Raw genomic sequence first — 288358 nt, 5'->3', positions numbered from 1 at the left:
CACGCTCTGAGCTTCAGAGGAGGAAGTGCTGCCTGTGCTGTTCTGTTGTGGCTGTGGAACTTCAAAGCGGGGCGAAGCGTCAATCATCCCAGAGCAGGAGGTACAGAACCTGGTCAATGGCAGGGATTTGTCCACTAACAGCTCCTCTGGGGGAACGTGGGCCAGGTTCAATGGTGGTGAAAGTACAAGGGCTTTATATAGTAGGTAGGCCTGAGGTTAGGGTTGAATGGTGGTGAAAGTACTAGGGCTTTATATAGAAGGTAGGCCTGAGGTTAGGGTTGAATGGTGGTGAAGGTACTAGGGCTTTATATAGAAGGTAGGCCTGAGGTTAGGGTTGAATGGTGGTGAAAGTACTAGGGCTTTATATAGAAGGTAGGACTGAGGTTAGGGTTGAATGGTGGTGAAAGTACTAGGGCTTTATATAGAAGGTAGGCCTGAGGTTAGGGTTGAATGGTGGTGAAAGTACTAGGGCTTTATATAGAAGGTAGGCCTGAGGTTAGGGTTGAATGGTGGTGAAAGTACTAGGGCTTTATATAGAAGGTAGGCCTGAGGTTAGGGTTGAATGGTGGTGAAAGTACTAGGGCTTTATATAGTAGGTAGGCCTGAGGTTAGGGTTGAATGGTGGTGAAAGTACTAGGGCTTTATATAGTAGGTAGGCCTGAGGTTAGGGTTGAATGGTGGTGAAAGTACTAGGGCTTTATATAGAAGGTAGGCCTGAGGTTAGAGTTGAATGGTGGTGAAAGTACTAGGGCTTTATATAGTAGGTAGGCCTGAGGTTAGGGTTGAATGGTGGTGAAAGTACTAGGGCTTTATATAGAAGGTAGGCCTGAGGTTAGGGTTGAATGGTGGTGAAAGTACTAGGGCTTTATATAGTAGTAGGCCTGAGGTTAGGGTTGAATGGTGATGAAAGTACTAGGGATTTATATAGAAGGTAGGCCTGAGGTTAGGGTTGAATGGTGGTGAAGGAACTAGGGCTTTATATAGTAGGTAGGCCTGAGGTTAGGGTTGAATGGTGGTGAAAGTACTAGGGCTTTATATAGAAGGTAGGCCTGAGGTTAGGGTTGAATGGTGGAGAAACAATTAGGGCTTTATATAGAAGGTAGGCCTGAGGTTAGGGTTGAATGGTTGTGAAAGTACTAGGGCTTTATATAGAAGGTACAGTTGAAGTCGGATGTTTACATACACCTTAGCCAAATACATTTAAAATCAGTTTTTCACAATTTCTGACATTTAATCCAAGTAAAAATGCCCTGTCTTAGGTCAGTTAGGATCACCACTTTATTTTAAGAATGTGAAATGTCAGAATAATAGTAGAGAGAATTATTTATTTCAGCTTTTATTTCTTTCATCACATTCCCAGTGGGTCAGAAGTTTACATACACTCAATTAGTATTTGGTAGCATTGCCTTTAAATTGTTTAACTTGGGTCAACCGTTTCAGGTAGCCTTCCACAAGCTTCCCACAATAAGTTGGGTGAATTTTGGCCCATTCCTGCTGACAGAGCTGGTGTAACTGAGTCAGTTTTGTAGGCCTCTTTGCTCTCACACACTTTTTCAGTTCTGCCGACAAATTGTCTATGGGATTGAGGTCAGGGCTTTGTGATGGCCACTCCAGTACCTTGACTTTGTTGTCCTTAAGCCAATTTGCCACAACTTTGGAAGTATGCTTGGGGTCATTGTCCATTTGGAAGACCCATTTGCGACCAAGCTTTAACTTCCTGACTGATATCTTGAGATGTTGCTTCAATATATCCACATAATTTTCCTACCTCGTGAAGCCATCTATTTTGTGAAGTGCACCAGTCCCTCCTGCAGCAAAGCACCCCCACAACATGATGCTGCCACCCCTGTGCTTCACGGTTGGGATGGTGTTCTTCGGCTTGCAAGCCTCCCCCTTTTTCCTCCAAACATAACGATGGTCATTATGGTCAAACAGTTATATTTTTGTTTCATCAGACCAGAGGACATTTCTCCAAAAAGTACGATCTCTGTCCCCATGTGCAGTCAAATTATGTCAATTATCCTATAAGAAGCTTCTAAAGCCATGACAACATTTTCTTGAATTTTCCAAGCTGTTTAAAGGCGCAGTTAACAGTAAAACAGTAAAACGATATGTACACTTCTGACCTACTGGAATTGTGATGGAGTGAATTATAAGTGAAATAATCTGTCTGTAAACAATTGTTGGAAAAATTACTTGTGTCATGCACAAAGTAGATGTCCTAACAGACTTCCCAAAACGATGGTTTGTTAACAAGAAATTTGTGGAGTGGTTGAAAAACGAGTTTTAATGACACCAACCTAAGTGTATGTAAACTTCTGACTTCAACTGTAGGTCTGAGGTCCCCACACTAAGTTAAATGTTATAAGGATGTTAGGATGAAGTGGGTATATGGACTCTGATCAAGGGACTCTGATTCAGGACAATATTTAATTATTTATTTTGGGAGAAATAAGACACATTTTTCACCTGTTTTCTGTTTATTTAGCAATGATATTTTCAACAAAGCATGTTTGAATTAATATGCAATTCATTGTATTTTTGTTGCACTGTAACATTGTTTGGATTTAGTATATTTATTTGGAAACCAGTTGATTGAGTTTGTGTGAATAGAGTGCTTGGTGAAATGAAACAGTCTCTATGACAACTATATACGGTATCCTGGTTTGGACACTGTTACAGTAAATTTCCCAAGGCTTAATACAGCCCCCTGTTAACCTTTTACTGCAATGGGCTAAATCAGTGTCACACAGAGTGTTTCTTGGTAGCCTTAAACAAATCTACTTTGAAACAAAAGTATACACCTCACACACATGGTTATGGGTTTAAAAAAAGAAGACACCTGTACGATTTACATTTACATTTATGTCAGATATAGAGTTAAAATGTATTCAATTTTGAGTTTGCATCCCAATATTACACTTTATATACTACATCACAGACAACTGAAATATAACAAAACCGTTTGACATAGAAACACAGGATTTTCGGTGGATTTTCTGAAAGAATGTTTTTTAATGATGAAATGATATATATATATTTTATAACATTCCAGCCATGAGGCCACTAGAGAACGATTGGGTCATTTGCCTGCAGGAAAGGGGTTCACTTGCATATTGATCTTTTCCTCCTCTTGTCTCGCCATCAGCAATATATTTAATGGACTTATTCAGCAGGCGGAGGACAAATAGCAAGGTAAATATGTCAACAATAGAGCAGAAAGGTTTACCCGTCTAGGGTACAGCAGCTGGATTTTACAGGGTACGACCACATACACAACATCAAAGTGTAGTGGATAGTGACATTCATTTTGTCCTCTTCAGCCTGTTCAGATTTACAAACTGGACAAAATTTAGTCGGAGAATTTGAAAATGTCCGCTGCTTGTCAAGGGTCTATTGGGTAACTTGAGGGGGTTGTCAGTCATGACGTAGTTTATACTAAATGCTCCTTTAATAGCTTGATCCATTGTGATTGGAGTGGTTAATTGATGATCTGCTCATAAATCTGAGACTTATGGCTGTCTCTATTTTCCCTCATTCACCCCTCTCCCTCTCTCTCTCTCTCTCTCTCTCTCTCTCTCTCTTTCTCTCTCTCTCTCTCTCTCTCTCTCTCTCTCTCTCTCTCTCTCTCTCTCTCTCTCTCTCTCTCTCTCACTCCCTCTCTCTCTCTCTCTCTCTCTCACTCCCTCTCTCTCTCTCTCTCTCTCTCTCTCTCTCTCTCTCTCTCTCTCTCTCTCTCTCTCTCTCATTCCCTTTAAATGTTTCCTTCCTCTCCTTCTCACTCTCCCTTTCTCTTTTCTTCCTCCCTCTCTCTTCCTCCTATTTTCCTTTATCTCTTTCTCTCGCTTGCTCATTCAAGCATGTCTAATTGCAGATCCCGCCATACGGGAACTATTCTACACAACCATTTCAAAGCCTTGGCAATACAGTAGGTGTCACTGCAAGGTTAAGCCAACTTCAAAATGGAAACCCTGCTTCCATTCCCACTGATGAATTGATTGTGTGGCGGTGATTCCGTATCCTCCGATATGTAGGGCAAGAGAGGGAGAGTAGTAGTTTATTTAAAGGGACCATGCAATTAAAACAGTGAAATATGATGTTTGCACCAGAGTTAGCTAAGCACATCTTATTTTCATTCGCAGACACTAACTAAATATAACTAAATACATGAACATAGCTAAATACACATCACTCATACAGTAGTATAGTGTGATTTAACAGATTAAAACAAATTAAGGAAACATGAAATACAACAAATAGTACAATCAGTACAGGACACGTGAGACTTGAGTGCATTAAGAATTAGTCAATGTAAGAAGGATTGATATGCCTTGATCCACAGTTTGACCTCAATGGAGAAGGAGTTAAAGTCACTAGTGCTTCTTAAGGTAGAGGGGAGGGAATTCCATTTCCCAAGGCCTGAGGTGGAGAATGCTGACTGCCCAAAGGTGTTTTTACTTTTAGGAATGACACAGTCTTCTCTTGTGGAGGTCCGGGTGACTGCTGTTAAGTTAAGAGATTTAAATGGATAATCCAACCCGAACCACTAATTCCATTAAATAACAGTATTACATAGTGTTAAGTAACACTAATATGTGAAAGCAATCAATTTTGTGAACACATTTTTATTTTGTCATTAAAACAAGTTGGGTTTTTGGAAATCTGTTGCAGCTCAAGTACAAAACCCACAAAACGCACAATGCAATGCTCTCTCTCTTTTGGCTGGCAGGGTAGCTAGCTAGGTAGCAAGCCAGCTAGAAAACATATTTACACACAATAATACCAAAGTCAATATCAGCATGTGAAGTAGCAAGCTTGCTGTAATATTGCCTACACAAACTGCACTATCAATTTAGAAGTCTTACTCACCGAGTTCACTTTGCAAATTGTCTCTGCTACTTAGCTCTAAACGGCGTCTCTGCACCAGAGCAAGAGTAGAGTAACGTTGGTTTCCCACAGAGATACTTTTGAGGAGATCGGAAACTCCATTAGAATCGTTTTATCACCCATTGTGTACATTGCCCATAAGTTGTCAATGGGCCGCGCAGTGCATTCTAGGCGATTCTGGGACAATGAGAGCTCTCCTTCAAGGAGTGAATGTGAGTCAATTGGGCTCTAGCTCAAAAACCTAACATTAGCATGAATTAACTTCTCTAGGATAGGAGGCAGCATTTTCACGTTTGGATGAAAATCATACCCAAATTCAACTGCCAGATACTCATCCCCAGAAGATAAGATATGCATATTATAGTAGATTTGGATAGAAAACATTCGGAAGTTTCTAAAACTGTTTGAATCATGTCTGTGAGTATAACAGAACTTATTTAGCAGGCGAAACCCAGAGGACAAAACATTCAGATTTTTTTTTTGAGGTCACTCTCTTTTCAATGTGTTTTCATTGGGAATACAGATATCTAATTGACCTTTTTGCAGTTCCTACCGCTTCCACTGGATGTCAACAGTCTTTAGAAATTGTTTGAGGTTTTTTCCTTTGTGTAATGAAGAAGTACGGCCATCTTGAACGAGGGTCACTGAAAGTGTCCTGTTAGTTAGAGGCGCGTGACCAGAAAGCTAGCTACAGCTTGTTTTAATCCTGTATTGAACAAAGGGTTAGTAAAAAAATACCTAAAGTTGCATTACAAAAGTAGTTTGAAATGTTTTGGCAAAGTTTACAGGTAACTTTTGAGATATTTTGTAGTCACGTTTACAAGTTGGAACCAGTGTTTTCTGGATCAAACGCACCAAATAAATAAAATAAATAAATAAATAAAAATAAATAAATAAATAAATAAACATTTTGGATATATATCGACGGAATTAATCAAACAAAAGGACAATTTGTGATGTTTATGGGACATATTCTAATGCCAACAACAGAAGCTCGTCAAAGGTAAGGCATGAATTATATTTTTATTTCTGCATTTTGTGTCGCGCCTGCAGGGTTGAAATATGCTTCTCTCTCTTTGTTTACTATGGTGCTAACTCAGATAATGGCATCATTTTGCTTTCGCCGAAAAGCCTATTTGAATTCTGACACGTTGGCTGGATTCACAACCAATGTAGCTTTAATTTGGTATCTTTCCTGTGTGATTTAATGAAAGTTAGATTTTTATAGTAATTTATTTGAATTTTGGCGCTCTGCATTTTCTCTGGCTTTTGGCCAAGTGAGACAGTAGCGTCCCGCCTAAACTCAGATTTTTGGATATAAATATGAACTTTACCGAACAAAACATACATGTATTGTGTAACATGAAGTCCTATGAGTGTCATCTGATGAAGATCATCAAAGGTTAGTGATACATTTTATCTCTATTTCTGCTTTTTGTTACACCTCTCTTTGGCTGGAAAAATGGCTGTGTTTTTCTGTGGCTATGCACTGACCTAACATAATCTCAAGGTGTGCTTTCGCCGTAAATCCTTTTTGAAATCAGACATGTTGGCTGGATTCACAACAAGTGTAGCTTTAATTTGGTGTATTTCATGAAAGTTTGATTTTTATAGTAATTTATTTGAATTTGGCGCTCTGCATTTTTACTGGCTTCTGGCCAAGTGGGACGTTAGCGTCCCACATATCCCAGAGGAGTTATTAGTGAACAAGAAATACAACATTGCAAATATTTTCCAAGATGTGAGATAATTAACTTCTTCTCTGTAATATAGCTTTGGAATCATTACGTGCTTTTGAGGAAAATAGGCAGGTTCTCAATTTATACTCTGACTTTGAGAAGGGATTGCATGAGAATTGAGACAATGTGAGTTGGGTGGGGCGTTTCTCCATTGATTGCCCAAAGGGATTCCTTTCTCCTCCTTTCTTATCTCTGTTTCCTACAGACACAGGGCGCGTTGCGATATGATGCTTGAAGGAAAAACAGAGTTGAATAATTTGGTACACTGTTTAGATTGAACACATCTAAGCAAAATATATACTTTGTCATGACGATATAAATGGATGTATGTGTTCTAGACAAGTACGCCCATACCATCTGATTTGGCGATCTAGAGTGCAGGTAATTGTTTTAAAAGCATTATGAAATGTGACAGTGTGTTATCCCCTATCTCCAGTGATGAGAATTATATAGCTAAAACTAAACAAAACTATGAAAAAATGTTTCAATTTAACTAAGCAGGTCAGTTAAGAACAAATTCTTATTTTGAATGACGGCCAACCCTGGCCAAACCCAGACTACACTGGGTCAATTGTGCGCTGCCCTATGGGACTCCCAATCATGGCTAGATGTGATACAGCCTGGAATTGAACCAGGGACTGTAGTGACATCTCTTGCACTGAGATGCAGTGCCTTAGACCGCTGCGCCACTCGGGAGCTCCAAAATAACACATATGGAATCATGTAGTAACCAAAAAAGTGTTGAACAAATCAAAATGTATTTTATATTTGAGATTCTTCAAAGTAGCCACCCTTTGCCTCGATGAGTTTTGCACACTCTTGGCATTCTCTCAACCAGCTTCATGTTGTAGTCCCCTGGAATGCATTTCAATTAACAGGTGTGCTTTGTTAAAAGTTAATTTGTGGAATTTCTTTCCTTCTTATTTCGTTTGAGCCAATCAGTTGTGTTGTGACAAGGTAGGGTTGGTATACAGAAGATAGCCCTGCTCTGGACCCTGATCTTTCTTTTGACGAACATATCAAGAATATTTCAAGGACAGCATTTTTCCATCTTCGTAACATTGCAAAAATCAGAAACATGCAGTGTGGAAAAATCTGAAACTTTCTGTCCAAAAATTATGCAGAAAAGTTAATCCATGCTTTTGTCACTTCTAGATTAGACTACTGCAATGCTCTACTTTCCGGCTATAAAGCACTAAATAAACTTCAGTTAGTGCTAAACATGGCTGCTAGAATCTTGACAAGAACCAAAAATTAGATCATATTACTCAAGTGCTAGCCTCTCTACACTGGCTTCCTGTTAAGTTTGGGGCTGATTTCAAGGTTTTGCTGCTAACCTACAAAGCATTACATGGGCTTGCTCCTACCTATCTCTGATTCTCAAGACGCTGGCCTCCTTATTGTCCCTAGAATTTCTAAGCATATCGCTGGAGGCAGAGCTTTCTCCTATAGAGCTCAATTTTTATGGAATGGTCTCGACCTTTAAGTCTTTATTGAAAACTTGTCTCTTCAGTAGGTCCTATGATTGAGTATAGTCTGGCCCAGGGGGGTGAAGGGGAACAGAAAGGCACCGGAGCGACGAACCGCCCTTGCTGTATCTGCCTGGCCGGTTCCCCTCTCTCAAATGGGATTCTCTGCATCTAAAACCTATAACGGGGGCTGAGTCACAGGCTTACTGGTGCTCTTCAATGCCGTCTCTATAAGGGGTGCGTCACTTGAGTGGGTTGAGTCACTGACGTGATCTTCCTGTCCGGGTTGGAGCCCCCTCGGGAACGTGCCGTGGAGGAGATCTTCGTGGGCTATACTCAGCCTTGTCTCAGGGAACTATCCTGTCTTATCCTGTGTCCTGTGTGAATTTAAGTATGCTCCCTCTAATTCTCTCTCTCTCCCTCCCCCTTCCCTCTCGGAGGACCTAAGCCCTGGGACCTTGCCTCAGGATTACCTGGCCTTACGACTCCTTGCTGTCCCCAGTCCACCTGGTCGTGCTGGTACTCCAGTTTGCCTGGTCTGCCTGCAGCTATGGAACCCTGACCTGTTCACTGAATGTGCAACCTTGTCCAGTAGCTGCTGTTTTCGAATCTCTCTCTCTACGGCACCTGCTGTCACTAACTCTGAAAGCTCAGCTATGAAAAGCCAACTGAAATTTACTCCTGAGGCGCTGACCTGTTGCACCCTCTACAACCACTGTGATAATTATTATTTGACCCTGCTGGTCGTCTATGAACGTTCGAACATCTTGGCCATGTACTGTTATAATCTCCACCTGGCACAGCCAGAAGAGGACTGGCCACCCTTCAGAGCCTGGTTCCTCTCTTGGTTTCTTCCTAGGTTCCTGCCTTTCTAGGGAGTTTTTCCTAGCCACCGTGCTTCTACGTCTGCATTGCTTGCTTTTTGGGGCTTAGGCTGGGTTTCTGTATTGCCCTTTGTGATGTAACAAGGGCTTTATAAATAACATTTGATTGATGGATTGATTTGGTAAGACACCAAGTCCATATTATGGCAAGAACAACTCAAATAAGCAAACAGAAACGACAGTCCATCATTACTTTAAGGCACAAAGGTCAGGCAATACGGAACATTTCAAGAACTTTCAAAGTTTCTCAAGTGCTGTCGCAAAAATCATCAAGCTCTATGATGAAACTGGCTCTCATGAGGCCCACACAGGAAAGGAAGACACAGAGTTACCTCTGCTGCAGTGGATAAGTTCATTAGAGTTACCAGCCTCAGAAATTGCTGCCCAAATAAATGCTTCAGTAGATGTTCAAGTAACAGACACATCTCAACATCAACTGTTCAGAGGAGACTGCAAGAATCAGGCCTTCATGGTCAAATTTCTGCAAAGAAACCCCTACGAAAGGACACCAATAAGAAGAAGATATTTGCTTTGGCCAAGAAACACGAGCAATAGACATTAGATGGTGGAAATCTATCCTTTGGTCTGATGAGTACAAATTTGATACTTTTAGTTCCAACCGCTGTGTCTTTGTGAGACGCAGAGTAGGTGAATGGATGATCTCTGCATGTGTGGTTCCCACGTAAAGCATGGAGGAGGAAGTGTGATGATGTGTGGGTGCTTTGCTGGTGACACTGTCAGTGATTTTTTTAGAATTCAAGGCACAATTAACCAGCATGGCTACCACAGGATTCTGCAGTGATACGCCAACCAATCTGGTTTGCGCTTAGTGGGACTATTATTTGTTTTTCAACAGGACAATGACCCAACATTTTCCTGTTGGAGTGCTGCGTCAGATGACCTGGCCTCCACAATCACCCGACCTCAACCCAATTGAAATGGTTTGGGATGAGTTGGACCGCAGAGTGAAGGAAAAGCAGCCAACAAGTGCTCAGCATATGTGGGAACTCCTTCAAGTCTGTTGGAAAAGCATTCCAGGTGAAGCTGGTTGAGAGAATGCCAAGAGTGTGCAAAGCTGTCATCAAGGCAAAGGGTGGCTACTTTGAATAATTTACATTTGACATTTTAGTCATTTAGCAGACGCTCTTATCCAGAGCGACTTACAGTAGAGTGCATACATTTTATTACATTTTACATACTGAGACAAGGATATCCCTACCGGCCAAACCCTCCCTAACCCGGACGACGCTATGCTAATTGTGCGTCGCCCCACAGACAGAATAATCTCAAATATAAAATATATTTTGATTTGTTTAACACTTTATTGGTTACCATATGTGTTATTTCATAGTTGTGATGTTCTGACAATTATTCTACAATGTAGAAAATAGTAAAAATAAAGAAAAACCCTTGAATGAGTAGATTTGTCCAAACTTTTGACTGGTAATGTATATATTTTCTTTATTATAAAATTTTTCTTGTTTCAGGTCAACTTCATAAACAAATTGTACATATTGTCACGTTCCTGACCTATTTCTGTTAGTTTGTTGTATGTGTTAGTTGGTCAGGACGTGAGTTTGGGTGGGCATTCTATGTTTTCTGTTTCTATGTTGGTTTAGGGTTGCCTGGTATGGCTCTTAATTAGAGGCAGGTGTTTGGCGTTCCTCTAATTGAGAGTCATATTTAGGTAGGTTGTTTCACAGTGTTCGTTGTGGGTGGTTGTCTCCTGTGTCAGTGTTTGTCGCACCATACAGGACTGTTCGGTTTGTTTTGTACATCATCATTTTGTGTAGTCTATTTTTCCCTGTTCGTGCGTTCGTTGTGTTTATGTGAGTTCGTTGTCCAGGTCTGTCTACACCAGGGGTGGGCAAACTTTTTGACTCGCGGGCCACAATGGGTTCTAAAATTTGACAGAGGGGCCGGGCCAGGAGCATTTGGAGGGAGTGTTTGGGCCGGATATACTAAAGCATTAAATGTAGTGTGTGCAAACCTCATAGCACAGTAAGAACACTACAACCCAATTTATTAACTGTCTTTCAAATGTGAAAAATAGCCCTTATCAGTTAATAAATTTGTCTCAAGGAATATGCAAGATATGGCATTTACATACTATTTCGCAGATACCGGGATGAGGAAATGTAAATAGATTAAAATAACATACGCACTGTGATTTATCAAGATTGCGTCTGTTTTTAATAAGTTTCAATCGAAGGTGCAAAGTTAAAGAAATCAACATTTATTGAAAAATGGAATCACTTTCAACATTCAAAACATATTATTACACAACGAAATACTCAAGCTCAATAATATCTACTTGTGTTAAAGTCCGCAAAATCATGGATGGATTGTCCTGACCACGCGCTCTACAAACTCTCCACGGACGCCCTCGCCTTCACACGCAAACAGTACACGTGTATCGTTGCCAAGCACACAGACATAGGCTGTATTAAATATCCTACCTGCAGCTGAAAATTTAAATAAAAATTTAAATCTTCGTCAATCAGTTCCACGCGGCGAGTCACTGTCCTGCGTGCTAAACTGATTTTTTCAAACTTGGCTTTGCTCTCTGGACACAAGAGACCTGCTGTCTCTACCATGCACTCTTTCAAAAACTCGCCTTCGGAGAAAGGCTTGCTAGCCTTTGCTAATTTGAATGCCAGCAAATAACTTGCCTTGGTACTTGACTCTTGAATTGCAGTTTGTCGGTGAAAAAAGTTCTGTTGACTCTGTAAATTAGCTGCCAACCTCTGAGCAGTAGCCGCCCGTTCTTGTGTTGACTGCTTGCTAGCATAGTTTGCATGCTTCGTGGCAAAGTGACGGCTGATATTGTACTCTTTGAAAACCGCAACAGCTTCTTGGCATATCAGACATACAGCCGTTGATCGGACTTCAGTGAAGAAGTATTTTGTTGTCCACTCCTTATTAAACACTCGGCATTCGCTGTCCACTTTCCTTCTCTTTGGTCCGCTCATTTTCACAGAAGGGCTTAATGGTGACGTGAAACGAAGTGAAAATTAAAGTGAAATAAAGAGAAATACGCGCCACTCCAACAACGGTCAATGTGTTTTGAGTGCGCCATCTATTGGGGAAACGTGGGCATTGCAGGGAAAGGGGAAAAAAAGGAGGTTTTTACTATAATTTGGACAAGTTCGGCGGGCCGGATTAAAAAGCCTAACGGGCCGTATGTGGCCCGCGGGCCGTAGTTTGCCCATGTCTGGTCTACACCGTTTGTTGTTTTGTTAGTTTATAGTCGAGTTCGTGTTTTCGTGTTTTCTTTAAATAAATTATGTGTTCACAACCCGCTGCGCCTTGGTTCCATCACTACTCCTCCTTTTCGGTTGAAGAGGAGGAGGACCACCGTTACAGAACCACCCACCAAACCCGGATCAAGCAGCGGGTAAACGGACAGCGCACGAAACAGGATTTCTAGTCTTGGGAGGAAATCATAGAAGGAAAGGGACCATGGGCTAAAGTTGGAGTAAATCACCGCCCATGGGAACAGCTGGAGGCAGCTCGGAGAGCGGATGAAACCGGAGAGAGGAACCGGCGTTATGAGGGGACGAGTCTAGCACGGAAGCCCGAAAAGTCCGTGAGTACTGCCCAAAAATTTCTTGGGGGGGGGGGCTAAGAGGTAGTGGGCCAAGGGCAGGTAGGAGACCTGCGCCCACTTCCCAGGCTAACCGTGGTGAGCGGGAGTATGGGCAGACGCCGTGTTACGCAGTAGAGCGCACGGTGTCTCCTGTACGTGTGCATAGCCCAGTGCGGGTTATTCCACCTCCCTGCACTGGTAGGGCTAGATTGAGCATTGAGCCAAGTGCCATGAAGCCGGCTCTACATATCTGGCCACCAGTACGTCTCCTTGGGATGGCTTACATGGCACCAGCCTTACGCATGGTGTCCCCGGTTCGCCTACATAGCCCGGTGCGGGTTATTCCACCTCCCCGCACTGGTCTGGAGATGGGGAGCATTCAGCCAGGTAAGGTTGGGCAGGCTCAGTGTTCAAGGGAGCCAATACGCCTGCACGGTCCGGTATTTCCGGCGCTACCTCCCCGCCCCAGCCCAGTACCACCAGTGCCTACACCACGCACCAGGCTTCTAGTGCGTTTTCAGGGCCCTGTTCCTCCTCCACGCACTCTCCCTATGGTGCGTGTCTCCAGCCCAGTGCCTCCAGTTCCGGCACCACGCACTAAGCCACCTGTGCGTCTCCAGAGCCCTGTACACACTGTTCCTTCTCCCCGTACTCGTCCTGATGTGCGTGCACTCAGCCCGGTGCCACCAGTGCCGGTACCACGCACCAGGCATATAGTACGCTTTGAGAGTCCAGTGTGCCCTGTCCCTGCTCCCCGCACTAGGCTTGAAGTGCGTGTCTCCAGTCCGGTGCCTCCAGTTCCGGCACCACGCACCAGGCCTACAGTGCGTATCAGCCGGCCAGAGTCTGCCGTCTGCCCAACGGCGCCTGAACTGTCCGTCTGCCAAGCGCCGCATGAACTGCCCGTCTGCCATGAGCCTACAGAGCCTTCCGCCAGACAGGAGCAGCCAAAGCCTTCCGCCAGACAGGATCAGTCTGAGCCATCCGTCTCCACAGCGCTATCCGTCTCCGCAGCGCCATCTGAGCCATCCGTCTCCCCAGCGCCATCTGAGCCATCCGTCTCCCCAGCGCCGTCTGAGCCATCCGTCTCCCCAGCGCCGTCTGAGCCATCCGTCTCCCCAGCGCCGTCTGAGCCATCCGTCTCCCCAGCGCCGTCTGAGCCATCCGTCTGTCCCGAGCCATTAGAGCCGCCCGTCTGTCCCGAGCCGTCAGAGCCGTTAGTCAGTCAGGAGCCGCTAGAGCCATTCGTCAGTCAGGATCTGCCAGAGCCGCCAACCAGACAGGATCTGCCAGAGCCGCCAACCAGACAGGATCTGCCAGAGCCGCCAACCAGACAGGATCTGCCAGAGCCGCCAACCAGACAGGATCTGCCAGAGCCGTCAGCCAGCCATGAGCGTCCAGAGCCGTCAGCCAGCCATGAGCGTCCAGAGCCGTCAGCCAGCCATGAGCGTCCAGAGCCGTCAGCCAGCCATGAGCGTCCAGAGCCGTCAGCCAGCCATGAGCGTCCAGAGCCGTCAGCCAGCCATGAGCGTCCAGAAACGTCAGCCAGCCATGAGCGTCAAGAGTCGTCAGCCAGTCATGAGCTGTCCCTCGGCCCAGAGCGGCTATTTATCCAGAACTGCCCCTCAGTCCAGAGCTGTCTCTCTGTCCGGAGCTGCCTTTCAGTCCGGAGTTGCCCCTCTATCCTGAGCTACCTCTCTATCCTGAGCTACCTCTCTATCCTGAGCTATCCCTTTGTCCTGAGCTATCCCTCTGTCCTGAGCTATTCCTCTATCCCGGTGCTGCCCCTTGTGTCGATGTTACCCAAAAGATTAAGTGGGGGTAATATGAGGGTGGTCATTTGTAGGGGGAGATATAAGCTGGGATTGACTATGGTGGGGTGGGGACCTCGCCCTGAGCCTGAGCCACCACCGTGGTCAGCTGCCCACCCAGACCCTCCCCTAGACTTTGTGCTGGTGCGCCCGGAGTTCGAACCTTATGGGGGGGGGGTTATGTCACGTTCCTGACCTATTTCTGTTAGTTTGTTGTATGTGTTAGTTGGTCAGGACGTGAGTTTGGGTGGGCATTCTATGTTTTCTGTTTCTATGTTGGTTTAGGGTTGCCTGGTATGGCTCTTAATTAGAGGCAGGTGTTTGGCGTTCCTCTAATTGAGAGTCATATTTAGGTAGGTTGTTTCACAGTGTTCGTTGTGGGTGGTTGTCTCCTGTGTCAGTGTTTGTCGCACCATACGGGACTGTTCGGTTTGTTTTGTACATCATCATTTTGTGTAGTCTATTTTTCCCTGTTCGTGCGTTCGTCGTGTTTATGTGAGTTCGTCGTCCAGGTCTGTCTACACCGTTTGTTGTTTTGTTAGTTTATAGTCGAGTTCGTGTTTTCGTGTTTTCTTTAAATAAATTATGTGTTCACAACCCGCTGCGCCTTGGTTCCATCACTACTCCTCCTTTTCGGTTGAAGAGGAGGAGGACCACCGTTACATATATATTTAAGTAACAAATTTAACAAGGTAACATAAAACCAAAACAAAATATTTACAGTAAACAACAACATACAAAAGCAATAAGAAATATACATTCACGTTCAGTTCTCTGATTTCAATGGTTCATTATACCTATCCATTTTAATTTCCTTATATGCCTTTATTATTTTGACTGTTGCAAAATGTGTGGCTGTAGTATGTAAAATACAAAATACCCCTAACAGCTATACAACCAAATAATTATTTCATACAAGAAAGCGACCGTGGTCCAGTTGATCCATAGATTCATATTCATCTAAGCGTACATTCTTCTTTATTAAAGAACGAACACTGAACAAAACTAACTAAATAACACAACGAACCGTGAAGCTAATATGGCTAGTGCAGACAGGCAACTAAACATAGATCAAGAACCCACAAAACCAAAAGGGAAAATGGCAACCTAAATATGATCCCCAATCAGAGACAACGATAAACAGCTGCCTCTGATTGGGAACCAATTCAGGCCACCATAGACATACATATACCTAGGCTTACCAAAACCCATAGACATACAAAACCCCCTAGACAATACAAAACAAGCATACCCACCCTTGTCACACCCGGACCTAACCAAAATAATAAAGAAAACATAGATAACTAAGGTCAGGGCGTGACAGTACCCCCCCCCCCCCCCCCCAAAGGTGCGGACTCCCGACCGCAAACCGGAACTTATAGGGGAGGGTCCGGGTGGGCATCTACCCTCTGTGGCGGCTCTGGTTCTGGACGCCGCCCCCCCTCTTTACACTGATCCCTCCACCTTTGTAACCAGCCATGCTTCCAGAGAAATAAACACATTCTTTGCCCGCTTCGAGGATAACGCAGTGCCACCATCACGGCCCGCTACGAAGGACTGTGGACTCTCCTTCTCCGTGGCCAACGTGAGTAAGACATTTAAACATGTTAACCCTCGCAGGGCTGCCGGCTCGACGGCATCCCTAGCCACGTCCTTAGAGCATGCACAGACCAGCTGGCTGGTGTGTTTACGGACATTTTCAATCTCTCCCTGTCCTAGTCTGCTGTTCCCACATGCTTCAAGATGGCCATCATTGTTCCTGTACCCAAGAATGCAAAGGTAACTGAACCAAATTACTATTGCCCCGTAGCACTCACTTTTTTCACCATGAAGTGCTTTGAGAGACTAGTCAAGTGTATTCCCTGTTCACCCATGACTGCATGGCCATGCACGCCTCCTACTCAATCATCAAGTTTGCAGACGACACAACAGTAGTAGGCTTGATTACCAACAACGACGAGACAGCCTACAGGGAGGAGGTGAGGGCCCTTGGAGTGTGGTGTCAGGAAAATAACCTCTCATTCAACATCAGCAAAACAAAGGAGATGATTGTGGACTTCAGGAAACAGCAGAGGGAGCACTCTAGGTTCCTCAGCATACATATCACTGACAAACTGAAATGGTCCACCCACACAGACAGTGTGGTGAAGAAGGCGCAACAGCGCCTCTTCAACCTCAGGAGGCTGAAGAAATTTGGCTTGTCACCTAAAACCCTCACAAACCTTTACAGCTGCACAATTGAGAGCATCCTGTCGGGCTGTATCACCGCCTGGTACGGCAACTCCACCGCCCACAACCGCAGGGCTCTCCAGAGGGGGCAAGCTACCTGCCTTCCAGGACACCTACAGCACCCGATGTCACAGGAAGGCCAAAAAGATCATCAAGGACAACTACCATCTGTGCCACTGCCTGTTCACCCTGTTACCATTCAGAAGGCGGGGTCAGTACAGGTCCATCAAAGCTGGGACCAAGAGACTGAAAAGCAGCTTCTATCTCAAGACCATCAGAATGTTAAACAGCCATCACTAGCGCAGTGAGGATGCTGCCTTCATACAGACTTGTATTCACTGGCCACTTTAATAAATGGAACACTTGTCACTTTAATAATGCCACTTTAATAATGTTTACATATCTGGGATTACTCATCTCATATGTATATACTGTATTCTATACTATCTATTGCATCTTAGCCTGACATTGCTCATCCATATATTTATATTAATATATTCTTATTCCATTCCTTACTTAGATTTGTGTTCAATAGGAATGTGTTGTGGAATTGTTAGATATTACTTGTTATATATTGCTGCACTGTCAGTACTAGAAGCACAAGCATTTCGCTACACTCGCAATAACATCTCATAACCATGTGTATGTGACCAATAACATTTGATTTGATTTATTGTTGGTGGCTGGTCTCTTATTTTAATTTTAACTTTATTTATACAGGTTTTTCTCATTGAGATAACATCTCTTTTCCAAGAGAGACCTGGTCCAATAGCAGCAGAGGGAACAACGTTTCAGACAAAACAACTTACATACACTAACACAACATTAAACAAAACTATAAATACACATACAGTACAACAATTACATATATAACATCACTAAAATCTAAAACCGCCGGTACATCGTACCAGCTCCTTCCTGGCCTCCAAAGAAAAACAAGCCTTATGCCTGTAATAAAAACCTATTCTCAGCTTGAGCTTCCTTATCAAGTTCTCTACATGCACAGTGAAGCTCAGCTTATCATCAAACCCCACACCCAAATATTTGTACACTTTAACTTGCTCTATAGTATGTCCACCCGATGTAGCAATGACATGATAAGTAACATGCCTGGCATTTGAAAATACTATGCATTTTGTTTTACCCGAATTTAGAACCAGCTTTAAATCATACAGATTCTGTTGTATGATGTTAAATGCTCTTTGGGTATTTTCAAAAGCTAAAGATAAACTACTACCACTTGAATAAAGAACAGTGTCATCTGCATATAAATGAACATCCGCTGTTTCAATAAGATCCCCAATGTTGTTCATATACAAAATGAACAACAGAGGGCCCAAAATAGAACCTTGCGGAACTCCTGAGCACAACTCTATGGACTCAGATTTACAACCATCTGCCATTACACATTGTGTACAATGTGATAGATAATTTATAAACCAATCTAGACCATGGCCAGTAATTCCACAACATGTTAACCTTTGCACTAACACAGCATGGTCCACGGTGTCAAATGCCTTCGACAAATCAATAAAGACAGACACACAAAGTAACTTCTTGTCAAGAGCACAGTGGATGTAATTTAAAACCTTCAATGTTGCTGAAACAGTGTTGTGGCCAGACCTAAAACCTGATTGTATTCCATTTAAGATGTTGTTTTCTTGGAAGTAGGCCTTTAGCTGCCTACTAACTAAGGACTCCAGGACCTTTGACAGTACATACAATTTTGATATGTGTTGAGAGTTGTTAAGTAGTGAAGGATCTCCACATTTCAGGAGAGGCAGTACCAAAGCAGATTTCCATAACTTGGGGATTTCCTTAACATCAAGCGTGAGATAAAAAATACATGTTAAGGGGGAGCAATGATGTCTGCGGCTAGGTGTAGGAGGCGGGGGTCTAGTTCATCAGGGCCAGGGGATTTGTTCCCCATCAATTTCTTTCTGGGCTTTACACACTTCTGAAAGAGAAGGATGAAAAGGAGAACCTGGTGAAGGAGTGCACAGGGGTGTCAGGTAAATTTATAGGGGGCTCAATTATACCTTTGACCTTTTCAAAGAAACTGCCTACATCTAAAAAAATGCTGATTCAAGGCATTCAGAATGGAGGTTCTCTCAGTTACAATCTGTGTGTCTACCAACAATTGTTTTGGAAGCTGTGTATCTTTTCTGCACTCCAAACCTTTCACTACTTGCCAAAATTTGGATGGATTATTTAAATTATGTGTAGTAGATTTCAGGTAGTGGTCTGCTTTCAACACCCATATTTCGAAAGACCCATATTATCCAGTTAAGTAGTAAGCATTTGCGAGCCAGAAATATACATTTTTAAAGAAGATTGAGCTGTGCTAAGGTACTGTAAGTGAGGGCCTTAGCACCAAGTACAAATAGCCATGGGTCCATTCTTATAGAACATATGAAAAAAGAAAAGAAAATTGTATTTGTCACATGTGACAAATACAACAGGTTTAGACCTTACAGTGAAATGCATACTGACAAGCCCTTAAAACCTGTTGAGGACAGAGGGCGCTGTTTTCACTTTGGGGGAAAATCGTGCCCAATTTAAACGGCCTCGTACTCAATTCTTGCTCGTACAATATGCATATTATTATTACTATTGGATAGAAAACACTCTATAGTTTCTAAAACCGTTTGAATTATATCTGTGAGTAAAACAGAACTCATTTTGCAGCAAACTTCCTGACAGGAAGTGGAAAATCTGAAATCGATGCTCTGTTCTAGGGCCTGCCTATAAATGTCCTTGATATTTATTAGTATACATGCACTTCATTTGTCTTCCACTAGATGTCGACAGGCAGTGAGAGAAGAAATGGAGTGTATAACTTGATCTGGGGTCAAACAAAAGCTGCTTCGGTCCTATTTGTGACGGTAGCTGTGATGGTAGCTGCAATGTAAAACTGATTTATACCTCAAATATGCACATTTTTCGAACAAAACATAGATGTATTGTATAACATGTTATAAGACTGTCATCTGAGGAAGTTGTTTCTTGGTTAGTTTGGTTGGTTCTTGGTTAGTTAGGTTGGCTTTGTGCATGCTACCTGTGCTGTGAAAAATGTCTGTCCTTTTTTGTATTTGGTGGTGAGCTAACATAAATATATATGGTGTTTTCGCTGTAAAACATTTAAAAAATCGGACATGTTGACTGGATTCACAAGATGTGTATCTTTCATTTGCTGTATTGGACTTGTTAATGTGTGAAAGTTAAATATTTCTCAAAAATATTTTTTGAATTTCGCGCTCTGCCTTTTCAGTGGAATGTGGGAGGAGTTCCGCTAGCGGAACCCCGGTACCAGACAGGTTAAAAAATAATGCAATTTTAAGAAAAATAAGTGTTAAGAAAGTATTTACAAAAATAAACTGAAGTAAAAAATAAATAAAATAAAAAATAGAAAAATACCAAAAATTAAGCAGCAACAATAAAATAATAATAGCAAGGATATATACAGGGGGTACCGAGAGTCAATGTGCGGGGGCACAGGTTAGTTGAGGTAATTGAGGTAATATGAACATGTAGGTAGAGTTAAAGTGACTATGCACAGATAATAAACATAGAGTAGCAGCAGTGTAAAATAGGGGGGTACAATGCAAAAGGTCTAGGTAGCCATTTGATTAGCTGTTCAGGATTTTCATGGGTTGGGTGCATAAGCTGTTAAAAAGTATTTTGAACTTAGACTTGGCGCCCCGGTACCCCTTGCCGTGCGGTAGCAGAAAAAACAGTCTAAGACTAAGGCGGCTGGAGGCTTTGACAATTTGTAGGGCCTTCCTCTGACACCACCTGGTATAGAGGTCCTGGATGGCAGGAAACTTGGCCCCAGTGATGTACCGGGCTGTACGCACTACCCTCTGTAGTGTCTTGCGGTCAGAGGCCGAGCAGTTGCCATACCAGGCAGTGATGCAAGCAGTCAGGATGCTCTCGATGGTGCAGCTGTAGAACTTTTTGAGGATCTGAGGACCCATGCCAAATCTTTTCAGTCTCCTGAGGGGGAATAGGCTTCTTCACGATTGTCTTGGTGTGTTTGTGATGTGGACACCAAGGAACTTGAAGCTATCAACCTGCTCCACTACAGTCCCATTGGTGAGAATGTGTGCGTGCTCAGTCCTCCTTTTCCTGTAGTCCACAATCATCTCCTTTGTCTTGATCATGTTGAGGGAGAGGTTGTTGTCCTGGCACCACACAGCCAGGTCTCTGACATCCTCCCTATAGGCTGTCTCCTTGTTGTCAGTGATCAGGGCTACCACTGTTGTGTCATCGGTAAACGTTATGTTGTTGTTGGAGTCATGCCTGGCCATGCAGTCATGAGTGAACAGGGAGTACAGGAGGGGACTGAGCACATACCTCTGAGGGGCCCCCGTTTTGAGGATCAGATTGACGGATGTGTTGTTACCTACCCTTACCACCTGGGGACGGTCTGTCAAGAAGTCCAGGATCCAGTTCAAGAGGGAGGTGTTTAGTCCCAGGGTCTTTAGCTTAGTGATGAGCTTTGATGGCACTATGGTGTTGAACGCTGTGCTGTAGTAAATGAATAGCATTCTCACATAGGTGTTATTTTTGTCAGGTGGGAAAGGGCAGTGTGGAGTGCAATAGAGAGTGCACAATCTGTGGATCTGTTGGGGCAGTATGCAAATTGGAGTGGGTCTAGGGTTTCTGGGATAATGGTGTTGATGTGAGCCATGGCCAGCCTTTCAAAGCACTTCATAGCTATAGACTTAGTGCTACGGGTCTGTAGTCAATTAGGCAGGTTAACTTAGTGTTGGAACTGGAACTATGGTGGTCTGCTTGAAACATGTTGGTATTACAGACTCGGTCAGTGAGAGGTTGAAAATGTCATTGAAGACACTTGCCAGTTGGTCAGCGCATGCTCTGAGTACACGTCTTGGTAATCCGTCTGGCCCTGCAGCTTTGGGAATGTTGACCTGTTTAAAGGTCTTACTCACATCGGCTACAGAGAGCGTGATCACACAGTCGTCCGGACCAGCTGATGCTCTCATGAATGTTTCAGTGTTACTTGCCTCGAAGCAAGCATAGAAGTCATTTAGCTCGAATGGTAGGTTTGTGTCACTGGGCAGCTCGCGGCTGTGCTTCCCTTTGTAATAGTTTACAAGCCCTGCCACATCCGACGAGCATCGGAGCTGGTGTAGTACGATTCAATCTTAGTCCTGTATTGACGCTTTACCTTTTTGATGGTTCGTCGGAGGGCATAGAAAGATTTCTTATGAACTTCTGGGTTAGAGTCCTGCTCCTTGAAAGCGGCAGCTCTACAATTTAGCTCAGTGTGGATGTTGCCTGTAATCTATGTGTCACGTTCCTGACCTGTTTTCTGTTTTTTGATATGTGTTTAATTGGTCAGGGCGTGAGTTTTGGGTGGGTAGTCTATGTTATGTGTTTTCTATGTTGGGTTAATGGGTTGCCTGGTATGGCTCTCAATTAGAGGCAGGTGTTTGGCGTTTCCTCTGATTGAGAGTCATATTAAGGTAGGTTGTTTCACATTGTTTGTTGTGGGTGGTTGTCTTCCGTGTCTGTGTATGTTGCGCCACACGGGACTGTTTCGGTATGTTTGTTCGTTCGGTTTTTGTGTAGTCTGTTTTCCCTGTTCGTGCGTTCTTCGTGTTACATGTAAGTTCTTACGTTCAGGTCAGTCTACGTTGTTTTGTTATTTTGTAATCCTTCCAAGTGTTTGTTTTCGTGTTTCGTCGTTTGCTTTAATAAATCATTATGTATTCACAACCCGCTGCATTTTGGTCGAATCACTACTCCTCCTTTTCGGATGAAGAGGAGGAGGAATTCCGTTACACAATGGCTTTTGGTTGGGGTATGTATGTACGGTCACTGTGGGGACGACGTCATTGATGCACTTATTGATGAAGCCAGTGACTGATGTGGTCTACTCGTCCATGACACAGGAAGAATCCCGGAACATATTCCAGTCTGTGCTAACAAAACAGTCCTGTAGTTTAGCATCTGCTTCATCTGATGACTTTTTATTGACCCTGGTTTTATTGGCGTGGATCAGAATTCAATCTGGGATGGAATCGACTTCCTGTAATGAGTTGTCAATTAGCTAATGGGAATTGTTGATGCTAATTCAAGCCAGGCATGGGAATTGGTTACTTATAAATATTAAAGGAATTTTGTGCTGTTCTAAAAGTAGTGAAATATTAAGAGTCATTAATAACAACATATCATCAACAACAAAAATATGAAAAATTGCATTTCAAATAATTATGCAAGCTTATATATATGTATTTATATTCTCCTTTGTTGTTGTTCAATGCCGTGGACAACATTTAAAAAAAAATATTAATAAATGCGGAGGAGAGTTCTATTCGTCTGAAGATAAAAAACATTGATTTTACTGTTACACAATACATTTTTTCGTTTCCCAATGCCACAGTACAGACAACTTGACCCAGTAAGCTGAAATGCCTTTGAATGAGTCTGTGCTCTGCTGTGAAGAAGAGGGTCTTTGATTCAGTGGCCTCTCAGGAGCCGGGGCTGCTTCAACACAACAACAGCTGAATGAGCTGCCAGACGAGACGTCCTAATGGCCACGCCGATAAGACCAGGGGTGCATCCCCAATGGCACCCTATTCCCTATATAGTGCAGTACTTCTGGTCAAAAGTAGTACACTATATAGGGAATAGGGTGCCATTTTTGACGCAACCCCAGGACAACTAATCACCACAGAGTTTCTCTTGCCAGACCTGATTAATCTGAAGAAGCACATTGTTTGGGAACACAGAGCTCCCTGTCATATGTGTGGCATATGTTTCTGATCCGCTTCATGACTGCCACCTTCAGAAATGCTCACTTCCAGGGTTGACTAGGATCAGCACATACTGTAGGATACAATCGTATGTTGGCTAGGTAGTACCATGACTAGGATCAGTACATAGGATGCAATTGGCTAGGTAGTACCATGACTAGGATCAGAACATAGGATGTAACCGTGTATTGGCTAGGCATTAGCATTGCCCAGCGATATTCATCAGTCCTCTTAGCTGATTGCTAATCATTCAGTTGTTTATTAAGAGGCAAGACCTTGGTTAATCATCATATCTTATAGCTTATTAATGTGCTGTTAAATACTTTTATTCATGTTGGATACTTTCAGGAGTTGAGTTACATGGCAAGCCAGGATCCATATGAATGCAGTCATACATATCCATTTCTATCTTACTTCTAACTAAGCTGTGACTTTGTTGTTGTGAACAGGCTTTGTGTCTTTTGTGCCTCCATAGGTACTAGGTTGCTAGGTGTCTGCTCTTTTGTGCACTGTACAGTATGTAGACATGACTAAACTTAACAGCAGCTTCCCTTTCTCACGTGTGTGTGTGTGTGTGTGTGTAGGCTGTGTGTATGACTATGTGTGTGCTTGGTGCTTGTATTTTGAATGTTATTTTGGATGTACTTTTTTATGCGTGTATTAGGCTACAACTTCTGTCTGCCCCTGTTGTATATGTGTATGTAGTCCCATGCATTGCCTGAAGTCACCTGAGTAGAAGTCTAGTGCAGTCTAGTCCTAACTGCCTGGCATGTGTAGTAGTATGTGTGTGGCCAGCATTGACCTCATCTGTTTGTCATGTTAGCACTTAAGACTCCTGTCTCCCTCTCCCTCTCCCTCTCCCTCTCCCTCTCCCTCTCCCTCTCCCTCTCCCTCTCCCTCTCCTCCCTCTCCTTCTCCTCCCTCTCCCTCTCCTCGCTCCCTCCCTTTCCCTCTCGCTCTCTTAATTGCATTTGTTCATGAATCCATTTTCCGCCCACTTCTCCCTGTTGTTTGTGTTTGTGCTCCAATGGGCTTTTGCTCTGTCGCTGGACCTTTAACCCGGCAGACACTGACCTTTCAGTAGATGCCAAAAGATTCTGTAAGACAATGTCCCCCCTCCTCCCACCCCCCATGGTCCCTGAGTTCCCCGTCACGCCATCTCCCCCAGAGATCTTAATGGAGCTAGTGTAATGTCTGCACAGTGCCAGTCAGAAAACAGTTTTTGAGCTAAAGCTTTTGCAGAGACCACCACTCTACCTTGCCATGCAAAAAAGGCAGATGTTAGAAAGAGTGGGTGGAGAAGGGGGTGAGGTGGAGGGGAAAGCTGTGTAACTACAGCAACTGTAGACAATCTAATTGGTATTGACATCCTTGTGTCTGAAATTTGACATCTAAGGGCAAATCATTCTATTTAGTTGCCTGAATACTTTCTGAGGCGGATCGGTGCTACAATCGCTCAGCAGCACTATTCTGGCCACCACGCCCACGGCTGCTGTGATCGATCCTAATCCGATTCAGGAACGAGGAAGAGAAAAATGAAAATAAAATCAAAAGCACTGTTAGGGTATATATTAACAAGGAAGGCAGAATTGGGACAGTGGGCGTCACCCGTAATGCACTTCTGCTACAGTATTGCAATGTACAGAGCCACTGTAATCCCCTTCAGAGTAGGCTGCTGCCTCAAAGAAATCTGCTGCTCAAGCTAAAAAGAGTCTCTGGTCGCCAAACGGCCCTCATTCTTTTAGAACGTCCAACTCTGGCCCGATCTGAACGGGACACTCTGATTGTATTACCCTCACTCCCTGATAACTCATCTCATCTCTTCTGTTGTTGTTGCTGAGACCGTCAGAGAAAGAGTGGAGTGGTCTGTCCATCTGAAAAACGCACAGCGCATGATACACTCATTCTTCTTGGTCAAATAGGAGCAGTTGACTCATGCACCCTCTCTCTCTTTCTCGCTCTTTGTAAGTTTCAGCAGTGTACCATTTTTCAATGTGGATTGACTTTGGACGTCAATAGAGAGTTTAATGTATTGTTAGGGGCTCTCGTTCTAGGCTATGGTGGAAGGACATATGGCCTCATACAGTGCATATGAAGTGTACATGGCCTGGCTGACCTCATATACAGTGATCATGCTTCCTTGAGATGAACAGTATGTGAGTGAATGTGTTTCAGTCTTGGATTGTGGCTGAAAAAGTATTATTAGACCAAGACTGTAGTTAGACTGTAAGTGTTTGAAAATCTAACCTGTGTTAAATTTGATCGTGTACCTAGCACACACTAAACCTACAGACTTCGCAATGTAACAAGTGGTTCTTCAACTATGCCCTGCGTAGTTCTTTATATATGATTAGTGGTAGATGAGTGGTAAAACATTTAGGTAGATGAGTGGTAAAACATTTAGGTAGATGAGTGGTAAAACATTTAGGTAGATGAGTGGTAAAACATTTAGGTAGATGAGTGGTAAAACATTTAAGTAGATGAGTGGTAAAACAACTCAGATCTTGAGCGTTTTTACTTGAGGATAGAACTCTGATTTAAAGGGCTCTAATGTAGTCTTAGGCAAGGTAAAATGACATTTGTCGTGTTGTGTCCGTTTTGCACTCGTTATTTGACTTAAAAATAAACAAGAATGTCTGTCTGCTGATGACATAGACTCTGGTGTGCTATCAGACCTATCAGTAGAAGCCCTAGCTGTACCCCTGGGTTGCACTGACTGTTAGGCACGGCAGTTTACACACTAGTTATTCAGAAGATTTGATTTATGCCATCTGGCCTTTCCTGCTGTCCTGCTAGTCGGCTGTCCAGATGGGTGTGTGTTTGTGTGTGTTTGTGTGTGTGTGTGTGTGTGTGTGTGTGTGTGTGTGTGTGTGTGTGTGTGTGTGTGTGTGTGTGTGTGTGTGTGTGTGTGTGTGTGTGTGTGTGTGTGTGTGTGTGTGTGTGTGTGTGTGTGTGTGTGTACTATATGCTAAATCCACACTAACGAATCAAATCCAATTTCCATAAAAAAAAACATAAATTTCTACAAAGTTCACATCCCATGTACCATCACATGTACCATCACATGTACCAGAATGCTGCCATTGGCGAGGACATTCTCACCTTTACTGTTAAGGCGAGGCTGCAAGTTCTACCAACAAAATATAGTCTAGCACTCTGGTACCCTGCAAACCATGACCCATTTTGCATTCTACATGAGTCAAATGTAATGGAGTCCATTGCCCGTGTTGTGAATGGCTGCTGTTTTGTACATTGCTAGACATGACCGCCTTGTTGACCTGATAGCCAGCGAGGTGAGACAAGGGGTCTCACCAACAGCACACATGAATAAACATTGTTGTGTAAGGGGAAGCTGGTTTGATGTTGATGATGTTTTTTCCTGTGTGCCAAATATGTCAGATATTGTTGTTGTGTGTGTGTGTGTGTGGGGGGGGGGGGGGGGGGGAGCTCATTTTGGAAGTGGGGTGCTCATTGGACAGCTACATGGAGCAGGCCTTTTCTGACAAGCTGCTTCAGTACCAGCCCCTTGTGGTGCTGAGGCAGCCTGGGTGGAGGTACAAGCTGGTGGTGCTGATATTTGTCAGTCTCGGCCACGTACACAGGCTTGCAGTGCGTGGCCTCCAGATTGCGGGCCTGACAAAAACTAGGGCAAATCAATTGACTAGGTACTGCTCTGTTTCAGCTGTCATGGACAGCCTAGCTGTTTGGAGAAGCAGGTGCTTTCTGTACTCTTGAGTGTCATACATACAGGGACCTTTGAAATGTTTGGATCCTTTTTTTGTGCATGTGCTCGCGTGTGTGTGGTGGAGGGGGTAAAACAGGCCCGTGGCTCTGTATGCATGGTGCCAGATGTTATCTGGAAGAACAGTAGCAGCTCAGTGAGGAGACTAGACTACTGAGACATTCCTCCATCACTGGCCTGTGTCAAACAAACAGAAATATAGGGAACTGAACAGTCATGGGGGTAGCAGGGTTTGTGTAGTTTGTCGGGCCTAGAATAAAACAAATAAATGGGTCTCTCAGTGGAGCATAATGTTGTGTAATAATTATACTTTCAGACAGTGTTTTATTTTCATAAAAGCACAGAATTGTTATGAACTCTCAGAGAACTCTTAATATTGTGGACAAAGTAGAGAAAATTGTTGCTTTTATATTGATTGGGTTGTTTTGTTGTTAGGACTAATAGAGACCTGTTGCCTTATCAGTGACATTGGAGGGAACACAACTTTGTGTATGTGTGTGCATGTGTGTGTGTGTGAGTGAAAGAAAGGAGGGTGTGTGCAGAGGAGAGAACATTACTCTAGAGATAGTGAGAGAGCGTATGTGTGTGTGTGTGAGAGAGAGAGAGATGCAGACGTTGAGTAGAGGGCATGTGTTACATGTATGTCTTCATCTGCAGGACAACAGAGCAGACGGCCCCTGCCTGGTTCCTCTGGTTGGAGGCGCTAGGCTAGGCTAGCACCCAGAAGTGCCTTGATGCCAAAGAGGCCTCACAACAGAGGCTGTGTTCATCACTGGGTATCAGCACCTCTGGGCTCCAGTATGCCAGCAATTGTTCATGCCAAGATTAGTTATTGTATCCCGTTACAGACTTTATTTCCGTGGAGTCAAGTTCAGCAGTGCGCTGTAGGCTGGAGAGGTTGCTGAGAGCCAGGTGATTTATGTGTTGCTGAGTGAGAGCAGCAGGTTCAAGTAGGCGTTCAAGTCAGAGGTCTCCGGTCAGAGGAGGGGGGACTCAAAGCTCACAGCGGGGGGCTGATGTCAGTTTCACTTGGAGCTGCTCCACTGCTTGGATTATAGGCAGCCTGGCAGGCCATGCCCCTGTAAACAAATGTGTTCGGGTACGGGAGATGGGTTCCTCTATTTATGTGTTGGTCGACGAGTGGTTGGTCGTCGAGTGGCTATGATTTATGGTTTTCAGCCTGTGGACCAAATTTGATAGATTTTGTTAAAAACTAGGATGAAAGTTATTTCTTTGCACTATGCAGATTTTCTGTCATCATTTATAGAGGCCTGGAAACTCAATTTCCTTACTATGGGATATTGTATTTTGTATTTCACTGTCATGCACCATATCTTCAAATGAAAAAGGAAATCCTGTCATTTTCGTAGCCATATTGTTACAATACCACACATATACACTGACCTAAGCTGTTAAGGCTCCATTACTTAGACAATTATGAAGTCACATCCTGTCGGCTTTGTCTGGGCCATTTCCAGTCTCTTCAGAGCTCTTTGCTGCTTCACGGATTATGGTCTGCTGCCAATGGCAACAAACAAGGCGGCTAATTTCAGTAATGGTATCATAATGAAATAATGACCTCATGATTGCTCACTACCTCTCCATAGAGTCCTAATCTTGGACTTTGCAAACAGGAGCAGTCGGGAAGAGGAACGTTCCAATCTAGGTGAAGAGAAAAAGCTGTTCAAGTTTAAGTCGCAAACCATGAATCAATGAGCAGCGAATGCATGCAACCTCTGCCTATTTTCCCCAGCTTACAAATGGCTCATTCATCCCCTCTCCTCTTCCCTGTAACTATTCCCCAGGTTGTTGCTGTAAATGAGAATGTGTTCTCAGTCAACTTACCTGGTAAAATAAGGGTAAAATAAATTCTCTGTGCAGTGTGCACCCATAGGAACACCCATCCACACAGCAATATTCCTTTGATATATGATGTCTTAAAGATGGAATTATATTCTCTATAGCGATTTGCATCCCAAGACATTGCACAGTAGTAGCAGCTGTCAGAGTTCTGCTCAGCCAGCCAGCTCAGATGGACACAGAGAAGATGTTAATGCACTTCATGATGAGAAGAAGAATACACCTTTGACCTTCCTAGCCTTTGACCTCACTGAGCAGTATGCACTGACTGATGCTATGGGTTTCCTATAACTGGCATATGCTGGGCCAGTCAGATATGTTAAGAGACATTCCTCATTCAGACACTGTTTATTATACAGCCCCTGCTAGTTAGCGCTGGCTCGCGAAACTACGTCTAACTTCCTTTATATTGACACAGATACATAAAAATGGTATCCACAAGTTCACCACAAGTTCATAAATGGCCTCATTGCCAAAATTCCGAAGTATCCCTTTAAGAGATAGATATATGTCTTGGATTTCTATTTAAGGAGAGGGAAACCAATAGACAGGACTATAATATGTTATTTAGCATTGTTGATGCATACTGATAACTGTACTGTGAATTTGTGAGGATTTGTTGGCAACATTGCCAATTTCTGCCTGCCACGGGTAATACTTTTTTACAGTTGCAATAGTTTGTCAAATTTTATATGATTGTAGTAGAGGGGCTCACATGAAATTATTAAACACACTGTCCTTCCACAGAGCCTGTTAGATAATTCAGCTCTGACGAAACCAACTCTGCCGGAAGCGACTTAAACTGACCAGCATGGCATTTTTATGTACAGTTAAAATCCCCCTCGGCTCAAACCTACCCTGGAGCAACAGAGCCCAAGTTGCCAACCCTGGTTTGCGGTCGGACAGAGATTTAGTTACATATCTCAGGAGCGGGAGTCTACTGCCGACCCTATGTAAGGAGAGCCTGCAAGCCCTGGTTCCCCCAGGAATCGTGGCAGAATGTTGACGGATAGAAAAGGGTTAGAACTCCCTGTACTTTTCCCTGAATGTAACCCCCTGGTCGTGGCTTGCTCCTCAGGCTTCTCAGTGCACGGACATTTGTACAGCATTTCCCCAGGGCTCTGGCCTGGCCTGGCTGGGTTTAGCTTCCCATGTGTCAGGCGATGGTAGCACTAGCAGGCCTTGTCAATAGCAGCCTACGGGCAATGACAGATCACTTTTCCTCATCTGAGATTTAATTAGAAATCACAGCGCACGCGACCCTTGACCCTGGAACTTGTACCGCCCTTGTCGCACGGAGGAATTTCAAGTGTATTAATTGGTGAACTGGGCCCTGTGTAAATTTAGAATGCCGGAGGACATTTGTTATTATTAAATCTATGGGGAGCAGAGGTGGGTGAAATCAATCAATATTCTGTTCATCTTACGCAATTGAGTTAATGCAGAAAGATGTAGATGACTGTGGGAAAGTTATGAAAATGAACAAATATCAAAGAAGCTGTAAATCACAGATTTTCCACTGGAAATTTGAAAAATAAGAGTGGGTGCAAAACGAATGATGTCTAGATAAAGTATTGTAGCTAATTAGGTAATAAAACAATGAGGGATTGGCTCTATGTCAGTTGTATGTGCATAAGTATGCTCGCGCCCCCATTGATTGCATATGCACGTGTATGAGAAATGTGAGTGGAACAGAGAGGCGTAGCAGTCAATCATTGACTGGAGGAAGCCTCTTCATATCCTGTTGTACATCTCCTTCACCCCAACAGCAGCAGATCCAAGATTCATTTCCAGTCATCTGCCCAGCACAATTGACCTCATGACCATTGACCTCATGACCTTGGGATCCTGACCCCTGACCTCTGATGTTGACCTCTGGCCGGGGGCCTCTTATTTCCAGGGCCGGCGTCTCCATTGACTACCTGCCAGGCACCTGCTCAGAGAAATGAAACAGAGGGGAATGTCTCTCTGGGGAGCCCTTGGACCCTGCAGACAACGGCCCTGGCTCAAACCCTGCATGTGAATGGGCCTTGAGTGGGCCTGGTAAACCAATCTCCCTAATTATCTATTGAAAGAACATTCTTTTTCCTTTCAGAGTCATTACCCTGATTTCAATTGCTGAAAAGTAACATGGAGGGGTAAAGGAAGGGGAGGGAGAAAAACACTCAAAAGATAGTGTTCCCAATTTCATCAAGGTTAATTGCAGGGGGGAGCAGATGTCAAATATAAATCCTGGATAAAGGTGCAGGGGCCACGCATTGAAGAGGAATTAAAGATAAATATGAGCTTTTAGCTCCCCGTCAGTACAACACTGAGTGCTGTTAGGGCACATCATAGAACCATTTGACAAACTCCTCAGAGTATGGAGTCCTGTTTAGGATGCTGGCACAAAAGCAGTGAACATGCCTCCTTTATTGTATAAATGTATATATTATTTTTTGGAGTGGATTTTAATTTGAATTCAAGCATTCTTGTGGGTTGAAGTCTTATAGCCACTTAAAAGAGTGGCATTTAGGCAGCTAAAGCACTGCTTGTTGCAGAAAAAACTGAAAAGGTATTTATTTGAATAATTGCATTGCACTAACAGAGCTTCACCCTCTTTTTGTTTCCCCTTGTTACCTGTAGCCTTCCAGAATCATCAACAACATGTTTTCAGTTGTGCTAGTGCCAGGATGGAAAGCTGTAATAGGTTGATGACGGTGACCCCATGGAGCAGTGAGTATCCATTTGAGCTCACTACGGCTGCTGTTGCCGCTGCTTGTGGGTCAAGAGCACAGAGATAGGAGCTGAAGAGCAGGCTCTTGGGCGGTTCTCAGAAAGCACTTTAGACCCGTGCATGCCGCGAGGAGAGCAGCACTGTCAGGTGGAGAGATAAGAGGGGACAGAGGACTCTTTGAAACCAAAATAGACCCAGATAAACGATGACCAGGCCCTATCTCACACCTGCAGAGTATCCATTTTATGCAATCCACTCTTTAGGTCTTAAGCAGGTGTTGCACAGAGTGCGTGCATGTGTGTGTGTCTTGCCTGTGTGTATTTGTGGATATGTGTGGGCGGGTGATGGAGTGAGTGAGTCTATGTTTCTCTCCATCAGAAATGCTTTCAAGGTGTAGCATAAGCCATGGATACACTCTGATATAATATAACCAGTAACTAAACATTGTTTAGGCTAGTTGTTTTTGTTCCTTGCTGGAGTCAGTGTGTTAAACAAGAGGGTTCATTCATTTTTTACATTTTACATTTTAATCATTTAGCAGACGCTCTTATCCAATGTGACAGATTCAAACACCTAGTCAGCTCGGGGATTCTTTCGAACCAGCGACGTTTCGGTTACTGGCCCAACGCTCTTAACTGCTAGGCTACCTGCCGTCCAATTCTACAGTTCATTCTCAGACTAACAGACATACTTCCTACAGAGAATGTCCACATATCTCCCATCTCTCAGTGCGAGCCTGAGCTTTTGAACTCCTCTGTGTTCTCCACTTGCATCTTTGTGAGTGTGTTTTCCAACTAAGCATGACCTCTAAATCTCGCAGGCAGGCAGGTAGGTAACACTGGGAGCCGGAGCCCTGACTTTTGCCCTGATAACCCCTGTTCTCTGATGCTGCTGCCCCGGTAAAACCACTAAACCACCAGTGGTGGAAAAAGTACCCAATTTTCATACTTGAGTAAAAGTAAAGGTACCTTAATATAAGTTGACTCATGTAAAAGTGAAAGTCACCCAGTAAACTACTACTTGAGTAAAAGTCTTAAAGTATTTTGTTTTAAATATACATTACCAGTCAAAAGTTTTAAAACACCTACTAATTCAAGGGGTTTTCTTTATTTGTACTATTGTCTACAGTGTAGAATAATCCCTTCCCAATGATGCAGAGTTACAAAAAGAATAATACAAATAAAAATAGTAACACAAAGGAATCAAATCTACAAGAATGGTGTTATATACAGAGAGTACCAGTACCAGATCAATGAGGTAATTGAGGTAGATGTGTACAGGAAGACAGGGTAAAGTGACTAGGCATAAGATTAGATAATAATAAGAGTAAAATGAAGAACAGAGTAGCAGCAGCATATGATGAATGTAAAAGTGTGTATGTGTGTGTTTGTATGTGTGTGTGCATGCGTGTGCATTTCTTTTTTGTATCGATATCCGTGTGTGTGTGTGTGTGTGTGTGTGTGTGTGTGTGTGTGTGTGTGTGTGTGTGTGTGTGTGTGTGTGTGTATGTGTAGTGTATATGAATTTGTGTGGATTTGGGGTGAGTGTCAGCAGTGTCAGTGTAGTGAGAGTGAGTGAGTGTGTATATAGCATGCATATACAGTATAGTCTTGTGAGTGTGCTTAGAGTCAGGGCAAGATTGGGTCAGTGCAGATAGTCCGTGTAACCATTTAATTAACTATTTAGCAGTCTTATAGCTATTTAGCAGTCTTATGGCTATTTAGCAGTCTTATGGCTATTTAGCAGTCTGATGGCTTGGGTAAGCTGAAGCTCCGGTACCGTTTGCCGGACGGTAGCAGAGTGAACAGTCTATGACTAGGGTGGCTGGAGTCTTTGGCAATTTTTCGTGCATTCCTCTAACACCGCCTGATATAGAGGTCCTGAATGGCAGGGAGCTCGGCCCCAGTGATGTACTCGCACTGCTACAACGCTCGACCACTGCTACTCCCCCTTCCGGGATGCCTACAAGGCCCTCCCCCGTCCCTCCCTTCAGCAAATGACATCATGACTCTATTTTTCTCCTTCCTTCCTATAGGCAGAAACTCAAACAGGAAGTACCCGTGCTAAGGTCTATTCAATGCTGGTCTGACCAATCGGAATCCATGCTTCAAGATTGTTTTGATCGCGATAACTGGCATATGTTCCGGGTAGCCTCTGAGAATAACCTTAGCAAGGGAAAACCAGCCATGTCGCGGACACTGATGTCTTGCTCCCGGAGAAGCTAAACACCTTCTTCGCCCGCTTTGATGATAACACAGTGCCACCGACATGGCCCGGTAGCAAGGACTGTGGGCTCTCGTTCTCCGTGGCCGACGTAAGTAAGACATTTAAGCGTGTTAAACTTCGCAAGGCTGCCGGCCCAGGCGCATCCCGAGTCGCGTCCTCAGAGCATGCACATACCAGCTGGCTGGAGTGTGTAAATATTCAATCTCTCCCTATCCCAGTCTGCTATCCCCACTTGCTTCTAGATGTCCACCATTGTTTCTGTACCAATCAGGCACCCCAAAGAATGCAAAGACTATCGCCCCGTAGCACTCCCATCTTTCATCATGAAGTGCTTTGAGAGTCTAGTTAAGGATCATATCACCTCTACCTTACCTGATACCCAAGACCAGGGGTGGGCAACTCCAGTCCTCGGGGGCCTGATTGGTGTCACAGTTTTTCTCTATCCCTAGCAAACAACTGATTAATAAAATTGCATTCTAAAGTGAAGATCATGTTTCGGTGATTATTGAAGTCAGGTGTGTTAGTTGGGTCTGGGGCAAAACTGTGAAACCTATCAGGCCCCTGAGGACTGGAATTGCCCACCCCTGCTCTAGACCAACTTCAATTTGCGTAGCGCCCCAATTGATCCACAGATGATGCAATCGCCATTCCACTGCACACTGCCCTATCCCATCTGGACAAGAGGAATACCTATGTTCATTTACAATAGCTCAGCCTTAAATACCATAGTACCCTCCAAGCTCATCATTAAGCTCGTGGCCCTGCGTCTGAACCCCACCCTGTGCAACTGGTCCTGGACTTCCTGACGGGCCGCCCCCAAGTAGTGAAGGTAGGAAACAACACCTCCACTTCACTGATCCTCAACACATGGGCCCCACAAGGGTGCATGCTCAGCCCCATCTTAAAATCCCTGTTCACCCATGACTGCGTGGCCATGCACGCCTCCAACTCAATCATCAAGTTTGCAGGAGACACAACAGTAGTAGGCCTGATTACCAGCAATGATGAGACATCCTACAGGGAGGAGGTGAGGGCTCTGGCAGTGTGGTGCCAGGAAAATATTCTCTCCCTCAACGTTAACAAAATGAAGGAACTGATCGTGGACTTCAGGAAACAGCAGAGGGAGAACACCCCTATCCACATCGACAGGACCGCAGTGGAGAAGGTGGAAAGCTTCAAGTTCCTCGGCGTACACATAACTGACAATCTGAAATGGTCCACCCACATAGACAATGTGGTGAAAAAGGCACCTCAGGAGGCTGAAGAAATTCGGCTTGGCCCCTAAGACCATCACAAACTTTCACAGATGCACAATTTAGAGCATCCTGTCGGGCTGTATCACCGCCTGGTACGGTAACTGCACCGCCCTTAACCGCAGGACTCTCCAGAGGGCCATCAGACTGATAAATAGCCATCACTAGTCGGCTACCACTCGGTTACTCAACCCTGTACCTTAGAGGCTGCTGCCCTTTATACATAGACATGGAATCACTGGTCATTTTATTAATGGAACACTAGTCACTTTAATAATGTTTGCAAATTGCTTTACTCATTTCATAGGTATATCATGTATTTTATTCTACTGTATTTTTGTCAAACCCTCTCCGACATTGCTCGTTCTAATATTTATTCCAACTTTATTCCATTATTTTACTTTTAGATTTGTGTGTATTGTTGTGTATGGTTAGATGCTACTGCACTGTTGGAGCTAGTAACTCAAGCATTTAGCTACACCCGCAATAACATCTGCTAAATATGTGTATGTGACCAATAAAATGTGATTTGATTTGATTGGCCACTGCCAACTCCTTGACCTCCTCCCTGTAGGCTGTCTCATCACTGTATGGGGAGAACAGAAGGGCACTAACCAAACACCCCTGAGGGGCCCCCGTGTTGAGGGTCAGCGTGGCAGAGGGATTGTTGCCTACCTTCACCACCTGGGGGCGGCCCGTCAGGAAGTCCAGGATCCAGTTGCAGAGGAAGGTGTTCAGTCCCACGGTCCCCAGCTTAGTGATGAGCTTGCAGGGGAAGGGGACTATGTTGTTAAACGCTGAGCTGTAGTCAATGAACAACATTCTCACATAGTTATTTCCCTTCTTATCTAATGATTGATTGGATTCATTTCAGTGGATCAACAGCTTATCAATAAAACCAAACAAATCTCCAACAGACTTGATACGCTGGTAATGCCACCACAGACTGCTTTCTACTCTTTGACTGAAGAAGACAAGAAAAGCGCTGACAACAGCCCAGACACAGTGGTGGCTGTCCACTACACTAAATGTGTGTCGAACTATGAATCCCACAGCTAGTGTAACAGCCCCAGTGTGAAGGCTGTCAGGACCAATAAACTGTGGCCGTACGGTCCTCTCGCCACTGGCTGGACAGCTGCCCTGTCTGTCCTCCCAGCGTTGTTCTATCAGCTCTGCCTGTCCCCACGTGACAACTCTGTCACCCCCCCCCCGACACCAATCATCCAGGGCAAAGTCACGACGAGACCCCCAGCCTGGTACTGAGTCTTTCTACCCCCAATCTTCCCCCTTCTCCCCCTGCTCCCAACCCAAGTCCCCTCCATCCCTCTGAGAATGTTCTGGGGTGGTGGAATGCTTTGTGTGGGAGTGAAGGAGGAGGCCTGTATGGGCAGCAGCAGTCTAAAGCAGGTTAACTAACATGCTGCATGGCTGCTCCCCCCTGAACCCTTCCTCCAGGTTGTAGGCCTGTCCTCCAATAAGCCCCCTGTAGACAGAGGCTCAGCCGCCACCTCATTTGTCAGAGTGTGGTGCAGACCGGGCTGGGAGGCGATGTAACACTGGATGGGTGAATGGATGGATGGGAAATTGAGAAAAATGGGTGGAGAAAGGTATGTGTGACAGTTCCTTTTTCCTCTCCTTTACTGTATATCTATAACAATGGCAGTTCAGTACTAACAACAGCTTAAGATGCGCTCCATGTTTGGTCTAGTCTTCTGCCATCGCTGCTACTAGTACCACTGCTACTGTTCCTAGATTGAACAGAAGAAGATGTGTTTTGAATGTGTGGTGAACTAAGCTGTAATCCCCAGTTGTGTAGCACTGAACCGTCCCACTATTGAGGTTGTTGGGGATGGGTTGAGTGGGTAGCAGACACAAGGTCTGGTGATATACTAATTTGTCCTAATTGACGTTCATTGTCTCCCCCTAAAGGGGTGACAGGTTGAGGAGGGGGAGGTAGGTAGTCTGAGGGCCTGGTGGGGATGGGGGACTGAGGGATGGAGGAGAGGTGGAGCTAAGGGGTGAGTGATGACACCGGGCTGTAAGCCGTTCACATCTGTTTCCAATCATCGACATGAAAAAGCCAGTGGTCCAGACAGTTATTCCCGGCCGCGCAGGGAGGAATCTCGAGGAGACAAACTCGAACAGCCTCTCTGGTAACAAAGGTTCCAGCATCGCAATCAGCAGCACAACATGGGATGGAGACGGCAGAGATACAAAAGGGAAAGGTACCAGCGAGAAAAGTTCAGTTCAGTGGTCTCCTTGGCTTCAGTGCTTTCTGTGACAGGTGTGACAGAGGTTGTATTTTAGACACATTCTGCTTCAGGACCATTGAGTTTTTTCAGTTTAACCAGGCGTTTATGGAGAAGCAAGGTTTTAAGGTTAGTCTGCCAAGTTCTACGTCAATTCAAGATAAAAGAGCATTCTTCTATTTACTGTTGAAGTCGGAAGTTTACATACACTTTAGCCAAATACATTTAAACTCAGTTTTCACAATTCCTGACATTTAATCCTAGTAAAAATCCCTGTCTTAGGTCAGTTAGGATCAGCACTTTATTTTAAGAATGTCAAATGCCAGAATAATTGTAGAGAGAATGATTTATTTCAGCTTTTATTTATTTCATCACATTCCCAGTGGGTCAGACGTTTACATACACTCAATTAGTAGTTGGTAGCATTGCCTTTATATTCTTTAACTTGGATCTGTAAGGCCTGGGTGTCGGAGTGCGAAGTCAAGCGCATGGAAACAGCAGGTGCAATAACAAATGTTCTTTAATGAACACGGAGAAACTAGGCCACCCTACTAACACACTGGGTGTACTCCTCAAACAACCCCAGACACGGGGGAAACGAACACAGTCCAGTAAACACGTTGGACGAAACAAACACCACTCTTACTTGTCAGGTTTTGGCCAGGACTGTTCAGGTTTTGGTCACTAGATGTCCCCATTGCACCTTTTTTGTACCTTTTGTTTTTCCTTGCTCTAATTATTGTTTGCACCTGTGTGTCGTTCCCTTGTTAGTATTTAAACCCTGTGTGTTCCTCAGTTCCTTGCTCAGTGTTTGTATGTTAGCACCCAGCCCCAGCCCAAGCCTTGTTCTGAACATATGATTCTCTTATTGGATTTTCCAGAGGTTCTCTGGTTTAGTTCTTGTGTATTTTTGAGTAGTCTTTTGAGGTTTGTTTTTCCCTGCTGTTTTTACCACTTTGTGGAGTTTCTTTGTATTTTGGAGGATATCCATTTTGTGCTTCCTGACTTTATGTTTGGACATTGTGGATTTAGATTCTTTGCCTGAAGATTTTGTTCTTTAATTAAACCACCATCTCTAGTACTGCTGTGTCTGCCTCATCTTCTGGGTTCTGACGATTATTAGTGACTGTTTCTCGCACCGGGTCCTGACATTACTAACAAACAATCCCGCACAAAGAAACGTGCGGGCCGGCTGACTAATAAGCCCAACTAATTACACCCTAATACAAAACAGGTGAACCCAATAAACACATAGGGAGGGGGAGAAAAGGATCAGTGGCAGCTAATAGGCCGATGACGACGACCGCCGAGCGCCACCCGAACGGGAAGGAGAGCCTGCCTCGGTCGAAGTCGTGACAGTACCCCCCCCTCTGACGCGCGGCTCCCGCAGCGCGCCGACACCGGCCTCGAGGTCGACCCGGAGGACGAGGTGCAGGGCGATCCGGATGGAGGCGATGGAAATCCCTCAGCATAGACGGATCCAAAATGTCCCCCACCGGTACCCAGCACCTCTCCTCCGGACCGTACCCCTCCCAGTCCACGAGGTACTGCAGGCCCCTCACCTGGCGTCTCGAGTCCAGAATGGCCCGTATCGTGTACGCCGGGGACCTCCGGCACCTCACCGTCCTGCAGGGGACCAGCTATCACCGGCCTGAGGAGAGACACATGAAACGAGGGGTTAATGCGATAATAGGAAGGGAGTTGTAATCGATAACACACCTCGTTTATTCTCCTCAGGACTTTGAAGGGTCCTACACACTGCGGACCCAGCTTCCGGCAGGGCAAGCGGAGGCGCAGGTTTCGGGTCGAGAGCCAGACCCTGTCCCCCGGTACAAACACGAGGGCCTCACTGCGGTGGCGGTCAGCGCTCCTCTTCTGCCGTCCACTAGCTTGTTGGAGAGATTCCTGGACGGCCCTCCATGTCTCCTTGGAACACTGCACCCATTCCTCCACCGCAGGAGCCTCGGTCTGGCTCGGATGCCATGGTGCCAGGACCGGCTGGTACCCCAATACACACTGAAAGGGGGACACGTTAGTAGAGGAGTGGCGTAGTGAGTTCTGGGCCATTTCGGCCCCGGGAATGTATCTCGCCCACTCCTCTGGCCGGTCCTGGCAATACGACCGCAGAAACCTACCCACCTCCTGGTACATTCTCTCCACCTGCCCATTACTCTCAGGGTGATAACTGGAGGTCAGGCTGACCGAGACCCCCAAACGCTCCATGAACGCCCTCCATACTCGGGACGTGAATTGGGGGCCCCGATCAGAAACGATGTCCTCCGGAACCCCGTAGTGCCGGAAGATGTGGGTGAATAATGCCTCCGCAGTCTGTAGGGCTGTAGGAATACCGGGCAACGGGAGGAGACGACAGGACTTCGAGAACCGATCCACAATCACCAGTACCGTAGTGTTCCCCTGAGACGGGGGAAGATCGGTCAGAAAATCTACGGACAGATGCGACCAAGGCCGTTGTGGAACGGGGAGGGGTTGTAACTTCTCTCTAGGAAGGTGCCTAGGAGCCTTACTCTGGGCGCATACCAAACAGGAGGAAACATAAACCCTAACGTCTCTCGCCAAGGTAGGCCACCAATACCTCCCCCGAAGGCTCCCCACTGTCCTCTTCACCCCAGGGTGACCCGAGGAGGGTAGAACGTGAGCCCACCGAATCAATTTGTCCCGAACACCAAGCGGCACGTACTTCCGACCCACCGCACACTGAGGAGGAGCGGGTTCCGCCCGTAACGCCCACTCGATGTCCGAGTCCACTTCCCACACCACTGGTGCTATCAGCCTTGAGGCGGGAAGGATGGGAGTGGGTTCGGTGGGCCGATCGTCCGAGTCGTAAAAACAGGACAGTGCATCCGCCTTTACGTTCTGGGAGCCCGGTCTATACGTTAACGTAAACTGGAATCGGCTAAAGAACATGGCCCACCTTGCCTGACGTGGGTTCAGTCTCCTAGCTGCCCGAATATACTCCAGATTCTGGTGGTCGGTCCAGATGAGAAAAGGGTGCTTAGCCCCCTCAAGCCAGTGTCTCCACACCTTCAGGGCACTGACCACTGCTAACAACTCCCGGTCCCCCATATCATAGTTACGCTCCGCTGGGCTGAGTTTCTTCGAGGAGAAAGCACAGGGGTGGAGTTTTGGTGGCGTACCAGAGCGCTGTGATAGCACGGCACCTACCCCAGCCTCGGACGCGTCCACCTCCACTATGAATGCTAGAGAGGGATCCGGATGCGCCAACACGGGCGCATCCGTGAACAGCGCCTTCAACCTGTTGAAAGCTCCGTCCGCTTTTGCTGACCACTGCAACCGCACCGGACCCCCCTTCAGCAGTGAGGTAATGGGAGCTGCTACCTGGCCAAAACCCCGGATAAACCTCCGGTATTAGTTGGAAAACCCCCAAAACCGCTGCACCTCATTTACCGTGGTCGGAGTCGGCCAATTACGCACGGCCTTAATGCGGTCACTCCCTACCACCACCCCCGAGGTGGAAATGCGATAACCCAGAAAAGAGACGGCTCGTTTGGAGAACACACACTTCTCAGCCTTGACATATAGGTCATGCTCCAGCAGTCTACCAAGCACCTTGCGTACCAGAGACACATGCGCGGCGTGAGTGGCTGAGTAGATCAGAATGTCATCGATATAAACAACCACTCCCTGCCCGTGCAGGTCCCTGAGAATATTGTCTACAAAGGATTGGAAAACGGCTGGAGCATTCTTTAACCCATACGGCATGACGCAGTACTCATAATGGCCCGATGTGGTACTAAATGCGGTTTTCCACTCGTCTCCTTTCCGAATACGCACCAGACTATACGCGCTCCTGAGATCCAATTTTGTGAAGAACTGCGCTCCGTGAAATGATTCCATTGCCGTAGCAATGAGAGGTAGTGGGTAACTAAACCCCACAGTGATGGCATTTAGATCTCTATAATCAATACACGGACGCAAACCTCCCTCCTTTTTCTTCACAAAAAAGAAACTCGAGGAGGCGGGGGAGATGGAGGACCGAATGTACCCTTGTCCCAGAGACTCAGTGACATATGTCTCCATAGCCACCGTCTCCTCTTGGGACAATGGGTACACGTGACTCTTGGGAAGCGCAGCGTCTACCTGGAGATCTATCGCACAATCCCTTCCCGGTCGATGAGGTGGTAATTTAGTCGCTTTCTTTTTACTGAAAGCGATTGCCAAATCGGCATACTCGGGGGGAATGCACACCGTGGAACCCTGGTCTGGACTTTCCACCGACGTGGCACCGATGGAAACTCCCAAACACCTTCCAGAACACTCCTTTGACCACCCCTGGACAACCCCCTGTCTCCACGAAATTTTAGGATTGTGCCGGGCCAGCCAGGGAATCCCTAGCACCACTGGAAACGCAGGCGAATCAATAACATAAAAGCTGATACGCTCCTTATGCTTCCCATGCGTCACCATGTCCAGGGGGATCGTGGTCTCCCTGACCACCCCTGACCCTAATGGCCGGCTATCTAGGGAGTGCACGGGAAAAGGAGAATCTATCGGCACAAGCGGAACCCTTAACCTAAGAGCGAGTCCGCGATCCATAAAGTTCCCAGCTGCGCCTGAATCGACTAGCGCCCTATGCTGGGAAGAGGGAAAAAATGTAAGGAAAAAAATCAAGACAAACATGTGACTAACAGGGGGTTCTGGGTGAGTTTGGTGCTGACTCACCTGGGGTGATCGAGAAGCGTTCCGCCTGCCATCTCGACTCCCAGACGGACCCCCCAGCACTGATTGGCCGTGTGTCCTCTCCGACCACAGCTGGTGCAGGGAGAGCCTCCTCCTCCGGTACCCCTCGGCACAGCCCCTCCCAACTCCATCGGAATAGGAGCGGAGGTGCTGGGTGGTGGAACGTACAGGACCCTCTCAGAACGCCCGCGGGAAGCCAGCAGATTGTCCAGACGGATGGACATGTCAATCAGCTCATCCAGGGAAAGAGTGGTGTCCCGACATGCTAGCTCCCTGCGGACGTCCTCCCGGAGACTACACCGGTAGTGATCAATAAGGGCCCTGTCGTTCCACCCAGATCCTGCAGCCAGGGTCCGGAACTCCAGCGCGTAATCCTGGGTGCTCCTCTTCTCCTGCCTAAGGTGGAACAGTCATTCTCCCGCCGCTCGGCCCTCTGGAGGATGGTCAAATATGGTACGAAAACAGCGGGTGAACTCTGGGTAATACTCCTTCGCGTAGTCTGGGCCATTCCAGACTGCGTTCGCCCACTCCAGAGCACGACCAGTGAGGCAGGAGACGAGGACACTCACCCTCTCCTCTCCCGAGGGAGTGGGTCTTACAGTGGCAAGGTACAGTTCCAGTTGGAGTAGGAACCCCTGGCACCCCGCCGCCGATCCATCATAATCCCTCGGGAGTGTCAGACGGAGAGCGTTGGAGCCGAGGGATGGAGAGTCCTGAGCTGGAGGAGCCAAAGGTGGAGAGAGGCGACCACTCCTCTTCCATCGGTCCATTCGCTCCATCATCGAATTCATCGCTGATCCAATACGGTGGAGAACGGTGGTATGATGGAGCACCCGTTCCTCCATCGATGGGAGAGGGTTGGCCACTGCTCCTGCTGACTCCATTTGGTGGGTGCGGGATTCTGTAAGGCCTGGGTGTCGGAGTGCGAAGTCAAGCGCAGAGAAACAGCAGGTGCTATAACAAATGTTCTTTAATGAACACGGAGAAACTAGGCGACCCTACTAACACACTGGGTGTACTCCTCAAACAACCCCAGACACGGGGGAAACGAACACAGTCAAGTAAACACGTTGGACGAAACAAACACCACTCTTACTAACAAACAATCCCGCACAAAGAAACGTGCGGGCCGGCTGACTAATAAGCCCAACTAATTACACCCTAATACAAAACAGGTGCACCCAATAAACACATAGGGAGGGGGAGAAAAGGATCAGTGGCAGCTAATAGGCCGGTGACGACGACCGCCGAGCGCCACCCGAACAGGAAGGAGAGCCTGCCACGGTCGAAGTCGTGACAGGATCAAACGTTTCGGGTAGCCTTCCACAAGCTTCCCACAATAAGTTGGGTGAAATTTGGCCCATTCCACCTGACAGAGCTGGTGTTACTGAGTCAGGTTTGTAGGCCTCCTTGCTTGCACACGCTTTTACAGTTCTGCCCGCACATTTTCTATGGGATTGAGGTCAGGGCTTTGTGATGGCCACTCCAATACCTTGACTTTGTTGTCCTTAAGCCATTTTGCCATAACTATGGAAGTATGCTTGGGGTCATTGTCCATTTGGAAGACAGATTTGCGACCAAGCTTTAACTTCCTGACTGATGTCTTGAGATGTTGCTTCAATATATCCACATCATTTTCCTACCTCATGATGCCATCTATTTTGTGAAGTGCACGAGTCCCTCCTGCAGCAACGCATCCCCACAACATGATGCTGCCACCCCCGTGCTTCACGGTTGGGATGGTGTTCTTCGGCTTGCAATCATTTCCCCTCCAAACATAACGATGGTCATTATGGCCAAACAGTTCTATTTTTGTTTCATCAGACTAGAGGACATTTCTCCAAAAAGTACATGTGCAATTGCAACCCGTAGTCTGGCTTTTTATGGCGGTTTTAGAGCAGTGGCTTCTTCCTTGTTGAGCGGCCTTTCAGGTTATGTCAATATAGGACTCGTTTTACTGTGGATATAGATAGTTTAGTACCTGTTTCCTCCAGCATCTTCACAAGGTCCTTTGCTGTTGTTCTGGGATTAATTTACACTCTTAGCACCAAAGTACGTTCATCACTAGGAGACAGAACGCACCTCCTTCCTGAGCGGTATGATGGCTGCGTGGTGCCATGGTGTTTATACTTGCGTACTATTGTTTGTACAGATGAACGTGGTACCTTCAGACATTTGGAAATTGCTCCCAAGGATGAACCAGACTTGTGGAGGTCCACAATTTTTTTCTGAGGTCTTGGCTGATTTATTTTGATTTTCCCATGATGTCAAGCAAAGAGGCACTGAGTTTGAAGGTAGGCCTTGAAATACATACACAGGTACACCTCCAATTTACTCAAATTATGTCAATTAGCTTATCAGAAGCGTCATGTATGTGATCTTCTGACCCACTGGAATGATGATACAGTGAATTAGAAGTGAAATTATCTGTCTGTAAACAATTGTTGGAAAAATTACTTGAGTCATGCACAAAGTAGATGTCCTAACCGACTTGCCAAAACTATAGTTTGTTTACAAGAAATTTGTGGAGTGGTTGAAAAACTACTTTTAATGACTCTAACCTAAGTGTATGTCACGCCCTGACCGTAGATAGCTTTTTATGTCTCTATTTTGGTTTGGTCAGGGTGTGATTTGGGTGGGCATTCTATGTTCATTTTCTATGTTTTGTATTTCGTTGTTGTTTGGCCAGGTGTGGTTCTCAATCAGAGGCAGCTGTCTATCGTTGTCTCTGATTGAGAACCATACTTAGGTAGCTTTTTCCCACACGGTTTTTGTGGGTAGTTGTTTTCTGTTTTGTGTCTGCACCAGACAGAACTGTTTCATGTTGTTCATTTTTTTGGTTATTTTGTCTCAGTCTTCAGTTTTATTAAAGAAAGCATGAACACTTACTACGCTCCACTTTGGTCCACTCCCTCTTCAACAGACGATCGTTACAGTGTATGTAAACTTCCGACTTCAACCGTATGTATAGGAATCTTCATTGTGTGTAAACTATATCTCTTAGGAATACATAGTACCATGAATAATGTGTGACAGCATGGCAAAAGGTTATCAAAATGAGTTTAACTTGATAATTACAAGTGGGGAAAAAACCTGAGGTCTGGTTTATAACATCGTCAAACGCGAGAGGCGGAGGAAGGTGAACACAAGCACGAGACAGGAGGATTGTTCTCCAACAGGAGAGCAGATTACATACCAAGTGTAAAGGTATTTATTTTGCAATAATTTAGATAATTTGGTGCAGGAATAACATTGTAGTGAGAAAGAGAGCTAAGAAAGCTAAGAAGGTCAGCGGAATCTGGGCCCTGCGGTTGAAACATGACTGCAATTTGTTTTAACTGGCTGTAGAAATAAGCATGGCCGGGCTGTTACTCTGGGCAGCTGTTAATCTGCTACCGGTGGTAACCTACTCTCTCCCCTTCCTTCTAAGATTTCCTCCTGCTTACACATCCCAGGGTGCCTTCAGCCGGGGAAATTGACCTTTTCTTCCCTTTATTTGATATCCTCGACATGAGTATCACACACACACACACACACACACACACACACACACACACACACACACACACACACACACACACACACACACACACACACACACACACACACACACACACACACACACACACACACACACACACACACACACACACACACACACACACACATATACACAGACACACCTCCTTTTCTCCCCTCTGACCCATCTTCCAGGACCCCTCTCTCTAGGCATACGCGCAAACTGGGGGAGGACAAGGACACAACACAGAAACACATTAGAGAAAATCGCTTCCTCTACTCGGCAAACAATGGTTCTGGGAAGTAATGTAATTCTACCCTGCTCCATGCTCTCTGCTCTCTCTCTCGCTCTCTCGCTCTCTTTTTTTCTCTCTGCCTCTATCGCTCTCTTTCTTCATGGTTTGTTGTCACTATCTGAGGATGGAAGTGTTAACACAGAACTGACATCTATAGTAGTGATCTCATCATAACAAAATAAATTCATTGTTTACATAATATCATTAGAATGAAGGAAAGAAAGAACAAGAAAGAGACTGGACAAGGCAAAAAAAATAGTGAAAAAAATTTAAGTGCCAAGTCTGGGAATGGATCTTTCTTCTCACAGCTCCAGTTCAAGGCCATTGTGTTGTACACCTCCTGTCCTGTCCTCTCCTGTCCCTCTGCTGTATCCCTGCCCCCTACTCTCCTCTGCTCTGCTCTCCTCTCCCAGTTGAGGGGAGGCTGGACTTACAAGCCCTGAGCTCTCGTGTAGTACATTTACCAAAAGGTCTGGGTTAGTGTGACATTACAAAGAGCGCACAGCGCACTCTTCACTGTGGCTCAGCACACAGGTTTACACTGGGGGCAAGGGTGTTACGGCTACAGGCTTTAAAGAAGTACCAGATGTCTTCACTTCCCTCTAACAGGCACCCAGGGTAAAAATTGTAACCAATCTCCGAGAGTAGGTGAGAGTGTGTGTGTGTAGGAAATGAAGAGGGCCTATCTCTCTCATTGTGTATGCATCTGTGCATGCGAAAAGTTTATGTGTGTGTTAAAGACAAAGATTGGCTATGGCTTCCACTCTATTCCACCATGAAGTCCTTCTACACTCCTGAGGCCCAGCCCAGCCATGCTGTATAAGTGGTCAACACAGTCACTTTGGCTGGCATGATTACAGCACATGATGCACAGACACTCTTTCAATTGCATGAATATCCCAAGGTCATGATCAAGTCCCCTTATTCAATACCGGGATAGATAATATTTACTGATGACAGTAGAACTAATTAGCTGAATAGGATATAGTTGTCAATGGTGAATTGTTGGTGTTGATGTGACTAATTGATTAGTTCAGACTAATTGATTGATTGTGTGCACCTGTTGCTAACTACTTGGAAAACAGTGGGTGGATTTGGCTAGGGGAGCCTTTGTCTAGTTTGTTGGTATCACTGTTGATAACTTAATCTCATTTGTGAGTTGATGTACTGTAGCATGGATCTACTCTCTAATGACACGTTAGGTTAGTACTTTTGCTTCTGTTACTCAAATATCAAGTCCTGCATGTGGCAATGTATTTGTTACAGAGAACCAGGTTTAGGTCATACTAATGATACAAATAAAATCTAACCTTTGCCGAATTTGCAAAGGAATTCTGAGGAATAGCTATAAAAGGCCAAGCTAATATTGAATGTCATAAGGTTATGTGGAATGATTCCAAATAATTATGTCACCTTATATACAGAGTGCAATTATGTGTGCAAAGAGCCCTGAAATCAAAGTCCTGTGTTTATGAGGGAATATCTTTGATTAAACGTGCACAATACTGGAAATGACAACACATCACACTCCCTATGCAACAACCCATCCATGTTCAGGAGAGGGATACAGGTTTCACAGGCAGGCATCCGGACGGTTCAGGGAAATTCATGGAGAGACTCCATACAACTAGCGGAAGTAATGAAAATAAATGGTGGGTCTTATTCCCGCCGGAGCTGAGGAGGAACTTAATCATCAAGCTAATTTTATTCCTGTCTGGCCTAGAGACTCCAAACAAACGCTTGTCGTGGAGCTGGCCAATGATGGATAAGACTGCCTGATGGCCGGATGGCAGATGCTAGCCCTGTAACTCAAGCCCAAATACTCTGTGACCCCCTCACGCCCCATGCGCTCACGACCAGACCAAATATTTCTGCCCCGCTCACACCCACCACTGTCCTGTCCAGGAAGCAGTGTGCGTGATTGGAATAGATGATGACATAGGCCTGCAGAACATGGATTACACAATCAGAGCCTAGGTTGAATCAACCACCACTTACCAGTTCTGAAAAGAGATGTCTTGGAGGTTGTGGTGTAATTTTGTGACGTTTGTATGTATGGACTACGATTAAATTAGCCAATGTTCTGCCCATAGTGACTAATGGTGGATGGTTGAGTCATATGATGTTTATGATTATACTTCTGGTTTATAATGAAGATACTATGGCACTCAGTTGCAGTTATACAGATGGTACTACCAAAATGCAATTAACTCAGTACACAAGGTTTCTCTGCATGTACATACACTGCTAAAAAAAATAAAGGGAACACTTAAACAGAACAATGTAACTCCAAGTCAATCACACTTCTGTGAAATCAAACTGTCCACTTAGGAAGCAACACTGATTGACAATAAATTTCACATGCTGTTGTGCAAATGGAATAGACAAAAGGTGGAAATTATAGGCAATTAGCAAGACACCCCCCAAAACAGGAGTGATTCTGCAGGTGGTGACCACAGACCACTTCTCAGTTCCTATGCTTCCTGGCTGATGTTTTGGTCACGTTTGAATGCTGGCGGTGCTCTCACTCTAGTGGTAGCATGAGACGGAGTCTACAACCCACACAAGTGGCTCAGGTAGTGCAGTTCATCCAGGATGGCACATCAATGCGAACTGTGGCAAAAAGGTTTGCTGTGTCTGTCAGCGTAGTGTCCAGAGCATGGAGGCCTTACCAGGAGACAGGCCAGTACATCAGGAGACGTGGAGGAGGCCGTAGGGCAACAACCCAGCAGCAGGACCGGTACCTCCGCCTTAGTGCAAGGAGGTGCACTGCCAGAGCCCTGCAAAATGACCTCCAGCAGGCCACAAATGTGCATGTGTCAGCATATGGTCTCACAAGGGGTCTGAGGATCTCATCTCGGTACCTAATGGCAGTCAGGCTACCTCTGGCGAGCACATGGAGGGCTGTGCGGCCCCACAAAGAAATGCCACCCCACACCATGACTGACCCATTGCCAAACCGGTCATGCTGGAGGATGTTGCAGGCAGCAGAACGTTCTCCACGGCGTCTCCAGACTCTGTCACGTCTGTCACATGTGCTCACGTGCTCAGTGTCAACCTGCTTTCATCTGTGAAGAGCACAGGGCGCCAGTGGCGAATTTGCCAATCTTGGTGTTCTCTGGCAAATGCCAAACGTCCTGCACGGTGTTGGGCTGTAAGCACAACCCCCACCTGTGGACGTCGGGCCCTCATACCACCCTCATGGAGTCTGTTTCTGACCGTTTGAGCAGACACATGCACATTTGTGGCCTGCTGGAGGTCATTTGCAGGGCTCTGTCAGTGCACCTCCTTGCACTAAGGCGGAGGTACCGGTCCTGCTGCTGGGTTGTTGCCCTCCTACGGCCTCCTCCACGTCTCCTGATGTACTGGCCTGTCTCCTGGTAGGGCCTCCATGCTCTGGACACTACGCTGACAGACACAGCAAACCTTTTTGCCACAGTTCGCATTGATGTGCCATCCTGGATGAACTGCACTACCTGAGCCACTTGTGTGGGTTGTAGACTCCGTCTCATGCTACCACTAGAGTGAGAGCACCGCCAGCATTCAAAAGTGACCAAAACATCAGCCAGGAAGCATAGGAACTGAGAAGTGGTCTGTGGTCACCACCTGCAGAATCCCTCCTGTTTTGGGGGGTGTCTTGCTAATTGCCTATAATTTCCACCTTTTGTCTATTCCATTTGCACAACAGCATGTGAAATTTATTGTCAATCAGTGTTGCTACCTAAGTGGACAGTTTGATTTCACAGAAGTGTGATTGACTTGGAGTTACATTGTGTTGTTTAAGTGTTCCCTTTATTTTTTTGAGCAGTGTATATTAAAAATGAATGTTGAAAAGTAGGATTTTGCCCAAAGTTGGTGCATATAGTGGAAGTATTGTGGCCCAAGGGGGAAATTACATGTCACAAATGTCATATTTGTTCATAGGATCCTCCATCCTCATCACACCAGATTCCCTTCATGTGGCACGTACACAGATGGGACTGTTACACTTGGGACGCTGTATACGGCAGGCCAAATTGCTCCAGTTTTTACTTCGTATTTTACCATCCTGATTCCCTCATTCACCAGCTTACATTTATGGTTTATTCAGTGGCTACCCTTTTAGTCAGGGCCGTGGCCCAAACAGAGAAATGCTTATGCCCCTATTCTTGTTGATTTGTTTTTACGCAACAGCATCCAGTAGAGAAGGAAACATTAAAAAGCAATTAATACATGAGAATGCAGAGGGAAATGTGAGTGGGAGACCTCCGATGGGAATGCCCTTCTCCTCCTCGGCAACTTAGAATTACGGCAAACACGGAAAAGACGGCTTTTAGTGTGACTGTGGCTCGTCCCAGCAGACGGGTGACGGACAGGGGAACGGAGGAACAAACAAAGGCAGTTTACGACCAGCATAATCAATGTGACATTAGCACACACACATGATGCGCAGGGGGCCAGGCTCCTCTAGGCTCTGCTTAATACTATTCCAACTGGCAACTTGTTCCTCAGCGATTACCATTTCCGGACCCTTTTAGAGAGCTTTTCGCTGGCTCTTTTCGCTCTTCAAGAGAGACTTAACATGATGACAAGATATCAGTGGCACTCACTTTAAAAGCAATCAAGTACACATCTAAATTCTCCTGTGACCTCCTTAGTGCTTTATTGTCGGGAGAGCCTCCCTGATTCGCTTGGTGTTATCCACAATTAATCAGAAAGCAGGACAAGCTTGGACCAAGATTAAAGCTATCAGACGCCTTGAGTGGGACCAACATGAAACGGCAGATGAACTAGAATTATGTTAACTGTAAGACAGTTGAAAGTGGCCATACATTTATTGGTCAGATTGTTTTGTTGGTTTTTACTTTAGGCAAGCGCAACCTTTCACCAAATGCTCAATAGGCTCAGAACAAGAAAAGAAAGCTACACCGTGCCACAACTTTGTACTACATTTGAATATGGATTCATCCAGATATAGACATAAAGTACATTTACACTGAGTATACAAAACATTAGGAACACCTGCTCTTGCCAACAAGTACCCAGTGTAGGGTGACGTCTTTTGGACGGGACGTTAAACAGGTGTCCTGACTCTCTGTGGTCACTAAAGAGCCAATGGCACTTATCGTAAGAGTATGGGTGTTAACCCGGTGTCCTGGCTAAATTCCCAATCTGGCCTTCATGCCACCTAATCATCCCCAGCTTACAATTGGCTCATTTATCCCCCTCCTCTCCCCTGTAACTATTCCCCAGGTCATTGCAGTAAATGAGAATGTGTTCTCAGTCAACTTACATGGTAAAATAAGGGTAAAATAAAAAAAGGCATATGTGGGAACTCCTTCAAGACTGTTGGAAAAGTATTCCTCATGAAGCTGGTTGAGAGGATGCCAAGAGTGTGCAAAGCTGTCATCAAGGCAAAGCGTGGCTACTTTGAAGAATCTAAAATATATTTTGATTAGTTTATCACTTTTTGATTATGACATGGTTCCATATGTGTTATTTCATAGTTTTGATGTCTTCACTATTATTTTACAATGTAGAAAATAGTAAAAATAAAGAATGTGATAGTATGTCCAAACTTTTGACTGGTACTGTATATGTATAACTACCATTTCAGCATAACTATCACATAAACTATCATATAAATTCATAACTATCGTTGATGCACAACTGCCACACACACACACACACACATATTAAATTCATGAACATATTCTGTCTGTATGCTCCCCCTCCCCCCTCAGCTTGTCATTGAACTGTTCTCTCCTCTCCACACATGAGTTTTTTTATATTCTATACAAGCTCTTATGACACAAGTTTTTTGTCCTTCAGTCCTTTACCATTAATTTACCTCAAGGCTATTAGGAAAAGGCAGCACTTTCAAGATAAACCACTCACCTGTATTGTACATGTCTGACACAACAATTTAAAGGGAGAAATTAAATATATTTTGGTCGAGCCTCTTGAGAGGGCCAAGGCTTGGGAGGACAACCAAGGTAAATGTAAGCACTTTACCTTGGTAAGACACTCACAATTTAACCGCACACCCTTAGAGACATAGTTGCTAACCGTTGTGGAAAACCATAGTAACATGGCAGAGAAATTATAGTGACACAATGACAGAAAATACTGATTCAAGATGAAGTCATCATAGAAGACAGAGGCATCATCAATCTTTAAGACTTGCTGACAATACCAGCCACATTCTTTGGCTGTTTTTCTGTATTTCCCCCCTCCATGTGACACCTAACGACAGGGCAACTTGACACCTGGGCTCCAGACACATGACGACTCCTTCCTACAACGAAACGCTCCTTGGCCTCATCCATCCAAGCAAGGCCTTAGCCATGCAGTCATATTTTTATCTCTCCGTCTGTTTCACTTTGAAGCACTTGATCCTCCAACATGTCTGCTGTGGGGGGCTCATGGTGTCATGGAAGGGGTCACCGCGAGGGCACCGGCTGCACTCTCCCTTCCTCTCCCATCCCTCCCACATCCCAGGGATATGAGTCTCTCAGCAGCTTGGCTGGTGTGGGGTGAGAGAGAGAGAGAAGCCCCACTCTGACAGACAGCCAGCACCGAGCAGAGCTGAATCAATTAAGGCACATCAAATCAAGAATTCATGCACTCTGAAAGTGACAGATATTGGCTGGGACTGTCGAAGCCGTCAGGCCCCTTGACATAGCTCGGTCTCCCCCACTCCTTCTCTCTCTCTCTCTCTCTCTGCTCCCTCTCTCCCCGGTGAGCTGTATGTGTGTCTTCCAGCCATTACCCAGCCAAGTGGAACTGAGGTGTAGTGGTGTCAGAGAGAGACCAAGCTGTCTGTAACCCTGGTGATTGTCTCTGGCCTATCTTTGATATACGTTACACTCTCACTGGATAACCACGCTGTAGATCACCTTACTCAACGGTTTGTTGTTGTTAAGGCTGCCTTGCCTTTTACGGCTTGTCTTTCAGCCTGCTGACAGTTTTCATGTGTTTTCTTCAAATTCAGGACATTAAATGTGTAAATGTAATGTGGATGATGGAATAACACGAATGGTGACACATGATAGGAGATACTTGGAACTCTTAAACACACAGTATGTTTGATAACCACTCTACATGACCTATATTACAAAGGTCATGTTGATGATAGGGAGGGCAAGGTTTCCTTGACGTCTTTTCCGTCTCACCAGCCTGAGTGTTCATCAGTCTAACTAAGAACATATTATCTATCATATTAACTGTGCAGTTTGGGTTTGACCGGTGCGTCAGGTGAGAATTTTGTATGATCTCCTTATACACCACTTAGCCTAAGAATCAATTAAAGGATCAGCCCCCCCCTCCTCCTCCTTTCGGTCATCCCCCTGTCGTCAGTGAGCATATGGCCGCCTGCTCACTGCACCACACTGGCTCTGTTTAAAATCCATTCCCACTCCCAGCATCTCTGTCATTTCTCTCGGCCTTGCCACAAACACATAGCAGACACTTGATATGTTTGCATGGGGATTTAGGGATGAACATTATTGTGTTGTCAGACGGAACATCTGGTGAGGGGGAAAGGTTACAGTAGGGATCCTTCACAGAATTCCTACCATCAGATAAATCAGCAACAAGTCACTGTTAAATGGGGGGTGGTGAAGAGGAGGGGGGTTAAAGAGGGAAGGGGGTAGGGTGTGTGTGTAGGGAAGCCTAGTGTGTGCGTGTGTGTTTGTGTGTGTGTGTGTGTGTGAGACGTTAACTCAATCCTGGCTGAGCAGTCGGATGAGAACGGATGGCCCTCCTTCAAACGGCCTGCCAGGCCACTTAAAACCACACTGAGTACAGTGCATTAAGGAGGGAGGAGCCCAGCACAGTACATCCTTCTCTGCATTTCAAATGAAATACACGTCTTTATCCTACTTGTCTTTGTGGATGAGTCTACAGCTCTCTCTCTTACTCTCTTTCTCTATTTCCAGCCCATCTCACTCTCAACTGTATCGTTATTCCAGACACAGCAGTATGTTAGTATAACGTTCACAGTTGCTAAGGATGTTTCCTGTTCATCTTAAATGATCCTTGCAAGTCTGAACATCGCTGGAAATGACTCTGTACATCTCAGTTTCCTGTCCATCTCTCTCTGTGAGGTGCTGAGCTCTTTCTATACAGTATATTAGTCTACAACACGGTCTCTCATGACCATCTCTCCAGCAGTTTATAGGTGTATTAGAAGCACATTAGTTAATGTGGGATCATATTGCAAAACAGTTGAATGCAGCATATTTCCAGTCTTGAACGACCAGTGCTCCAGAGAGCAATAACGAATCCTTGCAGTGAAGCTGCTGGACAGGTCCTCCGAAGCGCTAATGCAGATGAACACTGGCCATCAGCACAGAGTACACACGCACGCACACATGCACGCACGCACGCACGCACGCACGCACGCACGCACGCACGCACGCACGCACGCACGCACGCACACACACACACACACACACACACACACACACACACACACACACACACACACACACACACACACACACACACACACACACACATAAACATACACAGACACACCTTGTTCTGTCATAATGAAGGAGCAGAGGCATGAGGCACCGATGACTCAGGCACGTCAGGAGATATAAACCTTCCACCTCACAGGCTGCTGTGCTGAACTGTCACACAAAATACTGTCACTACACTGCTGCCACAATATCAAGGACATCTCACTGTCTTCATCTGCTCTGCTTGTCTTCTCTTGCCTCCTCAGTTACGCGTACACTATTGCTATTGTCAGGCTCTGACATAAGTACACGAATCATAGGCACGGGTACGGTAAAGAGCTGGAGGCCTTGATTGTTGTGTGGTGGTTGTTGTGTGACGTTCTTCTGAAGGTTAGTGCGTAGAGAGGACAGACTAGAAGAGAACACAGAAGGGAGGTCAGGACAACAATGTTGTTCACACTCTTTCTTGTGGCCTGTAGTGATAGTATGGGAGGTTGCAGTGTGTGTGAGTGTGTGTGTGTACTGTATGTCCAGTATGTCCAGTATAAGCGTGTGTGTGTGTTTTGGAAGGGGACTCATGGGGTTGGCAGTCGTGGCGCCCCCCTCAACGAGACAGGAAGACAGGAAGTACTTGACAGCTCCCAGTGCCCTGGCTGACGCTAATTTCTCCACTTCCTGACTAGCTGATCAAGCATCAATCACCTTCCTACTTCTCTATGCTAGAAAAACAGATTTCCTTAATGCTGATTACACTGTAAACTCTCTCCTTCTCTTCTGTGTCTGTTTCTCCTTCTATTTAGCTCCCTCTCTCCATCTGCTTAACTTTCTACACTTCCTCTCAGCAGCACACAAAGGCCAAGTCCAAACAGTTTAAAGTGGTCCTCTCCTTTCTTAAACACTATTTCCCTGTCATCACTGATTTGAGGGGATTTGATTGGTGACAGCGTAATAGCGGAAAACTGTCTGTGGTCAAGGTTGATTTGTCGTTTCACCCATCCTTCCTATTGGAATAGAGCGGACATAAGAGAGGATGCTCCTCTAGTCTCATTGAAAATGTCTCTGAATTTGTTCATAATTGTTAACCAATTTACAGCTAAGTCCAATTCAGATTATTATTATTTTTATTTTTTAATGTTCAATTGGAGTTGGTCCTCATTGCGTAATGTCCGCTCTAGCATCTTACCATGTTGGGCGAGGGGGTGGGGTGGGGAAGGGGTGTGAGTGGCATCTGAGATGGCCGGAGTGTGAGGGGATCCTGGCTTCACGCTGAGGCATGAAAAATTCCCAGCGTGCTTCTTCTCAGGCCTCAGATCCTTCATCAACACAAGGGGACTGGAGCTATTTCTCACCTCCCATGAATCTGCACACCCAGCCCTGCTCCACAGGGTCAGTGATGGTGTGTGTGGGTTTATGTGTGCCTGTGTGTCTACGTGTGTGTGCGTGTCTGTGTGTGTGTGTGTGTGTGTGTTTTCGTCTGCTCTGTGATTCAGAGCCACGGATGGTGATGCCGCCAGACAGGGACAGACAGGATTCATTTCGGCATGGCGACACGAGGTCAAAGAGCAAACTTTATCAGGAAGTTAACAACATATTAAAACGGTTCCTTTATTTGTTCCAGTAGTCCCACTGTCATTGTCATGGGGATATTGTCAACACAGTGAAACAAAAGGAAGGCTCCTGCTCCTCATTTAAATGCTATTTCCATTTTGAAGTGATCTTGTATCGTAGAGGCCGTGAGAAGAGTTTCACGTTCGCCTATCAAGTCTCACCTCATCACTGTCATTCGAACCAATTATGGGATACAGTGCCAGAACTCCCTGTCGCCACACCCTTCGCATGCCAGACTCCATAACAGTATTCTGGGAGAATTAACACAACATATTCAATGGCAGTGTTATTATACTACCAATCAATTTATTAGCCATTTATGTTTCACTTTTATTATTTTACATGTCTGCTACATGTTTTCTTTTAAAGCAAATGTCCTATTAATCCATTTTAAGATAGTTTGCAACAATTTACAACAATTCATAATAATGATTTAATTCACGATTGAATTGAATAACCAAACCTAACAATACACAAGCACATAGATTGTATATACACATACATACTAGTATTTGGTGTGTGATAGATGTCCAGTGGGTCTCAGGGAAACCCTGTCTGTCTGTGTCTGTCTGTCTGTCTGTGTGTCCAGTGGCGGGCAGGCCTTTCCCAGTGGAGAGATGGATGAGGTGCTGTGGCCCTGCGCTCTGGCCTCCTGCAGAGAGTTATCCCTGTCCTGCTGAGTGGACGACAGGCTACCCCGGGGCATCCACACACAACACATCACTCAATCTGCACACTCACACACACACACACACACGCACGCACGCGCACACACACACACACACACAGACACACACACACACACACACACACACACACACACACACACACACACACACACACACACACACACACACACACACACACACACACACACACACACACACACACACACACACACACACACACACACACACACACACACACACACACACACACACACGCTCAGGAACCCCCCCCTGATGAAGAGAGGCCAGAGCTCAGGCCCTGGCCATAAGGCAGAGATGGCATTGAGGAAATGGAAGCTCCTCTTGTTATTCATTTACTCTCCTAATGGCTCATACAGGGGGTTCACATTTCTCATATACGCTTCAGGGCCCACCGCTTACATGGCTACATTATGTTCCTGTATGTGTGGCTCTGTGTAGGATAGGGCAGGGGGGCGATTTAAGGCACAGCAGGAGACTACTCCAACGCAAACACTGTAATGCTGACGCCTGGTGTGCCTTGCGGCTCCCAGACCCTGTGTTATGTACACTCCAGCACAGATGGAGCAATACTAGAATACTAGCCGTGTGTGTTGGGAATTGCAAGCGTAAATGGAGTAAATGGCAAGCGAGTCAGCACTGTATGTATGGAGGGAGAGAGGGTAGAGGGGGGAGAGAGGAAGGGGCACAAGTGCTGCGGGGTTGTGTGTCATGGCTGTCACAGGACTGATGGATGGACATTCCCCTGCCCAGAATCCCAGGCCTCCACCACCACAACCACTACTGCCATGTTTGGGTGCCCCCCGCTCTGGCGACACTGCCCAAAATGTCCCAGGGAGCCCTCCAACAGGCGGGGAGGGGGTCTGACAAATTACCCACATCCTCAGTACTCTGCTTTCCAGGGAGTGGGAAGAGAGGACAGAGGGTAGGGAGGGTTAGGGGGGTAGGTGGGTTAAAACATGCACTTTCCCTGAGCAGGGCCATTTATTTTAAGTCTCTTTATTCAATCAATCACCAAACCCGTGCTTGTTGGCGAACAGAGAGGGGGGAGTGGGGCGGTTCCAGACTGCAGAGAGGATTAAGAGTCTGGAATGCAAGACACTCCTTGACCCCTGGGCGACCTTTACTAAACCTCACCCCATATCTGTCCCTTATGGGTCATGATCTAATTGGTTGTCCAGGAACTTTGACCCCTCCGTGGTTCGTTGATTGTTTGAAATCGCCTGCAGCGACAGTCAGGTCACTACCAAGGACTTATTTCAAAAGCGCACCTCATGACCAAATAGGATAGGAACATTAGCTACTAAAGAGATATCAAGCTTGTTTCTTTTCTAGCGCCCATGTATACTGAAACATGAATGAAGGCTGCTTTTCCCCCTGGTTAGGGCCCTCACGGAGGGCTTACATTAGCGACAGTGTTGGAAATGAGTGACATTAATGGGGGAGAGGAGAGAAACTCTTCACAATGGCACCTGAGTGGCAGTGACAAGCAGCGGAGTTGGGTGGCAGCATCTCTGACTCAGTCCACTGGCTGATGCAACATGACTGAGTGGTGAAACTCAGGGCATATGGGCGCTGTGTTGCCTTTGCACAGGCCCTGAATAAAATATAATCCACTCTAATCAATTAATCATATATCTGCATGGAAAAATATACATGTTGTTGTTCCACGGCCAACTATTAAGATGCCTCCATTGTTGTTATTTTTTAAATTTGATTCTATTGTTTAAAATGTGATTCAAATGTGATTAAAATTATTATTTTATAATGGATATAAAACATATTCTTAACCTGTTCCACTGAAATATTGCAGAAGGTAGAAAACAGTTAGTCTGCTTGCTCTAGAGACTTCCCTCCCATTCTCTCAGGTAGTCTTGGTAGTGGTTAGACTGTGCCCCTCCACAGGCCAGTGTTGTTGACTGTTCTGTTATGGTTGGGAGGCGGTGAGGGGTCCCCATGGGCAGCTGTGTCTCTGCCCTTTTGGGCTCCCTCACTCATTGATTGACCTACTTCTGTTGCTGCTCTCTATCTTTCTTTCTTTCTTTCTTTCTTTCTTTCTTTCTTTCTCTCTCTCTCTCTCTCTCTCTCTCTCTCTCTCTCTCTCTCTCTCTCTCTCTCTCTCTCTCTCTCTCTCTCTCTCTCTCCTTCTCTCTCTCTGCCTTTATTATCTCTCTCTCTCTCTCTCTCTCTCGCTCTCTCTCTCCCTGCCTTTATTATCTCTCTCTCTCCTTCTCTGCATTTATTATCTCTCTCTCTCTCTCTCTCTCTCTCTCTCTCTGCCTTTATTATCTCTCTCTCTTACTCTCTCTCCTTCTCTCTCTCTGCCTTTATTATCTCTCTCTCTCTCTGCCTTTATTATCTCTCTCTCTTACTCTCTCTCCTCTCTCTCTCTCCTTCTCTCTCTCTCTGCCTTTATTATCTTTCTCTCTCTCTGTCTCTCTCTCCTTCTCTCTCTCTCTGCCTTTATTATCTCTCTCTCTTACTCTCTCTCCTTCTCTCTCTTCTCTCTCTACTTTCCATAAAACTATTTACCACTTGATCATCTAACTGCCAGTTATTTTACTTTGCTTGATATCTACTGTAGTTGGTCAATTAATTAAGTGATTCTCCATTTGCAGTTTGGCTTGGCCTGAACTCAAAGTATTTCAAATGGCTTAATTTGCTGCCTCATTGGACACAGCATTGTTTAAGGTAGTCTTTGAACTGTTAGCTCCAGATAGAGCACTAGGACCAACAGTGAGGTTACCATGTTTTATTATGCCTCAGATTTTGGCTTATCAATAAAAGGAAGGATATTTTTTATGTACAGCAACAGATTCTATTGTAAATATATAGTTTCCAGGCCTTATTTAGGAGTAGTGAGAAAGAGGATACTATGGTATAATGGGGTCATCAAGCAGTACTCTCCAGTACAGATGGTCTGGACGGTGATCACATGGTGGTGTAGTGGTAACACCGTGAGTAGTCTGATGCTCTGTCTCTGAGTGATGTTGGATTAATGAAGGTCCTCCATGGGGTGTTGAAGACGACGGGAACTGGAGACGCCCGGCTGGGCACCACAGAGACCAGGCACAGCTGGGGTTAAACTTCCAGACAAGTTAAATCAAGACGAAAAGTGATGAAGAAGAAGGGATTGAGGGAGGGGGGGTTGCATCAGGCGCCTGTCGTGGGAGTCGTGTGTGGGAAGGGGGTGAGGGGCGGTCAGACGGCTAGTCAATAGATAGGTCAATCATTTCTTCTGAAGTTATGGATCTAATATGTGCTAAAAGGTCGGAGAGAAATGAGGCTGGGCAGTGATCAAAGGCACATGGCCGTAGATGAGACTACTGGAAGAGAGGGAGGCTGAGGTTTTAGAAAGAGATTGGAATAGGGGGGGGGGGGGGGGGGGGGGGGGGGCAGAAAAGGTGTGGGAAACTCTTACATAATTCAGAATTGAATTTGTAATTGAATTTAATTAGCTCCAGTTATATAGGTAGACAGTCAGAGAAAAAAAGATAGATAGACAGATCACGAGTAGAGTAGTAAGTAGTAAGGAGTATAAGGAGGAGCAAGAACACAAAGCTTTGTTTGTGTGTTTGTATTTGTAACTGTCTCATGGTGTGTGTGTTGTCTCCTATGGATGGGGCCACTCTGTGCCGTCTGTCCATAGGAGGTAAAGGGGCATCACTGAGGAGCCTGGGAGGGGGCTCAACTCTGTCCTCACCTGTGTCACATCTGCCTGGCAGTGTTATCACTCTGCCTCCGTCCCTTGCTCTGGCATCTCCTTACCTGTGGCACAGCTCCCCACCTCTCTGCACGTAGACTGCACCCCCGCTCTCCCCTTTAGGTCCCCAAGGCACCTGTCAATCACCTGTCTACACATACAAACACGCCTGCACACACACATACACACACACAAACACATACACACAAACACATACACACACACCGGACACTCAGAGCCCCTCGGAGCTGAGAAGGCAGTGGAGCGCGAGCCAGCCATTGTGGCACAGTATGTCAACTTGGCTACTGTCTGTCTATGATGCATTCCTGAGGTGTTGACTGACAGGTCCATTTATGGAAATATTTTGGCAGATGTAGAAAATGTATTGCACATTCAGTGTGAAATGTGTGAATGAATTAAAAGTATAATTGCGTTGTTTGAAGCTCATGACAGGATAAATACTAAGATACAGTAGATACATAGCTGTAGGTGTCAGACTGAATTGTAGCACCCAGGCTTGTTGAATGTTGGTCTGGTGATATTAGTCTGACGCTGTAATGTATTTGACTGACAGCTCTGTCTCTAAGAGCTCTGTTGTGTAGCCTACGTATTTTGGGTGTAGTCATCGTTGCTGAACCAGTCACACCTAGTCAGACAACACGCCCAAACGTTCATATTTCTAATTGGTTGCATAGGGGGTCCATGATTAAGTCAACGTTTTATGTTTACAATCTGACACAAAAGAGTGAAGAAAGGATGTCCTTTGAATCAGATGAATCTAAATTGATATTTTGTTTACACTTGTTTACACTCTTAGAAAAAAGGTGAAATCTAGAAGAAAAAAGGGTTCTTCAGCTGTCTCCGTAGGAGAACTCTTTGAAGAACCCTTTTTCGTTCCAGGTAGAACCCTTTGGGGTCCATGTAGAACCCTTTCCACAGAGGGTTTGACATGGAACCCAAAAGGGTTCTACTATGGGGACAGCCGCAGAACACTTTTGGGAAAAAAAATTCTAAAAGTGTGCAAGCATTTAAATGTTTTATTACCATAACTGAAAACAGTGTTCAAGTCATATTGACTTCTGTGAGAAACTCATTATATACTGTATAACTGGGAATACATGAAAGTTGAACCTTCGACATCCAGAGCAGAGTATTTTATTTTAATCAGCAAATATCATTTTCTTAAAGAGGAAATATTTTCAGGAAAGAACACGGTATCTCAGTCAATTCTCCACCAAAAGGTAGAAATATCATGAGTACTGTGGTATCACTGCTTCCTGCATCCTAAATATCATGATTGCTGTCTAAAATATTGCGCAAATAACTATCAAAGGCGATCCCACTGTAGGCATGAACCATAAATCCCGCCTGGTGAGGCCAGACTGTGATTTTGTTTCACATTTCTGCCTGAGATACAAGCAGATGCAGAGTAAGAGAACAAAATACACCAAATGAGCCTCTGGCAGGAGCTTGAACTCTCTACATATCAGTTGGGCTTTGCTGCCACATGGCATATGGTACAAGACAAACTGTCAGCCATTTTCCTTCTGTCCCTGTCCTACTACAGAGATGACAGGAGCAAGAGCATGTTTGTGTCCCGGCCGGCAGCAGGCAGCAGGCATCAGGCAGCAGGCATCAGGCAGGCTTAACATTGATTTGGGGGGAAAAGGGGAGAAAGACAGCAGCGGAGGCAGGGACTCCAGCATGCAGGGAATCGTGCGCATGGCTTGGCGTGGGGGACTGGAGAGTAGCTGTGGGGGACAGGGTCGGCCAGCACTGGGAGGAAATGGCAAATTGATCAAATTGTGGAGGCAAGACTTTCGGACAATTATCTGGGTCATGTCAGTGTCTTTCTGGTCTCTGTTGGTCATGTGTGTGTGTGTTTTTTTGCAGTTTGTTGTCCTTTCTGGCAAACACATCTAACAAACACCAAAAACAAACAGGGTTCATTAGCACCAAAGCAACACTTCTCTTAGTTTAGTGCTTGAGGTGAACATAAGGGCAGATGCAACAAATGCTTTCATGACTATGTGAAGCATTACAGCTCTTTCAGTCTGCATACATCAGACAGACAAAGCTTAATATGAGATAAATACCCTACATACAGTACACTGATCTAACCTACTGTTAACTATACTGCTTCGTGTGATGTATTGTTGTCTCTACCTTCTTGCCCTTTTGTGCTGTTGTCTGTGCCCAATAATGTTTGTACCATGTTTTGTGCTGCTACCATGTTGTGCTGCTGCCATGTTGTGTTGCTACCATGCTGTGTTGTCATGTGTTGCTGCCATGCTATGTTGTTGTTTATATAGTGTTATGTTGTCTGTCTTGTCTTGATGTGTGTTTTGTTCTATATTTATATTTTTAATCCTCTCCTCCATCCCCGCAGAGACCTTTTGCCTTTTGGTAGTCCGTCATTGTAAATAAGAATTTGTTCTTAACTGACTCGCCTAGTTAAAAAAGGTTAAATAAATAAATAAAATAAATATACATGCATGTATCCTCCCCATACTGTCACGATCGTCTTGACGTGAATGAGAGGACCAAGGCGCAACATGACTTGAATACATCTTCTTTTATTTACAACGACGAAGATGAACACGTAACACTTATACACACTAACAAAAACAATAAACGATCGTGAAACTTAAAACGCAAGTGCACACACAAACTACTTACGTTCGACATATACAATGACCCACAAACAGCTAAAGCCTATGATCGCCTTAAATATGGTTCCCAATTAGAGACAACAGAAACCAGCTGTCTCTAATTGAGAACCCATTCAGGCAACCATAGACTTTCCTAGAAAACTCCACACAACCATAGACACAGCTAGATACATGCATACACTCAACACAAACCCATACACTACCACCATATAATACCCCAAACACACACATACCCCATGTCACACCCTGACCTAACTAAAATAATAAAGAAAACAAATAATACTAATGCCAGGGCGTGACACATACCTTGACCAGATAAGCCCTCCTCATGCTGATGGCCAATATGTGGAGATTGGGATGAAGGGTGATTGTGTGCGGGCTCCTCACCTCTCCTTGTTGCTGACACTGGTTTTCTGAGCCTCTCAGAGAGAGAGAGAGAGAGATGTCTGAGGGAAGGGAAGTGATGGTGGTGTCACTTGTCACCATGCTCCTGTCATGGTCTGTGTGGCTCCCAGGGGCTCCCGGGGCCCCTGTCAATCAGCCTGGGTTCTGCTGGTAGCTAGAGTCATGCTACCAGGGCTCTCTGACACAGAGCACCAATGGCACTGTGGAGTTAGTGGGCTGATCTCTACTAATACCAAGACTGACCAGTTCATTAAGTTCCTTTATTATCAGAAAGAATCGTACTTCTTTAAGTGTATTATACATATTTTAAAGGAAAGTATTTCATGTGTAATTTCATTTATTACTCTACAATACACTAGCACAATTCATTACACTACTCAATGCAGTACTACATCTGCACATTTTGGGATTTGTAGATTAATTTTTTCTACGCAAAGGTATAAACATTCTAGGAAAAATACTCTAAGTTACTAAATTGGGAACAAATCCATTGAAAGAGTGTGTGGTCAGAACAATTACTAAATCAGTCATGCTGCTATTAGCTGTTGATGGCTAAATGGCCATTATGGATTACCACCCTCAGACTCACCCTGACCTGTCTCCTCTGGAGGTGTGTGTGGCGATGTGACACACACACACACAAACACACACACACACAGCTCTCTGTGTGGGCCGTGTTATGCCTCAGCGCCACGTAGTAACAGGTCAGTCTCACACACGGTGATCAAACAGCAGCCACAGCTCTGTAGAGTTCACACACAACAGCCAAGTCTCTGACAGACGATGTAGAGTTGAGAATAAAAAGGAGAGCGAGTAGGTTCTCATCAGAGGCTTTGCTATCCTGGACCCTTTTCAGCAATGCACACAGCTTCTTGTTTTTTTAGATATTTCCCAAAGTATGAAAAATGAGTTCAAATCTCTCTCTCTCTCTCTCTCTCTCTCTCTCTCTCTCTCTCTCTCTCGTCTCTCTCCTCTCTCTCTCTCTCTCTCTCCTCTCTCTCCTCTCTCTCTCTCTCTCTCTCTCTCTCTCTCTCTCTTCTCTCCTCTCTCTCTCTCTCTCTCTCTCTCTCTCTCTCTGTCTCTCTCTCTCTGTCTGTCTCTCTCTCTTTCTGTCTCTCTCTCTGTCTCTCTCTCTCTCTCTCTCTCTCTCTCTCTCTCTCTCTCTCTCTCTCTCTCTCTCTCTCTCTCTCTCTCTCTCTCTCTCTCTCTCTCTCTCTCTCTCTCTCTCAATTCAATTCAATTTCAATTCAATTGACTTTAATGACATGGTAGGTTCGTTATTACTTACATTGTCAAAGTATACATATCGAAAAATAAAAATCAAATATATATGTATATATATACAAAATATATATATATTTATATATAAATAAATGGTGGGACCAACAGCAATAATAACAGTAGTAGTGGACATGGGATTACCATTAACAACAACTACAACAACAATATTAATCAGAACAACAATAAATTAAAGCAACAGTAGTAGACCAGTGTCAATATGACTTGAGAAGACATATGACCTGGTATGAAAGACAAAACAAAACTAAGCTAAATGGGAAATATTATCAACATTACTTTGCATTTTTCACTGGCTGTCCCTCAGGTTGTGGCAGGAGGACACATATTTGGCTGCCAAAACTGCACATTTTGGCTTTTCACCCAATAAATATTTGATTTTTTCTTCATCTTTTATAGTTTCAAATTCTTTGTATTGAGTTATAATTTTGGGAAAGAAATATGCTCTTAGGTCTGAGTATTTGTCACAGTGTAGTAGGAAATGCACCTCTGTCTCTACCTCTCCCCTGGAGCAGAGTGAGCACAGCCTGTCCTCTCTGGGCAGCCAGGTTTGTCTGTGACGACCGGTCTCTATAGCCAGACGGTGCTCACTGAGTCTGTACCTAGTCAATGTTTTCCTCAGTTTTCTATCAGTCACAGTGGTCAGATAGTCTGCCACCATGTACTGTCTGTTTAGAGCCAAATAGCATTGAAGTTTACTTTGATTTTTTGTGGTGTCTTTCCAATAGGTTATATATTTTTCTTTTTGTTTTGTGATGATTTGGTTGGGCCAGATTTTCTGAGGGCTGTCCCGAGGCTCTATGGGGTTGGTTTGGGTTGGTGAACTGAGCCTCAGAACCAGCTGGCTGAGGGGACTCTTCTCTGGTTTCATCTCTTGACATTGTAGAGCTGTGTGATGGAATGTTTTAGGGTCACTTGTTTTTAGATGGTTGTAAAATTTGATGGCTCTTTTTTCTATTCGAATGAGGAGGGGGTATTGGCCCAATTCTGCCCTACATGCGTTATTTGGAGTTTTTCTTTGTACTTGCAATACAGTCTTGCAAAACTCTGCATGCAATATTTCAGTTGGATGTTTGTCCCATTTAGTAAATTCATTATTAGAGAGTGGACCCCATACTTCACTGCCATATAGAGCAATTGGTTCTATAACTGATTGAAAAATTTTGAGCCAGATTCTAATTGGAATTTCAATTTTGATGTTCCTTTTAATGGCATAGAATGCTCTTCTTGCTTTGTCTCTCAGCTCATTCACAGCCATGTGAAAGCTACCTGTGTTGCTCATATTTAGTCCTAGATATGTGTAGTTTTTGGTGTGTTCTAATAGAACTGTGTCCAAATAGAATTTATATTTGTCATCCTTATTTCCCGACCTTTTTTGGAATATCATTATATTTGTTTTTTTTAGGTTAACGGTCAGAGCCCAGGTCTGACAGAACCTGTGAAGACGATCTAGGTGCTGCTGTAACCCCTCTTTAGTGGGAGACAGCAGCACCAGGTCATCTGCGTACAGCAGACACTTGATTTCAGTGTTGTGTAGGGTGATACCAGGTGCTGCCGATTCTTCTAATGTTTTTGCCAATTCATTAATGTAGATGTTAAATAATGTTGGACTTATTGGGCAGCCCTGTTTCACTCCCCGCCCCTGAGAGAAGAAGTCTGTTTGCTTGTTGCCAATTTTAACCGCACATTTGTTTTTAGTGTACATTGATTTAATAAAATCATATGTTTTCCCTCCAATACCACTTTCTATTAGTTTATAAAAAAGACCTTCGTGCCAAATTGAATCAAATGCTTTCTTGAAATCTACAAAACACGAGTAGATTTTGCCTTTGTTTTGGTTAACTTGTTTATCAATTAGAGTGTGGAGGGTGTAAATGTGGTCTGTTGTACGATAATTTTTTAGAAATCCAATCTGGCTTCTGCTCAGGACGTTGTGTTCGTCAAGGAAATGATGTAGTCTGCTATTTATAATACTGCAGAGAATTTTCCCCAAGTTGCTGTTAACGCAAATTCCTCTGTAATTATTTGGGTCAAATTTGTCTCCATTTTTATAGATTGGTGTGATCAATCCCTGGTTCCAAATATCGGGGAAAATACCTGCAGTGAGGATAATGTTGAAGAGTTTGAGTATAGCCAATTTGAATTTGTGGTCTGTATATTTGATCATTTCATTTAAAATACCATCAGCACCACAGGCCTTTTTGGGTTGGAGATTGCATAGTTTTTCCAATAATTCTTCTTCTGTAATTGGGGTATCTACAGGATTCTGATAGTCTTTGACTGCTAATTCAAGGATTTGTAATTTTTCTTGTATATCTTTTTGTTCTGGGCTCTTTGTTATATTGCTGTAGAGGTTTGCAAAGTGATTTCTCCACATATCCCCATTTTGGATAGCCAATTCCTCATGATGAGGTTTGTTTAATTTATTCCAATTCTCCCAGAAGTGGTTTGATTCTATGGATTCCTCAATTCCATCCAGCTGATTTCTAATGTGCTGTTCCTTTTTTGTTCTTAGGGTGCGTTTGTATTGCTTCAGTGTTTCCCCATATTGAAGGCGTATATTTTTGTTGTCTGGTTCTCTGTGTTTTTGATTAGATATATTTCTCAATGACTTTCTTAGATTTTTGCAATCATTATCAAACCATTTTTCATTATCTGTTATTTTTGGTTTGCTCTTATGCTTCTTTAGATTAGCCAAGGAGGCTAATTTGTCAAATATAAAGTTTATGTTTCTAACGGCCAAATTTACACCTTCATTGCTGAAGGAGAATGTTAAGGCTAAAAAGTTGTCCAGGAGAGATTGTATTTTTTGGCTACTAATTGCTTTTTGGTAGATGTCTGTACTGTTTGCACTCCATCTATAGGCTTGTTTAGTACCATGTAATTTATTGGGCCGTGATGCTTCATGGTTGGGTTCTGCTCTTCTCAGATACACTGTGATTTTACTGTGGTCTGAGAGAGGTGTTAGTGGGCTGACTGTGAAGGCTCTGAGAGACTCTGGGTTTAGGTCGGTGAGGAAGTAGTCTACAGTGCTGCTGCCAAGGGATGAGCTGTAGGTGTACTCTCTCTCTCTCTCTCTCTCCCAATATCCTTGATGCCATCTTGTCTGCGGCTGTAGTGGCTGTATAGGGACCATGTAGAGGCCAGTGTACTGTGGCTTTCAACTGCTGGGAGCCGGCCGGGCGCTACAGACAGAGCTGATTACAGCCTCTCAGTCAGTCAGCCCAAACCTGGGGGGTAAACGCCCATGCAGCTAGCCAGGAGATGCAGCGGGAGAGGGAGAGGGCCAATCTGGAGACGCATCAGGTGGTGACTCTGGCTTTGTGTTATGAGGCCTGAACTATGGTGCCAGTACTTCCCCACACACCTCGTGAAGTTACAGTGACTGGAACTAGTGAACGACTCCCCATAGATCCCTGGGTCTGGACCAGGGGATGCCCACACAGAGACACAGGCAGCCCAGTGGACAGTTATGCACAGCCCCAGGACCCCAGGGGAGGTGGAGGGGACAGAAAGCGCCACTCTCTCTGTGGCTCCTCTTAACAAAATGAGCCTCTCCCTTCTTCCCTGAATTGGAGAGGTGGAGATGTCTTATCTTCCCTGGTGCTTAGTGGTCCCAGGCTGCATCTCTCTCTGTCGTCTCTGTCCCGGTAAACACACATTAGTCCCCTGACCACCCTGAAGCAACTCGTTGGCTAACTCTTAAAAAGCCCAGGCAGCGCAATTATCTTTTACGATCTGTCAGGGAACACTGACTGTGGGCGGCCCAGGGCAGGACCTGCCTGCCCACGATGGGCCTTCCCTATTGCCTTTGTCCACAGGGCCACCTCCTCCAAGTGTGTCTAGAGCATCTTAAATGGTTCCTCTCTCTCTCTCTGTGGAAAACTCACTTTATCAGATGTGTTTCAAGGTCTTTTTGTCCCACCTTAATGTCAATGTTTTCATTGTTCAGCCATTTTGTGGGATTGGGCTGCGTGGCATCGGAGAGCACATAAAGGTTGTGAGGGATGGTGACAGACTGATCACTCTGGAAGAGTTGCTGTGAGGTTTCATTGCCTGTGGGAGGGGCGTCCCCTGCCTGATGGAAGGAGTGGCAGAACTCAGCACTGTAAATCTGCACTAGATGCAGTAGCCTGATCAATATATATGACCTGTACCTCCCTTAACTGTTGTGTCGGGGCAGGAGCAGGAGGGAACCGACACAGATTCCACCATCAATTCTTCAGGACAGGCTTCCCTGGTCATCTCATTAAAGGGGAGATGGATAGACCTGCTGGCTCCAGCTTTTACATCAGGAAGAGAGAGAGGGCAGGAAATCACAGGAAGTTAGAGCCCTTTTAGCTAGGTTGTACTGTTGGGAGTTTGGGTGTGTTTCATTTTTTTGCTAATTCTCCCTCTGTAGCGGCTGTCTTCGGGTGAAAGAGAGAAGGACCAAGATGCAGCGTGATGATAATCCATATTTTAATTAGGATATTTAAACGCCGAACAAAAATAACAAACTGACAGATGGAACCGAAAACGCTACAGTCCTGAACATGGGAACACAGAACAGATGAACACACGAACAGGAACAATCACCCACAAACAAACAGTGAAAACAGGCTACCTTAATATGGTTCCCAATCAGAGACAATGACAAACACCTGCCTCTGATTGAGAACCATATTAGGCCAAACAACAAACCCAACATAGAAACACAAAACATAGAATGCCCACCCAGCTCACGTCTTGACCAACTAAACAAAGACTTAACAAAGGAAATAAGGCCAGAAACGTGACACCCTCCTGTATTTTTTCTGTAATTTTTTTTGTTTCTGGTAGTTTCTTTCTTTGGGAAGGAAGTGTGGAAGGAAGGAAGTGTGGAAGGAAGGAAGTGTGGAAGGAAGGAAGTGTGGAAGGGAAAAGAGACATATCTTTTATTCCATTCTTTCCCTACTTTATTTTTTCCTCCCCTTTTCAGGATGTCACTCCAAGGTTTATATGTTCATTCTTCTTAGCGTCACTTAATATCTTGACCTTATCTGAGAAGGCAGAGCTGAGAAGGCAGAGTTTGGATACCCGGGTGCTGCTCATTCAATGGCTCTTTTCAATTAAGAGTTAAAGGTGACTCACAAATTGATGAGTGTGATCCTGTTTGATCCTGTTTTGTCTGTATGGCATTTATTCATGGATTAATTATGTAATTTTCTATCCTGTTCAAACACTAAGTCACAGTTTCTGTGTCAACAAAGCATGACAAATACAAGAAATGCCGAGATCACTTTAAGTAGGCGCCAGTGACGTGGACGTCGATTAAGGCAGCCCCCCTCACCTCTCGGAAGACACATTTCGGTTGAATGTGGTTGTGTAACTGATGAGGTATCCCCCTTTCCCTTTCCCAGTATGCTTTTTTCTTTCAGTCTCATAGAAATACACTCTCCTCCAGCCATTGGTCCATTGCCTCTGCTGTTGTTGAACCTGATGATGCTGATAGACAGAGTGAGGTATTCTTTCACCATATTGAACATGCACCTGTCTACTCAGCCAGCCTGCCTAGTGTACCCTGTCTAGTACCCTGCCTAGTGTACCCTGTATCAAGGATTTATCCACAGTATATTCCCACCTGAGTTAATTCTCCCCTTCGATTACACTGACGCTGACACACAATTACAAATGGATGAGCAACAACGTTATTTTCCAAAATAACAATGTTTTCCTGTGGTGCCTGTCTAATGTCACTCAGCAATGTAGTATTTACATTACCTAGAAATATACTTACAGTACCACTTACAATAATAAAGGCCTCTCCTATTCAGCCTTGTCCCATTTTTTGCCAGCCACCAACAAGGATCGTTCCAGACAATATTTCCAATATCTGAGAAGTCGAGGCCTTCAGTGAAACAGACTGATTGTAGTGAAGTGTGCATATGGAGACCGTAGGTCTATTGTATGGTACAGCCTCTCTCACAGTGAAGTCCATAGGTTAATTACTGATTCCCCCTGTGGAAGAGCAGGAGTGGGTCTCTGTTAGATGTGTCCCTAGGCACTACCCTGTGGAAGAGCAAGTCTCTGTTAGATGTGTCCCAAGGCACCACCCTGTGGAAGAGCAGGAGCGGGTCACTGTTAGATGTGTCCTCAGGCACCACCCTGTGGAAGAGCAGGAGCGGGTCTCTGTTAGATGTGTCCCTAGGCACCACCCTGTGGAAGAGCAGGAGCAGGTCACTGTTAGATGTGTCCCTAGGCACCACCCTGTGGAAGAGCAGGAGCAGGTCACTGTTAGATGTGTCCCCAGGCACCACCACCGCTACCAGGGTGCCTGCAGAAGCTGGTGCCTGTTTACAATCTTACTGGGGATCCTGTTCGTCGAGCCGCATCTGCACGGCGGACTAGAAACGTCTGGGGAGAATGGGCAAACAGGCTGTGAAGACAAGAATATGGAAGCTGACAGAAATGACTGTGGGTTGGGGGAGATGGTGCAGGGAGTAGACGGGGCTGAGAGGAGGAGAGAGGGAGCGGCGGGCCTCCCGCCTGCTGAAGTGATTGTGCTGGCATGGTGGCCAGAGGCCTTTCGGCTGGGTGGGCTGAGCTCCCCTACCTCTCCTTTCTGCAGTGTAGAGCCACACTGGTGTGTAGACACTGGGAGTGTGTGACACACACAGCCAGACGACGCTGTGGCCCAACTGCACTAATTTGCTATCTTCAACTGTGTGTGTGTATACAGGGGTTGCGGGGATGTGTGTGTGTGTGTGTGTGTGTGTGTGTTTGTGTGTCTCCGGCTGTGTGTGTAATAGTCTTGCATTGAGAACAGATCCCAGCATCAATCAACTGATGGGATGTCAGTCAGCCCCACAGCAGCAGCGGGTGTATACGTATATCACAGGGTATACTATGGCATCTATGGCGCCATGCTGCAGGATGCATCTCCTAGCGAACCCGGAGTCAGGTTGCTCATGCTGCAATAGGACCACAGACTGTTCTAATGAGGAGCTCCCCTGAGAGACAGATACGCTGGAGCTGTAGATCAAGAGAGTACAAGCACGAGGAAGGACAATATAGAATTACTGTATTACTGTACTGCTTCATTTGTTCATTCTGATGGGGAGTTTAAGGTCATGTTTAAACTCTTGTCCCAGTGTTGTAAAGTTTTAAGTGGCTTTTATCTCACCCATGCTTATTTAAGGTGATAGGTCATGCTACTAAAACACTAATTAAATGTCATCTTGAAGTTTGTTTTTGTGATTTGAAGTAAATGGAGCTGTACAAGGTAAAGCAAGGCAAACAAAGCCAAGATGAACTACTTCCTGGTGCTCTGGGACTGGAGAGCTTCTCCAGTAGCACAGACAATTCCCCAAGCATTTGCATTACGGCGCTTAAAGAGCTTCCTTTGTTGCACTCTTCCAACAGTTTCTCTCTCCATCTCTCTCTCTCTCTCTCTCTCTCTCTCTCTCTCTCTCTCTCTCTCTCTCTCTCTCTCACGGCCTACATCCTCACTCTGAAGACATTAAACTCACTGCCGCTTACAGAGAGGAAAGAACAAGGGAAGTAAGATGAGGAGTGTGGAGAGAGGGAGAGGGGGAGTGGTGGAGCGAGGGAGGGAAGGAGAGAAGGAGGATGATAGAGAGGGTGAGGGAAGCAGAGTGCTGAGATGTTGGCCTCCTAATGTTGGATTTCAGTTTGGTCGCCTCTCTCTCTCTCTGTTTTTCTCTCTCGCTCTCTTTCCTGGTTTGGGGGGGGGGAGCTATATGGAGCGGGGTGTGTTGTGTGAGCGGCACGGGGTGCTGGGGATGCAGTAAAGCGACTCTGATTTGTGCCCACAGCCATCAGCGTCACTTGGGTTGGCTTGTCAGACCGGGGGAACATCAAAGCGGCCGGTCCGGGAGTGCTGTCACTAATAGTAATAGATATCATTTCAAAATCAGGGCTTGCCATTGTGTCTGAGTGAGGGTCTGAGGACCACCTTGGACATGCATGAGTGGATGGGCCCGGTCCACATGCCCATACTGGGGTGACGGGTTCAACTGCCAGGTAAAAGTCCAATATTGGCTTTCTGGGTGAGTGGTTGTGTAAATGTGTGTATCCTCATGGAAATGTGTTGATATACTGTAGTGGTTGATATTGTGAGCTTGAGCGAATATATGTTGGAAATAACAAAACATTGCATAGTGAGTTCTAAACAACTTTTGTATTTTACAAAAATTCCTCGACTTCCTAATTCAGTGTAATAGACACAATATAATGTTTATGAAAAAGCACCGTATTTATAACCACCAGTTCAGCTCATTATATGCTACTCACGAGGACACCATAACACACCCACAGTGACATTGTTCTCCTCCACCAATCAGAGAAGAGCTGAAGCTCTAATGGCCATAAACCACCCAGCCTGTGGTGTGAAGAACTTGACATCTCAAACGTCACTCCACATTAACACCACCTCATTTCAACCCTTCCTCCAAGAGAAGCTCTCTGACACTGGGGTCTGAAGGGACGTGTGTGGGTGTGTGTGTGGTAGAGCTACCTGTCACATATTCAATGTATGCTGTACCACTGGTGTGAGGAGGGTCGAGCTTTGAATGCTGATTGGCTGAAAGTCGTGGTATATCAGACCGTATACCACGGGTATGACAAAACATGTATTTTTACTGTTCTAATTACATTTGTAACCAGTCTATAATAGCAAGAAGGCAAGATGGGGGTTTGTGGTATATGACCAACATACCACGGCTAAGGGATGTATCCAGGCATTCCGCACTGCGTCGTGCAAAGGAACAGCCCTTAGCCATGGTATATTGACCATACACCACACCCCCTCAGGCCTTAATGCTTAATTAGAAAGCACAGGCATCAATGACAATTATTGTTCAGCGGTTGCTGTTTCAATGTTGCAGCTTCTTGAAGGCTGCCTGCTGTAATAGGTCACTCAGTGAAGGAACAAAGAAAATGTCCACCATGACAAAACCAATGCCTTGGTGAAGCCCTCAACATTAAACAGCATCAACAACAACAGCAACACATAATGACATATGTTACAACAAGGTCATAAGGTACGCACTTAGACACAGTACCATAACAAGCTGTAGTAGTGAACCCTGCAGGCCACTAGTATTTCCCAGTCTCCCTCCAGAACCTCCGAGATATTCCAGGTGTGTGATGCTGTCTAATTGGGGTTTGGTGTGACGTGTCAGGGAGTGATGGCACTGAGAGGCTGTAATTGCCCTGGTTCTGGAAACACCCAGTGTAATTCGTGCTCCTGGCTGGTGAGGCGTTGTCTGCCATGGTGGTGATGAAGGCGACAAATCCACATGGTGATAATGACCTGCTACATGCCCCAGCTCTTTGATTTGCACCCGTCGTATTATTATTCTCCCCTAGGAAGCAGGAATGTGTCGCTGTGTTGGTGTGTGATGGGTGGAAGGGGTTGGTTCTGTGTGTGTGCGTGTGTGTGTTTTTGTGCTGGTACTGGTACAGGTGTTTGGTGCTGTGATCACACTTGATTTCCATCATACGGTGATGTCATTGGGACTACACTACTTTACAAGCACATATCTCAAGATAGAATTGAAGACAACTACACAACTATCTTTCAAAATATCCTCCAGATGTCTATTTCGCTTCACATCCCAGGTTGTTATTGTAACTGAGATTGTGTTCTCAACAACCTACCTGGTTAAATAGGAATAATCATGTAGTAATCAGTGGTACATGAGATTCAGAGGTCACTAACTTTGATGCTTCCAGTATTAGGATACTGCCAGTATTAGGATACTATAAAGCTGTTGTTATTGTGTACAGCCACAGAGCCAATGGGGTCCTGGGGTTGTGTCACTTCATTAGGAGTAAAGGAGACATGTTTTGCTCACTGACCCTAAGACAAAGACTCCCAAAAGAGGTCAGGGGAGGACAAAGGAGGGTCGGACGGACGAGAGATAGACAGTTGACAAAAGAGCTTACGACGCACTGCCACTTCTCCTCTCCTCTATCCTCCCTCCTTCCTCGCCTCTCTCTCCCTCTTGTATTTTCTCGTCAGCTAATTATCCAGAATTAGAATCTTCTTTCACACCAGTGGTGTCAATCCGCCTTAGCTTGATCCGTCGGTCCCCCCCATGACTGGGTGCTAAACTTACGACAGCTGATGAGCTAGAAGCCAGCGGAGATTAATTCCAAGTGAAAAGCTGACAGGTCTGACATTGCAGAATTAAAAGAGGAGAGGCCTCTTTGTCTGGGCGTTTGGAGATAGAGATGGAGGCAGAGGGAGAGAGAGGTCTTGTTTGTGTGGTGTGGGCCAGTAGGGTGGCATTGTGAATGGGTGCCAGCGCTGCAGATACTACAGATACTGTCAGTGTGGGAGGGAGGGATCGGGTCTCTCCGGAGGCGCCTAGCTCTAACCAGGCCACATGGAGGGAGGGATGGAGGGAGAAAAAGAGAGAGGGAGGGAAGGAGGGTAGGGTAAGCCAAGTGTGAGAGAACAGGTAGGTGTGATGAGGACAACAAATCCCTTGTTCCAGGGCATGTCGACTGACATCTCCCTCATCAGCACTCACAGCGTGTGACCACAGTCATAATGACATCAGTGCGTGTGTGTGTGTGAGTTTCTGTGTGTGTGTGTTAATGCTTGTGTGTGTGCGTGCTCAAGTGTGTGTGTTTATGTGTGTGTTGATACACGCTCAAGGTTTGAGGGGGTGGGGGTTGGCAGTAAGCCTGGTTTTTGCATGAGTGAAGGACCAGGTTAGGACCAGGTTAAATGCTTTCTTGCCAGCCCAAATTAGTACTGTGTGGACACACAGAGGGCGTTTTGAGGTGTGATGGGAGGTTGTATGGGAAGAAGCATTGGTCAGATCTCTCTCTACTTACAGCCGAAACAAAACAGGGACATTAGGCTTGTGTATGAAAGGCATAATAACATTTAATGGGCTCCTTGTACAAGCATTGATCAAAGCATGGACTCTCATAAAGACATGAACATCTTCAAAGGGCATGTTTTCCTCTATAGAAGATGATTGTACATTATTATGATTATCACCATTATCATTTGGGGTAGAATAAGTCGGAGAGACCTGCTATTATCAGTTTATGTCCTTGTTCAAAGGTTAACAGGCATTTTACTCTACCCAAGCTATCTCAATTCCTTGCAGGGCATAGTTCAACCTTCAGTCATTACACACATCCATCCCACTGGTCCTCCTATCAGCCACTTTAGGGTTCAGAACATATTCCCCCGGCCAGCCCGTATAGAGTAGCCCATCTCCAGCTGATGGCTTAGGGAAGTGCCAGGGAGAATAGCAGGGAGAGGAAGCTGTGTGGAGGGGAGTTGAGGGGATGCAAGGGGAGGCTCTACAGACCAGGGTCCACTGGCGTCATTACCGAGCACTAGCCAGGGAACCCAAAGCTCCCAGCGCCTTTGAGGGTGAATTGCAAATTATAGACATGTCCAATGGCCAGCTTTCCTCTATTCTTCTTTGCAGTGAAAGGAGAAAAAAAGAGCTTTAGACACTCGCTCCCTGGCGCCCCTCCTCCCCTCCCTCTCTTCCGGCCTCGAGCCACTTGTCGGTGGAAAAAAGCAAATTTCTGAAAAATTTGCTGGAGTGCTTGTTTTATCAACAAGAGGCCCCCATTGCCTTCAACCTCCCTTATTTGGGAGGGATTGGTCTGGGAGGAGAGGGAGGGAGGAAAACAAAACAACAAGAGGGAAACGGTAAGAAAGGAGAGGAAAAGAAAGAGGCTGGAGAGACAGCTGTTGGGGAGGTTAGTTGGAGATTTCCAGCCATTAACTTCAGTACTAAGCCGGCCCCCCACTTGAGCCCAACAAGGGCCAGAGCCGGCCAGGAGCAGACATGAAAGAGGCAGGCCGGTTCTGCTCTAGTGTGCCAAATGTTAAGAAGTGAGACAACAATGATACAGAAATGAGTGACAGTCAGAGAGAGAAGGGGAGAAAGAAAGAGAGGAAGAGAGCGAGGGAGAGAGAGAGAGGGAGAGAGAGACGTTTGAGTAGAGGGGAAATGGGCAGGCGGTAGTGGAGAGTGAAGGACCGTCGGGGTGAGAGGAGGAAGGAGGCGTGGGGGTCTCAACCTTTCAAAGGCAGGATAAACAAGGAAATTAGTCAGTAATCATTTCCAGAAATTGCCTTCCTTCTTCCTCTTCTCCTCTGCAGACTCTAAGTCTCCATTCATTAGGGATCCTGGGCTGATTAAAGCATTTCAGCATCAGAGGCAGGTTCCAGCCAGGCCCTAGTGGAGGAGAGGAGGAGGATGAGGGCAGGGAGAGAGATCGAGAAGGGGGAGGGTGCTCAAGCCCACTCCACCACCATGTCTATCACTACCCTCCTCACCACCACCTCCACCACTACCCTCCTCACCACCACCTCCACCACTACCCTCCTCACCACCACCTCCACCACCACCCTCCTCACCACCACCTCCACCACTACCCTCCTCACCACCACCTCCACCACTACCCTCCTCACCACCACCTCTACCACTACCCTCCGCACCACCACCTCCACCACTACCCTCCTCACCATCACCTCCACCACTACCCTCCTCACCACCACCTCCACCACCACCCTCCTCACCACCACCTCTACCACTACCCTCCTCACCACCACCTCCACCACTACCCTCCTCACCACCACCTCCACCACTACCCTCCTCACCACCATCTCTACCACTACCCTCCTCACCACCACCTCCACCACTACCCTCCTCACCACCACCTCCACCACTACTCTCCTCACCACCACCCTCCTCACCACCACCTCTACCACTACCCTCCTCACCACCACCTCCACCACTACCCTCCTCACCACCACCTCCACCACCACCCTCCTCACCACCACCTCCACCACTACCCTCCTCACCACCACCTCCACCACTACCCCCATCTCTACCCCCTCACCACTACCCTCCTCACCACCACCTCCACCACTACCCTCCTCACCACCACCTCCACCACCACCCTCCTCACCACCACTTCCACCACCACCCTCCTCACCACCACCTCTACCACTACCCTCCTCACCACCACCTCCACCACTACCCTCCTCACCACCACCTCCACCACTACCCTCCTCACCACCATCTCTACCACTACCCTCCTCACCACCACCTCCACCACTACCCTCCTCACCACCACCTCCACCACTACTCTCCTCACCACCACCCTCCTCACCACCACCTCCACCACTACCCTCCTCACCACCACCTCCACCACCACCCTCCTCACCACCACCTCCACCACTACCCTCCTCACCACCACCTCCACCACTACCCTCCTCACCACCACCTCTACCACTACCCTCCGCACCACCACCTCCACCACTACCCTCCTCACCATCACCTCCACCACTACCCTCCTCACCACCACCTCCACCACCACCCTCCTCACCACCACCTCTACCACTACCCTCCTCACCACCACCTCCACCACTACCCTCCTCACCACCACCTCCACCACTACCCTCCTCACCACCATCTCTACCACTACCCTCCTCACCACCACCTCCACCACTACCCTCCTCACCACCACCTCCACCACTACTCTCCTCACCACCACCCTCCTCACCACCACCTCTACCACTACCCTCCTCACCACCACCTCCACCACTACCCTCCTCACCACCACCTCCACCACCACCCTCCTCACCACCACCTCCACCACTACCCTCCTCACCACCACCTCCACCACTACCCCCATCTCTACCCCCTCACCACCACCATCATCTCCACCACTACCACTATCTCCACCCCCTCACCACCACCATCTCCACCACTATCTCCACCCCCCCACCACCTCCACCACTACCCTCCTCACCACCACCTCCACCACTACCACCATCTCCACCACCTCCACCACTACCCTCCTCACCACCACCTCCACCACTACCACCATCTCCACCACCTCCACCACGACCACCATCTCCACCCCCTCACCACCACCACCACCACCACTATCTCCACCCCCTCACCCCCACCACCTCCACCACTCCTACTATCTCCACCCCTTTTTCCACCTCCACCACTACCACTATCTTCACCCCCTCACCACCTCCACCACTACCACTATCTTCACCACATCCACTATCTTCACCCCCCTCACCACCTTCACCACTACCACTATCTTCACCCCCTTCACCACCACCACCTCTATCTCCACCCCCCTCACCACCTTCACCACCTCCAACACTACCACTATCTCTACCTCCCTCACCATTACCACCTCCACAACTACCATCCTCACCACCGAAACCTCCACCACTACCACTATCTCCACCCCCTCACCACCACCACCTCCACCATTATCTCCACCATTTACTCCATACTGCCAAGTCCAGTCACTCTCCCTGAGGCTTCAGGCCCTATTCAGACGGCAAAGGCAAACATGGAGGGATGATGATTGGGGAATACGCTATTTAAAAATATATATTTAACTTTAATTTAACTAGGCAAGTCAGTTAAGAACAAATTCTTATTTACAATGACGGCCTGCCCCGGCCAAACCCAGACGACGCTGGGCCAATTGTGCGCCCAGCGTCGTAGACTGACCAGGTGAATACAGACGAAGTGATCCCTTATTGATGTCACTTTTAAGCCTTGAGACAATTGAGAAATGGTTTGTGTAAAAGATGTACGTTTTTTTTTCAAATCAAAGTTTATTTGTCACGTGTGCCAAATACAACAGGCGTTCACCTTACAGTGAAATGGTTACTTACAGGCCCTAACCAACAGTGCATTTTTAAAGTAAAAAATAGGTATTAGGTGAACAATAGATAAGTAAAGAAATAAAAAACAACAGTAAAAAGACAGTGAAAAATAACAGTGACGAGGCTATATACAGTAGCGAGGCTATAACAGTAGCGAGGCTATATACAGTAGCGAGGCTATAACAGTAGCGAGGCTATATACAGTAGCGAGGCTATATAGAGTAGCGAGGCTATATAGAGTAGCGAGGCTATAACAGTAGCGAGGCTATATACAGTAGCGAGGCTATATAGAGTAGCGAGGCTATATAGAGTAGCGAGGCTATAACAGTAGCGAGGCTATATACAGTAGTGAGGCTATATAGAGTAGCGAGGCTATAACAGTAGCGAGGCTATATACAGTAGCGAGGCTATATAGAGTAACGAGGCTATATAGAGTAGCGAGGCTATAACAGCAGCGAGGCTATATACAGGCACTGGTTAGTCGGGCTAATTGAGGTAGTATGTACATGGTTATGGTATGGTTAAAGTGACTATGCATATATGATAAACAGAGAGTAGCAGTAGCGTAAAAGAGGAGTTGGCGGGTGGTGGGTGGTGGGACACAATTCAGATAGTCCGGGTAGCCAATGTGCGGGGGCACCGGTTAGTTGGGCTAACTGAGGTAGTATATACATGAATGTATTGTTAAAGTGACTATGCATATATGATAAACAGAGAGTAGCAGCAGCGTAAAAGAGGGGGAGGGGGCACAATGCAAATAGTCCGGGTAGCCATTTGATTACCTGTTCAGGAGTCTTATGGCGTGGGGGTAAAAGCTGTTGAGAAGCCTTTTGGTCCTAGACCATTCTTGATACACATGGATATGGTAGTAGGCGCCATGCGCCAGACGCACAGGTTTGTGTCAAGAACTGCAGCTCTGCTGGATATTTCATGCTCAACAGTTTCCCATGTGTATCAAGAATGGTCCACCAACCAAAGGACATCCAGCCAACTTGACACAACTCTGGGAAACATTGGAGTCAACATGGGCCAAGATCCCTGTGGAATGCTTTCGGCACCTTGGGAGTGCAACTCAATATTAGGAAGGTGTTCTTAATGTTTTGTACACTCAGTGTAAATGTTTGATTGTAGGTCACAGATGCTACATTTGAAAGGAATAGTAGGCCTATGTTAGTCTAGAATAGCATGTGATGAGTATTCAAAGATCCAATAATGTTTGGCACATCTGCGCTCAGATGTCAGCTGTATTCAGCATGCTCTTCTAGTTGTAAACACCCAACTAATGTATACAGTGGTGGATCTAAATTCCTTCTCTGGACTGGGCTACATAAGGATGTCAGGGTGTATGTATGTTTGGTTGCTAACAACATATTAGAGTTTTCTCCTAGTTGTTTTATTCTTTCAAACATTTTCCAACTTAACCAATTATCCATGTATCTTTCATTTTAAGTGTTCATACACTTTAAATATATACTAAAAACACAAGAAGCACAAAAATATTACAAGAATGTAAAACCTTACTGTACATGATCGGAAATAGGCACTTTAAAGGACCAATTGACATGCAACAGCGGGAAAATTAGATCATCACCCAGAAGCCTGTATTGTAATACAGTACAGTAAACCAGCATCATATCCTTTTTCCCTCTGTCGGACCAGTCGAAGAAAGCAATACTCTGCAGCCAGACAGCCATTCACATCAGAGAGAGGCCTTCTCCTCAACAGTACAAAGAAAGTTTTGGGCACTAATTGCAAATCCCCATGGGTAAATTAAAGAAGCTATTTGTTCTCTTCAACGTCCCTCTGGAGGAACACCTATTTATCACTAAGATTATTCCCCCCTTATTTTGTCTGAGACCCTGACAGAGGTTTTTGTTGTGGTTCTGTCTCTCTCTCTCTCTGTGTTTATGTGTGTGTGTGTGTGTGTGTGTGTGTGTGTGTGTGTGTGTGTGTGTGTGTGTGTGTGTGTGTGTGTGTGTGTGTGTGTGTGTGTGTGTGTTCTGGCGGGGCATAGGTCTAGTACAGACGCCTCATTATAGCCAGGCTCATCTTGCAGGCCCTCCATTTCCTTCCTGTGAGCTCATAATGTTGCAGCAGCAGCTCTGGCACTAGGTGCTGGAGTGATGGATGGCATCATCTCACCAGGCCTGGCCCACTGCACATTGTCAGACCAAATACCGCTACAAATGATACTGATGACGTATTGGAACCAGGTACTTCTCGATGAAGAGATTCTGATATTAACAAGGACAAACCTGTTGAAATGAATAGTGCATGAAGTGAATGATGTTTTGCTCAACTGTAATGCTGAGCTGTGTACTATTCAGTTTACATGTTATATGCTGCTTTATTGTAGCTCCCTTTATCTGATTAGCAGCTGTTGTCAATCACTTGTGGGTCTGAAAAGACGATTATTTTCCTTAATAGCATGCAGTGAATTTGTACTAGATGAAAAGTGGAAATTAGTATGACATCATGGCATATAAAGGAAACTGACTGATATATCCTCCGTTTCAAACCTCCTTTCAACCCTCCTTTCAATTTTCCTTTCATCCTCCTTTCAATTTTCCTTTCACACCTCCTTTCAATTTTCTTTTCACACCTCCTTTCAACCCCCATTTCAATCTTCCTTTCACACCTCCTTTCACACCTCCTTTCAACCCTCCTTTCAACCTCCCTTTCAACCCTCCTTTTCAACCCTCCATTCATCCTCCTCAAATTAGATATGCGTCTTGGAGGCATGCTTTGATGTGGGTGTCTCTTGTGTGTGTGTTCGCACGTTGGAAGCATCTGTACATTCACTCTGCCACAACAGTACACAGTTACAATCACTCACCCTTCTAGATCATTTGAAACAGTGTGCGACCGTGGCAAAATTGGTTTGACTTTAGATAGCTTATCTGTGGGGCTAGTTAGAGTCCGTCAATAATTTACACAATGTGAATGGGACAATTTTTTCATGTTGTTGCACACATTTGAGTTTTCTCATTAAATTGCTATCAATATTTGTATATGAATTTCTACAATTTATGTTTGGTTTGAGATTTTCAAGTCATTTAAATTTGAATCAATTGACATTTTAAAATGTTCTCCTATTGTGTCATTTACAGATGGTTCCTAACTAGCCCCATAGGGATATCCAAAGTCAAACCAAATTTATCATGGGCATTACAATTGTGCAGCTGCGCTCCGAATTGAGGATTACTTGGGTGCTGCCAGCTGTGCATATGAAAAAAAAACAACCCAAAGAAAACTGTGGTGTACCCTTCATCAAATCACATCAAATCAAAGATTATTGGTCACATACACATGGTTAGCATATGTTAATGCGAGTGTAGCGAAATGCTTGTGCTTCTAGTTCCGACCATGCAGTAATATCTAACAAGTAATCTAACAATTTCACAACAACTACCTTATACACACATGTGTAAAGGACTGAATAAGAATACGCACATATAAATATATGGAGCGATGGCCGAACGGCATAAGCAAGATGCAGTAGATGGTATAGAGTACAGTATATACATATGAGATGAGTAATGTAGGGTATGTAAACATTATGTAAAGTGGCATTGTTTAAAGTGACTAGTGATTTTTTAAAAAAAAATTATTTTTATTTTACCAGGTAAGTTGACTGAGAACACGTTCTCATTTGCAGCAACGACCTGGGGAATAGTTACAGGGGAGAGGAGGGGGATGAATGAGCCAATTGCAAACTGGGGATTATTAGGTGACCATGATGGTTTGAGGGCCAGATTGGGAATTTAGCCAGGACACCGGGGTTAACACCCCTACTCTTACGATAAGTGCCATGGGATCTTTAATGACCTCAGAGAGTCAGGACACCCGTTTAACGTCCCATCCGAAAGACGGCACCCTACACAGGGCAGTGTCTCCAATCACTGCCCTGGGGCATTGGGATATTTTTTAGACCAGAGGAAAGAGTGCCTCCTACTGGCCCTCCAACACCACTTCCAGCAGCATCTGGTCTCCCATCCAGGGACTGACCAGGACCAACCCTGCTTAGCTTCAGAAGCAAGCCGGCAGTGGTATGCAGGGTGGTTTATTCAATTTTTTATTATTAAAGTGGCTAGAGATGAGTCAGTATGTTGGCAGCAGCCACTCAATGTTAGTGATGGCTGTTTAACAGTTTGATAGCCTTGAGATAGAAGCTGTTTTTCAGTCTCTCGGTCCCAGCTTTGATGCACCTGTACTGACCTCGCCTTCTGGATGATAGCGGAGTGAAAGGCAGTGGCTCGGGTGGTTGTTGTCCTTGATGATATTTTTGGTCTTCCTGTGACATCGGGTGGTGTATGTGTCCTGGAGGGCAGGTAGTTTGCCCCTGGTGATGCGTTGTGCAGACCTCACTACCCTCTGGAGAGCCTTGTGGTTGTGGGCGGAGCAGTTGCCTTACCAGGCAGTGATACAGCCCGACAGGATGCACTCGATTGTGCATCTGTAAAAGTTTGAGTGTTTTTGGTGTTTTTGGTGACAAGCCAAACTTCTTCAGCCTCCTGAGGTTGAAGAGGCGCTGTTGCGCCTTCTTCACCACGCTGTCTGTGTGGGTGGACCATTTCAGTTCGTCCGTGATGTGTACGCTGAGGAACTTAAAACGTTCCACCTTTTCCACTACTGTCCCATCGATGTGGATAGGGGGGTGCTCCCTCTGCTGTTTCCTGAAGTCCACGATTATTTCCTTTGTTTTGTTGACGTTGAGTGTGAGGTTATTTTCCTGACACCACACTCTGAGGGCCCTCATCTCCTCCCTGTAGGCCGTCTCGTCGTTGTTGGTAATCAAGCCTACCACTGTAGTGTCGTCTGCAAACTTGACGATTGAGTTGGAGGCATGCATGGCCACGCAGTCATGGGTGAACAGGGAGTACAGGAGAGGGCTGAGAACACACCCTTTTGGGGCCCCAGTGTTGAGGATCAGCGGGGTGAAGATCTTGTTTCCTACCCTCACCACCTGGGGGCGGCCCGTCAGGAAGTCCAGGACCCAGTTGCACAGGGCGGGCTCGAGACCCAGGGTTCGAGCTTAATGACAAGTTTGGAGGGTACTATGGTGTTAAATGTTGAGCTGTAGTCAATGAACAGCATTCTTACATAGGTATTCCTCTTGTCCAGATGGGTTAGGGAAATGTGCAGTGTGATTGCGATTGCGTCATCTGTGGACCTATTTGGGCGGTAAGAAAATTGGAGTGGATCTAGGGTGTCAGGTAGTGTAGAGGTGATATGATCCTTGACTAGTCTCTCAAAGCACTTCATGATGACGGAAGTGAGTGCTACGGGGCAATAGTCATTTAGCTCAGTTACCTTAGCTTTCTTGGGAACAGGAACAATGGTGGCCCTCTTGAAGCATGTGGGAACAGCAGACTGGGATAGGGATTGATGGAATATGTCCGTAAACACATCAGCCAGCTGGTCTGTGCATGCTCTGAGGACGTGCCTAGGGATGCCGTCTGGGCTGGCAGCCTTGCGAGGGTTAACACGTTTAAATGTTTTACTCACGTTGGCTGCGGTGAAGGAGAGTCCGCAGGTTTTGGTAGCGGGCCGTGTCGGTGGCACTGTATTGTCCTCAAAGCGAGCAAAGAAGTTTTTTAGTTTGTCTGGGAGCAAGACATCGGGTCCGCAACGAGGCTGGTTTTCTTTTTGTAGTCCGTAATTGACTGTAGACCCTGCCACATACCTGTCATGTCTGAGCCGCTGAATTGCGACTCTACTTCGTCTCTATACTGGCGCTTAGCTGTTTGATTGTTTGATTGCTTTGCGGAGGGAATAGCTACACTGTTTTTATTCGGTCATGTTTCCGGTCACCTTGTCCTGATTAAAAGCAGTGATTCGAGCTTTCAGTTTTGCATGAATGTTGCCATCAATCCACGGTTTCTGGTTGGGGAAGGTTTTAATTGTCGCCCTGGGTACAACATCACCGATGCACTTGCTAATAAACTCTCTCACCGAATCAGCGTATACATCAATGTTGTTGTTCGATGGTATCCGGAACATATCCCAGTCCACGTGATCGAAGCAATCTTGAAGCGTGGAATCAGATTGGTCAGATTGACCAGCGTTGAACAGACCTGAGCACGGGCATTTCCTGTTTTAGTTTCTGTCTATTGGCTGGGAGCAACTAAATGGAGTCGTGGTCAGATTTGCAGAAAGGAGGGTGAGGGAGGGCTTTGTATGCGTCGCGGAAGTTAGAGTAACAATGATCCAGAATTTTTCCAGCCTAGGTCACGCATTCGATATGCTGATAAAATTTAGGGAGCCTTGTTTTCAGATTAGCCTTGTTAAAATCCCCAGCTACAATAAATGCAGCCCCAGGATATGTGGATTCCAGTTTACATAGAGTCCAATGAAGATCTTTCAGGGCCTTCGAGGTGTCTGCCTGGGGGAGTGTACACGACTGTGATTATAATCGAAGAGAATTCTCTTGGTAGATAATGCGGTCCGCATTTGATTGTAAGGAATTCTAGGTCAGGTGAACAAAAGGACTTGAGTTCCTGTATGTTGTTATGATCACACCACGACTCGTTAATCATAAGGCATACACCCCCACCCTTCTTCTTACCAGAGAGATGTGTTACGAATCCCGCCGAAGATGGGGCCTCTTCCCGTTCGGGCGGCGCTCGGCGGTCGTCGTCTCCGGCCTACTAGCTGCCACCAATCCCCTTTTCTGTTTCATTTAGTTTTGTCTGATTTGTTGCACCTGTTTTGTGTTTAGGTTTATTGTGGGCTATTTAAACCCAGTTGGCCCGCCGACTTTTATGCGGGCTTGTTTTTCTGTTTGTGGTGTCTGTTCCCTGTGGATTTTTGTCCTGTTTGTTTTGGACTGTACTTGACACGCCTTTGGATGTGTGGCGTAGCCGTCTCGTGTTATATCTTTCTGGAAATATTAAATCCACTTGCTACTCACTACACTGCTCTCTGCGCCTGACTCCTTTATCACCACTACTGGAATTGTGACAGAAGCCCGCACCAAAACATGGAGTCAGCAGGAGCAGCGACCACCCCTCTTCCATCGATGGAGGAGCGTGTCCTCCATCACACCGCCGTCCTACATAGGATCGGTTCGGCGATGGACCTGATGATGGAGAGGATGGAGCGATGGGAGAGGAGTGGTCTCCCGACATCTACCCCAGCTCCTCCACAGACGACGCAACCCACTCCTTCCACGTCGTCGTCTGGTTCTGGGTGCCAGGGGTTTTTGCTCCAGCTGGAGCTCTACCTGGCTACCGTTCATCCGACTCCCTCGGGCGAGGAGAGTGTTAGCCTCCTTATCTCCTGTCTGATGGGTAGAGCCCTAGAATGGGCCAACGCTGTATGGAACGGCCCAGACTCGGCTCGGGACCACTACCCAGAGTTCACCCGCCGCTTTCGGGCCGTATTTGACCACCCTCAGGAGGGCCGAGCGGTGGGTGAGCGACTGTTCCACCTCAGACAGGAGACGAGGAGTGCGCAAGACTTCGCCTTGGAGTTCCGGACCTTGGCTGCTGGAGCGGGGTGGAATGACAGGGCCCTGATGGACCACTATCGATGTAGCCTTCGGGAGGACGTCCGTCGGGAGCTAGCTTGTCGGGACACTACACTCTCCCTCGACGAGCTCATTGACATGTCGATACGACTGGACAACCTGCTAGCTGCCCGTGGGCGTTCAGAGGGGGTCCTGTCAGTTCCACCTCCCAGCCCTCCCGCTCCAACTCCGATGGAGTTGGGAGGAGCTGCATCTAGGGGGACCGGCGGAGGAGGCTCCTCCTGCACCTACTGCGGCCGGAGAGGACACACTTCGGACCGGTGCTGGAGGAGTCAGTCAGGGAGTCGAGATGGCAGGCGGAACACTTCTCGGCCACCCCAGGTGAGTAGGCACAAAACTCACCCAGAGCTCCCTGTTGGTCACATGTTTTTGTTTATTTTCTTCCCCGCGTTTTTCCCCTCTCTCCAGCATAAGGCGCTAGTCGATTCAGGCGCAGCTGGGAGTTTTATGGATCGCGGACTCGCCCGTAAGTTGGGTATTCCGTTAGTGCAGATAGACCCACCTTTCCCCGTGCACTCCTTAGATAGCCGACCGTTAGGGTCAGGGCTGGTCAGGGAGGCCACGATACCGTTGGACATGGTAACGCAGGGGAATCATAGGGAGCGGATCAGTTTCTACCTTATTGATTCACCTGCGTTTCCAGTGGTGTTGGAGATTCCCTGGTTGGCTAGTCACAATCCCCTCATTTCCTGGAGACAGGGGGCTCTTCAGGGGTGGTCAGAGGAGTGTTCAGGTAGGTGTATAGGAGTTTCCATCGGTGCCACGTCGGTGGAGAGTCCAGACCAGGTTTCCACTGTGCGCATCCCCCCAGAATATGCCGATTTGGCGTTCGCTTTTTGTAAAAAAAAGGCGACCAAATTACCACCCCATCGACGGGGGGATTGCGTGATAAACCTCCAGGAGAACGCTGCACTTCCCAGGAGTCACGTGTACCCACTGTCTCAGGAGGAGACGTTGGCTATGGAGACATATATCACGGAGACTCTGAGACAGGGGTTCATTCGGCCCTCCATGTCACCTGTCTCCTCAAGTTTCTTTTTTTTTAAGAAAAAGGAGGGAGGACTGCGTCCGTGCATTGATTATCGAGGTCTAAATTCGATCACAGTGGGATTTAGTTATCCGCTACCTCTCATCGCTACGGCGGTGGAATCATTCCACGGAGCGCGTTTTTCACAAAATTGGATCGAAAATTGAGATGAGTGGAAAACAGCGTTTAGTACCACATCAGGCCATTATGAGTACCTCGTCATGCTGTATGGGTTAAAGAATGCTCCAGCCGTTTTTCAATCCTTTGTCGATGAGATTCTCAGGGACCTGCACGGGCAGGGTGTGGTGGTATACATTGATGACATCTTGATTTATTCTGCCACAAACGCCGCGCATGTCTCCCTGGTGCGCAAGGTACTTGGGTGACTGCTGGAGCATGACCTATACGTCAAGGCTGAGAAATGTGTGTTCTCCAAACGAGCCGTTTCCTTCCTGGGTTATCGTATTTCCACCTCGGGGGTGGTGATGGAGTGTGACCGCGTTAACCTGTCTAGGATCAGCGTGGCGCTAGCGGCACACCCCCTCCCCCCCCCACTGAAAAACCAGTGCCGCGAAATTCCAAAAAAATATTTTTTTAAAATATTTAACTTTCACACATTAAAGTCCAATACAGCTAATGAAAGACACAGATCTTGTGAATCCAGTCAACATTTCCGATTTTTAAAATGTTTTACAGGGAAGACACAATATGTAAAGATGTACATCTATTACCTAAAAACACATTAGCATAATCCACCATCTTTTATTTGTCCACCAACACCAGTAGCCATCACCAATTCGGCTAAACTAAGATATTTATAGCCCCTAACCAACAAAAAAACTCATTAGATGACAGTCTGATAACATATTTATGGTATGGGATAGGTTTTGTTAGAAAAAAGTGCATATTTCAGGTATATGGCATAGTTTACAATTGCACCCACCGTCACAAATGGACTAGAATAATTACAATGAGCAACGTGTTTACCTAACTACTAATCATCAAACATTTCGTAAAAATACACAGCATACACGAATCGAAAGACACAGATCCTGTGAATACAGACAATATTTCAGATTTTCTAAGTGTCTTACAGCGAAAACACAATAAATCGTTATATTAGCTTAGCACATAGCAATTAGCAGCCCAGCATTGATTCTAGCCAAAGTGAGCGATAAAAGTCAACATCGCCAAAAGATATTAATTTTTTCACTAACCTTCTCAGAATTCTTCCGATGACACTCCTGTAACATCACATTACAACATGCATATACAGTTTGATCGAAAATGTTTATATTTAGCCACCAAAATCATGGTTAGACAATGTGAAATGTAGACAAGCTGGTAAAGAAAAAGTCCTTGCGCCACTTAGACAGTGATCTACTCTTATACATAAATACTCATAAACGTGACTAAAAAATATAGGGTGGACAGGGATTGATAGACAATTTAATTCTTAATACAATTGCGTTATTACATTTTTTAATTTATCCTTACTTTTCAATACAGTTTGCGCCAAGCGAAGCTACGTCAAAAAACATGGCGTCCTAAGCCACTAAAATGTTTCGACAGAAACACGATTTATCATAATAAAAATGTCCTACCTTGAGCTGTTCTTCCATCAGTATCTTGGGCAAAGGATCCTTTCTTGGGAGAAATCGTCTTTTGGTGGAAAGCTGTCCTCTTGCCATGTGGAAATGTCAACTGCGTTCGGGATGAACTGAAAAGCGTGCCCAACTTTTCACATCGTTGCAAAAATAAATGTCCCAAAATCGCACTAAACGGATATAAATTGCTATAAAACGCTTTAAATTAACTACCTTATGATGTTTTTAACTCCCATAACGAGTAGAAACATGACCCGAGTAATATTACCCCCTTCACTAATGCTTGGAAAAGGTGCGGGCCGGTGTCCTCTAGGCGCATGACGCAGCTCCAAAAGAATGACTAGCTTCAGGGTTTTTTCATTTGTGGGGCCTGTGAACGCGCAATCGACCCCATTGGAATCGTCATCACGTAAAGGCATCCAGGGGAAGACGTAAGAAGTGTCCGTATAGTCATAGCAACGACAGTGCCCTTTTAACTGACTTCAGAAGAGTGGCCAACATTTCTCAAATCTGACTCCATGTCAGGGAAATTGCTGTAGAATGGGCTCTGTTCCACTTAGAGACAAAATTTCAACTCCTATAGAAACCATAGACTGTTTTCTATCCAATAATAATAATAATATGCATATTGTACGATCAAGGATTTTGTGGGAAGCCGTTTCAAAAATTTGCCAAATTAGCATAAATAGTCTAAACAGCGCCCCCATCCCCAACAGGTTAACGCCGTGCGTAATTGGCCGACTCCGACCACGGTAAAGGAGGTGCAGCGGTTTTTAGGGTTTGCCAATTACTACCGGAGATTATTCGGGGTTTTGGCCAAGTGGCGTCGCCTATTACCTCACTGCTGAATGGGGGGCCGGTGCGTTTATGTTGGTCGGCTGAGGCAGATAGAGCTTTCAGCCAGCTGAAGGCTCTGTTTACTGACGCGCCCGTGTTGGCGCATCTGGACCCTTCGTTAGCATTCATAGTGGAGGTGGATGCATCCAAGGCTGGGGTTGGAGCCGTGCTGTCACAGCGCTCGGGTACGCCACCGAAGCTCCGCCCCTGCGCTTTCTTTTCTAAGAAGCTGGATCCGGCGGAGCGGAACTATGATGTGGGGGACCGGGAGTTGCTAGCTATGGTAAAAGCCCTGAAGGTGTGGAGACCCTGGCTTGAGGGGGCTAAACACCCTTTCCTCATCTGGACTGACCACCGCAATCTGGAGTATATCCGGGCGGCGAGGAGACTGAATCCGCGTCAGGCTAGGTGGGCCATGTTCTTTACCCGATTTAGATTTACCATCTCTTATCGACCAGGTTCTCTTAACACTAAGGCCGACGCGCTGTCCTGTCTCTATGACACTGAGGACCGGTCCATCAATCCAACTCCCATCCTTCCAGCTTCTAGGCTGGTGGCTCCGGTGGTATGGGAGGTGGACATCGAGCGGGCGTTGCGGTTGGAACCTGCGCCCTCACAGTGTCCGACCGGCCTCAGGTACGTGCCGCTTGGTGTTCGTGATCAATTGATTCGGTGGGCTCACACTCTTCCTTCTTCAGGTCATCCAGGGATTGCGAGGATGGTGCGTGGTCTTAGGGGTAAATACTGGTGGCCCACCTTAGCTAAGGACGTGAGGCTTTATGTCTCCTCCTGTTCGGTGTGCGCGCAGAGTAAGGCTCCTAGGCACCTGCCTAGAGGGAAGTTACAGCCCCTCCCTATTCCACAACGGCCCTGGTCTCATCTATCGGTGGACTTTGACTGATTTTCCCCCATCTCAGGGGAACACCACCATTCTGGTCGTTGTGGATCGGTTCTCTAAGTCCTGCCGTCTCCTCCCATTGCCTGGTCTCCCTACGGCCCTACAGACTGCGGAGGCTCTATTTACCCACGTCATCCGGCACTACGGGGTGCCGGAGGATATCGTAACTGATCGAGGTCCCCAGTTCACGCCCCGTGTTTGGAGGGCGTTTATGGAGCGTCTGGGGGTCTCGGTCAGCCTGACCTCTGGTTATCACCCCGAAAGTAATGGGCAGGTGGAAAGAGTAAACCAGGAAGTGGGTAGGTTTCTGAGCTCGTATTGCCAGGACCGGCCAGGAGAATGGGCGAGGTACGTCCCATGGGCGGAGTTGGCGCAGAACTCACTCCGTCACTCCTCCACGAACATATCGCCATTTCAATGCGTGCTGGGATACCAGCCGGTCCTGGCTCCGTGGCATCAGAGTCAGACCGAAGCTCCTGCGGTGGAGGAGTGGGTACAGCGCTCTAGGGAGACCTGGCGGGGGAGTACTGTTACGAATCCCGCCGACGATGGTGCCTCTTCCCGTTCGGGCCGCGCTCTGCGGTCGTCGTCTCCGGCCTACTGGCCACCGATCCCCTTTTCTGTTTCATTTAGTTTTGTCTGATTTTTTGCACCTGTTTTGTGTTTAGGTTTATTGTGGACTATTTAAACCCAGTTGGCCCGCCGACTTTAGTGCGGCTTGTTTTTCTGTTTGTGGTGTCTGTTCCCTGTGGATTTTTGTCCTGTTTGTCTTGGACTGTACTTGACGCGCCTTTGGATGTGTGGCGTAGCCGTCTCGTGTTATATCTTTTTGGAAATATTAAATCCACTTGCTACTCACTACCCTGCTCTCTGCGCCTGACTCCTTTATCACCACTACTGGAATTGTGACAAGATGTTTGTTTCTGCCGTGAAACAGAGAATGTTACAATCTCTGATGTCTCTCTGGAAGGCAATCCTTGCTCCGATTTCGTCTACCTTGTTGTCAAGAGACTGGACATTGGCTGGTAGTATACTGGGTGGTGGACCAAACAGAGAATCAGCTTCGGGAAAGTTGTATTCCTGGTCGTAATGTTGGTAAGTTGATGTTGCTCTTATATCTAATAGTTCCTCCCGACTGTATATAATAAGACTTAAGATTTCCTGGGGTAGCAGTGTAAGAAATAACACATAAAAACACGAAATACTTGTCACGGCCATCGAAATGAGTAGACCAAGGCGCAGCGTGCATAGAGTTCCACATGATTTATTCCGATGAAACTCACAAATAAAAATAAGAAAGTGCAACGAAACGTGAAGCTATGTAGTGCTCGCAGGCAACTAGACATAGACAAGATCCCACAATCAATACTGCATAGTTTCCAAAGAACGCGAAGTGAGGCGGCCATCTCTGTCGGCGCCGTGACATACCATTTTTTTCCTAATCATCTCGCAAATCTTCATTTTGGATGAGATTGACTTTTTGACCAAAATTATACTATTTACACTTTGTTATCAATTTTGACGCTACAATAAATGTTTCTGACTCTTATTGATGCCACATAGGTCGTTTTCTACGTTTTCGGTTCAGTTGCGGTTTAAAGCATACTAAATTTTCTACATTTTACATAATACAATTTTTTCTGATACCCAAACGGCCTACTATTTATGACGCAAATACAGTTATCCAGACATGGCCAATGTGACATATTTTGATAAGTATGTAATATACTGTATATAGTCATTGTGTGTTCCATGGTAAATTACTTTGATTCTGTATGAAATAGCTGTGGAGCTGTGGACATTTTTTACACGTTTATTAGAACCAAAGTATGACATTTCTCAATGAATTCTGACAATTCTCACATTTTAGAAGAATATTTGCTTTACACAAAACTTCCAGACTTTCTAACGACAGACAGTCACATTCTAAAAAGTCAAGCTACTGTGGGAACATGCAAAAGGTTATGTTCCTACAGTCAAGCTAATGAATCTAAAGGTCAAGTTAATGAAGCCATTATAATGTTACATTTTTGATTAATGTCTTACTGCTTATACCTAACCTATAGTATCAAATATAATTTGATTAATGCTACTGATAACAGTATCCATTCTTAATTTGAGATGCCATTTAACGTGAACTGGAATATGACACATTGCCTCGAATTCTCGCATCCATCAAAAACAACACCATCTGCGGTTGGTAGAAGTTATTATTGAGTAACAGAGACCGCTCAAACTTAGGGCACTGACGTTCAATGATGTAATCAAACCAAGCCCTGACGTAAAGAGCCCCCTAGCTGGGTCAGGCTGACTCACATGACAGGACACTAGACCCTGTTGTGTCAGGACTGGCCCCAGAACACAGCACCACTTCCACCTTATGTTGTTCCACCTCTGCTCTGCTGGAAGGACTTGACGAAGTAGATCCCTCCTTCTCAACTCCTCTATATAACACTGTCCTAAAGGTCTTTACTGCCCAGCCCTGCCCAGGCAGTCAAGTCTATAGTCCACTCATTTTGACCTTAATAATCACAGCTCACTATGAATCAGAACTAGCTTCCTGCTCCATGCATGCTGAAACAGAATCCTCCTCCTTCGCTCTGAATTCTGAGGTGTCTCTCTATTGAGGTACAGACTGTCGTGAGAGTAGCAGAGGAGGACAGAGAGAGAGAAAAAAGCCCATCCCAGGCCGTAGACAGTGAGTTGTGGCAGGTTAGGGGCCTTTCTCTGCCATTGAGGAAGTGTTTGAGTTTTATTGGTTTCAAATGACACGACAGGCCTTTTTTAAGACGTTGTAGACGTGGTGGTAAAAAAACAGTCTGCCCTCCCCAGCATTAAATGTCCCTGTGATCTTTCGCATATTTATAGGTGCTGTCTTGTGTCACATGGCTTCCATTTCTTCACTTGTTGGGACCCCTGTGGCTGTTTTTACAAGCAGAGGAATGAAGGGGTCAACGGATCTGCCATCAGACCCCGGCCCAGAGAGAGAGAGAGGATGGTCTATAGGGGAGGTGGGCCTGTTTTCGGGACTGGTTCACCCACTTTGAGTTCCAATGAGATAAGCCAGAAAGGTGAAAGGAAGAATTTGAGTTCCCAATGGCCATCTCAATAGCCGTAATATGATGTTATGTAATTTTTCACTGTTTGTGACGTTATGAGCCATTATATTTTACATTATATTTGTCACATATTACCATGCAAACGTACGTGATGATAATCAGGTACTGTACAACAAACTGTAACCACAGCACAACGCTGTCTTGATCACAGCTTAAAGTCCATACTTTATCTGTGATCATGGCACTAGTACAGCATAATGATACAGATATTTAAAATCTTGATATCACAGTTCTTTCACATCTCTAGGTACCATGGGTTGGTTTGATTACTGTCCTGTCTGACGATGTTACAGTTATCAGTATAATCTTAGGCCAATAAATGTGCAATGCCACCCTCAGTGTCACACGCTCAGGTTACATCCCCAAAACACCACAGCCCAAGTTTACAGCCTTTTGTATAACACCAAGTAAAAAGTTTCCAGAAAGCATTAGGTGTCACTGTCAGCAGGGTAAAGAACCAAAGGGCTGAGGTGGCCATTTTGAGTGAAGAGCACATCCTGTAGCAGAGATACCAGGAAGAACTTTCAAGACACTGAGGAGGATGATTTCAGGTCTCTCAGCATTTCTCCTGTCCTAGTGTTCTTGTCACTGTCTGTGTGTCTGAGAGAGAGAAGAAGGGCGCAGGCAGGAATGTCAGAGACCCGGGAGGGCATGGCGTTGCATGACAGGGAGCGAAGAGGCCCCCTCTCTCTCTCTCTCTCTCTCTCTCTCTCTCTCTCTCTCTCTCTCTCTCTCTCTCTCTCTCTCTCTCTCTCTCTCTCTCTCTCTCTCTCTCTCTCTCTCTCTCTGCCTGCCGAGAGCTGCTCTGTGTCTCCTCCTTTCCATGTGGTGCAGCAGCCCAGGTTTTAGTGGGCACTAAAAATACACTGTTAAACACAGTTTTAAAAGTTCCTAAAAGCATTTTTCCTCTCCAGGGTTGGCACTTTTAACTGTGATCAGGTTTCACATGCGACATGAGAGCACCTGGGGAGAGGAATGAAAGAGGCCGGGGAAAGCTCCCACACATCGTGGGCTCCTTGTAAAAACGTAGAGGGAAAACCAATCAGATTTATTGTTTTAATCAGTGCATGTGGTGTCTGTCTCTGTCTTTCTGTGGGATGACTCTGTGACCCAGACACTCTGGAGTAGAGTCCTCTCTTGTCCAGGTCAAAGGCATGGAGTATAATTTCACTCAGGACGTTCTACTGACTCATCTTAATAGCTGCTTCTCACGTGATGACACAATACCATCCACCTTTCCAGGAAATGCACTGTACGGTGTCCATATTAGGACAGCTTCAATCTCAGCAGGATGCTTTATTATAGCTGTTACATGAACAGGAAAGAGGTTCCAAAAAGACGAATGGCGGCATGTTACTGTTGTTGATAATCAAGTGAAACATGAATTAACCCCACAAGAGGAAAGATGAATATTTTTGATAACTAATCCCTTGACTGAAGTGAGTCAGCCTGACAGTCTGTCCGACCCCTGCAGTATTGAGTTGGTGGGACATGTCCTCTCCTCTGTGAAGTCCCAGCAGTGCTCAGGAGGGAGGGAGTATGCCGGGGTCAAGCTCAATGTAACAAGGCACATAGAGAGGAGGCCCTTCCCTCCTTCCATCTCGTAAAAATCATTTTTATTTGTGCTTTTTCCCTTTTATAGTCCTATTTGTGGCTGCAGGAAAGCATTTGAAAGCAGTAAGAAAAAAAATGTCTAAAGTCCTCTCTTCAGGGGATAGGGCCTGGTGGGTTTTAGGGGAAGATGAGGGTTTAAAGGGGGCTTGGAGCTTCGTAGGGTTCAGAGGTCACATTCAGAAGGGTGAAAGGTGAGCCGTTTGGTGTTTTAAGGAGTTATTTTATATAGTGTTTGGGATGAAAGGTATTAGTTAAGCATGAAGTAGGGTCGTCTTTTAAAAGTGGTGGTCTCAACAGACAGAAACACAGGGAAGTAGTGGTCTCAGAAGAACAGAAACACAGGGAAGTAGTGGTCTCAGAAGAACAGAAACACAGGGAAGTAGTGGTCTCAGAAGAACAGAAACACAGAGAAGTAGTGGTCTCAGAAGAACAGAAACACAGGGAAGTAGTGGTCTCAGAAGAACAGAAACACAGGGAAGTAGTGGTCTCAGAAGAACAGAAACACAGAGAAGTAGTGGTCTCAGAAGAACAGAAACACAGGGAAGTAGTGGTCTCAGAAGAACAGAAACACAGAGAAGTAGTGGTCTCAGAAGAACAGAAACACAGGGATGTAGTGGTCTCAGAAGAACAGAAACACAGGGAAGTAGTGGTCTCAGAAGAACAGAAACACAGGGAAGTAGCGGTCTCAGAAGAACAGAAACACAGAGAAGTAGTGGTCTCAGAAGAACAGAAACACAGGGAAGTAGTGGTCTCAGAAGAACAGAAACACAGAGAAGTAGTGGTCTCAGAAGAACAGAAACACAGGGAAGTAGTGGTCTCAGAAGAACAGAAACACAGGGAAGTAGTGGTCTCAGAAGAACAGAAACACAGGGAAGTAGTGGTCTCAGAAGACCAGAAACAAGAGCAGGTATGAAAACCCCAGTTATTGACATCCACGGTGCGGAACATACACCTCTATAGTTATGACTAGGAGAACACAGCCCAGAGAAAAGTAAGGTTTTATAGTGAGTAGGGCTGTGGAACACAGAAACGTCATATGCGTTTACACATAAGTGCATTGTGGGTATTTTGTGTTTTTCTTGGCCTGGGTGAATCAGTTATCCAAACACACAGATTACAGCTCATTCACCACTGCTTGTGGTATGTGGAGAGGAAATGAACAGCAGTAAGACAAACCCAACCTACAATTTGTGTTGCTCTTGTGGATGTTCCAAATGTTTCAACACAAGGCATGGCTCAAAAAGATCATGAACAAATCAGGCCAGTAACATTAGATCTCCAAATCACTGAGGGGAAATCCAATTTAACGTTTAAAAACCATCCAGACATGTTTGAAAGGATTAGATGTGTACCTAGCTAGTCAAGAGAAGCCTCTTATCGCTGCTAAATGTTAGTAAATCATAATCGTTGCCAATCCAATCAAAGCTACAAGCCATATCTCTGCTTATTAGACTGTTTGGTTGATTGTTTAAGCTTTTGGGTATGGTATGATCAGCTGGTCATGTATGTATGATAATATCATTCTGTATCTAGTAATCTGGTCTGATAGGATCTCAGAGGCAAAACTGGGGGCACTTCATCAGATGTTAAAGGGTTATAAGGGTTGTGGCCTAACACACTGTTCCATATCTGCACTGCTGCTGGTAGACTTATGTAAGCAGAATTAATGATATGTTTGTTTCTTTGCTCTGGAAATGATCTTTGTCTGGTCATCGCTGCAGGACATTGCTTTAAGATTAATGAGGTCTCTCTTAGCAAAGCTACAGAACGGCCTAGAAGTTGGAGTAACCAGAATGTTGCTGATTCCAATCTCAGGACTGTATATATAATGTGTTCTGGAGCACAGAACTTGTCTTGCTGCCTATGTAATGTATGCATGTTACTGGGGTAAGAATACATTTTTTTGTAATTCTTATTCATGTATTGTTAGTGGATGGCAGATTTTTGGCTGGTATAGAAAGGTTTGTTGGTTTCTGAATAGCATAGACTCATGGTGGACGGGGGGGATACTCCTTTTTCTCCATTTGCGAACGCAACATTTTACAGCGGGGTAAATTATTATCTAAAGAGTGATTAGAATAGGTTAGATTAGAGATTGTTTGGGGTTAAACACCCAATATCATCCCCTCGTGTAATCCTAGTGTCACTGTCTCCAGTCTAATCCATAAAAACGCTTGCTGAGGAGGCAGGCAGGCAGACAGGGGAGAGGAGAGGAGATGCTGATACATTGTAATCCCTGCTCTCCAGAGCTCACTCCATAGTGTCCCCTGGGATGTGTCAGATTAAGCACAGTGGGTGTCCAGATTCCCTCCTTATGGGATGACCCCCTCTGGGTCACCACCTGTCCTCAGCCCACCCCCACGACAAGGACAACAATCTGACCATTGATACATGATAGATATGCTGTATGAAGTGTATATTTCCAGAAGGTTTCAACAAACATTTATTTGTGTGACTCAAAAGGTTTGGTTGAGCATGAATTGGTCCACTGACATGCTTTCATCTGCTTCTTGGCAGGTTTGTTGTTGTTGATGACGATGTCATTCTTTGACGTTGAAAGGGTTTGTCCATGCTGCACAGAGGGCTCAGGAGGCAGTTTGGGATAGGGGGCAGCATTTTCACTTTTGGATGAAATGCGTGCCCAGAGTAAACTGCCTGCTACTCTGTCCCAGATGCTAATATATGCATATTATTAGTAGTATTAGATAGAAAACACTCTGAAGTTTCTAAAACTGTTTGAATTAAGTCTGTGAGTTTAACAGAACTCATATGGCAGGCGAAAACCTGAGAAAAATCCAACCAGGAAGTGGGAAATCTGAGGTTTGTAGTTTTACAAAGCTTGGCCTACCGAATACACAGTGTCTATGGGGTCAAGTTGCACTTCCTAAGGCTTCCACTAGATGTCAACTGTCTTTAGAAACTTGTTTCAGGCTACTGCTATAAAGGAGGGGGGAATGGGAGCTGAATGAGTCAGGTGTCTGGCAGAGTGTCTCAGGCTCGTGACGCGCGGTCCCGACAGAGTTAGCTCTCGTTCCCGTGCTTTTCTACAGACAATGGAATTCTCAGGTTGGAACATTATTGAAGGTTTATGTTAAAAACATCCTAAAGATTGATTCCATACATCGTTTGACATGTTTCTACGGCCTGTAACGGAACTTTGAGTTTTTGTCTGGACGTAGTGCTCGCGCCTCATGAAGATGGGCTGAACACGCTAATAACAAGTGGCTATTTGGACATAAATGATGGACTTTATGGAACTTTATTGAACAAATCAGTCATTCATTGTCAAACTGGGATTCATGGGAGTGCATTCTGATGAAGATCATCAAAGGGAAGCGAATATTTATAATGTTATTCCTAACTTTTGCTGACTCCAACATGGCGGATATTTCTTTGGCTGGATTGGGCTCTGAGCGCCGTACTCAAATTATGCTTTTTCCGTAAAGTTTTTTTGAAATCTGACACAGTGGTTGCATTAAGGAGAAGTCTATCTTTACTTCTGTGAATAACACTTGTATCTTTTATCAAAGTTTATCTTTCATTTGGTGTATTGCACTTGTTACTGTGTGAAAGTTACATACAGTGGGGAGAACAAGTATTTCATACACTGCCGATTTTGCAGGTTTTCCTACTTACAAAGCATGTAGAGGTCTGTAATTTTTATCATAGGTACACTTCACCTGTGAGAGACGGAATCTAAACAAAAATCCAGAAAATCGCGTTGTATGATTTTTAAGTAATTATTTTGCATTTTATTACATGACATAAGTTTTTGATACATCAGAAAGCAGAACTTAATATTTGGTACAGAAATCTTTGTTTGCAATTACAGAGATCATACGTTTCCTGCAGTTCTTGACCAGATTTGCACACACTGCAGCAGGGATTTTGGCCCACTTCTCCATAAAGACCTTCTCCAGATCCTTCAGGTTTCGGGGCTGTCGCTGGGCAATACGGACTTTCAGCTCCCTCCAAAGATTTTCTATTGGGTTCAGGTCTGGAGACTGGCTAGGCCACTCCAGGACCTTGAGATGCTTCTTACGGAGCCACTCCTTAGTTGCCCTGGCTGTGTGTTTCAGGTCGTTGTCATGCTGGAAGACCCAGCCACGACCCATCTTCAATGCTCTTACTGAGGGAAGGAGGTTGTTGGCCAAGATCTCGCGATACATGGCCCCATCCATCCTCCCCTCAATACGGTGCAGTCGGCCTGTCCCCTTTGCAGAAAAGCATCCCCAAAGAATGATGTTTCCACCTCCATGCTTCACGGTTGGGATGGTGTTCTTGGGGTTGTACTCGTCCTTTTTTTCTTCCAAACACGGCGAGTGGAGTTTAGACCAAAAAGCTCTATTTTTGTCTCATCAGACCACATGACCTTCTCCCATTCCTCCTCTGGATCATCCAGATGGTCATTGGCAAACTTCAGACGGGCCTGGACATGCGCTGGCTTGAGCAGGGGGACCTTGCGTGCGCTGCAGGATTTAAATCCATGACGGCGTAGTGTGTTACTAATGATTTTCTTTGAGACTGTGGTCCCAGCTCTCTTCAGGTCATTGACCAGGTCCTGCCGTGTAGTTCTGGGCTGATCCCTCACCTTCCTCATGATCATTGATGCCCCACGAGGTGAGATCTTGCATGGAGCCCCAGACCGAGGGTGATTGACCGTGATCTTCAACTTCTTCCATTTTCTAATAATTGCGCCAACAGTTGTTGCCTTCTCACCAAGCTGCTTGCCTATTGTCCTGTAGCCCATCCCAGCCTTGTGTAGGTCTACAATTTTATCCCTGATGTCCTTACACAGCTCTCTGGTCTTGGCCATTGTGGAGAGGTTGGGGTCTGTTTGATTGAGTGTGTGGACAGGTGTCTTTTATACAGGTAACGAGTTAAAACAGGTGCAGTTAATACAGGTAATGAGTGGAGAACAGGAGGGCTTCTTAAAGAAAAACTAACAGGTCTGTGAGAGCCGGAATTCTTACTGGTTGGTAGGTGATCAAATACTTATGTCATGCAATAAAATGCAAATTAATTACTTAAAAATCGTACAATGTGATTTTCTGGATTTTTGTTTTAGATTCTGTCTCTCACAGTTGAAGTGTACCTATGATAAACATTACAGACCTCTACATGCTTTGTAAGTAGGAAAACAAATACTTGTTCTCCCACTGTATTTCAAAAAAATATTTTTGAATTTCCCGCGCTGCCTTTTCAGCGGAATGTTGTCGAGGTGTTCCGCTAGGGAATGCCTGCGCTAGAAAGGTTAAGGAATTACAAATAAATCATATTTCATCGGCCAGAGAGCAGCAACTAACTTTATTTATATGACTTGAAAATCGGTGACCCAAAAGCTGTTGCATTACTTCTCAGTAGCTCTGTAAGTCTTTCCCACAAGGAGAAATTACATGTGTTGTCCAGCTGAATGAAAATGGCCGTCTCCCGTTCCCGTGGCACTGTAGCTCCAGCACACTCAGCCAATCAATTCCTGTATCCTCTATCAATCCATATCCTGAATGCATTGCCTCCTTCTGTGAATAAACTGAAGTGAGAGCCCGGCAGCAACCCAACACTTCATATCACTCTCTCAGAGATAGTAAACTGCTTCAAATACACAAGATTGACTCGATGCTGGCTTTCACTTGGGAACATGTCGACCTCACTTAAAAAGGAACTTGACCCAGAATAGTGTGGTGTATCTGTGGAAAGGAAATAATTGATGGTGGAGGTTGTGCATTATTTGGCAGCTCTGTGGATATTTTGAGATGCTATTGTCAGTTGCACTAACCAATCACATTTGTAAATACGAATATAGTGTGATTAATGTCCTATGCCACTCCATTGCCTGAGGCACTTACACTTACTTACCTGTAGAACTAGAAACAGTTTGTTGTCTACATGTTTTGTCTGTTGTTGTTTTGTCAGACAATCCCATGTCTTTCGTACCCCTGGACAGTGACGTATGTGGTCTCCATCAGCAGCAGAAACCTGAGTGGCTGTCGATTTCACCCTCCATGTGAAGCCAACAAAAATGACTTGTGTGACCGGCAAGTGTAATTACGAATGCGTCTGATCCCTGTGAGTGCTCCTGCCGGGGACTTTCTCCCCTGCGCCTCAGGCTTTGGCACGAGTGGCGGAGAGAGGGTCACTGTTTAATAACGAACAGGTCGAGCCTCCTGTAACGGATACATGCACCTGCTTTGTGCATCAGTCAATTACCTAATTAGAACTCTCCCTCAGGGGAAAGCCAATACCTGGGCCGGGAGCCGCTGCTGTCCCCCCGCCTCCTCTTCCATGTGAACGGACGTGTCGAGCCACCGGTCAGACAAACAGCTACCTGTGTGTGTGTGTGTGTGTGTGTGTGTGTGGGGGGGGGGGGGGGTGGGATGATTTTTGATACCGAGGGAACCGCTGATGTGAAATTGTGTGCAGCTTCTCTATGAGATTCTGATTAACTAGAAGAATGGCTAGAACCTCTCCTCCTCCTCCTGCACTGGCCTGAGAAAGTGATCCTTGAAAACAAGATCATGGGGTCTTCTCCCCTTCTCTCCACCTGCGCAGGTGATCGAGATGGTCGAGATGACGAGATGGTCAGCCATGATGTCCAGGGCTGGTCAGAGCTGGACACTGCTGCCCCTGCCTGGCCAAGTGGGCTGCAGTACAGGCCCAGGGACATTTAAGCCAATCAGGGGCAGCTCAGCGATGATTAAGCTGCTCACTTTGGTCTCTGGAGAGGGAAGATAGGGAAGAGTGATGGGGCTCTGGGCTGCTCAGGATCACTCTAATGTAGAGGCTGTACATCTTCGTCTCAACTCCCACATGCCTCCCGCACGCCACCACCTCCCCCGGTCTAATGTAGACGCTGTACATCTTCGTCTCAACTCCCACAAGCCTCCCGCATGCCCCCCCTCGCCTCCAGGCAAATACACCTCCCCTGCTAGTCCTGCTGCACAGCCAACCAACACCCACACAAGCATGGGATGTTTTACTACACAGCAAAATCAATTCCTACTTATTAATCACAACTATGGTGTAAATCACGGAGATGGGCGGAGGAAATCTGGAGAGAGGAAGAAAGGAGATTGAGATGGGACGGGCAGCCATGTTCCTAAAAATCAATTTTCACACATCAGAGCTATTAGGTTATTGAGAAGGGGATGACTGATTGGGGCTGAGCGGGAAAGGAGATGTGGAGATGAATTGCCCGTTAATGGGGCAGCAGGTAGCAGTGGGGTGGCAGGTAGCCTAGTGGTTAGAGCATTGGGCTGGTAACTGAAAGGTTGCTGGATCGAATCCCTGAGCTGACAAGGTAAAAAACTGTTGTTCTGCCCCTGAACTGCTCCAGTTAACCCACTGTTCTTAGACTGTCATTGTAAATAAGAATTTGTTCATAACTGACTTGCTAATATTAAAAATGTACAAAAATGCTACTGTGTGCATTGTAAAAGCACTGGGCTGGGTAGGGCTTCAGAAGAGCAACAGGGTTTCTGGGTTCATGTTTGACAAACACTCCAAACCAAGAGAGTGCCAATTATTTTTCTTTTTCAGTGGTTTGTTTGTGAATCTGCTTGTTTGTATCTTGTTTCTAAGGAAAGGAAAATATAACCTATTCAAAATGCATCATGTGTGCTGTTTGTTGATGATCACAGAAACATGCAGTAAGAAAAGCAATTACATTTTTGGGTTCTTTTCCATGTTCCTCTATCAAAGCATCATTATGCTAAGGCCTACAGATGGAGGTGAGCAGGTTACCAGGGGCATAGATCCCTTCCCCTGGAGAGAGAGAGAAATCTGTCCTGCCTCCTGCCTCAGCGAGAAATCTTAAAGTGCTTGCCGACTTCTAGCTGCTAATAAAGCTAATGCAGTAATGTAAGGGCAGGGCGATTAATGAGAGAGCTCTGCCTGTGACATCTCAGACACCCTAATGTTGGGAGAGACGCTCCCTCCCCGCGCTTTAATCCATCACCGGCCACCATAACCCAATTAAGGCCTGACGCTTTACTTTTATCTCCTCTAGTGGCGCGGCCATACAGACACTTAGGGAGAGAAGGGTCATGCAGGGACTCTGGTGCAGTCACAAAAACACTGGGGAGACTGGTGAGGAGACTCTGTCTAGAAGGAGAGAATGCCAAGACCCCTATGTAGACTTGGGGATTAATTGTATTTTGTAGCTATTGAAATGCATGCTGTAATACAGTAGGGATAGACAATGAGTGTACAAAACATTAAGAACGCCTGCTCTTTCCATGACATAGACTGACCAGGTGAACCCAGGTGAGAGCTATGATCCCTTATTGATGTCACTTGTTAAATCCACTTCAATCCGTGTAGATGAAAGGCAAGAGACAGGTTAACTTTTTGACGCACGGATCCCTTTAGCGGGATCATTTTCATCAACAACCGCTAAATTGCAGCGCGCCAAATAAAAAAAAAATTGCTATTTTTTTTTATTTTCATGAAATCACAAGTGCAATAAAGCAAAACACAGTTTAGCTTGTTGTTAATCCACCTGTCGTGTCAGATTTTGAAAATATGCTTTACAGTGAAAGCAATCCAAGCATTTGTGTGAGTTTATCGATCACTAGGCAAAATATTAAGAACACCTAGCAGCAGTGTAGATTGGTCACGAAAGCCAGAAAAGCAATAAAATGAATCGTGTACCTTTGATGATCTTCGGATGTTTGCACTCACGAGACTCCCAGTTACACAATAAATGTTCCTTTTGTTCGATAAAGATTATTTTTATATTCAAAAACCTCCATTTGTTTGGATGTCAAACGTTTTTAATAATCAATCCTCAGGTTGTTTTTAACATCAATAAACAATAATATTTCAACCGGACTGTAAACTATTCAATACTGGAGAGAAAGCAAACAGTGTCGAGCGCATCAACTAATGGAGGGACATCCGTGTATCCACTGACGCGTTTTGATAAATCTCGCTCATTTTTCAAAATAAAAGCTTGAAACTATGTCTAAAGACTGTTCACACCCTGAGGAAGCCACAGGAAAATGAGTCAGGTTTATATCCCTTTAAACGGAGGATAGGCAGGCAATGGAACAGGGATTTTTCAAAATCGAAGTCACTTCCGGTTTGGATTTTCTCAGGTTTTCGCCTGCAAAATCAGTTCTGTTATACTCACAGACAATATTTTGACAGTTTTGGAAACTTTAGAGTGTTTTCTATCCTACTCTGTCAATTATATGCATATTCTAGCATCTGGACCTGAGAAATAGGCAGCTTACAATGGGAACGTTATTTTTCCAAACATAAAAATTCTGCCCAGAGTTAAAGAAGGATTTACCAGGGGGTGCAACTCAATATTAGGATGTATGGTATACTTAGTGTATAGTAACACTACTTGTTACAGTAGCAAAGTTATGTTGGGGTAGTAAACAATGCTGCTTACAGTGCTGGCCACATCACTTCCATTAGCCAATCACAACGGCAAATTTACTTACAGTATATGTGCTCGGCTCAATAAAGTTCAAGACGATCATTTGCATGTCAATGTTTTCTCTCCTCTTTTCCCAAACATACAGCTGACTCATTCAAATTCTCATTCAAAGTCAAGAGTGCTGTATGTATTTTGTTGCACCCAAGCTGATTTGCTGGATGAGAAAGCAATGCTGACATATGTTTAAGGCTACCCGGACAATGGAAAATAAAATAGATGGTCATGTATATCCTACCAACGAGACATTAAAAACTGTAATATCTTATGTTTCACCGAATCGTGGCTGAACGATGACATGAATAAAATACAGCTGAAGGGTTTTACGCTTTTTCGGCAAGATAGAACAGAGGCCTTTGGTAAGACAAGAGGTCAATGTAAATTTGTAAACAACATATGGTGCACAAAATCCAAGGAAGTATCGAGGTTTTGCTCGCCTGAGGTAGAGTATTTCATGATAAGTTATAGGCCACACTATTCATCAAGAGAATTTTCATCTATATTCTTCGTAGCTGTCTACATACCACCACAAACTGATGCTGATACTAAGACTGCACTCAATGAGCTGTATACGGCCATAAGCAAACAGGAAAACGCTCATCCAGAGGCGGCGCTCTTAGTGGCCGGAGACTTTAATGCAGGGAAACTTAAATCCGTTTTACCTCATTTCTACCAGCATGTTAAATGTGCAACCAGAGGGGAAAAAATACTCTAGACAACCATCCACACACAGAGACGCGTACAAAGCTCTCCCTCGCCCTCCATTTGGCAAATCTACCATAATTCTATCGTCCTGATTCCTGCTTACAAGCAAAACTAAAGCAGGAAGCACCATTGACTCAGTCAATAAAAAAGTGGTCAGATGAAGCAGATGCTAAGCTACAGTACTGTTTTGCTAGCACAGATTGGAATATGTTCCGGGATTCTTCCCCATGGCATTGACAAGTAGACCACATCAGTCACTGGCTTTATCAATAAGTGCAATGATGATGTCGTCCCCACAGTGACCGTACGTACATACCCCATTCAGAAGCCATGGGGCTGCCGCTTTCAAGGAGCAGGACTCTAACCCAGAAGCTTATACAAAATCCCGCTATGCCCTCCGACGAACCATCAAACAGGCAAATCATCAATACGGGACTAAGATTGAATCGTACTATACCGGCTCCGACGCTCGTCGGATATGGCAGGGCGTGCAAACTATTACAGACTACAAAGGGAAGCACAGCCGCGAGCTGCCCAGTGACACAAGCCTACCAGACGAGTTGAATTACTTCCATGCTCGCTTCGAGACAAGTAACACTGAAACATGCATGAGAGCATCAGCTGTTCCGGGCAACTGTGTGATCACGTTCTCCATAGCCGATGCGAGTAAGGCCTTTTACCTCTCTTGGGTACGTGAGACGTTAGCGTCCCACCTCTTCAACAGCCAGTGAAACTGCTGGGCGCCAAATCCAAATACAGAAATACTCAGTATAAAAATTCAGAAAACAAAACATATTTTACATAGGTAAAGATTAACTACTTGTGAATCCAACCACGGTGTCAGATATAAAAAAATCTTTACGGCGAAAGCATACCTTACGATTATTTGAGAACATAGCCCACTAGACAAATCATTACAAACAGTAACCAGCCAAGTAGAACAGTTACACAAGTCAGAAATAGAGATAAAATGAATCCCTTACCTTTGATGATCTTCATATGGTTGCACTCAGCAGACATTAATTTACTCCTTCCTTCCTTTTGTTTGATAAAGTCTCTTTATATCCAAAAACCTCAGTTTTGTTCGCGGGTTTTCTTCAGTAATCCACAGGCTCAAACGCAGTCAAAACAGGAAGACAAAAAAATCCAAATTGTATCTGTAAAGTTCATAGAAACATGTCAAACGATGTTTATATTCAATCTTCAGGGTGTTTTTAGCCTAAATAATCGATAATATTTAAACCGGACAATAACGTCATCAATTTAGAAGGTAAACAAGAAAGGCACTCTCTCGGTCGTGCGCATGAAAAAGTTCTGTGGCACTTTAGGGTCCACTCATTCAGACTGCTCTTACTTCCTCATTTTTCAGGATACAAGCCGGAAACAATTTCTAAAGACAGTTGACATCTAGTGGAAGGCATAGAAACTGAAATTTGAGTCCTAAGTCAATGGATACTGTAATGGCATTGAATAGAAAACTACAAAAAAAAAAAAAAACTACTTCCTGAATGGATTTTTCTCAGGTTTTCGCCTGTCAAATCAGTTCTGTTATACTCACAGACACTATTTTAACAGTTTTGGAAACTTTAGAGTGTTCTCTATCCAAATCCACCAGTTATATGCATATCATATCTTCTGGGCCCAAAGAACAGGCAGTTTAATTTGTGCATGCATTTCATCCAAAATTCCGAATGCTGCCCCCTACCCTAGAGAAGTTAAACAGGTCAACATTCACAAGGCTGCAGGGCCAGATGGATTACCAAGACGTGTACTCAGAGCATGCGCTGACCAACTGGAAAGTGGCTTCAATGATATTTTAAACTTGTCCCTGACCGAGTCTGTAATACCAACGTGTTTCAAGCAGACCACCATAGTGCCTATGCCCAATAACACTAAGGTAACCTGCCTAAATGACTACCGACCTGTAGCACTCACGTCTGTAGCCATGAAGTGCTTTGAAAGGCTGGTCATGGCTCACATCAACACCATTATCCCAGAAACACTAGACCCACTCCAATGTGCATACTGCTCCAACAGATCCACAGATGATGCAATCTCTATTGCACTCAACACTGCCATTTCCCACCTGGACAAAAGGAACACCTATGTGAGAATGCTATTCATTGACTACTGCTCAGGATTCAACACCATAGTGCCCTCAAAGCTCATCACTTAGCTAAGGACCCTGGGACTAAACACCTCCCCCTGCAACTGGATCCTGGACTTCCTGACGGGCTGCCCCCAGGTGGTAACGGTAGGCAACAACACATCCACAACGCTGATCCTCAACACGGGGGCCCTCAGGGGTGCGTGCTCAGTTCCCTCCTGTACTCCCTGTTCACTCATGACTGCATGGCCAGGCACGACTTCAACACCATCATCAAGTTTGCCGATGACACAACAGCCTTATCACCGACAACGATGAGCCATGTGGTGCCAGGACAACAACCTCTCCCTCAACGTGATCAAGACAAAGGAGATGATCGTGGACTACAGGTAAAGGAGGACTGAGCACGCCCCTATTCTCATCAACGGGGCTGCAGTGGAGCAGGTTGAGAGCTCCAAGATCCTTGGTGTCCACATCACTAACAAAATAACATGGTCCAAGCCCACCAAGACAGTCGTGAAGAGGGCATGACAAAACATATTCCCCCTCAGGAGACTGAAAAGATTTGGCATTGGTCCTCAGATCCTGAAATGGTTCTACAGCTGCACCATCGAGATCATCCTGACTGGTTGCTTCATTGCCTGGTATGGCAACTGTTCGGCCTCCGACCGCAAGGCACTACAAAGGGTAGTGCGTACGGCTCAGTACATCACTGGGGCCAAGCCTCCTGCCATCCAGGACCTCCTTACCAGGCGGTGTCAAAGACTCCAACCACCCTAGTCATAGACTGTTCTCTCTGCTACCGCACAACAAGTGGTACAGGAGTGCCAAGTCTAGGTCCAAAAGGTTTCTTAACAGCTTCTACCCACAAGCCATAAGACTCATGAACAAATCAAATTGCTACCCAGACCACTCTTCTACACTGCTGCTACTCTCTGTTTATTATCTGTGCATAGTCGCTTTAACTCTACCTACATGTACATATTACCTCAATTACCTCGACTAACCGGTGCCCCCGGACATTGACTCTGTTCCGGTACCCCCTGTATATAGCCTCGCTATTGTTATTTTATTGCTGCTGTTTAATTATTTGTTACTTTTATTTTTTTAAATGTACTGATCAATTTTTTTTTACTTAACACTTATTTTTCTTAAAACTGCATTGTTGGTTAAGGGCTTGTAAGTAAGCATTTCACTGTAAGGTCTGTTGTATTCGGCGCCTGTGACAAATAACATTTGATTTGATTTGACATTGTGATTAAAAAGTATTTTACAGAGCAGTGATTTGATTTGCATTTTTGCAATTTCTTAAAAGTTTGATACTGTCAGATGCCATGTTGTTTGCCTAGTTATAAAACATTAGTCAATCATGCTCTAATTAGGAATGTTAATTCTGTTTCAAGGCCCCTGTTGTCTAAATTGCAAAAACCTTGTCTTCTTCTGCTTCTAATGGTAGAATGATACTACACAAACATGGATACGTCCCTGAGGTCCACCATCAGAGCCCTTCCAGTCAGGGGCGTGTAGGCAAGCCATGCAAGCCACGCATTCACTGCATTTTTCATGAGGTGGAACGAGCCTTCTGTGTGCAATATTAATGATCCACACTCATGAATTCAAAAACAGTACTTGACTTCTCACTGCAGGTCGCAAGGAGGGGTGGCAGCTGCCAGAGGCGGCCTGTAACTGGCCTGAGGAGGCCCCTCTTGCTCCAGGCTGCAGTGTGGAGCCGCTGCAGGTCATTGATGGGCTCCACAGATCCCTCTCTCTCTCTGCCTGATTGCTCCCCTGTTTATTATGTCACAGTGTAACAGTGCTGTCAATCAAGAGATCTATGAGATCACTTCCTCTAAATCAGGTAGATTGACTCCTTAAGAGTTATTGGAGGCCTCACTTCCATTAGCCAATCACAACTGCAAATTCACTTATACAGTATGTGCTTGGCTCAATAAAGTTCAAGAAATAATGCATGTTCTCTCTCCTCTTTTCCCAAACATACAGCTGACTCCTGCAAATTCTCATTCAAAGTCAAGAGTGCTGTATGTGTTTTGTTGCACCCGAGCTGATTAGCTGGTTGGAAAAGCAATGCTGACATATGTTTAAGGCTGATCTGAAACAAGAGACTTTAAGCTCACAATTTCTTAAACGCCCAGGTCTGCAATTGTTTGCTCTGATGATTGTAGTTTTGCCAGGAATACATTCCTGTGCAAAGAAAATATTTTGATTAGTTTTGCATTGCAGTCATTTTCAGTCATTACCATGCCACTTGTTACACTGTATCTGACTATCAATCAAAACCTTTCGCTCCAATGTAATATACAATCATTTACAGTTCAAAATTCCCGAAGAACAATGTGATCAAAACAAGCAGGAATTTGAGCCAATTTTCTACAGTCGGAAAACTATCTTGCAGCAACAAGAAATGTGAATTATTATGTGGATTATAATTAAAGGTCATTTTTGTAGGGGTTAAAACAAAGTCAGAATTTCCTAAGCCTTTTTAACCTAAAATACACTGCAAGTTTTACATTTCCTGCAACAGGGTGATCAAATTAAGATCCTACTTCTGTAAGGTAATTGAGCGTTTTGTATATTTAGTCTGTTAGTCATCAGAGCTATAGGCCGTGATGGTCCGCTCTGACAATCACTTACCACAGGAAGCATTAGTTAAGGATTACGTCAATATTATTGGTGGCTTTGTTAAGTCATCATGATTAATATTGTTATTCTTAATTCTTAAAAGTCAAAGCCATTGAGTGGGGTTGGGGGGGTTCTAAGCTGACATGCTGTATGGAATTATTTTTAGATGGTCATACTATGGATTATTTAGATATTTGATTTTGAATCAAATATATATACCTAAAGGGGTCCTAAAATTCAAAATCAAATGGGCCTATGGGTATGATTGACACATTTTTTACCTTTTGATCCATATTTATTTAGCTACTTGTCATCAGCGGCATGGATTATACAAATCCAAGGAAATTTAAATTACAGGAGGAACTAGCGGGGGCCATTTTGGAAATACCAGGGAGGAGGGATGTATTTGGAGCAGTGGCTTAAGTCTCATCTGATATTAAACACTCAAATCTACCTGAATACCTTACCTGACAGGAAGGGAGGGAGGCCTGGATGAAGGATGAGGCTAGTCTGGACAGACTGGGGAATCTGGTTAGGGGGGATCACAGTGGCTTGAACATGCCCCCCCCAAGTATCTATGTACAGTGCATTCGGAAAGTGTTCAGACCGCTTGACTTTTTGGACATTTTGTTAAGTTACAGCCTTATTTTTAAATGGATTAAATAAATAAAACATATTGTCAATTTACACACAATACCCCATAATGACAAAGGGAAAATATGTTTTTTTTAATATATATATAAATATTTTAAACAGATATACCTTATTTACATAAGAATTCAGACCCTTTGCTATTAATCTCGACATGAACTCAGGTGCATCCTGTTTCCATTGATCATCCTTGAGATGTTTCTACAACTTGATTGGAGTCCACTTGTGGTAAATTTAATTGTTTGGACATGATTTGGAAAGGCAGTTGACAGTGCATGTCAGAGCAAAACTAAGCCATGAGGTCAAAGGAATTGTCTGTAGAGCCCCGAAACAGGATTGTGTCGAGGCACAGATCTGGGGAAGTTTAGATACACATGTCTGCTGCATTGTAGGTCCCCAAGACCACAGTGGCCTCCATCATTCTTAAATGGAAGACATTTGTAACCACCAAGACTCTTCCTAGATCTGGTCACCCGGCCAAACTGAGTAATCAGGGGAGAAGGGCCTTGGTCAGGGAACCTGATGGTCACTCTGATAGAGCTCCAGAGTCCCTCTGTGGAGATGGGAGAACCTTGCAGAAGGAAAACCATCTCTGTAGCACTCCACCAATCAGGCCTTTATGGTAGAGTGGCCAGACGGAAGCCAAACCTCAGTAAAAGGCACATGAAAGCCCGCTTGGAGTTTGCCAAAGGCACCTAAAGACTCAGACCATGAGTAAAACGATTCTCTGGTCTGATGAAACCAAGATAGAACTCTTTGGCCTGAATGCCAAGCGTCACGTCTGGAGGAAACCTGGCACCACATGCTGTGGGGATGTTTTTCAGTGGCAGGACAAAGATGAACGGAGCAAAGTACCGAGAGATCCTTGATGAAAATCTGCTCCAGAGCGCTCTGGACCTCAGACTGGGGTGAAGGTTCACCTTTCAACAGGACAACGACCCAAAGCACACAGTCAAGACAATGCAGGAGTGGACAAGTCTCTGAATGTCATTGAGTGGCCCAGCCAGAACCTAGACTTGACCCTGATCGAACATCTCTGGAGAGAACTGAAAATAGCTGTGCAGCGACGCTCCCCATCCAACCTGACAGAGCTTGAGAGGATCTGCAGAGAAGAATGAGAGAAACTCCCCAAATACAGGTGTGCCAAGCTTGTAGCGTCATACCCAAGAAGACTCGAGGATGTAATCGCTGACAAAGGTGCTTCAACAAAGTACTGAGTAAAGGGTCTGAATAATTACGGAAATGTCATATTTCCGTTTTTTATTTGTTACAATAAAAAAAAAAAATGTTTTTACTTTGTCATTATGGGGTATTGTGTGTAGATTGATGAGGGAATATAACATTTTAATCCATTTTAGAATAAGGCTGTAACATAGCAAAATGTGGAAAAGTCAAGGGGTCTGAATACTTCCGAATGCACTGTATGTCAGGAATTTCTCTCTCTCATTCTCTATTTGACCTTTTGTCCCTTGTTCCTCTCTAGCAAATCATATACCTGTGCTGCTAAACCCACTGTGGCTATCCTGTTATCCTACTCAGCCCTCCAGCTAGTTTGTCAGACAGCTAGCCTGTTATCCTACTCAGCCCTCCAGCTAGTCTGTCAGCCAGCTAGCCTGTTATCCTACTCAGCCCTTTAGCTAGTCTGTCAGCCAGCTAGCCTGTTATCCTACTCAGCCCTCCAGCTAGTCTGTCATCCAGCTAGCCTGTTATCCTACTCAGCCCTCCAGCTAGTCTGTCATCCAGCTAGCCTGTTATCCTACTCAGCCCTCCAGCTAGTCTGTCAGCCAGCTAGCCTGTTATCCCCCCCAACCCCCCAGCTAGCCTGTTATCCCCCCCAGCCCCCCAGCTAGCCTGTTAGCCAGCAAGCCTGTTATCCCCCCCAACCCCCCAGCTAGTCTGTCAGCCAGCTAGCCTGTTATCCCCCCCAACCCCCCAGCTAGCCTGTTATCCCCCCCCAGCCCTCAAGCTAGTCTGTCAGCCAGCTAGCCTGTTATCCTACTCAGCCCTCCAGCTAGTCTGTCAGCCAGCTAGCCTGTTATCCCCCCCAACCCCCCAGCTAGCCTGTTATCCCCCCCAGCCCCCCAGCTAGCCTGTTAGCCAGCAAGCCTGTTATCCCCCCCAACCCCCCAGCTAGTCTGTCAGCCAGCTAGCCTGTTATCCCCCCCAACCCCCCAGCTAGCCTGTTATCCCCCCCAGCCCTCCAGCTAGTCTGTCAGCCAGCTAGCCTGTTATCCCCCCCAACCCCCCAGCTAGCCTGTTAGTCAGCAAGCCTGTTATCCCCCCCAACCCCCCAGCTAGCCTGTTAGTCAGCAAGCCTGTTATCCTACTCAGCCCTCCAGCTAGTCTGTTAGTCAGCTAGCCTGTTATCCCCCCCAACCCCCCAGCTAGCCTGTTAGCCAGCTAGCCTGTTATCCCCCCAACCCCCCAGCTAGCCTGTTAGTCAGCAAGCCTGTTATCCTACTCAGCCCTCCAGCTAGTCTGTTAGCCAGCTAGCCTGTTATCCTACTCAGCCCTCCAGCTAGTCTGTTAGCCAGCTAGCCTGTTATCCCCCCCAACCCCCCAGCTAGCCTGTTATCCCCCCCAGCCCCCCAGCTAGCCTGTTAGCCAGCAAGCCTGTTATCCCCCCCAACCCCCCAGCTAGTCTGTCAGCCAGCTAGCCTGTTATCCCCCCCAACCCCCCAGCTAGCCTGTTATCCCCCCTAGCCCTCCAGCTAGTCTGTCAGCCAGCTAGCCTGTTATCCCCCCCAACCCCCCAGCTAGCCTGTTAGTCAGCAAGCCTGTTATCCCCCCCAACCCCCCAGCTAGCCTGTTAGTCAGCAAGCCTGTTATCCTACTCAGCCCTCCAGCTAGTCTGTTAGTCAGCTAGCCTGTTATCCCCCCAACCCCCAGCTAGCCTGTTAGCCAGCTAGCCTGTTATCCCCCCCAACCCCCCAGCTAGCCTGTTAGTCAGCAAGCCTGTTATCCTACTCAGCCCTCCAGCTAGTCTGTTAGCCAGCTAGCCTGTTATCCCCCCCAACCCCCCAGCTAGCCTGTTAGTCAGCTAGCCTGTTATCCCCCCAACCCCCCAGCTAGCCTGTTAGTCAGCAAGCCTGTTATCCCCCCCAACCCCCCAGCTAGCCTGTTATCCCCCCCAGCCCCCCAGCTAGCCTGTTAGTCAGCAAGCCTGTTATCCCCCCCAACCCCCCAGCTAGCCTGTTAGTCAGCTAGCCTGTTATCCCCCCCCACCCCCCAGCTAGCCTGTTATCCCCCCAGCCCTCCAGCTAGTCTGTTAGTCAGCAAGCCTGTTATCCCCCCAACCCCCCAGCTAGCCTGTTAGTCAGCAAGCCTGTTATCCCCCCCAACCCCCCAGCTAGCCTGTTAGTCAGCAAGCCTGTTATCCCCCCCAACCCCCCAGCTAGCCTGTTAGTCAGTTAGCCTGTTATCCCTCCCAACCCCCCAGCTAGCCTGTTAGTCAGCTAGCCTGTTATCCCCCCCAACCCCCCAGCTAGCCTGTTAGTCAGCTAGCCTGTTATCCCCCCCAACCCCCCAGCTAGCCTGTTAGTCAGCTAGCCTGTTATCCCCCCCAACCCCCCAGCTAGCCTGTTAGTCAGCTAGCCTGTTATCCCCCCCAACCCCCCAGCTAGCCTGTTAGTCAGCTAGTCTGTTATCCCCCCCAACCCCCCAGCTAGCCTGTTATCCCCCCCAACCCCCCAGCTAGCCTGTTATCCCCCCCAACCCCCCAGCTAGCCTGTTAGTCAGCTAGCCTGTTCGCTTTCCCCACCGGACATGGGCTTCAGCAGCATCAGATGTCACCCACTAGAGACAACGTGAGTCAGACAAACCTACTTGCCAGAGCTCTGAGGAGGAGATCTCGCTGCACACTGAAGTGCTATAAGTGCCTGGGAGTCGTCTTACAAGAAACACTTATTGTATTTTGTATTGAGCATGATGTTATGAAAAATTCATGACGGTATTGTGAAGTTTTTTGCTGTGTGTGTGTGTGTGTGTGTGTGTGTATTTGAAACTGGCACCAGTCAGAGGAGAAAACAGTGAGCTTTGCATAATCATACACTGTATCACGGAGGTCTGCATCTCCTGAGGGTTGATGTGCACATTAAAGTACCCGATGAGTCGATGGCTGATACCCGGCCGCTGTATTGGCAATCGTTACTGCACAGTTCTCTCTCCATTTACTGCATTACATGTCTATATTCCCCTAGGTTAGTATGCATGTTGACTCCACTATTGGCAAAGCAATAGTGTAAAAATACTAGCAAAGGTGGACCAATATGTACACACAACAATACAGCAGAAAGCAAAGAAAGCCAAGCAGAGCAACATGCCACAATATTCAGGGTGATTGAAATTGAGCTTCTTTAGTTTTCATTGAACCATTGAGCAAAACATCCCTACACAGAGAAATATTTATTTTCTTATGCAGTTACTAAGCCCTTCTGATTTCAATCAATACTGTATTAGGACTGTATTAGGAATGTAATTCATGGCAGCAATTTGAGGACATTATAAGATATGGTCAGTTATTAGAAGAGAAGACATAGCCTCTGTAAGCCAAGAAATGTCTCAGCGTAATTGGAATATTTGTATTTATTTAGGAAATTAATAAGTAGACCCTGTATTGAGTAAAATATCATGGATTATTTTTGAAATGGCCTTACTAATGGGACATAGTTGCAAGTTATGATCATAAAGTAGTCTTGGATTACAACAATGGATAGAAACTATTACACAATAACCTATGTCAAAGGTCTTGAACATAAACACAGAGTTTTCTGATCAATGAAGGTCCTTTGAAATACAAAAGCAAAAGAAAACTCTTTGATTTTAATTCAAATTGTTCCTCTGACACACATGCTTTGAGTCAAACGGGAGAGGTGTCTCGGTCCTGTGCAACATGTTGATGCCGTAACAAAAGAAAATCTCATGCAAAATAGGTTCAAACGATAAAAAGCGACCATCGTTTTGGGTCACATACTCGTTAGATCATTCACAGCTGAGCTGGAATGGGAAACAGTGTTGGCCTGACCCCTGGGAACTAGGGTTCGCAACCCCTGACGTTGTGCACAGTCAATTGAAACACTGGCAGCCTGGTTCTGAATCAACAGGGTCAAGTGGAGGAAAGATCCAGGGCCAGCCAGCAGAAATCAGATCTGGCAAATCAGGCGGTAAATCTTCTGGCTGTTTCTGTTACAGCCAGGACCTGGTGCACTGCTGCTTCAGGAGGAGGGTCTCTCTCTCTCTTCCTGCCCCCCCCCCCCCCCCCCCCCCCCCCACCCGGCTGGACCCTGATAGATGGGCTGTGAACCCCTGACCCAATCAGATGCTCCCAGAACCCCTAGCCAAGTGAAACAGTTATGTGACACTGTTAACAACGTTGCTTAACACACTTTATCAAGTGCTCGGGGCACAATGTAGAGGATAGCCAGACGTGTGTGTAGGCGGAGGAGAGTCCAGACTAGACAGTCATCGATTCCCAGACAGGAAGTGAGGAGTCCCCCAAGGCTAGAGCTGCTGCTGATTGGGTCAGGGAAGAGGTCAGAGGAGTCCGCCTGGAACAGCCTACAACCATTATCAGAACAAACCGTCAGACTTACTTCACATGCATCAATGTGCATGAACAGACTGGCCAGCCAGAGCCCTTTAAGGGTGGTAGAGACATACCTCAATACACATGAAGCCAAATGCTCTGAGAGAAGAATGTGTAATTGAATTGAATTGGATTGTGACGTCAATGGTTTTGGGTGACCGGCTGTGACATGAGAGACGATGTCCTGAACATCGCATATATGATGCATCTAATGGTGAAACAGGACACAGTGGGCCTATTGGAGGGAATAATGAATGTATTGTATGCAGTGAGGTACTGAGACCAGGCTAAGAATGGATCAACTAGATTGGCTAATCTGAGCCCCGAGGTAAGATGTTGTGGAAATATTCTGTGTCATCCTCTGCAGTGTCGTTCCACGAAAAGAGTGCCTTTTGCTTCCCTTTGATATTATAAGTAAAAATTGTGCACCAATATTGCATTTTAAAAGCCTGTTATATTAAATGAACGACACATGGCTCTCGACCTTCAACTCTCCCGAGCCCATAGGGGAGTTGTAGCGATGGGACAAGACCGTAACTACCAATTGTGGGGTAAAAGTACAACGGCTACACAGCTGATGCTCCCTGGACTGTTTCAATAACACGGTATCTCATTTTGTTTACCTGTCGGCCCCAGCCTCGAACTCAGGTCCTGTATGTACCTAACTGACCCGCTCTGCCCATTCATCGCCATTTACCCGTTGCTGTCTTAGCTCTCCTGATCAACACCTGTGATTTCTTTATCCCCCTCTCTAATGTCAATACACCTTGTCTACTGCTGTCTTGGCTAGTTTTTACTGTTTTATTTCACTGTCGAGCCTTCAGTCCCGCTCAAAATGCCTTACATAGCTCTTCCGTCCCACCCCACACACGTGCGGAGACCTCACCTGGCTTAACTTGTCCCTCCAGAGACGAAACCTCTCTCATCATCACTCAACGCCTAGGTCACATCCTACCATACCCTTGTCTGTACATTACACCTTGAACTTGCAGCCCAAAGAAGTTAACTTCTTCTGGCTGCAAGCCCAAAGCCGGGCACAATATGACAACAGCCAGCTCAAGTGCAGGGCGCGAAATTCAAAATATATTTTTTTGAAATATTTAACTTTCACACATTAACAAGTCCAATACAGCATTTGAAAGATAAACATCTTGTGAATCCGGCCAACATGTCCGATTTATAAAATGTTTTACAGCGAAAACACCACGTATATTTATGTTAGCTCACCACCAAATACAAAAAAGGACAGACATTTTTCACAGCACAGGTAGCATGCACAAAACCAACCTAACTAACCAAGAACCAACCAAACTAACCAAGAAACTACTTCATCAGATGACAGTCTTATAACATGTTATTCAATAAATCTATGTTTTGTTCGAAAAATGTATATATTTGAGCTATAAATCAGTTTTACATTGCAGCTACCATCACAGCTACCGTCAGAAATGGCACCGAAGCAGCCAGAGTAATTACAGACACCAACGTCAAATACCTAAATACTCATCATAAAACATTTCTGAAAAATACATGGTGTACAGCAAATGAAAGACAGGCATCTTGTGATTCCAGCCAATATTTCCGATTTCTTAAGTGTTTTACAGCGAAAACACAATATAGCATTATATTAGCTTACCACAATAGCCAGAAACACAAGCCATTCCCCAGCAGCAAAAGTTAGCGATCATAACAAACCAGCAAAAGATATATAATTTTTGACTAACCTTGATAAGCTTCATCAGATGACAGTCCTATAACATCAGGTTATACATACACTTATGTTTTGTTTGAAAATGTGCATATTTAGAGCTGAAATCAGTGGTTATACATTGTGCTAACGTAGCATCTTTTTCCCACAACGTCCGGATATTTTTATGACACTCACATATTCTGACCAAATAACTATTCATAAACATAACTAAAATTATACATGTTGTATAGGAAATGATAGATACACTAGTTCTTAATGCAATCGCCGTGTTAGAATTCTAAAAATAACTTCATTACGATATGCAGTTTACGTTATGGCGAGAGCGTGCCCAAAACCTGGCCGCAAACTACTAGTTCACATGTACGACAGATATATGAAATAACATCATAAAATGGGTCCTACTTTTGCTGATCTTCCATCAGAATGTTGTACAAGGGGTCCTTTGTCCAGAACAATCGTTGTTTGGATTTAGAATGTCCTCTTCTCCAGTCAATTAGCACGGAAAGCTAGCAAAGTGGCGCGAAGCTCTCCTTCCTGAACATACGCAGACAAAGCAACACGCCTAACGTCCCCCAAAAAAATCAATAATCTAATAAAACTATATTGAAAAAACATACTTTACGATGATATTGTCACATGTATCAAATAAAATCAAAACCGGAGATATTAGTCGTCTATAACGACAGCTGTATAGAAGGCAAAACCAGGTCCCTTCACGCGCTCTCCAGAAAACAGGAAACTGGTGACACGTCATACAAAGAGCTTTTATTTGAGCCCAGATCAAGTTATACACTCCATTTCTTCTCTCACTGCCTGTCGACATCTAGTGGAAGACGTATGAAGTGCATGTATACTGATATATATCAAGGACATTTATAGGCAGGCCCTAGAACAGAGCATCGATTTCAGATTTTCCACTTCCTGTCAGGAAGTTTGCTGCAAAATGAGTTCCCTTTTACTCACAGATATAATTCAAACGGTTTTAGAAACTAGAGAGTGTTTTCTATCCAATAGTAATAATAATATGCATATTGTATGAGCAAGAATTGAGTAAGAGGCCGTTTGAAATGGGCACCTTTTATCCGGCTACTCAATACTGCCCCTGCAGCCCAAACAGGTTAACACCCCGGCCGTCCAACAATCTAAGTTAGATGCCCTCAATCTCACCCAAATTATCATGGAACCCACCAGGTACAACCCTAAATCCGTAAACACGGGCACCCTCAAAGATATCATCCTGACCAACCTACCCTCTAAATACACCTCTGCTGTCTTCAACCAGGATCTCAGCAATCACTGCCTCATTGCCTGCGTCCGTAATGGGTCCGCGGTCAAACGACCACAACTCATCACTGTCAAACACTCCCTAAAACACTTCAGTGAGCAATCCTTTCTAATCGACCTGGCCCGGGTATCCTGGAAGGATATTGACCCCATTTCATCAGTAGAAGATGCCTGGTTATTCTTTAAAAATGCTTTCCTCACCATCTTAATTAGGGATAAGCGTCCCGCTAGTGGAACACCAGCCGACAACATCCGGTGAAATTCGAGGGCACGCACTTCAAATAAATAATTATAATATTAAACATTCATGAACATACAAGTATCTTATATTGTTTAAAAGCTTAAATTATTGTTATTCTAACTGCGTTGTTCGATTTAAAATAGGCTTCACGGCGAAGCACAATGCGATTGTATGAGGACGGCGCACCACATCAACATATTTTTCAACCAGCACAGGCTTCATAAAAATCACAAATAGCGATTAAATAAATCACTTACTTTTGAAGGTCTTCCTCTGTTTGCAATCCCAAGCATCCCAACTACACATGGATGGTCATTTTGTTAGATAAAATCCTTCTTTATATCCCAAAAAGTCTGTTTAGTTGGTGCCATCGATTTCAGTAATCCACTCGTCCAACATGCAGACAAAGGAGTCCAAAAAGCAACCGCTAGACTTTGTCCAAACAAGTCAAACGCCGTTTATATTTAATCCTCAGGTACTCTAAAATGTAAACAAACTATAATATTTCATATGGAAAGTGTTTCATATGTTCAATAGGAAAGAAAAGTCAGTAAGTGCACGCTCTTTCCCTCATGCGCCGAAAGACTGATATTGTTCTGGTGCTCTTCTCACCAAAACTCCAAATTCTTGCTTGTTTTTCAAAAAACAAACCTGAAACCTTAATGACTGTTGACATCTATCTCCACTGAGGATAGGAAACTCTGTCACCACCGATAAATCCACTATAATTGAGAATTTCAATAAGCATTTTTCTACGGCTGGCCATGCTTTCCAACTGTCTACCCCTACCCCGGTCAACAGCACTGCACCCCCCACAGCAACTCTCCCAAGTCTTCCCCATTTCTCCTTCTCCCAAATCCAGTCAGCTGATGTTCTGAAAGAGCTGCAAAATCTGGACCCCTACAAATCAGCCGGGCTAGACAATCTGGACCCTTTCTTTCTTAAGGTCTTTGAAAGCCAAGGTAACAAACAGATTACCGACCATTTCGAATCCCATCGTACCTTCACTATGCAATCTGGTTTCAGAGCTGGTCATGGGTGCACCTCAGCCACTCTCAAGGTCCTAAATGATATCTTAACCTCCATCGATAAGAAACAATACAGTGCAGCCGTATTCATTGACCTGGCCAAGGCTTTTGACTCTGTCAATCACCACATCCTCATCAGCAGACTCAACAGACTTGGTTTCTCAAATGACTGCCTCGCCTGGTTCACCAACTCTTTCTCAAATAGAGTTCAGTGTGTCAAATCGGAGGGCCTGTTGTCCGAACCTCTGGCATTCTCTATGGGGGTACCACAGGGTTCAATTCTCAGTCCGACTCTTTTCTCTGTATACATCAATTATGTCGCTCTTGCTGCTGGTGATTCTCTGATCCAACTCTACGCAGACGACACCATTCTGCATACTTCTGGCCCTTCTTTGGACACTGTGTGAACAAACCTCCAGACGAGCTTCAATGCCATACAACCCTCCTTCCGTGGCCTCCAACTGCTCTTAAATGCAAGCAAAACGAAATGCATGCTTTTCAACCGATCGCTGCCCACACTTGCCCGCCCGCCCAGCATCACTACTCTGGACGGTTCTGACTTAGAATATGTGGACAACTACAAATACCTAGGTGTCCAATTAGACTGTAAACTCTCCTTCCAGACTCACATCAAACATCTCCATGTAACGCGTGGGTGCAGGAATCAGGCGCAGAGAGCAGAAGGTTAGGACAAACGTATTTAATATTGGTACTGACACGGTCACGCCAACACACTAGGCGCATAAAACCCAGATCGGCCCAAACCAGGACCCACGACAGTACAGCGTAAATACAACAAAATACAATCCACTACAACCTAACAGAAGGAACAAGCCCGCACAACAGCAAGCGGGCATTGCCAGCTTAAATAGCCCTAATTACAACCAAACAAGGAACAGGTGAAAACAATAAGACTCAACCAAACGAACAGGGAAAAAGGGATTGGTGGCAGCTAGTAGACCGGTGACGACGACCGCCGAGCACCGCCCGAACAGGAAGAGGAACCGCCTTCGGTGGGATTCGTGACACTCCAATCCAAAGTTAAATCTAGAATTGGCTTCCTCTTTTGCAACAAAGCATCCTTCACTCATGCTGCCAAACATACCCTCGTAAAACTGACCATCCAACGATCCTCGACTTCGGCGATGTCATTTACAAAATAGCCTCCAGCACCCACTCAACAAATTGGATGCAGTCTATCACAGTGCCATCCGTTTTGTCACCAAAGCCCCATATATTACCCACCACTGCGACCTGTACGCTCTCGTTGGCTGGCCCTCGCTTCATACTCGTCGTCAAACCCACTGGTTCCAGGTCATCTACAAGACCCTGCTAGGTAAAGCCCCGCCTTATCTCAGCTCGCTGGTCACCATAGCAGCACCCACCCGTAGCACGCGCTCCAGCAGGTATTTCACTGGCCACCCACAGGGCCAATTTCTCCTTTGGCCGCCTTTCTTTCCAGTTCTCTGCTGCCAATGACTGGAACGAACTACAAAAATCTCTGAAACTGGAAACACTTATCTCAACTCACCAGCTTTAAGCACCAGCTGTCAGAGCAGCTCACAGATCACTGCACCTGTACATAGCCCATCTATAAATAACCCAAACAATTACCTCATCCCCTACTGTATTTATTTATTTATTTTGCTCCCTTGCACCCCAGTATTTCTACTTTGCACATTCACCTACTGCAAATCTACAATTCCAGTGTTTTTAATTGCTATATTGTATTTACTTTGTATTGCCTTTACCTCCCTTATCTCACCTCATTTGCTCACATTGTATATAGACTTGTTTTTGTACTGTATTATTGACTGTATGTTTGTTTTACTCCATGTGTAACTCTGTGTTGTTGTATGTGTCGAACTGCTTTGCTTTATCTTGGCCAGGTCGCAGTTGTAAATGAGAACTTGTTCTCAACTGGCCTACCTGGTTAAATAAAGGTGAAATAAAATAAAATAAAAACCACAACAAAAAAGACATACAGTACATTTGGGAAATATTTACACCACTTGACTTTTTCCACATTTTGTTACATTACAGCCTTATTCTAAAATTGATTGAATGTTTTTTCCCCCCTCAATATCAATTTACACACAATACCCCATATAAGACAAAGCAAAAACAGGTTATTAGACATAAAATTAAATAAAAGAAACTGAAATAAGCTACAAGCTTGACACACCTGTATTTGGGGAGTTTCTCCCATTCTTCTCTGCAAGACCTCACAAGCTCTGTCAGATGGGATGGGGAGCGTTGCTGCACAGCTATTTTCAGGTCTCTCCAGAGATATTAGATCGGGTTCATGTCCGGGCTCTGGCTGGGCCACTCAAGGACATTCAGAGACTTGTCCCTAAGCCACTCCTGCATTGTCTTGGCTGTGTGCTTAGGGTCGATGTCCTGTTGGAAGGTGAACCTTCGCCCCAGTCTGAGGTCCAGAGTGCCCTGGAGCAGGTTTTCATTAAGGATCACTCTGTACTTTGGTCCGTTCATTGATCCCTGTCCTTGCTGCTCAAAAATATCCCCATAGGATAATAATGCCACCACCATGCTTCAACATCGGGATGGTGCCAGGTTTCCTCCAGCCGTGACGCTTGACATTCAGGCCAAAGAGTTAAATCTTGGTTTCATCAGACCAGAGAATCTTGTTTCTCATTGTCTGAGAGTCTTTAGGTGCCTTTTTGCAAACTCCAAGCGGGCTGACATGCCTTTTACTGAGGATTGGCTTCCGTCTGGCCACTCTACCATATAGGCCTGATTGGTGGAGTGCTGCAGAGATGGTTGTCCTTCTGGAAGGATCTCCCATCTCCACAGAGGATCTCTGGAGCTCTGTCAGAGTGACCATTGGGTTCTTGGTCACCTCTCACACTAAGACTCTTCTCACCCGATTGCTCAGTTGGGCCAGGCGTCCAGATATAGGAAGAGTCTTGGTGGTCCAAATTTCTTCCATTTAAGAATGATGGAGGCCACTCTGTTCTTGGGGACCTTCAATGCTGCAGACATTTTTTGGTAGCCTTCCCCAGTTTTGTGCCTCGACACAATCCTGTCTCGGAGGTCTACGAACAATTCCTTCGACCTAAATGCTTGGTTTTTGCTCTGACATCCACTGTCAACTGTGGGACCTTATATAGACAGGTGTGTGCCTTTCCAAATCATGTCTAATCAATTGCACAGGTGGACTCCAATCAAGTTGTAGAAACATCTCAAGGATGATCAATGGAAACAGGATGCACCTGAGCTCAATTTCGAGTCTCATAGTAATGGGTCTGAATACTTTCCGAATACAAAGTAAGCTATTTCTGTTTTTTCAACAACAATAAAAAATTTAACATCTGTTTTCGCTTTGTCATTATGGAGTATTGTGTGTAGATTATTTAATCCATTTTAGAGTAAGGCCATAGACGTAACTAAATGCGGAAAAAGGGAAGTGGTCTGAATACTATATATGGAAAAACATGAATACGTTTTCTTCTTTTTTTATTTCAAGTTATGTAGGTATGCAAAGATACAAACCCACTTAATCCAAACATTTTCACCATCATTGTAAAGCCCGAGTTATTTTGTTGCTTAACAAATTATTTTCTGAAGATTATTATTTATTTAATGTGATTGGTGATTCATTTACATCGGCCCCTCTTTTTAAGGCCAATCATGTCAAAACTACTACGTTTTAAATATTTTTTCTCCAAAAGAAAACATTGAACATCTAATAATCAAATCACAATTTAAAAGCAGGTGAGATGGTTCTACTCTTTTTGGCAAATTTTGTGTGTTTTGTGGTGGAAAACGGAGCAGGTTGAGAAGAATAGGTCAACCCTGTTACCCATAGATAAGCTAGAAAATTTGATCGATTTCGTATAAAAAAATGTAATCTTGAATTCTATTGCCACTCCCTGTTGCACACAGCAAGCTTCCATTCCCCCTGACAGGAGGGGATTGATGGAAGATCTGAGATGAAATCGTCAACCCAAATACACAGATGACTGATGATTGGCTGAGAGAAATTGATGATAAAAGATTGTGGGGGCTGTTTTGTTAGACTCCAGTGCGGCTTTTGACATTATCAATCATAGTCTGCTGCTGGCAAAACTTACGTGTTATGGCTTTACACCCCCTGCTATAATGTGGATAAGGATTTACCTGTCTAACAGAAAATAGAGGGTGTTCTTTAATGGAAGCCTCTCTGTTTTCGACTCTCTCTCTCTACCGCACCTGCTGCCTCTAACTCTGAAAGCTCAGCTCTGAAAAGCCAACTGACATTACCTTCTGAGGTGATGACCTTTTGCACCCTCCACAACCACTGTGATTATTATTATTTGACCCTGCTGGTCATCTATGAACGTTTGAACATCTTGGCCATATACTGTTATAATCTCCACCCGGCACAGCCAGAAGAGGACTGGCCACCCCTCAGAGTGGGCTTCCTCTCCAGGTTTCTTCCTAGGTTCCTGCCTTTCATGGGAGTTTTTCTTAGCCACCGTGCTTCTGCATCTGCATTGCTTGCTGTTTGGGGTTTTAGGCTGGGTTTCTGTACAGCACTTTGTGACATTGGCTGATTTAAAAAGGGCTTCATAAATTTGATTGATTGAACATAATCCAGGTAGAATCAAGAATTCACCAAGGCAGCTGTCTAGGCCCATTACTTTTTTCAATCTTTACTAATGAATTGCCACTGGCTTTGAATAAAGCCAGAGTGTCTATGTATGCGGATGACTCAACACTATATATGTCAGCTACTACAGCCACTGAAATGACTGCAATTGTAACGAACGTCGTCGGGAGAAGGAGAAGAGGACCAAGGTGCCGCGTGGTAAGTATTCATAATACATTATTTTAATAAATATGAACATTCTAACAAAACAACAACACGACAAACTAACATTTCTGTAAGATGACAAAAAACACTACACAGAAAATAATCACCCACAACTCAAAGTGGGAAAACAGGCTACCTAAATATGGTTCTCAATCAGAGACAACGATAGACAACTGCCTCTGATTGAGAACCACACACGGCCAAACACAAAGAAATAGACAACATAGAACACCAGACATAGAATGCCCACCCAAACTCACACCCTGACCAACCAAAATAGAGACATTAAAAGGATCTCTACGGGCAGGGCGTGACAGCAATGCTTAATACAGAAATACAGAGTTGTAAACTGTCATGGTCAAAACATATTGATACAACAGTAGCTAAGATGGGGAGGAGTATGTCCATAAAAAAGCGCTGCTCTACCTTCTTAACGGCACTATAAACAAGGCAGGTCCTACAGGCCTTTATTTTGTCGCACCTGGTCTACTGTTCAGTCATGTGGTCAGGTGCCACAAAAAGGACTTAGGAAAATTGCAATTGGTTCAGAACAGGGCAGCATGGCTGGCCCTTGGATGTACACAGAGTGCTAATATTAATAATATGCATGTCAATCTCTGCTGGCTCAAAGTGGAGGAGAGATTGACTCCATCACTACTTGTATTCATGATAGGTATTGTCAGGTTGAATGCACCGAGCTGTCTGTTTGAACTACTGGCGCACAGCTCGGACACCCATGCATACCCCACAAGACATGCCACCAGAGGTCTCTTCACAGTCCCCAAGTCCTGAACAGACTATGGGAGGCGCACAGTACTACATTGAGCCATGACTACATGGAACTCTATTCAACGTCAAGTAACTAATGCAAGCAGTAAAATTAGATTTGAAAAGAATGATTAAAAAACATGGTATGGAACAGCGGGGACTGTGAAGCAACACAATTATAAGCACAGACACATGCATACACACACACGCGATAACGTACGCACTATACACAGACATACACATGGATTTTGTACTGTAGACATGTGGTAGTTGTGGAGTAGGGGCCTGAGGGCACACAGTTGTGAAATCTGTGAATGTATTGTAATGTTTTTAAAATTGTATAAAGTGCCTTAATTATGCTGGACCCCAGGAAGAGTAGCTGCTGCCTTGGCAACAGCTAATGGGGATCCATAATAAATACAAATACAAACCCTGTTACAGTCAACTCTGTTACTTTATTTGCCAATTTATAGGCACTTACTGCAGTCCTTTTTAATTTATACCTCTTAAGATGGGAAAACATGTTTTTAATGAATTTGAACATGTGCTCTTTATGACAGAAGGTTAGAATTTGTTGATCTCTAAAGTTTTTTTTTACCACTTCTCAAAAGGCACCAAATAGGTGGAACAACCCTCCAACCACCACTAATGCACACAGTTAAATGCTTAGATAAGCTACACTTAGTTTATGGTGTGATGTTTCTCCTGAGCCTCCTTATCTTTCCCAATCATGATCAGTGCAGTATGACCAAGGGCTCCAGGTGTCTGCTCTTCCTCCACCGCAATAAACGTAATGGGCCTCTCAGCCCCGCCCGGACGGGCGGCCTAGCTTACTTCCACCACAGCGGAGACGGCTGCAGTCTTTAACCCCCCTTCCCCTTCCTCACTCCCCTCCAAACCCCTTGTAAGGCCTCCCTGAGGGCCCCCAGGACCCACACGAGTCTCCCTCTCCTCTCCTATCCTCCTTCTGGCGATGGAGGGACACAGACACTGCTCTCTTCTACAGCCTACATAACCTTTAAGTGTTAGTAGAATGTGGAGTGATAGCACAAATGAGCGTGTTGTTGTCGTTTTGTGTTGTGTGGCTGTGGCTGTAGCAGTGCTGCCTGCACAGAGTTAGTCATCTCAGGGGATTGTCTCTGAACCAAAGTGATGAGCAGATGGTGGGGACGGTGGAGGAGAGAAGCGTTCGCTAAACATCGAGGTATGAACGGAGAGGAGAGGGGCAACACAGAGGAAGGGGACAGATCATGTCTAAGAAGGAGAGTTCAGGAGACATATCCTTGGGTTTTTAACCTTTTACTGCAGTGGGCTAAATCAGGGTCTTGGTAGGGTTTCTTGGTAGTATTAAACAAATCTACTTTGAAACAAAAGTATGCACCTCACACACATGGTTATGGGCTTAAAAAACAAGACATCTTTCCCAATGTCAGACATAAAGTTGAAATTTATACAATTTTGAGTTTGCATCCCAATATTACACTTTATATACATCACTGAAGACTGAAATATAAGAAACTGTTTGAAATAGATAAAGCACATTTTCTGCATTTAAAAAACAGTAATGTTTATTAGTTATGAAATTTAAAAAAATATGAATAACATTCCACCTACGAGGCCACTAGAGGGCGATTTGGTCATTTGACTGCAGGAAAGGGATACAGCCCTGTTGGCCATAGGGATAGGACACAGAGGCTGCTTGACTGTGTTAGGGTGTGGTGGAAGTTGTTATCTCAAAAACATACAATGAATGCTAATCAACAACCTCTAATAGGTATGCACGTTTCTACAGTCCAGATACTGTTCCTTGCACACAATCATACATATGAAAAGAAAGGAAGTACATGTTTCCCTCCTATATTACCTCCAATGCTTAAAAAAAAAATATATATATATTTGTATGTTTTATGGATAATTGATATTTCTATCTCCTCTCTCAAACTCCCACTCTCCCCCTACCTCCCCTCCTCAGCCTAGGTCCTTAATGTTCATAGTGTGAATCTGTATGTATAAAGGTGTTTTTGTAGTCTTAGGGCTGGATTCAATCTGTATTGTTCCCCCGTTTGCGGAGACTGCATTCATGGTGCATTTGTAAGAAATGACCTCTAAATGTATATTGTGCAATCTGTATCTATTCAGCGATACAGATTGAATAGAGCCCTTAATGTTTTTGTCCTCCATCAGAAGTAAGAGAGTTATGGCTGCCTTAAGAGGTTGTGGATTGAAAAGATGCTCTTTATTATCTAATCCCCTGAGCTAGACAATAGACTTGGAGGAGTCAACATAATGACAGAGCCAAGACAGATTCAACCCTCTTTAAGGTTGATACTCACTAAGATGATTTGCATTAATGAAAGCACAAAATGGCTTCCAAAAAATTATCTGAAACTAAAGTGTAAGAGTTGTAGCGGTCAGATAAAGTGTCAGGGGAGCATGTCTTCTCCATTTCTCCTCTCTACTTTGTCTCTGCCTTCTCCTCTCCTTCTCTGACCAGCAGCCTCTGTTGGGTCTCAACTTTTAAGCCACACAGCTGGCATCTCCCAATAATTTACACAATCAGAACATGCTGTAGGACAGCGGCCCTGTGCGTCCATGTCACAGTGTGTTTGAGGCCTCTCCTCTCCTGTCGGCTGTCAATCACACATAAACTGTTCATCAGTCATTGACACGGCGTGGACGAGACAAGACGGGTGGAGACAGATGCATCGCTGTCATATCGTCTTGTTATTTGATCACCCCATCTGTCCCCCTGCACGGCGGTGATTAGAGACCGTTCAGGAAGTTTCACACACAGCCGTGATGTGTGAAAGAGTGACAGCAACGTCTACCCACCCGCCGTTTGTTCTCGCTCCGGCTGCCCCCTCTGCTCTACCAGGGCCCAAACACTAGCCACCACCCATAGCACCTAACTGATAGCACAGACCAGACCCACTGTTCGGAGACTGGGGGGTGTTGATGTTGTATGTCTTAGACTTGTAGTATATAGATGAAACATCATCATAGATATGACAGTATTGACTAATGCCGATGTTTGGTTGCAATGATTAGTGATCAAAATAGTAGTATACAACGTTGATTCACTTAAGCTTGAACCAAGGAGATGTGGTAGCCTAGTCAAAACTATGCATTATTTGCTCTATCTAAGAATGTCTACCACTGACTCCAACAACGTGACTAAGTAAACAGCAACAGGGAATCCTCCAGGGCAGGGCTTTGCACAACACACCTCTGGATATGTCACAAAATTAGCCCTTGCACATTTAAAAAGCAGGTTGTTAATGGTTAGGCCTCTGACAGGGGGTGTTGGAGGGGGGGGGGGGGCAGAGACTCCCTGCAGGCATGGCTGCCGTAATGATTTACTAAATGTCAAATGAACAGCAGCGAGAAGTAAACACCAGACATCTTGGCTGGGAGCTTTTTGAGCATTTCACGCCCTGATTGTGAGATTCACTCCTATGTTGGCCACCCTTCATCACAGCATGTCCTGAGAAGCCGTGTGGGGAGAGAAATGGCCAGTGTTCACACGTGCACACGTACACACAGATACACACCCAACAACATTTATATTTCAAGCTACTATCCCCATTAAAGTGGCCACTCACTTCACTCTGTTGATGAACACTTGTGCACGGGCTTGGGCAGAGTCTGATTTTTGGGATTAACTTGCCTTTTTGGTAACATGATACCCTCACAGGTCCATGCATTCCTAGACCCCCGAATACTAAGATCCACAAGGGAACGATAGCAGAGACTTTATTGTCTTCCTTTGCTAGCTGGCTAAAAAGAGTAGCCTGGCTGGCAAGTTAGCTTGCCTTTGAGCTTCCCAAATCTCCATGTGAAATAATCAGAGAAATAATAAAATAATATGCCCTGGCAAATATTATTATACAGGTAACTGCCAAAATAAAGGAAACACCAACATATGGTGTCTTAAAACTTCTTATGGCTGAGATCCCGCTAACGGGATCGATATGACAACAGCCAGTGAAAGTGCAGGGCGCCAAATTCAAACAGAAATCTCATAATTAAAATTCCTCAGACATACAAGTATTTCACACCATTTTAAAGATAAACTTCTTGTTAATCCCACCACAGTGACCCATTTCAAATAGGCTTTACGGCGAAAGCACCACAAACGATTATGTTAGGTGAGTGCCAAGTCACAGAAAAACACAGCCATTTTTCCAGCCAAAGAGAGGAGTCACAAAAATCAGAAATAGAGATAGAATTATTCACTAACCTTTGATGATCTTCATCAGATGACACTCATAGGACTTCATGTTACACAATACATGTATGTTTTGTTCGATAAAGTTCATATTTATATAAAACAATCTCAGTATATAATGGCGCGTTATGTTCAGTAGTTCCAAAAACATCCGGAGATTTTGCATAGAGCCACATCAATTTACAGAAATACTAATTATAAATGTTGATGAAAATACAAGTATTACACATGGAACTTTAGATACACTTCTCCTTAACCTGTCTAGGATGAGGGTGCCGCTAGCGGCACTCCCCCCCCACCCCCACTGAAAAACCAGTGCCGCGAAATTCAAAAAAAAATTTTTTTTTAAATATTTAACTTTCACACATTAAAGTCCAATACAGCTAACGAAAGACACAGATCTTGTGAATCCAGCCAACATGTCCGATTTTTAAAATGTTTTACAGGGAAGACACAATATGTAAAGATGTACATCTATTACCTAAAAACACATTAGCATAATCCACCATCTTTTATTTGTCCACCAACACCAGTAGCTATCACCAATTCGGCTAAACTAAGATATTTATAGCCCCTAACCAAGAAAAAAACTCATCAGATGACAGTCTGATAACATATTTATGGTATGGGATAGGTTTTGTTAGAAAAAAGTGCATATTTCAGGTAGATGGCATAGGTTACAATTGCACCCACCGTCACAAATGGACTAGAAAAACTACATAGAGCAACGTGTTTACCTACTTACTAATCATCAAACATTTCGTAAAAATACACAGCATACACTAATCGAAAGACACAGATCCTGTGAATACAGACAATATTTCAGATTTTCTAAGTGTCTTACAGCGAAAACACAATAAATCGTTATATTAGCATAGCACATAGCACATAGCAGCCCAGCATTGATTCTAGCCAAAGTGAGCGATAACGTCAACATCGCCAAAATATATAAATTTTTTCACTAACCTTCTCAGAATTCTTCAGATGACACTCCTGTAACATCATATTACACAATCCATATAGAGTTTGATCGAAAATGTTTATATTTAGCCACCAAAATCATGGTTAGACAATGTGAAATGTAGCCCAGCTGGTGAGAAAATGTCCGTGCGCCATATTAGACAGTGATCTACTCTTATACATAAATACTCATAAACGTGACTAAAAAATATAGGGTGGACAGGGATTGATAGACAATTTAATTCTTAATACAATCGCGGAATTACATTTTTTAAATTATCCTTACTTTTCAATACAGTTTGCGCCAAGCGAAGCTACGTCAAAAAACATGGCGTCCTAAGCCACTAACATTTTTCGACAGAAACACGATTTATCATAATAAAAATGTCCTACTTTGAGCTGTTCTTCCATCAGTATCTTGGGCAAAGGATCCTTTCTTGGGTCTAATCGTCTTTTGGTGGAAAGCTGTCCTCTTGCCATGTGGAAATGCCAACTGCGTTCGGGATGAACTGGAAGCGTGCCCAGCAATTCACAGCGTTTCAGAAATAAATGTCCCAAAATCGCACTAAACGGATATAAATTGCTATAAAACGCTTTAAAATAACTACCTTATGATGTTTTTAACTCCCATAACGAGTAGAAACATGACCAGAGTAATATTACTCCCTCCACTAATGCTTGGAACAAGTGCGGGTCGATGTCCTCCAGGCGCATTATGCAGCAAGAAAAGAGTTCCTAGCTACAGGGTTTTTTAATTTGTAGTGCCTGTGAACGCGCAATCGACCCCATTCCAAATCGTCATCACGTAAAGGCATCCAGGGGAAGACGTAAGCAGTGTCCGTATACTCATAGCAATAACTGCGGCCTTTTAACTGACTCCAGATCAGGGGCCAAAATTTCTGAAATCTGACTCCATGTCAGGGAAATTGCTGTAGAATGACTTCTGTTCCACTTAGAGACAAAATTTCAACTCCTATAGAAACTATAGACTGTTTTCTATCCAATAATAATAATAATATGCATATTGTACGATCAAGAATTTTGTGGGAAGCCGTTTCAAAAATTACACGATTAGCATAAATAGTGACAACAGCGCCCCATCCTCAACAGGTTAATGTAACCGCTGTATCAGATTTCAAAAAAGCTATACGGAAAAAGCAAACCATGCAATAATCTGAGTACGGCGCTCAGAGCCCAAACAAGCCAAAAAGACATCCGCCATATTGTGCAGTCAACAGAAGTCAGAAATAACATTATAAATATTCACTTACCTTTGATGATCTTCATCAGAATGCACTCCCAGGAATCCCAGTTCCACAATAAATGTTTGTTTTGTTCGATAATGTCCATCATTTATGTCCAAATTCCTCCTTGTTGTTAGCGCGTTCAGCCCAGTAATCCAACTTCATTACGCACGAACAGACAAAAGTCCAAAAGTTCCGTTACAGTCTGTAGAAACATGTCAAACGAAGTATAGAATCAATCTTTAGGATGTTTTAAACATAAATCTTCAATAATGTTCCAACCGGAAAATTCCTTTGTCTGTCGAATTCTGCCAGACCTCTGACTCATTCGGCCCAACTTCACAGTAGAAGCATCAAACAAGGTTCTAAAGACTGTTGACATCTAGCGGAAGCCTTAGGAAGTGCAACATGACCAATATCCCACTGTATCTTCAATAGGGAATGAGTTGAAAAATGACCAACCTCAGATTTCCCACTTCCTGGTTGGATTTTCTTTCAGGTTTTTGCCTGCCATATGAGTTCTGTTATACTCACAGATATCATTCAAACAGTTTTAGAAACTTCAGAGTGGTTTCTATCCAAATGTACTAATACTATGCATATATTAGCAACTGGGACTGAGTAGCAGGCAGTTTACTCTGGACACCTTATTCATCCAAGCTACTCAATACTACCCCCAGCCATAAGAAGTTGGGCGTTGGGCCACAACGAGACAGAACAGCTTCAATGCACCTTGGCATATATTCTACAAGTGTCTGGAACACTATTGGGACGCGACACCATTCTTCCATGAGAAATTCCATAATTTAGTGTTTTTTTGATGGTGGTGGAAAATGCTGTCTCAGGCGTAGCTCCAGAACCTCCCATAAGTGTTCAACTGGGTTGAGATCTGGTGACTGAGACAACCATGACATGTGGTTTTCATTGTTTTCATGCTCAACAAACCATTCAGTGACCACTCGTGCCCTGTTGATGGGGGCATTGTCATCCTATGGGGGCATTGTCATCCATTTTTATACATAATAATGATAATAATAATGGCCTGCCCAGCATTTTTATACATGACCCTAACCATGATGGGATGTTAATTGCTTAATTAACTCAGGAACCACCCATGCCCACCTGCTTTCAATATACATTGTATCCCTCATTTATTCAAGTGTTTACATTATTTTGGCAGTTACAGTATCTGTACTTGTCAGCTTAACCAACAACATTATCCAATCAATCAATCAATCAATTCTATTTTATATAGCCCTTCGTACATCAGATAATATCTCGAAGTGCTGTACAGAAACCCAGCCTAAAACCCCAAACAGCTAGAATGCAGGTGTAGAAGCACGGTGGCTAGGAAAAACTCCCTAGAAAGGCCAAAACCTAGGAAGAAACCTAGAGAGGAACCAGGCTATGAGGGGTGGCCAGTCCTCTTCTGGCTGTGCCGGGTGGAGTTTGATATGCTGTTTGAATGCATCTAAAAATAGAATGTCCTAATTTTTCCTCCTGGAAAAAGGAGTAGGCTACAGCTGCTTCAAAATAGCCTCGAATAACATAAATCTTAATTCTAAATAAAATATTTTTTTTGTGGATTCTGATAATAGATGTAGAGTTGATTCTTTTGTGAAACAACTTTGTTCCAAAATATTTTTTTCCTGGTTCCATTTCAACCAAGCAAATTTGGTGGTTAAATACAGCTTCATTGTCTACACTGACCCCACAGCAGCACAAGGAATGATCTGTTCCATCTCAAAATAACGACACTCTGGTAGTCCGTTGAGTTCCGTTGCGTCAAGCTTTTTTTTCTCTTCTGCTTGCAAAGTACACTGACTGCAGACTTCCTTAGATTATTTTTCATGGCTTTTTACAATTACATTTTCTACAGTAGCTTCCGAACACCAAACCCTGAGCTGACAGTTTTTGAGGAGGAAAGAGCATAAAACATCTGTGGCAATAATAGCTTGTCTGAGTGTGTTCTTGTGGTGTATCCAGACAACATGGAGGTCTCTGGGGTGGCCGTCACAGCTCCTACATCCTGATGTGGGCTGAGAGGATGCCATGTCTGCCACTGGGTGAGCCTCATCTCTCAGTTCCTAGGAGACCTGGGGGAAGAGCCACCACTCTCTACATCGCCACCGCGCTCCCATTGCCTAATCACTCTCAACCTCTCCCCTCTCTATCAGCCCCCTCGCGTTCACACTCTGTCCCTTCACCATTATTTATTTATTAATCTCTTCTTCATGTGTTTTTCCCTGGACTTTGAATCACCCCTTTCCCAATGACAGACCCAGATGTCCCTTTTAAGGCCCAGAGTAACCCATAGGCACATACATGAAGAAGACAAGATGGCTTCCTATCTACTGACGTCACTGCTCACTGCTAGTCAATGACCACATCTCATCTAACTCCTCTAGCTCCACAATGAAATAGGGTGCAGGCCAGGCAGCAGGCTGTTAGCCAACCTGCCAGCTATGCCACTAGCATAGTCAGTATAGTCAGCTCAGCTATCCCCATTGAGACTGTGTCTGTGCCTCGACCTAGGTTGGGCAAAACTAAACATGGCGGTGTTCGCCTTAGCAATCTCACTAGGATAAAGACCTCCTCCATTCCTGCCATTATTGAAAGAGATCGTGATACCTCACATCTCAAAATAGGGCTACTTAATGTTAGATCCCTCACTTCAAAGGCAGTTATAGTCAATGAACTAATCACTGATCATAATCTTGATGTGATTGGCCTGACTGAAACATGGCTTTAGCCTGATGAATTTACTGTGTTAAGGCAAGGGCTGATTTCAAGGTTTTACTGTTAACCTACAAAGCGTTACATGGGCTTGCTCCTACCTATCTTTCCGAGTTGGTCCTGCCGTTCAAACCTACACGTACGCTACGGTCATAAGACGCAGGCCTTGTGTCACTGGCTTACTGGTGCTATTTCATGCCGTCCCTTGGAGGGGTGCGTCACTTGAGTGGGTTGAGTCACTGGCGTGATCTTCCTCTCTGGGTTGGCGTTCCCCCTTGGGTTGTGCCGTGGCGGAGATCTTTGTGGGCTATACTCGGCCTTGTCTCAGGATGGTAAGTTGGTGGTTGAAGATATCCCTCTAGTGGTGTGGGGGCTGTGCCTTGGCAAAGTGGGTGGGGTTATATCCTTCCTGTTTGGCCCTGTCCAGGGGTATCATCGGATGGGGCCACAGTGTCTCCTGACCCCTCCTGTCTCAGCCTCCAGTATTTATGCTGCAGTAGTTAATGTGTCCGGGGGCTAGGGTCAGTTTGTTATATCTGGAGTACTTCTCCTGTCTTATCCGGTGTCCTGTGTGAATTTAAGTATGCTCTCTCTAATTCTCTCTTTCTCTCTTTCTTTCTCTCTCTCGGAGGACCTGAGCCCTAGAACCATGCCTCAGGACGACCTGACATGATGACTCCTTGCTGTCCCCAGTCCACCTGGCCGTGCTGCTGCTCCAGTTTCAACTGTTCTGCCTGCGGCTATGGAACCCTGACCTGTTCACTGGACGTGCTACCTAACCCCCTGACCTACTGTTTTCAACTCTCTAGAGACCGCAGGAGCGGTAGAGATACTCTTAATGATCGGCTTTGAGAAGCCAACTGACATTTACTCCTGAGGTGCTGCACCCTCGACAACTACTGTGATTATTAGTATTTGACCATGCTGGTCATTTATGAACATTTGAACATCTTGGCCATGTTCTGTTATAATCTCCACCCGGCACAGCCAGAAGAGGACTGGCCACCCCTCATAGCCTGGTTCCTCTCTAGGTTTCTTCCTAGGTTTTGGCCTTTCTAGGGAGTTTTTCCTAGCCACCGTGCTTCTACACCTGCATTGCTTGCTGTTAGGGGTTTTAGGCTGGGTTTCTGTACAGCACTTTGAGATATCAGCTAATGTACGAAGGGCTATATAAATACATTTGATTTGATTTGATCTTCTAGTGCACATACATTCTCATCAGACTCACCTGTGCTGTGTTGACCCCAATGCTAAGAAAAGGGGTGATGAGGGGTGAGGAGTGAAGAGGGGCGAGGGTGAAGAGGTGTGAGAGGTTATGAGGGGTTATTGGTGATGAGTGGTAAGGGGTGATGAGAGGTGATGAGGGGTAAATGGTGATGAGGGGTGAAGGGTGATGGGGTGAGGGGTGATGAGGGATGATGAAGGGTGATGTGGGGTAGTGAGGGGTATGGGTTGATGAGGGGTGAAGGGTGATGAAAGTAATGAGAGGTGAGGGGTGATGAGGGGTGAGGGGGGTCCCAAGTGAACCTGGCATGTCAGCAGTCTTGGGAGCAGCTAGCCCCATGCCAGGCTCCAGCCTCAGCACTTTCACTGCCGCCACCCTGCATCGGGTGAGCAGATCTGGGCCGTGTCTCCCTTAAATACGCTGTCACTTACAGTCCCTCAGGGCCCGCACTGATTGGGTGGCGTCGCCGAGTCAACGGCTGGCGTGTGAGCCACCAGACTGTCTTGAAACCTCCATGCCCCCCCACCCCCTATCCTTGTCCACACACACACACACACACACACACACACACACACACACACACACACACACACACACACACACACACACACACACACACACACACACACACACACACACACACACACACACACACACACACACATACACACACACTACTATAACAGTGCTGTGAAATACGAGGCTGGCAAAAGAGGAAGAAGAATGGCATGTGTTTCCTTTTGGGAAGTTACCTTCTGAATGTGGTGAGCTACAACAAAATCCCCCCCTAAAAAAGTTTAGGAATCAATTAGTCAAAACTCACAGATCAGACTGATATAGGTTGGATTCACTGCCATCAGTTTGTAAAATCCACCCTCTTCCAATCAGGCCCTCTGACAAAATGGACCTTTAGAATATCAAAAAGGTTTGTTGACATCATACATACACTACCGTTCAAAAGTTTGGGGTCAACGAGAAATGTCCCTGTTTTTTAACAGAAATACAGTGTAGACATTGTTAATGTTGTAAATTACTATTGTAGCTGGAAACGGTAGATTTTTTATGGAATATCTACATAGGTGTACAAGGCCCATTATCAGCAACCATCACTCCTGTGTTCCAATGGCACGTTGTGTTAGCTAATCCAAGGTTATCATTTTAAAAGGCTAATTGATCATTAGAAAACCCTTTTGAAATTAAGCTAGTACAGCTGAAAACTGTTGTCCTGATTAAAGAAGCAATACAACTGGCCTTCTTTAGACTAGTTCAGTATCTGGAGCATCACCATTTGTGGGTTTTATTACAGGCTCAAAATGGCCAGAAACAAAGAACTTTCTTCTGAAACTTGTCAGTCTATTCTTCTTCTGAGAAATGAAGGCTACACCATGCCAGAATTTGCCAAGAAACTGAATATCTCGTACAACGCTGTGTACTACTCCCTTCACAGAACAGCGCAAACTGGCCCTAACCAGAATAGAAAGAGGAGTGGGAGAACCCGGTGCACAACTGAGCAAGAGGACAAGTACATTAGAGTGTCTAGTTTGAGAAACAGATGCTCACAAGTCCCCAACTGGCAGCTTCATTAAATAGTACCCGCAAAACACCAGTCTCAACATCAACAATGAAGAGGTGACCCCTGGGATGCTGGCTATTTATTACTGAAGCTGCCAGTTGAGGACTTGTGAGGCGTCTGTTTCTCAAAACTAGACACTCTAATGTACTTGTCCTCTTGTTCATTTGTGCACCGGGTTCTCCCACTCCTCTTTCTATTCTGGTTAGAGCCAGTTTGCGCTGTTCTGTGAAGGGAGTAATACACAGCATTTTACAAGAACTTCAGTTTCTTGGCAATTTTTCGCATGGACTAGCATTCGGTTCTCAAAACAAGAATAGACTGACGAGGTTCAGGAGAAAGTTCTTTGTTTCTGGCCATTTTGAACCTGTAAATCGGAATCACAAATGCTGATGCTCCAGATACTGAACTAGTCCAAAGAAGGCCTGTTTTTCTGCTTCTTTAATCAGGACAACAGTTTTCAGTTGTGCTAACATAATTGAAAAAGGGTTTTCTAATGATTAATTAGCCTTTTAAAATGATAAACTTGGATTAGCTAACACAACGTGCCATTGGAACACAGGAGTGATGGTTGCTGATAATGGGCCTTTGTATACCTATGTAGACATTAAAAATCAGTTGTTTCCAGCTACAATAGTCATTTACAACATTAACATTAACAATGTCTACACTGTATTTCTGATCAATTTGATGTTATTTTAATGGACAAAAAAAAAGCTTTTCTTTCAAAAACAGGGACATTTCTACGTGACCCCAAACTTTTGAACGGTAGGCTACATATGAGTTTCAACATGGTATTTTTATATCTTGAGATAGTGATAATAGATGTACACATTCTCAAGTCCGATGGCTCTGAAACACAGACCATATGTACTGTTGCACAGCTCACTGTAAAATAATCAGGAACACGGGCAATCTTATCTTGATTTCAGTTCAGAGTTATAGACAGGTGTTTGCCATTAGGGTGTTTTTCAGCAAGTTGTTGGTGGGAGGAGGGGTTAGATAATAATGCCCCTAAACAACTGTAACAGAGAAACAGAGCCACTGTCCAGAGCTAGGGCTGTGCTCGCACAGGGAGTTAGATTTCACCCAGATATGGGCAGAGATGGAGGAGGGCCAAACATATGTTCAGAGGGCCAAGAACAAAAGCAGTGACACGTTAGCCTTTTCACAGAGATGACCTTTCCGCAGCTCCTACCCAGTGTTGCCTGCCGCTGTCCTTTTGTCTGCCAGCTAGCCCCGGGCCTAGCTCAACCAAAGCGCTAGAATTTCTACTCATCTCCCCAAATCTCCCTTGACTAAATGTCAGGATTACATATTTCTCTGCTCGCACTGAAGGCTTTAATTAGCACTAGTGTGTGTGTGTGTGTGTGTGTGTGCGTGCGTGCGTGCGTGCGTGCGTGCGTGCATGCGTGTGAGAGAGAGAGAGAGAGAGATAGGGTTTAATTAGCACTAGTGTGCATGCGTGCGTGTATGGAAGTGTGTGTGTGCGCATGTGTGTGTGTGTGTGTGTGTGTGTGTGTGTGTGTGTGTGTGTGTGTGTGTGTGTGTGTGTGTGTGTGTGTGTGTGTGTGTGTGTGTGTGTGTGTGTGCGTGTGATTGTGTGTGTGTGTGCGTGTGATTGTGTGTGTGAATGTAAGCATTTCCTCTCTGTTTACCCTTGTCCCCAGCACATTTCTCTACTCAATGTCCCTTTCAGTCTTAGCAAAATAAAGGGTTGACAGCAAGAGGAAGCACATGAGGGGGGTGAGAGGGAAAAGAAAAGGTGAGAAGACAGAGAATCACCCTTAACAGTGGCAGCCGATCTGCTAATGTGCAAAATAGCTGACGTGCCCACACACCACCGGGTCGCATTGAGACCGCTTAGGCCACCAGGGGGGAATTTATACAGATGTCATCATTAATCACATCCTCCAAGGCTTTTCAAACAACACACCCAGCACAATGGAGTTTGTTAAGTCTGCTCATTAGTCAAAGGTCCCACAGCTCTCCTACTGTACCTCTGACATGACAGCTGTTATTGTGTGGTCCTTTGTAACTGAGCAGCTTAGTCCAGTCTATACTTACCTGTATGCTATTCTCCTTCTAAAGCTTACCACATATGCTTCCCAGTCTAAACAGGTTGTGCAAATATTATGACTATGTTTTGTGACATTTTTGTCCGTTTTGGTGATCGGCAGTGTTCGGAAGGTGTTTTCTTTGACTGTTTGAGCACACAACATTTTTTCTTGAAGAAAGCCGAAGTTTGGTAGCCGGCGGTGGTGATTGATAAACAGTAGGGATTCTTCAATGAAGTGTTTGTTGTCATTCAGCAACAGACGTCTAGTTTTCATGCAAATTTGTTCACTTGAGAAATACTATACAGCTTAGTTAGATGTCAAATTCCACGTCTAAGACCTCGACAATAACGTAAAAACTAATGACAGATTTCTTGATTTATCTTAGTTTGATTCTGACTTATTTGAGGAAGTGTTACTGTATGTTGTTGCCATGGCGTTTCAAGAGGGACAAACCATAATATTGCCTATTTTTTCTATTTTTTCAAGCGAATATGAGGAACAGATGTTCGAATTATGCTGGGAGCAAACCGAACCAAGTACACGGACACTTTAACTCCAATCCATGTGCTGTGACTGCAACATGCGGCAGTCCTTTGACAAACTCAAGACCTTGGTCAAACTGCATGCTTTCAGGGACTCCATAGCCACATCACATTGACTCCATGTTTCACAGTAGCGATACATTCTCTATTGAAGGCCTACTTAGTCCCCTCCTGTACTCCCTGTTCACTCACGACTACATGGCCAAATACGACTCCAACACCATACGTTTGCTGACGACACAGTGGTGGTAGACTTGATCACCGACAACGATGAGACAGCCTATAGGGAGGAGGTGGAACGGGTGTCGTCGTCTGAAGAGGAAGAATCGGACCAAAGCGCAGCGTGGTAAGTGTTCATGACTTTTATTTAAACTGAACACTAGAACAAAAATAACAAAGTGCAAAACGAAACCGAAACAGTCCTGTCAGGTGCAGAAAACACTAAACAGAAAATACAACTACCCACAAAACATAGGTGGGAAAAAGCTACCTAAGTATGGTTCCCAATCAGAGACAATGATAGACAGCTGTCCCTGATTGAGAACCATACCCGGCCAAAACAAAGAAATACAAAACATAGAAAAATTAACATAGAAGGCCCACCCCAAATCACACCCTGACCAAAACCAAAATAGAGGCATAAAAAGCTCTCTAAGGTCAGGGTGTGACAGGAGGTCAGAGAACTGGCAGTGTTGTGCCAGGACAACAACATCTCCCTCAATGTGAGCAAGACATAGGAGCTGATCGTGGACTACAGGAAAAGGCGGGCCGAACAGGCCCCCATTAACATCAACGGGGCTGTAGCGGAGTGGGATGAGAGTTTTAAGTTCCTTGGGGTCCACATCACCAACAATCTATCATGGTCCAAACACACCAAGACAGTCGTGAAGAGGGCACGACAAAACCTTTTTGGCACGGGTCCCCAGATCCTCAAAACGTTCCACAGCTGCACCATCGAGAGCATCCTGACGGTTGCATTGCCGCCTGGTATGGCAACTGCTCGGCATCTGACCATAAGGTGCTACAGAGGGCAGTGCATGCGGCCCAGTACATCACTGGGGCCAAGCTTCCTGCCATCCAGGACCTCTATAATAGGCGGTGTCAGAGGAAAGCCAATAAAAGACTCCAGTCACCAAGTCATAGACTGTTTTCTCTGCTACCGCACGGCAAGCAGTATCGGAGCGCCAAGTCTAGGACCAAAAGCCTCCTTAACAGCTTCTACCTCCCAGCCATAAGACTGCTTAACAATTAATCAAATGGCCACTGGACTATTTACATTGACCCACCCACCCCCTCCATTTGTTTTGTACACTGCTGCTACTCACTGTTTATTATCTATGCAGAATCACTTCACCCCTACCTACATGTTCAAATTACCTTTAACCTGTACCCCTGCACACTGACTTGGTACCGGTACACCTTGTATATAGCCTCGTTACTGTTATGTTATTGTGTTACTTTTTATTATTTTTTACTTTAGTTTATTTGGTAAATATTTTCTTAACTCTTCTTGAACTGCACTGTTTGTTAAGGGCTTGTAAGTAAGCTTTTCACGGTAAGGTCTACACTTGTTGTATTCGGCGCACGTGACAAATAAAGTTTGATTTGATTTGATATGCCTGTTTCAGCTGTAAGCCCAGTGTAGGTGATGATAAACCAGCCATCTGTAGCTAAACCTATAGCCACTGTCTCAAAAGAGCATTATGCCACATTAAATGTAAAAGCAGCTACAACCCACAAGGTCTTGTGGTCCAAAAGCCTTGGGATCATTATCATTTGGCACCATCAACTCAAACACTATACACCCCTCAGACCACCCCACATCCACTCCATGTGTCTCTAATGGTTCACTCCAGGGAAGTAAGGGTATTCCCATACTCCATCATGGGCATCCACAACCACCACACTCCAGTCATACACTCATACCATACACTTGTTTTATGGTTGGACTCATAAATCTGTCATAGTCTCACACTGTAAGTGTATCATTATCTTCTGCTATTGATTGAAGGACAAGGATGGCATAGTTCACACTCCTTACTGCCACCAGGTTATGACCTTAGCTTTGTACACACTAAAACCCCCACATCATCCCCAAAGTGAATGTGACAAAGGTGCATCACACAGACATGGAAAGGAGTATTTTCCACACCAAGCTTGTCCTCAGTAAAAACTCCCTCTCAACATCTAACAAAGACTTAACGACGGGCAAGGGAGCAGGGGCAAAAGTAACCCTGTCTCGGGCTGCGGGGGCGACACGGCACACTGTCAAGTCAACCAGTCCCTGGCCATTGCTCCACTACTCGTCAGAGCTGGCAGTCACCCAGTCCAACATGACCGAGGGCGCTGGACTGGTTTTGAACTGGTTTCCTCACTCCAGGGTAGTCTGTAACAAAACCCTGCGTCGCCTCTAATTAAGGCAGGCGCCTGGGTGCGGGCATAACGAGCTGATGAATAATTAGAATTGGAGGAAATTGTGCAGCCAGGGTGGCAAATCTGGAGGGACAAGTGCTGAAAACGAGGCAAGCGGCATTAAGTCCACAGTCACTCAAATCTGTGAACTTGGCCAGAGGCGTTAACACTAGGCCTGTGTGAAAAGGAAAAAAACTCCAAGGACTGGTGGTGGGCCGGGGCCTTTGTGGCCCTGTAGGGCAGATTAAAAATAAATAAATTATTCCCTCGTCTTTGGTTTGGAGAATCATGTGTAGGTTGGGTCCAGACCTCTGTGAGGATAGTCGGATAGATGGAAGGGGAAGACATTCTCAGCTGCAAGTCAGTGGCCGTTCACCATGGATTGACAGTTTGGCAGTGAGCTAAATAAAATTCATTGAGAAATATGCAGCTGTACCCTTTGTTTTAGCTTCACAGACTGTAGACCATAGTACTTACTGTAAGAAACCACTGCTTTTCAATTATGATTTCCTGAAGTGTCAGCTTCACCATGTGGCTTCTGGCTTTAATATACATTTTAGGCTAACATTTTAATTTCCTGGTTGAGATGTATTGGTCTCGTATTGGTCATGGGATTTACTGTGTATAATACTCCATATAGTGAGCCATGTACCTTTTGTAACATGTGAGTAACGAAAAGGAACAATGTGATTCATCGGCGTAGCATTACGAGGTGGCTGTAATGATGCTGAGGAGGTGTTAGCATGTTAGCATCTCAGTGACCCACTTTTGGTCAGTCAACACATAACAATTGTTAATTATCATGAGGGTTCTTGGGGTTGGGAGGAAGGGGGCTAACAACTCTCCTGGGGGGTGTGGGTTGGTTTGGGATGGTGGAAGGGGGTGGCAAGGATGACCCGGCAGTGTCCATGGGAGTACCAGGCCGCTAAGATCCCCCTGGCAGCCAAAATGGAGGACCTCTAATTAGTCCTGGCCTTCCCGAGTCACCAAGGTTGTTCACTTCCCTGGGTAATTTAACACTGTGCCCGCTCTTGCTCTTTTCTCTGCCAGCTGTGGCACTTTGTCTGGCAGAGTGGCAACACGCCTCGTACAGGCATGAAGAAAAAACCAACAGCGTGACTTCCAGGTTTTCACCGTATCGTTTGGTGGCCTGTTTGTTTGGTTGTATCGCATTTATGTCACTGTTGACATATGTGTCATCATGAAAGAGCTAGACTCTATGTATAATATGCTTTTGGCCTCTCTTTCAGAGGTGCATAATGTAATGCTTTCAGACTGGTCTTATTTCAGACTGCTCTCACTGCAATTCTCTCTGCCCTTGATAGTGGCTCTCTCATCTCAACTGTACTAGGTAAAAAATGCAAGCTGTTGGCAGGGAAATGGCGCATAATAAAAGCAGTCATGTGAAATACGTTTTAAAATATACGAGGGAATTCATTCCCACGGAAAAAAAGATATAACAAAGGCTAAAATGATCAATCTCTCAGAGACAAGGTTGCATTCAAGGAAACATTCATATAATGAACCTTCATCACAAAGATGATAAGGCGGCCTGTAAACAAGGTCAGGAGAGGAAAACGACAGTTTACGGTCAGCTCTGTATGTCTTAAAAACAATTCCATGTCTTCTTTCTTCAAGAGAATCATCTTTGTTTTCTTGCTCCCTATGCTTCTTTCCCTATTATTTCCTCTAAATTTCCCAAAGCTTTTATCAATGTACATCCCAATAAGGATGGCCTACTTGTCTAAGATCATGCTCTTATTACACAATTACAGAAATACAAAACATGCGGTTAAAATAATAAGCAGTCCTTGTGCAATGTGATGCAGAAAACTGGAACAAATCATGCAATGATAAATATGACTTTTTCCCTTCCAAATCTTCCAACTCATTAGAACTTAATGCTGCATTCATCATTTTGATAAGCATCCGCTTGAGGTCAATATGGGCTGGAATGCAGCAGGACGAGGCAGAAGCTCGTTAGGCCACCTATTAGAACATTTAGACAGTGTTCTTAATGGAAACATGCCTCACAGCTGATCGCTGCTTTGAAAAGGGGAGCGCTTGATTTCGTGAGGCACGTCATATCATTAACCGCACGAGGAGGAGTGCAGAGTGTCTCACTCCCTAGATCCCGTCCTTTTCCACATACATTAGTGTCCCCATGTCACGCTTCATGTGAAGCGAAAGGGAAAACGTGTTGGTTTCCTAGCAGAATGCGGGCTAAGGGTAAAAACGCGGTGCCTTGGGCCATCAGAACAACGCAGAGCCGTGGCATTAATGTTGATGAGTACTGATCACAGACTCTGGTCATTAGACTAATAAGAGTGTATTCAAATTAAGCAGGGATGTTTTCCCGTTCTCTTTTTTAACCTCCATCCTTTCTCTTCTGGTAAATGCATGGGAAAACAGGGAGTTGTATTTCGGTCAGAGGGCCTCTGCGTTATTCCGTTAACGATGGAACTAATTAAATGAGGCGCTCCCTTGTGATGTATAATTATTTATCCTTTGTCAAGCAGAAGAATCTGTGTTTGTGTGCTCTACATGTTAACCTTTTTTACCCAAATTGTCATTATTGTATTTACTGATTATATCAAGGCAGGAGGATTATGTGTATTTTAAATGGCAAACTGCTATTTGAACCTTAAAACAAAACAAAATAAAACATGGTACTCCGAGGGCATATGCTCAAATTTTGTAAAGCATTTGTGATTTTATTCTTTGTATCATTGAGAAAAAAATTGTTTGGTTAGCCCTGAAGGTCTCATAATTTATTTTTGCTTGATCTTTTCTCTGTTCTCCTCTCTTCTTTTTGCCATCTGTCCTGGTACAGAGCAATTTTAAGACACACTAAGTCAAATTTACTACAGACGCAAGTTGTAAAAAGTAATGGTGTCTTGCATACCACAATGACTCTTAAATGTGTACATCCTAATAGATTACTCTGTCTATGGTTTCACCGCTTCATTCAGCAGCTACTTCTCTATCACTCAATCAATTTGTTTGTTGTTTAGAGTTGTTTAGAGTCTCCAGACATTGGATAATGGATGCATATGACAAGAGACCATTCTCTGCTCATTTAGCTGGTAAGAGGGCTACTTAAGGCATGTGTCAAACACTTCCCATACCATTAGGCTGATCTGCAGTACAGTCTATTGTTCTGTATTCTATACAATACAAATGGAGGATGTTTGGAACTCATGCACTTACTGCACAAATGTGTAAAGAAGTTTAAGGAACAGTGTTGATCTGGAATACAGTGAGAGCTGTATCAGTTTTACTGTGTGTGTCTGAGGACTACAGTGAGTCAACTACTACCTACTACAGTATAGCAAACACTCCCTATCATACTACTATCAAAGAGACGGCTTGTGAGATTATCACTATATTTTTCGCAACCCATCGGTCCTTATTGTCACTTAGAATGTCACCATATGATGTTTTTCTCCAGAAGGAAGGCAGTGGAAAGGTCTCCGTGGTCTCTCTGTGTTTAGGACATGGCTGCCCTACACAACTAGTGATCATCACAGACAGCAGCTCTGGTAACACAACAATCAACAGGGTGCCTGCAGTGATAGAGCTCATGTCCATGTAAATGGCACTCTATTCCACTTTCAGACTTAATCTGCTTATTTTCTCTCTCCTAGGCTGTGAGTTGCTGCGGCTCACCCGCCTGACCGGCCCCCCGGGCCCTGGTGGGATTTCTTCAACTGACAGTGACCCTGCCAGGCCTGACTGTGGACCCAGCAATGGGGGAAGCGGAGCGGCTCTCTCCCCTCCTGACCTTGCTGGCATGTCCTGCCCACTGGGGGACAGGGGAAGGGGAAGTGGTGGGTCGTGACCCCTGCGGTGCGTGGCGGCGGTCCACAGATGCTAACGTGGCCTGACGAGGGACTATTGGAAACATATTCTCCAGGCCTGTGCCACTTACTGCTGCCTCCCATGACCTGATGCAGCTGAACAGGAGTGGATGACCTTTTCCTGATGCAACATGGGATCACTGTTTACTCACCCTGGGCCCAGCCTCCAGGGAGGAGAGAGGATAGAGGCCTACTTAGACCAGAGTGGTACGGACACATTGGGCTCTCTCAGAACAAACTGTCTCACTGGACTCTCTCTCTACCTCTGTTGTATTAGATAACTTTTAATCTAGTACTGACCACAGTTGTGAGGAGTGGAGAGAACCAGTTTATTAGCCACCAACCACAAAATCAAAGTATAGGAAATAAACTGTTTTAACTACACTATACTACCAAGTGTATTGAATCAGTCAGTAGTCTGGAGAAAATCAGACATAAAACATTTGATGTGTCTATGCTTGAAATCCTTTTCATATTGAGAGTTGTCCAGTAGAGGACATATACATTCTGTCCAACTTGTATTTGAGGGAATGTCCTTTCTATAACCTACATGTATGGTCATTTGTACTTTTGTTTATTTGTTTAAAGGTTAGTCTGTTTTCATGTGAGGACAAGGAAGCTCTTCGTCAAAGGGGAGGGATGCTCTGTGGGATGAACCACAGCCCTGTATTCTCCCATCTGGAGACTGTAAATCAGTCCTCAACTCCACACACAGACAGATTTACACTGCTTCAGCTTGTGTTTCCAGGCTCAGGAGCAAAAAATGTTAACTTTTTGAAACAATTTATCACAGGAATCCCGTAATTTCAAAGACCAAAATGATAACCTTTTAGAAAGAGGAATCGGGGCCTGTGTGTTCTAGATTTATCTTCATTGTAAACTATACTCCTGATGCATGTGTATTCCATAACTCCTAGCTGTTGTTTTAACTAACTCCTGTTGCGTAAGACAATCGTATCATCTGGTGACACCTACTGTAGGCGTTGTCGGTTTGTTGACGGTTTGTTGACGGTTCACACTCTTTCATAGTCCTCTGCGTCTGCAATGTATCTACGTCTCTCCTCATCTGTTGTCGTGCCCAAGGCAATTGCCTGGAACATTTGCAGGTGTTGCAACCAGCAGAACAGGCCTTTCCATTATTCTACAGAGACTCTCCTCACCATTCTCCTCCACATGTTTGATGGAAGATGTAAGTGGTCCCCCTTCGAGTTGGTCCACGACTGTTTTCCTTTCTATTCCCTGGGTAAAGTTCTAGGTCATGACTTAATGGTCCTCAGCGCTCCATGCGCTGGGTCAGGACCTGAGTGTGGTGGTTTGTAGATTGACCCGTGGCGGCAGGGGAACAGACATCTAACATGCAGCTTAAGTGACAGGGAGTGCACAATAAGGTCAGCATCACCGTGTCACCCTTCCAGACCTCTCAGGAGGTAAAGCGCCAGAACAGACACATTTCAACTGTTTGCAGATGTGTCCGGCTCAATATTTCACTGACAAACAACAGGCACGTGCTGCGCTTGATAGAGCAACCGGTCACTTCTAATCTGCCTCTCCCCACCAGGGAGTTTCACAACACTCCCCAGTGGAAGTTCGTACTGCATGGAATGTTGAATAGATGTCATTGTAATATGTAGGCCTATCATCTGCTAAGGGAAAGGGTAGACTTAAAGATTGTTTTATCTATATACTGTGTTAGTTGTAGTAAATTGTAACATTTAACCATGCTACTTCTGCATATGCTAGTTATCAAACATAACAACATTCCTTTACAATTTTTATGAAACACAAATATATAATTTTTCTGCCGTAGCCTCTGAGTATCATTGTATCCACCTCTCGTGAGCTCTACCAGGCACAAAGTCTGTTCTGAGTAGTTTCTCTATCATGTAGATGACAACACAATGAAAGAGGGCTTGATTCCAGGGCGGAAACTCTCACCTGCCCCCCCTCCTCTGCCCCCTCCTCTCCCCTTCCTTTCCCCCTTCTTTGCCCCCTCCTCTCCCTGCAATTATCTCCAACAAGTAATTCTACCTGACCTAAAGTAGCCGTTGAAATGGGTCTGAAGGTCCAGGAATCTGAGCTTGCTCCTCTTAGCCAGGGAGGTGGCAGATCTTCGCCGGGCCATTACAACGTGTCACTCCAGACTGTCAGGGCTTGGCCTCCCCAGGCATCGTCAAACTGCGCCGCACCCTCAGATGTCTGAGAGGTGTTGGAGGAGAGTAGGGCCCTGTCTGACAAAATAATACAATGCCTGGGCTCTGAGTGAAAATAGGAGGAGAGGCCATCCAATCTCGTACTAGTCCCTGCCTATGAATGCCACAATTGCAAGCACAATAGCATGCTCTCGCGCACTCTCTCACACACACACACACACACACACACACACACACACACACACACACACACACACACACACACACACACACACACACACACACACACACACACACACACACACACACACACACACACACACACACACACACACACACACACATACACACAGAGGTCAAACTGTTTCCCTGGGCTGGTGAACGCATTAGATAGAGTATTGATGATTTTTTTCTGGAGCAGCTTCGGTGCACTTTAGACAGTGAGGCCTGCAATCTGGAAAGAGCAGCAGGAGAGTAGAGAGAGAAGAAAGAAGGCCGAATGAAGGGTGGGGAGGAGCTAGCCTGAACACTCATTGGTGAGTCAATGCAACGTGAAAAAAACTGTCAATATAAAGTATATATACAGTTCCTTGAGAAAGTATTCAGACCCCCTTGACTTTTTCCACATTTTGATAGGTTACAACCTTATTCTAAAATGGATTAAATTGTATTTTTTCCTCATCAATCTACACATGATCCCCCATAATGACAAAGCAAAAACTTTTTTTTAATACATTTTTGCAAAAAAAAAAAAAAAAAATGAAATATCCCATTTACATAAGTATTCAGACACTTTACTCAGTACTTTGTTGACGCACCTTTGGCAGCGATTACAGCCTTGAGTCTTCTTGGGTAGGACGCTACAAAGTTGGCACACCTGTGTTTGGGGAGTTTCTCCCAATCTTCTCTGCAGTGCCTCTCAAACTCTGTCAGGTTGGATGGGAAGTGTTGCTGCACAGCTATTTCCAGGTCTCTCCAGAGATGTTCGGCTCTGGCTGGGCCACTCAAGGACATTCAGAGACTTGTCCCGAAGCCAATCCTGTGTTGTCATGGCTGTGTGCTTTGGGTCATTATCCTGTTGGAAGGTGAACCTTTGTCCCAGTTTGAGGTCTTCTGTACTTTGCTCTGTTCATCTTTGCCTTGATCCTGACTAGTCTCCCAGTCCCTGTCGCTGAAAAACATCCCCACAGCATGATGCTGCCACCACCATGCTTTACCGTAGGAATGGTGACAGGTTTCCTCCAGACGTGGCACTTGGCATTCAGGTCAAAGAGTTAAATCTTGGTTTCATCAGACCAGAGAATCTTGTTTCTCATGGTCTGAGAGTCTTTAGGTGCCTTTTGGCAAACTACAAGCTGGTTGTCATATGCCTTTTACTGAGGAGTGGCTTCCGTCTGGCCACTCTACCATAAAGGCCTGATTGGTGGAGTGCTGCAGAGATGGTTGTCCTTCTGGAAGGTTCTCCCATCTCCACAGAGGAACTCTAGAGCTCTGTCAGAGTGACCATCGGGTTCCTGGTCACCTCCCTGACCAAGACCCTTGGTGGCCAGTTCTAGGGAGAGTCTTGGTGGTTCTAAACTTCTTCCATTTAAGAATGATGGAGGCCACTGTGTTCTTGGGGACCTTCAATGCTGCAGACATGTTTTGGTACCCTTCCCCAGATTTGTGCCTCGACACTATCCTGTCTCGGAGCGCTACTGACAATTCCTTCGACATCATGTCTGGGTTTTTGCACTGACATGCACTGTCAACTGTGGGACCTTATATAGACAGGTGTGCGCCTTTCCAAATCATGTCCAATCAATTGAATTTACCACAGGTGGACTCCAAGCTAAAACTAAAAACCTGTTTTCGCTTTGTCATTATGGGGTATTGTGTGTAGATTGCTGAGGATTTCATTTAATTTAATCTATTTTGGAATAAGGTTGTAACGTAACAACATGTGGAAAAAGTCAAGGGGTCTAAATACCTTCCGAAGGCACTGAAAATTGTATTTGTATAATATTTTTTACCTCCACCGACATCACGTCTTATCTTGCCCGATTTCTATGTGATTGTGTACACTTATTGATTGACAACTGGCTCCAGAGCCACTCAGGCCTCTTAAAATACCAGGCCAGGGCTTCAGGTTTCAGCCACAGGCCTCAGGCCCCCCTATTGTCTGTCTCTCCCCGGCTGGCTCCAGCACGGCCCGCCTCTCCATTCACTTTCACTGCATTGTGTTGCTCCTCCAGCACCTAGCCAGCCCAGCCACTCCTACAGGCCCCAGCATGGTGGGGCTCACAGTGTCATCCTGACAGGAACATGGCTGCCTAAACATACTGGTAGGCGAGGCTCTCATCATGCTAGCCATTCTCAAGCGTCTTCCCTTTCTCCACGCTCTTTGGTCTTTGTTATCACTCGTGGTGTTTGCAATCTCTCCCAGTCATTATCATTTCACCTTTTAAACATGTTTCTCTGCTGTTATATTTGTGTAGGGTACAGTTATCACGCTAGGTGTGTGAAAGGCCAACGTTATGTTACCTATCGCTCCAATACAACAATCCAAATCCTGTTTGTTTGTATTATAGATATACATGTTTTGTTAGCAGCTGTTTCATTTTTGTAAATTAATGTGCTACAAATGTTTTATACATCTTCAAATATTTGTTTTTCTAACATCTTTGAGAAAATGGAACAGCAAAAGTGAGCAATGGATCTAAAATGTTTGACCCATGTCAGACCATCATACTGTATCTCCCTCCCCTGTGGAAATGCCCTAACCCCCCCGCTCGCACATAATGTTCTGACAACCATGTTTCTTACATCTTGGTGCAGGAAAGGTGCCAGATAGTTGCTTGGCTTTGGAACATTCTCAGCACATTTAAGGAACTTAATTTTGGTGGTATTTAATTACTTTAAAGGTCCAATGCAGCTGTTTTTATCTCAATATCAAACATTTCTGGGTAACAATTAAATTCCTTACTGTGATTGTTTTCAATGAAAATGGTAAAAAAATTAACCAAATTAGCATCTTAGCAAATATGCATTTCTCAAGCAGGAATTTCGCTAAGACTATCTGGGAGTGGTCTGAGTGTGTTGATGTCACCAAGCAGGCCAAAACACCATCCCACCAAAACAGACTGAAATTTTAAATATTTTCAAACAGCTCTTACACTAAAAGGGCATTATCATAATTTTCACAGTTTCACAGTATTATTCCAACCTCATAGTGTGTAAATATTTAATCCTGATTGCTGATTGGTTAAAACCTCATTTCAGTCATTCCAGCTATTCCACAAGTTACCACCTGCTAAATTTATGATGTTAAAATGCCTATTTACTCTGTTCCATCTGACTGCTCAATCCACAGGCACATCAGACCAGCCAGGCAATTTATAAACTTGACCTCAAGTATAAAAAGCATCTAGACATTATCTCACATTTTGTTTAGACTAACATTTGTTTTCAACAGCAGAGGTTTGTATAAACAACATTTACAACATTGTTGCAATATTCAATCTCCAGCTGTCGCATTGTAATGAATGAGTCGGGAGTCTGGATAAGACATACAGGCAGGTAGCTTTTCTCAGTCAGTTGAAATCATGAACCAGCATATTTTCTATGGATATATACAAAGAAATGTCAATAGAAAACACGTCAAACTGAATGAGTTTTCAGTCTTTCCAGCTTCAGTTTGAAGGGATTATGTTAGCTGTGTTGTTGGCTAGTTCCTCTGAACAACAGTGAGAGCACATTTCCTATGCCAGGTAAAATTGTGCATCATTAGCTCATTGTTATGGATGTATCCAAATAAATGTCACTAGACAACAGTGTAAACAAATGAAAATGCAGCGACTTTGTTGTTATTCGCTTCACTGTTTGACGTGACTGTAAGTTAGCCGTAATTGGCTAGCTAGCAAGCAAGGGATAGGAACGTTGCTAGCCAGTATGGCAATAGAACATTCAGAACGAATGACTGGGTCGCGTCCATAGATACAGAACAAAAATACTTAATGACTGGTTTACGTCTCTGGCAACTGAACCGATAGAACGAATGACCAGCCGGCTTGGGTAGCAACCTAAATTTTTTGTCGGGACTATATCCCTAAAATATAGCAGCTTTATTGCTTTATTGAATTTTAAACCCCCAAATATATTTTGCATGAAGAAACAACTTGTCATTCATCACAAACTGTGAATATCTGGTTTTCCCTCTTTACAATGCAGAAATACATTTAATCAGTATTACAACACACCTGTCATAATTGTTTCTTTACTAAAGTCGAGGTTTATTATTATTATTATTATTGCTAATGGTACTGCAGAGGTGTAAACAAGAGATAGCTCTTGTATAGCCTAAGAAAGTAGCAGAAATGTGAAGAACGTAGTTTCAATGCATTTTATTGAAGGGAAACAATAACAGTCTTGAACTTTTTTGGCAACATAGTAATATGTTCTTATATACAGTACAATGAGGAATTACACTACAAACACTAGTCTTCTCCCATTTTTTAACCATTGCCCCCACCCACAAGGTGTATAAACAACAATAATAAATAAGAATAAAATAAGATAATAGATACAAAACAAAAACGTGAAGAACATAAATCAATCAACTCTAATTAGCACATGTAGGACAGTATGCAAGTGTGTGTGCATGGACTTTGCAGATGTATTTCTCACATGTGCAGAACATAGTATTTGTTTTACAGTCCTTCTTTGGGGGGCAGAATTGGCATCTCCTCCACTTGCCTGCCCCAGCTACAGCCTCAGGTGGATCAGGACAAGATTCAGCCCCCTGAACAGCTTTCACAAGCGCTGCAGAGGCTGCTGTTCCGCTTATCAGGCTTCCAGGTAGGGTTGATCTTGTTCCAAATCACCAAGGCTTTGTATGAGGACACATCAATGATGTTATGGAAGATGACCAGGGGCCAGCGGGAAGTGATCCTCCTGCAGCTGTAAGTTCCAATCACCTTGTCCAGGTTGTCCACGCCCCCTTTGTTGTGGTTGTAGTCCAGTATGATGGCTGGCTTCCTGTCCTCACGATCACTGATCTCAGCTGTTTTGTGCAGTGTGCTCAGGAGGACCACATTCTTGTTCCTCTTTGGGAGGTAAGAAACTAGAGTGGTGGTGGGGGTGAAGGCAAACTTTGATGAGACGGCCTCTCTCCCCCTTGTTGCGAGGAGTGCGGGTGGAGCTCAGGCTTGTTCTTTCTAACTGTGCCAACCATGGTGATCTTCCTCTTCAGGAGCTGCTGGCTGAGTTCAATCAGTGTCTTTGTGGTTTTTGTGGTGTGTATGATGGGACCAGAGTTGATATATCCAGATAACATGATTTTAAAACAACTCCTGGAAATACTCCTGGTCTTGGGGAGGATGAAACCACTAGCAAACTTGATCCCATTCGCATTTTCTCACAAACAAATGGGCTATCAATGCACAACGTTACGTTAGTCGGCTAGCTAGACTCACTGAAAAACAATCTCTTTCCATGCAATACTGCATGTCAGATCGATAATGTTTGGGTGTATAGGCTGCTACATTTACGTAGAGTTTTTGCTTGTGTTTGTCGGGAGTGATGTGCTATCACTAGGGATGCACAATATATCAGTGGACATATCAGAATCGGCCGATATTAGCTAAAACAGCCAACATCAGTATCGGCCCGATGTCTATTTTAACGCCGATGTTAAAAACCGATGTCAAAGCTACCATGCATACCTATATAACGTAGGCTCATGACGTAATGACTCCATATAAAATAAAATGTTTCGCTACACGTGCAACACAGCATTCCTAACCTAGCCCACACAATGTTTGCTCTGTGGATCGAGCAGTCAACAAGTCGAGCAGTCATTTGAAAGAGTAAGAAAATTTCAACTCAAAGGCGAAATCCATTAAAGCCAAGATAATGGAATTCATTGCCCTTGACAATTAACCGTTCTCTGTCGTGGGTGATGTTGGCTTTTGTCCACTGGTCAAGCACCAGTACACACTACCAAGTGTGCCATTTTTCAGATGTTGCCCTAGCGGAGTTGCACAGTAAGCTTCACGACATACATACTACGGAACACCGTTTGGGTCAGCGTGACAGTAGCACTGTCGAAGGTGTACTAAAAAGTCTGCAAACAAGCAAACACCAGCCACGAACAATGTGTTTACGATACCGCGTTGGTAATAAAGCATCATTTGTTCGTGCGCAACTTCTGGGGTAGTTAGCTTTAGCTTGGTATCTAGCTAGCACCAATACAACCAGCCTGAAAACAATGACCAGTAGAAACTGCAGTCATTTTCATTATTCTTAGCAATGAATTTGGAATCCTTGTGAGTAAGTATTAGCTAGGTTGCCACTTGTTGTTCGCCTATTGAAATTGAACTTCAGTTCATGAAAATAAATAGCTAGCCAGCTACTTAACCCTGTTGCCCAAAGCTAACGTTATAAGCTGCCAGCTAGCTTCATCTGGCTAGTGATGCTCGACCGGACTAGGTTATGTGTTGTGAAGCTAGCCACAATAAGGAATAGGCACAATAGTGGAATTTGCGGTTTGCCTTCAAAATGAAAGTATGTCATTGACAGTGATGCAAATGAAAATAAATAGTAGAATTATGCAATACATTTATTTTAAAGGCTAACCGCAAAGTCCGCTATTGTGGCGAATCCTTATTGTGGCTAGCTTCACATAGATGGGTTCAACCACTATTAATCAAATAAGAACTGTCTTATAAATTAGGGTTATTTTAGATGATGACACCTAGCTATATAGTTAACTAGCTAACAATAGCTACTGAAACAGATGTTGTTTTGCTATGTTTTTGGGGAATAGCATTGTTTGCATCCATTTTTTATGACCAGCACTGTAGGTGCGTGCGCGAGACAACTTTACCAGCATCATAGTATACGTATCGAGGAATCGTTGTGACATATGAAATACGAGTGATAGTGTAATCAATGTGTAATAACTACGTAAAACATTTATGAACGCGTTAAATTATTATGTGACGTGCAGTCATATTCAGTAGTGTTATTTGACACGTTAAAAAGTATTATTTGACGTGTATCTTTTTTGACACACAAAGACCCAAATGGCGTTCCATAGAAATCCTGGTTGAGAATGAAACGACTGAACAAACAGCACAGCATATTAAGTGAAAGAAATAGGTTTTGATTATGTTTTACTGGTAATGGGGACATACGTAAATACCCACAAAATAACTTTTGTGGCATTATGTGGGATGCAGGCAGGGGTTGGAAAGATGATGGTGTAGTGTGTGTGTGTGTGTGTGTGTGTGTGTGTGTGTGTGTGTGTGTGTGTGTGTGTGTGTGTGTGTGTGTGTGTGTAACCATTATTTAACTAGGCAGCAAGTCAGTTAAGAACAAATTCTTATTTACAATGACGGTCCGAATGACGCTGGGCCAATTGTGCGCCGCCCTATGGGACTCCCAATCACGGCCGGATGTGATACAGGCTGGATTCAAACCAGGGACTGTAGTTACGCCTCTTGCACTGAGATGCAGTGCCTTAGACCGCTGTGTCCATGTGTGTGTGTGTTAACTATTTAACTGTACTAGAATGCTTAAAAGGCCACAACATTTTTTTATATCGGTTATCGGTATCGGTATCGTTTTTTTTTTTGGCAAGGAAAATATCTGATATCGGTATTGGCCAAAAATGTCATATCGGTGCATCACTAGTTATCACTTGTGCTAAATAAATATTGTAAGAAAATGGAGAGAGCGTTTTGAGCTTTGTGCAGCAGCACTCCAATGTGAAGTACAGAGAAATTGTGAGCGAGTTTACAAATCATGAGGCAAATAGTGGTAAAAACAGCACTTTGCCCCTCTTTTTAACTATTTGGTCTGTATATTTTATTAAACTAAATCAAAAGTGGTGTGATGATTAGTCAATGGGAATTATCAATATACTCTTAGGAAAAATACAGATTTTTAGGTCAATATTGGTAGAAATGTTACAAATAGGGAGGTTCAAGAACAAAAACAACAATGTTATTGGTGAATACATTTTAACCCCTATAGAGCTCAAACCAGTACTGTCATGATCCTGAATTGTTGAGAAAGGGTAATAGCAAAATTGTATTGTACTGGGAAAGGTGGTTTAATCTGTGGACATTGGAGGGTTGGAGTTAAGATCAGAAGGAATGGTGGATTGTCCGCTGGTGGTGAAAATCCAGCACTTACAGAAAGAGGAAATTAGAAATATATGAATAATTATTTAACTACAGTACATGCACCATACAGTACATGTGAGATAAAATAGCTGTTAGTAGAAGTACTGTTTTCTGTTAGTTTACTCCAACTAGGGGAGGGGTGGTATGGTTCGGGAATAAATAAATAAATAAAATGAGGGGGATTGGAAATTATGCAAAATGTTTAATTGATAGAACCCAAAACCATCTGTAATATTGAAGCTGACTAACAGTGAAATGCTTATTTTACATATAGGTATGGGAAAAGTCACTAAGCAACAGGAAATATAATACACAGTAGCAGCAACGTATGTGATGAATCAAAAGAGTTAGTGCAAAAAGTGTCAGTACAGATAGTCCAGGAAGCTGGTTAACTATTTAGCAGTCCTATGGCTTGGAAGCAGAAGCTGTCCAGGGTTCTGTTGGTTCCAGACTTGGTGCATCGGTACCGCTTGCTGTGCAGCAGCAGAGAGAACAGTCTATGACATGGGTGGCTGGGGACAAAGCACGCACCCCTGAGGGGCCCCCGTGTTGAGGGTCAGCATGGCGGATGTGTTGTTGCCTACCTGGGGCGGCCCGTCATGAGGTCCAGGATCCAGTTACAGAGGGAGGTGTTCAGTCCCAGGGTCCTGAGTGTCGTGATGAGCTTGGAGGGGTAGAACGCTGAGCTGTTCAACATCATATTCATTCTACACATTAACATCAATAAGCTCTAAATTGTGTTCTCAAAACATGAAGAAAACTTTTCATAAAAAACAAGAAAACTTAAGTAACGTTCAAAAAACGTCCTGTGAATGTTATTTAAAAACATATACATCCCGTTCTCAGCGTCAGCAAAACTCTCTCTATCCTCTATCTTGTTAAAGATGCAGTCCGGGATCTTAAGCACGTAACATATCATATGAATTGCAATTTAATTTACTTTAAAATGTTTGTAGGATGTAATAATTCATACAAAATGGATGACGTAGTACACAATTGGGGACCCGTTTTGGCTTGTGAGCACTACTTTCTAAACTACTGGCTGAAATTATACTAAAGCTCTGAAGCATCAATTTAAGTCTGTTCAGGTGTGTTGGCCACGCCTACTAATTGTCAAACCTGATCTTAAAGGGTGCTTGTTTCCTTTGTTTCATTTGGCCTGTTTGAATAGACAAAAATGAACAGCTTTGTATGCGTAAAAAAACATGCCATGCTAGCTCTATCCTGTTGGCGCAGTGGACAAAGGACTCTATTCAATCCGTAGCCTTGAAGATCAGCTTGTAGCTCCATTGACAATTAAAAGCGATGTTCCCATGGTCACGGAGAATGCATTCACTGTAAAAAAAAAAAAATGTACAAGGAGCTTCCTCGATACTTCAGCGATACAGATTGAATCCAGCCCTAATCCAAATGTAATTGTGGCGGCAGGTAGCCTAGTGGTTAGAGCGTTGGGCCGCTAACTGAAAGGTTGCAGGATCAAATCCCCAAGCTGATAAGGGTCAAATCTGTCATTCTACCCCTGAACGAGGTAGTTACCCCACTGTTCCTAAGCTGTCATTGAAAATAGAAATTTGTTCTTAACTGACTTGCCTAGTTAAATAAATAAATAATTACAGGGATAGAGGTTAAAATCTCACTGATATCATGTTTGCATGATCAATGAATTTCCATGTGTCCTACTGTATCTCTGCTTGGAGTTGAAAAAAGTGTATGTAAAATAAGCTAGCAGTGCTATTAAAAGTCTTATTGAAACATTCAGTGAAAGTTTTAAGGAAGTCATTGAAAAACCTCCAAATAACCCGAACATTTCGTTCTTAGTGTTAAGAAAACTTTCCATAATAACCATAACAAAACTTTTACAACATTTATTAAATGCTCTCAGAATGTTATTTAATTAACTTCAAATAATCTATAATTTCCATTCTCAGGAGCGTAAATAAAACCTTCTAGGAAAACATTAAAAAAACCAGAGTAAAACATTCTCAGAACCTCACTGCAACCTTAAAATAAACATTCCCAGAAGAGACTATATTTTCAATTCTGTTGTCAGAACGTTTAAAAAATGTTCTGTTTTACTGGTCAGGAAACGTATGGCTTCTTTCCCACAACCAATGTGAAACCTAAAGCACATGTTCCCGCAACTTCCAAGGATCCAAATGTGCTAGCCACATCCCACCATCATGTTTCATCTAGAGAAGGCATGTAATGAAATTTGCCCTAAATCACAGACATCAGGCCAGGGGTTGAGAGGTTAAAAAGAGCACGAGGTCAGGCCCATATAACCCTCCCAGAGCAGAATGAAAAGGAAAGCCCACTTTTGTCCCTGCAGTCCCAGAGGTCGAGGGTTAGGGTTAGGGTCAGGAGGTCAGTGTCACTGGGAAGCCAAGGCCCCTCTGGCCTTATTTATTATGGCAGCGAAATCGAAGGACCCAAACAATTAGTGTTTTTTTTATGCCAGGGTTCAGGAGAGGGCAAGGCGACATTATTCGCTGCCCCGTAATTGGGGGAAAAGGAAGTCTGAGGCAGCGTACGCACACCTCAGGGGTCAGAGAACAACAACGGGCACCTGTGACCTGACGGTGGTGTGTGAGAGTGAGCGTGAGGTTGAAGGTGCGGCGGCGAGCAGGAAAAAAGCATTGAGTGGACAAATTGGATTCCTTGCCTGAGCATCTGCTTATACGTATTCATAAATATGACAGATGCTCTCATAGGCGGGGTGAGTAGATTTGTACGTTAACAGAGTTAAGTGCTATTTGCTCACCATGCTATTATTCTAAATGGCATTATGTGGGATGCAGGCAGGGGTTGGAAAGATGATGGTGTGTGTGTGTGTGTGTGTGTGTGTGTGTGTGTGTGTGTGTGTGTGTGTGTGTGTGTGTGTGTGTGTGTGTGTGTGTGTGTGTGTGTGTGTGTGTGTGTGTGTGTGTGTGTGTGTGTGTGTGTGCGTGGCTCTGAGGTAGTGGCTGTTGGTTTCAATATTGAATGTGTATTGATGTCTGGATGGTAACAGAGTTGATTGGGATGGATGGCATTGCGTCCTGAGGTCTGAACAATAGCAAAGTAATAGGTTGAAAGCACTTTGGATTAAAACTGCATAAGGCCTTGTGTTGACTGTATGGACAGTAGTACTGTAGTGTCTGGAACAGAATCATAGGACTTATGGTTATGAGATCATCACAGTACGGTACGAGTAAGGGTACAGTAGTTTGTGAGACTCAAAATTAGGTCCCTAATAGATACAAATGACTAGAAGGATCGTGTCCTATTGTGGGGCCTAAATAGGTGAAAAAGACCACAGATTGACTGTCCAGTTGTTAAGCTTCAGGGCTGAAAATCTGACATCTACAGTCCTAACTCAAGACAGGACTGTCTCCATTCTCTCCCGTCACCTCAGGCCCGGGGACAGCCCTCTCTCTCCGTTTATCTCCAACCCTGCCTCTATATGACTGCCCACCTCAAACAGCCATGGGTCCTCGCAGGCGTCACTCAGGCAATAGCATGGGCCATCCATAAATCACTAGCAGGGCCCACAACACATCAATGAGTGGCATATCTAACATCTAAGCAAAGTTTAACAACTCTCATAAAGGTTAATGAGTATTCCTCTCCATGGAAAACGGGACTGTCTCTATGCTATCTGTCTCTAAAGATACTTATCAATGGCCCTTATCATGCACATTGCAGGAGAGAGATATTGTCTGGAGCTGTCTGCTGTAATGGGGCTAATAATGACTCTGCTCCGGTCACCTGAATGCTTGGACCCATGTACCCTATTGGACGAGATATTGAGCTCCATGATATCTGTATCTGTCTCGGTTCGATCTCTACCTAGAAATGCTTGTATCTATAGGGGGAAGTGCTCTTTGATAAGAAACCAAACGAGGTGTGAATATTGTTTTTAAACATGGTGACCTCAATACAAGTCAAACGTTGAATGTGGGAGTCTGGTCAGATCGATTGTTGTATGAGGGAGTCTGGTCAGATCGATCGTTGTATGAGGGAGTCTGGTCAGATCGATTGTTGTATGAGGGAGTCTGGTCAGATCGATTGTTGTATGAGGGAGTCTGGTCAGATCGATCGTTGTATGAGGGAGTCTGGTCAGATCGATTGTTGTATGAGGGAGTCTGGTCAGATCGATCGTTGTATGTGGGAGTCTGGTCAGATCGATCGTTGTATGAGGGAGTCTGGTCAGATCGATTGTTGTATGAGGGAGTCTGGTCAGATCGATCGTTGTATGAGGGAGTCTGGTCAGATCGATTGTTGTATGAGGGAGTCTGGTCAGATCGATTGTTGTATGAGGGAGTCTGGTCAGATCGATCGTTGTATGAGGGAGTCTGGTCAGATCGATCGTTGTATGTGGGAGTCTGGTCAGATCGATTGTTGTATGAGGGAGTCTGGTCAGATCGATTGTTGTATGTGGGAGTCTGGTCAGATCGATTGTTGTATGTGGGAGTCTGGTCAGATCGATTGTTGTATGTGGGAGTCTGGTCAGATCGATTGTTGTATGAGGGAGTCTGGTCAGATCGATTGTTGTATGTGGGAGTCTGGTCAGATCGATTGTTGTATGAGGGAGTCTGGTCAGATCGATTGTTGTATGTGGGAGTCTGGTCAGATCGATTGTTGTATGTGGGAGTCTGGTCAGATAGATTGTTGTATGAGGGAGTCTGGTCAGATCAATCGTTGTATGAGGGAGTCTGGTCAGATCAATCGTTGTATGAGGGAGTCTGGTCAGATCGATCGTTGTATGTGGGAGTCTGGTCAGATCAATCGTTGTATGTGGGAGTCTGGTCAGATCGATTGTGGCATAGAAAAATCACAGAGTACACTTTGTCCACCACCACTCCCACTTTGCAAACACTTCAAATAGATAATAGAAAAGTGTATAATGATCTGTTGAGTGGAACTCTTAATGTGGTAAGACTGCTCTACTTACCACCTTTATCAACATGTCAATCTCTTTATAAGCATTAAAACATCACATTAAATAATTGAATAAAAATGTCACCTCTAGTCATTGGGCTTTGTTTTACTTTGAAAGACAGTGATCTGGGGAGCCACCTAACCTATTGTCTCGTCTCTATTCACCACTGTCATGCTTCCAGACGTTGTGGTCTACAGGGTCCAGACGCTAAGCAGGTAAGCCTCCCTCAGGCCCTCTGCCTCTGGGTGGTAGAGCAGATGGGGGGGTGGGGGGCACTGGGGACTGGGACTGCGGACTGGCGTCAGGCTAATTAGGCCGTCAACACTGAGCAGCATGGTGTGATAAGAAGCAGACAGATGACAGGAGGTGTACGAGGCCAGCTGGAGACAGTCTTATCTACAGGGTGGAGCAAGGCAGCGACCGTCCAGCTTCCTCACGCAACACTCCCCCACCCCGAGGAGGGAGAGAGCAAGGGAGGGAGGGGAGGAGGGAGCTGATCACCTGTGAGTCACCGCTCCTGCCCCCGCGATACACTCACAAACACACAAACACACACATACACACAAACGCACACATACACACCCTCTCTCACACACGCATACACACACATGCCCACCTACGCACTCTCTCAAACACTCGCAAACACAGACATGCTGGGTGTCAAAGGCTCCCTTTGTCACCATGAGGTCTCAGTGCCACCTTGTGTATGGAGTGGTTTCTCTACCTCCACTAGTGAAGAAATGTGTGTGTGTGTGGCTGTGTGTGGGAGTGTGTGTGTGTGTGGCTGTGCGAGGGGTGTGTGTGTGTGTGTGTACACCTCTATGTTGTTTTGCAGCAGTGTCACACTTCACCTGTCTCGAGTGCTGAATGGCCCTGAACTCCTGACACCAGCTGCATTTATGTTAAAATGGATGATCTGAAAGATCATCATGATGTACAGAAAGAGGATAATATTGAGATAATGATTATGAACAAAAACCTCTTCAGTCGTCTTGCATGGATTTTCTTCTCAATAGAGAAAACACTAGAGCAAATACCCTGTCTGGTTAAACATTAAAATGCATTGGAGGGAATTTAATTTTACCTTTATTTAACTAGGCAAGTCAGTTAAGAACATATTCTTATTTTCAATGACGGACTAGGAACAGTGGGTTAACTGCCTTTTTCAGGGGCAGAACAACAGATGTTTACCTTGTCAGCTCAGGGATTTGATCTAGCAACCTTTCACTCCAAGTCCAAAACTCTAACCACTAGGCTACCTGCCACCCCATAGAAGAAGAAAAACGTAGAGAGAGATCGCTCTCCTGTGTCCATGGTACTCTATCTGTTTTGATTCATTCTAAGAGGATGAGCCGGGGGTAAACTGATGACCATCTATTTCTGTTTGTGTACGGGACATTTATGGGCATATTAGGCCCTGGAGTGAGACATCAGGAAAAGAAAAGAAAAAATCCATCCGCTGCCGTGCCGGGGTGCATATCAGAGAGCTCTCTTCCTGAGGGCTGTCTCTGAATGAGAGCGACTCTGGCTCCTGGCTGTCTGCGCCTCTCTCCCCGCGCTCACTGCACACCACATTATTTTTAACCCACTGCCTCCAAAAGGAAGCTGCAGACGTTTGGCCTCTGAAGTCCAGCACAATGAGCCTACACCCCCAGCCTCCCCCTTCCCTCAACCCCTTCTGTTGCCTTCACAAACAAACACACAGACTCACACAAACGTAAACGCACGGACACACACACACACGCAAACCCTTTGCTTAGAATCCTTCCTCCTCTCGCCAGCCCCAGTTCTGTCTGTGGGAGTAGTGGTGCTAGTTGTTTCGTGTGATGTCAGAGCTATCTTTCCGAGTTGGTCCTGCCGTACATACCTACACGTATGCTACGGTCACAAGATGCAGGCCTCCTAATTGTCCCTAGAATTTCTAAGCAAACAGCTGGAGGCAGGGCTTTCTCCTATAGATCTCCATTTTTATGGAATGGTCTGCATACCCATGTGAGAGACGCACTCGGTCTCAACCTTTAAGTTTTTACTGAAGACTTATCTCTTCAGTGGGTCATATGATTGAGTGTAGTCTGGCCCAGGAATGTGAATGTGAACGGAAATGCTGTGGAGCAACGAACGCCCTTGCTGTCTCTGCCTGGCCGGTTCCCCTCTCTCCACTGGGATTCTCTGCCTCTAACCCTATTACAGGGGCTGAGTCACTGGCTTACTGGTGCTCTTTCATGCCGTCCCTAGGAGGGGTGCGTCACTTGAGTGGGTTGAGTCACTGACGTGATCTTCCTGTCTGGGTTGGCGCCCCCCCCCCCCCCCCCCCCCTTGTCTCAGGATGGTAAGTTGGTGGTTGAAGTTTTCCCTCTAGTGGTGTGGGGGCTGTGCTTTGGCAAAGTGGGTGGGGTTATATCCTTCCTGTTTGGCCCTGTCCGGGGGTATCATCGGATGGGGCCACAGTGTCTCCTGACCCCTCCTGTCTCAGCCTCTAGTATTTATGCTGCCGTAGTTTATGTGTCGGGGGGCTAGGGTCAGTTTGTTATGTCTGGAATACTTCTCCTGTCTTATTCGGTGTCCTGTGTGAATTTAAGTATGCACTCTCTTTCTCTTTTTAATTCTCTCTTTCTCTCTTTCTTTCTCTCTCTCGGAGGACCTGAGCCCTAGGACCATGCGTCAAGACTACCTGGCATGATGACTCCTTGCTGTCCCCAGTCCACCTGGCCTTGCTGCTGCTCCAGTTTCAACTGTTCTGCCTGCGGCTATGGAACCCTGACCTGTTCACCGGACGTGCTACCTGTCCCAGACCTGCTGTTTTCAACTCTCTAGAGACCGCAGAAGCGGTAGAGATACTCTTAATGATCGGCTATGAAAAGCCAACTGACATTTACTCCTGAGGTGCTGACTTGCTACACCCTTGATAACTACTGTGATTATTATTATTTGACCTTGCTGGTCATTTATGAACATTTGAACATCTTGGCCATGTTCTGTTATAATCTCCACCCAGCACAGCCAGAAGAGGACTGGCCACCCCTCATAGCCTGGTTCCTCTCTAGGTTTCTTCCTAGGTTTTGGCCTTTCTAGGGAGTTTTTCCTAGCCACCGTGCTTCTACACCTGCATTGCTTGCTGTTTGGGGTTGTAGGCTGGGTTTCTGTACAGCACTTTGAGATATCAGCTGATGTACGAAGGGCTATATAAATACATTTGATTTGATTTGATCACGGACTGTGTGTATACGTAAGTAAGATGGCCTAATCCATTTTCTCCACTTCCTTCTATGGAACACCTCGTTATGCATCACCTAGGTGATTGCTGTTTTGTTTCTGGGTCTTGAACATGAAAGTGGAGTTAATGAACACCATAATAGTTGTTGAAGTTGATCCTCATTCTTAGGCTATATTTTGTTACCTTATATGTACAAAACATTAAGAACATTTGCTCTTTCCATGACATAGACTGACCAGGTGAATCCAGGTGAAAGCTAGGATTCTTTATTGATTACACTTATTAAATCCACTTCAATCAGTGTAGATGAAGGGGAGGAGTTAAAGAAGGATTTTTAAGACTTGAGACAATTGATAAATGGATGTGTGTGTGTGCCATTCAGAGGGTGAATGGGCAAGACAAAATATTTAAGTGCCTTTGAACAGGGTATAGTAGTAGGTACACTGCTTTGTGTCAAGAACAGCAACGCTGCTGGGTTTTTCACACTCAACAGTTTCTCGTGTGGTCCACCAAGAATGGTCCACCACCCAAAGGACATCCAGCCAACATGACACAACTGTGGGAAGCATTGGAAGTCAACATGGACCAGCATCCCTGTGAAATGCTTTCGACACCTTGTAGAGTCCATGCCTCGACGAATTGAGGCTGTTCTGAGGGCAAAAGGGGGTGAACTCAATATTAGGAAGGTGTTCCTAATGTTTTGTACACTCTGTGTATTTCTCTAGTGTAAACGAAACATCACCTGTCGATTGGGCCTCATCTCTGATGAATCCCCCAGTGTTGTCTGGCACGACTCCACGCTGTCTGATAGACTGAGCCGCCTCTCTATCTCGTCCAGCCCTCCCATGATGCCTCAGAAGGTGATCAGCTGTCTGACTGAGCGGGGTCTCCTGGGTAATTAACAGAGACCCTGTGCAATGGTAGAAGCACCCCCCCCCCCCCCCCCCCCCCCTCAAATGAATAATTCACTGAGAGACAGAAATCTGATTGACTCAACCTCTAAAGACATGGCTATTGAAATCAGATTACCGATGGCAGAGTCCTGATTTGCTAGCGCCACATTAACCACAAACGGTTTGGCCTTGAAAACTTACTCCTCTTCTCTGATGGAGAGAAGGAAGGGGAGAGAAAGATGATCAACTGGGGGAGAACTGGAGAGTGGCGGCTGGGGGAAAATTGAAGGTAATTAACTCCAGTTCTTCTTGTCTGAATCGATGAGATGAGGGGTCACAGGTCACAAGCTGACATTGCACACACTCTCTTGTATACACAGTCTTTCTCTTCCGCACGGGGTCGGTATCACGCTCCCTCTCTCTCTCTCTCACTCTCTCTCTCATGCTCTCGCTCTCTGTCCCTCTCTCACTCTCTAACAGAGCGACAGCTCGATGCCATGTCACAGGCACTAATAGAGGGGAGAGAGCTGTATACTATTCTGGTAGATAGGCAGTACATTGAGGCTTCTCTTTTCATTTGCTACTGCAGTTTTAGTTTTTGTTAGTCTTTAGCAAACATTATTTCCCCAAATTGTATCATTCATTTTGTGTACTAAATTGTATCGGTCCCCAGTTGTCCAATGAAGAACAGTTTTTGACATCCTGCTTCGCAATCTATCCACCAGCGAACAGTGTTTGTCAAACCACCCCGAAAGTGCCTGGTCAATTGTTCTTGTACTTGAAAGTCTGCTATGCTTTGTCAGGCTTGTCGCTGATAGCCTTTATCTTCTTCACACGCTGCCCAGTATTTTTAGCCACAGTCACAGTTGCCTGTTCCGGTGATTCTTGAGAGAACTCTATCTAAAAGGCCCCCCTATTGTATTTTTAGACAAGGTGAAACATGGCTGCATCATTTAAAGGATCTTACCCATGTAGGGCATCCTGAGGAGGGAGAGGTGAGATGGTCTTAGTGTCTGGGCTGGCTAAGTTTGCCTGGTTCCGGTTAAGCCATGAAGGCTGGGTGGTGCCTATTTTGCACACTGTATCACTGTGAAGGAACCTGTGGTGCTGGGATGAACAATGAGTTAGCACTGCTGGGCTGCTGAGCTGCTGAATGAGGATCCGATACTATTTATAATGGCCACAGGTCAACATCCCCTGGGCAGAGGCAGATGCAGAGGCCTGCTCATTTCAAAAGAGGGAAGAATTCCAGGAAGCAGCCAGAGAGGATATACTCTCTCCCTCTTCCCTCTGGAGTCAGCAGCCACAGCCAAGATGGAAGGGGTGTGTGTGTGCTCTCAAGTGACTGTGTGTCTATGTGTGTGTGTGTGTGTGTGCGTGCAATATGTGTGTGCGTACGTGTGTGTCTGCTAGACAGCACAAATGTGATCACATTTTTGTGAGTCATAGACATAGTAAATTCATCCATATCAAAACATACAGGTAAACCATCAATGGTAAACCATCAACCCAAATACTTTTTCAGTAAGAGGTCATTCACCTGAAATGAAGCTGAAGATGCAAACTGCATTAATACATTGGGCCTCAAAACACCAATGTCTCCTCATGGAGCCTAAGGAGCCAGGAAACATGAGTCAAATGTTTCCACAGCTGTGCCTTAGGGCAGAACTGGCCCAAGCTATTTCTCAAAAACAATCACTCCCATAAGGAAGTGAATAGAAATAATCTGGCTCAGATGCCGTCCAATTAGTGATTCGACAATGACGAAACACTTGAGCAGAAGATGCCGTGTGGTCTTGAGATCCCTCTTGAGCAGGGCAGCCCTTCACATCCCCCCACGCTCTATCAGATGAGGGGCCATGATGGAGCCTTATGCCAGGGTCTCTGTCTTTCTGTGTGTGTGTGTGTGTGTGTGTGTGTGTGTGTGTGTGTGTGTGTGTGTGTGTGTGTGTGTGTGTGTGTGTGTGTGTGTGTGTGTGTGTGTGTGTGCGTGTGCGTGTGTGTGTGTGTGTGTGTGTGTGTGTGTGTGTGTGTGTATCCACATTGGGGAGGGGGTTCAGGTTCTCGGCTAGCCAAGTAACAGATACAGCGGACATTCCACAGAGAGAATTCCATTCAGACCCTTAATGAGGTTTTTCTAGTTAGTTCTGAGTAGGAGTCGGGACTAGAAGGTGGGGGGGGTCAATTTTTGTAGAGGGGAAAAACAGCCGAGTCCTCCACTCCAAACCATGTTCGGCGGCCGTGTTTCATTTCCTGGAGCCTGTAGTGGTTCCTCTTAAATAGCATGACCTGTTGAAGCCAGTTAAATCACCAGCGTCCTGATTAGAGAGAGCCGGGACCCAGGGCTTGTGCACAAGTACGACTATACTTTAATTCAATTTATCTTTATAAACATACACATCTGCGACTGATTTACCAGAAATTTTCGAGATATCTTTTACTACTTTGACAGAAAGTTTGGCTCCATTTACCTTCGGTTAAACCTTTTTCTTCCAAAACACTCTGTAGCTGGATATTGATCACTTACCTCAGTCTTGGGGTTAGAGTTGTAAGTGGGTTATAAACCAGTACATAAATTAGCGGTAATAATGGTGTATTAATGGCAATGATCAAAAGAGATTTATATCAAGATTGTTACTCTACATTTCTTGTGTCATTTTTTGGGGATTTATTTTTTTCAAATCATCAAACTATCAGCGTTTTGTGTGATGATGTAGGTTAATCTTTATAGTTGCTGCCAATGGGCGAGTTAATTTTGCATCGCTTGGTGCCAAAGTTATGCCATATATGCTAATATACCGTGGCGAGAGTAAATAGCAGCATGTAACTCAGCAGCTAAAAATAACATGGAATCACTAGACTTCCTGTTTGAGTCGTGCTTATGTTTGCAACACTGACAACCATTTTTGTACGAACGTGTCGATAATGTATTTTGTGTATTTTTCTGTATTTTCTACTCCTCTCCTGAAAAAAGAACATGAAATTGCGCTTATGCTTACTAAGGCATGGAATGCAATACTTTGAATAGTTTTGTGTATAACATAAAGTTTGTAGGCTACACCGGTGACCAGACAAAGGCGATCAAGGAGGGGGAACAGCAGCGGATCACACAGCAGCTATATTGGCAGTGGAGTGGGAACTCAGCTACGGAAGAAAAATCCTGCACATGCGCAGAAATATCCATATATTTGGCCTGGGCTAATTGGGATACAGTAGACTCCTCCTCCAGTTTTCAAAATGAACATTGTTATACAGATTCAACTAAATTTGACCCACACTGTAACATGCTTATTTCAGTCCATTGGCCTTCATACAACAGTGGCAGCCACAATATCATTATGAAATGTGAAACGATGCGTATCCTGTAGGCTTCTGTAGGATCTTCTCTACAGTCTTATGGGATCCAGCTCTACGTCCAGCCCATCATCAGCTCGACTCCTGGAGGAGGGTGCAGTGTAGTGGTAACATAACAGATGGCTGCTTCTAGAGGGTTGGCCGTCACTTGTGGCCTGTTTAGAGGTCACTGCACTGGGCATTGTCACAATCAGACAAAGCCCCCGCCAGTTCCAGGTCATGTTCTGGAACCAGGGGTCAGCAGAGGTCATTCCCCCAGAGTCCACATTCTGATTTGACCGTGTCATTACAGCCTGGCTGCTGCAGTGGAGGGTGGAGGGGACAGACACAGCTTTATGTGTCTGTCTCCCCGGACATGGGTTCCGATACAGGGGCCAAGAGCCACCTTTGTCACCCACTGACCCCTCAGACAATGGAGCAATCATCAGATAATAACATTTAGAGAAGGAGGAGAAGAGGAGAAGAGGAGGAGGGCGGGTTGATCTAACAGACAAACATAGAGGCATCATAGAGGACATTAGGGCGTTGGGTAGGTTAATCTTGTAATGTATCGGAGGGGAGATAAAGAAGTGTAACAAATCCTGCCGGAGAGAGGATGATAAGCATCACTTATCACAGTGAGAGCCGGGCCATTAGCAGTCACTATACCACTGCATTAGCACTATCAGTAGTTATGATGAGAATGCCCAGCATCCTGGATGTTTGTGTAGGAAATCATTAAACATCACAGCCAGTGTGTGAGTGACACAGCTTTTGTACTAATCTATAGTAAACAACCTAATTTCATGTCATCTAGGGTCATCCTGGACAGGAATACAATGAAACATAGTTCAGCCGAAAGATGTTGGATAAAGGTTTAGTACACTATGATTTTTTGAAATTCAAACCACTTCAGAGGCATTTCCTTATACCTCAAACTGAAGTGCCCTCCCTTTAATAACTGTGTATGTTAAGACCCTCCCCTTCAAGTAGACAGCCTGCCCATTGGTAAAGTCACTTGTCAGGATCCCTGTCTCTACTTCTGCCTATTCCTCTGCCTCTTCCTCTGTCTATGCCTCTTCCTCTGTCTCTGCCTCATCCTCTGAGTCTTCTCCTATGTCTTCCTCTGTCTGCCTCTTCCTCTTCCTCTGTCTCTTCCTCTGTCTCTGCCTCTTCCTCTGTTTCTTCCTCTGTTTCTGTCTCTGCCTCTTCCTCTGTCTCTGCCTCTTTCTCTGCCTCTTCCTCTTCATCTGCCTCTTCCTCTTCATCTGCCTCTTCATCTGGTTCTGCCTCTTCCTCTGACTCTTCCTCTGTCTCTTCCTCTTCCACTTCCTCTGCCTCTTCCTCTGTCTCTGCCTATTCCTCTTCCTCTGTCTCTTCATCTGTCTCTGCCTCTTCCTCTGCCTCTTCCTCTGTCTCTGCCTCTTCCTGTCTCTTCCCCTGTCTCTGCCTCTTCCCCTGCCTACTCTCGTGTCCTGAAGCTCGAGTGGATTAGGCCTTAAGGGGGAGCAGGTCCAGCATTAATTACAGTCTGTCTCTTCCTCTGTCTCTGCCTCTTCCTCTGACTCTGCCTCTTCCTCTGTCTCTTCCTCTGCCTCTGCCTCTGTCTCTTTCTCTGTTTTTGCCTCTGTCTCTTTCTCTGTTTTTGCCTCTGTCTCTTTCTCTGTTTTTGCCTCTGTCTCTGCCTCTTCCTCTCTCTATGCATCTTCCTCTGTCTCTGGCTCTTCCTCTGCCTCTTCCGCTGTCTCTGCCTCTTCCTCTGTCTCTGCATCTTCCTCTGTCTCTGCATCTTCCTCTGTCTCTGCCTCTTCCTCTGTCTCTGCCTCTTCCTCTGTATCTGCCTCTTCCTCTGTATCTGCCTCTTCATCTGTCTCTGCCTCTTCTGTCTCTGCCCCTTCCTCTGCCTCTTCCTTTGCCCCTTCCTCTGTCTCTGCCTCTTCCTCTGTATCTGCCTCTTCTGCCTCTGCCTCTTCCTCTGTCTCTGCCTCTTCCTCTGTCTCTGCCTCTGTCTCTGCCTCTGTCTCTGCCTCTGCCTCTGTCTCTGCCTCTTCCTCTGTATCTGCCTCTTCTGTCTCTGCCCCTTCCTCTGTCTCTGTCTCTGCCTCTTCCTCTGTCTCTGCCTCTGTCTCTGCCTCTGTCTCTGCCTACTCTCGTGTCCTGAAGCTGACGTGGATTAGGCCTTAAAGGGGAGGAGGTCCAGCATTAATTACAGTCTGACCCCTGCACTCTGCACTGGGCTAGGACACTGTGGAGGGTCCCCAGTCTTAATGAAGAGGGTGGGGCACAGGGGGACCGGGGGAATGGACTGGTGTTTGTATGGGGGGGATGTCTGGGTATAGGAAGAGCAAGAGCTTCAGGCTGAGGATCATGATAGCTATGGTCAGTGGGGCTCATTGTCCTTGACGCCCCCTACCCCTCTGCCCCTCTGCCCCCCATCCCCTAACCTCCGTCATTATAACATACCCCACCACCACCACTTCCAAGCACACACACACACACACATCACCATCCAACCCACACCGCGCTGCTCTCCTCCTGATCGGATGACATTATTAACAATCATTACTTGGACACCAGGAAGTGGAGAGATCTCCGGCTGGGGCTGGAGCAAGATCAGGTTAGCCTGACATTTGTAAATTAAATGAAAGCTGGGACGGCCTTACACAGCCTCTGCTTTTCATTATCATTACCAGGGCAGAAAATAACTTCAGGCCTGTGTGCAGTGTGCTGTTATACTGACAATCTACCACTTAACATTAATGCTGTACATTAGCTGGAAAAGACACATACAGATTATTTTATTTTACCTTCAAGACCAATGGTTTGCACTGTGACATCTCCTGAAGGCATCAAGATGACAACAACGGTCCTAATCAATTATTAAAGGCCATACATTAACATTACACCACCACCCTATATTACATTTAGGGTTCTGATGGTGAATATTTCATGACCGAGACGATGTACACTGGGGGTGATCCTTGTTTTCTAGCAGACCTCTTTGAACTCTGATACCGGCCTTTTCATTTTGTGGCCTTGGCTTGTGATTTATGAGTGCGTGTGCGTAAGCGTGTGTGTGTGTTTGAGGTTTGGGTTGTGGTGTGGTGTGTGTCTGAGCTGTGGTGTTCAAGGTGAAAGGCTTTCACTTTCAGGCTGGGGGAAAGCTGACACCCAGGAGTCAGTCAATCAGTCAGTTAAATGCCTGGTCTGGTCTGGTCCATGGATGCCTCAGTAACTGTTGTTCTTGTATGACACTAACCACAACTACCGCAAGACTGCTGCTGCTGTTGTCACTGAGCATGTTGCTGTGCAGAGAGAGCTTTCTGAGAGCTCCTGTCAAGTGTAATCAGTCAGACATAAAGGTGTGTGTGCCTACCTGCCTGCCTGTCTGCCTCACTGCCTACCTGCCTGCCTGTCTGCCTCACTGCCTACCTGTCTGCCTGTCTGCCTCACTGCATGTCTGCCTACCTGCCTGTCTTCCTACCTGCCTGCCTGTCTGCCTCACTGCATCTGCCTCACTGCAAACCATCATGGTCACCTAATAATCCCCAGTTTACAATTGGCTCATTCATCCCCCTCCTCTCCTCTGTAACTATTCCCCAGGTCGTTGCTGCAAATGAGAACGTGTTCTCAGTCAACTTACCTGGTAAAATAACGGTAAAATAAATAAAAAATGTCTGCCTACCTGCCTGCCTGTCTGCCTCACTGCATGTCTGCCTACCTGCCTGCCCGTCTGCCTCACTGCATGTCTGCCTACCTGCCTGTCTTCCTACCTGCCTGTCTGCCTATCTGCCTGGCTGCCTCCCTGCATACCTGCCTGTCTGCTTGTCTTCCTACCGGCATGTCTGCCTACCTGACTCTCTTCCTACCTGCCTGTCTTCCTACCTGCCTGTCTGCCTACCTGACTCTCTTCCTACCTGCCTGTCTTCCTACCTGCCTGTCTGCCTACCTGACTCTCTTCCTACCTGCCTGTCTTCCTACCTGCCTGTCTGCCTACCTGCCTGTCTGCCTACCTGCCTGTCTTCCTACCTGCCTGTTTGCCTACCTGCCTATCCGCCTACCTGCCTGTCTTTCTACCTGCCTGCCTACCTGCCTGTCTTCCTACCTGCCTGTCTGCCTCCATGCCTGCCTACCTGCTTGTGCATGTGCATGTGTTTAATAGCATACTGAAAACATTTCTAAATACATCAAGCAGTGTGTGACTTCCCGGCATTTGAGATGCAAGATGAGGCTCATACATAGAGGGTAGGGTATATCTAGACTGTCCATAGAGCTGAGTGCTCTCTGAAAGAAGAGGGGGGTGACACCTACTGTAAGAGTGAGGCCAGTCTAGTGCAAAGGACACTAACTTCCTGACCATACTGTATGCAATGGCCCAGGATTAGCTGCTACATTAGATCACAGACTGTATATTGGTAGTCAGTATACTGTGTTAAATACATGACGTCCTGTATGATACAGAAATATATTGTCAAGCCTTACATTACATCAAATGTATGCTAGCTATTTATTCTATGTACCACATGGGAGTTGTGGTGGATATTACAGGTAACTGCAGTTGATGTTACTTACTAGCAATGTCTGTTGTGTTAAAATCACTACCGGTACACTGTATGCTCAAAAATTGCATTGTGTACAGGATCATATTTCAGTATGGTAGAATTATTTGACAGAGGGTTGTCCTCATTGATGAATAGGCGCCAGGACTTGATTGGGGAAGGCTGTGCTGCTCAGCCCTTTGAAAACAGCAACAAAGGCTTCTCAGCAATGATGCAGCCATCTCCAGAGACCAGGCCTGGGTGTGCTGAGCCTTTTAAACAATCAGCTCACTTTACAATTCAAACCCTGCCCTGCCCTCGCTGCCATACTATTCAATGGAACTGTCGCAGCTGCACGGCATCACACTCAGGTGTCAACCGATCTAATGTTGCTTTAAAATTGCAATAACAGTATTAGCTCATGTTTATGTCTCCCCTGTGTCTTTTGTTTGTGCTGTCGTACTGAGGTCTCTCTGGCATCCTCCTAATTGACCGAGTGTGTCTCTGGAAGGGGTTCAAGCTAACCTGTGCTTCTTCAATCTGTGTGACTCGGCTTGCCTTACAATGGAGACTGACTGGCTGAGGCATTACATGAGTCTTTGTTCTCCCTCAGGTGTTGAGTGGGGTGGGGGTGCTCTTCGTTCGTCGTCTTGGCCCCCAGACAGGGTGAGGTGTGTGTGTGTGTGTGTCCTCACTCAGCACACATTTTGATTCATTGTATAGACTTTATTTACCGTTGCTGAACTTACGGGCTCTTGGATCTTCAACCAAAGGACAATGTTACGTTCAGTAATGTATCTCAGTTCTTTTTCCGAGCAAGCACAAGGCTATTCATTTCCCATAACACTGTCAGACGGAAAACAGCAACAGCATGTAGCCAAAATCCTTCAGTGTGGTCTAAATAATAACAGTTAGAGCAGATTATTTATCACTTCTTTATCACTCTTAAATAGATGATTAAATTATGTTCATATGTTTAATATATAATAATAATAGCAAAGCAGATGTGACAAAAACAAACCAGCCCCAATATGATGTTTGCAAACTCAGGATATTGTTTTTACAGACATTTTTTGTTTTGTTTATAATACAATTATTTCAAATGCTGAAATGTTAAAATATATGTCAAGTCATTTATTGGTATTACAGTTATTTCAATATCTTGAAAGAGGCTGTACATCTTCAGAAGGAAACCATGATTCCTTTGGGATTTAATAAGTACATGAGTTTTTAATCTCTCCTAAATCTGAAAAAACAAGATTACTGCTAATCTATTGCATCAGAGACATAGAATCCCTTTTCTAATATCGAATCTTAACACAGGATTAAAACAACTTACTCTCACTATACAGGTCAGAGATAGCACTGGGAGGAACATTTCAGATTTCCAGCAAGTGAGAAAAAACTCATGTTGGTTTGTTTTGGCTGTCAAACTTCCTCCTCCCTCATATGTCAATTATTAAAATCTTCATTAATTGACTGTATTGTATTAATATTTTAAATGTATAGCAAATAATTATTTCAGACTAATTGAGGCTAAGACTGAAATGACTCGAGCTGAACTAACAACTCACCTCTCTCACACATACATGTGAACTCATAACGAATAGATTGATTTTACAATTTTTATTTTCAAAAAGCATTTACAATGTCACATTTCAAAGTTGACTAGAGCAACAAAGCAACCAGCCTCAAGCAGTAGCGGTGTGTGGATAAAATCACAGCAGAAGCCAAGCCAGTAAAAAATCCATATTACAACCTATCTTGTGATATTTGCGTTGTTTGCTCTATAACCCATTCGTTCATGCACCACCGTGATATACAATAAGGCCGTGACAACAAAAAGACAACAGTCACTCAGTGGCGGAATAAATTCAACTACACATTTGTTTGTTTCAACACAAAACTGGAGAGCAACATCTGTCCTGTGAAGTCCACAAAGCAAATATTGCATGTAACAAACAGTTATATGACCTGCAGCAAGGTCAAGCAAGTTAATGTTTTCTATAGTTTACTAAACAACTAGTAATTTAGAACCACAGAGTTACTGCAAATTAGCACAAAGACAACAGGAGCACTACCTCCACTATTCCTGCACCATTTCAGCTTAAACATTTAAACATCAAATCAACAAGGCTATATATGCTTTAATACACTGAAAATGAACTTATTATACCAAAAACAATTTAGTCCAATGTTGCTAAATATCATGTGGCTGCCCATGGTACTGACTTCTGTCTGTGTGTGCCTCTGTGTGCCTCTCTCTCAGTCTTGTCCCATCGCTGCAACTCCCATGCGGACTCCGGAGAGGCGAAGGTCGAGAGCCATGCCTCCTCCGAAACACGACCCCGCCAAGCCGCACAGCTTCTTGACACAATGCTCGCTTCACCCGGAAGCCTGCCGCACCAATGTGTCAGAAGAAACACTGTACAGCTGGAGACCGAAGCCAGCGTGCATGCGCCCGGCTGCCACAAGGAGTCGCTAGAGCGCGAAGGGACAAGGACATCCCAGCTGGCCATACCCTCCCCTAACCCGGACGACACTGGGTAAATTGTACGCCGCCTCATGGGTCTCCCGGTCGCAGCCGGCTGCGACACAGCCCAGGATCGAACCCGGGTCTGTAGTGATGTCTCTAGCGCTGATCAGTGCATTTGACCACTGCGCAACTCAGGAGGCCTATGCTTTTAGTTTTTGTTGTCATTTGTCACCTAGTTAAAAGGCTTACGCCTAACTTCCTCGCATGGGCAACAATGAACTAACTAAGTTAGCATGCTTGTTAACATGAGCCTACTAGGCTACATCTAGGCTACATATTGAACTTCAATCGTCTCAGACCAGTGGCACAGTATATGAGTTCATGGTTAGATCAGAAACGCCATCATAGTCATTGGCCTGTACAGAGAATTAAGTAAAAACCACAAGTCAAAATCCACCACAAGTCAAAAACCACACCCATTCCAAGGCTTAGGAATTGGCTGATTTAGCCAGCTAGCTACTGCAGGACATCAACAAAAGCAGACCAGAAAGTGTTTCTGAAAATGACATTTTGCTTTGGATGTGATTTGATTGGTGTGAAGTTAAGTTCAAACTGGCCTCCCTTGGGGGGGTGTTTTGCTGCACCAGGACAACCCACAGTTGAGCTTATCTCTGATTGGCTAATTATTTTATACTTTTTTATTAAGAAAGGCCAACTGCTTTCTGGTATTAATCAAATGCTATGGCGACAACATTTTGGTCCAGACAACATCAGATCAGTGGCTGTCACGACTTCTGCCGAAGTCGTTGCCTCTCCTTGTCCGGGCGGTGTTCGGCGGTCGACTTCACCGGCCTTCTAGCCATCATCGATCCATTTTTCATTTTCCATTGGTTTTGTCTTGTCTTCCCACACACCTGTTGTCAATCCCATTCATTACCTGTTGTGTATTTACCCTCTGTTTCCCTTCATGTGTTTGTCAGAGATTGTTTTTATGTCAAGTGTTGTTTGTTTGGTGTATAGGTGCGCGACGGGTCCTCGTACCCATTGTTATTTAATGTATATATATTTCGCGTGTGTGGAGCATGTCATGGTGATTTATTAAAAGTCTCCATCTACACTTCATTAACTCTCCTGCGTCTGACTTCCCTGCCACCTATACACACGACGTTAACAGAATCTCTGACCCATAAAAATGAAGTCAGCAGGAGGAGGCACTTCACTAATGGAGGTTGAGGAACGCGTCATGGAACAAGCGGAGGAGATTGACAGTCTGTGCGCTGCCATGGATCGCATTCCTATACTCCCAGAGTCGTGTTTGGTGGCGCCAGTAGTGTGGGAGCTGGACGCGGACATTGAGCGGGCGTCACGTGCAGAGCCCTCTCCTCCTGAGTGTCCAGCTGGTCGTCTGTACGTTCCGTCTGCTGTCCGCGACCGATTGATTTATTGGGCTCACACATCACCCTCCTCTGGTCATCCTGGGATAGGTCGGACGATGCGCTGTCTTGATGGGAGGTACTGGTGGCCCACTTTAGCTAAGGACGTGAGGATTTATGTTTCCTCCTGTTCGGTGTGCGCCCAGTGCAAGGCTCCTAGACACCTGTCTAGAGGTAAGCTTTTACCTTTACCCGTTCCTCAACGGCCGTGGTCGCACCTGTCAGTGGATTTTTTGACTGATCTTCCACCTTCACAGGGTTACACCACGATCCTTGTCGTTGTGGATCGGTTCTCTAAGTCCTGTCGTCTTCTCCCTTTGCCCGGTCTCCCTACGGACTTACAAACTGCGGAGGCCCTGTTTACACATGTTTTCCGGCATTATGGGGTGCCTGAGGATATAGTGTCTGATCGGGGTCCCCAGTTCACGTCAAGGGTCTGGAAGGCGTTCATGGAACGTCTCGGGATCTCGGTTAGTCTTACCTCAGGTTTTCACCCCGAGAGTAATGGGCAGGTGGAGAGAGTTAACCAGGATGTGGGCAGGTTTCTGCGGTCCTATTGCCAGGACCGGCCGGGGGAGTGGGCGAAGTTCGTGCCCTGGGCAGAGATGGCCCAGAACTCGCTACGTCACTCCTCCACTAACCTTACCCCTTTTCAATGTGTATTAGGGTATCAGCCGGTTCTGGCTCCTTGGCATCAGAGTCAGACCGAAGCTCCTGCGGTGGACAATTGGTTTCGGCACGCTGAGGAAACTTGGGAGGCAGCCCACGTCCACCTTCAGCGTGCCATAAGGCGCCAGAAAATTGGCGCAGACCGTCGCCACAGTGAGGCCCCGGTGTTCGTACCAGGGGACAGGGTCTGGCTCTCGACCCGAAACCTGCCCCTCCGCCTGCTCTGCCGGAAGCTGTGTCCGCAGTTTGTGGGGCCGTTTAAAGTCCTGAGGAGAGTGAACGAGGTATGTTATAGATTACAACTGCCCACTAATTACCGTATTAACCCCTCGTTCCATGTGTCTCTCCTCAGGCCGGTGGTGGCTGGCCCGCTCCAGGAGGCTGAAGTGCGTGAAGTTCCTCCGCCGCCTCTAGACATTGAGGGGGTCCCGGCGTACTCTGTTCGATCCATTTTGGATTCGAGACGTCGGGCGAGGGGCCTTCAGTACCTCGTGGACTGGGAGGGGTACGGGCCGGAGGAGAGATGCTGGGTTCCGGTGGAGGACGTTTTAGATCCTTCCATGTTAAAAGAATTCCACCGCCTCCATCCGGATCGCCCTGCACCTCGCCCTCCGGGTCGTCCCCGAGGCCGGTGTCGACGCGCGGCTGGAGCCGCGCGTCAGGGGGGGGGTAATGTCACGACTTCTGCCGAAGTCGTTGCCTCTCCTTGTCCTGGCGGTGTTCGGCGGTCGACTTCATCGGCCTTCTAGCCATCATCGATCCATTTTTCATTTTCGCGTGTGTGGAGCATGTCATGGTGATTTATTAAAAGTCTCCATCTACACTTCATTTACTCTCCTGCGTCTGACTTCCCTGCCACCTATACACACGACGTTGACAGTGGCAGTCGGTGCCGTTTAAAATGAGGGAGGACATTTTGTTTTTCATGAGCATGGCCTTATTTCTATTACAGCATATTGAGTGACTCTCTAACTCTGATCCTTTGATTGGGTGGACAACATGTCAGTTCATTCTGCAAGAAGTCTGATAGGCTGGAGGACGTCCTCTGGAAGTTGTCATAATTACTGTTTAAGTCTATGGAAGGTGGTAAGAACCATGAGCCAACCTAGGTTTTGTATTGAAGTCAATGTACCCAGAAGGGGATGGAAGCCATCTGTCCTCCGGCTACACCATGGTGCTATCCTACAGAGTGCTGTTGAGGCTATTGTAGACCTTTGCAAAATAGTGTGATTTAGTCAATTATTTGGTGACATGATTATATTTAGTATAGTTTTATCTAAAAAAGATAACTTTTTAAATGTTTAAAAATATATATTTTTATGAAATTCACTGAGGAGCCTCCACTGCATTAGATACATGGCCTACACATAATGAGACAGAGGGGTGCTGTTTCCATCGCTCTGATGATTTCTCCATTGAGATTCAGCCACTTACGAATTGAAGGGAATTTTATCATAATTTAAAAATATATATATTGGACAAATATTTGGGGATGCCTGACTTCCCTTAGCATCCATCAATACACACCACTGGCCTCAAGTTAATGTATGTCTTGTCTTGTCACATTGAAGGAACAGGTGCTTGAAGCCACACAGATTAGGTTCAATCCAGGATTAAACATGTGTTGCAGGGATTGTGAACAGAGCTGAGAATCAGAACAATAGGACACAAGATTACAAATATGGATTAAGAACAGAAATAAGACGCGAACAGTGCTACATTTTTGAGATAATCCGTCAGTGTGCCGCAAAATAAATATCCTGGATGTGAAAACAGATTTAAGCCAAATGGGACTCAAAGGATCTGAGGCAGGGCAGGATAATAAAGAGTTTCATGACTGGTCTGTATCTAAAACTGCACTGTGTACAGTATGTGTATGTTTCTCATATTCCCCATACAGTAAGTGCTGTATGGATTTTTCCAATACAGTACGAGCAGCCTGGTCAAGTTAATGGGCTCAGTGTGGTAGTGTATATACAACAGTGAGAGCCTCAGAGGTGAATGGTTTGGAGAGAATTCATTAGTGTGTAGACAGGTGGCTAGTGTTACACTCCTCAAGTGAAAGTCCGCAGCTCGGCCCCTGTCCAAGTCTCTCCCAAGCCCAGCCCAGCTCAGTAAGCAATACTGCAGGATGACATTTCCAAAGACAGCAGGCTACTGATTAGAAAAATGGTCTGCGCTGAAACAACAGCCCCCGATCTTTATCAAAGTTTAAAAATCTCTCTCTCTCTTCTTCCCTTGTTGTTATCTATTCATTTCAGAGACCTGTCTCTCCTAGGAGACTACTATAAGTACTCCATCAAGCAAACCGCATTAGTGTAATTTTGTCCCAGGAAATTAGCAGAGCAGAGCGGCGCCAATTAGAAGTCAATAACTGGCTTTATTAATCAAGCTAGCCATCGCACTTATTAGATTAGGATGTGGTGGGCTGTGTGTACGTCTGTGTGTGTGCGAGTGTGTGAGCGTGCATGTGTGTGTGTGTGGACAGAGAAAAACAGGTGCTGCTGCTGACTTGCTGATCCTGTCTCATTGCTGCCTGTCTGCGGGTCTGTCTGTCAGAGCTCAGTAATATGTCCCTGTCTGCGGGTCTGTCTGTCAGAGCTCAGTAATATGTCCCTGTCTGCGGGTCTGTCTGTCAGAGCTCAGTAATATGTCCCTGTCTGTGGGTCTGTCTGTCAGAGCTCAGTAATATGTTCCTGTCTGCGGGTCTGTCTGTCAGAGCTCAGTAATATGTTCCTGTCTGCAGGTCTGTCTGTCAGAGCTCAGTAATATGTCCCTGTCTGCGGGTCTGTCTGTCAGAGCTCAGTAATATGTCCCTGTCTGCGGGTCTGTCTGTCAGAGCTCAGTAATATGTTCCTGTCTGCAGGTCTGTCTGTCAGAGCTCAGTAATATGTCCCTGTCTGCGGGTCTGTCTGTCAGAGCTCAGTAATATGTTCCTGTCTGCAGGTCTGTCTGTCAGAGCTCAGTAATATGTTCCTGTCTGCGGGTCTGTCTGTCAGAGCTCAGTAATATGTTCCTGTCTGCGGGTCTGTCTGTCAGAGCTCAGTAATATGTTCCTGTCTGCGGGTCTGTCTGTCAGAGCTCAGTAATATGTTGATATTGACCTCTCTGACTGGAGGCACTTTGCAGAGACTGCAGAGAGGGTGAGAGTTAGCCTTGTTATCTGCAGACAAATACACTGATTGATCACCACTGCCTGATTCTGGTCTGCATGGTATTTGCAGTAAAAGATTGCAAACAATGTATATTGGACTAGAAGAGAAATAGTAGAAAATGTGGGTCCGATACTGAAATCAGTTGCATTCTTCTCTCACACCACTGTAAATGATTTACGTGTCAGAAATGTTTTGCTGCAGTGAATGTGTACTGATAGAGCTGACAAAAGCTTGACTCAAAGGTCAGTGGATTGAACAGCTTGGATCAGTGAATACACCCACATACCCCACCACCAGATTAACGTACACATAACGTCTTCTATGCATGGATTAAATAAGGAATTTTCTGCTTCCTCTATGTTATTCTAGTTTTTGATCCATATGCGTAATCTGGATATCTTAACTCTGTTTACAATTCTCCAAAACCTGTCTTAATCTGGGATCTGAGAAGCATCCTGCTGCACCTGTTCTACAAGAAGGGAATGGAGTGAGAGGATTGAAGGTGATGGCAGGGAATGAAGGTCATGATGCCTCTCTATCTCAGTCTCTGTGTGGACATAAGGACAAACATGCTGAAATAGATACACACAGGCTGTTGACAAGATTGTATTACAAAGAACATACTGTACAAAGGGTTTTAATATTACAGTTCTCTCTCAGATTTGGTCTTTTGGATCTAAATATTTTTTTAAATCCCCATCAAGTTCCAATACCACTAAGTACAGGCCCTTCCGTATTGAGTATCTCTTAGAGAAAGCTATTTGAAATCATAGTCCCCTGGGTCTCCCTAAAACATGGTGTTGAAGAACCACAACAGGGTCAACACAGAACCACCACAGGGTCAACACAACCCGCCAGTTCTGAACCAGAGAAACCCGACTCACTCTGGAATAGAAACACACTCAGGAACATCTCCAGCAAGTCTCCCTCCCTTTGCAACCCAACACTGGGGCGCCATGAGAATGAAAACACAGTTGTACGTCAGGGTGAGAATTCTCAGAGAAACCTGTTAGGGAACATGTTGGAGCTGGTCTTTTAACACCATTCATCCAGCCATCCAGCCACCAGTGTAGCGGAAGCCCCAGACGGCACCGGCAGTCTTTATTGGGCTCCACTGGCCCAGAAAGGACAGCTCCCCCTGGGCCTCATCCACAGGCTAGTGGCTAAGCCGCTATGACAGCTACATGCTTTAACAGTTGCATTTCCCATTCGCAATCCGCCCAGGCCCAGCACAGTGAGAGGGACTCTGGAGGGACAGAGGTCTAAGCACTGCTGGGGAACCCAGTGAACAACACTTGCTGCTGGGAAAATATTGTCCACTGTGATGGGTCTCAAATACAGGATGGCTGCCTGCTGACCTTAGTGACAACTGGGCTAGTTGTCGGGATAATGTTGTTGGGGAGCGAGGCGTTTAGTGAAGTTTATATAGCCTAGCATGGGACCCGGGGGGGGGGGGGGGGGGGGGGGGGGGGGCTTTACACATGGAAGTAGTGGAGAGTGTTTTTATATGACTGTTATTTAACATCCCTGGATAGAAATGCTAAACAACATTTTATAATTTGGATGTATTTATTATTTGGAGTCTAAAGCATATTTCAGTACGTTTCAATACATTTAGATTGAACAAATAATTAATGAACACATATGAGTCAAGTGATACAGCAAAGCCTTCCATTTTAAACATGGAGAGTGAACTTTGATTTGGTAATGTGCAACTTTTCTCTTCATATTCTAGAAGTTGCTAGAGTGAACTAGAAGGCTAACCCCCATAAGCACAACATCTATATAAATCATTGCTACTGTTTCAATACATGTGCCACAATATCTCTCTGTGCACTTCTGATTCAGAAGTAGTGAGTTGAATTAAGTAATGCAAATAGTAATACTATAAAGCCTTTTAGCAATGCTTGATAAAAATCTATTAAAGGATTTACAGCTTTAGGACTTTGTTGATTACTTTAATATGACTCCATTGTTTCCAACTCCACTCGGTGCTTTGCAAATAAATCAAATGTTCTACATGCAATGTCATTGAGCACAATGGCCCAGTGCACTCGGCCAGCTGGACGGCTATACAACTGTAGCCTGTGTTGTCTACTGTAGTGCTGTAGCCTGCCAAGGTTCATTATTTCTCATGGCCAGTAACCTTACACCCAATCAAAAGATCAGGTGACACTGCACTTACAACCAAAAATCGAATCATCGGACAACAATGCAAGCGTAGGAAAACTAAACAAGGCACATTTCATATCTATTTCCCCTTCGCCCAGTACTCCAGCCCAAAGTGCGCCAGAAAACAAGGTAGGACAGGCTTTTGTGGAGAGTTTAAATGTCATTGATGTCAATGTCTGAAACCAATCATTTGCTACTACGTACAGTGGCTTGCAAAAGTATTCACCCCCTTTGGAATTTTTCCTATTTTGTTGCCTTACAACCTGGAATTAAAATTGATTGGGGAGGGGGGGGGGGGGTTGTATCATTCGATTTACACAACATGTCTACCACTTTGAAGATGCAAAATATTTTGTTATTGTGAAACAAACAAGAAATAAAACATCTAGCCACTGGGATTTTTGCCCATTCTTCAAGGCAAAACTGCTCCAGCTCCTTCAAGTTGGATGGGTTCTGCTGGTGTACAGCAATCCACATATTCACAATTGGATTGAGGTCTGGGCTTTGACTAGGCCATTCCAAGACATTTAAATGTTTCCCCTTAAACCACTCGAGTGTTGCTTTAGCAGTATGCTTAGGGTCATTGTCCTGCTGGAAGGTAAACCTCCGTCCCAGTCTCAAATCTCTGGAAGACTGAAACAGGTTTCTTTCAAGAATTTACCTGTATTTAGTGCGATCTATCATTCCTTCAGTTCTGACCAGTTTCCCAGTCCCTGCCGATGAAAAACATGGGATGATGTTCTCTGGCGGATGATAGGTGTTGGGTTTGCGCCAGACATAGCATTTTCCTTGATGGCCAAAAAGCTACATTTTTGTCTCATCTGACCAGAGCACCTTCTTCCATATGTTTGGGAGTCTCCCACATGCCTTTTGGTGAACACCAAACGTATTTGCTTATTTTTTTCTTCAAGCAATGGCTTTTTATCTGGCCACTCTTCCGTAAAGCTCAGCTCTGTGGAGTGTATGGCTTAAAGTGGTCCTATGGACAAATACTCCAATCTCCGCTGTGGAGCTTTACAGCTCCTTCAGGGTTATCTTTGGTCTCTTTGTTGTCTCTCTGACTAATGCCCTCCTTGCCTGGTCCATGAGTTCTGGTGGGTGGCCCTCTCTTGGCAGGTTTGTTGTGGTGCCATATTCTTTCAAAAAAAATTATAATGGATTTAATAGTGCTCCGTGGGATGTTCAAAGTTTCTGATATTTTTTTATAACTCAAACCCTGATCTGTACTTCTCCACAGCTCTGTCCCTGAGCTGTTTGGAGAGCTCCTTGTTCTTCATGGTGCCGCTTGCTTGGTGGTGCCCCTTACTTAGTGGTGTTGCACTCTGGGGCCTTTCAGAAAAGGTGTTTATATACTAAGATCATGTGACACTTAGATTGCAGACATGTGGACTTCATTTAACTAATTAATTGAATTTTGAAGGTAATTGGTTGCACCAGATCTTAGTTAGGGGCTTCATAGCAAATACATATGCACTTACCACTTTTCAGTTTTTGAATTTTTTGAATTTTTTGAAACAAGTTATTTTTTGAATTTCACTTCACCAATTTGGAATATTTTGTGTATGTCCATTACATGAAATCCAAATAAAAATCAATTTCAATTTCAGGTTGTAATGCAACAAAATAAGAAAAACACCAAGGGGGATGAATACTTTTGCAATGGCATGAAACCTTTATTTAACAAGGCAAGTCATTTAAGAACAAATTATTATTTACAATGACAGCCTACACCGGCCAAACACGGACGACGCTGGGCCAATTGTGCACCGCCCTATGGGACTCCCAATCCTGACCGGTTGTGATACAGCCTGGATTCAAACCAGGGTGTCTGTAGTGATGCCTCAAGCACTGAGATGCAGTGCCTTAAAACGCTGTGCCACTTGGGAGCCCAGTGAAAAGTGGAAATGAATAGTTGAGGAGTTTCCTCTAATGAGTATGCTTTACTTCCTGTGCTTTAATATTCATTCTGGGCATTAGTGTGTCGGCAATAAAACACTACAGCTTTGTGTATGCGTTTCTAAATTATGAAATAGTTTATGCTTCAATAAATTCATATCTTCTCACCCTACATTCAAAATAAAATAAAAACACATCCCCCAAAAGCCCTACCCCTGACCCATTCCAACAATGACCACTATTCACTTTGGGGAAAGCATGTGAGACATACCATCAGTTAAAACAAGGACATGGCCAACTCCTAACCCCTGTTATGTTGACTCCCATGTGCCTGGAGACACGTAGAACGTAAATTAATAAAACACAGTGGAAACAAACAAAGCCATAATCCTGGGTTTTAAACATGACACATGCTGAGTTGTGGATCTTCATAATGCTGGCTCTGTATGTGTACACTAATGCTGGCTCTGTATATGTACACTGTATATAAATCAACCAGTCATTTAAGACATGTAAACACACAAGGAAAGAAAATATGTGGTCAAAAGATAGGAATCTTTGGGTGACCTCAATGTTTAAAAGTAATCTAAACGCAAGTGAAAAACATCTACCACCAACATCACTGTCAAAGTATAGGCCTACAATTCAGGGGCCAGGAAGGGAGGGAGAGATATTTTCTGAGACGTTATACTTGACTGTTCCCCTATTCCCCCTTCCAGTAACTGTCCTGTTCAGTCACAAAAAAAAGTCTGTCCTTTGTGTTTGGAGTGGATTGTTTTTTGAGCGTCTCCAAGCCCATATGTATTTTTCCCATCAGCAATGCCACTTCTTCTCAAACAAATGTTACGGTGTGTGATTGTGGACTACAGGAAAAAGAGGACCGAGCACGCCCCCGTTCTCATCGACGGGGCTGCAGTGGAGCAGGTTGAGAGCTTCAAGTTCCTTGGTGTCCACATCACCAACAACTGACATGGTCCAAGCACACCAAGACAGTCGTGAAGAGCGCACGACAAAACCTATTCCCCCTCAGGAGACTGAAAAGACTTGGCATGGGTCCTCAGATCCTCAAAAGGTTCTACAGCTGCACCATCGAGAGCATTCTGACTGGTTGCATCACTGCCTGGTATGGCAACTGATTGGCCTCCGACCACAAGGCACTACAGAGGGTAGTGCAAACGACACAGTACATCACTGGGCCCAAGCTTCCTGCCATCCAGGACCTCTATACCAGGCGGTGTCAGAGGAAGGCCCTAAAAATTGTCAAAGACTCCAGCCACCCTAGTCATAGACTGTTCTCTCTGCTACCGCATGGCAAGTGGTACTGGAGAGCCAAGTCTAGGTCCAAGAGGCTTCGAAACAGCTTCTACCCCCAAGGCATAAAACTCCTGAACATCTAGTCAAATGGCTACCCAGACTATTTGCATTGGCCCCCCTTTACACCTCTGCTACGCTCTGTTGTCATCTATGCATAGTCACTTTAGTAACTCTACCTACATGTGCATACTACCTCAACTAACCGGTGCCCCGCACATTAACTCTGTATCGGTACCCCACTGTATATAGTCTCACTATTGTTATTTTACTGCTGCTCTTTAATTACTTGTTACTTTTATCTCCTAATTGTATCCGTAGTTTTTTTTAAACTCCATTGCTGGTTAGGGGCTCATAAGTAAGCATTTCACTGTAAGGTCTACACCTATTGTATTTGGCCCATGTCAGTCGAGGATTACTGGCTATTCTTTAAAAGTGCCTTCCTCACCATCTTAAAATAAGCATGCCCCATTCAAAAAATGTAGAACCAGGAACAGATATAGCCCTTGGTTCACTCCAGACCTGACTGCCCTTGACCAGCACAAAAACATAATGTGGCGTAGTGCATTAGCATCAAATAGCCCCCATGATATGCAACTTTTCAGGGGAGTTAGGAACCAATATATACAGGCAGTTAGGAAAGCTAAGGCTAGCTTTTTCAAACAGAAATTTTCATCCTGTAGCACAAACTCCTGGGACACTGTAAAGTCCATGGAGAAAAAGAGCACCTCCTCCCAGCTGCCTACTGCACTGAGGCTAGGAAACACTGTCACCACCAATAAATCCACTATAATTGAGAATTTCAATAAGCATTTTTCTACGGCTGGCCATGCTTTCCACCTGGCTACCCCTACCCCGGTAAACTGCGTTGCACCCCCCACAGCAATTCGCCGAAGCCTCCCCCATTTCTCCTTCACTCTAATCCAGATAGCTGATGCTCGAAAAGAGCTGCAAAATCTGGACCCCTACAAATCTGGCTAGACAATCGGGACCCTCTCTTTCTAAAATGATCTGCCGAAATTGTTGCAACCCCTATTACTAGCCTGTTCAACCTCTCTTTCGTTATCGTCTGAGATTCCCAAAGATTGGAAAGCTGCCCCTCATCAAAGGGGGAGATACTCTAGACCCAAACTGCTACAGACATATATCTATCCTACCCTACCTTTCTAAGGTCTTCGAAAGCCAACTTAACAAACCTCCAGACGAGCTTCAATGCCATATAACTATCCTTCCATGGCCTCCAACTGCTCTTAAATGCAAGCAAAACTAAATGCATGCTCTTCAACCGATCGCTGCCCGCACCTGCCTGTCCGTCCAGCATCACTACTCTGGACGGTTCTGACTTAGAATATGTGGACAACTACAAATACCTAGGTGTCTGGCTAGACTGTAAACTCTCCTTCCAGATTCACATTAAGCATCTCCAATCCAAAACTAAATCTATAATCGGCTTCCTATTTTGCAACAAAGCCTCCTTCACTCATGCTGCCAAACATACCCCGGTAAAACTGACCATTCTACAATCCTCGACTTCGGTGATGTTATTTACAAAATAGCCTCCAACACTCTACTCAACAAATTGGATGCAGTCTATCACAGTGCCATCCATTTTGTCACCAAAGCCCCATATACTACCCACCACTGCGACCTGTACGCTCTCGTTGGCTGGCCCTCGCTTCATACTCGTCGCCAAACCCACTGGCTCCAGGTCATCTACAAGTCTTTGCTAGGTAAAGCCCCGCCTTTTCTCAGCTCACTGGTCACCATAGCAGCACCCACCCGTAGCACACGCTCCAGCAGGTATATCTCACTGGTCACCCCCAAAGCCAATTCCTCCTTTGGCCACCTTTCCTTCCAGTTCTCTGCTGCCAATGACTGGAACGAACTGCAAAAATCACTGAAGCTGGAGACTCATATCTCCCTCACTAGCTTTAAGCACCAGCTGTCAGAGCAGCTCACAGATCACTGCACCTGTACATAGCTCATCTGTAAATAGCCCATCCAACTACCTCATCCCCTACTGTATTTATTTATTTATTTTGCTCCTTTGCACCCCAGTATCTCTACTTGCACATTCATCTTCTGCACATCTATCACTCCAGTGTATAATTGGTATATTGTAATTACTTTGCCACCATGTCCTATTTATTGCCTTACCTCCCTTATAATACCTAATTTGCACACACTGTATATATACTTTTTCTACTGTATTATTGACTGTATGGTTGTTTATTCCATGTGTAACTGTGTTGTTGTATGTGTTGAACTGCTTTGCTTTATCTTGGCCAGGTCGCAGTTGTAAATGAGAACTTATTCTCAACTAGCCTACCTGGATAAATAAAGGTGAAATTAAATTTGAAAAATAAAATAAAAATGTGACTAACATAATTTGATTTGATTTGAAGAGTTGGTGTGTGTAGAGTCGGGCTAGTCGTCCTGCCTTATCTGTTAACATGTAGTCTGTCTGCTGTCTGCGGGAGGCTTAACCCCCTCACCCTCAATACACATAGCTGCTGTTAAAGTAGGGGAGTACAACAGGGGTCAGCCATTAGATGAACCTGATTGAGCTGGTTGGAGGTTCCACACAAAGACATTCTAGAAGGCCTCTAGCCTCCAGTTTTAATGGCCAGACCGACACACTTCCTACTCCACCAATTAACAGGTAGTTTAGGAGGTGAGGTCATAATTGGTTAGGATTACCAGGGGATTATTCTACCAATAGAAACAATAAAACATACAGTTTGTACCAGGTTAGGGAGTTTAGGGAGGTGTAATTAATCCCCGAGCAGGTACTGTATTCTATAGCAGTGAAGAACCTGAGAGCGGTGAGAGGGAAATTTCCCTCAGTGTCCCCCGGAGTGGGCCATTCTGAGGCTGTAAATCATGTGATGGGGGTGAAGTGTGCATTGGAATGTGAGTGCGTGACAGTGATGGAAGCGAGCTGCCAGATGGGCGGCGGTTAAGCTGACATGTAGAGCTGCGGCCCTGTGACACGGGGAGAGCGAGTCCGCTAGCGAGTTGGAAAGTCAAAGAGGTTATGAAGTCAGGCAGAACAGCGTGGGAGTGACAGGAACCAGGAGCTGACAGAGGAAGTAAAAGACGTCACGTCGTCAACACGGGCACCGCCCCTTTGATGTATTCCCAGACGGCTCAGGACAACCACAGCCTATGATTCATCTGATGTACGACTTGTGTATTCGCTACATTTACACACAACAGAAGACTCGAACTCATTGATGTTCAGTAATCTCTACAGACACAACCGGTTTGGGCATTTCCAATAGACTGCACTTTTGTTGCCGTTTTAATATGACAATTTCTCCACGTTGTTATTTGCTGTTTTCACTTGTTGGTTAATTCAAGCACATTGAAGAAAGACACTGTATTATGCTATGAGAGCATGCCCAGGCCAGGCAGCGTACTAAGTGTAAAGCCTGGGTACGGTAGTTGGCAGCAAGTTGTTGATCCTGTCACCTCCTCTGACAGTCTATGGCCATGCCTGAGGTACCCATTGACCTGAATAGATTGGTGGTTAATCATCATTCATGCTGATTAGCAGATTGTTTTAGCTGTCCAGGGGAACAGGCAGGCGGTTGTAAATGGCTCACAGTGTGCTAGCTGGTTCTGCTCTGGAAAATGTGTTTCTTATAAGAGCTTCTCATGACAGTGGGCAATTGCGAAAGATGCCTTTGTTACGTGTCTTCTCATTTCAAAGGGGGGCATTGAAATCCTTTGTTTAGATACCCCGGGGATATTGGCTTACCAGAAACCTATCATGGTTCAAATCATTTTTTGTCTTTCATTGGAAATGGCAGGACAGTACATTTCTGTTATTGTGTGTTCTGTTGGGAGATGATTAGGGTTTTCATTATGAGCTGAGGTCTGGTTAGGGACTGGAGGGAGATAAATGACAGCTGTTGGTCTTAGGACGCACTCATTATTAATGACATAATAAAAATAATAATAATAATAATACTGGTGAGTTTTAATATTGTTTAGATTAGGACAAATATATAAGTCTTACATCATGTCGCGTCATCTTGACGATCACATGTTACTTACGAGATTATTAAAAGTAGGTGAATATATTTTCAGTATCATAATGATTAAAGACGGGTCATTGACTTCTCTGACCTATTCAGTGGTGGAAAAAGTACCCAACTATCATACTTGAATAAAAGTAAAGATACCTTAATAGAAAATACTCAAGTAAAATTAAAAGTCAGCCAGTAAAATTCTACTTGAGTAAAAGTATAAAGTATTTGGTTTAAAATATACTTAATCATCAAACGTAAAAGTATAAATCATTTCAAATTCCTTATATTAAGCAAACCAGACGACACAATTGTCTTGGTTTTTTATTTACGGAAAGCCACGGGGCACACTCCAACATTCAGACATCATTTACAAACGAAGCATGTGTGTTTAGTGAGTCTGCCAAATCAGAGGTAGTAGGGATGTGTGGTTGATGAATGCGTGAATTTGACTATTTTCGTGTCCTGTTACAGTAAGCATTCAAAATGTAACGGGTACTTTTGGGTGTCAAGGAAAATGTATGGAATAAAAAGTACAATAATTTATTAAGGAATAGGTATAGGTTATATCCTGCCTGTTTGGCCCTGTCCGGGGGTATCGTCGGACAGGGCCACACTGTTTCCCGCCCCCTCCTCTCTCAGCCTCCAGTATTTATGCTGCAATAGTTTGTGTCGGGGGGCAATGGTCAGTCTGTTATATCTGGAGTATTTCTCCTGTCTCATCCGGTATCCTGTGTGAATTTATGCTCCCTCTAATTCTCTCTCTTTATTTTTCTCTTTCTCTCTCCTTCTCTCTCTCCTTCTCTCTCTTTCTCTCTCTCCTTCTCTCGGAGGACCTGAGCCCCAGGACCATGCGTCAGGACTACCTGGTCTGACGACTCCTTGCTGTCCCCAGTCCACCTAGTCATGCTGCTGCTCCAGTTTCAACTGTTCTGCCTGCAGCTATGGAACCCTGACCTGTTCAGTGAACGTGCTACCTTGTCCCGGACCTGTTGTTTTGGACTCTCTCTCTACCGCACCTGCTGTCTCTAACTCTGAATGATCAGCTATGAAAAGCCAACTGACATTTACTCCTGAGGTGCTGACCTGTTGCACCCTCTACAAGCACTGTGATTATTATTATCTGACCCTACTGGTCATCTATTAACGTTTGAACATCTTGGCCATGTTCTGTTATAATCTCCACCGGCACAGCCATACGAGGGTTAGCCACCACTCAGAGCCTTGTTCCTCTCTATGTTTCTTCCTAGGTTCTGGATTTTCTAGGGAGGTTTTCCTAGCCCGCGTGCTTCTACATCTGCATTGCCTGCTATTTGGAGTTTTAGGCTGGGTTTCTGTACAGCACTTTGTGACATCAGCTGATGTAAAACAGGGCTTCATAAATCAATTTGATTTTATTTGACTTGATTTAGTGAAGTAAAAGTAAAAGTAGTCAAAAAATATAAATAGTAAAGTAAAGTACAGATACCCCAAAAAACGACTTAAGTAATACTTTAAAGTATTTTTACTTAAGTAATTTACACCACTGGACCTATTCACCATTACTGTAGAGCAGCGGTTCCCAAACGCTTTATAGTTCCGTACGCCTTCAAACATTCATCCTGCAGCTGCGTACCCTTTCTAGCACCAGGGTCAGTGCACGCTCAAATTGTCACGGCTGTTGAAAGGAGAGGACCAAGGTGCAGAGTGGTAAGCGTACATTTTCTTTATTAAATCAAAGTGACGATAAACACTACAAAAACAAACCGTGAAGCTCAAAGGCTATGTGCCCTAAACAAAGTCAACTTCCCACAAACACAGGTGGAAAAAAGAGCTACCTAAGTATGGTTCCCAATCAGAGACAACGATAGACAGCTGTCCCTGATTGAGAACCATGCCTGGCCAAAACATAGAAATAGAAATAGAAAATCATAGAAACACAAAAAATAGAATGCCCACCCCAACTCACGCCCTGACCAACCAAAATAGAGACAGAAAAAGGATCTCTACGGTCAGGGCGTGACAGTACCCCCCCCCCCCCCCCCAAAGGTGCGGACTCCGGCCGCAAAACCTGAACCTATAGGGGAGGGTCTGGGTGGGCATTTCACCGCTCTGGAGCGGGGACCCTTACCGCCGACCCCGGACCGGGGACCCTCGCAGCGGGCCCCGGACAGGAGGGCGGACAGGCGGGAGGCTCTGGCAGCGCCGGACAGGCGGGAGGCTCTGGCAGCGCCGGACAGGAGGGAGGCTCTGGCAGCGCCGGACAGGAGGGAGGCTCTGGCAGCGCCGGACAGGAGGGAGACTCTGGCTTCTCCGGACAGGAGGGAGACTCTGGCTGCTCCGGACAGGAGGGAGACTCTGGCTGCTCCAGACAGGAGGGAGACTCTGGCTGCTCCGGACAGGAGGGCGACGCTGGAGGCTCCGGACTAGAGGGCGACGCTGGAGGCTCCGGACTAGAGGGTGTCGCTGGAGGCCTTGTGCCATATCTCCTCACTGGAGGCTTCGTGCCATGGATCTTCACTGGAGGCTTCGTGCCATGGATCACCACTGGAGGCTTCTTGCCATGGATCATCACTGGAGGCTTCGTGCCATGGATCATCACTGGAGGCTTCGTGCTATGGATCATCACTGGAGGCTTCGTGCCATGGATTATCACTGGAGGCTTCGTGCCATGGATCATCCCTGGAGGCTTCTTGCCATGGATTATCACTGGAGGCTTCGTGCCATGGATTATCACTGGAGGCTTCGTGCCATGGATTATCACTGGAGGCTTCTTGCCATGGATCATCACTGGAGGCTTCGTGCCATGGATTATCACTGGAATGGAGAGACACACAGGAGTTCTGGCTCTGGGAGAAGGCACAGGACTCACCAGACTGGAGAGACATGCAGGAGGGTTAGAGCTTATCACAGGCACAGGACTCACCAGGCTGGGGAGACATGCAGGAGGCCTTGTCCTTGGCCGAGGTACCGGATACACTGAGCCGTGGAGGCGCACTGAAGGTCTCGAGAAAAAAGCCTGCACAACCCGTCCTGGCTGTATGGTGACTTTGGCCCTGCACCTGCGGGGCGCAGGCACATGACGCACTGGGCTGTGCAGACGCACTGGAGACGCAGTGCGCAAAGCTGGCGAAGGATAACCCGGGCCGAGGAGACGCACTGGAGACCAGATGCGCTGAGCCGGCATCATCCCGCCTGGCTCGATGCCCACTCTAGCCCGGCAGATGCGAGAAGCAGCGATGTAGCGCACCGGGCTATGAACACGTACTGGAGACACCGTGTGCTCCACCGCATAGCACGGTGCCTGACCAGTACGACGCTCGCCACGGTAAGCACGGGGAGTTAGCTCAGGTTTCCTACCTGACTCCGCCAATCTCCCCGTGTGCCCCCCCCAAACAAAATTCTGGGGCTGCCTTCTTGTGCACTTCTCCTCGAGCCAACTCCTCATAGCGTCGCCGCTCCGCTTTTGCTGCCTTCAGCTCCTTTTTCGGATGGCGATACTCTCCGGGCTGTGCCCATGGTCCTTTGCCGTCCAAAATGTCCTCCCATGTCCAGGAGTCCATTTTCCCACGCTGCTTGGTCCTTTGTTGGTGGGTGGTTCTGTAACGGATCTCCTCTTCGTCTGAGGAGGAGTAGGAAGGATCGGACCAATGTGCAGCGTGGTAAGTGTTCGTCATTTTATTAAAATGCACTGAACACTAAAATACAAAATAAACAAACAAAGAACAACCGAAACAGTTCCGTCTGGTAACTAATACAAAGACAGAAAACAACCACCCACAAACACAGGTGGGAACAGGCTACCTAAGTATGATTCTCAGAGAGAGCGTGCTATGGAGTAGACGTGCTTTGCTAGAGCTCCGCTCAATTTTGAAACAAATTAGTATTTATCTTAACCTCTCACAACCTATAACTTCAAACAAATATGACAAAGGGAAAAGGCCCTAAAAAAGGGTGCGCTAAACAAGATAATTGGAATGAGATAGACAACGAACCAATTTCAACGTCGCCGACCCACGAGGAGCTAGCTGAAGAGGCTAGCTTCCAAGAGTTCCCCACAGATCCTACTCAAAGTGACATACTGGCTGCCATAAACGCACTAAGCAAGAAGGTGGACACAAGGTTGGCTGATATCTCAAAGAGTATTGGGACTTTGGCCGAAACTGTGAAGGCAACTAAGGGAAGGGTGCACGAGGTTGAGCAGACGACAGTCGATCACGAGGCCAGACTACAGGACAAAGAGAAACAGTGCGCAACGTTCAAAAATGACAACAAAACCCTGAAGGCCCGACTGGAAATGCTCGAGTCGCATTCAAGACGCCAGAAATCCGAATATGTGGGATCCAGGAGGACACTGAGAATGGGAAACCCACTGAATTTGTCTCGGAGCTGATACCGGCATTGCTGGGGAGTGAACACTTCAAAACGGCCATCCTGATCGACCGCGCACACAGATCACAGGCAACGAAGCCGGCCAAGGGCGGGCCACCAAGGCCATTCATTGTAAGGCTGCACTATCCCCACACCAGGGATCTCATTCTCAAGCTGGCTAGTGGATGGAACTAAAAGTTCCCCCTTAACTACAACGGAGCCAGGGTGTCTTTCTACCCAGATCTTACCTTGGAGGTGAGGAACCAACGGAAAGAGTATGATGAGGTACGCAACAAATGCAGACTCCAAACTAATTTCAGCAGCTGAGTCGGTTACCTATCACCCCATTCTAATTATTGACCACTCTCCTCTGTCCATGGTGCTGAAACTCGACAATATGTCGACAGGTCGGCGACCGTGGCGCTTAGACGCATACCTGTTGAAAGATGAGGCTTTTTGTCAGTATTTGAAGGAGCAGATTGCCTTTTTCCTCAGAACTAACGACACGGGGGATGTTGACGACTCCACCCTTTGGGAATCTCTAAAGGCTGTGATTAGAGGTTATATTATTTCTTATACATCAGAGAGGAAGAAACGTGCCAATACTAGGTTGAGAGAAATTGAAAGAGAGTTAGGGGAACAAGAGAACGTTTTTAGGACAAATTCCTCATATACAGTCCTTGAGAAGATCACAAAGTTAAAGTATGAATACAATACCATCCTTTCGAAACGGGTGGGCTCTTTACTTGCTAGAACGCAACAAAGTTATTTTGAACTGGGGGACAAACCACATAAATTATTAGCAAGACAGCTAAGGCATGTACAGGCATCTAGAGCTATTCACAAAATAAAAGACAAGAAGGGTAAAATAGTAACAGATCCGCAGGACATTAATAAATGCTTTGCGCAGTTTTACTCAGAGCTATACCAATCAAAATGCGATGCTACTGATCCACAAACTATGGAACGCCTTCACGCTGAATGTGAACTTCCTAAACTAGACAGGGGGGCAGCTGCTGCACTCGATGCAGGGATAACCTTAGAGGAAATTAACACAGCGATAGCACCATTTCCAAACAGCAAGGCCCCTGGGCCCGATGGATATGTAATAGAATTCTATAAGAAGTACTGCGCTAGTCTATCTCCACTTATGTTGCGAATGTTTAAACAATCCAAAGAAAATGCCAAACTCCCGCAAACACTGTATGAGGCTACAATAGCCCTGATCTTGAAAAAAGATAGAGATTCCATGGAGATGTCGTCGTATCGCCCCGTGTCGTTACTCCCTATAGAAAACAAGGTGTTGACAAAGATATTGGCAAACCGATTGAAAAAATATATTTCTGACATCATACACCCTGACCAGACAGGTTTTATCCCGGGCCGACATATATACTACAATTTGAGACGCCTTTTCAACGTAATGTATCATAATCATAAGGTTGAGGCAGTGGTAATAGCTCTTGATGCAGAGAAGGCGTTTGATCGGATTGAGTGGAAGTATATGATGTCGGTTCTGGAGCATTTCGGGTTTGGAAAGGAATTTATTAATTGGATAAGAATTATTTATGCACACCCAATGGCGTCCGTGGTGACCAATCAGGAAATGTCGCAGTCATTCCGCCTGTTCAAGGGCTGCCGACAGGGGTGCTGTCACGTTCCTGACCTGTTTTTCCTTTTTCTTGTATTTATTTGGTTGGTCGGGGCGTGAGTTGGGGTGGGTTGTCCATGTGTTATTTTTCTATGTCGGGTTGTTTGTGGGTGGTTGTATCTCGTGTCTGTATTCGTGCCACACGGGACTGTTTGTCGGTTCGTTTCTCTTTTGTCATTTTGTTTCATTAGTGTTCCGTTTATTTTGTTAATAAATAATCATGGACACAAACCACTCCGCATATTGGTCTGATCCTTCTCGCCTCTCCTCCTCGTCCGAGGAGGAGGATTACGACGACCGTTACAGAACCACCCACCACCAATCTAGGACCAAGCGGAGTGTAAACGGGCAGCGACAGCAGCAACAGAGGACACAGGACTCGTGGACTTGGGAAGAGATCCTGGACGGTAAAGGACCCTGGGTTCAGCCAGGAGAATATCGCCGTCCCAAGGCGGAGTTGAAGGCAGAGAGGCGCTGGTATGAGGAGGCAGCACGGCGACGCGGTTGGGAGCCCGAGTGTCAGACCCCAAAATTTCTTGGGGGGGGGGCACACGCGGAGTGTGGCAAAGCCGGGTAGGAAACCTGAGCCAACTCCCCGTGCTTACCGTGGAGTGAGAGGGCGTCGTACTGGTCAGACACCGTGTTATGCGGTAAAGCGCACGGTGTCCCCAGTACGCGTGCTTAGTCCAGTGCGGGCTATTCCACCTTGCCGCACTGGTCGGGCTAGGGTGGGCATCGAGCCGGGTGTCATGAAGCCGGCCCAACATATCTGGCCTCTAGTACGTCTCCTCGGGCCGGCGTACATGGCACCAGCCTTACAGATGGTGTCCCCGGTTCGCCAGCATAGCCCAGTGCGGGCTATTCCACCTCGCCGCACTTGCAGGGCTACGGGGACCATTCAACCTGGTAGGGTTGGGGAGGCTCGGTGCTCAAGAGCGCGTGTCCTCCTTCACGGTCCGGTATACCCGGTGCCACCTCCACGTACCAGTCCTCCGGTGGCAGCCCCCCGCACCAGGCTGGCTCTCCGGGTTCTCTCTCCAGCTGCTCCCACCTGTCCAGCGCTGTCAGAGCCTTCCTCCTCTCCAGCGCAGCCAGTGTCTGAGCTGTCTGCCTGCCCAGCGCTGTCTGAAATGTCTGCCTGCCCAGCGCTGTCTGAGCTGCCTGCCTGCACAGCACCGTCAGAGCTGTCCATCTGTCCCGAGCCGCCAGAGCCGTCCAGCCAGGACCAGCCAGAGCCGTCCAGCCAGGACCAGCCAGAGCCGTCCAGCCAGGACCAGCCAGAGCCGTCCCGCCAGGACCAGCCAGAGCCAGCCAGGATCCGCCAGAGCCAGCCAGCCAGGATCCGCCAGGGCCGCCAGCCAGCCAGGATCCGCCAGGGCCGCCAGCCAGCCAGGATCCGCCAGGGCCGCCAGCCAGCCACGATCCGCCAGGGCCGCCAGCCAGCCAGGATCCGCCAGGATCCGCCAGAGCCAGCCAGCCAGGATCCGCCAGAGCCAGCCAGCCAGGATCCGCCCCTCATTCCGGTGTTGCCCCTCATTCCGGTGTTGCCCCTCATTCCGGTGCTGCCCCTTAATCTAATGGGGGTTATATGGAGGGTGGTCATTGGGAGGAGGCCAAGGAAGTGGGGTTTGACTATGGTGGGGTGGGGACCACGACCAGCGCCAGAGCCGCCACCGTGGACAGACACCCACCCAGACCCTCCCCTAGACTTTATACTGGTGCGCCCGGAGTTCGCACCTTAAGGGGGGGGATATGTCACGTTCCTGACCTGTTTTTTCTTTTTCTTGTATTTATTTGGTTGGTCAGGGCGTGAGTTGGGGTGGGTTGTCCATGTGTTATTTTTCTATGTCGGGTTGTTTGTGTTCGGCCGGGTATGATTCTCAACCAGAGGCAGCTGTAAATCGTTGTCCCTGATTGAGAATCATACTTAGGCAGCCGGGGTTCACGTGTGTGTTTGTGGGTGGTTGTATCTCGTGTCTGTATTCGTGCCACACGGGACTGTTTGTCGGTTCGTTTCTCTTTTGTCATTTTGTTTCGTTAGTGTTCCGTTTATTTTGTTAATAAATAATCGTGGACACAAACCACTCCGCATATTGGTCTGATCCTTCTCCTCGTCCGAGGAGGAGGATTACGACGACCATTACAGGTGCCCTATTTCGCCTGCTCTCTTCGCTATAGCCATGGAACCCCTTGCTACTCGCATTCGGGCATGTGCCGATATAGCTTCTGTTAAAATAAAAGACACACAGCACAAAATTTCCCTATATGCAGACGATGTTCTTTTGTTTTTGTCCAAGCCTAAAACTTATATTCCCCCCTTACTTAAAACTTGATAAACACATTCGGCTCCTTCTCTGGCTACAAGATAAACTGGCAAAAAAGTGAGTTGATGCCAATATCACGGCCTGTGGACATGCAATTTCTGCAATCTACCCCGTTTAGAACAGTGTTTCTGACCGTTTGAGCAGACACATGCACATTTGTGGCCTGCTGGAGGTCATTTTGCAGGGCTCTGGCAGTGCACCTCCTTGCACAAAGGTGGAGGTAGCGGTCCTGCTGCTGGGTTGTTGCCCTCCTACGGCCTCCTCCACGTCTCCTGATGTACTGGCCTGTCTCCTGGTAGCGCCTCCATGCTCTGGACACTACGCTGACAGACACAGCAAACCTTTCTGCCACAGCTCGCATTGATGTGCCATCCTGGATGAACTGCATTACCTGAGCCACTTGTGTGGGTTGTAGACTCCGTCTCATGCTACCACTAGAGTGAGAGCACCGCCAGCATTCAAAAGTGACCAAAACATCAGCCAGGAAGCATAGGAACTGAGAAGTTGTCTGTGGTCACCACCTGCAGAATCACTCCTTTTTTGGGGGTGTCTTGCTAATTGCCTATAATTTCCACCTTTAGTCTATTCCATTTGCACAACAGCATGTGAAATTTATTGTCAATCAGTGTTGCTTCCTAAGTGGACAGTTTGATTTCATAGAAGTGTGATTGACTTGGAGTTACATTGTGTTGTTTAAGTGTTCCCTTAATTTTTTTGAGCAGTGTATTACTGTGTTGCCAAAAAAGTTCAAGACTGTTATTGTTTCCCTTCAATAAAATGCATTCAGAACTACTTTCTGCACATTTCTTCTACTTTCTTAGGCTATACAAGAGCTATCTCTTGCTAAAAAAAGTATGTTTACACCTTCGCAGTACCTTCAGCAGTAATAATAATAATAATAATAAACCTCTACTTTAGTAAAGAAAACAATTATGTTTGATCTGAATCTAGGATTACAGGGATTCTCCGCAACATTTGAAATTGTCCGTAAGCTTGAGTTCATTTGCACACAAAAAAATCATACAATGATTGAAAGACCTGTGTGTTGTTAATGCAGACAGAGAAGAACTCCAACTTCTTCATCATAGCCTCAACTGTGTCCCGCACATTGAATATAGTTGCGGAGAGTCCCTGTAATCCTAGATTCAGATCATTCATGTGAGAAAAAACATCACCCAGATAGGCCAGTCCTGTAACTTTAAGCTCGTCTCTCAGTTAAAAAAAACGTGTCAATACTTTGCCCCTTGATAACCAGCGCACTTCTGATTGTTGTAAAAGCGTTACATGGTCGCTGCCCATATCATTGCATAGTGCAGAAAATAAACAGGTGTTCAGTAGCCTTGCTTTAACAAAATTAACCATTTTCACTGCAGTGTCCAAAACGTCTTTCAAGCTGTGATGCATTCCCTTGGCAGCAGGAGCCTCTCGGTGGACGCTGCAGTGTACCCAAGTGGCGTTGGGAGCAACTACTTGCCACTCCACTATGTCTCCCGCTCATGACTTTTGCGCCATCAGTACAGATACCAACACATCTTGACCACCAAGTCCATTTCACAAAGCTGTCCAGTACTTTAAAATGATCCTCTCCTGTTGTCCTGGTTTCCAGTGATTTGCAGAAGAGGATGTCTTCCTTAATTGACCCACCCATAAACGTAACAGGAAGAATTAAGTCCTCCACAATAGTATGGGGCTTGCCTGTCCTAGCCATTCGGTAGCTCACCATATAAGACGCTCCTAGCCCTTCTTATTAATGGTCAATGCTTTTATGTCTTACTACTCGAAAGTCGTCTTAATTCTCGCACAAAAAACTCCTGTGGTTTAATTTTAAAATTGCCATGTTTTGTTTCTAAATGTCTGCGCAAGAGTGAAGGTTTCATTGAGTTGTGAGATAGTACTTTTGCACATATAAAACACTGTGGCTGAGGAAAGGCACTACTCCCAATGTAAATGAACTCCAAATCAATGTAGTGCTCATCATATTTGCTCCTCTTTGATGGTCCAACGTCCCTGTCTGTTATTCGGTACTTTCCCGGGTAAGGGGGCAGTAGCTCTTCGGCTGCATCAGATTCACAACTGTCAGTGTTCATGCTAGCTGGGCTAACAACAAATGTAGAATTACTGATGCTAGAATTGGATGTGCTCGTGGAAGCAGAACAACTTGTGTCGTCAACAGGTGCAGGTGTAGTACTGCTGGTAGTAGCAGTACTACCAGTAGAGCTGGTATGTGTCTCTATGGATGCGGGCCTTACTTTTTTTTTAACCATTTATCAATTTTCAAGCAAACGGAATGAGCAGCAGCTACGTTTGGCTACATATGGACCGTTAATGGAATTCCCGCGAGAGAGTAATGTGATTGGATGTTAATTATTTGACTAGGCTACCTGTATTTGACATTGTGTTGTTATTTTGTTGAACACTAGATGGCTTCATTTTATTTTTGGCAGTGAAACGAGGCTACTCAGGTGAGAAAAAAACCTCACCCAAATGTATAGCCCCATTGGAAAATATAAATAGACTGTTTGAAAATGTGATGAAAAAATATATAAAATATTTAAAAAAAATGTTTTTAATTTTGTTAAATGTGAATTGGAGTACCGCCGACAGCATTGTGCGTGCCTCTGGGGGTAGCTGAGGTAAAGGTAAAGCTTCACGCCTCAAGTGTCAGAAAGTCATGTAAGGTGTGTTCAGTGAGCTTTCTGCCTCAAACCAGGCAACAGTAGAGAAAGACAAGCCGTGCAATCAGGAACATCTGTTGGACACTCTCCAGAGGCTGGAACAGTCTCTCAATTGATCATGTCCCCACAGTGCCCTCCCTTTCTAACACACAGATACGCAAGCATTCACACAAGCACACACACACACACACACACACACACACACACAGACAAATACAGGCAAACACACACACAAACCCACACAGCCCCCCTCATCCTTTCCCGTCTCCGTGCATTACTATTTATCTAAATCTCCATCCCTGGTTTAATTGCAGCCTTTGTTGGTGGCTGAGAAGTTTAATGATAGCTGCAGGCCTGATGCATTTGTATCCGTCACTGGAAGACATTCCTCTCAAGCTGAGAGTCTTCCCCATCCTGGCACGTAGGGGAGAAGGGTTGAAGTTACGGTCAAGTCCCAAACGGGGCTGTAGTTGGTGTGTTTCGACAAATCACAACGTCTCGTTCGCCAAGAAAAATGTCAGGTCAGATGACACAGAGGGATGACACTGCGCACGCTCAAACACAGACACATACAGACTGCACTGTACGCATGTACTGTACATGAACATGTTACGCAATATAGCATCCTGTCATGTGTACCAGGTATCAAGTTTCACATTTGTCTAAGTGCTGACAGCTTACCATGTACTGTGACCCCAATACAAATGCTGAAGGCTTCCCTATATGTGTTCATCAAGTAGCAGATACTGGCTGTACTGTTAACATACAGTAAGCATTCTGTACCTTTAGCCATAAGCAGTAGCAGAAGTTCAATCGAGTGCAGGTGTAACTGAATGAACAACAGAGACACAATGCAATATGGAATTGTATTAAATAGTTTGGGGTATGGCCTTGTCTCAGAGGAATGCTCTTCGGAGCGGGATGCTGAGGACTTTTGCTGGGCAGCTGGCATTGAAACCCCCTCGCTGGGGGAAAGGAGTTCCAATAATGATAATAATTTAAACCCCCTCGCTGGGGGAAAGGAGTTCCAATACTGGGCCTAAAGGTTATTATAGCTGGTGGTGAGGAGGTGGATGGTTGTTGAAGACGGTTGCTGAAAAAGATCAAGTGAGAGAACATGAGTAAGTTGACATATAAATACATCCCAAGAGTTACACCCATTGGTTGAGAGAGAGGGTAGTAATAAATACAAGAGTTACACCCATTGGTTGAGAGAGAGGGTAGTAATAATTACAAGAGTTACACCCATTGGTTGAGAGAGAGGGTAGTAATAATTACAAGAGTTACACCCATTGGTTGAGAGAGAGGGTAGTAATAATTACAAGAGTTACACCCATTGGTTGAGAGAGAGGGTAGTAATAATTACAAGAGTGAAACAGAGTGTCTCAGGGGGAGTTGGGATATGCAAAAAAACACATTTCCATTTCACACCTAACACGTGTACAGGTTACACACTTGTACAGGTTACACACGTGTACAGGTTACACACTTGTACAGGTTACACACTTGTACAGGTTACACACTTGTACAGGTTACACACTTGTACAGGTTACACACGTGTACAGGTTACACACTTGTACAGGTTACACACTTGTACAGGTTACACACGTGTACAGGTTACACACGTGTACAGGTTACACACGTGTACAGGTTACACACGTGTACAGGTTACACACTTGTACAGGTTACACACGTGTACAGATGACACACTTGTACAGGTTACACACTTGTACAGGTTACACACTTGTACAGGTTACACACTTGTACAGGTTACACACGTGTACAGGTTACACACGTGTACAGATGACACACTTGTACAGGTTACACACGTGTACAGGTTACACACTTGTACAGGTTACACACGTGTACAGGTTACACACTTGTACAGGTTACACACGTGTACAGATGACACACTTGTACAGGTTACACACTTGTACAGGTTACACACTTGTACAGGTTACACACTTGTACAGGTTACACACGTGTACAGGTTACACACTTGTACAGGTTACACACGTGTACAGATGACACACTTGTACAGGTTACACACTTGTACAGGTTACACACTTGTACAGGTTACACACGTGTACAGATGACACACTTGTACAGGTTACACACTTGTACAGGTTACACACTTGTACAGGTTACACACTTGTACAGGTTACACACGTGTACAGGTTACACACGTGTACAGATGACACACTTGTACAGGTTACACACGTGTACAGGTTACACACTTGTACAGGTTACACACGTGTACAGGTTACACACTTGTACAGGTTACACACTTGTACAGGTTACACACTTGTACAGGTTGCACACTTGTACAGGTTACACACTTGTACAGGTTGCACACGTGTACAGGTTACACACTTGTACAGGTTACACACGTGTACAGGTTACACACGTGTACAGGTTACACACTTGTACAGGTTACACACTTGTACAGGTTACACACGTGTACAGGTTACACACTTGTACAGGTTGCACACTTGTACAGGTTACACACTTGTACAGGTTACACACTTGTACAGGTTGCACACTTGTACAGGTTACACACTTGTACAGGTTGCACACGTGTACAGGTTACACACTTGTACAGGTTACACACGTGTACAGGTTACACACGTGTACAGGTTACACACTTGTACAGGTTACACACTTGTACAGGTTACACACGTGTACAGGTTACACACTTGTACAGGTTACACACGTGTACAGGTTACACACGTGTACAGGTTACACACGTGTACAGATGACACACTTGTACAGGTTACACACGTGTACAGGTTACACACGTGTACAGGTTACACACGTGTACAGGTTACACACTTGTACAGGTTACACACTTGTACAGGTTACACACTTGTACAGGTTGCACACGTGTACAGGTTACACACTTGTACAGGACAAACATAAACAGCCCCTATATGACCTTTAATTTAAATAGGTGAATGACATTCCGCACATGGCTAATAGGAAAGAGGAGAAGAATGAGATGCTATGCTGATGATGATACGTTTGTATTAATTCCCATTATGCCAGTCGAATAGGAAACAGAGTCAATTATCTGATGCTTACTGGATGAAGTTAAATGAGCATTCAGACCAGCCTTCCTGATTGAACTTTCGCAAACTACATTTACCATCTCCTGAGACTGCCTTATGAACCCTACTCTGAACCTCTCGAATATGATTCAACTCTCTGACTTTGACCACATATCAACTGTCCTTAGTGATGGTAAACTCTGTCAGAGGAATAACCACAACCCAAGAATAGGGTGATGGAAAAGGGAAGAAACCAGAAAAAGAGATGACTGACTGAGTGAGTAGGAGAGTGCACGTCAAGACGTCATGCAGTCAGAGCCTGATCCAGGGGAAGATCAATATTGACTGGGGCACTTTGCTTCAGACAGACAGACAGACACCATTCATCCAAAACGAACAAATCATCCTCCTACAACACAACAGATCATGTCTTGGTGCCACCACACAGGCACACTGCTGTGGCCCAACCCCAGATAAAGGTGCAGGTATCTAACTAACTGTTGATCTAAAGTCACAGGAACCATTGCCTTTACGCGCCCAGCCATTATCGTGTTATAGATCTAACCCTGCGAGGTAAGTGCCCTGCTAAAAGCATATGTACACAAACATTCCTGAGTGGAAGGTGGTGCAAGGCCTTTATCTCAAGTGAATCACCCACCTGATTTGTGACTGTCGTCATGCGTTTGACAACTACTACTAAATCTGCCCTCCCCAAGAACAACTGTCTGACGATGATGGATATGTGTCAAACCAATAGATAGATAGAAAGAGAATGGACTAAATAGAACACATAAGTTAAGGTTGCCAGTTTAGAGGGAAATTGGCCACTCTTTTCAACAGACCAAGGTGCTGCTCAATGGTAAAATGCTCTGAGACACAAATATCTGAGGAAATGCGTTTTGAGTGGTTGAGTATATGGCGGACAGCTGTGGATGGTGGTGGCTTCGAAGTCCCATTCCCTTGATGGCTGGCTGGGCTGGGTGGTGCTGGGCTGGGTGGTGCTGGGCTGGGGCTGGGGCTGGGGTGGGACTGAGCTGAGGTAGGGCTGGGCTGGGGTGGGGCTGGGTGGTGCTGGGCTGGGTGGTGCTGGGTTGGGGTGGGACGGGGGTGAAAATGAAGAAAGCAGAGGGGAGAAAGGTAACATTAGCCAGTGTGAATGGAGTCATTGTTTCTGCAGCTTAATTAGGCGTGACAAGCGAGGCGTGAACAGATTCCCATCATTAGGGCCCTAAAAAGTCCATTAGAATCAATGCCACGCTCCGGTCAGACTCACTGTCTGCCATAGCAGCCCGGGCCAACCAGGCCACTGGATACAGTTACAGCAGCATGGCTAAAACAAGGCAACTCTATAGCCACACTAACACCCGAGGTAATGCAATTGACGCCACATTCTGGAAAAGAGATGAGAGGTGGGTTGGGGTGAAGGGTATGTGCAAGTGTGAGTGTATGTGAGTGCGGCGGGGTGGTGTGTGTGTGTGTGTGTGCGTATGTATGCGTGCGCGCGTGTGTGTGCGTGTGTGTGTGTAGATAGATTCTGGATTGCAGCTGGCAGGGTCCTGCGGCTGATAAACTGCTGGGATTAATGGGCACTTCTGGAGCCCAAGTGGCTCTGTCAATAGAGGGAAGAGCTGCCCAACCGGCCCATTGATCTGTTGTCTTGCTGGGTGCTGGGTGTAATTCCTGCACCCTAGGCCTGAGTGTTCCACAGAGGGAAGGGGCTGCAGGAGACTGGACTAATGGTGGCGCCATCCATAGACTCTCCTGGATTTGAGTACTCAGCGCTTACTGCCTCCTCTGCTGTATGGAAAGTAACAGAGTATAAGTTCAGCCCATATATGTATGTAAGCTACAGTACAGTAAAGCCTGATCAAATTACAGCACATAGAGTTATGGAATTCATATCAATTAATACCAGCTAAACCTACCCATGAAGGTGATATCCTTTGGGGTACAGAGGTATAGCTGGCCATAAAGAAAGGTGCATTTCCTATACATTAAAGTATGTACACAGTACATTTGTTGAAGTCTTAAGGATGAGTCTATACAATTCTGTCTGTCTGTTTCTATATATTAACTATAACAGTATTTTGTGTGAGATTTAACTAACAACACCAATGGCACTTGTCTTATAACAACAGTAGCACTTCTCTAATCCCACTTGTCAGAGCTAAAGCTCATACCCCTCTACAGTCCTTCAGTAAAATTATCCTTTTAAGTTCCATGGCGAATGCAGTCATGCACAGATACGCTTCACAGACAACAAGGGGGGGATGGAGAGAGGGAGAGAAATGGAGAGAGGGAGGGAGAGGAGGGGAGGGGTGAGAGAGAGGGAGGGAGAGATTGGGAGAGGAAATGAGAGAGGAGAGAGGGGGAAGAGAGAGAGAGAGAGAGAGAGAGAGAGAGAGAGAGAGAGAGAGAGAGAGAGAGAGAGAGAGAGAGAGAGAGAGAGAGAGAGAGAGAGAGAGAGAGAGAGAGAGAGAGAGAGAGAGAGAGAGGAGGGGGATAGGCACAGTGTGGCTGCAGGGCAGAGTGCGTAACAGCATGCTGCCTTTATCTGCTCACCTCAGGCTGTTGTTTTTACTTCGCAATGGCAGTCTGTGGCAGAGGGATCTCACACACGCTGCTACACATACACTTGAGCACACACACACACACACACAAACACAGAAAAGCATCTCTCTTCATGAGGCCATGCCCTGAAGCAACACAGAGAGAAAGAGAGTGAAAGAGAGAGGGAGGAACAAAAAGAAAGAGAGAAAGAGTGAGAGGTGGGGATTGAGATGGATACAGATATGTAAAAAGAGAGAGAGAAAGAGAACAAAAAATATTGAGACTGACAGTCAGAGAGGAACGAGAGAAACAAATTGGCCAACAGAGGAAGAGAGAGATGAAGAGTGTGAGAAAGAAAGAAGGAGAGAGAGAGAGAGAGAGAGAGAGAGAGAGAGAGAGAGAGAGAGAGAGAGAGAGAGAAAGAGAGACAGAGACAGAGACAGAGACAGAGACACGGAGGTACAGTAGAAAGACTTGTTTGGTGCTGTCACTCGGGCCAGCACCCCCGGTGCAGGAGATAAGGGCCTGCTGAATATTTCATGTCTCTGACTGACAGCTCCTCAGGGTTTTAGGAGAGCCATGGCGTCGACTTTACAGCCCAGAGGAATCTCCTAGACAACTCAACACACATCATGTGACAACACACATACAGGCAGACATGCACGCACACACACATGACAGACACACACACACGCACATACATGTATGAGGACACACATACACATGGGTCTTTCTATAAATAATGGCGCCAATGTGTGACATTGGGATAAATATTTCAACAAGGAATCAAAATTTGGTTTGCAACAACAACAAAAAATATTTTTATTCAGTTCCACATGTGTACTAAGAAGAATAAAAGTGAATACATGCAAATTGAGCCACAACTACATCTACAGTATACCACAACATAGGACTAGAACTATACATCCTTTATTAAGCAGGGTTCATACACACATTGGTAAGTCAAATGCAAGGGCTTTCAGAGACTTTTTCCAAGCTCTTCATTGTAATTTTGAAGGACCTCAATTTTATACAATTGTGTAATTTATATAATTGTACATATAAGTCCTATTATAGAACCCCCCCCCCCCCCCCAAAAAAAAGAAGCATGCAAAAAGTTTAACAAATATATAATGGAAAAGTAGGCCATTAGCACTTTCAGAGTAATGTTGTTGCTGTTTGGTCTTGATACTCAACTTACATTCTGTGAGAATAATGTGGACATTGCCTGACTAAATAGACTGGATGCATGAAGATTGTTCTGTGGCCGATGCAGGGACACATAAAGCCATGACTAGCTGTAGCATTCATCTCACCATTTGAAATTCACCATTGCTGTTTTTATAATGAGAAAGTGACTAAAACCCAGGTTCCTTTTTGAATTGGTATGGAAAGCCAAGTTGAAGCCAACATTAGATGTCGTCCTCATAATAACTGTACATGGTTTTACCGCAACAGAGTAGCGCAACACCCTTCCATTGAAGCGGCGGGAAACAAACGAAAGTGGCCACATCTCTCACAAAAATGTATAAATTGGATACAATAATTACAAGGATTTTCAAGCACCAAATTCAGGAAATGTCTGATTTTCAAGGTAGGGCTATTCCACGATTTGAATTGTTTTATCTCCAAATTCAAGTTCAAGTAGGGTACTTCAAACCCCTTGTATTGTTTAAAATTGCACATTTATTTGTCATGTTATTTCATTACCTGATCATATTGTGAATAAGCCCACTGGGCTACAGTATATCATTTGTTGTCCTTATATCCAAAATAATTAATATTAAGAGCGTTTAGTGTTGCATAATGGTACCTACACACACCGGCTTATATTAGTCAGAATTAGGCGGCAGATGGCGGCAGATTGAAGAGGACGGCATTTTCTGAGCTAAACTGACCAAGACGCACCCCCAACAACAACAAATAAAACCTCACATAATTATGCCCCAAAAAGTTCAATTTATTATCTCCACCAATGTTCCATCAAAAAAAATATCAAACATAAATCATGTAGCGGATATAGGATATGGTAGAAATAGTATGAGGCCTTTAATGTAGCTTACAGGCTGGAGATAAAAATGTATGACAATGTATTGAGATGGACACGTTTTACATCATGCAGGTTTCTCTGATCAAATAGTCTAACCTAAATGGTGCTCAATCAAATAGAAAATGAACTGTCATGTTAACAAACAACATTTCCTAAAAACAGGACAGGTAAATGTCAAATGGACTATATGGAATGGACAGTCACAACTGTTGTCCAGGAATTTCACCCCATTGTCATGATCAGTGGTTTGTAGCTGATCATAGCGAAAAAAAAATACTTCTGCATTTCTTGCTGTGTAAACGTTGCAAATAGGCTAGTAATAAACTCCTGATAAAGGTGGGTAGCTGATATTCAGAGCTTAAAACTTCATAGGGATAGGGGGCAGCATTTCGACTTTGAACAAATTGCGTGCCCAAACGAAATTTCCTCCTACTCTGTCCCAGAAGGTAATACATGCATATTATTATTACTATTGTATAGAAAACACTCTGAAGTTTCTAAAACGGTTTGAATTATTTCTGTAAGTATAACAGAACTCATTTGGCAGACAAAAACCTGAGAAGAGGTCAAAACAGGAAATGAGAAGTCGATTTTCAAAACAGTGTCAAATGAGACCCATTGAAGATATGGCTGAACAAACACTCAAATATTTTTGAATTTCGCGCGCCGCCGCTAGCGGAACCCCAGTCCTAGACAGGTTAAATAGCCAAATTGATTAGTCACAGGAATCAGGACTAATAAAGCCATTGCAATGGCCTGTTTTACAAACCGTGGGCCTACCACATGGATGAGCATTCATAAAATTCCATTGTGGGCTGACATGGTAGGCTACACCCCAGTAACCATGAGCCAACGTCTTGTGGACGTCTTTTTTTGGTCCAGTCCGGACGTTGTTTTTTGGTGTTTTACAAACGGTAGGCTTACCACATAGATGGGCATTCAGGCAACACTGTAGACTACACCTCAGTAAGCAAGGACCGACGGAGATGCCTTTTGGATGTGTTTTTTTGGTGGAGTTCCGGACCGGCCTTTATTTCCACATCGGTTTTTTATTTCCACATGGGTTTTCTGTCCAGTCCGGACCAAATCTTAACCAATCATAGATGTCTATGTTTGGTTCAAATTTGGTGCGATCCAGTCCAGTCTTGATTTCAACATCCCCCAACGTAGATTACTGGTCCGATTTGGCCCAAACATAGATGTCTATAAATAACTTTTTTTCAACTTTCATTCAGAACAAAAAATTTGCCTAATTTCAACATCCGGAAAATATGTACTTTGAACTTTCATTCAGAATCGAAAATTAAATTGATTTCAACATCCGGAAAATACGAATTTTTCAGCCTACGGAAAAGATGCCTTTTCAACATCCTGGAAAATATGTATTTTAAACATACAGAAAATATCTTTTCACCTTTCATTCAGAACCAACAGATGATCAAATCAATTCGCTAGGGAAATTAGATCCAATGTGGATCGAGGCACAACTGTCTTCACTGGCATAACAAATGAGACACCAAAATATTCTGGACATTCCTCACAAACACCTTTTTTTCCAGCACTCGGGCTGTTGTTGCATTGCATGCTCTATCACAACACCTGTTCATCACTTGGCTTTCATTCGGAAAATTCTTTCTTGAGTCAGATGATGATGTGTGAAAATATCACGGCATAATTTAACAGCTCCACACCAAATGCGCATTCAACAAGTATTATGCATAATTATTGAAGAACCACATTAATGACACGATCGATTTAGGTTTTAAGTACCAAGATTAGGTGACTCTCGGTTAGAAGCTTAGATTTTTCAATTGCATTTATTGATTTGGATTTGTGTGGCCATGACAACTGTTTCCATCACTTAACATAAGGAAACACAAAATGTTATGTAGTTAACATAGGTTGTATTGAATGTAGCTATGATCTTCCCTTATATCTTATTGTATTTACATTAAGAAAAATTGGCAAATTATTATCAATGACTTATCAACAGCTGTAACAAGTTGTCCAGTGTAGGAAGTCCTCACTGGTACCCTACTGTAGTTTATAGATGGACCCACATACTCAATTATCTCCAGGCCCTATCGCCCCTCCCCTATGTCTGTGACTTAGGTGTGCTGGTGGTCGTCACCTTCCAGGTATGTTTGGCATCACATGACTTTCAAATGCTCTTGTTTTTAACAACAGCAAATCCTTTCTGGCTTGAATTTGTGCCACTCATTATAATACATCTAGGTAATGAACGCATGACTAATGCATGGTAGAATATATTATTTTGTTGACTGTAAGTCATTTGCTTGTTCTCTTTGTCTCTAGCATAAACTATAAGCATGTGTCTTCATCCCCTATTACCCAAAGAACCTCTTCAACATGTGCTGTAGTTTTCCTTCTAAACCAGGCCTTCTCAACATTGCCCTACACTACAGTACGCTACCTATCGTTTTTCACTTCTCCCATTGAAGTAAATCATCTCAAAACACCTTCTCACCTTAAAATTCTTTCCATCGGTTTCCTCTTGAGTTTTTCAGAGGAGAATGAAATTCCTATTTGATTAAAGTTTGACCAGGAGTGACAGTATTGTCTTATATAATCGTGGTGAGAGTGATCATGTGGACTTTTGAAGGGCTAGCCATGCTATAATAATGTGTTGGAGTGAAATTACACTTGGCAGCCATGTCACATTTCACAAAAAGCTGTGATTCTCTGACAAAAAGTGTGCTCCTGAGAAATTAGATCCTTTTCCTTCTTCCTCATTCTTAATTATTAAGAGGAAGCTCCGGTCAACGTAATTCTCTGACAGAACTGGCAGCATTACTCTCTAGCAGGGAATCTGCAGTAAATCAAGGAGAAATCCCTCCTAACTCTCCATCTCCCAGGAGCTATCTTTTCTCCCATTAGAATGTATGGCGAGGCTCCCGAACCTTCTAAATCCTAAGAAATCGCTGCCCTGCCCCGCCTTGCTGTCACTTTTGACCATTCTACCCCAGATGAGATCATCCTCTGCAGTTTGCTTCCCTGTGAGGCCCCTTCGCACCCGCCTGTGTGTGATGTGTGCTGCGCCTGGGGTCCAGGCAGGCGGCTCCTCACCCTGCCTCGGCCCCCACCGCCCCACCTTGGCCCAACCTGCCCAGGTAACTCCAAACACACTGTCCTCTTCCATCCTTCGCCCGATTGATCTGACTGACGGATCAGCGACTCAGGGGCCACAAACAGCCGCATGTGCCAAAGGAATTAGTTCCCACCGAGATCACACCCAGAGGTCAGGTAAAATTGGTAAAGCTGAGAGGTGGTCATCCTGTGCCATACACCTCCATACAACCCCCCTTCCCTCCTCTCCCATCATCCCTTCTTTACAGGAGGAGGAAGTCAGGGGTCTAGCCTGAACAAACTCAGGATGCTAAGAAGCGTGGGGCTTCAGAGCTTTGCTTCCACTGAGTGTCAAGTCACTCCTGATGATGTTCTGTAGTTAGGGAGTTGGGTTTCACTCTGAAGTGGATCCATATTGAGCAGATAATCCCAAAGGGAAGGAGGACGACTCTGCACTGCAACACACTGCACTAACACTTGAGGAATTTTACATACATTTTCTGTAATCATTTTGTGAGAAAATAATTCAAATACTGTATATGCTAGAAAGCTAACAGATAATGACTGCCCCGAATGTTTAAGTTCAGTACCGCTTAAATATTTCCCCTGGAGATCTGTTTAGCAGACTCAAGGCAACATCAGTCACATTACACACAAACTCTCCCTTTGATGTAATACCAGTTGAGCTCATTGCTCTTCTGAAACGCTACAGCTGCTCTGCCTTCATGGCTTAATGGTATAGCCTCTTGTGTGCCTCTTAAGTTACTGTATATATTTGTACTCTGTAGCCTATATTCTAAAAAGATATAAAGGCCAACTAGTTATGCTCATTAAACTGCTAAATCATCACCCTGCTAAAGTGCTAAATCATCACTCCTGCCCAAAAATAAATGTTATTTTCAGTAGAAGTCAGTGAACTTTGTTTTTCGCAGCGTAAATCATTTTGTAATTGAAATGCCTGACAAGTGAGGTGACTCCGCCACTAGAAATATTTGATTGGCTGCTCAGGGCTTCCCCTGTCTTCCCCTCTATCATTCCTGGCCTCTGTGTTCTGTCTGTTGGAGACGATACTGATGGAGAATGATGTATTGTTTGTTTTAGTTTGGAGCAAGAACATATTTCATACTGTGAAGGTGACAGGCCATGGTGAGTTATGTGTCGTGAGGGGAGGAAATGTGGGCCTTTAAACCTTTTTAAGTGATTCCCTCAGTGTGCTGCTGGCCTCAGGCAAGGCTTGTTTGAACACACCATACAGGGGCAGAGGAAAGACATGGAAATGAAGTGATTTGTGTATGTGGTGTATGGGGCCATGTTGCCGTACCTTAACTTGCACAAACAAATTGAATTGAACCAAACACTTAGCATGTAGTTATAGTGCATTGCAGTCAAGCGAAGACATGTATCCACTATCATGCATTTTATCTGGGAATTTATAATAAAACAATTTTTTTGAAAGATTTCCTCACATATCTTAATGTTATATTGTCAGTAATTGCTCGTTCACGGTAATAACCCAAATAAACCCACATATGTTAAAGTAATTATACAATCATTTATAGTCACATTATCAAGTCACCTGGTACAACCTGACCATATTGTGAGAGCTGCCTGGAGATATGAGTCTGGGTTAAACTAGCAGATGTCAGTTGCGTAACAGCGTAACAACAATAGCTTATTTCATGTGAATACACTAGCTTATTTACTAATTGAACACACCGTCTGGTGAATAAGCCCATTGTGCTTCCTCTGTTTCACAGTTCACATTGGGGACATGACCTCAGAGGTAAATCGCGTGCACCCGCTCCTCTGAGACAAAAGCTAATGATGCAGTAAACAGACCAGGGACTTTCCTGTCCAGGAGCCTGAGTATCTCCCAACGCCGTGGCTCATTGGACGGCCTGGTAAAAAAAATGATCATCCATCATGCACATGGGACTGGGAGACAGAGTAATGTGATGCTAGAGGATTCGGAACAATTGTGTGCAGTATGGGCTCTCATGCACTCCCAGAGCCAGGCTGTGCTGTCTGCTGGCTGAGGATCTTGTGCCTGTCTTGGAGCCTCTCCAGAAAGGCCTGCGGGAAGAAGAGCCCCATTGATTACAGCGGGAGCCATGAGGAGTCATTCTCACTTGTGGCTTATCAGCTCTGGAATACTCTACCTGAACATGTGAAGGAGGCAGCTTCAATTTCCTCATTTAAAAAACAACTAAAGACCTATCCTACTCAAACTAGCTTAATGTTTGCATTGTAGATGAAGCTACACTATATACAGTGGGGAGAACAAGTATTTGATACACTGCCGATTTTGCAGGTTTTCCTGCATACAAAGCATGTAGAGGTCTGTAATTTTTATCATAGGTACACTTCAACTGTGAGAGACGGAATCTAAAACAAAATTCCAGAAAATCACATTGTATGATTTTTAAGTAATTAATTTGCATTTTATTGCATGACATAAGTATTTGAAACACCTACCAACCAGTAAGAATTCCGGCTCTCACAGACCTGTTAGTTTTTCTTTAAGAAGCCCCCTGTTCTCCACTCATTACCTGTATTAACTGCACCTGTTTGAACTCGTTACCTGTATAAAAGACACCTGTCCACACACTCAATTAAACAGACTCCAACCTCTCCACAATGGCCAAGACCAGAGAGCTGTGTAAGGACATCAGGGATAAAATTGTAGACCTGCACAAGGCTGGGATGGGCTACAGGACAATAGGCAAGAAGCTTGGTGAGAAGGCAACAACTGTTGGCGCAATTATTAGAAAATGGAAGAAGTTTAAGATGACGGTCAATCACCCTCGGTCTGGGGCTCCATGCAAGATCTCACCTCATGGGGCATCAATGATCATGAGGAAGGTGAGGGATCAGCCCAGAACTACATGGCAGGACCTGGTCAATGACCTGAAGAGAGCTGGGACCACAGTCTCAAAGAAAACCATTAGTAACACACTACGCCGTCATGGATTAAAATCCTGCAGCGCACGCAAGGTCCCCCTGCTCAAGCCAGCGCATGTCCAGGCCCATCTGAAGTTTGCCAATGACCATCTGGATGATCCAGAGGAATGGGAGAAGGTCATGTGGTCTGATGAGACAAAAATAGAGCTTTTTGGTCTAAACTCCACTCGCCGTGTTTGGAGGAAGAAGAAGGATGAGTACAACCCCAAGAACACCATCCCAACTGTGAAGCATGGAGGTGGAAACATCATTCTTTGGGGATGCTTTTCTGCAAAGGGGACAGGACGACTGCACCGTATTGAGGGGAGGATGGATGGGGCCATGTATCGCGAGATCTTGGCCAACAACCTCCTTCCCTCAGTAAGAGCATTGAAGATGGGTCGTGGCTGGGTCTTCCAGCATGATAACGACCCGAAACACACAGCCAGGGCAACTAAGGAGTGGCTCCGTAAGAAGCATCTCAAGGTCCTGGAGTGGCCTAGCCAGTCTCCAGACCTGAACCCAGTAGAAAATCTTTGGAGGGAGCTGAAAGTCCGTATTGCCCAGCGACAGCCCCGAAACCTGAAGGATCTGGAGAAGGTCTGTATGGAGGAGTGGGCCAAAATCCCTGCTGCAGTGTGTGCAAACCTGGTCAAGAACTACAGGAAACGTATGATCTCTGTAATTGCAAACAAAGGTTTCTGTACCAAATATTAAGTTCTGCTTTTCTGACGTATCAAATACTTATGTCATGCAATAAAATGCAAATTAATTACTTAAAAATCATACAATGTGATTTTCTGGATTTTTGTTTTAGATTCCGTCTCTCACAGTTGAAGTGTACCTATGATAAAAATTACAGACCTCTACATGCTTTGTAAGCAGGAAAACCTGCAACATCGGCAGTGTATCAAATACTTGTTCTCCCCACTGTATAAACAACTATGTGGATACCCCTTCAAATTACTGGATTAATCACACCCGTTGCTGAAACGTGTTTCATGAAATGGGTTTCCATGGCAGAGCAGCTGCACACAAGCCTAAGATCACCATGCGCAATGCCAAGCTTCGTCTGGAGTGGTGTAAAACTCGTCGCCATTGGACTCTAGAGCAGTGGAGTGATGAATCACACTTCACCATCTGGCAGTCCGATGGACAAATCTGGGTTTGCGGATGCTAGGAGAACGCTACCTGCCAGAATGCATAGTGCCAACTATAAAGCTTGGTGGAGGAGGAATAATGGTCTGGGGCTGTTTTGCATGGTTCAGCCTAGGCCCCTTAGTTCCAGTGAAGGGAAATCTTAACTCTACAGCATACAATGACATTCTAGACGATTCTGTGCTTCCAACTTTGTGGTAACAGTTTGGGGGAGGCCCTTTCCTGTTTCAGCATGACAATGACCCCGTGCACAAAGCAAGGTCCATACGGAAATAGTTTTTTCGAGATCTATGCGGAAGAACTTGACTGGCCTGCACAGATCCCTGACCTCAACCCCACCGAACACCTTTGGGATGAATTGGAACGCCAACTGCGAGCCAGGCCTAATTGCCCACCATCAGTCCCCGAGCTCACTAATGCTCTTGTGGATGAATGGAAGCAAGTCCCTGCAGACATGTTCCACCATCTAGTGAAAAGCCTTCCCAGAAGAGTGGATGCGGTTACAGCAACAAAGGGTAGACCAACTCCACATCAATGCCCATGCTTTTAGAATGAGATGTTTGATGAGAAAGCTTCAACATACTTTTCGTCATGTAGTGTAGTACACAAGTATTTCTCTTCACCTTTTATACCTGCTGTAAATTGTGTATGTGATTAATATAACTGTATTTGATTTATTAATCTGCTTAAAGTCTATATTTTACATTAGAAGTTACAAGTTATGTTTTGATCAAATTAAATATTATTATTAACATTACTATAGTCATCTCCCAACCATGTCAGACAGTGCCATCACACCAAAAAAACAAACAGGAAACATACATCACCCCTTAGCTTCTCACACCCTCTCCTTTGGAACATTTAGAAGCCCTGTGGTCTTGGCGTGGGGAGATGGGCCTGGAAGTGAGTATGTGGATATGAAAGTACTGTGTGCTCTGTCTCTCTGTGTACCGTGGAGTGAGCCACGTGAGTGAGCCAGCCGTTCTTCAGCACGATTCTCCCCTCCTCTCCTCTAGCCTCCTCTGGCCCGTGCTCTGCTCTCTGTCTCCTTCACCTCATCACCCCTCTCTCTCATCGGTACCACCACGTGGAGGGAAGGAAGCGTAGGGAGCATCGCAGCTTGCTTTATTTAGAGGACAGAGGTTCAGAGGTGAAAGGGAAGTGGGTGTGCGGTGGGGGAAGAGGAGGGAGGAGGGGTAATGTGTGAGCAGGGGAGTGTGTGGTGTGGCCTGGCATAGAGGGATGGGACCATATATCTTTAATAGCACGTTATGTTTGACATGGGGGCTGGCTGTTGTAGGAGGAGGAACTTTGGCTGACACACACACACACACACATATCCCCCTGAAGTGTGCCCCTGCGTGTCAGCCGAGTGGCGCTGTGCTTTGATCTCAGCTCCACGGGTCAGGCTCCGAGCTGGTTCGAAAAATGGCACCCCCTCTCTCCCCCCTCCCCATCTCTCTCTCTCAGTCTGTCTCTCTCTCTCTCTCTCTTGTATTTTTTTTCTCTCTCTTTTTCTCTCTCACTCCTTCTTTCTCTTTCTCTCTATCTCTCTCTCTCTCTCCAGCGGTATGCCTCTCAGGGTGTTTAGGTTCTGGAGGGATCCCAATTTCCTCTACTAATCATGACATCATCCTGCCTGAATAGGTTAAAGATGTTGCCAGAATATTCCTCTCTTCCTCACTCCAGCAGGGCCCAAATTAGACACATTACATGCAGCCCCGGTGTGAGATAACATTAACCACATTTACTTGCTGAAAAACAATAATAGTGGTGTAAATGTGGCAGGAATGCATGTTCATGTTGTTTGGAGAAGAGAGAGAGAGAGAGTGTGTGTGTGTGTGTGTGTGTGTGTGTGTGTGTGTGTGTGTGTGTGTGTGTGTGTGTGTGTGTGTGTGTGTGTGTGTGTGTGTGTGTGTGTGTGTGTGTGTGTGTGTGTGTGTGTGTGTGTGTGTGTGTGTGTGTGTGTGTGTATGTGTGTGTGTGTGTGTGTGTGTGTGGACATGTGTAACTATTCTTGCAGGGACCAGAAGTCCCTACAAGAGAGTAAATTAACAAAAATTTGACAACTGGGGACATTTTGTTAGTCCCCATAATGTCAAATGCTATTTCTTGGGGGTTTATTAGGGTTAAGGTTAGAATTAGTTTTAGGGTTAGAATTGAGTTAAATATTAAGGTTAGGAGCTAGGGTTAGTTGTAGGGTTAGGGTTAGGAGCTAGGGTTAGGTTTAGGGTTAGGATAAAGTTTAGGTTTTTGGGTTAGGGTTAGGGTTAGGGTAAGAGTACGGGTTAGGATTAGGGTTAGGTTTAGGGTTAGGGGTTAAGGAAAATAGGATTTTGAATGGGACTGAATTGTTTGTCCCCACAAGGTTAGCTGTACAAGACTGTGTGTGTGTGTTTGTACGTGCTTGTGCACATGTGTACGCCTGTGTGTCGTGTGTAGCCACCCACCAGTATGCGCCATATGGTGGGATCAGAACGTGAGGTAATTCAACAGTGGAGAATAAATTGAGTTGAGCAGCCCCCCCATCACAGACATGATTAAAGACTTTGACTGATTAGACGTGAAGAGTGGTCATGGCCTCCTCGGCTTGTCAATAACAGTTAGACTCACCTCCATGCTGCTCCGATCAGCCTGTTTCTCTCTGTCCCCAACACCCACTAACCATTCTCCAGCTAAAACAAAAGGCCTCGCTGTCATTCATTTGACAGTTTATAGTTATTATGCATATCAATATTTTATATTTTACACTCTGGTGAAAACGTACAAATTCAATGCATTTGAAGGCAGGAAATTATCAAAAAAAATCTTAACATTCATAAACAGTCACTGACATTTAGCTAATACTGTATTTTCCATGACTTTGACATGTGTCTGCAGTCAGAACTTCTCACTCCAGCTTGTCTGGCGTGCGTTCAAATCTAGTGGCTTTGTTTCCATCTCTCCAGTGTATTAGGTGAGTAATGAGAGAAATCCAGATTAGAATCCAAACTCTTTCTTTTTATTTTTTGTGCCCGGCCATCAACTAAACTCCAACAACAATTGTATTTATATCATTCACGTCCCGAGAAATGTGTCTGTGTTGCGATCATGAGGGTGATTCAAGTAGTAAAAATGCCACAAGATAAGACTATGTCTGTAACGGGTGTCGTCGTCGGATGAGGAATAATCGGACCAATGCGCAGCGTGGTAAGTGTTCATGCTTTTTATTTAAACTGAACACTAGAACAAAATAACAAAGAGAATGAACGAAACCGAAACAGTCCTGTCAGGTGCAGAAACACAAAACAGAAAATAACTACCCACAAAGCATCGGTGGGGAAAAGCTACCTAAGAATGGTTCCCAATCAGAGACAACGATAGTCAGCTGTCCCTGATTGAGAACCATACCCTGCCAAAACAAAGAAATACAAAAACATAGAAAAAAGAACATAGAATGCCCAAGCAAATCACACCCTGACCAAACCAAAATAGAGACATAAAAAGCTCTCTACAGTCAGGGCGTGACAATGTCTTACATCCCTGATACAGATACAGTTGACTCCTGAAACAAAAAAGGTCTCTTGTCATAAATGCCTGTACGAAACCGGAGCATGCAGTTATCCAGAGCAAGTAAAACGTACATGATATACTGTATTTGATTTAGAACTGTTGGTCTGTACTTGCATAACAAAGACATGATGACAAGATAAAGAAATACTTATAAATGATACATACCAATCGTCATAACATACGTGGACTCGACTTGTCCTTCTACTATTTTATGAAAAGTTATATGTGTATGTATGGAGGACTGAGGAGTGGGACGAATAAAGTTGCATCCATAAAACAGACATTCTCAGCTCAAAGAACCATGTGTTTTCCATAAAATCATAATTTTTATGATATGGTTGTTGCTTCGAGATCTCTGAGGCAGTATCTGTATTTCCTCCCTGAACACACATGATCCCCCAGGCCTGAAAAGACAGCATGACATAGCTACAGTAGTCTCGAAAACCCTTGACAACAGAGTGTATAGGGTCTGGTTTCAATGATGGCCTCTTTTGGCATAGAGGAACTACCTCACTGCCCTCATCACTACTTTATCAGCATGAATAAAATGCGAAATACCCAGCTAGCACATTTGGTTCCTTGGAAGTTGTGGGAATGTACATTTTTGGTTTCCCATTGGTTCTGGGAACAAAGCCGTAAGTTTCCTGACAGAAGTGAACATTTTTCCTGTTCTGGGAACATTACATTTTAGGTTGCAGGGAGGTTCTGAGAACGTTTTACTATGGTTCCCTGAAAGTTTTCCTGGAAGGTTTTATTAACGTTCTGAGAACATAAATTATATATTAATTGAAGGTAATTAAATAACAGTCTGACAACATGTTTCAATTAGACTTTTAATAACACTGCTAGTTTAGGTTAAAGGTTTTTAACTCCAAGTACAGACAGGACAAATGGAAATGAATTTGCTTAGGCATTAAACATGCAAAAACATGTATTTTGTGTTGTGGCACAGCATCAGTGAGATTAAAACCTATGATCTTCGGTTGTCTATCCATGGAATTAGCCCACTGTGTCATCAGAACAGAGCTAGTGTTTCATGTTTTTATAAGCTGTCCATTTTAGTCTATTCGAACAGATCCCATTTCAAAGGTCATTAGGACAACACACCTGAACATACTTAACAAGATAGAGGATAGAGAGAGTTTTGTTGATGCTGAGAACGGAATATATATGTATTTAAATATCATTCTTAGAACGTTATTTGAATGTTAGGAATATTTTCTTGTGATTTTTATGGAAAGTTTTCTTAGTGTTCTGACTTGAAATAGAACCATGAGGAAACCTAAAGAAAACGTTATGCTGAAGTACTGAAATTCCCACAGAATAACATTGTTTCTTAACATTCTCTGAATGTTCTGAGAACATGACTTGAAATAGAACCATGAGGACACCTGTAGGAATCGTTATGCTGAAGTACTGAAATTCCCACCTAAGAAACATGTGGTTGTCACAACGTTATGTTCTATCTGAGTATCCAGCACCAATCTCAGAACATGGTGGGAAAGCTGAATGCCAAATAACCATAGGACAACCCCTCTCTCACCAAGCTCTAAGCAACATATAGTTCTCAGAGTGTTATGTGCTAGCTGGGTGGAGATCACAGAGGTTGTTTTTAATGAGTGCATTTCATAAGTGGCTAGTTTGAATGAACTACCTTAACTAAAACCTCTGCAAAGGTTTAGCCTGCAAAACTTTGGTTTTGAAGAGCAACGTTCTGGCATGGCTGCTTCATGATTTGTTGGGAGAGTCCCCATATTTTCTTTCTTATCGACATCGACAGTGTAGTTCCTCTATGACAAAGGAGTCCATCATTGAGACCAGACCCTAGTTACTATGTTGCCTGGGGTCGGGTTTTCAAGGCTATAGCAGAAGCAGCTAAAGAGAGGAAAGTTCAGGCTTGTTCTGCCAAACTACATGGGGAGAATACAGTCCAGTTCCTTTTTGTAGTTCTGATGTTTTGTGTGAGGCGAAAGCATGTTTGACAACAGGAATGAATGAATTGAACAGAATTGGAACTAAATGAAAGCGTAATTATATTTGAACATTTGTGGTTGTGGTTTGTTTGATATTGAGTACTAGTCGATCCCAATGCAGGACCATGAGTTGTGGGACTTGGTAATATGTTATTTCACAAAATGCCAATGTTTTGCTTCTTGCGGTATAATTATGGACAGCATTTAGAATGCAGATCAAGTTCATATACTATATTCCCTCTTGGGCTAAAGATGTTCTCGTACACTGTCATAGACTAGTCGAATTAGATTTACTTGCATGCGTGTCTTTTGCCTGACAGCATTGAGAATAATCTCTACAAATATATACCGTCACATTTTTAACTTGATCCATTTATGCTGGAAACATATTATCTGGAATTTAGTCATGTCACATAAATAGCAGAAGAGGCTCATTCATAATATGAAATTAGACTTGAGCAGGAGAGATTCAGAAAAGCAGATAGAAGCTTGAATAGCATTTAGCATGTACAGTACAGAACCTTGAAATGATGTTTCTTATGAGGAAATAGGAGAATAAGAGTGTGCATGTACTCGGCATGTACTAACCTTTATCGGGGGACAACAGAGAGATAGATTGAACATACAGCCGTTTCACATTCTCTTACCTTAATCTTTCACTAACCACTGATCCTCTGGAGTTTACACTACTTCTACTTTAGGAAATTCTGTAGATAGTCCCAAGATAACATCCTAAATGGCAAACTGCTAGTAAGACCAGCTTGTTGAGCTAGTTAATATGATTCAACTATGCTAATAAGCCATTGGAACCTGCTACACATTACTTTTTTAAATGGCATCTTCTAGAATCTGTCACATATAGCAAACAAACCATTTATTTTGTTCCACTATCTGTTTGCGTGTTTACGTTTGACTATCGTGTGTACTCTTTGAGTAAAGGAAGAGAGAAAAGGTCGAAGAGAATTTAATTATTTATAGCCTGCTGTTCCCAGTCTCTATCGCGTAGACAGCTGGGCGCCCTGTACAGTTAAGATCACAGGCCTTGATAACCTGGTCCTTGATTTATGGACAGCATGGGCTTTTGCAATCACCTAATGAGGGAAGCTAGAGTGTTTACATGTTTATTAAATACCCAGAACCAGCTGGGACTGGTCGAGCAGACAGCATCTATCACAATATTTCTGTTTCCGTCACAGCCCACCTTAACCCCATGCTGGACTGTTTGGACTCACTCAGTCATATGTCTTTGAGTACGACGAGCAAGCGAGGCTGTTTGGCTGTAAGCTGTATAGACTGGACTGAGAGTGGCGGGTTGATTTGGAGAAAACCTCACAGTCAATGTGGCACCATGAGTAATTGAGTGATGGAGTGGCTACTTTGGCGCTGTTAATAGCTGTTTCCCTGTTTCACAGTTGTGGTTATTATAGCAGCTACAATGTAGCTATTGAAGTCAACATTACGAAGAGGTACTTCTGTTCACAACTTTCATCTAATTGGAGGGCTTTGCATCAACAATGACCTCAGTGTATTATAAATAGCATCGCAAAGAGTTTGCGTGTAATTTGTTTACTATTTTTGTTCCAAGTAACCTTGCAGTGTTGTGTTAAAGGCTGTACCCCCTTGTGTTCCTGCCAAAGGTACTGTAAGAAAAGGCTCATGGTTCTAGGAACAACAATAATACCAGTTATTCTCAGTTATTATTCAGTTATTCTCAACCAGATTTTCCTGAAAACACAATTCCCTTTGTTGGATTAGCATGGAAAAAAGAACATCACAGATCTGTTGGGGTGGCAGGTAGCCTAGAGGTTAGAGAGTTGGGCCTGTAACCAAAATGGTTGTTAGATCAAATCCCTGAGCTGACAAGGTAGAAATCTGTAGTTAACCCACTGTTCCTAGGCTGTCATTGTAAATAAGAATTTGTTCTTAACTAACTTGGCTAGTTAAAAAATAAATCAATATTTTCATAGATTTTTGGAAAAAAAATGTAAAAGTACATAACAATAGCGAGAAAAAGAACACAAACCTACAGTACATATTTGTTTTCTTCCTCCTTTTTTTACGATGTCCAACAGCCCTGTTGTCTGTTTCCCCCCCTGAATGAAATACTTTGCCGTTGACATTACAGGAGGTCATGCAAAGTTTTCTCAGTAGGGGCCTGTCTACCCTGAGGCTGTTCTCAGCCAGAGAAGACTGGAACTCACATGGTACTGTACTTACAGCCAGCCCTTAGCTTCAGTTACTGGGACTTAAATGTTTAACAGCTCTCAGTCGACCAACATAAACACGCTACTTTTTTGGTCCGCGTAAAGACAATTTCAGGAACAGTGCTCGCTGGAAATTAGATCTTGTAATCCCTGCTATTCGTGCCTCTCTTAAAAATGCAAGAAGGGACAAGTGGGGGTAATTGTTTTTACTGCAGTGGCGACAGGGGGGCTTTAGCTGCGCTCATATCACCCCTCTCCCTCTCCCTCTCTCCCTCTCTTTATCTCGCTGTCTCTTGCCTTCGTCTGTTCCCCTGTTCCGCCGAGAGGGAGGCGAGAACAGCCCCACACCCTAACCCTCCACCTCACCTACCTTACCCACCACCCCCTACCTCCTCCTGGCCCTTCCCATCACAGTCTCTGGAATACCTCAGCACCTGATAAAGATTCCCTGCAATCCAAAAAAGTTTGGGCACAACAGACGTCCTTTCTCCGTTTGGCCTTGTAAAACCTTTGCATACCAATTCTTCTTTCCATCAGAGCGATGTAATTGTCAGTTTTCTTTAAAGAAACAGAGAGCACCCAGCGAACATAGCCCTATGTGGGTATTTGGTGGGCAAGGTGGGCAGAGGCTAGCCCACACCAAGCCCACACCAGCAAACACAGGCTAGGCCAGCACAGGCTTTCCCACAGCAATCCCACATCAGCCCAACACAGACTAGCCCAGCACGATCTAGTCTACATCAGCCTAACACAGGCTAGCCAACAACAAGCCCACTTCAGACCAACACAGGCTTGCCAACAACAAGCCCAAATCAGCCCAACACGGGCTAGCCTACATTAGCCCAACACTGGCTAGGCAACAACAAGCCCAACATGGGCCAGCCCACACCAAGACCAGCACAAGCTAGCACACTAGAGATGTCCAGTTCACAAACAATTTGTTATTTTTGAACGACTCCTTTTACTGACTCGATAGTCATGATTCGTTTTCTGAGTTACTCATTCATTTTGTTGTTTGTTTGACCTGCTGGTAGCAATGACTACAGCAGGTTTAATATCATATTAATATTCCCTCAAGACCCATTCAAATTACGAGTGCCACACAGGGAGAGAGATATGCATGCCCATTCATTGTACAATATTCTTAATGCAGTCGCAGGACAACACACCTTCGAAAGCAGTATTGATGGCCACTGTTAAAAGAGGAGGATCACAGTGCTTTCTAGTGTCAGTAGGCTACACTTATTTCTCAAATCCAAGAAATGAGTCAGACTAAAATGCATAATTTTAGAACTAGAGTTCAAAAACCTTGGTTGGCTGAGTGCCAGTGGAACGTTTTTTGGGGGACTAGCAACAATATTTAGACTTTGTGATCTGGCTAATGCAGATGGGCAACCATCAACCTATTTATGTAAAGCCAATATTCTGCATCAGGTGATAATGCTTATTGCTAAATAGCACACCTGCCTGATAATATGGACCAATATGTTATTAGGCTCATTTCCGGAGGGGCAAATTATATTTTAGATGTCAATGTAACCGATGTGAAATGGCTAGCTAGTTAGCAGGGTGCGCGCTAATAGCGTTTCAATCAGTGACATCACTCACTCTGAGTACCTTGAAGTAGTTGTTCCCCTTGCTCTGCAAGGGGCGCGGCTTTTGTGGAGTGATGGGTAACGATGCTTCGAGGGTGGCTGTTGTTGATGTGTGCAGAGGGTCCCTGGTTCAAGCCCAGGTAGGGTCGAGGAGAGGGAAGGAAGGAAGCAATACCGTTGCATCAGCATCATTTTATTTTCATTCATTTTAGAGTAGAATGTCCTTTTAAAAAGTCACCAGAACTGAGCTTCTCACAGTCATTCTCCCTCCAAAAAATGTTAGTCCCTCCGCTACCTGTAGTATGCTGAGATATGTGGTTTTGTCAGTATTATATTGTTTAGGCTAGTAAATTATATATATTTCTAGGACATTTAAGGTATGACCCAGATGCAGACAATGTCGACAAAACAAAAGTCTATTCCTAAAACAGGGGTAGGCAAACGACAGGTCAATGGCAGGCAGGGGTCAATAATCCAGAGATGGTGCAAAGGGTTCAGAACGGTAGGCAGTCTCAGGGGCAGGGGTCAATACTGGGAAGGACTAGAAAACAGGAGCAAAAATCAGGCAGGAGCAGGGGAACAAACGCTGGTAGGTTTCACAAACAAAACGAACTGGCAACAAACAGAGAACACAGGTATAAATACACAGGGGAAGATGGGCGACACCTAGAGGGGGGTGAAGACAAGCACAAAGACAGGTGAAACAGATCAGGGTGTGACATATTTCAACCAGCCAGAACCACTACCCAGTCCACTGCCAGTGTAGCAGTAGTGGTGAACAACACTGGCTCTGGGATGGTTATGTAAAGGCGTCAGCATGCTTTAGTTCGGCTGGCATCTTGCCAAACTCGGCTAGGCGAACAGAACGATTGTGCTTGCATACTACCTTAAAATACCTTGGAAAATGCAAAAGAATTGTCAATAGAACTGTTTGTCCATTTTGAGATGCCGTAGCCAGTATATGCTTCCTCAAAATAGTAAAATCAGGAAAATATATTGATAAAAGTCAGCATGTCCTAGAGAGATTTTTCACGTTTATCAAAACGTCACGCCAGAGTAGGCCTACACGAAACACAGCCCTTATTTTAAGTGTTTCTAAAATCCCCAAATGGGAAAAATGAATGGTGGAAAAACGATTGGAACCATTTCCTTCTTTGACTGCTAGGTTTTATGGGTATTGTGACTCATACTGTGGTACTCTAGGCATGGCCCTGAACATGGGAGTTCAAGATTGCCATTGATTTGACAACGTTATTTTGTATTTCTTTGTACACAGCATACACCTTCACACCTTAACGATTACAAGCATACCCATAACTTAATGCAGACACCACTACGCTTGAAAATATGGAGAGTGGTACTTAGTAATGTATAGTATTGGATTTGCCCCAAATATAACACTTTGTATTCAGGACAAAAAGTGAATTGCTTTGCCACATGTTTTGCAGAGTTACTTTAGTGCTTTGTTGCAAACTGGATGCATGTTTTGGAATATTTGTATTCTGTACAGGCTTTCTTTTTTCACTCTGTCAATTAGGTTAGTATTCTGGAGTAACTGCAATGTTGTGGATCAATCCTCAGTTTTCTCCAAACACAGCCATTCAACTCTGTCACTTTTTTTAAGTCACCATTGGCCTCATGGTGAAATCCCTGAGCGGTTTCCTTCCTCTCCAGCAACTGAGTTAGAAAGGACGCTTGTATCTTTGTAGTGACTGGGTGTATTGATACACCATCTAGTGTAATTAAGCCATGCTCAAAGGGATATTCAATGTCTGCTTTTTTTTACCCATCTATCAATGAAAAGCCTCCCTGGTCTTTGTGGTTGAATATGTGTTTGAAATTCACTGCTCGGCTGAGGGACCTTAATTGTATGTGTGGGGTACAGAGATGGGGTAGTTATTCAAAAATCATGTTAAACACTATTATCGCACACAGTGAGTCCATGCAACTTATTATGTGACTTGTTTAAGCACATTTTTACTCCTGAACTTATTTAGGCTTGCCATAACAAAGGGACTGCACACGTCTTGACTCAAGACTTTTCAGCTTTTCATTTTTTATTAATTTGTCAAAATTTAAAAAAAGATCATTCCACTTTGACAGTATAGGGTATTGTGTGTAGGCCAGTGACACAACATCTCAATTGAATACATTTTAAATTCAGGCTGTAACAAAATAAAATGTGGAAAAAGTCAAGGGGTGTGAATACTTTCTGAAGGCACTGTGTGTGTATTGTCTCAGATTCTCACCGTCCTGCTGTGTTTTGGGTAGCCCTTTCCCTGTTACGAATTAGCACTGAGAGCTACAGGCACATTTATGTCTCATCCAATCACCAACGGCGCTTAATAAATCCAGACCTTAGGTGTACTGAAACCAGAAGCACACTCCCTCTATGGATCTGACACTAATAGTTCCTACAAACCCCCACCCCTTGTGCATATACACACATACACACAGAGCGCGGGTGCACACACCGGGACGTATGGAAGCGCACACACACAGAGACAGGTATGCGTACACACACACACAGCAGCCGCGGCAGCAGATTAACACAGCCTTTGTTCACGGCGGTGCGACCTTGCCAGACCTCGTCTCCAGCTACTCCCTCTGAGGTGGCGTGGAAAGGCAGACGGCGCTCCCAACAAGTCTCTGCCCCAGCAAATCACTCATTTTCTTACAATTACCTCCTTTCCTGCGCATGGCTGGGTGCGAGTGTCGCCCGTCTGCCTGCCATTGTGTGCTAATTTAAGGCCCATTATTTGAAGTAACAAATGTACACCAGGCAGAGTCACTTTCACATTAATACTTTGCACCCAAGGGGAAGTCTTCCCACAGCTATGGATCAAAGGTCCTCTCTATTGTATGCAACTTCCTGTTTCCCTTTTTAGCTCCAGATTGTTGTTTTTTCACGCCCTGCTCCTCCTGTTGGTTCACAGCCCACGGCACTAGATCTCCTCAGACTGGACGCCATGATGGACAAGCGTGAGAATCTGACCTTGCACCCCTCTGTGGCGTGAACAGGTAATTTGTGGGAAGAAGAAAAGGAAGTGACTAGTGAGAGGAGAGATCATGCTCCTCACGTATATCTCGGGTCGCAGGGTAAAATCTGTCATGTATTATCTTACTCTCAGTGGAGGAGGTCATTAATGGCAAGACACCTCATCATACTGTATATCTGTGGTTCATTGGCTGGCCGTAGACATTTGTGTTAGATGATTTAAGGCAAAGTTGCCTTGGCCTTATGCCAAAGTATTTTCCAATTAAATTTAATCTCATGAATTGAACAATACACTGTATGTTAGATTTACTTCTCAATTAGTAAAACAATTTTGTATGATCATGTGTATCATTTGTGAAGCAGTATAGTTAGGGCACTGGCAATGATATTGACAGGGCCACAATATCTTGTACATGTAATATTGACCTATTATCTTGCCATCAAACTGAGCTATAGAATTTATTTCTCCTTGTCCTCAGAAACCTTTATTTTACCATCTGTCCTTACCTACTGTATTCCACCACATATACACGCTATTCTCCAGTGTCATTCACTTGGGCCTTAGGCCATGGGCCTCGGAGTTTGTGGGCAACAAAGAGCGATGGAGAAATTTACAGCTGCGCAGAGAGAAGTCTCACTCCCACTGGCATCACAGAGTGACCATCATGCCATTGTGCTTTAATGAAACACCCCCTAAGCCTGTGAAACCGGGGACATTGTGTGTCTTACCAGGCACAGTTTATGACCACTTCCTGAACTCTTTGATGAGGGCTTATACTGGGGACGTTTGTGACGGATTATACAAATGTCTTGTTTTGCATTGAGGCAATACCGCTGCAATGTTGCCACTTATAAATGTCTTTATAGTTTCCTCTGTGTAGTCAGCACAGCATGCTGACTGAATTAGCAACAGAGAAACACTGATAAGTACTAAAGGAACATTTGGTAAGTCAGCCTTATGTCACAGAATGTTTTTTGTTGTTGTCATCATCCATTGATAAACAATGGGCTCATATCTTGTCTCGAAACCTGAGCTTTCCTGAACATTTAATAAGGGTAAATTAGACCGTTATGCCTAAAAGTTATTGGTCTAATGAGGAAAGAGGCTTAATAGCGGGAAAAACATCGTGATCTGTTTAGAGCAGCCCTTTCAAGTGGTTCCCCTGTCCCTCATTTAGGCTTTTGTTCTCCAACGACAGAGCATAAACATGGGAGTATAAACCTGGTTAATGAGTGATGTCACGAAAGCCCTGTTCCGAATGCCAGTTCACCAGATCCTGAACAACAGCCTTTGAGTAACCTCCCATCACAAACAGGGGTCACACACACATGCACACACGCACATACACACACACATATACACACACACACATATGCACACACACTTACACCCATATACACACACGTATACACACACACACAGTCACGCTGTCTGAGTCAGAGGTAAACAAAACTCAGGATATGAGAGCGGTGGCGCGGTGGCACGGGGGCCTGTAACGTAATGGCCAAAGAGCTTGTCTCCAGGCCCTGCTTCAGTAATTAGGCTACACACTGAAGGTGAAAGGGACTCTCGTCCTAGCTTCTCATTAAAGAGAGGACAGAGCAGCAGAACCTCGGAGGGGGTGGGGGTGGAGGAGGGAGAGGCCAGTAGTGCTTTGATGCTAGCATGTCATCTCGCTCCAGGTGGAGACTCTATTTATGTTAATGTGTAATGGCTCCTGTAGGCCTCTATCAAGGCCCTGTGGACTCATATGATGGGGGAATTGCATTGCTCATGAAACTTTAGGTCAAACACTCCACTTCCAGGTCTCACGAGCGTCTGTGTGTCGCAAGCGTAGTGTGGATGGTCACAGAGGAATACAGGGTTTTTAAAGACTGTTTACGGTGAAACACTTAATTCCTTTCCTTCTTGCTATAGTAATGTATTATCTATTGTAGTTGTGCAGTGATGTATCCAAAGGCGAGAGCAGGTTAGATTTATGATCAATTCAAGAACCAACAAACCATCTTCATTTTGATAAGAAGAGAAAGCTATGGATTTATGTTAGGCACAAAGAACAAATTACTGTTACCTAATAAGATTTAACGACCAAACAAATATCATTTGAGATAGCAAAATGGATTGATTCAAGTTGGCACGCTTGTAACGGATTTTTTCCTGAAAAGTGCATTGCTTCATTGAAGCCTTGTAACATAAAGTACACACCTAAAACTAACAACACATAAAATATGTACATTTTTGCCACCATTAATGGATTTAACTATTGTAATGTATTTCCAGTAGGGGGGATGGATAGCAACCAAGCGATGGTTCACCCAAGGTTTGTCAAGTTCTCTGCTGGACCCTGCAAGACCAGACTCTGTTCTGAGGAACAGACACATTTACTTCATCCTCTTCTTCTAAAGTTCAGAGGCCTGACACACATAGAGGCACAATGTCTTTGAGCATGTGCGTGTCTCGGAGGGGCTTAAGGGGGCATGGGATGAGAGGGAGGGTGGAGTGGTGAATTGGGTGGTTACCACGGGGCAGGGAGGTGGGGGGGGGGGGGGGGGGGGGGTCACAGTGCCCCAGGGCCCAAGCTCTGTGTTGGGCCACAGAGGCCAGTGTTGGGGATGGGGGCTCTGGGAGTTAATTGCTAGTTTGGAGGATGATGCTAAGTGGTAGTGACAGTGTATGTGGCTGGAGCCAGTGAGCTCCTGCTGCATATTCACTCTGTCTAAGAGCATCGCAGCATCTGTCAGCGGTGTGCAAGGGACAGGACGGCCAGGGTCCTACACAGTACAGCAGGGAGAGATAATCTGCTGGGATGGACTGGGTAACAGGCATGGGGAGGGACAGGGGAACAGGCATGGAGAGGGACAGGGGAACAGGCATGGGGAGAGACAGGGTAACAGGCATGGGGAGGGACAGGGTAACAGGCATGGGGAGGGACAGGGTAACAGGCATGGGGAGGGACTGGGTAACAGGCATGGGGAGAGACAGGGGAACAGGCATGGAGAGGGACAGGGGAACAGGCATGGGGAGAGACAGGGTAACAGGCATGGGGAGGGACAGGGGAACAGGCATGGGGAGGGACAGGGGACCAGACATGGGGAGAGACAGGGGAACAGGCATGGAGAGGGACAGGGTAACAGGCATGGGGAGAGACAGGGTAACAGGCATGGAGAGGGACAGGGGAACAGGCATGGGGAGGGACAGGGGACCAGACATGGGGAGAGACAGGGGAACTGGCATGGGGAGGGACAGGGGACCAGACATGGGGAGGGACATGGGGGCTCAATAACACTGGATGAGCTCATAGATGGGGGGGGGGGGGCAGAGGTACATTTGACAGAAACGTATGTCAGAAATAAAAGAGAGAGAAAAGCCACAACAGCTCTGCAACACCCTTAGAGACATTTAGGTGATGGAAGCTGTACTAAAAAGATCTGAGATGAACATATACATAAACAGGATGTTAGCATACCTGGGCAGTGGGTGCGCAAACCACGGTGCATCTGTAAGGTGGTGTAATTAAAGCAAGAACAGAAAAATACAGAAGTAGAAATGAGCAGGGTTAGGTTACAACCTGCTGCATTTGTTGCAAGGAAAACTGTCTTTGAATCTTTTGGAACAGACAAAGACTTTTATCAAAACCCTTCTCCTTGAATTAAGTCAAAGGGGATTCCAGTTCCGGTAACATGCATTGAAATGCGTTGCTTTCTCGTGGTTTTCTTTAGCAAAATAACTATGAATTAACAGACCTTTTTTTTAAAAACAGGCTATGAGGTTCAAGGATTTGCCCGTAGAGTTCTGAGACAGGATTGTATCGAGGCACAGATCTGGGTACCCAAAAAATTGTGCAGCATTGAAGGTCCCCAAGAACGTGGACACCTCCATCATTCTTGAATGGAAGAAGTTTGAAGACTCTTCCTAGAGCTGGCCGCCCGGACAAACTGAACAATCGGGGGAGAAGGGCCTTGGTCAGGGAGGTGACCAAGAACCCGATGGTCACTCTGACAGAGCTCCAAAGTTCCTCTGTGGAAATGGGAGAACCTTCCAATCAGGCCTTTTTGGTAGAGTGGCCAGACGGAAACTACTCCTCAGTAAAAGTCACATGACATCCCAGAAACAAAATTATCCTGTCTGATGAAACCAAGATTGAACTCTTTGGCCATCTGGAGGAAACCTGGTCATGCCTGGAGCAAACCTGGCATCATCCCTACGGTGAAGCAAGGTGGTGGCAGCATCATGCTGAGGGGATGTTTTTCAGCGGCAGGGACTGAGAGACTAGTCAGGATCGATGTAAAGACGACTGGAGCAAAGTACAGAGAGATCCTTGATGAAAACCTGCTCCAGAGCTCTCAGGACCTCAGACTGGGTCAAAGGTTCACTTTCCAACAAGACAATGACCATAAGCGCACAGCCAAGACTATTCTGGAGTGGCTTTATGACAAGTTTCTGAATGTCCTTAAGTGGCCCAGCCAGAGTCTGGACTTGAACCCGATCAAACATCTCTGGAAAGACCTGAAAATAACTGTGCAGCGACGCTCCCATCCAACCTGACAGAGCTTGAGAGGATCTGCAGAGAAGAATGGGAGAAAATCCCCAAATACAGGTGTGCCAAGCTTATAGCATTATACCCAATAAGACTCGAGGCTGTAATCGCTGCCAAAGGTCCTACAACAAAGTAATGAGTACTTACATAAATTCAGTATTTTTTATTGTTGTTGTTTTTTCTGAAAATCCGAAAAACATGTTTTTGCTTGGTCATTATGGGGCTTTGTTTGTAGATTGATGAGGGGAAAAAACAATGGAATCAATTTTAGAATAAGGCTGTAACGTAACAAAATGTGGGGAAAAATTCAAGGTGTCTGAATACTTTCCGAATGCACTGTATAACATCCCTATAATGTGTGGGACACTAACTGTATTATAAGGAACAATAACAGGTCTTTTTCACTCCAGCTGCTGGCATATTCTGGCCGTTCACAATTGACCTGAGGGAACATGATGGCTCTCAACACCCGACAACAGAAAGAGTTGGACACTGCCATCCAAACAATTGTTGGAGAGGATATTACAATGCCCTCAACCTTGCAATTAAAACCGATAAATTAACCTCTTGCGCTGCTCTCTTCTAAAGTAGATACCTACTCAACTAAAGCGGACTGTTTGGAGACAGCTGCCAGTGTGACAGAGGGACGACTCCATGACCTGGAAACTAGAAGGGGAAATCAATCTTGTAGCTCCCTCCAGTAACCACGAGCACAACCGTTCCTTGATTTTAACTGCCGGCTTTATTCTGTATATTTAGTCAAAATTATCACCTTCCGTGAGAACTATAAAGTAAATGAAAAATACAGCTAAGCACACTCTTACAACCTTATCTTACGAGTGACTTATTAGCTTGGTATAACTCTGAAGTGCTTACATACATAAACAGTTTAGCCGGCGCTATAACAGTATTAGATTAAACACATGAATAAAGGAAAAATACCTCATTGGCTGCTTATTAAAGAAGGGAGGAAATCAAACTTCACACTTATTATTCCTGGCATGAATTCACGCTTCATCCTTAATTATTATAACGTTACCATCCTAACATTAAACGCTTCAAACTTTATGAACTACACCCGATGACATGAAAACTTAGCTAACACAGCGCGGGATTGCCTTCCCTCCAAAAGTGTGTTGCTACAATAAGGATCCCCGTTACAACAGTTATTAGCTACGTAGTTCCGCTTGTCTTATCATTTCCCCCACAGCGGACACGTAAACAATTCAAACACAAAACAACGACATAACCTGTAAGTCTAACTGTCAGTTACACAATTCAAACACAAAACAACGACATAACCTGTAAGTCTAACTGTCAGTTACAAATCTCCTAAAAAAGAAAACAGAATCACTTAAAAATCCTTCCCAGAAATCCTGCTGAAACAGAGGGTCACCTCCAACGAGGTGAGATCCCAGCTATGCAAGCTAAACTTGACATGTGGCTTCATCCACCCGGCAAAAATCATCTTGACCTTCCAGAACATAACACACACGTTTTCCACTACCAAGGAGGCTCAAGACATATTGGAGAAGAACATTCAAACCCAACACACAACACACAATACGCACAGTCACGCAGCCATGGCTGTGATGCTGCCCTCAGCATAAGTCAATGATGAGGAAATCCCCTCAATTGGGTAAAAGGAACACTATTATTATTATTGCTGAACATTGGAAATCGTTATTATTATATTCTCTATGGCCCAGGACATTTAGACAATGATGACCACGCCGATTAATGAACAATGGACAACATATTGAAGTGTCATACAGACAGGGCTACAGCGCATTGCATCACTATGGACTAAACTGTTTAGGATAGATGGTCAGTCCCATATGGGCTACCACACAATTCCTTTTGATCTTCCTGTTGATGCCAGTCCCCCTCAAGTTATGCTGCTGAATTTATCTCTCAGGGAGGACTTGGCCTATAGGCCATGATTCATTATTGTGAAGATCTAAATTAAAGACAGCATTTCTTACACGGACATTGTAATTTTTTCCTTTATTTTTTTGTACATACTATAGAGCACATACACTGAGTGTACAAAACATTAATCTATTTCCATGGCATAGATTGACCAGGTAGATCAAGGTGGAAGCTATGATCCCTTATTGATGTCACTGTTAAATCCACTTTAATCAGTGTAGATGAAGGGGAGGAGACAGGTTAAAACCTCTTAAATGTAAAGGCAAAAATGTAGATTTCCGCCTAAATAGAGCAGTTATATAAATAAGGACATGTGTCCTTAAATGTGGGATTATTGGAAAGAAAATACCTGGGAGATTATAAGAAAATGGTCATAACATAGATAGGACTGGCACAGTTCAGATCACACAAGATCAAGCACACAGAAAGTAGCCGTTCTTTTATTTATTGTATTTTGAAAGTCGTTTTTCATGGACAAGCTATAAGTCAATTATTGATGAAAAGAGCTGGAAACACATCAGTTCGCTTCCACAACAAGCCAAGCCAAACACTTCTGGGGGGGGGGGGGGGGGGGGTTGGGATTGATAGACACAACAGTTAGAAATTTGTAGATGTTTTAGTAAGGGGTGTCAGGTGCGGTCAAGGGTCAACTCCAAGTGTCCCCTCAACCTCTCCAAAGTGTTGTATGTATGTAAATGAGCCTATTCCACTGCTATTACACATTGAATAAGCCTAAAAGCCTAAAAGTGATTGGTTCCTTTAAAAACACAATTTCTACAATATCAGCCCCTCTCAAACAGTGTCAGGGGACATCCAGGGGACATCCAAGTGTCCTTTCAACCTCTCTAACGTGTCCGAATGGGGTAATTCCACTGCTATTACACACTGAATAAGCCTAAAAGATAATCCGGCTTGACTCTTGCGAAATGATCATACCCTGCGCTCCCCTTCTTCTTGTCATTCCCCTCATACTTTTGTGGGTTGCTCATGTGAAGAGTACAGTTGATAGCCAAGAAACAGTTTTCTTCACATGAGGCAGGGAACTTGATACCTTCCCCAGTCCCATGTATATCACCAGGGAAATGTACGAGAGCATGTCACCCTTGGTGATATGTTTCCAGTGCATCTTCTTCCCTCTCTGCTGCTTCTTGTCCCCACACGTGTTGCTATTGGATACTAGTGTCCCCAGCACAGAGGTGGTTAAGTACAGCTGAAACAGCTGGAAGGGGGTGTATGTTTGAGTACTATCCAACTGTGGGTCTGAACCTGGGTGGTATTGGCTCCACAATCTATAATGACTGTATGCCATCTGTGCTCAGGTTCATCTCCCTCTGTTGTAGTGGTTCCGGTGCTGTTTCCAGTGGTCCGAGCTCTGTTCCTCCCTCTTCTCTGAGAAGCCTAGGTGTTCTCCCTGCCCCCGCAGTTCTGCCCCCGCAGTTCTAGATTAACTGGCTGAGAGGGGCGTGGAGCCAGGGCCTGCCGTGGGGGTAGTGGAAGAAAGGGAAAGAGAAAGGGAAAGGGGGATACCTAGTCAGTTGTCCAACTGAATGTATTAAACTGAAATGTGTCTTCCGCATTTAACCCAAACCCTCTGAATCAGAAAGGTGCGGGGGGGGCTGCCTTAATCGACATCCACGTCTTCGGCACCAAGGGAACACTGGGTTAAATGCCTTTCTCAGGGGCAGAAAGACAAATGTTTACCTTGTCAGCATGGGGATCCAATCCAGCAACCTTGGGGATCCGATCCAGGGGTTGTGGATCTGGCAGAGGAGGGTGAAGACCGGCGGGTGCACTTGCTGGGGGTGGTTTGCTCCCAAACATCATCATCTTCTCTGTGGGGAATACAACGAAGGAAAATAAAGGGTAAATATTGCTGTAAGATACACATCATTACAGTTGACTCATTTTACAATAATACATTACTGTAATGTAAAAGCAAACTTTGTTACAAATTCCTTGCTAGTGACTTTTAGCACACCATGTTACAGCCCTCTCTTAGAGACAAGCACTGTACATTTCTAACTCCTTCAGTAGGCTCCCCTCCCCCACTAGACAAAGCAGGCCAGGGGGATTGTAAACTGGCCCTTCACAACTGAACAAGTTAGAGAGAGCAGCAAGCTCACCTCTGTCCACAAAGCACCTCAGAGTATGAGTTCGGATCCTTCCGGACTCTACCTCAACACGGCTAGAATCCACCACTCCGCCAAATCCTTGCCGTAAGCTCTGGACCTGTGCATCGGATCATCGCTGCTCCCGAGTGGCTATAGTGGCTAATGCCCCTGCCCCGAAGCTAGCACCAGTTAGCCACGAGCCAGGCGCATCTCCCGGCTAGCAAACTAAATTACTACAACTACAATTACCTCTTTCGCCATCTGGTCTGGACCCTTTGTCCACACGGCGCCCCGCCGTACCACCATGACTGGTCTGCCGCCTTAACTCCATCCGCTGTGCTCTCAATTGCCCTTCGCCGGACGTGGAGCAGACGCTTCTACTTACCCCGGCCTGCTAACTTTAAACGGTGTGTCTACCGAGCGCTAGCGTAGTAACGACTCCCCCGCGTTTTCCCTGTTCCATATATTGCTGTTCACTGGACCCTATGATCACTTGACTATATAGCTGATGCCTGCTGGACTGTTCATTAATCACGGTACTCCATTTTGTTTATTTTTTTGTTTATCTGTCGGCCCCAACTCAGGCCCTGTGTGTAGTTAACCGACCCTCTTTGCCCATTCATCGCCATTTTACCTGTTGTTGTTGTCTTAGCTGATTAACTGTTGTTGTCTTACCCGTTGGTGCCTTAGCTAGCTCTCCCAATCAACACCTGTGATTGCTTTATGCCTCGCTTTATGTCTCTCTCAAATGTCAATATGCCTTGTACACTGTTGTTTAGGATAGTTATTATTGTCTTAGTTTACTGCAGAGTCCCTAGTCACACTCAACATGCCTCAGATACCTCCTTTGTCCCACCTCCCACACATGTGGTGACCTCACCCAGCATAACTAGTCCGTCCAGAGATGCAACTTCTCTTATCATCACTCGGTGCCTGGGTTTACCTCCACTGTACCCGCACCCCACCGTCTGTACATTATGCCCTGAATCTATTCTACCACACCCAGAAATCTGTTCCTTTTATTCTCTGTCCCCAACACACTAGACGACCAGTTTTGATAGCCTTTAGCCGTACCCTCATCCTACTCCTCCTCTGTTCCTCGGGTGATGTGGAGATTTACCCATGATCTGCGTGTCCCCAGGTACTCTCATTTGTTGACTTCTGTAACCAAAAAACCCTTGGTTTCATGCATGTTAACATCAGAAGCCTCCTCCCTAAGTTTGTTTTACTCACTGCTTTAGCACACTCCGCCAACCCTGATGTCCTTACCGTCTCTGAATCCTGGCTAAGGAAGGCCACCAAAAGTTCCCCAACTACAACATTTTCCGTCAAGATAGAACTGCCAAAGGGGGAAGAGTTGCAATCTACTGCAGAGATAGCCTGCAAAGTTCTGTAATACTTTCCAGGTCTATGCCCAAACAGTTCGAGCTCCTAATTTTAAAAAGGAATCTCTCCAGAAATAAGTCTCTCACTGTTGCCGCCTGTTATAGACCCCCCTCAGCTCCCAGCTGTGCCCTGGACACCATATGTGAAATGATTGCACCCAATATCTCTTCAGAGTTTGTTCTGCTAGGTGACCTAAACTGGGATATGCTTAACACCCCGGCAGTCCTACAATCTAAGCTAGATGCCCTCAATCTCACACAAGTTATCAAGGAACCCACCAGGTACAACCCTAAATCCGTAAACATCGGCACCCTCATAGATAGTATCCTGACCAACTTGCCCTCCAAATACACCTCTGCTGTTTTCAATAAGGATCTCAGCGATCACTGCCTCATTGCATGTATCCGCTATGGGTCCGCGGTCAAACGACCACCCCTCATCACTGTCAAACGCTCCCTAAAATACTTCTGCAAGCAGGTCTTTCTAATAGACCTGGCCCGGGTATCCTGGAAGGATATTGACCTCATCCCATCAGTCGAGGATGCCTGGTCGTTCTTTAAAAGTAATTTCCTCATGCATGCCCCTTTAAAAAAAATGTGAAATAAGAACTGATATAGCCCTTGCTCCACTCCAGACCTGACTACCCTCGACCAGCACAAAAACATCCTGTGGCGGACTGCACTAGCATTGAATAGTCCCCGCGATATGCAACTTTTCAGGGAAATCATGAACCAATACACGCAGTCAGTCAGGAAAGCAAAGGCTAGCTTTTTCAAACAGAAATTTGCATCCTGTAGCTCTAACTCCAAAAGGTTTTGGGACACTGTAAAGTCCATGTAGAATAATAGTACTTCCTCCCAGCTGCCCACTGCACTGAGGCTAGGTAACACTGTCACCACCGATAAATCCATGATAATCGAGAATTTCAATAAGCGTTTCTCTACGGCTGGCCATGCTTTCCTCCTGGCTACCACTACCCCGGCCAACAGCCCCGCACCCCCCGCAGCTACTTGCCCAAGCCTCCCCAGCTTCTCCTTCACCCAAATCCAGATAGCAGATGTTTTGAAAGAGCTGCAAAACCTGGACCTGTACAAATCAGCTGGGCAAGACAATCTGGACCCTCTCTTTCTAAAATGATCTGCCGCCATTGTTGCAACCCCTATTACCAGTCTGTTCAACCTCTCTTTCGTATCGTCCGAGATCCCTAAAGATTGGAAAGCTGCCGCGGTCATCCCCCTCTTAAAAGGGGGTGACACTCTAGACCCAAACTGTTACAGACCTATATCCATCCTGCCCTGCCTTTCTAAAGTCTTCGAAAGCCAAGTTAATAAACAGATCACTGACCATTTCGGTTTCCGAGCTGGTCACGGGTGCACCTCAGCCACGCTCAAACTAAACAATATCATAACCACCATCGATAAAAGACAGTACTGTGCAGCCGTCTTCATCGACCTGGCCAAGGCTTTCCACTCTGTCAATCACCACATCCTTATCGGCAGACTCAACAGCCTTGGTTTCTCAAATGACTGCCTCGCCTGGTTCACCAACTACTTCTCAGACAGAGTTCAGTGTGTCAAAATGGAGGGCCTGTTGTCCGGACCTCTGGCAGTCTCTATGGGGGTACAACAGGGTTCAATTCTCGGGCCGACTCTCTTCTCTGTATATATCAACGATGTCGTTCTTGCTGTGGGTGATTCCCTGATCCACCTTTACGCAAACAACACAATTGTGTATACATCTGGCCCTTCTTTGGACACTGTGTTAACTAACCTCCAAACGAGCTTTAATGCCGTACAACACTCCTTCCGTTGCCTCCAACTGCTCTTAAACGCTAGTAAAACCAAATGCATGCTTTTCAACCGTTTGCTGCCCGCACCCGCCAGCCCAACTAGCATCACCACTCTGGACGGTTCTGACTTAGAATATGTGGACAACTACAAATACTTAAGTATCTGGCTAGACTGTAAACTCTCCTTCCAGACTCATATTAAACCTCTCCAATCCAAAATTAAATCTAGAATCGGCTTCCTATTTCACAGCAAAGCCTCCTTCACTCACACTGCCAAACATACCCTCGTAAAACTGACTATCCTACCGATCCTCAACTTCGGCGATGTCATTTACAAAATAGCTTCCAATACTCTACTCAGCAAACTGGATGCAGTCTATCACAGTGCCATCCGTTTTGTCACCAAAGCCCCTTATACCACCCACCGCTGCAACCTGTATGCTCTAGTCGGCTGGCCCTCGCTACATATTCGTCGTCAGACCCACTGGCTCCAGGTCATCTATAAGTCTATGCTAGGTAAAGCTCCACCTTATCTCAGCTCACTGGTCACGATAACAACACCCACCTGTAGCACGCACTTCAGTAGGAATATCTCACTGGTCGTCCCCAAAGCCAACACCTCCTTTTGCCGCCTTTCCTTCCAGTTCTCTGCTGCCAATGACTGGAAGGAATTGCAAAAATCGCTGAAGCTGGAGACTTATATTTCCCTCACTAACTTTAAACATCAGCTGTCTGAGCAGCTAACCCATCGCTGCAACTGTACATAGCCCATCTGTAAATAACCCACCCAATCTACCTACCTCATCCCCATATTGTTTTAATTTACTTTTCTGCTCTTTTGCACACCAGTATTTCTACTTGCACATCATCATCTGCTCATCTATCACTCCAGTGTTCATTTGCTAAACTGTAATTACTTCGCTACTATGGCCTATTTATTGCCTTACCTCCTCACACCATTTGCACACACCGTATATACACGTTCTTTTTTTCTATTGTGTTATTGACTGTACGCTTGTTTATTCCATGTGTAACTCTGTGTTGTTGTTTGTGTCGCCCTGCTTTGCTTTGTCTTGGCCAGGTCACAGTTGTAAATGAGAACTTGTTCTCAACTAGCTTACCTGGTTTTAAATAAAGGTGAAACAAAAAATAAATAAATAGGAGCAGTTTTGCTTTTAGATCATAATGAATAAGATTATTCGGACACTATCTGGAGAGTGCCTCACTAATAAACCATCACAGCCATCTTGAAATGAGCTCGTGGGTATGACCTGCCCTTTTATGACCATATGCTCATATATGGTACTTAGTCACACCAAAGATTGTATGGTACTGCTGGAAAAAGTGCACTTGAACGGGGTACGGTAGTAGGTGCCAAGTGTACCGGTTTGTGTCCAAAACTGCAACACTGCTGGGTTTTTCACGCTCAACAGTTTCCCATGTGTATCAAGAATGGTCCACCACCCAAAGGACATCTAGCCAACTTAACACAACTGTGGGAAGCATCGGAGTCAACATGGCTGAGCATCCCCGTTGAATGCTTTCAACACCTTGTATAGTCCATGCCCGACGAATTGAGGCTGCTCTGAGGGCAAAGGGGGTAAGGTGTTCCTAATAGTTGGTATACTCAGTGAACATGCTTAATAAAAATTGAGGGTACATTATGTTTAAGGTAATTTAGACCATATTTCTAATAATAGTGAGGATAATGTATAAAGAGCTAGCTATTGCTCCGACAGCCATCGTATTTGATTGCTTTTCTTTTGTTTGATTTAGATGATTTATTTTTGTTCATTACCCACCCTAACTCATCAAGTCTGCAAACTTCAACGTAAAGGTCTGAAGGGGGAAATGTTACTTATTTTATGTTATACTGTATTTCTTTCTCAATACCTTAAGACCCCAAAATATGCTGCTTTAGAGATGTCAGATATAAGGCTGCCACTGACTGTTATGCTGCCACCCTGTAATGATAGTGCAGGACAGGAGCAACCGGGGAGGGAGTGCACAGGGCCAGTGAGGGGGGATTATAGAAGGGGGTTGGTGGCTTTGGAGGGCTAGGGGAAGGGGAGCTGGGAGGGGGAGGAAAGGGGGGAATGGTTAACAGGGGCCGGTTTGCTGAGTTGGGAACGACCAATGGATGGGTTTCGCTGTGGGTCCTGCTTTTTGTTTTATATCCATGGGCTAATTAACACTAAAGATAACAATAACATACTTAATAACACATTCTCTTTTTTTACAATGGCAACGCAAGCTATTGAATTGAAAGGCCTAAACTGTCCTATTAAACGTTCCAGCTGTCTTGATATCCTAGTCAGAAACCATGTTGATATACAGTACCTTCAGAAAGTATTCACACCCCTTGAATTTTTCCACACATTGTTGTGTTACGAAGTGGGATTAAAATAGTTTTAATTGTCATTTTTTTGTCGATATTCTACACAAAATACTCTGTAAAGTGCAAGAAAATGTTTTACATTTGTAAAAATAAAAAAAAGATATGAAAATGAAAATACTAATATATCTTGATTAGTTAAGTATTCAGCACCCTGAGTCATTACATGTTAGGATCACCTTTGGAGCTGTAACGGAATTCCTCCTCCTCTTCATCTGAAAAGGAGGAGTAGTGATTCGACCAAAATGCAGCGGGTTGTGAATACATAATGATTTAACCTGTTGAGGCTGGGGGCGCTGTTGTCACTATTTATGCTAATCGTGTAATTTTTGAAACGGCTTCCCACAAAATTCTTGATCGTACAATATGCATATTATTATTATTATTGGATAGAAAACAGTCTATAGTTTCTATAGGAGTTGAAATTTTGTCTCTAAGTGGAACAGAACCCATTCTACAGCAATTTCCCTGACATGGAGTCAGATTTCAGAAATGTTGGCCCCTGATCTGGAGTCAGTTAAAAGGCCACAGTTATTGCTATGAGTATACGGACACTGCTTACGTCTTCCCCTGGATGCCTTTACGTGATGACGATTTGAATGGGGTTGATTGCGCGTTCACAGGCACTACAAATTAAAAAACCCTGAGGCTAGTCACTCTTTTGGAGCTGCGTCATGCGCCTAGAGGACACCGACCCGCACCTGTTCCAAGCATTAGTGGAGGGAGTAATATTACTCTGGTCATGTTTCTACTCGTTATAGGAGTTAAAAACATCATAAGGTAGTTAATTTAAAGCGTTTTATAGCAATTTATATCCGTTTAGTGCGATTTTGGGACATTTATTTCTGAAACGCTGTGAATGGCTGGGCACGCTTCCAGTTCATCCCGAACGCAGTTGGCATTTCCACATGGCAAGAGGACAGCTTTCCACCAAAAGACGATTAGACCCAAGAAAGGATCCTTTGCCCAAGATACTGATGGAAGAACAGCTCAAAGTAGGAAATTTTTATTATGATAAATCGTGTTTCTGTCGAAAAATGTTAGTGGCTTAGGACGCCATGTTTTTTGACGTAGCTTCGCTTGGCGCAAACTGTATTGAAAAGTAAGGATAATTTAAAAAATGTAATTCCGCGATTGTATTAAGAATTAAATTGTCTATCAATCCCTGTCCACCCTATATTTTTTAGTCACGTTTATGAGTATTTATGTATAAGAGTAGATCACTGTCTAATATGGCGCACGGACATTTTCTCACCAGCTGGGCTACATTTCACATTGTCTAACCATGATTTTGGTGGCTAAATATAAACATTTTCGAACAAACTGTATATGTATGTTGTAATGTGATGTTACAGGGGTGTCATCTGAAGAATTCTGAGAAGGTTAGTGAAAAAAATAATATATTTTGGCGATGTTGACGTTATCGCTCACTTTGGCTAGAATCAATGCTGGGCTGCTATGTGCTATGTGCTATGCTAATATAACGATTTATTGTGTTTTCGCTGTAAGACACTTAGAAAATCTGAAATATTGTCTGTATTCACAGGATCTGTGTCTTTCGATTAGTGTATGCTGTGTATTTTTACGAAATGTTTGATGATTAGTAAGTAGGTAAACACGTTGCTCTATGTAGTTATTCTAGTCCATTTGTGACGGTGGGTGCAATTGTAACCTATGCCATCTACCTGAAATATGCACACTTTTCTAACAAAACCTATCCCATACCATAAATATGTTATCAGACTGTCATCTGATGAGTTTTTTTGTTGGTTAGGGGCTATAAATATCTTAGTTTAGCCGAATTGGTGATGGCTACTGGTGTTGGTGGACAAATAAAAGATGGTGGATTATGCTAATGTGTTTTTAGGTAATAGATGTACATCTTTACATATTGTGTCTTCCCTGTAAAACATTTTAAAAATCGGACATGTTGACTGGATTCACAAGATCTGTGTCTTTCATTAGCTGTATTGGACTTTAATGTGTGAAAGTTAAATATTTTAAAAAAATATTTTTTTTGAATTTCGCGGCTCTGCCTTTTCAGTGGGGGTGGGGGGGGGAGTGCCGCTAGCGGCACCCTCATCCTAGACAGGTTAACTTCTTGGAACTATAGGGGGTGCTGTTCCGCATTAGCATATTTGTGTCTCCAAATTAAACTGCCTCGTGCTAAATTCTTGATCGTACAATATGCATATTATTGTTATTATTGGATAGAAAACACCTTCTAGTTTCTATAGAAGTTGGAATTTTGTCTCTGAGTGGTACAGAACAATTTCTACAGCACTTTTCATGACAGGGTTCAGATTTCAGAAATTTTTACCTCTGATCTGGGGTCTGTTTTTAAGGCGACAGTGAATGCTATGAAGAAACCGACACTGCCTACGTCTTCCTCTGGGTGTCTGTACGTCATCACGTTTTCAATGGAATCGATGGGACATTCACAGCCATTATAAAAGACCAAAATGTATAGAGACCGCCCTTTCTCGTCGTGCGCCTGAAGCGTGAAGGACATCGGACCTGCCTCGTTCCAAATCGTTTTCTAACCAGCAATATTTCTCCGGTCATGTTTTTACTCGTTATAGGTGTTAAAAACATCATAATGTAGTTAATTTGAACCGTTTTATAGCAATTTATATCCGTTTAGTGCGATTTTGAGGAATTTATTTGTTGTGCACTCTGAAACTTTGGACACGTTTTGGGGTGTCGGTCGTTGGTGGTGGACATTTCGAAGGACAGAGGACATCTATCGACCAAAAGACGTTTATAACATAGAAAGGATACATTGCCCAAGAATCTGATGGAAGAACAGCTCAAAGTAAGCAATATTTAATATGATAAATCGTGTTTCTGTCGAAATATTTTAAACGCATATTTCGCCATTTTGTTTGGTATAGCTTCACTTGGCGAACCCTGTATTGAAAAGTAAGGATAATTTTAAAAATGTAAATCAGCGGTTGCATTAAGAACTAATTTGTCTTTCGATTCCTGTAAACCCTGTATTTTTTAGTCAAGTATATGATTAGCTATTAATTAAACTAGATCACTCTGAAAGATGGCGACCGACATTTTCAGGCTTGTTTTGCTACTATTTTCATTGTGTAACCACGGTTTTGTATGGCTAAATATGCACCTTTTCGAACAAACTGTATATGTATATTGTAAAATGATGTTACAGGAGTGTCATCGGAAGAATTCTGAGAAGGTTAGTGAAAAAATTAATATCTTTTGGCGATGTTGACTTTTATCGCTCACTTTGGCTAGAATCAATGCTGGGCTGCTATGTGCTATGTGCTATGCTAATATAACGATTTATTGTGTTTTCGCTGTAAGACACTTAGAAAATCTGAAATATTGTCTGTATTCACAGGATCTGTGTCTTTCGATTAGTGTATGCTGTGTATTTTTACGAAATGTTTGATGATTAGTAGTTAGGTAAACACGTTGCTCATTGTAATTATTCTAGTCCATTTGTGACGGTGGGTGCAATTGTAAACTATGTCAGCTACCTGAAATATGCACATTTTTCTAACAAAACCTATCCCATACCATAAATATGTTATCAGACTGTCATCTGATGAGTTTTTTTCTTGGTTAGGGGCTATAAATATCTTAGTTTAGCCGAATTGGTGATAGCTACTGGTGTTGGTGGACAAATAAAAGATGGTGGATTATGCTAATGTGTTTTTAGCTAATAGATTTACATCTTTACATATTGTGTCTTCCCTGTAAAACATTTTAAAAATCTGAAATGGTGGCTTTATTCACAAGATCTGTATCTTTCATCTGGTGTCTTGGACTTGTGATTTAATGATATTTAGATGCTACTATCTACTTGTGAAGCTATGCTAGCTATGCTAAACAGTGTGTGGGGGGTGGGGGGTGCTCCCGGATCCGGGTTTCTGAGGCAGTAGAGGTTAATAAAGCAAACAACGAAACACGAAAACAAACACTTGGAAGGATTTACAAAATAACAAAACAACGTAGACTGACCTGAACGTAAGCACTTACATGTAACACGAAGAACGCACGAACAGGGAAAACAGACTACACAAAAACCGAACGAACAAACATACCGAAACAGTCCCGTGTGGCGCAACATACACAGACACTGAAGACAACCACCCACAACAAACAATGTGAAACAACCTACCTTAATATGACTCTCAATTAGAGGAAACGCCAAACACCTGCCTCTAATTGAGTGCCATACCAGGTAACCCATTAACCCAACATAGAAAACACATAACATAGACTACCCACCCAAAACTCACGCCCTGACCAATTAAACACATACCACACAACAGAAAACAGGTCAGGAACGTGACACAACCCCCCCCTCAAGGTGCGAACTCCGGGCGCACCCCTACAACTCAAGGAGAGGGTCTGGGTGGGCATCTGTCCGCGGTGGCCGCTCCGGCGGTGGACGAGGACACCACTCCACCACTGTCTTTGTCCCTCTCCTTCGCGTCCTTGAGTGGCGACCCTCGCCCCCGACCATGGTCCAGGAACCTTCACTGAGGCCCCTCCTACATAGAGGAGACAGCTCAGGACAGAGAGGTAGCTCAGGACAGAGAGGTAGCTCAGGACAGAGAGGTAGCTCAGGACAGAGAGGTAGCTCAGGACAGAGAGGTAGCTCCGGACAGAGAGGTAGCTCCGGACAGAGAGGTAGCTCCGGACAGAGAGGTAGCTTAGGACAGAGGGACAACTCTGTACTAATGGCAGCTCCGGACTGGGTGGCAGCTCCGGACTGGGTGGCAGCTCCGGACTGGGTGGCAGCTCCGGACTGAGTGGCAGCTCCAGACTGAGTAGCAGCTGCGAACTGGAGGGCAGCTCATGACTGGAGGGCAGCTCATGACTGGAGGGCAGCTCATGAATGGAGGGCAGCTCATGACTGTAGGGCAGCTCATGTAGGGCAGCTCATGACTGTAGGGCAGCTCATGACTGTAGGGCAGCTCATGACTGTAGGGCAGCTCATGACTGTAGGGCAGCTCATGACTGTAGGGCAGCTCATGACTGTAAGGCAGCTCCTGACTGTCTTGCGGCTCTGGCAGCTCCTGACTGTCTGGCGGCTCTGGCAGCTCCTGACTGGCTGGCGGCTCTGGCAGCTCCTGACTGGCTGGCGGCTCTGGCAGCTCCTGACTGGCTGGCGGTTCTGGCAGCTCCTGACTGGCTGGCGGCTCTGGCAGCTCCTGACTGGCTGGCGGCTCTGGCAGCTCCTGACTGTCTGGCGGCTCTGGCAGCTCCTGACTGGCTGGCGGCTCTGGCAGCTCCTGACTGGATGGCGGCTCTGGCAGCTCCTGACTGGATGGCGGCTCTGGCATCTCCTGACTGGATGGCGGCTCTGGCAGCTCCTGACTGGACGGCGGCTCTGGCAGCTCCTGACTGGACGGCGGCTCTGGCAGCTCCTGACTGGACGGCGGCTCTGGCAGCTTCTGACTGGACGGCGGCTCTGGCAGCTCCTGACTGGCTGGCGGCTCTGGCAGCTCCTGACTGACGGACGGCTCTAGCGGCTCCTGACTGACGGACGGCTCTAATGGCTCGGGACAGACAGGCGGCTCTAATGGCTCGTGGCAGACGGATGGCTCAGAAAGCGCTGGGCAGACGGATGGCTCAGAAGGCGCTGGGCAGACGGATGGCTCAGAAGGCGCTGGGCAGACGGATGGCTCAGACGGCGCTGGGCAGACGGATGGCTCAGACGGCGCTGGGCAGACGGATGGCTCAGACGGCGCTGGGCAGATGGATGGCTCAGACGGCGCTGGGCAGACGGATGGCTCAGACGGCGCTGGGCAGACAGATGGCTCAGACGGTGCTGGGCAGACGAGCAGTGCAGGCGGCGTTGGGCAGACAGCCGACTCTGACCTGCTGAGGCGCACAGTAGGCCTGGTGCGTGGTGCCGGAACTGGTGGTACCGGACTGGAGACACGCACCTCAAGGCTAGTGCGGGGAGCAGGAAAAGGGCACACTGGACTCTCGATGCGCACTATAGGACCGGTGCGTGGTACCGGAACTGGAGGTACCGGGCTGAGGGCACGCACCTCAGGGCGAGTGCGGGGAGAAGGAACAGTGCGTACAGGGCTCTGGAGACGCACAGGAGGCTTGGTGCGTGGTGCCGGAACTGGAGGCACTGGGCTGGAGACACGCACCATAGGGAGAGTGCGTGGAGGAGGAACAGGGCTCTGGAGACGCACTGGAAGCCTGGTGCGTGGTGTAGGCACTGGTGGTACTGAGCTGGGGCGGGAAGGTGGCGCCGGATATACCGGACCGTGTAGGCGTACTGGCTACCTTGAGCACTGAGCCTGCCCAACCTTACCTGGTTGTATGCTCCCCGTCGCCTGACCAGTGCGGGGAGGTGGAATAACCCGCACCGGGCTATGTAGGCGAACCGGGGACACCATGCGTAAGGCTGGTGCCATGTAAGCCGGCCCAAGGAGACGTACTGGTGGCCAGATATGTAGAGCCTGCTTCATGGCACTTGGCTCAATGCTCAATCTAGCCCTACCAGTGCGGGGAGGTGGAATAACCCGCACCGGGCTATGCACACGTACAGGAGACACCGTGCGCTCTACTGCGTAACACGGTGTCTGCCCGTACTCCCGCTCTCCACGGTAAGCCCGGGAAGTTGGCGCAGGTCTCCTACCTGACTTCGCCACACTACCCTTTAGCCCCCCCCCCCCAAGACATTTTTGGGTTGTACTTGCGGGCTTCCAGCCTTGCTTCCGTGCTGCCTCCTCATATCGTCGCCTCTCCGCTTTAGATGCCTCCAGCTCCGCCTTGGAACGGCGACACTCCTCTGGCTCTGCCCAGGGTCCTTCTCCGTCCAGAATCTCTTCCCATGTCCAATCCTCCTTGACCCACTGCTGCTGTCGTTGCTGTCCGTTAACCCGCTGCTTGATCTGGGTTTGGTGGGTGGTTCTGTAACGGAATTCCACCTCCTCTTCATCCGAAAAGGAGGAGTAGTGATTCGACCAAAATGCAGCGGGTTGTGAATACATAATGATTTAACCTGTCTAGGATCAGCGTGCCGCTAGCGGCACCCCCCCCCCCCCCCCCCCACTGAAAAACCAGTGCCGCGAAATTCAAAAAAAATATTTTTTTAAAATATTTAACTTTCACACATTAAAGTCCAATACAGCTAATGAAAGACACAGATCTTGTGAATCCAGTCAACATGTCCGACTTTTAAAATGTTTTACAGGGAAGACACAATATGTAAAGATGTACATCTATTACCTAAAAACACATTAGCATAATCCACCATCTTTTATTTGTCCACCAACACCAGTAGCCATCACCAATTCGGCTAAACTAAGATATTTATAGCCCCTAACCAACAAAAAAAACTCATCAGATGACAGTCTGATAACATATTTATGGTATGGGATAGGTTTTGTTAGAAAAAAGTGCATATTTCAGGTAGATGGCATAGGTTACAATTGCACCCAGCCGTCACAAATGGACTAGAAAAACTACATTGAGCAACGTGTTTACCTACTTACTAATCATCAAACATTTCGTAAAAATACACAGCATACACGAATCGAAAGACACAGATCCTGTGAATACAGACAATATTTCAGATTTTCTAAGTGTCTTACAGCGAAAACACAATAAATCGTTATATTAGCATAGCACATAGCACATAGCAGCCCAGCATTGATTCTAGCCAAAGTGGGCGATAACGTCAACATCGCCAAAAATATATTAATTTTTTCACTAACCTTCTCAGAATTCTTCAGATGACACTCCTGTAACATCATATTACACAATCCATATAGAGTTTGATCGAAAATGTTTATATTTAGCCACCAAAATCATGGTTAGACAATGTGAAATGTAGCTCAGCTGGTCAGAAAATGTCCTTGCGCCACTTAGACAGTGATCTACTCTTATACATAAATACTCATAAACGTGACTAAAAAATATAGGGTGGACAGGGATTGATAGACAATTTAATTCTTAATACAATTGCGGAATTACATTTTTTAATTTATCCTTACTTTTCAATACAGTTTGCGCCAAGCGAAGCTACGTCAAAAAACATGGCGTCCTAAGCCACTAAAATGTTTCGACAGAAACACGATTTATCATAATAAAAATGTCCTACTTTGAGCTGTTCTTCCATCAGTATCTTGGGCAAAGGATCCTTTCTTGGGAGTAATCGTCTTTTGGTGGAAAGCTGTCCTCTTGCCATGTGGAAATGCCAACTGCGTTCGGGATGAACTGAAAAGCGTGCCCAGCTATTCACATCGTTTCAAAAATAAATGTCCCAAAATCGCACTAAACGGATATAAATTGCTATAAAACGCTTTAAATTAACTACCTTATGATGTTTTTAACTCCTATAACGAGTGAAAAGATGACCGGAGAAATATAACAGGCTAAACTAACGCTTGGAACAGGAGCGGGTCGGTGTCGTCCACGCGCGTTACGCACCAAGAAAAGACTTGCTAGCTACAGGGTTTTTTAATTTATAGGGCCTGTGAACGCGCAATCGACCCCATTGGAATCGTCATCACGTAAAGGCATCCAGGGGAAGACGTAAGAAGTGTCCGTATAGTCATAGCAATAACAGTGCCCTTTTAACTGACTTCAGAACAGTGGCCAACATTTCTGAAATCTGACTCCATGTCAGGGAAATTGCTGTAGAATGGGCTCTGTTCCACTTAGAGACAAAATTTCAACTCCTATAGAAACTATAGACTGTTTTCTATCCAATAATAATAATAATATGCATATTGTACGATCAAGGATTTTGTGGGAAGCCGTTTCAAAAATTACCCAATTAGCATAAATAGTCTCAACAGCGCCCCCATCCTCAACAGGTTTTAATAAAGCAAACGACGAAACACGAAAACAAACACTTGGAAGGATTTACAAAATAACAAAACAACGTAGACTGACCTGAACGTAAGCACTTACATGTAACACGAAGAACGCACGAACAGGGAAAACAGACTACACAAAAACCGAACGAACAAACATACCGAAACAGTCCCGTGTGGCGCAACATACACAGACACGGAAGACAACCACCCACAACAAACAATGTGAAACAACCTACCTTAATATGACTCTCAATTAGAGGAAACGCCAAACACCTGCCTCTAATTGAGAGCCATACCAGGCAACCCATTAACCCAACATAGAAAACACATAACATAGACTACCGACCTAAAACTCACGCCCTGACCAATTAAACACATACCACACAACAGAAAACAGGTCAGGAACGTGACAGGAGCAATTACAGCTGTGAGTCTTTCTGGGTAAGTATCTAAGACATTTAACCATTATTATTTTCAAAATTCTTAAAGCTCTGTCAAATTGGTCATTGATCATTGTAAACAACCATTTTCAGGTCTTGTCATAAATTTTCAAACAGCTTTAAGTCAAAACTGTAACTCACCACTCAAGAACATTCACTGTCTTCTTGGTAAACAACTCCATTGTCGATTTGGCCTTGTGTTTTAGGTTATTGTCCTGCTGAAAGGTGAATTAATCTCCCAGTGTCTGGTGGAAAGCAGACTGAACCAGGTTTTCCTCTAGGATGTTGCATGTGCTTTGCTCCATTCTGTTTATTTTTTATTCTAGAAAAACTCCCCAGTCCTTAACTATTACAAGCAAACCCATAACATGATGCAGCCACCACTATGCTTGAAAATATGGAGAGGGGTACTTAGTTATGTGTTGTACTGGATTTGCCCCAGAAATAACACTTTGTACTCAGGACAAAAAGTGAATTGCATTGGCACATTTTTTGCAGTATTACTCTAGTGCCTTGTTGCAAACAGGATGCATGTTTTGGAATATTTGTATTATGTACAGGCTTCCTTCTTTTCACTCTGTCATTTAGGTTAGTATTGTGGAGTAACTACAATGTTGTTGATGCATTCTCAGTGTTTCTCCTGTCACAGCCATTCAACTCTGTAACTGTTTTTAAGTCACCATTGGCCTCATGGTGAAATCCCTGAGTGGTTTCCTTCCTCTTTGGCAATTGAGTTAGGAAAGATGCCTGTATCTTTGCAGTGACTGGGTGTATTGATATATGATCCAAAGTGTAATTAATTACTTCACTATTCTCAAAGGGATATTCATTGTCTGCTTAAAAAAAAAACATACACCAAATGGTGCCCTTTTTGCAAGGCTTTATAAAACCTCCCTGGTCTTTGTGGTTGAATCTGTGTTTGAAATTCACTGCTCGACTGAGGGACCTTACAAATACAGTCATTGTATGTGTGGGGTACAGAGTATGTGAGCGGACTGGAGCTAGAGTGGAGCGAGTTTTGACTGGAATCGCAGGGCGAGTTTACCAAAGGCTGGAGCGTCGGCCTTCTCGCCCGCTCCAATTTTGCTCCAGTAGCGCTCACTTCATGAGCTCAGAGCATGCCTGGCCCAGCATGCATTTGCAGGCTACTTGTATGCTGCTAAAGCCCCTTGATTTAGCTACTGTCATGGAGTTCGCTAAATATTTTCATAAAGAAACTGATAAAACACTCAAGTGCAAAATCAAGGTGCCTTAGAAAGATGAGGAGGACCAAGAACAAGAGAGGGAGTGTGGTGATGTAGTGTACACAACTAAAGAATCATTGTGCAATCTGAAAAGACAAATATCCTGAAAGCATGATGGTGTACTTACTACATGCACATGCTAACAGAAGGAATGAGGTGGGTAGCTAGCTAAGTGTGTCATTATAGCAAAGTATTTATAAACAAAACATCTGATCTCTTGAGAGAGAGAAAATCTTTGATAAGGCTCCATATTTCACTGATCACCATCAGGACGCTCCCACTGACTGGCCATCCATCTGACGGGAGCCGGCCTGAGAGATACAAATTGTCATGGTGACAGGCCGGAGGCGAGGAAAGGGTGATATGGGATAGGCTTGTTCTCCACGGATCTGCTTCCTGCCAGCTATGACAAACGTGCTCATTCATTTATTCACTACCTCTCTCGCTCTCTTTTGTTCCTTAGTTATCTTTCTCCCAGTTTCTCTCTCTTTCCTGCTCTTCCCCTTAGACAGAGTGAGTCATCTGCAGGTAGGTGATTCACTATGACCCTCTTAACAAGGGGTTTACAGATGTAGCTGCTAATCAGGTGAGCTGAACCTTCACAGCTACAGTAAATGTCACTTTATATTAATATTATATTAAATACCTAAAATTAGCCTAATTAGTTAACAAGCTCTTTGGTGTGTTTGGGAGAGAGTAAACATTCGCCGTAGCTGAAGGGAGAGAACACTGTAAGTGACTCATCTTGGATTCTAGGTGATTCTCCCTGATGTATGGCCGGATTGAAAACGCCACCATTCTAATCTTGTTTGGGAAATCCTGTCACAGTATTCCCCATCAGGAGAGGCCAGGGACTGGGACCAAATCCCTTAGGACGGCATTGACATGAAGCACATCTAGAATTGATCAGTTGAATAATATCATCAGCAAGCACACAGCGCTGGGGCCGTCATGTATTATCTGTTCCATTTCCTCTGACATGTATAACGAATAGATACATGTACAGCGTTGTTCCCTCTGCACCTGGCCTTACTGTGCCCCTATGGAGTTAAAGGTTGTGCTCATTTTTGTTCTATTATCTATACAATATAGATTATCATTGATTTTGGCCCAATAGGCCTGCTGACATATAAGCTATTTCAAGGAGCTTTCTGTTTTGATAGGGTTATTTGCCTAAAAACCTTTAGGCCTACCTATAGATTTTTTTTTTAAACAACTCTGCATCCCTAGTGGCTCTGCAATCGCCTGAGCCTGAAGCCACAGACTCTGGTCAAACTCCTGATTACAAAAATGAATTTGAATACCATTTTACTAGTAAGTCATTTTTCATTTCATTCCCAGCCTATATGCGCAATTGATAGACTATAATAATTGAATACAACAAGGTGTTGTTTAAATGCTGAGCTCTTAATGTTCATGCCCGCCTAGTGTCGCACTCACAAATGCATCACAATGTATTAATTTGTAAGCTATATTGTGGGCTATATTGAAATAATTGAAATAATAGGCTAATAATAATATAGCCTAAATAATTCATTTTTCCTTCTTAGGCTACATGTCTGGCTCCTGACCTATTTAGAGTGTCCATATGCTCTTTAATATGACATGTAGCCTACTTGAAATCATGAGCGCTCTTACTCTCACCTCTTCATGTTGTTTATTAAAATACCTTTCATTCAAATCACATGGTTTGGCTTCAATACTTAAAAACCAAATGGTAAGTCCAGGTAGTCACAAAAGTAGATGGCTGTTGGTTAAATTGTGATTTTAATGAATGGAGTGAATTTGGAGCAGCAGTTTTTTTCCTGTGAGGGAGGGGTGGTTTTTAGTGGAGCGGTTAGAAAGGACTTGGAGCATGAGCGATGAGTGGGATTCTGGTTGGGTACAGAGATAAGGAAGTCATTCAAAAATCATGTTAAACACTATTATTGCACACAGAGTGTGCATATTACATATTACGTGACACATTTTTACTCCTGAACTTATTTAGGCATGCCATAACAAACAAATACTAATTGACTCAAGACATTAAGCTTTCATTTTTTATTAATTTGTAAACATATTGAAACACATATTTCCACTTTGGTATTAGGGTGTTGGGTGTAGGCCAGTGACACCAAATCTCAATTGAATCAATTTCAAATTCAAGCTATATCACAACAAAATGTGGAAAAAGTCAAGGGGTGTAAATACTTTCTGAAGGCACTGTAGCAATGCTCCAAGAAATATATCTGCTCCAAAAGGACTCATATAGAATAGAGAACCATTTATACAAACTGGCAGTTTTTTATCAGCCCCAAACCAAACTAAAAGTGTAATCATAATGATACATAAGCTCAAAATCACCATCTCGGTTAAAGGCAAAGACCAAGAAGGCAGAATCAGTTTCCTTAAAAATCTCCATAAAGGAAAGAAATTGCCTTTATTAATGTGTACGCTTCAAATTCATATGATCCTAAGTTTTGATTCTCTGAACAGCATATCGTTAGAATTAACTGAATTCCATCTGGTTATTGGGACAGACATTAATGCCATTTTGGACATGCGGAACAAATCTAATTAGACCAATTCCAATCCACACACAACCAAGGCTCTCCAACATATACTCTCTGATTACAACCTCATTGATGCTTGGCGAACTTATAATCCTAAAGCAAAAGAGTACACTTTCAACTCAGACAAGAATAAATCATTCTCACAAATTGATTTCATACTATTATCTACACCTCAATTTTCTTTAACCCACTAAGCCGTTGGGGGGGTTCAAACCAACATATGGAATTGTTTTAAGATGGTCTTACTATGGATCATTTAGCTATTTGATTTAGAATTTCAGGAATCCTTTAAGTACAAAACAAATATATACATATATGTCACGCCCTGACCATAGAGAGCTGTTTATTCTCTGTGTTGGTTATGGCGTGACAGTGACCAGGGTGGGTTATCTAGGTGATTAATTATCTATGTTGGCCTGGTATGGTTCCCAATCAGAGGCAGCTGTTTATCGTTGTCTCTGATTGGGGATCATAGTTAGGCAGCCATTTCCCCATTGTGCTTTGTGGGATCTTGTCTAGGTATAGTTGCCTGCGAGCACTACATGAGCTTCACGTTTCGTTTTGCTTTATTGTGCTTTATTGTTTCTTTGAGTTTCACTACCTAATAAAGAGGATGGAACCATACTACGCGGCATCTTGGTCCACTCATTATAACGAACGTGACAATATATATATATATATATATATATATATATATATATATATATATATATATATATATATATATATATACACCGCTCAAAAAAAATAAAGGGAACACTTAAACAACACAATGTAACTCCAAGTCAATCACACTTCTGTGAAATCAAACTGTCCAATTAGGAAGCAACACTGATTGACAATAAATTTCACATGCTGTTGTGCAAATGGAATAGACAAAAGGTGGAAATTATAGGCAATTAGCAAGACACCCCCAATAAAGGAGTGGTTCTGCAGGTGGTGACCACAGACCACTTTTCAGTTCCTATGCTTCCTGGCTGATGTTTTGGTCACTTTTGAATGCTGGCGGTGCTTTCACTCTAGTGGTAGCATGAGACGGAGTCTACAACCCACACAAGTGGCTCAGGTAGTGCAGCTCATCCAGGATGGCACATCAATGCGAGCTGTGGCAAGAAGGTTTGCTGTGTCTGTCAGCGTAGTGTCCAGAGCATGGAGGCGCTACCAGGAGACAGGCCAGTACATCAGGAGACGTGGAGGAGGCCGTAGGAGGGCAACAACCCAGCAGCAGGACCGCTACCTCCGCCTTTGTGCAAGGAGGAGCACTGCCAGAGCCCTGCAAAATGACATCCAGCAGGCCACAAATGTGCACAGTTTGGACAGTTTGATTTCACAGAAGTGTGATTGACTTGGAGTTACATTGTGTTGTTTAAGTGTTCCCTTTATTTTTTTGAGCAGTGTATATATAAAACATTTCTAAAATATTGAACTTGCCCTTTACTACTATAGCCCAGAGAAATACATTGAATAACATATTAATAAATGCCAAAAAGACAGTAAAAAAATGTATCATAAGAAATATATGTAGGAGATATAAGAAAGCTCAGGAAATGTATACAGTGCCTTCGGAAAGTATTCAGCCCCATTGACTTTTTCCACATTTTGTTAGGTTACAGCCTTATTCCAAAATTGTTTCAATAGTTTTTTCCCCTCATCAATCTACACACAAAACCCCATAATGACCAAGCAAAAACAGGTTTTTCTGAATTAAAAAAAATAAGCAAATGAAATATCATATTCACATAAGCATTCAGACCCTTTACTCAGTACTTTGTTGAAGCACCTTTGGTAGTGATTACAGCCTCGAGTCTGTTTGTGTATGACGCTACAAGCTTGGCACACCTGTATTTGGGGAGTTTCTCCCATTCTTCTCTGAAGAGAACGTCAACAGTGAAGTCAACAGTGAAGAGGCAACTCCGGGATGCTGGCCTTCTAGGCAGAGTTGCAAAGAAAAAGCCATATCTCAGACTGGCCAATGAAAGGAAAAGATTAAGATGGGCAAAAGAACACAGACACTGGACAGAGGATCTCTGCCTAGGCCAGCATCCCGGAGTCGGTACTATTTAATGAAGCTGCCAGTTGAAGACTTGTGAGGCATCTGTTTCTCAAACTAGACACTCCAATGTACTTGTCCTCTTGCTCAGTTGTGCACCGGGGCCTCCCACTCCTCTTTCTATTCTGGTTAGAGCCAGTTTGTGCTGTTCTGTGAAGGGAGTAGTACACAGCGTTGTACAATATCTTCAGTTTCTTGGCAATTTCTGGCATGGAATAGCCTTCATTTCTCAGAACAAGAATAGACTGACGAGTTTCAGAAGAAAGTTCTTTGCTTCTGGCCATTTTGAGCCTGTAATCGAACCCAAAAATGCTGATGCTCCACATACACAACTAGCCTAAAGGCCAGTTGTATTGCTTCTTTAATCAGAACAACAGTTTTCAGCTGTGCTAACATAATTGCAAAAGGGTTTTCTAATGATCAATTAGCCTTTTAAAATTATGAACTTGGATTAGCTAACACAACGTGCCATTGGAACACAAGAGTGATGGTTGCTGATAATGGACTCTGTACGACTATGTAAATATTCCATAAAAAATCTGCCATTTTCAGCTACAATAGTCATTTACAACATTAACAATGTCTGCACTGTATTTCTGATCAATTTGATGTTATTATAATGGACAATAAACTTGCTTTTCTTTAAAAAACAAGGACATTTCTAAGTGACCCCAAAATTTGGAACAATAGTGTATATATTTAACCCTTTTTTTGGGTAGGCACAAAACTAACTTCATATTTCGGCACTTGTGGGTGTCATCCACAGTGGGGTCATATTAGTTTGTAGCCCAAATGGTTTGGACACTACAAACAGAAGCTGACACAGCAATGAATTAAAAATGAATTTAAAAAACCTTGCCAATACAGCGATAGTTCTGTGCATATTTCACCTATTCATCTTAGTTTCAGTCAAAGGCCATGCTTTAGATATACATTATTGGAGAGAAAGATTAAGACATAGATCAAGATAAGAATAAAGGCCTATACATACAGTATGAACATTACATAGCATAGAAGATCCATTTATTTATCCCGTTTATACAGTTTATATTCGTGAGAATCTCCCCTTTCCATAGAGTGGTCATCATACTGTGTTGTCAAACTGTTTGGATGCTACAGACGTTTTCGTGAGAAGACCGATTTTCGGGACGTCTCATGGTCTGACTAACACTGCTCTAGCTCTGCCACCTTTCACTTCAGATGAGGAAGTGAGACATAAGCAGATGCGGTGGATTGAGACGCAGCCAACAAAAAAAGCAGATATCTCTAGCTTAAACTGACAGAGATTTATTGGGATTTTTGTATTATGCTAATTAGATTTCCAAGCAGGCACAGACATCAATCTTAGGGGGGTTTAACCGGCATAATATCTAAAGTCAAAATGAATACATTGTCACAGCTCAATTTATGTAGTTCAATGCATCCCATGGCTCCCCCTAAGTTTGACTATTGGGATAAAATTCATAATGTGGTTTAAAATGTACAGTACCAGTCAAAAGTTTGGACACACCTACTCATTCAATGGTTTTTCTTTATTTTTACTATTTTCTACATTGTAGAATAACAGTGAAGACGTCAAAACCATAAAATAACACAACCTATCCTCTGCAGCAGAGGTAACTCTACGTCTTGCTTTCCTGTGGCGGTCCTCATGAGTGCCAGTTTCATCATAGCGCTTGATGGCTTTTGCGACTGCATTTGAACAAACTTTAAAAATTCTTGACATTTGCCATATTGACTGACCTTCATGTCTTAAAGTAATGATTGGCTGTCAATTCTCTTTGCTTGACATACCATGGGATTGGTCTTTTACCAAATAGAGCTATCTTCTGTATTCCACCCCTACCTTGTCACAACACACCTGATTGGATCAAACGCATTAAGAAGGAAAAGAACATCCACAAATTAACTTTTAACAAGGCAAACCTGTTAATTGAAATGCATTCCAGGTGACTACCTCATGAAGCTGGTTGAGAGAATGCCAAGAGTATGCAAAGCTGTCATCAAGGCAAAGGGTGGCTACTTTGAAGAATTTTAAATATAAGATATATTTTGATTTGTTTAACACTTTTTTTGGTTACTACATTAATTCCATGTGTTATTTCATAGTTTTGATGTCTTCACTATTATTCTACAATGTAGAAAATAATTTTAAAAAGAAAGAAAATCCCTGGAATGATTAGGTATGTATTTATACTGTATATACAGTGGGGAGAACAAGTATTTGACACACTGCCGATTTTGCAGGTTTTCCTAGTTACAAAGCATGTAGAGGTCTGTCATTTTTATCATAGGTACACTTCAACTGTGAGCGACGGAATCTAAAACAAAAATCCAGAAAATCACATTGATGTGATTTTTAAGTAATTAATTTGCATTTTATTGCATTGCATTTATTGCTTTGTAAGTAGGAAAACCTGCAAAATCGGCAGTGTATCAAATACTTGTTCTCCCCACTGTATATTTTCTAGTCCGTTGCTCTGTCCTCCTGCTATATGAGCCAACCCAAGGCTGGCTGTGTGGTAGATTCTGGCTCTATTTTAGCTAAGTTGCCAGCGTTCACCTGCCCTTGGAGCATTAAGAGCATGAGGTCTAGGGCCAGGAGGAGGGGGGCATGGAGGGGAGGGCCATCCAGCGGTGGGGGACCAGTGGAGGCAAAGGGGGTATGAGGCAGCTGACTCAGTGCTGTCCTTCTGCTAATTTTGCCCCTGAGGTATTATTGTACCCCGGGTCCAGGTCAGGTCAGTCCAGGTCCGGTTACAGTGGCCCTCTTAAACCTGTTGTTGCCACGGCACTCCATAAATATAACACCTCATAAATATGGCCCACTTTGGGGTTGGTTTACCTTGGAAAATGCCAGCTCTGAACTATGCCCTTTGAACTCATAGTCACTTTGGTCCACCCCTCTGCCTGCCTGCCTGCCTGCTTAACTGTCTGCCTGCTTGCCTACTAACTACTTGCCTGCCTACTAACTACTTGCCTGCCTGCTAACTGTCTTATTTTCATAGACATAGATGTCAGTTCAACGTCTAGCTTTAATTTACATTTGATTGAGTTGTCAACTAATGTGAATTCAATGTGAAATCAAATGATTTAGGTGTCATTGGATTTAGGTCCTGAGTGGAACAGTGGTCTAAGGCACTGCGTTGCAGTGAGGCGTCACTACAGACCAGGGTTCCATCCTGGGCTGTATCACAACCGGAAGTCCCATAGGGCGGCGCCCAATTGACGCTGCGTCGTCCGGGTTAGGGGAGGGTTTGGCCGGGGCAAGCCTTCATTGTAAATAAGAATTTGTTCTTAACTGACTTGCCTAGTTAAATAAAGTTAAAATAAATAGGTAAAAATTTGGGTCAAAAACAGACAAAAGACAAATTCCCCAAATTCCCGAAAACAGACAAATTCCTGAAATTCCTTTTCCACATCGATTCAACGTCGTCACATAGATTTTTTGTTGTTGTTGAAATGACGTGGAAACAACGTTGATTCAACCAGTTGCGTGCAGTGGGGTCTGCCTGTCTGACTGCCTGGCTGGCTGGCTACACTGGAGTAGGGGAGCATTAGAACAGGGGACAGAGACAGCTGAATGTGTGAGATCCTCTGTCTGACTCTTCTCTGAGAGGAGAGGTGTACAGGTGCAGTGTTAATGGGATCACCCTCTAAACTGTCAGTTGTGATTACAATCCCTTGCTGAGGTACACATGGTAACATCACAAGTAAGCTTCCTGATATTGGTATTTATTTTTTCCCTCTCAGTCTAGTGGATACGTACTAGTCGAAACTCTGAAATGTCCGAATTGCTAATAGGCCTGAACGCGTCACGAATATAACTACAACCAATTGGACATTTCTGAGTTACCTAGTTCCGACTAGCATGGGAACGCAGCATTAGTAAAGGTTCATTGATATATTATTTGTATGTCAAAATACATTAAATTGGAGAATATTGCATTCAGGTTTCATGCCAATGTATACAGATGTAGGATCTTAATTTGATCACCCTACTGCAGGAAATGTTAAACTTGTTGTGTATTTGAGGTTTTGAAGGGCTTCTGAATGAAAGAAATCTTCAACACTGTATCATATTACCAGGCCTCGGGTCAAATCCCAGCCCATGTCTTTTTTAAATGTATCATAAAGAGGAGTAAAGAATGGGGTTGTTTTGTATCATACATGACTCCCTGGGCCATTGTGGATCACAGACCTCTTTCAAATGCACACAGAAACACACTTTTTCTCTCAACCTCAACTAATGAAATAGCCTGGATTTGGCCATAGCATTCATGCGTGTCCTATCCATGTAACAAGGCTGATTTTAATAAGGCCTTATTTGTCATTAAGGTGAGTAATGAGGATACTGGCTGAGAGGGCCCAGAGGGGAGCATCAAAACAGTTTATATTGTTTTAGACCATATTTATTCAGTTGCAGAAGCCTCATTACCAAAGTCCTTTTTCCCCTTCTCTCTCTCCCTCCATTTTCTCCTTCTTTCGCTTCTCAGTGCTCTACGTGGGAACAATAGGTGTACAATTAACGTGTGCCGGGGCCGGGAGGGCGAGTGTTTGATGTCCCCCTGGAGTGGTTGCTGTGGTGGTGAGGCTATAGGAGGACCAGGGATGTCTGCCTGGAATCCTGCTTTACTGGTTTCGCTGAAGCATTATTAGCTCCCAGCACACAAAAGCCAGAACATAAATAAGCTGCTGGAGGCCACAATATGCCAGAAATAATGTTTATCTTTCCCTCCTGAAGCACAGGGCCCTCATTATCTCCCAGGGGCGCGGGGAGAGAGACGGGAGCCGCCATTCAGCCACTTTACCCCCTCTGCCCTCTGCTCCTCTTCACTGTCATCCTCCTATCTCTCAATTTGCCTGTCATTAGACGCCTCTAGTGTGGTGTGGTGCTGGGAGTAGTGGTGGTGGTGTGATACAATAGAAGTAACTGTGGTAGTGGTACTGGGATGGTGGTGATTCTCTAACTACTCTGTTATTCAAACATTCATATCCAGGCTTCCCATTTAAGAGAAGAACCGTATTTAAATAAATGAATAAGTACAGCTCCAGTACATGTCCCATAAAACCATTGTTAAGCATGGAATGGATTTTCCCGGCAGAAGTACATGACCAAAAAATTACTCCATAATTTAGATTTTATATTCTTCCCAAACAATATCATCTCCCGTCAAATTACACAGAAAGCTTTACTGAATTGAAAGTATGGTGATTCACTTTGTGTGTAAACCAAAGATGCTCTATCACATTTGTGACCGGTTACAGGATCTAAGCATTTTGACGCCAGTTCCTACTTCACAGTAAGAATGTTTGAAAAAACGTAGAAATGACTTCTTGAACATGGGAAATTTCATGCGCCTTAATTACAAACTTGTATGGGATCTGTAAATATGAATACAAATGTTAATTATGAGCCTTGTTTAGCCAAGGATAAATCACTGAGCTATATAGGGAGAAAGAAAGGATACTTCCTGGATAGTCATGATTGGCTGAGATAATGTAGTGGTTGGACATACCGAGAGATGAGTCTTGATTGGTCTGTCATGTCACAGGCTTCTGTCTATAACAGAATGGTGGCTTCCCTGGTCAGTATATGGTCATCTTTGCTACTCGCAGATTTTTGGGAAGATGTAGCGTTGGACAATTGCAAAACAGTTGCTAGAGGTCTCAAAAACATTGCTGTCTTGAATTTAGCTGGGTTTAACTAGAGAGACTACTTTCTGGAGGACAATGCCATGCTACGGCTTAAGAGGGTGTGTGAACAATGTGAACGAACCTGAATGGGCGTGAACAAAGAAGAACACTTTAGGAACTGTGAAAATCTTATCAAAATCTTTCAAAGGGCATTTCTCATACTTTTCTCAAGTTGGATAACAAGTTGATCAACTTCTAAAGCGACATTACTTTCCCATGTTTCCTCCAACTACAGTTTATGATATACCATTTGGAAGCTACAAGTATGTCCTTTCATAAACATCACTTACATTTGAAAAATGTAAGAGAAATAGAGAAATCCGGAAACATTTTGGCCTCCCGGGTGGCGCAGTGGTCTAGGGCACTGCATCGCACCAGAGTCTCTGGGTTCGCGCCCAGGCTGGGCTGGGTTCGCGCCCAGGCTCTGTCGCAGCCGGCCGCAACCGGGAGGTCCGTGGGGCGACGCACAATTGGCATAGCGTCGTCCGGGTTAGGGAGGGTTTGGCCGGTAGGGATATCCTTGTCTCAGTATGTAAAATGTAATAAAATGTATGCACTCTACTGTAAGTCGCTCTGGATAAGAGCGTCTGCTAAATGACTAAAATGTAAATTTCACAGTTGTAACTAATAGCTAAAAATGTGATCTGACATTTAATTTATTGATCATGTCAACCCCTTTCAAATACTCTTATCTCTGTGATTTACGCCATCACTACGCCATCACTGTGGCAATAAGACTATACTAGTGGCACCCTGCCCTTACGGGCGGTAATTCATTGGAAATGACTCATTCAATTCAATGCCATTTCATTGTTGTGGACCAACAGAGAAGCAACTACCAAATAACCTTAAACTCAATTTGTTCTATGTTCCTAAGTTTCTCAACTCAAGAGCACTTTAAAAACTCAAATTCCCTGTGGGATCATGCTTTCCCTTGGAAATTCAATGATTTGATAAGACTACCATGAGCCCATAAGTTAAACAAAATGTGTGTAACAGGCCTAGGTCAAATCTTTAGGATAAAATAATTTGGCAAATGAAACTGAGGTCATGTAAATAAATAACCTTGTGTGACCATGAAAGTCTATAAGCAAACGTGCACTGTAAAATCATGTGGCTGTCCAACTACACCATAGAAGGCTCCCGAGTGGCGCACCGGTCTGAGGCACTGCATTTCAGTGCTAGAGACACCCTGGTTCTATTCCAGGCTGTATCACAACCGGCTGTGATTGGGAGTCCCACAGGGCGGGGCACAATTGGCCCAGCGTCGTCCGGGTTTGGCCGGTGTAGGCCGTCATTGTAAATACGAATTTGTTATTAACTGAGTGAACTTGCCTAGTTAAATAATAATAATAAAGAGGCCCTGTCTTACATCAGGTGGTGTAACTCCTATTCATCGCTCAGCTGACAGTGCAGGCAGAATTGTTGTGCTATCTGACATAAGACTATGCCTTCACCATAGAAATAAAAATGGCTATTGATGCATAATTGTCATGGTAATTTGGAACAATCAGTCAATGAGCATTGTGGGTAATGTAGTCATTTTACAGTTTCCAAATCAGCATATGTTCTATGCATTGTGACAGCACTCATATATAGTGCTAGTTGCATGTCCCCTGACGACGAGTCTAAAATGAAGAAAATTGGCACAAAATTGTAGGATCAGAACCCTCCGCAAGTGTGGCTTACAGTATTATAACATAGATCATTATCACAACCCCTTTCAAATCCTTCCTACAGTCCTTTATCTCTGTGATTTACGCCACCACTATGTCATCGCTGTGGTAATAAGACTCCATGTTTGAATACTAATCACGCTCACCTGCTAATAGCCTGATAAGTAGCCATATCCCTGTGGGGCTCAGATGGCCTGCCCTGCACTGACATCCCCAATGCTCTCCATCAAAAGGCCAACCATTCAGAGCTAAAGGCCAGGGTGGGTCCCAGCCAAGGGGGTGGAGCGGGGTTTCTCGAATGGAAACTCAGGCCCGTAACAGGGCCAATTCATGGATGAACGTGAAACACGGCAAAGGGAAATTTAATTGCATGCATGCTTTGTGAGCGCACAATGGCGTCCTGTAACATTTTAGGAGCCATGTGAATTGGTCTGAAGCGGGCTGTTGGAAATGTGCAGTGTTCAGTCCCCATCAGCTTCCCTGGCAACGGAGCGCCGGAGCATTTCCATCGTCATGGAGGCCAAGTTCATGGGATTTGTTGCATGACAGGGCCCATAGCTTTACTATCATACACATGGCACTTTTGTTTATGTGTGTGTGTGTGTGTGTGTGTGTGTGTGTGTGTGTGTGTGTGTGTGTGTGTGTGTGTGTGTGTGTGTGTGTGTGTGTGTGTGTGTGTGTGTGTGTGTGTGTGTGTGTGTGTGTGTGTGTGTGTGTGTGTGTGTGCGTGCGTGCATACGCTGCCATTCAGTCTTACTGGTGAAACAGGGTACGATCAGCACTGGCAGTTTTATTGTCAAATTTTTCACCACTGTGACCATTTCATGGTGGAATCATACCATAATGGATTGGAGTGCTCCAATCACTATAAAGTCAACTGTAATAGTAAAAGGGAGAGAGTGTTTTCTACTGCATATTTCAGCTAGACAGGTGAAAAGTAGTGTGTTAATGTAAATATCAAGTAAGTGATCCATCCCTGATCATATGACTTTGGCTGGTGCTGCCAGTGCAATGATATGCTACATGCTGAAGCAGTTCATGAGGAAAATATGTTCTGTGGTCAATTGATCATATCTGGCATTACTGATAATCAACATCTGACATTGATGATAATCAACATCTGACATTGATGATAATCAACATCTGACATTGATGATAATCAACATCTGACATTGATGATAATCAACATCTGACATTGATGATAATCAACATCTGACATTAATGATAATCAGCATATGACATTAATGATAATCAACATATGACATTGATGATAATCAACATATGACCTTAATGATAATAAACATCTGACATTAATGATAATCAACATCTGACATTAATGATAATCAACATCTGACATTGATGATAATCAACATCTGACATTGTGATAATCAACATCTGACATTGATGATAATCAACATTAATGATAATCAACATCTGACATTGCTGATAATCAACATAGGACATTGATGATAATCAACATCTGACATTACTGATAATCAACATCTGACATTGATGATAATCAACATCTGACATGAATGATAATCAGCATATGACATGAATGATAATCAACATATGACATTGATGATAATCAACATCTGACATTGATGATAATCAACATCTGACATTAATGATAATCAACATCTGACATTAATGATAATCAACATCTGACATTAATGATAATCAACATCTGACATTGATGATAATCAACATCTGACATTGATGATAATCAACATCTGACATTGATGATAATCCAACATGAATGATAATCAACATCTGACATTGATGATAATCAACATTACTGATAATCAACATCTGACATTACTGATAATCAACATCTGACATTGATGATAATCAACATCTGACATTGATGATAATCAACATCTGACATTACTGATAATCAACATCTGACATTGATGATAATCAACATCTGACATTGATGATAATCAACATCTGACATTACTGATAATCAACAACTGACATTGATGATAATCAACATCTGACATGAATGATAATCAGCATATGACATTAATGATAATCAACATATGACATTGATGATAATCAACATATGACATTAATGATAATCAACAACTGGCATTAATGATAATCAACATCTGACATTAATGATAATCAACATCTGACATTGATGATAATCAACATCTGACATTGTGATAATCAACATCTGACATTGATGATAATCAACATTAATGATAATCAACATCTGACATTGATGATAATCAACATCTGACATTGTGATAATCAACATCTGACATTGATGATAATCAACATTAATGATAATCAACATCTGACATTGATGATAATCAACATCTGACATTGTGATAATCAACATCTGACATTGATGATAATCAACATTAATGATAATCAACATCTGACATTGATGATAATCAACATCTGACATTGATGTGTGTGTGCGTGTGTGTATGTGTGTGTGTGAGCATGTACATGTACGTGTACGTGTATGTGTGCTCACTATATGTGCAAGTGTATGTGTTTATGTGCATGCGCAGGGAGCTGCTCTGAGTAATCCATTGTCGGCTAATTCATGTCAATCATCTGTCTGAAAAAGCCCCACACTCATTTTAGCCTAGCTTTGTGTGACACAGAGTCTGGCCTCCGTAGAGCTGAAGGTTGTGTTCTGGCTGAAATAAAGAGCCATGCAGCGCACACACACACACACACTTAAAGTTTAGTGGTGCCGGGTGTTTGTTATAAATTTTGCTTTAACTTCAGTGTGTCTTTGATCTGCGGTGCTGCTGACGGGAGACAGTGTGGGGGAGCGTTTGATTTTGTAAAGGCTGAGGGAGGATATAGAATATGGTACATAAAAGCTTATTTGTTGGGAAAGCAGAGGGAGAGAGTATGGTGTATTGAAGTGCTGGGGTGATGAGGACGGTGTTGAATCATTCTTCCCATACACACACGCACACTCAGAAACACTCACACACATTGGATAGAGACCTTATTGAGGGGAATATTATAGATGGACCCTGTCTGCCTAGTATCCACAGAACCAGGACTGCGCCTACCTACTTCACAATACCGGCCCAAACAAAGCTTCAGTCGCCCTCAGCACAAGTTGATTGAATTTTACACTGATGGTAAGGAGAACACGCAAGGCAGGAGAGAATGCAATAAAGGCCACCGTGGATGACAAAGGAAAGTGTGATGACATTGAAGGAGATTAAACATTTCAGTGCATAGCCCGTAGTGGACAGTGTTCTTTTCCAGGGAGAATGTTTTTTCCGCATGTTCCATCTCTTAAGTGTGCCTAAGAGTTTCCATTCCCCTGTCACATTCTATCCTTTTCTTCTCCTCCTTCCAACCCATCCACTCTGGAAGATCATCTCTAGGCTGAGGTGTGGCCCTTCTCTGGCATATGGGCGGGGTACTGGGGGTCAGGAAGGCTGGGAGTGTGGAATACCTCCTCATGATGGGTTTTATCACTGCAAGACAGGCAAGAGAGAGGAGAGGAAGAGAAATAGAAGGAGATAGAGAGGGAGACTGACAGAGAGAGAGAGAGAGAGAGGGGGGGGGGGGGGATATCAGTACCTCCATACTGATGTCATAAGGTATAATTGCACTCAAAGCCACAATGCACAAGAAGTTCAGAGTGCAGTATGGAATGCATGGGTCACCCATACACACAACACAAACTATGAAAGAAAGCTAAAGTACTGAAGACCATTATACTGCAGTATTATTCAAAACACAACAACACCACTGTCATGTGCCAGTGTTTTCTTCATTATCAGGCGAGGGAGAGGAGGAGAAAAAGAGAGGCTGCCCCCACTCAGGCAGTCCAGTCCAGTCCAATCTCTATAATAAATCAGCGTATGCAGCTTGACAACAACAATCCCAAAGAGAGGATTGATTGGCAGGGCCCAAACAAACTAGGAGATGGAAAAACTATGATGTACTTTGCATATGTTTTAATGAAACTAGCTCTATTTGTATTATTGGTGCCAGCTGTTGGACTGTGTACAGAGGTATAAATCAGGAGTCAAATGCCAATACACCCTCTAGCCAGATCTCTCAACCTGATGAAACACAAGAATAATCAGATTTGGAGAGAGGCTTTTCAGAGTGGAAGTTCAGGGTCGCCAAGTCCTGGATGATGATATGTCTGTAGACTGAACAAGAAGTCCTTTTAAGGAAGACAGTCCTGGGTAGGTTTTCCTCCGAGGGGGTGTATTGTGACTTCTCACTGAATACAATCCTAAACATAATCTTAAACATAATCAACTTCCAAGAAAACAGGGAAGGAAAAAGCAATGCTGTAGCAAGGGTAACACAGCACAACCTGAGGATTTGTGTGCAGATAGGAATGGCAACTTTAAGTTGAGTTTGTCTGTTTGAAAATACGTACACTCTACAGGGTGTATTTTTTGGATATACAGTGCTTTCGGAAAGTATTCAGACCCCTTGACTTTTTCTGGATTTTGTTACATTTCAGCCTTATTCTAAAATGAATTCAATTGTTTTTCCCCCTCATCTATCTACACACAATACCCCATAATGACAAAGCAAAAATAGTTTTTTTTTGTGCAAATTTATTGAAAATTAAAACTTTAATATTACATTTACATAAGTATTCAGACCCTTCACTCAGTACTTTGTTGAAGCACCTTTGGCAGCATTTACAGCATTGAGTCTTCTTGGATATGATGCTACAAGCTTGGCACACCTGTATTTGGGGAGTTTCTCCCATTCTTCTCTGCAGATCCTCTCAAGCTCTGTCAGGTTGGATGGGGAGCGATGCTGCACAGCTATTTTCAGGTCTCTCCAGAGAGCAGGTTTTCATCAAGTATCTCTCTGTACTTTGCTCTGTTCATCCTTGCCTCGATACTGACTAGTCTCCCAGTCCCTGCCGCTGAAAAACATCCCCATAGCATGATGCTGCCACCTCCATGCTTCACCATAGGGATGTGCCAGGTTTCCTCCAGACATGACGCTTGGCATTCAGGCCAAATCTTGGTTTCATCAGAACAGAGAATCTTGTTTCACATGGTCTGAGAGTCTTTAGGTGCCTTTTGGCAAACTCCAAGTGGGCTGTCGTGCCTTTTACTGAGGAGTGGCTTCCGTCTGGCCACTCTACCATAAAGGCCCAATTGGTGGAGTGCTGCAGAGATGGTTGTCCTTCTGGAAGGTTCTCTAATGTCCACAGAGGAACTCTAGAGCTCTGTCAGAGTGACCATCGGGTTCTTGACCTCCATGACCAAGGCCCTTCTCCCCTGATTGCTTAGTTTGGCCAGGCGGCCAGCTCTAGGAAGTGTCTTGGTGGTTCCAAAGTTCTTCCATTTAAAAATGATGGAGGCCACTGTGTTCTTGGAGTCCTTTAATGCTGCAGTTGGTACCCTTCCCCAGATCTGTGCCTCAACACAATTCTGTCTCGGAGCTCTACAGACAATTCCTTCAACCTCCTGACTTGGTTTTTGCTCTGACATGCACTTTCAACTGTGAGACCTTATACACTGTAGAAAGGTGTGTGCTTTTCCAAATCATGTCCATTCAATTGAATTTACCACAGGTGGACTCATCTCGAGGATGATCAATAGAAACAGGATGCACCTGAGCTCAATTTCGAGTGTCCTAGCAAAGGGTCTGAATACTTATATAAATAAGGTATATACAGTGAGCACCATAATTCATTGGACAGTGACAATGTTTTTGTTATTTTGGTTCTGTACTCTAGCACTTTGAGTTTGAAAGGATACAATGACAATGAGGGTGAAATGCAGACTGTCAGCTTTACTTTGAGGGTATTTTCATACATATCGGATGAACCATTTATAAATTATAGAAGCTTTTGTACATAGTCCCCCCCCCATTTTCGGACATCAAAAGACATTGGACAGTTTAACATAATGTAGAGTAAAGTAATCATTGTTAATATTTCGTCGAATATCCTTTGCATGCAATGACTGCTTGAAGTCTGCGATGCATCGACATCACCAGACGCTGGGTATCTTCCCTGGTGATGCTCGGCCAGGCCTGTACTGCAGCCATCTTCAGCTCCTGCTTGTTTCGGGGACTTATTGCCTTCGGTCTCCTCTTCAGCATGTAAAATGCATGTTCAATTGGATTCAGATCCGGTGATTGACTCGGCCAGTCAAGGATTTTCCACTTTTTGGCCATCAAAAACCCCTTCGTTGCTCTAGCAGTATGTTTAGGGTCATTGTCTTGTTGCATGATGAAGTGCCGTCCAATGAGTTTGGAGGCATTTGGTTTTATCTGAGCAGATAAAATATTTCTGTAGACTTCAGAATTCATTGTTCTATTTCAGTCTGCAGTCACATCATCGATGAAGACAAGTGAGCCTGTTCCACTGGCAGCCATACAGGCCCAAGCCATAACACCCCCTCCACTATGTTTCACGGATGAGGTGGTATGCTTTGGATCATGGGCATGTCTTTTTTCCCCCCCCACTTTCCTCTTTCCATCACTCTGGTACATGTTAATCTTTGTCTCATCTGTCCACAATACTTTTCCCCAGAACTCCTGGGGCTCTTTTATGTGCTTTTTAGCAAACTGTAATCTAGCCTTTCTGTTCTTCAGGCTTATCAGTGGTTTGCATCTTGTAGCGTACCCTCTGTAGTCCTGCTGGTGTAGTCTTCTACGTATGGTAGACTTTGACACATCTACACTTGCATCCAGGAGTGTTTTTAATCTGTTGGTCTGTTGTCAGGGGGGTTTCTTCACCATAGAGAGTATTCTCCGGTCTTCCACTACAGTGGTCTTCCTCAGTCTACCGGGTCTTTTGACATAATTGAGTTCACCAGTTGTTTTTTTCTTGTCAATGATGAACCAAACTGTTGACTTGGGCTGCCCAGGGTTTTTGTAATGTTCCTGATTGATTGATTTTCACTTCCGAGCCTTATGACGGCCAGCTTCATTTGCATCGACACTGCTGTCTTTCTCATGTTGTCACACCCCAACAACAACCTCCAAAGGCAATAGCAAAGTCTAGAATCAATACTATTCATCAACAGCTCTCTTGCATTCACTAACGACACAAATGAATACACCTGCCTAACGACACACATCTGTGAAGCCAATTCAACAAATACTTGTATTACCTTAAAATGGGGGGACCATGTACAAAAGGTGCTGTCATTCCTAAACGGTTCATCCGATATGTATATAAATACCCTAAAATTAAAGCTGACAGTCTGCATTTCACCCTCATTGTCATTGTATCCTTTCAAACTCAAAGTGCTAGAATACAGAACCAAAATAACTAAAAAAGGGTCACTGTCCGATGAATTATGGTGCCCACTGTATACTGTATTTTGACTGATCTGTACAGGCCATGTTTAGCTTTTATTCATCATTGTGATCGTGGCCTACGTAGTCTTTCATTCAGGTACTTAGCCAATACATGATACAATTGTCCTTTGTCTATTGCTGGGCTTAACCTCTTCTGGGCACATCAGGACTGGTGTACTTTATGAGGCAAATTCAACTGAATATAGACTTTGGGCTCTATTAATTTCAACCTGGTATAGGGAAGTATGTCTGGAAAGACTTAACAACATGTTTTTTTCACTGGCAGAATATTATTTTGTCTTATCTGAGAATCTTGATAATAACAGTTTTGATACAGGGCCCAATCCTGAAAAAGATGCTACGCAATGTGACAGTGTAGCATAAAACAAGTCACATTCAGGAAAGGTTTTCAGGTGATGGCAGAGTAACCAATACTGTCTTTGTAACCAATGTTGATCCATTCTGCTTAACTTGATGAATGAGAGAGGAGAAATAGAAGGAGAGAGGGGAGGAGGAGATGGGAGGGGAATGGAGGAGGAGATGGGAGGGGAAGGGAGGGACGAGAGTCAGAGAGATTCCAGGCGATTGTAATTCGAGGAACATCATTCTGTGGGAATCTGTGATCATTTCTGGGGAAAGATGATTTGGAAACTTGCTCATATCTCTCACGCCAAAGTTACTGCACCACCGTAGACTTTGATGTTAGGGAGGGGAGGGCGTTCTGGTTTTCATGTGTGAGCGTAGTGTGTCTGGGTGTGTGTAGGTGAGCAGTATATTGTACACAGCAAAGCAAAGCAAAAGAGCAGAGGTCTTGGCTCATAAAATATTTTGTGTGGCGCATTTAGAGAGAGAGAGGCAGATACACAGAGAAAAAACATGTCAAATGTCTTTCTGCACTGAGTCAGATCTGGTTTAAGAAGACATATTCCATTTTAACCTGAGACAGGGGATTTAGAATTATGATGCACAATGAAAGCGAAGGATTGACTTTTAAGCGATTGTACTGTATATTTGGGACTGCTATAATAAGAAATAGTAAAGTTTTGAAAATAGTACCATGTTGAAGTAATGCCCAATAAAGTCAATAGATGGATTAAATACATTGATGCCATTATTAAGGTAAACATAAACATGGGATCAAAGGGCATGTATTTAAATACAAAATACATGATTCTTATGTGGAACTTGCCTACATTATCCTATAGGCTACATCCAGATTCCTTGCTGATAAATAGGCCTATTGAAGTTTGTATTTTTGGGGGCTTTACAAAGGCATAGCCAGAAAATGTGCCTACTTCTTTCCTGTACATTTGACAAACAACAACAGGTAATTAAAGAGTAGACATATAAGGAATACGATTATTTACATAACAGGGCCCACAATCTATAGAACTTATTGTGACAAAATTCAAAATAATCAGCAATGAAAAAACAATAATGATCTTTTTTATCGATCATCCATCCATTAGAACAAATAAAAAAAATCAAGATTGGCTTTTAATTTAAATTGCACATTAACACTTGTCAATGTCAAAGTAACCTATAGTCTACAATGACGGCTGCCATTTCTGCAACAAGTATTAGTAGCCTAACTAATGATCATTAATATTAGTAATAGTAGCAGTATGGTTTGTGTTATCATTGGTATGCTATGTGTTTTTCATATGTATGTATGAATATGATTATGATAACATACGGTGCCTTAGCGCCATGCAGTGGTGAGATACATTTTCAAATACAATACTTTTCAGGGTTAGAGACTATATACATGAACATCTAGTTGATTTATTGAGCACGCGTGTGTAACATGTTTGTACGTTTTTTCAAATGAGGTGTAATCTAATTTAATGTTATTCATTCACTTTAATAATGCTCTAAATCCGATCTATTAATTTATAATGTATCTAAACAAATATTAGATTGCCATTAGTTTGGATTGTTAGACAGTAGGCCTATAGCCAGTATTTGTTTCAATGAATTTTAGGCTATGTAGTTGGTTGAATAGTTTACACTTTTCAATTAATCTTAAATACGAAAGAACACTGTTCTATTGAATTCTACAATTTTAAGTGGAATTAAATGTCCATTAAAGTGTTTCATGAAAATAATCTAAACAAACGTTGATTTATGCTAAAAGTCGACTTTGATGTTGGAAATCAAAAGCTAGTCCTTTGTAAAAATACATCTGAGAAAAATGGGGTCGATCAAGTATAATTGTTACAATAACTTCACCTCTTCCTGGCCGTTTACAAAGAAAACTCAGAAAACCTCTGCCTCGTATATAATGAGGCAATTTTCCTTCACCCGGGAAACCGCTCCACGAGTCATTTGCTAGGGAAAGGAGTAAAATGTTAAACAGTACCATTTGAGAAGATGTTTTTTCTCTCAAAATTATTTTAACAAGTTGAGATGCCTCACTCCCGGAGATCGTTTGAAAATCTGTCTTCTTCAATTAAAGACGACTGCCATTTTGGTGGGCGATTGGGGGTTACAGCAACTCTTGCTTATAATTCTGACACGAGCGCGTTAAACAATGCAGTTCTAACCCGACTGATTTTTACAATTCTAATACATATCTGGTTTAATATAATGTAATATTTCGAATTATATTAGTTAAATGTTTATTTTTTATTAAAACATGAATGTCTTTATTGTAGGCTATTGTAGCTTATATTTATTATGTTAGCATAGGACAGGGGAATTTTTGCTCGTTTATTTTGCATGTCCATATTGTTAAATAAATAAGCAGTTGTGATATATCTTCTCACACAGCAAAGATCAAAATGTCCATCCAGAATAAACAAATTAACCAACTACATTTCAAAGGAAGATACTATTTCATTTCGTTTAAGCCTATTAAATGTTAAGCTAATTAGTAATGATAAATTAACAATAACTAGCTCATGTTGCCTAATGCAGTTTCTCTTGCATTTTCCATGGTATCAAAACAATAAGTGAATCATCGAATTGAAAGCACCGCTAGCAATAATGAAAAAGAAGAATCTCACCGTGAACTATCGTTTAGCGCCTGTAGTTATTGACAAGCCAATACTGTATGCTTGGAGCTCCTCTCTGGCCGCATGCCCTGGGCAAATATTTTTCTGACCCAGTTTTACAATCAATTGCGGCACAGCCATTCAGGTATCTAATAACACCCCCGCGTCGTTTTAACTGTCTAACTCTAGACATATTAATGCTCTGTGAAACGTTTTCTAATTAATAATAGCAAAATAGACCAAAATCTGTTTTAAGAAAAATATTATTGAACATGTTCATATATTTAAGTGTGTCTTTAAAAAAATACATTTTAGTCATGTATTTGCCCATACAAAAATTAGAAACAACCGACATAGGCTAAAATAGAGTTTTATGAGGCATACATGCATCTTGTGGAGGGTTTTGTGTACCTACAGCAGGTATAGGCATGAAGTAACCACTTTTTAAAATTCAAGAACCAAGGTGATTCATTTCAGGACAGGTCAAAGTGAAATCAAAACAACAGTAAACTGTTTGAACTTATCTATCTTCTCTTGATACAGTATATCATTCATTACAACCACGACACATCCTGCAACCCAGGGCCCTGTGTATACAGTGTATTATACAGTATAGACACTGTGCATTAAATACACAGAATTCATACTCTGCTTGATGAGCTATGGAGTCACACAATAATAACCTCTAATATATCAAAGCCTTCAAGTTTTTCTCGGAATTGCATCTTTGTTCGAGACAAATTCATTCAATGACTTGTCAAGTAGGCCACAAACAGTAAACAGCATTATTTACCATTTTCCCACTCTTATTTTTCAGTGTATTTTTCATGTAAGTTTTGGACATGGAAAGTTATCAATTTAAACTGTTTTCACACCCTTAGAAGTAGATGTGGAATGGAGCAGAGGAGTCTGGAGTGGGGCGACTATTTCTCACTACACTCTAAAAAATGCTGGGTTAAAATCAACCCAATTTGGGTTATTTGGTAACCCAACGCTGGGTAAATATTGGACAGAACACACACTAGATTATTTTGACCCAGCCAGTTGGGTTGCTGAATAACTCAACACAGTTTGGTTGATCCAACAGATGGGTATTTTTTAATGTAATCCATAGGTTATTTCCAGGAAGCATGGCCTATTAGGGGTGTGCCTTTCAAATAATCAGTTTTAAACTACCATAAGAGTAAATGTCATTCCTGTTCATCAAGTTAAGTTTATACACTACAATTTATATATTTTTTCACATTACATATTCTCATATAAAATCCATGACATTATTATTTACATATCCCAACATTTGGATATGCATATCCTCTTGAAGAACTCATACACTTGTGTCAGCCTCATTAAAGCTTCAAAAGTGTCAGTGTACAACCTTAACATGTGATAGCATTACAACAGAACAGATTAACCGGAATGACATTTACTTTCACGGGTGGCCAAAAATAACTACCTGAAAGCCACGCCCTACTAAGCTACGTCTCCAGTCTTCTGAGCTGACCCACTGGGACATATCTCAATAACCCAGCATCAATAACCCAGGGCCCAGCATCAATAACCCAGCGCTTTGATCAACCAAACAACCCAGCATTTTGTAGAGTGTAACCCCTGGCCAGCCGACGGAAAGGAGAGACTCCCATGTGTAACTGTTTAAAAGAAGAGAGCTCTCCATCTTCCTTTGTCGGAGGCCCTACTGTCAGTGGGACACATCCATAGAAATAGAGACAGATGACTAAAATTATAGGCAGTCAGAGAGGCTGCCAGCTCAGAAAATCTAATGTAATGGTAGAGTACGACGTCCAAAACATTAACCTCACTATCCGACAGGTACGAGAGAAGATGCTAGAATCTCCAAAGTCTCTCCTTTACCTCTCGCTTGCATCATGCACAGTATACTGTACATCAACTATCAAGCAGACTTAGTTTTCTTTAGATGGTGTGTGTGTGTGTGTGTGTTAATCTGCTGCCGCGGCTGCTGTGTGTGTGTGTGTGTGTGTGTGTGTGTGTGTGTGTGTGTGTGTGTGTGTGTGTGTGTGTGTGTGTGTGTGTGTGTGTGTGTGTGTGTGTGTGTGTGTGTGTGTGTGTGTGTGTGTGTGTGTGTGCGCGCATGGACATGCGTGTGTATCTGTATGCATTCATAGGTGTGTGTAGCTCATCCATGCAGGCCTACAGTGTGTGAGCAACCGCAGCTACCACGTCTACAGTACTGTTTGTTTTCTGTCTTTAATAATCACCCCCTTGCCATTTGATCTGGGAGCAGAGAACCTTTCCTTTGTGTATGTTCCTTGTTGTGTTTGAGTGAAAATGAATTTTTATGGCCACATTTCACCTCTCAGTTTACGCTAAAACGGCTGCTTGGTGATGCTTTTATGATTAAAATGGCCAAATGAGAACCAGAGAAGGCAGAGAAGAGAGAGAGAGAGCAGAGAGAAGGGAGCTACAGTAGACTGCTAGAAAGCATGAGAAACAAGGCATGGTCGGTGGGACGGATATTTCTGTTATCAATGATGAGTTCTTCTCTAATGAAATGCTAAAAAAGACAAATGGATCTTGTGTTAATGTGTGTACAAACTTTCACTTCAAAGTGCTTTTAGACAAACAGCAAACAGTGGGGCGATGGCACTCCAAGGAAACAATGCATTTTTTTGTTGAATGTCAGCAATCATTGTGGTCACCAAGGCACTCTGGCAACAGTAGTGTATCAGGTGAAATGATTTTGACAAACATTAGTGTTGTTTTACAGCGCAACGGCAAATGCAAACCCAAACGAGGTTAAAAAAAAATAAGCTAATGTTCTCTGCTTTCAGTCATGCTGTCTTAGTTAGTTGATTTATCTTTGAAATATAGTTCTGTAGAATATACAAGGAGACAAACCGAGATAATAAATCATTATGTATTCATTATTGCATATCTATGTAATGATCAGAAGAAGATCCTGGCTTTGATCCACGTTTTCAAATGCAACTTGAATGGACTAGCAGAGAGACAGAGGAGGGACATATTTTTCAGGAGATTGCAGTGTAAGTGCCTGCAGCGAGACCTTGTATTTATGTGGCACTCTGAATTGTTTGCAGCTCTCTCTCGCTCTGTGTGTCTGTGCGTGTGTGTGTGCCCGCTCATGCGTGTCACGTTCCTGACCTATTTATGTTAGTTTTTGTGTGTTAGTTGGTCAGGACGTGAGGTTGGGTGGGCATTCTATGTTATCTGTTTCTATGTTGGTTTAGGGTTGCCTGGTATGGCTCTCAATTGGAGGCAGGTGTTTGGCGTTCCTCTAATTGAGAGTCATATTTAGGTAGGCGGTTCACAGTGTTTGTTTGTGGGTGGTTGTCTCCTGTGTCTGTGTTAATGTTTGCACCATACGGGACTGTTTACGGTTTGTTCATTTCATGTAGTCTGTTCCTGTTCATTTCGTTCTTCACGTTGTATGTAAGTTCGTCGTTCAGGTCTGTCTACTTTCGTTTTGTTATTTTGTATCATTTTCAAGTATAGTCCGTTTTGTCTTGTTAAATAAATTCATCATGTCATTTCAACGCGCTGCACCTTGGTTCAATCCCTGCTCCTCCTCTTCTGATGAAGAGGAGGAGGATTATCGTAACAATGCGTGTGTGTGTGGGTACGCCGATTGGTCATTTCAAATTTCATTAATTAAGAAAGGACATCATGTGAAACAACTTGATTACTGGATAGCAAAGGTGATGGTTATTTCTAAAGGAATCCTATCCACCGTGGCTCATAGAAACATAATGGTTCCTCTGTCTGGGTGTAATCTGTTGGACGACAACTCTCCCTTGTGGAGGGATGAAGCACTGGTGGGGTATAACACAATGCAATCCTCACAGTCAATTCTCCTGTGGTCTCAAAAACATAACTTTTAGGATACAATTCATATGTCAAATCCACATGTCAAATCCTTTCAAATACTTGATCTTAAATGAGTATGCATGGTACAATGGAATTAATGGAATAATCCCCAAGGTGCAAATTCCAAACTAAATCAAGCTCATTTGAATGTATTTGACTGTTGTTTTCTAATAACAGGGCTGTTCTTGTTACTGATTTACAGATTTTTAAAGGGTTTGCCCTTCACTTAACATCTGTGAAAAGCTTGATGTGCAATGTTGGTGTAAAGATTTACTGTAACATTGTACACATTGTAATCTTCACCATCTCAGGAGCACACCCAGGACTGGCCTGATGAAATCCAGTATTTCAACTATTTATGCTTGGCTGTTTAAATTAATTAAATTCCCTGCCAGTTTTTTTCTCTTTACTTACCTCTCATGATTTCCACTTAACCCCTTTCAACAGGGGCGCAACTTTGGTTTTAGAGGTGGGGGGGGGCATCATTTGGCGGGGTGTCTGAGGGTCCTCCCATTTTTGTGGGCATCTAATGCTCATTTCCTGAATTTCTACACAATCTAATATGACCCATGGCCCTTCTAGCCGTTTCTATTTAGAACAACAAAAAGTAAGCAAAAATGCCCTCAGTCATCAATCTAGGTAAGAGACCATTGTTAAATATGTTTAAATGATTGATAAGACTGAACTAGAATGATGATAATTAAATAATCAATATTGTGGTGCACCTTTAATCAATAGCCTAACAAATTAATAATTCTTACAAATGAAGTACAGACTTAACTTTTGATTGTCTTTAAGACATCCACTATTTCCCATTTCAGCCAGCCCAGCCAGCCTGAGCCGCCTGCATGCCTGACCCCCACCTGTCTAGTCAATAACTCAACTCTCTCCCCAGTTCATCCTCCATATAATTGATATCACAGGCCAAGGCCAGAGTGACAACCAACAGTATGACTGGGATTGTGATTGCCTAAATAGGTATCTCCCCTGATATCGGAATGTTTTCAATACAGACTCCTTTTGTCGTATAGTATTCCATATAAGGAATCCAGACCTTATGAAAGTTGCACTGTATACCCTTAATCTTGTAATAAATCAAATCTAGTAATACATAACGTGACATTTCTGCCATCCATTGTGACATTGTGGGAAGATAACCAACCTTCCAATTAATGACAATGCATTTTTTTGCCACTATAAATGCTAGGTTACACAGTTTCTTCTGATAACCGTCTCCACTATCAATTTCCATGCTGAGATAAAAGAACATACTCTTATCCAGAATTCAGCCAGCCTTCACAAGACCATAACACATGCAGATATGTCCCCTTTTGTGTTGTACACCTCCAGCAGAGGAATTACATTTCTGAGTGCTTGGTATTCAGTTTAACTGTCATATAGTATGTTCTATGGATGGTGTTAAACTGCAGTCATTTCTGTTTGAGATTATATGAATATCACTGGGCATTCTGTATACATTCACCATCATCAAATGCGTCACATTTTTGTTTGACAAAAAGTTTGTCAGACAGCCTTAAAATAGTTTCAATATTTGAAGCTTCTTGCTTGTCTATTGTTGGCTGCACTGAAATAATAAAGTGTTGTATCCTCAAAAGTTTACCTCTGTGCTGTCACAGACTGGTCTTCCCCGGCTGCCTGACCCTGATGAGACCCCTGTCACCATCTGATCCTGCTCAGTTGAGGCACGACAAAGAAATACCTTGTTGTACATTTATACATTATATTATTCAAGAATAGAATCAATGGTTCAATAATTGAAATGACCATTATTCCCGGATCCCAGACTGTAGTCTACCCATCAACTCAAGATGGAACTTTGTATCTGTTCACTGATTGTTATAATATGCTACAAAATTCACATGAGCTCCGTGGACTGGTCTTCTTCCCTGGCTGTCTGACCCTGCTGGGACACCTATAACCATCTGGTCCTGCTAAGACATGATTAACATAGTGTTGTGAACTGACTGTGCACCATGCCAGTGAAGCCTGTAGAGCTGTTTATACGGTGTCAGTGTGAAAAGTAGGGAATTAGCAAGGGAAACTGACAGATCAATAATGTTACATTGCTATACTGACTAATAAGAACTCACATTACGCTGAAGAAACATCAGAATATATCAGTGTTCAATCATTTGACCACTTGTTTCATCGTTTGATTCAGGTCTAGTGTAATTGAAGCAAAAATAATAGCTAAATTTAATGTGCTAGCTAGCTAATGTTATCAAACTTTTGGCTAGCTCTAGCAAATGATACATCATCAAATTTACTTCGGTTGAAACGGGACAAAACAAAGGCTACAAAACATTTCCATACACACAACAGCTGTTAGATACTGCTACCTAGCTGGAGCTGAACTGGCTGCAGTAGCTACTAGCTAGCTAACTAGTTGCTAGTTGCTAGTAGTTCATTCACTTCAGTTGAGAGGGGATGAATCATTGGCTAACATAACATGTCAGTTAAACTACTAGCTCAGCTCTGGAAATACATTTTTATTTTCTGTCAAACAGTAGTTACCTTGCCAGGTAGATCAGAGAAAAAGTTCAACACAAACAGCCGCTGCCTCTGATCATCTCTTCAGTGCTGATCTTCCATGATCATCTCTTCCATGCTGGTCCTTCCATGCTGGTCCTATACGCCAGCCTTTCAGAAGCGTCACATTCACACAGTCTGTCCCATGCTCTGAGGTGTCTGTGCGGTCCTAAATTCAGCCGGCTGAAACCGGAAAACAGACTACCAACCACTCTGAGGCATCCACATTGTCCTAAAGCTCACCAGTGCAGCGTCTAAGACAAAACGGCACTGGAGAAGAAGGCTAACGTTTTACATGTCCCCAACCGATTGTGTTTTTTTGTTTGTAACTTATTTTTCAACTTATTTTGCACACAATGTTGCCGCTACGTCTCTTATGACCAAACTTTTGGACATCAGGACTGCGATTACTCACCACGGACTGGCAGAATCCTTTTCCCCTTTAACGAGCCTGACGAGCCCGACGCGAATGAAATGCTGATCCCCGTGATTTTCGTGAAGAGGAGGCGGAGAAAAAGGGGGCAAAGGGTGTGCTGCCTTCTGAGAATTTGTAGGCGATCGAATAAACTTCCACTTCCTTCCATTCTGTTAGCAAACGTGCAATCTTTGGAGAATAAAATCGATGACCTACACGGAAGATTAAACTACCAACGGGACATTCAAAACTGTAATATCTTATGCTTCACAGAGTCGTGGCTGAACGACAATGCTATCAACATACAGCTGGCTGGTTATATGCTGTACGGCAGGATAGAACAGCGGCGTCTGGTAAAACAAGGGGCGGCGGACAATGTATTTTTGTAAATAACAGCTGGTGCACAATATCTAAGGAAGTCTTGAGCTATTGCTCGCCTAAGGTGGAGCATCTCATCATAAGGTGTTTACATATTTTCATAGCTGTTTACATACCACCACAGACTGAGGCTGGCACTAAGACAGCATTGAATGAGCTGTATTCCGCCATAAGCAAACAAGAAAACGCTCACCCAGAGGCGGCGCTCCTAGTAGCCAGGGACATAAATGCAGGGAAACTTCTTCTCAACAGTGGGTGCTATTTGCACTTTGTAATAATTTCGTTTCCAAATTAAACTGCCTCGTACTCAATTCTTGCTCGTACAATATGCATATTATTATTACTATTGGATAGAAAACACTCTCTAGTTTCTAAAACCGTTGAAATTATATCTGTGAGTGAAACAGAACTTGAGTTAGAGCATTTTTCCTATGAGGATGTGAGAATGCATAAATCTTCTTGCTGTTCTGAGATCTGTTTATAAATCTGCCTGTCTTCTATTGGTTGAGATGCACTGCATACGTCTTCCCCTGGGTGTCAGCGAATAGTGAGAGTTGAAATGGGGTTGCTAGGCAGAACTGAAAGCTTATAAAAGACCTCGGAACAAAGTGTCCGGCCATTTTTCACTTCGCTCTGGCGCAGGGAGGACATCTGGCTGTGGCTCTAGAGCGCTCCGGTTATAGGCCTTTAGATATATCCGGTCATGTTTTTATTCGTTATAGGTGTTAAAGACATCATAAGGTAGTTAATTTAAACCGACTTATGGCAGTTTATTGCGATTTTCTGGAATTTCTTAGTCACGCGCTTTCACGAGTTGGACACCTCTCCTGCACATAGCTAGCGTTAGCTGCTATTTCTACAGGAGAAGAGGACATCTTTCAACCAAAATACGATTGTTCTGGAGAAAGGACACCTTGCCCAAGATTCTGATGGAAGCTCGTCAAATAGTAAGAAGTCTTTATGCTGTTAATTCGGATTTATGTTGACAAATGTTAAACAATAATTCCGCCATGAATTTCGGTGCGGTCTCGCTTTAGCGCACGCTGTATGCGCAGTAACGTTAATTTTAAAAATCTAACACAGCGGTTGCATTAAGAACTAATGTATCTTTCATTTGCTGTCCAACCTGTATTTTTTAGTCAAGTTTATGAATAGTTTTCGATTAGATTAGGAGCCTCTCCAAGATGGCGCCAGACAGATTGCTTGAAGTTTGGCCACTACTCACATTGTATAACCACGATTTGTGCCGCTACATATGCACATTTTCGAACAAACCCTATATGCATTGTGTAATATGATGTTACAGGACTGTCATCTGAAGAAGTTTATGAAGGTTTGTCAAATCTTTTGCTTGCTTGTTACGATCGCTAACCTTTGCTGCTGGTAAATGGTGTTGTGTTTCTGGCTATTGTGGTAAGCTAATATAATGCTATAATGCTGTTTTCGCTGTAAAACACTTAAAAAATCTGAAATATTGGCTGGATTCACAAGATGTTTGTCTTTCATTTGCTGTACGCTGTGTATTTTTCAGAAATGTTTTATGATGAGTATTTAGGTAATTTACGTTGCACTCTGTAGTTATTCTAGTCGCTTTGGTGAGAGTTGTGATGGTGGCTGCAATGGTAAACTATGATTTATACCTGAAACATGCACATTTTTCGAAACAAAACATATGCTATACAATAAATATGTTATCAGACTGTCATCTGATGAAGTTGTTTCTTGGTTAGTGGCTATTTATATCTTTATTTGGTCAAATTTGTGATAGCTACTGATGCAGTAAAAAAATGGTGGAGTAAAAAAAGTTGTGTCTTTTGCTAACGTGGTTAGCTAATAGATTTACATATTGTGTCTTCCCTGTAAAACATTTAAAAAATCAGAAATGATGGCTGGATTCACAAGATGTGTATCTTTCATCTGGTGTCTTGGACTTGTGATTTAATGATATTTAGATGCTAGTATTTACTTGTGACGCTATGCTAGGCTATGCTAGTCAGCTTTTTTACTGATGGGGGTGCTCCCGGATCCGGGTTTGGGAGGAATTAGAGGTTAACCTGTTGAGGATGGGGGCGCTGTTGTCACTATTTATGCTAATCGTGTAATTTTTGAAACGGCTTCCCACAAAATTCTTGATCGTACAATATGCATATTATTATTATTATTGGATAGAAAACAGTCTATAGTTTCTATAGGAGTTGAAATTTTGTCTCTAAGTGGAACAGAAGTCATTCTACAGCAATTTCCCTGACATGGAGTCAGATTTCAGAAATTTTGGCCCCTGATCTGGAGTCAGTTAAAAGGCCGCAGTTATTGCTATGAGTATACGGACACTGCTTACGTCTTCCCCTGGATGCCTTTACGTGATGACGATTTGAATGGGGTCGATTGCGCGTTCACAGGCACTACAAATTAAAAAACCCTGTAGCTAGGAACTCTTTTCTTGCTGCATAATGCGCCTGGAGGACATCGACCCGCACTTGTTCCAAGCATTAGTGGAGGGAGTAATATTACTCTGGTCATGTTTCTACTCGTTATGGGAGTTAAAAACATCATAAGGTAGTTAATTTAAAGCGTTTTATAGCCATTTATATCCGTTTAGTGCGATTTTGGGACATTTATTTCTGAAACGCTGTGAATTGCTGGGCACGCTTCCAGTTCATCCCGAACGCAGTTGGCATTTCCACATGGCAAGAGGACAGCTTTCCACCAAAAGACGATTAGACCCAAGAAAGGATCCTTTGCCCAAGATACTGATGGAAGAACAGCTCAAAGTAGGACATTTTTATTATGATAAATCGTGTTTCTGTCGAAAAATGTTAGTGGCTTAGGACGCCATGTTTTTTGACGTAGCTTCACTTGGCGCAAACTGTATTGAAAAGTAAGGATAATTTAAAAAATGTAATTCCGCGATTGTATTAAGAATTAAATTGTCTATCAATCCCTGTCCACCCTATATTTTTTAGTCACGTTTATGAGTATTTATGTATAAGAGTAGATCACTGTCTAATATGGCGCACGGACATTTTCTCACCAGCTGGGCTACATTTCACATTGTCTAACCATGATTTTGGTGGCTAAATATAAACATTTTCGATCAAACTCTATATGGATTGTGTAATATGATGTTACAGGAGTGTCATCTGAAGAATTCTGAGAAGGTTAGTGAAAAAATTAATATATTTTGGCGATTTTGACGTTATCGCTCACTTTGGCTAGAATCAATGCTGGGCTGCTATGTGCTATGTGCTATGCTAATATAACGATTTATTGTGTTTTCGCTGTAAGACACTTAGAAAATCTGAAATATTGTCTGTATTCACAGGATCTGTGTCTTTCGATTAGTGTATGCTGTGTATTTTTACGAAATGTTTGATGATTAGTAAGTAGGTAAACACGTTGCTCTATGTAGTTTTTCTAGTCCATTTGTGACAGTGGGTGCAATTGTAACCTATGCCATCTACCTGAAATATGCACTTTTTTCTAACAAAACCTATCCCATACCATAAATATGTTATCAGACTGTCATCTGATGAGTTTTTTTCTTGGTTAGGGGCTATAAATATCTTAGTTTAGCCGAATTGGTGATAGCTACTGGTGTTGGTGGACAAATAAAAGATGGTGGATTATGCTAATGTGTTTTTAGGTAATAGATGTACATCTTTACATATTGTGTCTTCCCTGTAAAACATTTTAAAAATCGGACATGTTGGCTGGATTCACAAGATCTGTGTCTTTCATTAGCTGTATTGGACTTTAATGTGTGAAAGTTAAATATTTTAAAAATATA

General features: G+C 44.4%; 1 protein-coding gene across 1 annotated transcript; it reads left to right on the top strand.

The window, feature by feature from the left end:
* Positions 1-77309: 77309 nt before the first annotated feature.
* LOC129819190 (basic proline-rich protein-like) lies at positions 77310-230468 on the top strand (the record flags this gene model as incomplete). The annotated part of the gene is made up of 9 exons (XM_055875741.1): positions 77310-77658; positions 77691-78477; positions 78565-78728; positions 90946-91123; positions 96416-97025; positions 167111-167279; positions 213055-213080; positions 213930-214073; positions 230388-230468. Coding segments are annotated over 9 exons (2508 nt in total), but the record flags the coding sequence as incomplete, so codon positions are not given.
* Between the last annotated feature and the right edge of the window lie 57890 nt (positions 230469-288358).

This window comes from Salvelinus fontinalis, chromosome 21 (assembly GCF_029448725.1).
Source record: "Salvelinus fontinalis isolate EN_2023a chromosome 21, ASM2944872v1, whole genome shotgun sequence".
Lineage (NCBI taxonomy): Eukaryota > Metazoa > Chordata > Actinopteri > Salmoniformes > Salmonidae > Salvelinus > Salvelinus fontinalis.
The sequence above is the reverse complement of the archived record's forward strand: the minus strand, read 5'-3'. Positions and strand labels throughout refer to the sequence as shown.